This window comes from Mustelus asterias, chromosome 9, assembly GCF_964213995.1.
Source record: "Mustelus asterias chromosome 9, sMusAst1.hap1.1, whole genome shotgun sequence".
NCBI classification, from domain to species: Eukaryota; Metazoa; Chordata; class Chondrichthyes; order Carcharhiniformes; family Triakidae; genus Mustelus; species Mustelus asterias.
The window spans coordinates 88,853,443-89,097,235 of record NC_135809.1 but is presented as its reverse complement, the minus strand read 5'-3'; the positions used below and the strand labels follow the sequence as shown (position 1 = coordinate 89,097,235).

The following is a 243,793-nucleotide window of genomic DNA, read 5'->3' as shown; positions in this document are numbered from 1 at the left end:
AACATACATGTGTGAGTCTAAAATGCAGATATTAACAGTTAGTTTCATTGCTAACTCCATTCCTGACCTTATCAAGTGACCAGTCGTGTACCTGATGACATCCAGCATTACCTAACCACAACCTCTCTCAACCCCTCCACTCTCTCTAAACTATCAAACTGCTTGTCCAACATCCAGTTTTGGATAAGCAGAAATTTCCTCCAATTAATTATCAGGAAGACCAAAACCATTGTCTATGGTTCTCGCCACCAACTCTGTCCCCCTGGCTGAGTCTAAACAGGACCATTAGCAACCTTTGCAGCTGAATTGACACTGAGATGAGATTCTGACCCCAGCTCTTCACCATCACCCAAGCCCACTCACTCCACTTCTGTAATATTACTTGTCTCTGTCCCTGCCTCAGCATATTTGCTGCTGACACCCTCATCCATGTCTTTGTTGTCTTTAGACTTGATTATTCCAATTCTCTTCTGGATGGCCTCTCAATCTGTACCATCTATAAATTTAAACCCATCCAAAACGCTGCTGCCTGTATCAGAACTCACACTAAGTCCTGTTCAACTATCAACCTTACGCTTGCTGAATGACATTGGCTTTCAATGTGGAAGATCTCCTTTTGGAAATTCTCATCCTTGTTTTCAAATAGCTGCATGGTCTAACCCTTCCCTATCTTTTATCATCCTGCAGCCCTACAATCAACTCTCCAAGTTTGCTGTGTTCCTCTAATTCTAGCCTCTGGAACATTCTCAATTTTAATCGCCCCATCATTGGCAGCCATGGCCTCCCTAAGCTCTGAAATTCCTTTCTTAAACCTCCCTCCCCTCAAAGAACAAAAAAGGACAAAGAAAATTACAGCACAGGAACAGGCCCGTCAGCTCTCCTTTAAGACACTTAAAATCTACTTCTTTCACCAAGCATTTGGTTATTTTCCTTTATAATTTCTTATGTAACTCAGTGTCAAATTTTATTTGATAATACTTGTGTGAAGTGTCTTGGAATGTTTTACTGTATTTAAGGTGCTGTATAGATCTGAGACTTTATTGTAGTAGGGGATACAAGAACTACAATTCAAGATAATCATTCAACCCCTCCCACAATCACAGTGTTTCCAGCATTTTCAGTTTCTTTGATAAGATTCCAGGAATGAGAGATGTGAGGAATCATCCCCAGATATTCACCGGTGTTCAGATGTTGGGCAGACTGGGCTTGAAGAAATAAAAGATAGAGAAGGGCGAGACCATGTGGCTATTTGAAAACGTTCTCAGCTTTTGCAATGGAAGACTTAGATTAATATAAAATTAATGCAAGCTAACAACGCTCAGGGTCTGCAGATGAATTTTGGTGCATTTAGGGGTCACTGGCTGGAGAGAACCTTGTTTAGTGAAGTGAATTAAGTTAGAGGTATGTTATGATGACCACAAAGTCATCGATAGATCTCCCCGTAAGCTTCGTTGGATTGTGAATTTCCTTACTGAGTGAATGGAGGATTGCCCAATGAAAAGTGGTCAGCAGGGTTTTTAAACCTGCACTGGAGTTGTAGATCCCTAGGTGTAGACTGTCTAATTGTAAGCAACAGCTGCAGCCCTTCTCTTTGGCACACAATAAAGGATCTTTGGTGATGGAAATTGGAGTTTGGCTGATTTACTACATTGGCGACGAGGAGAATTTATTTCTACTTCTCCCACTCTGGCCAACCTCCATAAGTTATGAATCTTCTCTGGTAAGAGAAAGTCCTTATGCCTCTATTTGTGAAATGTGAACCCCATGATACCAATGGCGAAGGCTAGCCCCAATACACACAGCGCATGCGTCTTCCGTTCTAACAACATTGAAGAAGATGAAAAACAAAAGGTGATATGATGGCATGTGGGGCCCCAACTTCCAGTGTGATAAAAAGTTTTATCTATCTGGCTGTCCTGACTCAAAAACTTTTAATGAACTAGTAGCTCTGGTGAGAAACCACGAAGACCCAAAGCCCTCTGTAATTTTCCAAAGATATTGCTTCAACATGGCTGAGAGAACTCCTGGGGAATCTGTCAGAGTTCTTGGTTAGGTTGCAAAAATTGGCTGAATATTGCGAATTTGGACTGCCTCTTAATGAAATGTTGTGAGACAGATTGGCATAAATGACCTAACCACAAAAAAAGCTGTTGACAGAACCCAATTTGGACTTTTAAAAAGCCATTGAAATAGCCTTATCCCTAGAGAATGCAGAAAGAGAGGCTCAGGAACTACAGGGGCATCAGGCAACAAGTAGGGGAGGGACCTAATATATCAATCCTCAATGGAGAGTGCATGTGTAAATCAAATTTTAAAGGGTTCCTTTCGCTATAGGAATCCTGGTGTCACCACCAGACAGTCAAGGAAAGGTAGTAATGACCCCAATAGTTTCAGAAAACCTACTCTGGTGCTCTGGTTTCCTTCCACAGTCCAAAGATGTGTGGGTTAGGTAGATTGGCTATGCTAAATTGCCAATTATTGTCTCAAATTGTGTAGGTTAGGTGGATTAGGGGTTATAGTGATTGGACGGGCCAAGGGTGGGGATGTGGGCCTGGGTAAGATTCTGCGTTGGTGTGAAAAGTTCCATAAATATGTTTATGGTAGACACTTTTTTATAGTTACTGACCATAAATGCTTATTGGACCTTTTCAAAGTTGACAAGGCAATCCCCCTATTGCGTCCACTCGGATTCAGCATTGGGCTTTGTTAATGGAGGCCTATGAATATCTTCTAGAACATCACCCTGGAATGGAAACAACTAATGCTGATGCATTGAGTCACCTCCAGTTGCCCACAAGCCTGGCTCCTTTACCAGCATTGTAAGAGGTTGTTGAAATAAGTTAGCAGAGGCCGGTATCCCTTCATCATATTCCCTTTTATTTACAAGCTCTATTTTAGTTCACAGTGTGTTACAAGCTCTGAGTCAGCATCCAGAGTACCAGCAGACCTGACATTCCCAGCTATATATAAAACAAAGTCTCCCTGATTGGATGAGCAATAAAGAGAGGAGTTCATATTCTAAGAGGCCAATCTCAATGGCCTCGTTGGAAACTTTGGCAGTGTAGGCAAGGCAGATTAAGGCCTGGACCCAAAAAAGTTCCAACCTTATCTAAAATGAAGCATATGATTCTACACAGTGGATTTCAAGGATGATCCTCTGAAGAAATGAAACGCTATTTTATTAAGAAAGATGAACTTAGTGTTGAGGACAGGGTCATTCTTTGGGGTCCTGAATAATTGTTCCGCCCACAGGAAGATGTCCAATATTAACAGAACTACATAACAGATACCCAGGAGTATCAAAAATGAAAATCCTGGCTAGGAGTTACATCTGGTGGCCCGGTCTTGACTCTAACATCACAGTCTTGCTGAAGTGATGTGACCTGCGCCAGGAAAATCAGAACTCCCACTTTCAGCCTCCCTACACCAATGGGAGTGGTCTGGCAGGCTATGGATGCATGTACATGTGAATATTGTGGAACCCTTTATGGGTTCCATATTTTTAATCATGGTAGACTCACACGCCAAGTGGTTGGAGGTGCACCGCGTGGGTTCCATGACTGATTGAAAAAATTACATCACAGCTTCAGTACACATGGAATACCAGAAGTCCTGGTTTCCGATGACGGCATGGCCTTTACTAATGGTGATTTCCAGAATCTCATGCTCTCCAATGGTATCCGACACATCCAAACTACATTTTATCACCCACTGCCAAATGGATTGGCAGAATGGGTGGTTCAAACCTTCAAAAATGGCATGAAGTAACAACTGGCAGCATCCATGGAGACCAAATTGGCATGATTTTTGTTCAATCATAGGACCACACTGAGCACAACAATAGGTGTTACACCAGTGGAGCTGTTGATGGGATGACAGCTTCATACCAGATTGAGCCTGCTATTACCAAATTTGGCGAGGATAGGGGAGTCCCAACAGGATAACCAAAAATGAAATAACGATTCTGCAAGGTCAGAAAGAACTTTCGCAATGGGTGATCTGATTCACATAAGAAACTTCTGGGATGGTCCCAGTTGGGTCCATGGGATTGTTATGGAGAAAATTGGACCAGTATTTTACAAAATCAAAGTCCAGGGTAAAACCTTAAAGAAGCACTCAGACCGTCTCAGAGCCAGGGAGTTCATTCCCTAGCAGGCCTCACTACTGGCCATGAAGATGGCTGCTGCCAGTGTCAGCCCTCAGTTTGAAGCTGACTCCACGTTAGCCCTTCCAGACAGTGAAAGTTTAGACTTGGAGACGGAAGCTGATGAAATAGGCCTCTGGGCTGAAACGGAACCCGAGGAGGAACCTGTGTCAGTAACTCTGTGGCGCTCCCTCCGAAAACGAAGGACCCCTGTTCAGCTTATGTCGCCTTTGATGGACCTTAGACTGACTGCTAAGTGGCAGAAAGGACCTTCTCACCGTGGGGATGCAGGAAGAGACACAAACCGAAAGGGGGAGGGATGGCCACGAAGGATCATTGATAGATCACCCCATGGGCTTTGTGGAGTATGAGCTTACTCATTGAGAAGTGATCAGTGGGGGTTTCTAAACCTGCAACCCAATCCAACCCACACTAGCTTTGAAGGTCCTGAGGTGTAGACTGCCCAGCTGTAAGATGCAGGTGTGGCACTTCTCTTTGGTACACAATGAAGGGTCTTTGGGGATGGGGAACTAGCATTTGTCTGAATTACTTCAATGTACCTCTGTGCTTCAGTGACTCAGTGAACTAATTCTCAGCTCAGGTGCAAGTATTATTCATTATATTGAACACTGTATTGTAAAAATATGTAAAAGGAAATGTGATGGATTTTAAAGATACCACAGAAACCATGTTTATAAAGAGAGAAATGTTTTAAGTGGTCTTTAGCTCACTGGCAAATCTTCATGGTCACATAAACTCCACCCACTGAGTACAGTTGCTAATGAAGATTTTATGTAATGCAAGTTCCCAAACATTACATCCATCACCAAAAGCATTGATCAAGAGATGAGCAAACAGTCTTTCAAATGAATAATCTTGCCTCTTTCAATTTTTCAGAGAGACAGATTCTTCCAGCCATTTAAAAGTCTGGACCATCCATTACCTCCAATTGTTCTGCCTTTAGTTATTCTATAACTCAGGATGGATACAAATGAAGAAAGTCCATTCCATCTTAGTTTGTGCAAATACAAAGACCATTCACAGAGTCCAGTTGTTTCTTAAGTTTCTTTGTTTCTTGGGTTTTCATCTCTATTACTTGATCCAGACACTATTGGCAACAGTGGACTCGGGAAGTAAGATAACAGATAAACAGGCAGAGAGAATCCCACCCCATGTGGCCACATGCGATCTGCCCCGGGAATCCAGCCCATGATCTCATTGAATGGCAGAACAGGCTTATCTGCCTCCTCCTATATTTCTAAAATTCTAAATATTGCAGGCGCAAAATTGCTGACCTAATTTAGTGGAATGGCAGGGGAGATATCTTGAGCATTCTCTGCTGAAAACATTTGAACTTTTGCATTAAAAATGATCGTTCACAGCAAGGATAATTGAAATGGTGTGGGTGAACTAAAATCTTTGTATGAACACTGCGAGCCAACACCCTAAAGTTGGACACACCTTTGGACAGTATTGACTACTGTTCTTTACGTCCCTCATTTTCTTAACTTGACTGACTGTCCCCACTACTAGTATCCCCACATGCAAGATGCCAAGCCCTTACCACTTCACTCCTTCATGCCCCCGACCCCACCCTCTACCTTCCCTTGATGAGCAACTTATGCTTCGCAATTGAAACATTTATCAACTACAAAAGAGATCAACAACATTGATTTTTTTTCAGCAGACCAACTAAACCATCATATTCTCAAAGTGTCTTCAATCTCCACTGTTCCAGTTCACAAAATGTACTCTAACCTCTCTGGGCTCTATTGTAAACGATACTATACCAATTCTATCCGAGATGCTTCCTTTTCCTCCAAACTCCCAGCTCTAATCTCTTTTATCTTTCCTCTCTCAGTTTAACCCTGCAGCCGCCTTCTTCTTCGGCTTACTCACGTTCCACTTCGCAGAGTCAACTATTCTTCCACGACCACAGCCAACCACTCCGTTCCCCCTCCCTCAAAATAATACGAGAATTCTCTCTCCCCATTTCTCCATTACTGCTTCCCCCTACTAACAGTTGTATATCTAGAGCTAATCTTAGCTGGAATGGCATTAATGGGCTTACATCGGAGCTCAGCACCCCTTGGCTAAGGAATGGAAAATAAGCAAGGGTCCTCTCCGTTGCTGACTATTATTCAGTGACTCTGCCTGCAATGTGCATTACTGTGGATAATGAAGTTTTCTCTATGCAATCTCATCAAATACTCACAGATCCGGCCAGAGTTAGGCTGCTCCAAATCTAAGTGTGTGCATGATTTTGACATTTCCATATCAGAACTTTTCAATCATTCTGCTATTCCCTGCTGGTCATTCAATCCCAATTCTTACAGACAAGGCCAAAGGGTAAAAAGATAATTTTTAATTGCAACTTTTATCCTTACACATTACTTAGAAAATATGATTTATACATCATTAAATTGTAACACAAAGTTCAAAATGCAGCATCACTGATGGATGATTTAGGAGCTCTATAAGATAATCACATTAATGCATTGCTCCTTACCATTACTGACAGTGTAAAGAATCATACAAAACATCAGAAAAATTTAATTCCACATTTTATGAAATTACCAGTCTCTTTCTATGAAAAGAAGTGAACAGATGGGATAAATGGATTTCCTCCCAAAGAAACATCCAGTGCATTTACTATTTATTATCCAATGTATATACATATCTAAAGTTAAATTATCTAGTACAATGATTTATAGAAAGTGCTGCTGCATATGGCTTCTTCATCTCTCACTGTGTCCTTCACTTCTGCCATGTCTCCACAATGCTACTGCTTATGAATTACTGACATTGTGCTCAAAATCCATGGCCCCTTTCACTTCCACCCCTCTTCATCTGGAATGGAATTCTTAAATGCCAACTAACAATGGACAGATGTTTCTACACTTTACTCAGACTAAACCTGATTTGGGCTGGTGTTTTACTGGTATGTTGTGCAAATGCAAACTTTATTGAAGAACTCAGAGACATTTTCCCTTTCTTTTAATCTTTTTTGTTACCCTCCTGCAAAAGAAACGTCAAGCCTGGTTCATCTCAATTTCATCCCCATTCCAATGCTGCTTCCATCAGCTATCAGGAGATCTACTTCACTGCAGTGAACAGGGACTTCTGTGTACTTTCTACTCCTCCATTCTTAAGGTGGAATCTGTGGCTTCAAAACCTGCCCTCCAATGCTTCAGAGAAGGAAATTGCAGATAAACGACAACTGAGAGTAGGATTCATGTTGTTGATCAGGTGTATATAATGAATCCTTGCTGGAGCCTCCACACTCCAAAGTTGTAAAGCTGTGTGAAAAATATCAAAAAAGTGACCTGTGCATCACTCTGCAGTACACCCCCATATGGATTTGGAAAAGCCCAATTGGTGATGAGTTACCTGACCTCAGCCAGAAAGCAGGTAAAGGCCTTGTCACAGCTAGGTTACAGAGTGGGGAGGGGTGTTTGGGAGTTGTGATGGTGGGGGAGAAATCAACCCCAAGTTTCATGCTCCAGTGATTCCTACTAGAAAATGGGCAGTTGCACACGAGATGAGAATAGAGTCTGACTTGACACATGGTACAGATTCACATAATCAGAATGGCTACTTAGGCGAGGTACCCGAGTACTGCTGGTGCTTGTAGCTGCTAGAGTTAATATCTTCAGCATCAAACCTGAAAGAAGACAATGTTTACAGTGTAGGACATCTACCTGTGACTTGCTGGTCAAACATTCTAACTTCCAGTTCAGACACTGTGCACAGTACAGTACTAATATTGCCAGTACCACACTATAGTGCTACATGCTGCAAGCTGACATCAGGACTCACTGCAACAAGTACTACACTGAAAAATAAATGATAAAAAATACAATTTCTATTCGGAAGATACATAATGAATGGAGATTTGTCCCTTTGCATTTGGTTTTGCACTCCAAAATGATTAATAGGCTGTGGTGAGGGGCGGGGGAACGCGTGTGTGCGTGCACGTGTGTGTTGGAGGTGGTGCTTTGGAGAAAAACATTAGAGGGACAACACCAAATTTGGATACAAATCTGCTCTGTAAACAAACTCATAAATACCTGCCCTATTAATCATTAAGAGGCGGCTGACCGGAATCAGTAGAACACACCATGCACACACACCCCAGCTAAAGTGCATAGTATTTTTTTAAAAAATCAAGTAGTCACAGTACTCAGTATCAAGGTTTTCTACAGGAGAGGGTGTTAATATAGTATCATGTTATATCTGTACAATTGCAGTTTAAAAATTGCTTGCAATGACTTCGTTTTATCATCATTTCAGCCCTTTCAGTTGGATCTGGATGAAGTTTGCACATGGAAGGAGAGCCTGGCAGTGAGGATTGGTCCAAGAAGCAAACAGCTCTTGTACCTAGTCAGATCAAGTTGGGCCTCACCATCTTCTCCCATCATCCCTCTACAAGTAAAACAAATGACCCCAGCACTATTAATAACTCAGCACTTCCTTTTTGAACTGTGTGTGAAAATTCACTAATTAAGAGCATGTTTTTAATGATTTGAACCGAAAGGGAATCAGGGCCAGCACCAACTGCTATCACTGAACACTATCCCTCCACCCCACCCCAAAAGTATCCCAACTCCAATCTGTTTTCTTATTGCAATATAAAGAAGCTGAAACAATCAGGATTTAAGACTCAATTTGTCACAGTTTTGCATGCTCAGTCCTCTTCCATTTGAAATTTCAGGCCAAGCTTTGGGTTTCTCAATTATTCCCCTTTCATAAAAAAGTTAAACAGCTCAACATTCTGGGCAAGCTCTGTGAGTGGCCCCACCCATCTTCTAATTGGAAATCTATTTGACACGCAACAGCTTGGAAAGAACTTGTGACAATGATTACAGAGCCCCATTTTCAAGTGACGTAATGTCTCTATAAAGCCTTGAATAAAGTGCATTCCATTCAAAGCTCTTCATGATAAACAAAATAGATTTAAATAAACCTTCTACTGTAATGATATTTTGGATGCTGTTACTAAAATTTATTTATTAGTCACAAGTAGACTATTATTGAAGTTACTGTGACAATCCCTTAGTTGCCACACTTGCCTGTTCGGGTACACTGAGGGAGAATTTTAGCATGGCCAATGCACCTAACCTGCACATCTTTGGAGTGTGGGAGGAAACCAGAGCACCTGGAGGAAACCCATGCAGACATAGGGAGAATGTGCAAACTCTACTCAGACAGTGACCCAAGCCAGGAATCGAACCTGGGTCCCTGGGACTGTGAGGCAGCAGTGCTAACTACTCTGCCACTGTGCTGTCCTCTAATGATAATTCTTGGTTGTGATATGCTGACTTTCCCTTATTCATCCGAATTACATGGGGCTAAAGTTTTACAATTACAAAAATGTCCAAATTCGAAGTAGATCAAATCATAAACTCTGAAAATAAGGCTACAAAGATGTAACGAGGCTGTAAAATAGACTAACATTGACAGCTTCAATCAAGTTTAAGATTAAATCAAAATTTACATATTACACTCCTTAAACATTTTAAACTAATGCATATGAATAGATATTGGTTCATACTGCTTAGATCAAACAGAGACCTCGCTTCATCAGCTTTCATTCACTCAGAGATCTCTCATTACCTTTTTGGCAATAAACTCAGTGGTCCAACTACCTTTTAGCAATCACTGAGACTGACCAGTCAGAGACAGATCCTTCAAAGCTTGATTTGAGCATCTATCAGTGTCGACAGCAATGAAAACTTAAAATTTGCAAAACAAAATAAACATTCAGTTCCAATGCAAAACTTTATAGACATCTGATTCAAGAAACAGCTTTACATTCAGCCAGTCATTCAGTAGACACAAATGTGTACAGGATCAATTCTGTTATCTAATCTGCCTCCTGTTGCTGTTTTGTCTGTTAGATATTCTGAGCACCATACCTATGAGCAAAGACTGGTTTTATAAGGAACAGTTTATTCAAACCAGATGAGAAACACCTCTGTTGAGATTGGTGAATAACTTGCAGGCTGATTGTAAATTAATTCCAGTGTTGCACTGATTGCTGAATATTAATTCACCACAAAACCAGAAAACAGCAGAATGAAATAATTTTACCACATTGGGCTTGCTGAGTGATCCAATCAATGCTGAGAATGAGTACATTCAGAAAATAATTTCCCACTTCGCTTTATGCGATGATACTGGACCTCTTTTTCATCTGTGGGCTTGATTTGAATAAAGCATTCACTATAAAATGTGGCTTCAATGTCATCAGGTTTGGTGAAAACACTTGCGGGATAAGCATCCAGAAACAACTCTCATAGCATGTTCCCGATTCTGGTGATATTTTTCTGCAGTGCTTTATAAGAATGAAGCCCGAGAGGTCATGCCTCAATGGTTTGAATAACTTAATAAGTTTACATAACTGTGTGAAGGATGGTAAGGTTGAGAACTTTTGACATTCCTGCCAAAGACAGTCTCTGGTTCGCACACCAGCTAGTACTGTTCAAGAAGGTTGCATTTAAAGTGAAACTACAGAGAGAACCCATGAATCAAATGTTAGTACAACAACCATGTTACGATTTGCAATGAATTATGTGGAAAATTTCCAAAGGTTTCAAAGTATTCCTGAAAGTTTTGGAAGGCTTGGCAAAGATTGCCTACAGTTCCTTGGCATTTCTTGGCCATTATTCCAGAGTAGTTTTATATTTTGAAAAAATAGCAAATCAGCATTAAAAGAACAGCAATTTTAAACATGTCTTACTGAATGAATATATATTCAGCTTAAAAAATAAACATTCATAATTTACAAAATAAAATTAGTGAAGGGTGCAGTTGAATTTAAAAAGGCGGTTCCCAGACCATTTCCATTAAAGTGCATGGCCATTGGCTGTTTGGATGGCAGATGTATTCTCATAGATGAGGGAAGGTGTGTTTTGGTAGATTACAATGTCGTTTTGTTGTTTCCTTGCTTTGATGTACTCCATAGCACACTGGTTCAGGAAGACATACTGTGACTGGGGAGACAAAAGAGAAGTTTGTAATGAGAGGCACCAGGACAGCTCTGATTGACCTTCAGATTAATTCTTCTAATAGGGTTATCTCCACCATTCAGTAAGACTGAGAACCCAACTCTGTTATCTTACATAATGAGCCCAACATTTTTAAGCAACTTATCTCCTAAAACAAGCAACAGCAGCAATGGTCCATCCACCACTGTTAACACAACATCATTAACAGCCTATCTCCACTTGTGAAACTAACCAAGTCACACACCCATCCATCTTCCCACAATGCGATTGAAAGTGCCATCACTTATTCCCAATGAGACTCTAGATAATATGCATGATGAGCAGAGAGGAAAAGTTACTCATCTTTGCACAGCAACACTAAAGTGCAAACAATCTTCCTCACAGCAAGACTATGGGCCAGATTTTCCCACCCTATCACAAGCCAGACCTGTGTTGGTGGGGGGCTTTGAAAATGAGGAGAAAGAGGTTGAGAAGCAGAAAGGTTTAGGGTAGGAATTCTAGAGCTTAGGGCCTTGTCAGATAAAGGCACAGCTGCCAATTGGAGGGCAGAGAGAGTTGGGATACACTTGGGAGGGTTGGAGAGTTACATAGATAGGTAGGGATGAAACAACAAGAGCTGAAACCATGGAGGAATTTGAAAACAGGAATGATAATTTAGAATCAAGGTAGTACCAGATCAGGATAGAAATTCAGATGTGAGCAATAACATTTCAGGTGAGCTCAATTTTATGGAGAATGGAAGATTGAAGGCCAGAGAGGATCATACTATAGTGGTTGACTCTGGGAGATTGCAAAAGGATGAGTCCTTCAGCAAAAGATGGGCTGAGACAGGAGTGCAGACGATGGATGTGATGGAGGGTGTAAGCAGTCTGTATTGGTGATCAAGACGATATGGGATCAGAAGCTCAGCTCAGGGTTAAACAAAACGACAAGGTTGCAGACCAGTTCAGCCCGAGACCTTGTCCTGGGAGAGGGATAGAATTGGTGCCATCATTTGAAGATGATGGCTTTGGTTTTCCTAATGTTTAACTGGAGAAAATTGTGACTCATCCAGGACTAGGTGTCAGAAAAGCAATCTGAAAACACAGGAGTAGTGGAGGCTAGTCTAAAATGTAGCATATCAACCAATGTCAGGAGAGGTTGCCATGAAGTAAAAATGGGTGATATTGACATACATGTGGAACCTTGATGCTTTTGGATATTGTCACTAGCCGGGGTAGCATGTTGATGAGAAGGATATGACAGCAAGGAAAGGTTCTTAGAGGACTCCAGAGTGTGTTGAATGTGTGGGCCAGAAGAGAAACCATTACAGAAGGGTTACTTTTTAACAACGGGATTGATAAGAGTTGGACCATGGAGGAAAGGTGATGGAGCAGGACGGTGTGATTAACTGTGTCAAAGGTTGCAAAGAATTTGTATTGGATTTTCAAGACCTTTGAGCAATTGTAAATGTATGATTTTGAAGGAGGTTATGTCTAAACATAATGAGAACCTGTTTATTGGGAACAATGCAGAAATGATGGCGACTAATAGAATGTGTTTTGCCCTGGGTAAATAGGCTTTGATGTTCCATCAGGATACGTTCTGGGACTCTTTGCTATTCACAATATTTGTGCACAATATGGAATGAGGTGGCTGCAGTGGGTGGATTGAATTTGCTGATAATGTGAATTAATTTGAGCGGGTAAATGAAAGTAAACTCTTAACAATTTTACACTGGCTGAATAGGATTGGGAAGCAGCAAAATAAATGAAATAACTTATCTCCATTGCCATAGGCTGAAAAGGAAAAAGGTTTTATTGTGACTATTGAGAATAACCTGAAAACATCTGCTCAGTGTGAGATGGGGACCAAGTCAAACTAGATACAGGAAGCATTTGGAGCTACTCAACGTTCAGTTACCTGGAACCAATCTTTAAATCACAATAGTTCATCTAGGTATAATTATTACATTATAAAGAACAGAAAGTGTTATTTATGTTTCTATCATATACCACCTCATCCTTCTCATGACAATAGCATTGCCATTGGGAGAGTTTTCAAAATCAAAGGATGAGCAAGAAAGTGATAGAGGTAGAAAAAATTATCTACAAATCGAGGCTGATACATCAGTGCAGGACAGAGGGAGTGCTGTCCTGTCTTTTGGATAAGAAATTAAAATGAGGCCCTGCTTGTTCTAAAAGATCCTATGACACTATGAGCAGAGTTGTCGTCCCCAGTGTCCTGGCCAATATTTATTCCTTAATCAGTATCATAAGAAACAGATTAATTGGCCATTATCACATTACTATTTGGAAACTTGTGCTCAACTTGGCCACCAGGTTTTCCATATTATAACGGTTACTGTAAAGGACTTTATTAGCTCGTGTTTGGGGATGTCCTGGGGCCTTGAAAGACACTAAGTAATGCAAGTCTTTTTTTCTCTTTCTCCTTGCAAATGCTGTAGCAGACCTCACTTGTGGTAAACTGTGCCTAACCCTGAAATGTAGCAAACAGTCAACTGTATTCATGAGCACTCTAATGGAGATTTAAAAATGGCATTTAAAATATTTGCAGAGTTTCAGCCTCAACTTGAAGACGCAAAAGAGATGATTCCCCAAGTGAGCACCGTTGACAAGGCCTGGCACTCTGTGTTGATCAGAATATCCTGGACCCACAGTAATTGAGTCTTGAGCCATTTAAATTATTGAATGAAAAATATGGCACTTAGGCTCACAATTGCACAACCAGCACCTCTGCAAGCACAGCCTCTGACTCAGAGGGTCCTATTTTACCATTTTGATTCTAAGTGCTGGGCGGACTTGAAACAAGGAGTGTTTCAAATCCGACTTTTAGGCCCGTTCTGAGGCCTAAATGCATTCAGCCTGAAAAAATATCAGCAATTCCAAATTGCGCTGCACAAGCCAATGGGCGGGGCATAACATGTCTGAAATCCTGCAGCTCCGATCGGCACTTCCAACTGCGCATGCGCAGAAAAAAACAATGATAGAATGTAGCTCCCGTCACATCGCTCCCAGACCAGATAATGCCTGCCCCTGGCCCCCACAGATATTGCCCTAAACCCCCCAAAATTACTGACCCCCTTATCCCCCACCCTCTCTGCCACCCAGACTGATCGCAGGCTCCCCCCGCCCCCCGATCTCAGCCAGAGTGGCAGCGAACACCCTCTTCCTCCTCACTGATCACAGGCAGAGTGGCAGCAGACCCCCCCCCTTCCTCTCCCACTCACCAATCCAGAGAGCCATTGGACACTCGGCATTTACCTCCTCACTAACTGGAGCACCCAAATTGGACTTTTGTGGAGCATTTCTGTTTTGCATCGATTCTGGATGGGCGAACACGGTGGTAAAGGGGGAAGTGTCGGTAAAGTTGGGCGTGCAGCCCATTAAGTCAATTTAAATGCATGCAAATGCATTTAAATGGCCGCCGTGCCCATTTCAGGCGCAGTGCCAATTGCGGCCATTTTCGGGCCTTGGTAAAGGACGAACCAGCGCGGAGGTGGGCACGGATCACGCTATTCGCCTCACACCCGACTACCAAGTTTTCGCGCCCGAAAACGGCTGCAACTTGATGGTAAAATCAGGCCCAGAATGTCAGACTGAGGAATCAGCCCAAAGAATCGTCATCAACTTTGAAACTGATTAATATTAATGTTTCTGTTTTAAATTAGTGCTGATGATTTCACTGGGGTCGCTGACTATGAGCTGATACAGTTTTTGTCAGTGACAATACTGTCTGTAGCACACCATACTGATTGTGAGGAGACAGTAAATTTGACAATGTGAGGGAACCAAATTGACCAGAAATTTGATCATAAAAATAGGATGCTCACTGGCTGCTTGCTATTCCAGACACTGAGGGGGTGCTGGATTAACCCTTCTTACTGTAATCATCAGTTGGTGATACGATCTGTACTAATTATTTAATAGTAATAAACATTATAATAATTATATGAAAAAGAGCTAGACTGAAAGTACATTTAACTGATTCACTAACACAGTTGTGGGAAAAACGTATGGTTTTCATTAATTAATAAGCATAAGTGTCACTGCTGATCTTCAGGCCCTATGATCTTGACTCTATGCACAGACGAATATCTATATTATTCACTGGTGCCGGGTGTCTTACCTCAGTCTGCACCATCAGCGGTCGGTGCATTCGTAGTTGATGGACTGTGCCCCAGATATCAACATTTCTGTTGTTGTCTATCTGATAAATCATTTGATCGATGGAAATGAACGTCCCTGTCCGACCAACTCCAGCACTGAGAAAGGAGACCAAAGGTTAGTTACATTGTGAGCATGATGAAGAGTCAAGTTCCTCTGTCCTCGCAGCCACTTAATTCCCACCTAGGGGAAGAAAATTCTTTCACGGGAAACTGAGTGGCATAATGGGTTCGGCATTAACCTTTCACCTCTGGGGAGAGATTTTTTAAATGGCCCAGACTAAGGGATAAAAGGCAGCTCACTATAAGACTTTTTTGAAAATAATTTATATATACCTTAGTGCCTTGCAAGCAGCACAAGATTATCCCTGATTCAACACAAATTGGTAATCACACTCAGCAGGAAAAATAAATCAGGTGGCAAATGGTACAATAAAGTCACACCAATACATCTTGGAATGCTTTTCAAGAGTGAAGGTGTTATACAGCAGGGAGTTGATGCTGATGACAACAATGACATGGGAGGTTGGTGGCATAGCGGTAATGTCACTGGACTAGTAGTTCAAAACCCGGGCCAATGCTCTGGGGACACAGGTTCAAATCCCACCATGACAGATGGCAGCATTTAAACTCAATTAATAAATTTGCATTTAAAAACTAGTTTAATGGTGACCATAAAACCATTGTCATAAAAATCTGGTTCACTAATACTCCTCTAGGAAAGGACATCTGCTGCCCTTACCTGGTCTGGCTTACATGTCACTCCAGGCCCACAGGATTTAATTGACTCTTAACTTCCCTCTGAAATGTAATAAACTGCCACAAAGTTTAAAAGGAATGAAACCGAACAGACAAACTGGGATTGACTTAGGCACTGGAAATTACAATGGCACACCTGGCAACCTTGCAATGGGGATTTTTGCCAAAATTGGGACAGCTGTTCCACAGATTAGTCAGGCAACAACCTGACATTGTCTGTAAGGTATGATTCCGTAAGTATGACTATGTCCCAGACACCACCATCACTGGATATGTCCTGTTCCACTGGCACAATGGTGTACAGTTGTCAGGGAGTTGCCCTGGGAGTCCTCAACATTGACTCTGGATGTCATGAAGTCTCACGGCAACATGAAAAGCAGGACAAAGCCAACCCAGCCAATAACCACCCTATTACTCAGCTCTTGGTAGATAGATAGATACCCTACAGTGCAGAAAGAGGCCCTTCGGCCCATCGAGTCTGCACAGACCACAATCCCACCCAGGCCCTATCCCCATATCCCTACATATTTTACCCACTAATCCCTCTAACCGACACATCTCAGGACACTAATGGGCAATTTTAGCATGGCCAATCAGCCTAACCCGCACATCTTTGGACTGTGGGAGGAAACCGGAGCACCCGGAGGAAACCCACGCAGACACGAGGAGAATGTGCAAACTCCACACAGACAGTGACCCAAGCCAGGAATCGAACCCAGGTCCCTGGAGCTGTGAAGCAGCAGTGCTAACCACTGTGCTACCGTGGTTATCAGTAAAATGATGCAAATTGTCATCAACAGTGCTATCAAGCAGCACTTACTCAGCAATAACCTGCTCACTGATGCTCAGTTTCAGTTCCTCATTACAACCTTGGTTCAAAAGAGCTGAACTCAAGAGGTGAGGTAAGTGTAATGGCCCTTGATATCAAGACAGCATTTGACTGAGCGTGGCATCAAAGAGCCCCAGCAGAACAGGAGTCAATGGGTATCAGGGGGGAAATTCTCCATTGGTTAGAGTCATACCAAGCACAAAGGAAATTGGGTGCAGTTGTTGGAGATCAATTAGCTCAGTCCTGGGACATCACTGCAGGAGTTCCTCAGGTAGTCTTTTGGCCCAACCATCTTCAGCTGCATCATCAATGATCTGCCCTCCACCATAAGGCCAGAAATTGGGATTATTGCTGATGATTGCACTATGTTCAGCACCATTCATTATTCCTCAGACACTGAAGCAGTCAGTGTCCAAATGCAGCAAGACCGAAACCATGTTCAGACTTGGGCTGGTTAGTGACAAATAAGATAAATGCCACACAAATACCAGGCAATGACCAGGTCTAACAAAAAATCCAACATCTCCCCATGGCATTCAATGGCATCACCATTGCTGAATTCTCCACCATCAATATCCTGAAGGTCATCATGAACCAGAACGTGAAGTGAGCCAGCTATATAAATATTATGGCTACAAAGAGCAGGTCAGAGGCAGGAAATTCTGCACAGTATAATTGAGTTCCTGACTCCCCAATGCCTGTCCATCATCTACAATGCTCAAGTCAGGAATGTGATGGAATACTCTCCACATCCCTGGATGAGTTACAGCTCCAAAACACTCAAGAAGTTCAATACCATCCAGGAAAAGGCATCCTGCTTGATTCACACGACATCCACAAGAATAAACATTCACTTTTTCCACCACCAATGCACAGTGGTAACAGTATGTACCATCTACAAGTTGCACTGCAAGAACTCACCAAGGCTCCTTCAACAGCACCTTCCAAAGCAATGACCTCTACCACCTAGAAGGACAAGGGTAACAGGTACATGGGAACACCATCACCTGCAATTTTCCCTCCAAGCCACACACCAAACTGACTTGGAACTGCATTGCTGTTCTTTCACTGTTGTTGGGTGAAATACCTGGAACTCCCTTTCTAACAGCACCGTGGGTGTACCTATAACACATGATTTGCAATGGTTCAAGAAGGCAGTGCATCACCACCTTCTCAAAGGCAATTAGAGATGGACAATATATGTTGGCTTTGCCAGTGATGCTCACATCCAATGATGGAATTTTTAAAAATGGAGTCCAGGCTGCATTGTGGGGGAAGAGGGAGTGTTGCTTTGTATCATGCTGTGCCACATTAAATTGAAACTACTTGATGCTGTCACTGGGGAGTGGGAGGAGTTTCAGTCCCCTGAACTAATAGGTCTCATCTTCATAGATGTAAAAACATGAAGAGGAAAAATAAGAAAATCTTTTTCTTCTACCTGCACATGTAACGGAACTGCTGAGCAACCAGGAGAAAACCAGCGACAACAGTACAATTCGAACAAATCTATTTTAGAATTCCTTCCCAGTATCTCAATTTGTCCGTACCTCATCTTCTCTCATCATCTTAGATTACCCGTGGAACTTTTCCAACACCAGGAGCATTTTCAGGCCTGACAGTGTTTACTGTAGCAGCGGGAGCTGAGGGATGGTCTTAATGGAGGCAACAATTAAGAACCTGCCTGGGTATCACTGTCCAATTAGAGACATGAGCAGGCTGAGGAGGCAGAGTGGTGGGCAATGGGAGGGCATTTAGGGACCAAAATGTGAAGGAGGCCAGCAGTCTTCAAGGTGGTTGAAGTGGGAGTGCAGTGACAGTGAGTGGGACACAAGAGGGAGCAATTCAAGGAAAGGGAAAGTACATGAAAGTCTGCTGCCCGTGCCTTGGGGATAATTATTGCCTTTCCAACTCTGGCAAGTAAAAGTCAAAATGTCAAGTGGTTGGCATCTCCCGCTGTGTACTCGCGTCATGTGAGCTGCTGAGTTCTGCTCACTTTGGGGATCATGATGTGGAGATGCCGGCGTTGGACTGGGGTAAACACAGTAACAGTTTTAACAACACCAGGTTAAAGTCCAACAGGTTTATTTGGTAGCAAATACCATTAGCTTTCGGAGCGCTGCTCCTTCGTCAGATGGTGCTCCTTCGGAGCAGCGCTCCGAAAGCTAATGGTATTTGCTACCAAATAAACCTGTTGGACTTTAACCTGGTGTTGTTAAAACTGTCACTTTAGGGATCCCAGTTGCCTTGGGAAAGATTGAAAAGGCTGATGGATGTCTCTATTATTTCCTGATTTACCTTCATTGGTTTCCCACCACTCTCAGCCGGGTTGTCATCAACAATCTGAAGCTGCCTCAACTCACTCCTTTAGTCAGCTCCTACCTTCAAAAGCAAAGTGCTGGGAAAATTCCTTCTCGCTAAATCTCTCACTCATTCTGTATATGTTTTGTGTGTCTATCTTGGGCCAACTTCAGCTTTTAGCAGAAACCCGGTGGGAGTGGATGGGAAGCTTTAGCAGTCACCCAGCTGATATTTTGCTGACCTGTTTGCTGCCTCTGACAGTTGGTGATACTATTATCCTTCAGTGTCTGTCAAGTCAGAAGGGACTGCATTTGCCTCATTCCATTCTTATTTATCACCTACAATAACTTCTCTTCACACTCCCACACTGCTACCTCTGGTGTTCCCCAAATATATATCCTTGGCCCCTCTTATTTCTCATCTACACGCTGCTCCTCAGTGATATCATCCAAAAGCACAGCATTAGTTTCCACATGAACACTGACAACTACCAACTCTAGCTCACCAATCATACCACCTTGCTCAACTTCTCTATGGTCTCTTAATTATCAAGACTGCTTGGCAGAGTAGAAATTCCCTCCAACTAGATATTGGGAAGACCAAGGGTATTGTCTTTGGTCTCTGCTACAAACTCTTTCCCTTTCTAACAGCAACAGGGTGGCGTGCAGTGGTTCAAGAATTTAGCTCACCACCATCTTAAGGGGAATTTGAGGTGGACAACAAATGATGGGACAAACAAAGGGCGGCACGGTAGCACAGTGGTTAGCACTGCTGCTTCACAGCTCCAGGGTCCCGGGTTTGATTCCCGGCTCGGGTCACTGGCTGTGTGGAGTTTGCGCATTCTCCTCGTGTCTGCGTAGGTTTCCTCCGGGTGGTCTGGTTTCCTCCCACAGTCCAAAGATGTGCGGGTTAGGTTGATTGGCCAGGTTAAAAATTGCCCCTTAGAGTCCTGGGATGCGTAGGTTAGAGGGATTAGCGGGTAAATTAGCGGGTAAAAAAAAGGGATTAGTGGGTAGGGCCTGGGTGGGATTGTGGTCGGTGCAGACTCGATGGGCCGAATGGCCTCCTTCTGCACTGTAGGGTTTCTATGATGGCCTTGCCAGAGATGCCTGCATTACATGAAAGGAATTTTAAAATAAACATAGACTCCATTCCCCTCCTTGGCAACTGGCTGAGTTGGATACAGACAATTTGTAACCTTGGTGTCATATCTGATCTCAAGATAGGTTCCTCAGCATATATCCACACCATCTCTTGGCTGGCCCATTTCAACCTCTGTAATATTGCCTGTATCCACCCACCTCTTAGCTCATCTGCTAATGAAACCCTTGTCCATTACATGACTTTGTCACCTCAAAGACTGGATTCTTCTGATAGATTCCTGGCTGGTCTTGCATTCTCTATTCTGTAGCCATACAAAAGAGCAGCCTTCTCAAAGGTCAACCCACGGAAAGTGACTGGCTCAGATGAGGTACCTGGATGAGCACTCAGATCCTGCGCGGATCAGCTGGTGGGGGTATTTGCAGATATTTTCAACCTCTCTTTACAACAATCTGAGGTCCCTATCTGCTTTAAGAAGACGACCGGACGACCATCATCCCAGTACCTAAGAAAAACCAAGCAGCCGTGCCTCAATGACTATTGTCTGGTGGCTCTGACATCCATCATTACGAAGTGCTTTGAAAGGCTCGTCGTGGCACAAATCAATTCCAGCCTCCCGGACTATCTGGATCCACGACAGTTTGCCTACTACTGCAACAAGTCCAGAGCAGACACCATCTCCCTGGCCCTGCACTCAACCCTGGAACACCTGGATAACAAAGACACCTATGTCGGACTCCTATTTATTGACTACAGCTCAGCCTTCAACACCATTATTCCCACGAAACACATCTCCAAACTCCGTGGCCTGGGCCTCGGTTCCTCCCTCTGCAACTGGATCCTGAACTTCCTAACTCACAGACCACAATCAGTAAGGATAGGCAACAACACCTCCTCCACGATCATCCTCAACACCAGTGCTCCCAAGGCTGTGTTCTCAGCCCCTTACTATATTCCTTATACACCTATATCTGTGTGGCCAAATTCGCCTCCAATTCGATTTTCAAATCTGCTGATGTCATCACCATAGTGGGTTGGATATCACACAATGATGAGACAGAGTCCAGGAATGAGATAGAGAATCTGGTGAACTGGTGTGGCAACAATAATCTCTCCCTCAATGTCAACAAAATGAAGGAGATTGTCATCGACTTCAGGAAGCTTAAAGAAGAACATGCTCCTGTCTACATCAATGGGGACAAAGTAGAAAGGGTCGAGAGCTCCAAGTTTTTAGGTGTCCAGATCACCAACAACCTGTCCTGGTCCCCCCATGCCGACACTATAGTTAAGAAAGCCCACCAATGCCTCTACTTTCTCAGAAGACTAAGAAAATTTGGCATGTCAGCTACGACTCTCACCAACTTTTACTGATGCACCATAGAAAGCATTCTTTCTGGTTATATCACAGCTTAGTATGGCTCCTGCTCTGCCCAAGACCGCAAGAAACTACAAAAGGTCGTGAATGTAGCCCAATCCATCATGTAGCCCAATGTAGCCCAATCCAGCACCCCGGACATTCTCTCTTCCACCTTCTTCCATCAGGAAAAAGATACATAAGTCTGAAGTCACATACCAACCGACTCAAGAACAGCTTCTTCCTTGCTGCCATCAGACTTTTGAATGGGCCTATCTTGCATTAAGGTGATCTTTCTCTACACCCTAGCTTTGACTGTAACACTACATTCTGCACTCTCTCGTTTCCTTCTCTATGAACATAATTCTTTGTCTGTATAACGCGCAAGAATTAATACTTTTCATTGTATGCTAATACATGTGACACTAATAAATCAAATCAAACCATACAAAATTCTGTGGCCCATGTCGAAACGTGCACCAAGTATTGTTTACCCATCATCCCTGTGGTCATTGTCCCATATTAGTTCCTGGTTAAGCAATGCCTTGATCTTAAAATTCCCGTTCTGGTTTTCAGTTTCCTCCAGGACCTCTCCCTCCTTTAAAATTGTGGACAGGGTCCGGAGCGAAAGGGAGGATAGGCCAACCAGAGACTTTTATGCCCCCACCCACTCCCTGCAAACCCACCAGTGGGAACCCATTAAAATCTGTTCCTGGTTCCATTAGGTTCATAAAATGCCTCAGTGCAAAGGTACAATGCACAATATTTAATACTGAATATATGCTATTCAAAAAACAGTAAAGTGATGAACCCAGTACCTGCAGTGCACCACAGTGGGCCCACTCATTGGGTACTGATCGATGTACTGCCGCACTAAGTTCCTGAACTCAATGAGGACCCCAGTGGTGCTAGGGACTCCATGATCAGGCCAGCCTGTAAAGTGGAACTGCCGTAGGGCACGTTTCTCTTTGGATCTTTCCTGTAGGAAAAGAAGAAACAGATGGCATTGTCAGAGGAGATAAACAAGCATAGTCAAACAAATAAGCTGGTGATTATGGTAATTGTGAACCATGTTCTACTTGGAGTGATAATGCAGACTTCAGCAGTAAAGCCAAGGCAAACACATATTTTGCAGCTATCAGCTGTTGCTAAATTTACCAATCGCTCCAATTCAAGACTAACAGTGCAAGATGGGGCAGCACAGTGATTAGCACTGCTGCCTCACAGCACCAGGGACCCAGGTTCAATTCCGGCCTCAGGTCACTGTTGTGCTGAGTCTGCACGTTCTCCCTACGTCTGCATGGATTTCCTCCAGGTGCTCCGGTTTCCTCCCACAGTCCAAAGGTGTGCAGGTTTGGTTGATTGGCCATGATAAATTGACCCTAATGTCAGGGGATTAACAAGGTAAATATGCGGGGTTATGGAAATAGGACTGTGGTCAGTGCAGACTCAATGGCCAAATTGCCCTCTTCTGCACTGTAGGGATCCTATGTCAAAGAAGACATAATAAATACTTCAATGCTTTAGATTCCTGAGCATTAAATGGCATTAAGTGGAGGAACACATTTAAGGTGTTGACCTGGAGAGAAATTTTATGTGACAAATTAAGAAAACTAAAAGATATAATTCTGAATTTGAAAGACCATGGGCTAAATTCAGCACAATGCATAATTTATTTTTACTTAGTCACCATAGATTTACGGAACAGACTGCCAACAGATGCATTAAAGCCTGACTCTGTTAAAGGATTCAAATGAGAATTTGATTGATTCCTGATAAAATGAAGGCTACAGAGATATGGATTGATATACAATTGGCGACAATTGATTAGATAGGATGTTGTCAGGAGATGGACATTAAAAAGAGTTGGGGGGGGCCTTTGGGTTGTATAATCTAGATAACCCAAACAATTTTTTATTCAGAAACACACATTTATCCTTCGGAGCCTTGGCTCGTACCTAGTGCTGAGCGAGTTCTCAGCTCAAAAATATTCCTCAATCCAGCCCTTAATCTAATAGATCACAATAGAGCAGAGGTTGAGCAATTTTGCTCTACATTTATCCAAACTCACATAAGCCTCACAATGGAATTAAGATCTTAGACTTTTGGTAAATTATGTTCCATTTACATCTCAGTGTGTTTTATTTGTATTCAACTTTTAGAGCAGAGTTTAGCAGGTGGCAGGAGTCAACACAGCTATGATGTCAGCTATCCTGTGGCCAACTAACATTGTTAATTGGCTGGAGGGGGAACTTATTTGCCACACATGGAAGGAAGCCCCACCTCAGAGTGCTCTGGCTCTCTGATTGGTCAGTAACTCAGTTGGCCCAGCACCACCACTGGATGGATGACCACAGCTGGGACTTGGCATCATGACATTGCTGCCAAATCATATCACTGGCTTGGTGTAGTACAATAGGGAAAAGCAGTTCCTTCCAGTACAAGACACATTAACAGTTAAAACAACTGAATATCCCATCATAGAGACTAACTGATTCTTTCAAAAGGATGACCTAGGGTTGGATAAGAACAAAATTCCTGATTGCTGAGTGAGTGAATGCATTAATCACTATGGTACACCGCCATGCCAGGATGTAATCAATTCAACGAAGATCATCCTTAATGACTATGTCATTGAACGTTGTCAGTACCAAACTGACAAGAGGTTCCTCATAATGATGTTCAGACATTACAGGCACACAGAGAATGTTACCAAGGGAAAGGGTTGTCTAAGCAGCGAGATAGATGTGGTGACCGGTGATTAGAGATGAAAGCTTGGTTTTCCAATACTTTGGGCAACAAGAGAGCATATTTTTTGCCACTGTAATTATGATAGAGATCTCAGTCACGTGATTTTGTTGTACATGGTAAGTCCTGCTTGATGACAGCAGTTGTAGCTTCCATGACTCTCTCCTGGATCCATTGCTTGATGTCGGAATCTAAACTGCTACTGATGACTCACCTCTTCCAATCTGAACTCCGTAGTGTTATGTGAAGTATTGAACATTTAGATTACTCACCTTTACTATTGTAAAGTCCCTGATAGTCCAGTCTTGGACAACTATTTCTGACGTCAGGGTAACAGCTTTGTCTCCATAGATGTGAGGACGTTCAGTTGGCCAGTACTGCTCACATTTTGCCTAGCATGTGGAATAAGAAATTAAAAAAAATCTAATTGAGTATTTCATCATATTCTAATGAATGTTTAGTTTGTTTGATCAGTTTCAGGGAATGGAATGTTAATTTGCAGAGACAACTTCTTGTTCTCTTTGTATACAATAATGTGGCGATGCCGGCGTTGGACTGGGGTAAGCACAGTAAGAAGTCTCACAACACCAGGTTAAAGTCCAACAGGTTTATTTGGAATCACGAGCTTTCGGAAGCTGAGGAAGGAGCAGCACTCCGAAAGCTCGTGATTCCAAATAAACCTGTTGGACTTTAACCTGTTGTATACAATAGGAGTGCTTTAGCTGTGTTTTGGATTAAATGGAGCCCAATTCTAATTGAAGAGCCTCAACACTAAGGTCAAGTCCAGTTTAGTAATAGGGTTGTGATGTCTCTCATTTCTAATAAACATCAATAATTTTAGAGCAAAATAAATGCATGGTCATCTTGATTCTACACTTAAGCTATCAATCATACAAACATCTCCCAAATCACAGGGAACAGTTTGAAAGTTTCCTGCACTCCATGATTGATATAAAGTTATCATTCAGTATCAAAGGCTTTGTAAGTGGTGCAGACCTAACCAACTAACACAAGTTTCATAGGCACAGCATAACAGAGCAGTAACAGAGGCAGTGCAGAGCTCAGTTATATTTTCTGATGTAGAAAATCTGTCTCATTCGGGGATCACAGGTTTGAAAAGCCACCTACTTTGATGCTTCTCACTTTTAAATACAAATATATCTTTACATGTTCAAATGTTCTTTTCTCTGATGTTGATGGCTAGGATCTATTCATTCACCTCATGATATGACAGGACATCCAATAGCTTTGGCCAAGTCAAAGATAACAGATCATTAAAGGTCTCATTAATTTAAAAGATTGCTGAGGAAATCCTGAATATTCATCAACCTTTCACCGCCAGAGCCCATTGAAACTTCCCATCCGGATTTCCTGATAAGAAGTTTTTCTCATCGAGCTGGACAGGCTAGCTCCTTACTGACCCTATTGTTTCAAACAGGAAAATGTTGTAATTCTCCTCAGACTTTACCATATTTCTTGGACCCATAGGCTGTCTCAAAGAAAGCGTTTGATCCACTGCCATGTTTCATTCTCACTTCACCTGCAAGGTCCTGATACAGCTAGGTCTGTTCTGTGCCTGTGAGACTTGTGTCAGTTTTCACAGTCTCCCTCCTTATTGGGACCTCACATTAGGTCTTCTAATGGAAGCAGTGTAAGGGTTAGCTAGGGCACCATACTGCATTGCCAACTTCTGACAGGGAAGAGCTTATTGGAGGACATCATAGTAGAAATGGCAGAGGTGCTTAATGAGTATTTAGCTTCGGTTTTCACAGAGGAGAAGTACATGGGTGGATGTAATGTGGGCTTGCGGTGGACTGAAAAGATTGAGTATGTGGACTTTAACAAAGAGATTGTGCTGGAATCTTTGAATGGCATCAAGATAGATAAGTCGCCGGGTCCGGATGGGATGTACCCCAGGTTACTGTGGGAGGCGAGGGAAGAGATTGCAGAGCCTCTGGCGATGGTCTTTGCGTCGTCGATGGAGACGGGAGAGGTGCCGGAGGATTGGAGGATTGCGGATGTGGTTCCTATTTTCAAGAAGGGGAATAGGGATAGCCCAGGAAATTACCGACCGGTGAGTCTAACCTCAGTGGTTGGTAAGCTGATGGAGAAGATCCTGAGGGACAAGATTTATGAGCATTGAGAGAGGTTTAGTATGCTCAAGAGTACTCAGCATGGCTTTGTCAAGGGCAGATCGTGCCTTACGAGCCTGGTAGAGTTCTTCGAAAAGGTGACTAAACACATTGACGAAGGGAAAGCGGTAGATGTGGTTTATATGGATTTTAGCAAGGCGTTCGATAAGGTCCCCCATGCAAGGCTTCTCGAAAAAGTGAGAGGGCATGGGATCCAAGGGGCTGCTGCCCTGTGGATCCAGAACTGGCTTGCCCAAAGGAGGCAGAGAGAGTGTATAGATGGGTCTTTTTCTAATTGGAGGTCGGTCACCAGTGGTGTGCCCCAGGGATCTGTTCTGGGACCCTTGCTGTTTGTCATTTTCATAAATGACCTGGATGAGGAAGTGGAGGGATGGGTTGGTAAGTTTGCTGACGACACGAAGGTTGGTGGGGTTGTGGATAGTCTGGAGGGATGTCAGAAGTTACAGAGGGACATAGATAGGATGCAAGACTGGGCGGAGAAGTGGCAGATGGACTTCAACCCAGATAAATGCATCGTGGTCCATTTTGGCAGGTCGAATGGGATGAAGGAGTACAATTTAAAGGGAAAGACTCTTAGTACGGTAGAGGATCAGAAGGACCTTGGGGTCCGGGTCCATAGGACTCTAAAATCAGCCCCGCAGGTGGAGGAGGTGGTTAAGAAGGCGTATGGTGTGCTGGCCTTTATCAATCGAGGGATTGAGTTTAGGAGTCCGGGGATAATGATGCAGCTATATAAGACCCTCGCCAGACCCCACTTGGAGTACTGTGCTCAGTTCTGGTCGCCTCATTACAGGAAGGATGTGGAAAAGATTGAAAGGGTACAGAGGAGATTTACAAGGATGTTGCCTGGATTGAGTGGCATGCCTTATGAGGATAGGCTGAGGGAGCTCGGTCTTTTCTCCTTGGAGAGACGTAGGATGAGAGGAGACCTAATAGAGGCGTATAAGATGTTGAGAGGCATAGATCGGGTGGACTCTCAGAGGCTTTTTCCCAGGGTGGAAATGTCTGCTACGAGAGGACACAGGTTTAAGGTGCTGGGGGGTAGGTACAGGGGAAATGTTAGGGAGAAGTTTTTCACAGAGGGTGGTGGGCGAGTGGAATCGGCTGCCGTCAGTGGTGGTGGAGGCAAACACAATAGGGTCTTTTAAGAAACTCCTGGATGAGTACATGGGACTTAATAGGATGGAGGGTTATAGGTAGGCCTAAAAGGTAGGGATATGTTCGGCACAACTTGTGGGGCTGAAGGGCCTGTTTTGTGCTGTAGTTTTCTATGTTTCTATCATGTCTTATTGGCCCAATTTTTGCTAGCATAATCTTCTTGTGATACATAGGTGATTATCACTGTCTCTACCTGGTTTATAACAAGTGCTCCACCGCCCAGTTGAAGGTAAATGAACTGGGTTGAAAAGACTTCACGTCTTGAAGCAATGACAATCTGAACTTAAAAATCACGACGACACAAAAGGGACCAACAGAAAAGTCCAATCTAACTGCACCATGTGCCATCTTGAGATTCAGAAACGAATAGACTCAAAGACAAGTACAGCACAGGAACAAGCCCTTCGGCCCATCAAGCCTGCGCTGATACACGATACCTTCCTAAAGACCTTTTGCCTCTATGCGGTCCGTATCCCTCTATCCCCTGCCTTTTCATTTATGTAATTTTATTATACATCTGGCTGGCATGTCAAGAATGTGGAACCTGCAATGGGATATGAACTTTCAACTGCTCACTGGTGAAAATACTGGAATTTACAACATATTATTAAACATTTTGAAAATCAGTAAGAATGACAATGATCCACATACTCTCCCTTGCTCTACACATTTGGTGAGCATGACGATAGCTGGAACATTGTGTTCCCAAATCATTCGCCAGAAATCGCTGACTGTATTCAGCAGTGGTCCCTGTGCAGCAATGAACTCTTTATTTAAGTTATAGCCCTGGAAAGAAATGAAACATCCAAATTTAGCGATGATGGAGAATTAGATCAAATGTCACAATCACTCCTCAGAAAGCTGATTGTAAATGTACAGGAGAGAATGAAGGAAAGCTCTGCTGATGCTGGCTGGTTGATCACCATTGTAGGTGCTGCAGTGGCATCCAGTGTCACCTATGACTTACTGCAGGAGTGTCATGACCAAAAACAATTATTTTGATCAAATCAAAATTCATCACATAAACAGTCCTAACAGCTAATGGTACTGTAGAATTGTAACAAATATGGAATATTCCTTACTGAAGAGAAATTACAGTCAACAGTAGATCATCATTAATGCTCTGTCGCTACATTGTTTTAAAATAGCTCATTAACTCCTTCCCTCTCTGTTCATGAAACCACTCTTGTATTTACTGCTATGCAGTTAACACTGAACACATCACGGCCCACACTGGTGCCTTAGTTCATATCAGTAATCATGGGGGTCAACAACACGGGTTCAATTCCCGTACCAGCTAAGGTTATTCATGATGTCTTCTCAACCTTGTCCCTTGCCTGAGGTATGCATATCCTTAGGTTAAATCAACACCAGTCAGCTCTCCCTCTCAAAGGAGCTGTGAGGGGAGGGGACCCAGGGTGGCGAGGGTAGGGATCCGGGGTGTACCCCAGGGAGTGGGGGGGGGGGATGTTGGGCTGGCAAGTGACGGGGAACTCACTGAGTTCACCCAGTCACAAGTTTGCTGTGGATTATCAATAGAATAGAAACCGAGGGCTTGCTAAATATGCCACAGCTTGTAAAGGGGGAAAATCAAAATGAAAATAACTTGTGGACGGGTAGTGAGAGGAGAAATCAGGGTAGCTTAAATTAATATCTCCTCCTGTCCATAACACTATATCGAATAAACAAATTTCAAAAGAACTGTGCAATGTAGGTTTAACCAAAGTTCAATATAAATTTAACATCTGCTCTTGAATTATTTTCTCTAGAAATTAAATTTAGTACACTGAGGAGAGTCTTGTGGTGCAGTGGAAATCTCCCTACTTCTGGTTCAAGTTCCACTTCATGACTTGGAGGTGCATTCATGATGCGGTCAAAATATGTTGATTATTAGCTTGCAAATCCTTCCCACTGGAGCCTGATGGCAGGTGGTTAATTGCAGTGTAATTCCCAGCCAGCCATACTGAAGGCGGCAATGGCAAACCACTGCAATACTTCGCCAAGCATAATCATGTACCAATGAAGTCTATGCTTGTTAATGCCTTCTTTGGGCATGGTACCCGAAGGTGGTGAACTCTGCATTTTGTTGACCTATATTGTTACTATTAACGATTTGTGTATCTGTAGCCCTAGATCTCCCTACTCTACGCAGACTCTTACTTTTCAGCAAGCAGGTAATCTCCTTATTTCTATTACCAAAAGCACCACACAATTAACTTGCAACTTGAGTGCCTGTAATGCAATTCTTTTAACAACTTGTATTTTGTCAGTTTATCACTATAATCTCTCAATTTGGTATCATCCAAAAATTTTGATGTTGAATTTCCAATTAGAGAATCCAAGTATTTATAATCAATCTCTGTCAAACACAATTTTCCACAAGGCTGAATAGTTACTTTTATCCCTACCTCTTTTTCCTGTTTGGTAGCCATTTGTTATCCATTCTACTATTTGTCCCCATTGTGTATGCTCACGTTTAAAGTCATGGGAACAGATGGCACAGTGGTTAGCACTGCTGCCTCGTAGCGCCAGAGACCGGGTTTGATTCCCGGCTTGGGTCACCGTCTGTGCAGAGTCTGCACTTTCTCTCCATGTCTGTGTGGGTGCTCTGGTTTCCTCCCACAGTCCAAAGACATGTTGGGTAGGTGCACTGACCATACTAAATTCTCCCTCAGTGTACCCGAACAAGCACCGGAGGATTTTCATAGTAACTTCATTGCAGTGTTAATGTAAGCCTACTTGTGACACTAATAAATACATTTTAAGATGAATCTACTGCATGCTATGTTACCAAGAGTCTTTTGAAAGTCCACACAAACTAGATTTACAACTGCTAGTTCGAATAAATTGATGTAACTTACCGGCATGAAATTAGCATTGATGTAATCACTGGATGGGTCTGCACTGACAGAGAGTTTAACCCGACTTATATCATCTAAAGTTTGATAGAAACATGATTATTTTAAACAATGCAAGGAGGTGTGCAGCACATTGCCAGGAGGTAGGAGCTTGTCAGACCAGTTTATCGGGAATTAACAAAATATCTGCTGTCATGTTGCAACAGATCTGTGCTAACCTATTCATTACTTGATAAGACAACGAAAGTGCTACTAAAAATCTGGAATTTTTGTTTAATTCAGTGCTCTTTGAGGAGTGATATGCCAGCAGTGGGAATGGAGCACTTTCTAATTAAGCTGCATAGTATAAACACCTTTTCATAAGAAAGAACAAGGACAAAAAGAGACTAATCAGTTTATCAAAGCTCACCCCTCCAGTATTCTAACTCCAACACTTTCCCTCCTATTTTCCAAGTCATAGTGGCCAGTTCCTGATTTAAAAAAAAAGTGTTCCAAATGTAAAACTTACCAAAAAGAAACAACTGATTTGAGGTGCAGAATGAAAGATAGCAGCATTCTTCGTGGGAACAAGTGAGCTAGCAGTAGCATGCTCCATTTCATCAGCAAGCAACTACCATCCGAAATCAGCAATGCTGCAGGTCCCAACGAGACAATAAGAACTGGCTACAGGGAGTGCGAGTTATGTGCCAACTCACTACATCCCCAATGGAGAATCAATGTTGGAAAATAAATATATCCCATTTACTATCTTTATTTCAAAATAAAATTTTATTGGGTTAGTGTGATTTCTTTTGTTGATAAGAGGCATTTACAATAATGGGACAGACTGTGCATTGGGGTGGATTTGCCAAAAGAAAGTCTAATATGGGGGCGAATGTATTTTGCCACATCAGCAGTTCTTTTAGTTTAAATCACCACATTCAGGCTACTTGCCACTATCAGCAGAATTAGGCACTTTTTGATCTTCTATAATGCTGCACATGGTGAATCAATATGAAGTTGTGTAGTCAAGCTAAGCAGGATTAGTGTGCAAAAGGGTGAATGGAACAAAGCAGGTAAGGTAGGTGGAGGAAGGCAAATGACAGAAGGGAAGGAAAGGATGAGGAGGAGAAGAGAGGAGTGGAGAGTTGGGAAAAGGAAGGATGGGAAGACGGATGGAAGTATAGGAGGAGGAAATGTGAGGAGAAAGGATGAAGGAGTGGGACAATGGAGAGAAATGAGAGGGAGCAAAAGGGAACAAACCTCCTGTTGCAGTCAAATCTGAATCATATGGGAAGGGAAGGATATCATTAGTGCATTTCTAGCCTTGCATATACTGGAAACCAGAAAAACTGGACAAGAATAGTGGTCATGTTGTTGAGGTGGTTTCTGGGTCAGAGGTTTGCATAGGTGTGAGGCATGATTTCGCCGGTGATATTGTCAGGAGGAGCCAGCAGGTGAGATAGGCAGCCAGAGGGTCTCCCACGCTGCCTGCCCAATCTGATAGCCAGCAGCTCCAGTGACTCAGCAGCCCCACCTAGAAAGGCAGTTGCTATTGAGGCATCAAGGAGAGTGTGAAGGCACAACAGTATGGATACACCCTCAGGGGGTTCAAGCGGGTATACCTGGGGAAGAGAGGAAAAACACTTCCAATGGCAGCATCATGAGGCTTTGCAGGCAACCTTTGCTGCTGTTGGCCCTCTCTCTGGCCAACATGTCTCTGGCTTCAATGGTGCTCCCCCAGAAAGCCATATGGAGTCCATCTCCGTGCAGCTAGTAAGCTCCCAAACCAGTGGAGGACAAGTTGGCAAAATGCTGGCAGCCGGGGAAAAATTACAATTAATTGGGCCTTTAATTATTGAAATTGGGTGCCCATCTTTGTTCAGCAGCCAGTCCTACTCTGGGGATAGTTTACTGGTAGTGGACTGAGTTGGAAAGCCATTCCAACATGGTTCCTTGCTCTTTCCAAGTCTCCTCACCCAAGACCATAGAACATAGAACAGTACAGCACAGAACAGGTCCTTCGGCCCACAATGTTGTGCCGAGCTTTATCTGAAACCAAGATCAAGCTATCCCACTCCCTATCATCCTGGTGTGCTCCATGTGCCTATCCAATAACCGCTTAAATGTTCCTAAAGTGTCTGACTCCACTATCACTGCAGGCAGTCCATCCCACACCCCAACCACTCTCTGCGTAAAGAACCTACCTCTGATGTCCTTCCTATATCTCCCATCATGAACCCTATAGTTATGCCCCCTTGTAATAGCTCCAAGCACCCGAGGAAATAGTCTTTGAGTAAAATTCTCCACACTATCTCAGACTTGGGATGAGAATTCCCCTTTTAGCAGAGGTTGAGGGGAGTGCATTTCATTTTCTTTACAGTCAAGGTTTTCTATGCCAGGGGTGGGGAGGAACGAGGGGGTTGGGAATTCCATTTATGTGTCTCCAGGAGCCTAGTCCCTAAGACAGTGGATCTCAAAGAATGGCCAGTGGATGTAAGGGCCCTCCAGGTGGTCCACAGGCTGAACTAAAATGCAAGATGAACAATGCTATGGCTGAGGCCATACAAAAGAATTGGCCAGAAGCCACAATTGGCCAGAACCCCGAGGGTGCATCCATACTGTTGTGCCTTCACATTCTCCTTGATGCCACATGTGACTCGTGTGACATCACAAAACCAAACTGGTTCCTGAATGCACAACGCAAGTCATCACAAACCTGAGCAACAATATTGTAATTTTATCAACAAGTTTTATGTTATTGTTACAACAGAGTTCAGATTTTCAACACTTATGGGGTTGAAAACAAAGAGGAGAAAATGGCTAAATGTGGAGCCTCACTTAAGATCAAAGAGCTCCAGATTGATAACAGACATCAGCTCATTACACCTCATCAAAAGCAGGTGGGGTACAATGGATAGGCGGTCCTCTGGGTCTTTTGCTCCATGTAAGTGGCCCAAAGAAGGAAAGGTTTGAGAACCACTGTTGAAAGGAACATGTAGTATCTTTCAAAAATGTGTGGTGATCACCAAGTAGATTAACAAATTAATGGTTTAAGCTAAGTAACTATGCACAGAGAGTGACATAAAGGCTACCGTACTCCACGGTTCCAGACTCCTAACTGGCAAGGAAAACCTCCACATCCCCCCCAGGAACTGCATGCTTTGGCCCAATTGGCTGAATGGCTCACATGACCCTCCAAAACAAGAACTAGAAAAACATTTCTGGCTGCTTTAATTCACAGGTAAAGAAAACCGTGACTCAATGTTGGAGATATAGAATAGGCATTGGCAAAGAGCCATTACATTGGATATTCAGCACAGATAAACAGGCCATTCAGCCTAACCATATCCATGCTGACGTATATGCTTCACTTGAGTCTCTTCCCATCTTTCCTCTTCTAAATCTCTTGGTATAACCCTTTAATCCCTTTTTCTAATATTTATCTGGCCTCTCCTCAAAATGTAGCTATAATATTTGCTTAACCACTCCTTGTGGTAGCAAGCTCCACTTTCTGTGGGTAAAGAAATTTCTTCTGCAACCTGTATCTGATGGTGTTGTCTTATATTGATGGACTCACATTTCTGGTATCAGCTTTGTAAATCTTGTTTGCACCCTCTCCGAGGCCACATTTTTAATATAATATGACCAGAATTGTTGTACTCAGATGTGGTCTAACCAAGCTTAAACAGTTTCAATGCCCCCACCTCCTTTTCCCCATGTATGTCCAAACCCTCTATAATTCCATCTCCCACCAGGTTAGTCTCAGGGTTCTCAGTTCCAACCAGTTTTCATTCTTCACCTAAAACAAATGTAAAATACTCCACGTGCTGGAAATCAGAAATAGAAACAGAAAATGCTGGAAAAACTCAGCAAGTCTGGCAGCATCTGTGGAGTGAGAAACAGAGTTAATGTTCCTCCATCTCCCTCCCACACCAGGCTGAACTTGTTCTTACATAGATTAGCTTCTCCCTCATCTCTGCTCACTTTCTCCAAATGAAAGGCGTTGCTAAAGGTAACTTCATGGATCCTAGCCATGCCGACCTTTTGTGGGATGTGTGTGTCATTTTTTTGTCTTACTCAAGCCCCTCCCTCACCTCTTTTACACTAGTACATTGGTGACTCTGTCAGTGCCATTTCCTGTCTCTCACTGAACTGGAGAATTTATCTGATTTTGCTTCCATGTTCCACCCTTTTTCACCTTCACATGGCCCATCTGTGACTCTTCTTTCCTCCTCCGCTTTGCTCTCTCCATTTCTGGGACTAGACTATTAATATCACCAAGCTCATCAATGTTCATAGCTACCTTGCCTACACTTCCTCACTTGCTGCAAAGACTATTCCATTCTCCTGGTTTTTCATCTTTGTTGGACAATGTAACCTTCCATACACATCCGATAAGCCTTTGGAGGGCAGGGTGGTGAGAGGATGGATTGTTCATGGGATGTGGGCATCGCTGGCTGGGCTAGCAATTACTGCCCATTCTTAATTTCCCTTGAACTGAGTGGCTTGCTGTGCCATTTCAGGAAGTTTAACCAACCAATCCATTGCATTATAGAATGGAAGATCACTTCATTCAGAATGACTCTGGTGGAAGCTGGAGAAAGGGCTGCAGTAAGACTTGGAAGTCAATTGCCGAGGACCCTTATATAATTGAAAGGCTCACTAAATTCTTAGGGATGGCACTGTGCCACAGTGGTTAGCACTGCTGCCTCTTAGCGCCAGGGACCCGGGTTCAATTCCGGCCTAGGGTCACTGTCCGTGTGGAGTTTGCACATTCTCCCCATGTCTGCGTGGGTTCCCTCCGGGTGTTCCGATTTTCTCCCAGAGTCCTAAGATATGCAGCTTACGTTGATTGGTCATGCTAAATTGACCTCAGTGTCAGGGGATTAGCAGGGTAAATATGTGGGGTTACAGGAAGAGGGCTCGAGTGGGATTGTGGTCGTTGCAGACTCGATGGGCCGAATGGCCTCCTTCTGCACTGTAGGGATTCTATGATAAAGGTAGGTATGATTGAGTACTCTAACAACTCAGTTTCCAGCAAACTGCTGAAAGTCAGCAAGCAGGAATTTCTCAGCATAGGTAGAGTTTCCTAATATTACTTTCCACCATAGTAGTGACCTGTAGTATTCCATTAATCTGCCTGCCTCAGTCTCAATGCTCCTAGCTCTCTCCACCCAAAGTTGCAGAGACAAACACAAGAGAAGGCAAACACAGAAGAGTAAGAAAGGGAAACAGAAGAGAGAAAAATAAAAGCTATAGGGGCAAGATCGAGGGAGAGGAGATAAATAGAAAGCGAGGAGATGGGTGCGGAGACAGAGTACTTGCAGGGAAGTATAAGTGTGAGGGAGGGGTGAAGAGAGGTGGACTGATGGATCAACACTCACACCAGGTACTTACAGGGCAAGACGTTATTGTAGCGATTCTTAGGCTTGTTCAGGGGCTGCTGGGCAACTTGTGTTGACTGCAAGATTCCAACAGACTTCAGTTCCTGGAAAGGAGAGATTCATGAGTGACAGGTCTGTTCAGGAAGATGGGTTTCTTATTTAAACAATGTATTAAAATCTCTTCAAGAAATAAGAGAAGAGCTAAAGCTCACATTCCAGTTGCTGGTTAAAGGGAAGACTGTAGGTAGCAAGGAATTCTAAAGATTTGAGATCCTGAAAATTGTAAGCCAAATGACAGGCCCGATTTGTATTTCTGGCATTTTATAGAATATCATAGAATCCCTACATTGCAGAAGGAGGCCATTCAGCCCATCAAGTCTGCACTGACCACAATCCCACCCCGGCCCTATTCCTGAAACCCAAACATTTACCCGAGCTAATCCCCCTGACACTAACGGGCAATTTATCATGGCCAATCCACCTAACCCGCACATCTTTGGACTGTGGGAGGAAACCGGAGCACCCGGAAGAAACCCTCGCAGACACGGGGAGAATGTGCAAACTTCACACTGACAGTGACCCAAGGCCAGAATGGGGACCCTGGTGCTGTGAGGCAGCACTGCTAACCACTGTGCCACCCATGTACATTTAATACATTTTACAGTTAATACATTTTCTTTTTAGATTTAGGCTAGGAGATTGACTTGTTGTTCACAAACATGGTCCATAATTTATCCATTTTATCTCCAACCATCTATCACAGGATTTCATATTTTAAAAAATATTACCTTCATGGAACCCATTCTAAACTGGAGACGACTTTGACTGACATAGTAAAATTAGTCATGCATGTCGTTCTATCTACGTGGTTCAGAAATGTGGGGCTAGATTTTGGAACCAAATCCTCCAATATTTTAATAATGTGTTTATTTGCTTCACGAGTGGCCATGGGAAATATAATTCACAAATCAAGAAAAACTATGATCAAACATACACATTCACAGGTTTGCTAATTCACGGAGTCCTTCATAGAAAATGACTAATGTATTCTAAATAATACGGCCATCAAACTATGATCTTCCATAGATAAGTATGCCAAGAGAGGGGTGGGGAGGGGAGACTTATCAACATCAACTCCTTTGGCACCTTGAGCTGCAGCAATAGTAGACCGAGTGAGGGAGGCAGCCTGCAGATTTCTACATGAAAGCTGCAACATTAGGTTAAATGATTCACTGACAACGCAAAACCCCATAAATCCAGGCAATGCTCAAGTAGGTGCCGATTACAACATAAAAAATCCTTGAACATAGATAAGCAGAGCCTGCCCCAGAACAGAATAGAACTAAAGCAGGACAGAGAACAGAAACAAATCACAGGATAGAATTAATATTCTAACCTCATACTCCTCAGCAAATCCACAGTCAGAGTCAGCATGTTGCTTACTGAAATATCCCTCAAAGTACTCCACATTGATGGCACTAAGAACAGTAACAAAGCATAATATTCAGTCCTCAAGCCTGCGAGTGAATTCATTTAAATGCTTTTTAAACATTAATATTTTAGTTGAATTTTTGCCCTCAATATGAAAAAAATGTAGTTGCTGGAGAATGGAACATGATAATTTTGACAGTTTCTTGTAATCAGTCTGGTGTAGCACAAGTGTAGCACAGGTTAGATACAGATTATAATTGTCTTTATGTTGTTCCAAATACATTCAGATTAGGTTAATGCAGTTTTCTTTAGACCATTCCCACATACATAGGAACCAGCTCAGAATGAGAACATTCATTCTATAATTCGGGCCCTGGAGCTACAAGAATAAATGTTCTTTCAAAGTCCCTATTTTACCAGCACTTTATGGTTTCATGATGAGTTTTCAGTATGTGAGGTGGTTGCGGTTTCTAGAATACTCATCAGTTTATATTAGACACGTATGTTAGGAACACTTTACATTATTACAGTGAGATGAAGAATGCACAGCATTATTGCAGAACATCAGCACTGGAATGCCTCCATAATTCACGAGTCCATGCAATACAAGTCACTAAGGGTTACCGCAATCATATTCTTCACTGGATCTGAAGGCACATTTTTTAAAAAACTCAGCTACTGTGATCTTGTTTGCTCCTTCCACCCCTACACTGCACCGGACCACCCAACCCAGGTATTAATCCCATGGTCACAAGTAGCTTTTTTATACTTTGCTCAAGTGGTCACTATTCACGGGTGAACATAGACCACTGTCACACATAGTCTATTTGTGAGATATGGATACAGTGCCACGTTAAAAAAACAAGTTTCATACTTACTTTCTTGCTACCCTGTTGGAAGAGGTGGGTTGAGGGGCAGAGAGAAAGAGAGAGAAAGAGTTAAATACTAACCAATGTATTCCTGCATCACAGATTCACAGACCTTTTATTGGTGCTTTCTATTTTGATGCTAGTAAAACGATTCTCGTGAAGATGTCATGATCTCTGTAGACTTCTCTCTCCTTTTTATCAGTGGGTAACTTTCCCAATTCATTAAATTAACACAACATTTAAGCACCAAAATGATCAGAAGTATTTTAAATCAATGTCAAAAAAATTGTTGAAACCCTTCTCTGCACCATTATCAGCTGCATACTCAAATATTACAATGGCTCTCCTGGCCAACACAGTAAGAAGTCTAACAACACCAGGTTAAAGTCCAACAGGTTTATTTGGTAGCAAAATCCACTAGCTTTCGGAACAGGCTGTTCCTTCGTCAGGTGGGTGGGAGTTCTGATCACAAACAGGGCACAAAGACACAAACTCAATTTACAAATTTACAATTTACAATTTGCAAAGGGACTTCTTATTGTGTTTACCCCAGTCCAACGCCGGCATCTCCACATCATCTCCTGGCCAACACCATTCTTCACCCTCTGTAAACTTTAGCAAATCCCAAACTGTGCTGCCTATAGACTATCCTGCACCAAGGTCTGCTCATCTATCCCTTCTGTCTTCAGTGAGCTCAATTGGTACCTATCATTTGATTCCTTCAACTTAAAATCCTTACCCTTGTATTTAAATTCCTTCAAGGCTACACCACTCCTATGTAACCTCCTCCAACATTATGATCTTCCATTTCTCCATTCCTCTCTTTTGCCTTTTGTACATCTTCCTGTCAGCACCATTAAGCCTTGGCCACCTGGGCTCCACATGCTGGAAATCTTTGCCAAAGCCCTCCCCTTCTCCACATTTAAGAGGTTTCTTAATATCCATCTCTTTGATGAACCTTTTTTTGGCCTGATATTCATTTACTTCTGATTAGCCTCTGAAGCACTTTTGACATTCTCCTACATGAAAGTACTATGTAAATTTAAGCTGTAATTACAGTTGGTTAGGTTTTAAGAAAATGACTCCACTTTACACTTATTGGTGCTGCATGATTCACAGAACAAAATAGCTCCCTTTATTGCAGAGGTCCGTTCCTGAGCAAGAGGAAGAGATTAGCCACTAGTCTGTATCAAAGCAATTTCTTGTTGCCTTTCCAACCCCTTCTTGGGTTTATGCAAGTTGTCACATCACAATGGACTGGATTTTATGCTGAGCAGTGAAACAACTGCTTCTTGCAATCCCTGGACTTCCCCTTTCCTGATATCACTTTAAATCTGATGCCAAGGAGAATCTCAGGGTCCAGTAAGAGTGATGTCATCAAATAGAAAAAGCAGCAAATCACACTGAAATATTCTCATGGTCTTCAAATCAGGATTTTACAGATGGAAAAATAAATGATTGAGGCAGACTTAATGACAAGGTTAAATACAATAATTTATTTTAAAGTTGAAACTATGCAGAATTTCTTACCAAGAAGAAATCTAGCAATCAATAAATGTAAAATTGCTCTTTCAGAGTTAGTGGGCGGGATTCCTCGATTTTGTCCGTGAACACACTGCTGCAAGTGAGGTTGGAGAATTTGGCGTTCCAGCCAAAATTCGATTCACTTTCAGCAGCACCAGAAAATCACAGCCGTGTAGGAGGATGGAGATTTTCGGCGAGTGAGATTGTACAGTATTGAAAACATATTAACAAATTGTCGTATTTTCAAGGGCTATTGTAGTGAAACAAAGAGCATAAGAGTTGAATTTCTCACCGCTTCAAAGATTTCCCAATGATTGATGTTTGGATTTGGTGCACCCTCTGGAGCAGTGTTTTTCAAACTTTTTTTTTTCCAGTGACCTACTTTTACCAAATGGCCATCCCTCACGACCCACACCGTGTTCACTTACTACTTAATGTGACAGATGAGCCTGCTTGGTCCTCATGATCTCACTCCAATCAGGTTCACAGGATGAGAAGACAACACACATATCAAGTGTAGAGTTCAGCTTGTTCCTTTGTACAGTCTTCGCCCTTGTGAGAATGGAAAGTCCCACCTCACACATGTAGGTCATTGTGAAGGACATTTGCAACAAACTATTTGTTTTATTCAGCACTGGATACTCCTGGGATATGCTAATCCAGAATGATGACAACCCCATGGACTTGTGGCGTGTTTTTAACATGTTGTCACAGGTCAGGTGCAGTAGCTCAGTCTCCTCATTTGGAATCAGCTGTAAGTTAATAACTGACTCTGGGGTCTCAAACTCAAATGGATTTTTCGCCCACCTCTTCTCCTTCAAACTATCAAACTTCTCCTCTGGAAAGTAGTGACAAAAACTGTCATTCTGCGCAGCCAGATGTGACTGAATAAGGCTTGTCAGTTTATTGACAGTTTTCCTACTAACACTGTTTTCTTTGATGTGCCTTAGCAGTGTGGGGAAAATGTAGCAGTTGAAGCATTTTAGTCACACTTGCCAACCTTTCAATTACTTTTGGAAAACATCTATTTGTTCCCAGTGCTAGAAATCAACATCCTTTCCTTGCAATTTTGATTGTTAGTTTCAGTTAGAACTGAAAAGATGTCTGCAAAGTAAAACAGAGTTAAAGTCCAATTTTCATCACCAAACGGATTAGCCAGAGCAGATGATTTCGCAAGGAGGAGGGCATGCAGTTCATACCACAGTTTGTAAACTCTGCCAAGCATCTGACCGGTTGATAGCCAATGCACCTCTGTGTGGAACAATCAATGTGTGTGCTCAGCCCCCATTTCAGAACACAGAGGCTCGAAAAGACTGGTATTGAGTCTGCTTTGTTTAATGAAGTTCACAACTTTCACAACACACTTCAAGATCGGATCGAGTTCCTCTCAATGTCAATGCCTTGCAATGAATAAAGCAAATGATTCCAAACAACGTCCTGACCATCTGCCTCCTTAATCTTTATTATAATTTGACTATTTTTCCCAGTCATCTTGACTGCTCCATCGCTTTTGATTCCTTTGCAATTAACCCTGTCGAATTCACACTTTACAACCACGTAATTATTCAATGTTTCAAAGATCGGTGCACCAGTTGTGTTGGTCAGTCATGTCAAATAGCATAACAAATCTTCTACAAATTCATTGTGCCAAACATACCTAATGTAAACTAACAAGGTTGAGCAATCTGTAACGTCTATACTTTCATCTAGTTTTATTGAGAACTCCCCACTAACTTTAAATGAGAAATAAGCTAAATATCATTCATACATTGAGACACTTATCACTAAGCAGGATGCATTTCAGTTTTTCAGTTGATTTCTCATCGAAGACCGTGCGAACCAAGTCTAATGTTGCAGGGAGAATTAATTTCTCTGCAACAGTGTGTGGCATTGAGTCTTTAGCTGTCCAGTAAGCTACCATGTAAGAGACTAATTGTGCTTTGTCATTCAATGTTAAATTTCTGCTAAGAGCTTGAGCTGATGATTTCAGTTTTTGCTGCGTCCTTTAAAAAAATCCAAAGGTTTGTTCTCCAGATGTCTTTGCAGTTTTGAGGGTTTTAAACTCTCATCCACCAGTATTTTCCCACATATAACACACTTGGGCTTTGCATCCTGATTTGCATTGGCACAATTAACAAAACCATACCTCAAAAGTCATCCTTATGATTTTGTTCATGATTTTAGTTTTTTCTTTTCAGGCTGTTCACCGGAGACCCTGGCGCTCTGTTCATTGCTAACATTAGTACAGCTCTGTCCTGGACTCGGTGGAGCAGCTATTGCTCTCTCTGGCAGATTCAGATGGGAGATCCTGGCCAGTAGGTTTATTGGCTATTGGTGTTACTGGCCCTTTCTTTCGCATAATAAATCAATCCATGTCTACAATCAGTTTACTAGAAAGGGAAAGGAAATTGGCGCCAAGTGCAGGCATATGCAAGATGCTTGACACCAAGTGCACGTACATGACGTATTGACCTGTTTGTTCTTGCCTATGTGGTCATATACTGTATTGCAGTGAGAATTTACCCAGAAAACAGAAAAAAAAAGATCAGGCCATCTTTGGGGATCATTTACAGTGATGCATTTTTTAACATCCCACGACCCGCTCACAGATTCAGACCCCTCTTTGAAAAACACTGCTCTTGAGAAATGGAGAATCACTGACAACAACTTCCAGATTTTCACATTTTACTGCACATGTATGGTTTTCAGGAGTTACTGTTATTTTTCTGTAATCGGCTATAGATTAAAATAACTTGCCACAACAGATGTTAGATCAACAGATCGATAATTTCCTGGTTTCTCTCTCACCTTTGTTGAGCAATGGGGTTTAGTTGCAATTTTCCAATCAAAATGACACCTCCTGATTGAACAGCTTTGGAGGATTCTGGCTAAAACATCTGCAATTTCCTTTCCTACATCCTTTAAAACATAACTGGGGTGGAAACCATTGGGTCACGGAACTTCTTAGAGCTATTATTTTGTCTAATATTGTTTCTTATTTGCTTATTCTATCTTTAGTGAGTTCCATGCAGGCTTTGATTTGTAGTCAGTTTCCCTGAAATATCAATATATGATCCTATTCCTCCACAGTGAAGACTGACAAAGTAGTTATTGAGCAAATACGCCAATTTCTCAATTTCATTTGAAATATTGCCCACAATTGTTTTTAAAAGAGTTCAAATCTACCCTTTATGATTCTTTTCCATGTAATATCATTGTGAAAACTTCCTTTAATTGATAATTAGAGCTCTTTCTTTCTTAGGTCTATGCACTAGTCCTGTGTTAGGTTCACTTGTTCTTTTGAGCATCTCCCACTCTTCATCCGTAACTTTGCCTTATACCAATTGTGATTAGTTTGCTGTCGTGAGTCTTTGAACAAAGAACAAAGAACAGTACAGCACAGGAAACAGGCCCTTTGGCCCTCCAAGCCTGTGTCGCTCATTGGTCCAACTAGACCATTCGTTTGTATCCCTCCATTCCCAGACTGCTCATGTGACTATCCAGGTAAGTCTTAAACGATGCCAGCATGTCTGCCTCCACCACTCTACTTGGCAGCGCATTCCAGGCCCCCACCACACTTTGTGTAAAAAAACGTCCCTCTGATATCTGAGTTATACCTCGCCCCTCTCACCTTGAGCCTGAGACCCCTCGTGATCGTCACCTCCGACCTGGGAAAAAGCTTCCCGCTGTTCAGCCCATCTATACCCTTCATAATTTTGTATACCTCTATTAGGTCTCTCCTCATTCTCCGTCTTTCCAGGGAGAACAAGCCCAGTTTACCCAATCTCTCCTCATAGCTAAGACCCTCCATACCAGGCAACATCCTGGTAAACCTTCTCTGCACTCTCTCTGAAGCCTTCACGTCCTTCTGGTAGTGCGGCGACCAGAACTGGACGCAGTACTCCAAATGTGGCCTAACCAGCGTTCTATACAGCCGCAACATCAGACTCCAGCTTTTATACTCTATACCCCGTCCTATAAAGGCAAGCATACCATATGCCTTCTTCACCATCTGTGCTGCCACCTTCAAGGATTTGTGGACTTGCACACCTAGGTCCCTCTGTGTTTCTATACTCTTGATGGCTCTGCCATTTATTGTATAACTCCCCACTACATTAGTTCTTCCAAAATGCATCACTTCGCATTTATCGGGATTAAATTCCATCTGCCATTTCTCCGCCCAATTTTCCAGCCTATCTATATCCTGCTGTATTGTCCGACAATGTTCATCGCTATCCGCAAGTCCAGCCATCTTCGTGTCATCCGCAAACTTGCTTTTAACACCAGTTACACCTTCCTCCAAATCATTTATATATATCACAAATAGCAGAGGTCCCAGTACAGAGTCCTGCGGAACACCACTGGTTCACTACTCCATCTGACGAAGGAGCAGCGCTCCGAAAGCTAATGGCATTTGCTACCAAATAAACCTGTTGGACTTTAACCTGGTGTTGTAAAAACTCTTACTGTGTTTACCCCAGTCCAACGACGGTATCTCCACATCATGAACACCACTGGTCACAGACCTCCAGCTGGAAAAAGATCCTTTGACTGCTACCCTCTGTCTCCTGTGGCCAAGCCAGTTTTCTACCCATCTAGCCACCTCTCCTTGTATCCCATGAGCCTTAACCTTCTTAACCAACCTGCCATGAGGGACTTTGTCAAATGCCTTACTGAAATCCATACAGACGACATCCACGGCCCTTCCTTCGTCAACCGTTTTTGTCACTTCCTCGAAAAACTCCACCAAATTTGTAAGGCACGACCTCCCTCTTACAAAACCATGCTGTCTGTCACTAATGAGATTGTTCCGTTCTAAATGCCCATACATCCTGTCTCTAAGGATCCTCCCCAACAACTTCCCTACCATGGACGTCAAGCTCACTGGCCTATAATTACCCGGGTTATCCCTGCTACCCTTCTGAGACACTCCCAGTCAACAAGTCCCTCCCCTTTGTGAATACCGATGCAAAGTATTCATTTAGGATCTCCCCTATTTCCTTGGGTTCTAAGCATAATTCCCCTCCTTTGTCCCAGAGAGGTCCGACTTTTTCCCTGACAACTCTTTTGTTCCTAACATATGAATAAAATGCCTTAGGATTCTCCTTAATCCTGTCTGCCAAGAACATTTCGTGACCTCTTTTTGCCCTTCTAACTCCCCGTTTGAGTTCTTTCCTACTCTCTCTGTATTCCTCCAGAGCTCCATCTGTTTTCAGTTGCCTGGACCTAACGTACGCCTCTCTTTTCTTTTTGATCAGATCCTCAATTTCCCTGGTTATCCACGGCTCTCGAATCCTACCTTTCCTATCCTTCCTTTTTACAGGCACATGCCTGTCCTGCAGCCTTATCAACTGTTCCTTAAAAGACTCCCACATGCCAGACGTGGACTTACCCCCGAACAGCCTCTCCCAATCAACGGCCACCAATTCCTGCCTAATCCGGCTATAGTTAGCCTTCCCTCAATTTAGCACCCTACCCTTTGGACAACACTCGTCCTTGTCCATTACTATCCTAATGTTAACAGAGTTGTGGTCACTATTTGCCACATGTTCCCCATCCGAAACTTTGACAACCTGACCGGGCTCATTTCCCAGAACTAGCTCCAGTATAGCCCCCTCTCTAGTCGGGCTATCTACATACTGTTCCAAAGAACCTTCCAGTACGCATTTTACAAATTCCTCCCTGTCCAGACCCCCAGCCCTAAACACTTTCCAGTCTATACCAGGGAAATTGAAGTCTCCCACGACAACAACCCTATTTTTTCTGCACATATCCAGAATCTCGGGACATATCCGTTCCTCCACTTCCCGTGGGCTGTTGGGTGTCCTGTAGTATACCCCCAGCATAGTGATTGTACCTTTCCTGTTTCTGAGCTCCACCCACAGCAACTCATTACATGACCCCTCTAAATTGTCCACCCTCTGCACCGCTGTAATATGCTCCCTAACTAATATCGCTACTCCCCCACCTATTTTAGCCCCTCCTCTGTCTCGCCTAAAACACTTATACCCCGGAATATTCAGCTGCCAGTCCGGTCCTTCTTTTAACCATGTCTCCGTCACCGCAACCACATCCAAATTCTGCGTAAGCATTAAGGCCCTAAGTTCGTCTGTCTTACCCGTTACGCTCCTCGCATTGAAGCAGATGCACTCCAGACCTCCAGGCCCACTCAGGTCATCCTGCTCCAGAATGCTCTCCTTCTTAGCTAGCCTTGCTCTGGCCCCCAACTTGACCCCAACCTCAGTACTTACTGACCTACTGTTTTGATCCCCACCCCCCTGCCACACTAGTTTAAACCCTGCCGAAACACTCCAGCAAAACTCCCAGCCATGATATTTGTGCCCTTCCAGTTAAGGTGTAACCCATCCTTTCCGTACAGGTGCCATCCTCTCTTGAAGACTTCCCAATGATCTATGAATTTGAAACCCTCCCTCTTGCACCAGTCCTTTAGCCACGTGTTCAATTGTAGAATCTCCCTGTTCCTGGCCTCACTAGGCCAGATTCTCGATCTCATTGCTGACTTTGGCTCCTCTTGTTAAAGCTAGCCTTACAAAAATGTATAATCTTAGTAATTGTTTTTTAATTTTCAATCCTAGCATTAAATTCCATCTACTATAATCACTGTTAGATAGACACTCCCCCTCGGACAGATTATTAGGAACGAATTACTAAATCCAGTGTAGCCTGCCCTCTTTATGGTTCTGGAACACATGAGTTCAAACAGCTATTCTGAATGTGCTCAAGAAATTCCATACCTTTCTGACTTGCGCCACTTTACCTTTCCCAACCTATATGAAAATTGAGGTTTTCAAAAAGAAAATGCTGCTTTTGTTATAAATCACACTCATCTCTGAATTAATACATTCTACCACTTTACTTTCATCATCAGGAGGGCAATATTAAATTCTCATTCCAGTTTTACACACAGAACTCTAACTATAGTCTTCCAGCTTTCAATCTTTCTTCTTGATTTTATCAACACAATTGCGACCATTGCCCTTGTCAACTTTCCTTTTTTGCCCTATTTAGGTCCAGATATTCCCTCTCCACTCCCTTCAGCATTGATATTAGAATTCCCCTCCTTTCAACATTGATATTAGAATCAAGACTCCCATCATCTCCTGCTGCAACTCAGTCTTTTGCAGAACTTAAAACACATGGAACTCCTTACATGCCTTGCTTCATTTCCCACCTTCAATCTAAAAGAACAAAAAAAACTCAAGTTTAACACTAGTCTCTGATTTGCCCCATCTTCACCTATTCTTTACAACTTTGGTAATGCTCTGCAATATTACTTGAACCCTTTATTTGAGTTATCAAAAATGGTTACCTGATACTCGAGAATGGAAGCTGGGTTAAATCCTTGTGGTGGGCCTTTGTTCTGTGAAGAGACAGAAACATTAGATTGAAAACTGAATTGAGACAGTAACACAACTCAGTAAGAATGATCACATTTGATTTGATTTATTATTGTCACATGTATTAACATACAGTGAAAAGTATTGTTTCTTGCGCACTAAACAGACAAAAACATACCGTTCATAGAGAAGGAAACAAGAGACTGCAGAATGTAGTGTTACAGTCATAGCTAGGGTGTAGAGAAAGATCAACTCAATGCAAGGTAAGTCCATTCAAGAGTCTGACAGCAGCAGGGAAGAAGCTGTTCTTGAGTCGGTTGACCTCAGACTTTTGTATCTTTTTCCCAAAGGGAGAAGGTGGAAGAGAGACTGTCCGGGGGGGTCCTTAATTATACTGGCTGCTTTGCTGAGGCAGCGGGAAGTGTAGACAGAGTCAATGGATGGGAGGCTCGTTTGCATGATGGATTCACGACCTTTTGTAGTTCCTTGTGGCCTTGGGGAGAGCAGGAGCCATACTAAACTGTGATACAACCGGAAAGAGTGCTTTCTATGGTGCATCTGTAAAGGTTGGAGAGGGTCGTAGCTGACATGCCAAATTTCCTTAGTTTTCTGAGAAAGTAGAGGCGTTGGTGGGCTTTCTTAACTATCGTGTTGGCATGGGGAGACCAGGACAGGTTGTTGGTGATCTGGACACCTAAAAACTTGAAGCTCTCGACCCTTTCTACTTCGTCCCATTGATGTAGACAGGGGCATGTTCTCCTTTACGTTTCCTGAAGTTGATGACAATCTCCTTCGTTTTGTTGGCATCGAGGGAGAGATTATTGTTGCTGCACCAATTCACCAGATTCTCTATCTCATTCCTGTAATCTTCTTGTCATTGTTTGAGATCCGACTCACTACAGTGGTGTCGTCAGCAAACCTGAAAATTGAATTGGAGGGGAATTTGGCTGCAGACATAGGTGTATGAAGAGTATAGTAGGGGGCTGAGAACACAGTCTTGTGGGACACCGGTGTTGAGGATGATCGTGGAGGAGGTGTTGTTGCCTATCCTTACTGATTGTGGTCTGAGAGTTAGGAAGTTCAGGATCCAGAGGGAGGTGCCGAGGCCCAGGCCACGGAGTTTGGAAATGAGTTTTGTGGGATTAATAATGGTGAAGGCTGAGTTGTGGTCAATAAAAAGTAGTCTGACATAGGTGTCCTTGTTATCTATGTGTTCCAGGGTTGAGTGCAGGGCCAAAGAAATGGCATCTGCTGTGGACCTGTTGCGGCGATAGGCAAACTGTAGTGGATCCAGGAAGTCCGGGAGGTTGGAATTGATTCGTGCCATGACTAACCTTTCGAAACACTTAATAATGATGGATGTCAGAGCCACCGGCCAATAGTCATTAAGGCACGTTGCTTGGTTTTTCTTAGGTACCGGGATGATGATCGTCTTCTTGAAACAGATAGGGACCTCAGATTGTTGTAAAGAGAGGTTAAGATGTCTGTGAATACCTCTGCCAGCTGATCCACGCAGGATCTGAGTGCACGCCTGGGTACCCCATCCGGGCCAGTTGCTTTCCATGGGTTGACCTTCAAGAAAGCTGCTCTGACATCTGCAATGGTGACCCCAGATATAGATTCATCCAGGGCTTCCAGGGTGGAGGGCATGCTCTCGCTGACCTCTTGGTCAAAACGTAGAATGAGCTCATCAGGAAGGTGTGCGTTGAGGAGCCAGCGATTTTACGTGCCTTCATCTTGCAGCCTGTGATGTCTTGCAGACCTTGCCATAGTCGATGGGGGTCGGTGTGGCTAGCCTGGGACTCTAGCTTGGTCCGGTATTGTCTTTTGGCATCTTTGATGGATCTCCTTAGATCATAAATAGCAAATGCACTAGTGGTAATTTACCAAAATTCGCTGGACTCTGGGGTGGTTCCCGCAGATTGGAAAACAGCAAATGTGACGCCATTGTTTAAAAAAGGAGGTAGACAAAAGGCAGGTAACTATAGGCTGGTTAGCTTAACTTCTGTAGTAGGGAAAATGCTTGAATCTATCAAGGAAGAAATAGCGAGACATCTGAATATAAATTGTCCCATTGGTAAGACGCAGCGTGGGTTCATAAAGGGCAGGTCACGTTTGATGCATTTGGTGGAATTCTTTGAGAACATTACATATGCAGTGGACAATGGGGAACCTGTGGATGTGGTGTACCTGGATTTCCAGAAGGCATTTGACAAGGTGCCGCACCAAAGACTGCTGCATAAGATAAAGGTGCACAGTGTTACGGGTAATGCATTAGCATGGATAGAGGATTGGTTAACTAACAGAAAGCAAAGAGTGGGGGTAAATGGGTGTTTTTCTGGTTGGTGATCAGTGACTAGTGGTGTGCCTCAGGGATCAGTGTTGGCACCGCAATTGTTTACGATTTACATAGATGATTTGGAGTTGGGGACCAAGTGTAGTGTGTCAAAATTCGCAGATGACACTAGGATGAGTGGCAGAGCAAAGTGTGCAGAGGACCCTGAAAGTCTGCAAAGGGATATAGATAGTCTAAGTGAGTGGGTGAGGGTCTGGCAGATGGAGTACAATGTTGGTAAATGTGAGGTCATCCGTTTTGGTAGGAATAACAGCAAAATGGACTATTATTTAAATGGTAAAAAATTGCAGCATGCTGCTGTGCAGAGGGACCTGGGTGTCCTTGTGCAGGAATCTCAAGGAGTTGGTTTGCAGGTGCAGCAGGTAATTAAGAAGGCAAATGGAATTTTGTCCTTCATTGCTAGAGGGATGGAGTTTAAAAACAGTGAGATTATGTTGCAGCTGTATAAAGTGCTGGTGAGGCCACACCTGGAGTACTGTGTACAGTTTTGGTCTCCTTACTTGAGAAAGGATATACTGGCACTGGAGGGGGTGCAGAGGAGATTCACTAGGTTGATTCTGGAGTTGAGAGGGTTGGCTTATGAGGAGAGACTGAGTAGACTGGGCTATACTCATTGGAATTCAGAAGAATGAGGGGAGATCTTATAGAAACATATAAGGTTATGAAGGGAATAGATAAGATAGAAGCAGGGAAGTTGTTTCCACTGGCAGGTGAAACTAGAACTAGGGGGCATAGCCTCAAAATAAGGGGAAGCAGATTTAGGACTGAGTTGAGGAGGAACTTCTTCACACAAAGGGTTGTGAATCTGTGGAATTCCCTGCCCAGTGAAGCAGTTGATGCTACCTCATTGAATGTTTTTAAGGCAAGGATAGATACATTTTTGAACAGTAAAGGAATTAAGGTGAGCGAGGGGGTAAGTGGGGGTAAGTGGAGCTGAGACCACAAAAAGATCAGCCATGATCTTATTGAATGGCAGAGCAGGCTCGAGGGGCCAGATGGACTACTCCTGTTCCTAGTTCTTATGTTCTTATGCATCTGGCTTTCTTGTATCGCCTGTATCAGTGTCGCCTGACTTGAATGCCTCAGACCGGGACTTCAGCAAGTAGTGGATATCCCTGTTCATCCATGGTTTCTGGTTGGGGAACATACGGATTTGCTTCTTTGGCACACAGTCTTCTACACACTTACTAATGAAGTCAGTTACTGTAGTAACATTGCTGATGCATTCAGAAACATTTCACCTAGGCAGCATTATTCGTTCCTTATTCATGTCTACTCATACTGCGCACCATCTGGTGTATTAGCATGGAAAGCAAACATGCTTCTTTTGGATTATCAAAATTTTAAAGGAATTCTCCAGTGCAAATGCCTCATTGAAATTCAGTATCGCACAATTAGAAATGCCCAGTCTAGCCTCAGGATGGCGGCTAATGAAGTATCAGCCATCACACAGTACCTTCTCATCAGACGTGTCTGGTATCAGCTTTGTATCCCCTTGGGAAGCACCCAACTTCAACTCAGTATTTCCCAGTGTCCAAGGTTTTAGTTCATTATCCTCCACAATAATGTGGCTGCATTGGTAATTATCCGTGCGAGGTTACGTCTTCGACACAGAGCATAAATAGCCATGATATCGCTCATATCTAAATTTGAATAGCTTGAATTTGGCTCTCTCACCTTCTCCCTTAAAAGGTTGACATTTGCCATCTAAAAATGAATATTTTCCTCTAATCTAGCCCAACTTCAGACAAGTGCTGCTCCCTATAAAGGAGTGACAACTTTTCCACTGCCTTCATCAGCTATCTAGTGTTGCCAGTGAGATAGCTAATTGCAGGTTCACTTAAAAATGAGCTGAAGTCGATGGGCATCACTAGGTGGTGTTCATTGCTGGTCAATAAGACACCAGGAAGGATGTAGTGCAGAGAATATCTGAAATGGATGATGAGGTGGGGGGCATAGGGTGTAAAGAAGCACTTGGAGAAAGTGGATAGCAAAGGAAAAACACTATTTTTGGCTAAACCGTAAGTCTAGGCCAAGGGAGCATAGGTACAAAATGGTAAGGGGCAAGTCCAGGACTGACATCAAGAAGCACTTCTATACAGAGAGAAATTAATATTTAGGTATGGTTATGAAGGCAAAGAAACTTGGTTATTTATGGTGCAGGGGGGATTTTGTATTGAGAAGCAGTGGAAGAAAGTTTCCATGAAAGAAAGAACTGAATGAACTCCCTTGTTTGTACTGATCCAGGTGTATTTACCTCAGTATCACAACAAGCAATGCAGATTTCTCTTCAAACTTTTGTCTGTTATAATTATGTATGAATCTTCCTGAATCATTAAATCAGCAACTAGAAATTTAAATTTAAATGAGTAGGCGTTTTTCTGCTCCACACATTCTTGGGATAGTCAAGCTTCAAGTGTCATTGAACAAGGCAGAGGAGCAGATGATGGTCACTCGAAAATTGGGTAATGTGATTGAAAAAGGCAGGGACATGAACAATCAGGGGTGTAGCTTACCGTTTCTTCCACCAGAAAAGCAGTATCATCAGGAGTACTATTACAATTATGCCCAGGATAGTGCCAACGACAGCTCCAACAATAACATCTGGAATAGACACCAACAGGCATTAACAATCCTTGCAGGCCAGCACGAGAGCCGCAAAAAGAATGCATTTCTTCCTTCCTCGAAAATCAATGCGAGTTATGGCTAGAACATTATAATCTGGGGTGATAGATTTGGGATTCATATTTTACCCCATGTTTCGTAACTGAAGAGAAAATAAAATCAATCTCTCCATTTATTTCTCCTCTTCACCGAATTATATGATTTTATCAAGGGACATTATGGGCAGGATTTTATGGCCTTGTTCGAGCGATATCGGAAATTCCCACCCGAAGTCAATGAGATTTCCATTGTCGGACCCTCGCCCGCTCTGATTCCTAAGCGGGCGAGGTGGGAGAGTTCCAGCAGCTTTTTAATGATAAACATCAGAAAATAGTGAACCAGCTGAAATTGGTGCTCCAGCCAACCCTGAAAGCTGGGTTAACATTTAGATTGGACTAATGGGATGAAAATCACTGGCTGCATGAACTCTCCATGCAGCAAGTCATAATGCAGTCTGCAGTGGGCATCAGCCAAACCAAAAAATAAGTTCGAGTCCAATTGGAAATCTTCACAAGCAAAGTCAAAAGCATGAAAAATTAAACTACTGTTGCATTATTGCAGTAGATAAAATAGGCCTTCAGAACAAGGTGTGCGCTCTCGCCGATCAGCAAGGGGAGGCATTCTGGGGTAGGGAGTGGGGAATCTTTGGGGACTGGGGGAAGGTGTGATGGTGTTTGAGACACAAAAAGGTAAAGACAGAATGACAAGAAACAAATAGGTACAGTAAAAAGTACAAAGTGACGAGAATTGAACTAGAAATCATATAAACAGGCTTTTAAAACAAACCTGGATTTTGTTGCATTACAATCGCCTCAGAATAATCATAGATGGAATAGATCGATTCACTTGAGCTGATTTTGTCTCCATTAAATTTTACTTTTGTAAATCCAGCCAAGCTAAATCTGAAAGAGAGCAGAAAGTAGAGAACATTAATGAAGACACTGCAATATGTTGTGTGAAAGATGCTCATTTGGAATATTGTCAGCTGAAAATCTAATTATTTTCAGAAAAAAGTTTTTTGCAATCAAGAGAGGCAATGGCAGTGCAGTCCTTCAGAATAGGGAACAACATTCCCTGAGAGCTCTTACTAATCACGCAAATGAGCTTTGGACAACTCCCTATTTTACATCAAATTGGTCAAATTTCTTAATTGGAATTGAATTTGTAAATATGCTTAGGGATTGTACAACAAGTAGGAGGAGGAACCATGGCTCTTCTTAAGGACCAATGGAGTCATTCTGTTCTTTACTGTAATTGCTTATGGTATTGACATTTATAGGAAAATTTATTGTTGATTGGCAGCTTGAAAAATATTTAGCTCCTAGTCAATAACATGGACTCCCGTATGTCCTGATTAGCCTGTTTGACTAGAAAGTGTGTTGTTGGAGCAAATAATACATTCGGACAGTGATGAATGAGCCTCTTTTACACTTATGGATAAACCAAAAAGGGTAAAATATCACACGATATTACTCCTTGCAAAAATATCTAACCATCAGTGATATTTGCTGGGCAGCCATTAAACAGATGAGGTACAAAACAACAGCCCAAACAAGACTCTTTTTGTAAATCCACACTGAAACAATCTGGCCAAAAAGGAACATAAATGAATCCATTCCCAAGCTATGGATTTGCGGAGTAGAGCAGAAATAGAGTACAGTAAGTCCCTGTTTTTAAGTTGCCTCATTTGTCTTGGATATAATGGGACCTGTACGCACACATTGGGCGAATTTTCCCGTTCCGTCCACTGTCCATCATAGAAGGCGAGGGGCGGACCATGGCAAGATCTGTTGACCTCGGGTGGGATTTTTCAGTTTCGGAGCAAGCGTGGCTGGAATATCCTGCCCATAGTGTAGGACTTTGCTTTAGTGTTTTTTCATGTGATCTGACGGCACAATTTTGCAACAGTGAATTGGCATGAGGGGAGAGGACGTGTTGGTGTGGGGGGGAAAAGTGTTATGAAGAAGCGGTGGATCCCTGCTCTGAGAACTAACACTTAACCACTCAAAGAGGAATACCTCGCCTCATAATCTGTAAAAATGAGTGTGAAGTGGTACGATCTGCGCTGCAGCAACTTTTAGTGGTTAAATCAAAGTAACTACCTTACGCTCTCTAAAGTCAACAAGTAACAATTTGATTTAACTAACAGAGAACAAGTTAACTAAACTATTAGCAAACCAAAGAAAACACGATTCCAATGGAATGCTGTTTAGATAAATACAATTCCCACTTAGTAAGAAATAGAATTTCAGTCACTCTCTGAATTACAGCCAGTTTTGGCATCTTACGGAATATTTTGGGCTTTCTCTGTTGATTCTTCTGTCTGGAACTTCTGTCTTCGTTGGTACCTTCACTATCAAGATGGAGCTTTATCTAAGACATGGATGAGGTTGTTATGCTGGCAGTTGCTCTCTCTGCTTATTGTCCAACTGTCTTCTTCTTTTATACCTGTGATGACCTATCAACATCCCCTACAATAGGATTGGTCCCAGGTTGCCAAAACCATCAAATTTTAATCCAACAGGTTGCTGGTATCCAAGTGCCTGATTTAAACTGATTGGCTGAATTCAAAGAAATTAAAAAGCCTGTTTGTTGTTTTGGTAACACTGCTGCCTGGTCCTCGGATACAAATATTTCACTTTGGGCACTCTATCTGTCCTTGCATTTTTTAAAAACTTTCTAAGCACAGATAAAACACCACGTTTTAAAAGGACCATGCAATACTTTCACCTCTTAGCATTTTTACAGTTTTTATATTATTTTACAAACACCAAATTCTAACATTCTACTCAACTCTGCAACAAAAGGACATGTTGGTGTTGGAGGGGAGGTTGTGTTTGTGTTGGCGGGGGCGGGGGGGGGAGCGGGAAGAAGGCGTGTCGATGTGGGGGGAGGCGTGTCAGTGTTGCGGGGTGTGTTGCTGTTGGAGAGAGAGGATGTGTTGGTGTTGGGGAGAAGGTGTGTCAGTGTTGGGGGGGACGTGTTGCTGCTGGACGGAGGGGGTGTGTTGGTGGGTGGTGGGGGAGGGTGTGTTGGTGTTGGGGAGAAGGCGTGTCAGTATTGGGGGTTGGGCATGACAGTGTGAGGGGAGGGGGTATGTCAGTAATGGGGGAGAGGGTGTGTTGGTGCAGGGGGAGATGATGTATCGGCATGGGGGAGATGGTGAATCAGCCTGGGGAAGAGGGTGTGTTGGCACAAGGGGAGAGGGTGCATAGTTTGGGCAAAGAGGTCAAATCAGCCTGGGCGAGAGGCTGTCGGTGCAGGGAGATTGCAAGAGCAAGCGAGTTGGGCAGTAGGAGTGAGAGATAGAGAGCACAAGGTAGCAAGTGGGAGAGGGAAGGGGTGAATTAGTGAGCGGAAAGAGAGAGATTGCAAGTCAATGAGCAGTAAAGGGCAAGAGTATGCAAGTTGGCCAGAAGGTAGAGAGAAAGAGCAAGAGTCAGTGTAAGCCTGTGATCAGGAGCGAAAGGTAATGAATCAGCGAGCAGGAGAGAGGGAGTGAGTCAGTGGGCAAGAGAGTACGGGTCAGCGAACAGGAGAGAGCGCAAATTGGCAAATGGCGGAGTGAGCCAGTAAATGGAATTCAAATCGACAAAGTTACCATATTTCTTTTAAAAATTTATTTTATTTTAAAAGCCATTTCATTTGCAAATCTAGGAATTTAGGAATGCACAGGATATAATGTTATATTAGTGCAGGTCCTCTGATGTCCTAAGTAGCGAAATCTGGACATGAGCATATGCGCTGTAATTGCCCAGGAAGCTTAACCTTCTAATTGGTTTATTTGCACTCTCCGAGATCTTATGTGAATGTCTCCAGCACTAAGCTCACTCAGCATCAGAGACTTTGTCCAGATACGTGGGACTTACCTGCATATTTAACCTGGAAATGTTACACTGGTTAACATCTGGTCTAACTTAATGATTACTCAGTACAACTGAACTAAGCACTAAAACTGACTCCCTGCAATCATTCCCACAACCCGACCACCCCTGACCTGATCCCACTACTTAACTACCCACCCAACCCAACCCACTGACACCTCTGACTTCTCCAAACCCAACTACCCACCCACTCATTCAAAGCCTTAAAAACTTATCTCAATACAGCAGCTACAGTTGTAAAAAGGGGGCATCTTTTGCTCCCCTGGTCTCTCCTGCATTCGCTGGACTTGCCCTTTTGAGCTGCAGCCAGGATTGGAAGTCCCAGCTGAAAGTGGGCAGTAGGACCCAGAGAACCTTGAGGACAGTGGCAACGTCCCCAGCATTGCTGACCGGAAGATTTGGACCATTAAGTGCTTTTTTCACTTGAGCAAGGTGCTGACAGAATCTAATGACAGCTTTTACATTAGTTGTGATGGGAAAATCTGATTTGTTTCGTCGTTTCATTAATTTGCCACTTTTCAGTAATGCAACCACAATAATAAGTGAGGAATTATTATATTACAATCAGTTTTACAATGTAATTTTCAAAGTGTGTTAAGAATTACGTGCTGACCTCTGATGTAGGACATTAAAGAAACAGGGGAGAGCAAAATATCGACTTATCAAAAAAGAGAAACGGCGTCAGTCTCCTAGCTCTTGTTGCAGAACACACTGCAACAAGACATTATTCCCCCTTTTCTCATTCATTTAACTGTGCTTCCCAGGGATTGGATAATCAACAATCTAGCATCTAATTTGTTTTGCTGTGTTTGCACAATGTGCTGAGTGGGAAAGAAAATTATAGAAATATATAAAATAGGTGCAAGAGAAGGCCATTTGGCCCTACGGACCTGCACCACCATTCAATTTGATCATGGTTGATCATGCACTTTCAGTATCCCACTCCCACTTTCTCTCCATATCCCTTGATCCCTTTAGCTGCAAGGACACGTCCAGCTCCCTCTTGAGCATATCTAATGCACTGGCCCCAACTGCTTTAGGTGATAGAGAATTCCACAGGTTCACAACTCTCTGAGTGAAGAAGTTCTTCCTCATCTCAATCCCGAATGGTTTACCCCTTATTCTTAGACTGTGACCCTAGTTCTGGACTTCCCCAACATCAGGAACATTCCTCCTGCATCTAGCCTGTCCAGTCCTATCAGGATTTTATATGTTTCTATGAGATCCCCTCTCATTCTTCTAAATTCTAGTGAGTATAAGCCCAGTCAATCCAGTCTCTCTTCATATGTCAGTCCTGCCATTCTGGGAATTAATCTGGTGAACCTTTGCTGGACTCCCTCAATAGCAAGAATGTCCTTCCTCAGACTAGGAGATCAAAACTGCATGCACTACTCAAGGTGTGGCCTCGTCAAGGCCCTGTATAATGGCAACAAGATGTCCCTATTCCCGTACTCAAATCCTCTTGCTATGAAGGCTAGCATGCCATTAGCTTTTCTCACCACCTGCTGATCCTGCATGCTAACCTTCAGCAACTGTTCCACCATGACACCCAGGTCACGATGCACTTCCCCTTTTCCTAAACTGCCACAATTCAGATAATGATCTTCCTTGCTGTTTTTGCCACCAAAGTGGAGAACCTCACATTTATCCACATTATATTGCATTTGTCAAGTATTTGCCCACTCAGTCAGCATAGCCAAGTCACCCTGCAGCCTCTTAGCATCCTCCTCACAGTATATGCTGCCACTCAGTTTGGTGTCATCTGCAAATTTGGAGACATTGCATTCAATTCCCTGAGCTTTAATTTTGCTCACTATTCTCTTGTGTGGAACCTTGTCAAAAACTTTTTGAAAGTCCAGATACACAACTTCCACTGGTTGACCCTTGTCCACTCTCCTGGTCACATCCTCACATTGTATTGCATACCTTCCTAAAGGGGTGGAAAGAGGAATAATGCTCTCTGAAAGGAGTGATCTGGCAAGAGAATTTCATAGTTGTGACACAATTACCACTTGGCACTGTTCCTTTCCAGCCCTTTATTAAAATGTATAATCACATAACTTACCGGTATGAGGTTAAAGGAGTCAACTCTTGATTGACATATCCATGAATTTTGCTGTTATTCCCTATGTTGACAGATAAAGGAGCTGCCAGAGCTTCTCCTCTGGTATTTAGAGTTATACTTCTAAGATCTATGACATAGGTCACATAGGTAGATACAGCAGTACCAAAAGCTGTTCCAAGAGCTTTCGCATCAGGAGCAGTACCTGTGGTAGAAATGAAAAGAAATTTTAACAGAAGTGTGGAATGAGACAAGACTGCTCAACTCATCGATTCAATCCTTTCACAGACCATATACTCATAAATATTACGTCATTGAATCATTTAAAAACTTCTAAGCTTTTCCATTTCATTTGCTTAAATCAAAAGGTAAAACATGTCATTCCTGAAAAAGAAAAACAAAATCACATCAGCTTGACCAGTTTCTTCACTCTAAATTTTTATGGTTCCAACAGCTCAAGAGTCTCAACGTTGCACAAGCCTATTTGATCATAGAGGTAAATTTTCCCGTTCTGCCCACCATGGAAATCGCAGTGGGTGGACTATGGAAAGATCCGTTGACCTTGGGCAGGATTTTCCCGTTTTGAAGTGAGTGCGGCTGGAAAATCCCACCTTATAATCTTCATCCCTAACTTGAAGTCTGCCATTTTGGATAGTTACCACTGGGTAGCAAAAGCACCACTAGTACAGTTGAAAACTCCAAAACAATATTTGGGTATAGCTGAAAGGACAAGGACCAAAAATAAAGTTGTATTTTCCAAAATCTTTAAAATGTAGGAGGAGCATTTTAAATAGTCATAGTCCTCAAAAGTGCGTGGGAGGGAAAGGAGTCAGAAAGCTATGTACATACTTTTAAAATTAGAATAACTCATGTATGACAGCATGATGTGGCCCAGTGTTATTACAGCAATTACCACCATAGATTTCTGAACAATTCTTTTATTTATTCTCTTTAAAAAAGTGAAGATGCTGGGCCATTGGGATGATGTGGAGATGCTGGCGTTGGACTGGGGGAAACCATGCAGACGCTACGACAACGGATGAATGAACACCGCTCGACAATCACCAGGCAAGACTGTTCTCTTCCTGTTGGGGAGCACTTCAGCGGTCACGGGCATTCGGCCTCTGATCTTCGTGTAAGCATTCTCCAAGGCGGCCTTCACGGCACATGACAGCGCAGAGTCACTGAGCAGAAACTGATAGCCAAGTTCCGCACACATGAGGATGGCCTCAACCGGGATCTTGGGTTCATGTCACACTATCTGTAACCCCCACAGCTTGCCTGGACTTGCAGAATCTCACTGGCTGTCCTGTCTGGAGACAATACTCATCTCTTTAACCTGTGCTCAATGCTCTCTCCACTCACATTGTTTGTACCTTTAAGACTTGATTATCTGTAAACACTGCATTCCAATCATTATTCTGTAAATTGAGTTTGTGTCTTTATATGCCCTGTTTGTGAGCAGATCTCCCACTCACCTGACGAAGGGGCAGCGCTCCGAAAGCTAGTGGCATTTGCTACCAAATAAACCTGTTGGACTTTAACCTGGTGTTGTTAAACTTCTTACCATTGGGATGATGCAGTGACTGTAAACTGGAGCAAGGCAAAAATCCATTTCAAGGTGAAAGCCTCCTCCATATTCTGATTATGTGGACTTACTTTGTGCATTCCTGAGTATATCATCAATTGATGATGAATTAAGGCAATCTTGCGCAGAAGCTATATGTTGCCACACCAACTCCAATACAGCTTGGAGCTGAAAGATGTTGCTGATTTTCACTGGAGGGAGCTTTATTTTGCCTCTAAATGTACTGGAAATGATCTGTAACAAAGGAATGCTTTTGATGTTGGTGTGAGAGCGTTGATTTTATGAGATGAGGGAAAACCAAGACAAGGTGGCCAGCTGCTGGGATCAACCTTTTTTTAAAGCTGCTCTTGGAATGTAATATGGGCAACACCATTTAACACATACGTTTAGGTGTCCTGAGAACATTGCAAGCCTTAAAGTGACTTAAAGTAAGATTGGAGATTCACGTTGGCCAGATCAGATGAGGTGCTAGGTTTCCTTCCTGGAAGAACTTTAGTGTCCTAATTTTATGACAATCAACTCTTATGATTATTTTTCTGATATAAGCTCATAGTTCACCAGATTGTTACATAATTTCATTTTGTAATGTGGTGGAACTGGAACTCTCAATCTCTGCTATGCTACTCTAGTGCCAAAATGACAAACCAAATGTAACCCATAACAAACAATATATTGAGCTAACTGCACTATTTAACGAGGAAAGTTCATTTTGATCAGCCAAGCTCCCTACAGTTTTCATCATCTGTTTAATGAAGGATGGACAATCTGTCCTGCAATTTAAACTTAAAAGATCACTGAAAGCTAAGTGGGTGCATATTGCTTCAGCATTTAGGAAATGGATATTTGGGAGTCTTTGCATAGTTGAGGAAGAAGAAGAAAGCAAATCCCAATATAGAGATGGAAAACAAAATTTAACGGCAAGAGATGGAGCAGTGTAGAGCCCAACTGCCCTGTTTGATGGTTGGCAATGTGCATCTGCTGTTGTACAAGACAGGTGCAAAGTTTAAAGTTTATTAGTATCACCAGTAGGCTTACATTAACACTGCAATGAAGTTACTGTGAAAATTCCCTAGTCGCCACACTCCGGTGCCTGTTCGGGTACACAGAGGGAGAATTTAGCATGGCCAATGCACCTAAAAAGCACTTCTTTTGGACTGTGGGAGGACACCAGAGCACCTGGGAGAAACCCACGCAGACACGAGGAGAACGTGCAGACTCTGCCCAGACAGTGACCCAAGCTGGGAATCGAACCCAGGTGCCTGTTCCTAGGAGACAGCAGTGCTAACCACTGTGCCACCCTGCATTCTTTGGCACTACAGAGCATCCTCCTCAGATGATAATCATATGCTGCACCTGTCAGGACATAGTGATCAGGCTCAATGCCATGTAGATGGTTACATTAAAAATGTCAATTTTTGATAATAAGGTTAAGATATTTTAATTAACCTTTTTATATTTAAGTGACAATGGGAGAAGAGAAGTAGGCGAGGAGCTTTTTAAAAAAGTTTTATTATCCAACAGATAGAGGAATGGCAGGGCAGCTCAGACCAAGCAAACATCTAATTCCATGCGAGTACCTAGAATAGTTATTATGCTCTGGATAATCATATATGCACGAAGTGTAATTAGCTGTAGCAACTCAAAGCTGAGCAGCAGCTGTTGCCACTATGGTGCAGCCATAAGGTTGCAAGCTTTGTGGAACGCCTGGTTATAGATTTGGTTACCCTGGAACTAAACAGTGTGTAGGGATAAAGGGAATAATTGACCACCATGCAGTAAAGACAAAATAAGCAGGAAGTGCAGGAGTCCCCTGAGAGCACCTCATTTTAATTGGATGAAGCGAAAGGACCAAACCCTTGCTCAGTGTAGTCTATAGAAAGATGTAGTGTGACAAATCTGCAAGGAATTTACAGAAAAGTGCAAGAATTGTAGAGGAATTATAAAGGAGGACTTTATAATTATCCGAATATAGACTTTGAAAGTAGTGGCAATATAAAAGGCAGAGATGGCCAAGAGTTTCTAGAGTGTGTTCAGTAGAATCTTCTACAGCAATTATTTTCTCAGTCCAACAAAGAGGAGACATTGCTGGATCGGTTTTTTGGGAATGAGGTGGGGCGAAGTGGATCATGTATCAGTAGGGAACCATCTAGAGGACATGATCATAGCATCATAAGATTTAGTTTGGTTATGGAAAAGGACAAGGAGCAATCTAGACTAAGAATAATTAAATGGGAGAAAACCAACTTCAATAGGATAAGAATGGATCCGGCCCAGATAAATTGGAAGCATAGATTAGCAGGCAAAACTGGAAGTATAATGGTACCTTTAAAGAAGGTAGTTTTTAGACAGTGAAGGTATAACAATATAGATAGCAAATTGGCTGAGCGAGAGGAAACAATAAGTAATGGTGAATGGTTGTTTTGCGGACTGGAGGAATGTTTATAGTGGAGTTCCCCATGAGTCAGTGTTTCCACTTTCATACCTTGGTCTTCATTATGTTAATGACCTAGACAATGGTGTCTCGGACACAATTTCAAAATTTGTGGATGACATGAAACTTAAAACTATTGTGAACTGTGAAGAGGATAGTGTAGAATTTCAAAAGGATATAGACATTTGGTGGAATGGGTGGATAAGTGGGCATATGAAAGTTAATGCAGAGAACTGAAGTTATTCATTTTGATAGGCAGTTTGCAGAGAGACAATATAAAATAAAGGGCACAATTCTCAAGGGGATGCACTAGCAGAGAGACCTTGGTGTATATGTGCACATATCATTAAAGGTGGCAGGATAGATCGAGAGAGCAGTTAATAAAACATAAATCATCCTGGGCTTTATAAATAGGGATACAGAGTACAAAAGCAAAGAACATAGTTAAATCTGTATAAAACGCTGGTTCAGCCTCAGCAGGGGTATCTCATCCAGGGCACCATACTTCAGGTAAAATATGAGGCATTAGAAAGAGAGCAGAAATGATTCATAAGAATGATTCTAAGGATGAGGAACTTTAGTTGCGTACTGAAATTGGAAAAGTTGGGACTTTTCTCCTTGAAGAGAAGGTTATTAGATAGAGGTGTTCAAAATCATGAGGGACAGAGTAGATAGGGAGAAACTATTCCCGCCGGTGGAATCATCAAGAACTAGAGTGCATAGATTTAATGTAGTTGGCAAAAGAAGCAATGGCAACATGAGGAAAAACATTTTCACACAGTGAGTAGTAGGATCTGGAATGCACTTTCTGAATGTGTGATAGAAGCATGTTCAATCGAGACATTCAAGAGGAATTGGGTCATTATCTGAAAAGGAAACAAATTGGAAGACTATGATGAGAAGTTGGGGGAGTGGCATGAAATGAATTGTGTCAGAGGGCTAGCACAGAAATGATAGGTCAAATAGCCTCCTTCTGTGCTGTAACCATTCTTTGATTCTACAATCGACTATGCCCTGTTCCCTTTGGAACCCTAGTAGTTCTGTGTTCAATCAAGTTTAAGTCTGTTTTCCACAGGAAAATAGTGAACACACTGGGCCTTGTCCTTCCCTGTATCAAGGAATTATTTTCTACCTTCAACTTCACCCAAAGTAAGTAGCATTCTGCTCACCATAGGTTTTATGTACGTCAAATCTGCATAGTAATGACTTTTTCAATTAGAAATGGGCAGTAAGTGCTGGCTTTTTTCTTTCACGTGCAATATGTGAATTAGACATGTTGGTCCGAACACCTGATTCTGGTCTCGCTTTCCTGGTCAGCAATATTCCTCACTATCAGTGGAAGCTCACAAAATCAACTTTGATGTACCCAATCGGAAGGGTTTTTACAGCAGCATTGTAATGACAAATCTTAAACATTAATACACAACAAGTTGTAAAAGATGAAAATGTGCTGAGAAAGTCATACAAAACTCTTGCTATTGCTGTGTTTCAGCAGTAGTTTGAGAAAGCTCCAGCTCGTAGCCTGATCTTTAATACTATCGATTGAATGACAAAGAGTTACCCAGGTCATTCCTCCTGCATTGTATCATTTTAAAAAGGTGCTATTCAGCCAAGCTGGTATGCTTGTAAAAATGGAAAGAGGATGGCCAGAAAAGGACCAGATGGTTCATCACACCTGTCCAAGTATGCTTTAACTTCTTCACTCATAAACACTCATCCTGCTACATCTTCCCAACAACCAGTCACACAATGCACTAGGAGGCCAATCTTGGGAGGGGGCAGGGAGAAATAAAATTCGGGGAAATTGTTTACCAACTCTAAAAGCTTGTCAAACAAGTTCCAGCCAATCACAGTGTCTGAGGAGACATCCTCAAATATTTCACCTAACTTTCATAATTGAAAGTGACTTCAGTCACAGTTCATTAGATTTGATGTGGGTGTTAGAAAGTGTGTACTACCTATGAGCCTGAAGACAGTTCCCTCAATGCCTTTCTCTAGACTGTTGATCAAAAACAGAGAATTTGCTGCCTGTAAAAAAGAAATCTACTTTCAACTGGAACGACCTACATTACCTGCCAAAGGTTTGACAAGGTTTTTCAGATTTTCCTGATTCCTGCATGATTCAAGCATTCAGATAATTTGGCAGATGTCATGGGCACCCACAATATTTTTAGAAATGAATCCATCCCCAGGAGTTAGGATTTCTGGCCATCAATCCTTATCTCCTGCACTTCTACAACAAATAAAGCTTAAAAATAAGTTCAGGGACTAAGATATTTGCACCTCTGGTATAATATACGAGATGCAAGTCGACCACGGCCAGGATCATTAGCCGAGTCCAAATCCTCACAGGAGAAGGATGATTATGATTCAATTCAAAAAAGGAAGTACTTACTGCTTTGGTTTTTTGTGACAATCACAGCAATTGATTGGAGTGGTCCATTGTTGGAATTAAATACATCTTTCTGGATGGTGAACTTCACTGTTTTGTGGGTGATTGAAATAACTGATAATCTTAATTTACCAGGAGGATGGAGAGGTCCTGTGAATAAATGAGACAAGTGGTATGAAATGGCACCTCAGATCCAGACTTACCTCTGCTTCTCAATCTGCTCAGCTTGTGTAGTCTCAGCTACACCAGCCGGGAGCAATTCCTGGAACTAGAGCTGCCAGCTAATCTGAATGACTTTTGAGAAAAGGCCATAAATCTAGCTTTAGATCCCAGTGTTCAATTGCTGGGGGTAGCTGGCTGAATTTTGGACAGGTTCCCCACTGACCTTTTAGTGTGTGTGTGTTTGTTCCAAATTATGAAGGTTTTGTTAAAATCAATAAGGAGGAACTGTTTCCATTAATCCCAGAGGACACAAAATAATTGGCAAAAAAAAATCAGTTTTCTTTTACACAGCATGTTATGGTGATTTGGAATGCTCTGCCTCAAAGGGTGGTGGAAACATATTTAATTGTATCTTTCAATACATAATTGAAAAGAGAAACTTCTTTGGGGAAACAGTGAGACTAACTCATTCACAATTGGCACATACAATAGGTTGAATGTCCTCCTTTTCTCCAGTAAGATTTTATGACTCAAAATAGCATCATAACTTTGCTTCATTTAATGAAAGAAGACTCCTGATTAGAACCCTCACAATAAAAGTAAAGTTGGTAGGTGATGGTTTAAAAAATATCTTTAGCAGAATGCATGCCAAAGCTGTCTAAGAATTCTCTTTTGATGCCAGCTCTCTAGTGCCACATTTGTTTGTTAACTGTGAAGAGATTGTGCTGAGTTTATACTTACGTGCAATACCAGAATGACACTCTATACTGGTCGGTGCACTGGGCTGACCACATGATAAAGTGGTGATGTTCACAGAATAATTTGTGAAGAATGTAACATTGGTCAGTGAGAACCATTTCTGTTCTGAGGGACATGTGGAACTGTTGACAGTTAAGATACTATTCCCTGTGGACTTTGCTGCTTCGATATGAAAACCTGTGAAATTTCCACTTGGACAGGTCCAAGTCACATTGAGGATAGGGTCCAGATCCACTCCTTCACATCTCAGGGAAGAAACTGCGGCTGCATCTGCAAGGAATCAAAACTCACATTTATATAACAAGGAAGAATTGAATTTAATTGAAATCAGGAGCTGGGGAAATAAAATTCTGTTACATACCATTCCAATATTTCCTGTGCTTAGGTTCTGACTTCCCCTCACCAGCTTTTGCTCATCTTCTATCCTGAAGACAGTGACTTGCTTAGATACCATTTCAAGAGTATTGATCACTCTCTAGCTTCTCGCTCAAGTAGCTCCCCTGTGTGAACCTAGCTAATGTGCCTCCCTGTTTTACCATGGGGTATCATTTTAACTAAACCTAACTTAATCTCCAATGGATAACTAGGATGAGGAGGTTTAGCTGATTTTTTTTCCTGTTCTCTAGCCCAGGTGCTCCAAGATTAGTTTCTGCATCTTCTGGCTAACCTGAGATTAGTTTACTCAGTCGTGGCCATGAATTTAACCTGGACACTTTCTATATGTGAAGTTAAATATCCTAATTTCGAGTGTATTTGCCTATTAAAATCAGGAAAGGCATATCTGCACTACTAATGAACGATCAGCATTCAGCAACAATGTAATCTAAAAGTTAGGTGAGTATGGAGCTTCGCTTCAGTTGAGTGAGTGTGGCAAAAACAGATTTTCACATTTTTGTATTTCGACTTTATTCCATTTTAGTCCTTGACTGGTGTGGGAGGGCAGAGTTTATTTAGCCTTGTTACTCCACATGTTGCACCATTAGTTTAAAAGTTTCATTCACTCAGCAAAATGGCTAATTATTCATTTTTGCCAATCCCTTTCATAATCCTCAAAACAACAATCGTGGCATTGCCCAACTTCTTTTATGGTGAGACCATGTCACATTGACATAATCACCATTTCATAATCCACTCCTTACTTCCTCTCAGTCATTTTGGTTGCTCTACTCACAGCTACAAAATCATTTTTGTACTCCGGTGACCAAAACTACACACACTGTTCCAGGTACGTACAAACCAATGATTTCTAAAATGGCAGAATTCTCTCCCTACTTGACTCAATTATTACTATTAATACAATCAAACATTCAATTTTCTTTATATCCTGTCTCTGAACATTATTGCAATATCTTACATTTATTTTCAATCAGAACCCCACACTCCTATCATTTACCATTCGTGTTTTTTCCATTTAATTAATGGTCTCTTCCTCTATTTTAATCTCATGTGAAGCACTTTGCTTTTCGCTACATTAAATTTTACCCGTCACTGGTCTGCCCAATTCCCAAGTATATTCAAATCCTGCTCAGCTTTGAACTCTACACATTGGTGAGTTTTGTGTTTTCAGCCAATTTTGTCATTTTGCCACAGTCTGAGCCCAAAATCACATATGAAGATGTTAAACAATAGATATCACAAGACAGGCACCCTTTGGGACTCCATTTCTAACATGCTGCCAGGCTAAGAATGATCCCTGTACCTCTCCACACTGGATTCTATCAGTCACTCAACTACACAGCCTTTGATAAATATTTCCATTGATTTCCACATCCTTTATTTTCAGCAATCAATTCATTAACCTAATTCCATGCTAAATAAACAAACTTTAAACTAGTCCACAGGGAAGACACAAAAATATCTAGTATTGAAGGTGTTAGAACCATATCTTCCAGGTCAATGTTTTCTTTTAAAATAAGGAAGGACATTGCATTATCTGGACACTTGGAAGCTGACATAGATGTTTTTTTAAAAAGTGTCGTAAGTTCTCCTTGGTTCGTCAACAAGCATGCCTTTTCTAGGAAACCACATGATTTCAACTACCAGACCAACATGATTCTTGATGGGGCGAGCTGCTTGCTTATTCGAACTGAAAATTGCTGAGGGGAGGTCAGAGAATCATGCCCTACATGGATCAATTCAAATACAAATGAGATACATTTCTGTTAAAAAAAACATATCTACGATCTGGTATAAGATTAATCTGAGAGATGACATTTGGTAATTTTAGCAACAAAATTGAAAATATGCGATACATGTTTGGTGCATGGGCAGTGTGGGAAGTGTCTCTGACTGCCAGTTTCTCAGTCTGGGAAAAAGCTCAATCAGTTACTGTGGCAGTATGAGAGGCTGAAGCTCTCTTAGAATGCATATTACAAGAGACGGTCAGTCTATAGGCAGAATGAGGAAGTGAAGAAGCAAAATGTGAGACCATCCATGGAGGTAGGAAGAGGGGATAGCATAGGGGTCTTCTAGGTGTGTTGAATTTACAAACAAGTATTCAGTGCTGAATACAACAATTTGGAGGTGGCTGATGGCAAGTAAAGCCACAGCACTGAAGAAAGAAGTTAAAAATAGAAACAAAGAACTTCAGGGCTTTCATAGTTAGGGGAATGAACATTTGTTTTCTAGCTGTAATCAAGAGTTCCAAATGGTTTGTTACTTCATAAAGATCAGGTTTGGGAGTGTCAGGAAATAGGCACAAAGTATTTTGTCTTAGAACAGAAAGGTGAGGGTAGATAATATGCAAGGTTGAGATAATTAGGACATAGGGACTAACCAGGTAACATAGGTGAAGGATTTCATCTGAAAAGTACTAGGGGCAATGTCTTCAATGCTTCGGTGGCCATTACTGATATGGCTCAGGGGAGGGAGAAAAATATGATGATTAAGTCACAAAAATGTGAATTCAGAATGCTTTATAACAAAATTAGGGAATGAGAAGCATTAATGACAATGGGATGCATATAACAGCTTAAGTTTGGAGAAGTCAAGCAAAGTATTACAGGTTATAATAAATTAGAAGACGACAAAAAAAGAGAGAATTAAATAATGGAGCCTCCATTTTAAAGTCATACAATCTCTCCTTATTTCTATATCTTCCATATAAATTCCTATACCCACATTTATAATGAAAACTGCCTATGTAAACTTATTGCATGTCACACGTCCACTGAGGATGCCATTTTCCATGTGTGAATAGAGTAACTTATAATTGGAGGGACTGACAAGAAGTGAGTGCTTTTCCAATATTACTATCACAAACATGAAATGGCTGTGATAGGTCACACTATACAGATGTGGGTCATTCAGAGCACAGGAAATGTGAAGTGAGGGCAGAGAAAATGGCAAGGTGAGTTTGTAAGGTAAAGGATCATGAAAAAAACACAACAGTGGGATTAGCGTTTGATTTATTTACTTAAGGGGTGATAAAGAATGATGGGCTGAATTAACTCTGGTAAAGGTCTGTGATTTATGAGCACCATGTTCTGATTTAACGGAAGGTACCATGTTAGAAAGCAAAGTAGTAACATTAGAAATGCCTGCAATAAACTTCAAATATATGTTACAAAGAAAAATTACTAAATATCATTGACACCAAAATGAATATTGCTTCTCCTCTTGAATTGGGGCTCAATTTTAGATCTCAGATGTTTCCCCAGAATAGCTTCTCAAGTGTGGTAACAATAAATTGGCTTTTACTTGCAGCTCTATTGGATTGGATGCTGTTTGGAAAGAGGGAAGTCCTGAAAGAGTTGCGACCTTGTAAAATGTACTTTGGATCAAAAGGGTAATCCCTACTTTAACTCTATGGGTATGTTTACTAGCCTTGTACGTAATTGTCTTAGACCATTATAATCTGTTTGTGTACACGTGCCTTTTCTTTATTGCAATAAACAATCTTTAATAAATGTTATATTACTGTTCTCACTGGGTATCACACAGGGCTCCTTTCACTCACCACTCCTGCAGACAAAACTATATATCACCACTTGGTGTTTCCAAGTTGGGGACACCCTCCCTGCTCTTGTTTTCATGCAATGAAGCTAGCCTCTTCTTGCGTGCTTCATGTCCCCTATAAACAAACTTTTTTTGGGTGAATGCATGCATGTGGGTACATGTATAAATGGTTGAGCAGAATTGGAATAATTACTTGTCTTAGACCCCTGATGATACAAAGTTTAGGACAAACATATTGACAAGTAATTGGAGGCTTTGGCACTTACCAGTGCAGTGGTCCAAGCTGACAGAGTTTCCTTCAGTACCATTTGCCAAGGTGAAGACGGTAAATTTGAATTTACGTCCTGGCAGCAAGCCACTGACAGTAGCAGAATTGGTGTCGACTGTTTTATTGCTAGGCGGATTCCCATCTGTTTGCACTCTGTATTTGTAACTCTTCTTGTACTCAAGTGGCTCATCCCATGTCAGATTTATAGAGGTGGTGTCGCTATTTACAGTATTGAGATTTCTAATGGGGTTTGGTTCTGGAAACAAAAAATCAAGTTAGAGATTATCTGGTGTTTATTGCTCCCTTGTTTAATTTTCCTCCCCACTTCATCCTAACTTGCTGATGGAAAGGAACCTGCTGTTATTAGCCATTGCCAATGCTACTGTTGATTGGACTTGCATCCTTCAGTATACTCAGATACATCTGATCCAATCCCGGTGACCTTTAACTTTAAATATTGCCAGTCTTTTTAATACCTCCTAATCATCAAATTTTAGCCAACCCAGTGGTTCAACTACCTCTTTTCTCACTTTGACCTTGGTGGCATTCCGATGCTTGGTAAAGACAAATGCAAAGTAATAATTTAATATCTCAGGTATGCCCTCTGCCCCTGCATAAATCTCTCATCAGTCTTACTCCTCCTTTTCCCACTCTTAATATTTATACCTCAGTTGAAGAATTGGATTCCCTTTTATGTTGGCTTCCAGTATCTTCTCATACTCTCTCTTTGTTGCTCTTATTTCCTTTTCGATTTCACTGTTGAACTTTCTATATTCAAAGATGTGCGGGTTAGGTTGATTGGCCATGCTAAAAAATTGCCCTTGGTGTCCTGAGATGCGTAGGTTAGAGGGATTAGTGGATAAATATGTAGGGATATGGGGGTAGGGCCTGGGTGGGATTGTGGTCGGTGCAGACTCGATGGGCCGAATGGCCTCTTTCTGTACTGTAGGGATTCTATGATTCAGCCTGGATTTTACTTGTATTATCAAAATAGACTTCTCAAATGTATCTTTTCTGCTTTTTCCTGCCCTCTCATTTGTCATGCAGGGAGCTATCTTTCTGACTTACTTGTTCCCCTTATGGGAATGCATCTCCACCATTCCCAAATAATCTACTGCTCAAGTGTTCCAATCCAAATTTGTTTGGGTCAAACCAGTAATTACTCCACTGAATCCCCTCCCAATTAATTTTTACCCTGGATTGCTCTTTGTCCTTTTCCATAGCTGACCTAAACTTGATGGCACAATAATCAATGTCCCCTAAATGTTACCCTACTGACACTTCCCCACTTGTCTCAATTCATTCTCCAGAACTAGAGACAATAGGCTGGATTCTCCAACCTCGCCTGGGGTTGAGATTTTCCAGTCCCACTGCAGTGAACGGGGATTTGACTGAGCGCCAAATTCTCTGTTCTTGCTGGCAGCGGCAGCAGGGCATGAATGGATGGAGAATTCTGGCCAATTTCTCTCTCATTAGACTAGGATTATTTTGCTATAGAAAACTGTCCTGACCGTACTCTAGAAACTCTTCTCCATCTCTTCTCTTTACACTAATACTATTCCAGTCTATATCTGGATCATTAAAGTCTGCGATTATACCTACTCTATAGTTTGTGCACCTCTGTAATTTCTTGCAAATTTGTTCCTGTAAATCTTTCCTTCCAGTTTGTGAATACAACCAGATGTGTAAATAGCACTTTCTTAGTTGTATGCAAATAGATTCTGTCCTTGACCCCTCTAGGACATTCTCTCTCTTCAGCATGTTACAATTCTTCTTAGTCAATATCACCCCATCTCCTTTATTTATCTATCTTTTCATAAAACCCAATAATATTTAGTGCCCAGTTTTGCTCTTTTTGAGCTAGGTCTCCAATGAGACATGACATCACATTTCCACATGGCTGTCTGCGTGTGCAGCTCCCATCCTTATTTATTGCATTCTGTACATTCACAAACATGCAAAATAAACGTAATTCAGACCTTACTGCACTTCCTCTTACCCAACCTAATACCTTACATTTGAATATGGCTGAAGAGAAAAATGTTGCCAAAGCCTTGCAGTACTGATGTGTTGCCAGGTAAACAGGTATCCCAGTGATTGGCTGAATGAATCAAACAGCATTCCTTTGGTTGTTCATAATAGGCAGAGTACAGACTGTACTCAACCAGCCTGTACTTATAAAACCCAAAACAAAACATCCACTGCTGGATGTGATTCCACAATTGCACTCAACCAGCCAGCACTTGCAAAACCCCAAACAGAACATCTATTGTTAGATGAAAGCAAATTACTGCGGATGCCGGAATCTGAAACCAAAAGAGAAAATGCTGGAAATTCTCAGCAGGTCTGGCAGCATCTGTAAGGAGAGAAATGAGCTGACGTTTTGAGTCCAGACGACCCTTTGTGCAACACTTGCTGAACAATTCTGAGTGCACTAATAGCTACGTTAACAATTTAGGATAAACAGTTGAGCTCGTAATGTAGTTTTATTTGTGATGCACTATCAATCAAGCAAAGACTAGTTTGTATGCAAGAACAAATAGGCTTTTATTAGCAAAAGACTTGGAGCACACTCATGCCGATGAACTGGTCCAGACTGAGGCAGGGGGTGGGGAGCAGTCGCCTTTATACCTGGACCAGGGGGGGAGGAGTCCCGGGCAGGGCCGGCAGGGACGTGTCCAGGCATGTCACACACACAGGCAAGAAGCTAACAGTGGTTTACCACAATTTGCTTGGTTAGAAGCAACATCCATTCATCCACAGGGGCATGATCTCTTGTGGCTTTATTCAATTACCCAGAAGCATGGGGAGCCTATGGTTCCCAGTTGTCTTTTCTAAAACAATCCCTCAGTTTATTACAGTTGACTTGCCAACCAATCAGCACCCTGTTCTCCTGTAGTATAAATTGTTGTGATTGTTTGAAATTTGTCCTGCTGAGTGCCAAACAAAAGCTTCAATATGATATCTCACTTTTCAACAGTATTCAAGCTCTTAACTACCAAGTGGCCGTATTATATTTTTACACTAGTGCCACCTGTCTCTCCCAATTATTTATGCACCTTGTTTTTCCTCTCTAATGCTGCATCCTGATTCCCCTTGTCAAGTTAAACCTTCCCCAACGGTACTAGTAAAATTGGTCCCAGCTGTGGTTAGTTACAGCCCGTCTTGGGTATACAGGTGCCAACTCCCCAGAACCGATTCCAACATCCTGGGAATCTAACTTTGTGTCTCCAGTCATGTATTCATTTTCTCTGTCCTCCAACTTTTATACTCAAGGGCACATGCCACAGAACTAAAATGGAGATTGCTACCTTTGAAGTCTGGCTTGCTAGTTCCTTCTGTGACAGCATTCCCAAAATGTCAGAAACATTATCCTGGGTCATTTTAGGTATGAGACTGCAACCTGACATTGTCAGCTATAGCATCAACACATACTGCATTGTTTAATGTTCAGCACGTCAAGAAGATCCATGGCACAACTCAAACTCAATTATGCATTGGCAGATTTCAAGAAGGAGCCAACTGTTTATTTTCCAGATAAATATTCTGGTAGGAAATGTTAACTTTTGGAGACACAATCTTGAGCTACCGGTTACTAATTATGGAAAATTCCACCATTCCAAGGACAAAGATGAAGAAACAAGAGTTGAACCTGTTTTGTTCATTACAAGAAACTGACAATAATTGTAGATGTAATTAACTTTTTAAATCTACTTCATCCAATTAGACCACACTATTTCAATGATCTGCTAAATTCGGTTGATGGAGAACAAACATAAGAAAAACATTTTCTTTCATATAAATAGCCAAACAAAAGTTCCACTCTGCCATATAGGGAAAGAACACAGGATACTTACGTGTGTAAAGAGTCTCTGACACAGTACTGCTGTTCAAATTTTCACGGATAGTGGTAAAAACAGTTATGATGTACTGGGTTCCAGAGCTGAGGTCAAAGATAATAGATTTGTTATCTTCTACAGAGCGAGATATTACATTTGCTGCATGTGCCGCCCTGTAGGTAACAGTAAAGTTGTATGTCCCGATATCCATATTTTCAGGCCTTGGCCAGCCAAACTCAATGGTGGAGTTATTGAAGTTAGTCACCACTATGATTCCAGGTGGAGAGGGAACTGTAGAAGAAATAAAGTTATATCCTGGAACATTTTTCATGAGAAAAACATGGAATTTGCATATTTCAGAAGCTGCAATGACTTTTAGCACCTTAAATATGGTTCTTCAATGGCAGTACTGGTTGCTATATATCCCAAGATGCAATAATATAGCCACATCTGTGGCCACAATCCCAAAAAAACTTTCATTTTAGCATTTCAAAAGTAATTAAATTGCATATTTTAGACTGTAGATACTGGTTTGATTAGTAAGTTTGCGGACGACACAAAGGTTGGTGGATTTGCGGATAGCGGTGAGGACCATCAGAGGATACAGCAGGATATAGATCAGTTGGAGACTTGGATGGAGGTTAATCAAGACAAATGTGAGGTAATGCATTTTGGAAGATCTAATACAGATAGGAAATATACAGTAAATGGCAGAACCCTTAAGAATATTGATAGGCAAAGGGATCTGGGTGTACAGGTACACAGGTCACTGAAAGTGGCAAAGCAGGCGGAGAAGGTAGTCAAGGCAGCATACGGCATGCTTGCCTTCATTGGCCGGGGCATTGAGTTTAAAAATTGGCAAGTCATGTTGCAGCTTAGTTAGGCCGCACTTGGAATATAGTGTTCAATTCTAGTCATCACACTACCAGAAGGATGTGGAGGCTTTGGAGAGGGTACAGAAAAGATTTACCAGGATGTTGCCTGGTATGGAGGGCATTAGCTATGAGAAGAGATTGGAGAAACTTGGTTTGTTCTTACTGGAACAACGGAGATTGAGGGGCGACCTGATAGAAGTCTACAAGATTATGAGAGGCATGGACAGAGTGGATAGTCAGAAGCTTTTTCCCAGGGTGGAAGAGTCAATTACTAGGGGACACAGGCTTAAGGTGCAAGGGGCAAGGTTTAAAGGAGACGTACGAAGCAAGTTTTTACATAGAGGGTGGGGGTGCCTGGAACTCGTTGCCAGGGGAGGTAGTGGAAGCGGATACAGTAGTGACTTTCAAGGGGCATCTTGACAAATGCATGAATAGGATGGGAATAGAGGGATACGGTCCCCGGAAGGGTAGGGGGTTTTAGTTAAGTCGGGCAGCATGGTCGGTGCAAGCTTGGAGGGCCGAAGGGCCTGTTCCTGTGCTGTAATTTTCTTTGTTCCTTAACAATTACAATGGAAACCTGTCAGATTGGCTAATCTTGTGGTCTATGACTTGGTGTGTCAGAGGAAGCTGCTCTAGGAGTTGATCCTGCTGTAATGTGTTCTGAGCCAGTGAAAGATTTTGAAAATATTATTTTGAAAATATTAGATTTTGAAAAGATTTTGAAAATAGGGGCGGCACGGTAGCACAGTGGTCAGCACTGCTGCTTCACATCTCCAGGGACCTGGGTTCGATTCCCGGCTTGGGTCACTGTCTGTGGAGTTTGCACATTCTCCTCGTGTCTGCGTGGGTTTCCTCCAGGTGCTCCGGTTTCCTCCCACAGTCCAAAGATGTGCGGGTTAGGTTGATTGGCCATGCTAAAATGGCCCCTTAGTGTCCTGAGATGCGTAGGTTAGAGGGATTAGTGGGTGAATGTGTAGGGATATGGGGGTAGGGCCTGGCTGGGATTGTGGTCGGTGCAGATTCGATGGGCCAGATGGCCTCTTTCTGCACTGTAGGGTTTCTATGATTCTATGATATTTTTACATTTTGACTGTTATAGAATCATCATAGAATCCCTACAGCGCAGAAGGAGCCATTCGGCCCACCGAGTCTGCACTAACAATAATCCCACCTAGGACCTATTCCCGTAACCCCACATATTTTACCCTGCTAATCCCCCTGACACGAGAGTCAATTTATCATGGCCACTCAACCTAACCTGCACACCTTTGAACTGTGGGAAGAAACCAGAGCACCCAGAGGAAACTCATGCAGACACGGGGAGAATGTGCAAACTCCACACAGACAGTGACCCGAGGTCGGAATTGAACCTGGGTCCCTGGTGCTGTGAGGCAGCAGTGCTAACCACTGTGCCGCCCTTAACCTTCTGTTAATAACTTGGAGCATTGAAAAGGAGGGGGAGATAATATGGCAAAGTACAGAGAGGCCAGGGTCATGCTTGTGAACCATGTTTGGCTCAGCAGTCACCCAAGCTGCATCTCGTTTCTCCAGTGTGAAAGGAGGATGCATCATACATAGGAAATGGTTTCAGACAAAATAATATTTTGGGGCTTGGATAATAGAGTAAAAAAAATGAATGGAAAGATGTTGCATTTATTCCAGTTGCAAAAACAAAAAGCCAAGGGTAGAACAGTTGGAGGAAGCACACCAGCATAATTTACACCATTTAACAGGGTTTTAGTTTTTTTTAGTTTATTTATTAGTGTCACAAGTAGGTTTACATTAACACTAATGACGTTACTGTGAAAATCCCTTCGTCATCACACTCCGGCGCCTGTTTGGGAATATGGGGGGAGAATTTAGCATGGCCAATGCACCTAACCAGCACGTCTTTCAGACTGTGGGAGGAAACCCATGCAGAACATGGGGAGAAAGTGCAGACTTCACACAGACAGTGACCCAAGCCGGGAATCGAACTTGGGTCCCTGGCACTGTGAGGCAGCACTGCTAACCACTATGCCACTGGGGATGAAATGCAAGTTGGTTGGATTTGAAAAATAATCGTCTATAGCAACACCTTTTATATGAAAGAAAAGTGTAGTTCAGGATGAAATGTTCAGCCAAGTGGAGGGAGCAGCTGGGTCTCTGTCTAAGAAAGCAGAGAGTCTGGACGATGTTCAAGAGGTGTCTGCTGGGGCTGAAGAATCTAATTTTGTCAAAGTGGCAGAGGCAATCAGAAAAGTTGCGAACATATGTGGGTAAAGACTGGGTATGGTGAGAAAGAATATAGTTAGGATCTGGGGAAACTAAGTAAGTACAACAGCCCAGTTGCGGTTTGATTCTTCATAAATTTGGAAAGAAAATTTTGATACGAAGGACAATTCTAATGTGCCCTATACTTACTTGTGGCTTGTGTTACAGGATCTGACATTATGTGATGGGGCCCACTTATTGTTGTCACCTTTACAAGGTACAATCTTCCAGGGCGCAGGCTGCTGAACACTACGCTCTTTGTTGATGATGAGACAGTGGTACTGTTCATGAATGCTGCTGGATTTTGAGAATCTTCAATGGCAATGAAGAAGTCCTCAACACGCCCTGGCGGATGGATCCAGGAAACGGTCAGTGAAGCAGTTGTGTTCTCATTGCTCAGACTGATATTTTCCAATGGTATTTTCACAGGTTCTGTTTAGAAATAAAATAATATTATGGCAGGACAGTGGATGGTAATGTCAGAGAAACTTGGCAGTTAGTGCCTTAAAGAGGGTTGTGTCCTTTCCTTCCCCCTAATCCTATTCTGCTTGCTGGACTTAGGCAGGAGTTGCAGTGCTTGGTCAGAAAAGTTTAGAAAACCTGGGAAGAAATGGGCAGTAGCGTTATGTCTGAAAAATCAGTGTGGGCAGTAGCAATGCACCCAGCATTGCCACTGACTGGAAGACCTCGGCTATTATGTTCTCTAAGAAAACCAATCATCAATAAATTAAACAGAAAATGGCAGGGGAACAGGCACTGGAACTATAATAAAATATTAGAGGGAAGCTTATTAAATCAAAATGTAATTCCCAGGGGTGATGATGCACCCCGGCCCCCACCAGTCACGGAAGGCCTGAATTGTACATCGCGTATTCCTTCTCCAAGGCCACCAGGCACAAATGTAGAGGAGCAGTCAGGTCAGACAACTCCCTTGGCCACCCACTACCTGGGCCAGTAATGGCCACCTCGGCAATTGCAGTAAGAAAACCAATAATCATTAAATTAAACAAAAATGACAGGGGTAACAGCTCTCTGATGGGGCACTAAGTAAAAAATATTAAAAGGAAACTTAACTTATTAAATTAAAATGTCATTCTGTGGGCTGATGATGCACCCAGCTCCTAAGGCACAGAAAGTCTGAAGCATACTGGTAGACACCAGGTGCTCCTTCTCCAAGGACACCTGGCCTTTCCAAGGACAGCCGGCCTAAGCGCAGAGCCAGATATGGATGATTTCATGACCATTTGCTGCCCAGCCCTGTTAATGGCCACATGACCAGGAAAAGGAGCAGGCTTATGAGGCCCTCCACCCTCCTCGCCCCTCTCCACACAGGGTGGCTGAAGGTTAGGAACATGGGGCTGACGTGCAAACAAAAGTTGAGGAGCAGTCCCTTCAAATAGCTAGAAAGTGCTGCAACCTTGGGTAATCTACATCAGCATAGAATACCGACACCCCTTGGCTGCAGAAAAGACATGTCGTTTGGGAGTCCATGAACCATCTCAACTTATCGTTGCATGGCACTGCTGCATGCAACAGCTTCAACATCAGGTCCCTGATGGAAAACAGGAGGATTCCCATGTAGATTGCACCTCACTGAGGACCTCTCCCACCCGACAGTAGAACAGAATGCCAAGTTGTGTCCTGATGATAGAGGAAGGAAAGGAGGTGCAGCAGCAGGCCATATTGAAACCCTTCCGCGTCGAATGGAAAGACACGAAGGGAATTTCCTCAAGATGGTTCAATTTATGGGCTGCAGCTCAAGGGAGGTGTTGGGATGCAGGACAAATGTGGAATTCCATCCAAATGGGGGTCAGCTCGGACGAGAGTTTGCCACACGCTTGAACTGTCTTGAAGCTAGGCCATTATACTTTTTATTTAATTAAACAAATGATCAATAAATTAAACAAAAATGAGAGGCGCTGACAACCCCTGAAGGGACACTGTAATTAAAACAAAACTCAAAGGAAACTTAATTAATTAAATCAAAATGTCATTCCCAGAGTGATGATGAACCCCAACTCCCATGGTGCCTATCCGTGTTAGGCCATTATATGTGCACACGTCATTATCCATAGAGCTCCCCTTACCTTTACCACTGACCCCAATTTATATAATTAATAGTTAGCACTGGAAATGGGAGCTTTGCTATTTCAGCACCCAGTGTCTACACTGACTGGATCAAGCTGGGACACTTACTGCTAAGCAAAGCTCCCATCTTCATTGTTCCATTTCCAGGACAAACATAGCATGGGTTGGGTACAGAGTAAATCTCCCACTTGGCCATCCCGACAACTTGGCCAGCTGAACCTGGTATGCCCTGCTATGCTGATAATCTCTCGGATACATGGAACATGAGGTAGGGTCTAGTGCACAGTGTCAATCCTCCCATCCATTCAAGTCTACTCAAAATTGTATTTTTTTCACAATTGTACGGGAAAGAATTGCAATTCTACTCATTCATCTTTAACAGAATAAATCACCTCTAAATGTTAACTTCCATGACTAAATACATTCTGGAGTTGTTTTCTCTCCCCATTTCAGGCCTCCCCAGATTGCAAGATACTTGAGGTTCACAACAGCAGTATGTGTGACTGTCTCAACCATTTTCCCTTCTTCCTCTTTCGAGCACTTGGTAATGTGACTGACAATCAACAAACATTTCCACAAGTGCCTAACCGAGATTCAAACTCTTAAGTGTTCTGTGATTCCACCATTGTGAGCTTCTGTGCACTTCATCCAATTCTGATACCAAAAGTCTTTTGAAAGTGTTGAAAGCTACAGTGACCCCATTCTGACCTGGCGTCAGGTGATATGTAATATGTCTGGGCCATGGATCAAACTCTCTATCATTTCTGCATTTTGTATTTCTCTCCTTGCATTAAATCTTTATGAAGTGTTTCAAATGAGGAAATAAAGTCATTGGGTAGTTGTGAGGGCAGAATAACAGCCTAAAGCCATTAGTACAGACTTCCCTACACCTCCTGTTTTGATGTTAATAACCCATATTGGTATATAGTTTAAAGACAGCAGAAGCTTTCAATTATTCCATTGTCCATTCACTATTAACATTCCCATTAAGTGAACATCCACAGCTTGACTGTAGGCAAACCCAACAGTCTTCATCAGCTATCTATCTATACAAAGTTGAAGCAGAAGTCTAAGTGGTTACCTGTGTAATTGGATACAACAACTGGATCTGCTTCAGTTCCATCCTCCGTCAGAGTGATAATGGTAAATGTGTAGTTGGTTCCAGGTGTCAGTCCCACCACATGAAGAGTTTCATTCGTTATGGTTTGATTTCCATTATTACCCGTGGGTGCTGGGTTTCCATCTGTCAGCACCCTAAAACGATACTCAGGTTTATATTGGTCCGGCCTTGTCCAACGCAGAATTATGCCGTGTGTGTTCATCTGTGCTACTTGTAAGCTGTTAACAGGGTTTGGTTCTGTTGAGGAAAGTGAATAAACAAATATGTGTGCATATGAACAAGGACACAGCCACTTCAGGGTCATTGCATGATCTTTCAATATTCAAATCAATCTTCATATTGAGGATTCCACCATGTTGTGTGGCACTACCACTGTACTAAATGGGATAGATTTTGAACAGATCTGGCAACTCAAAGCTAGGTATCCATTTGTGCACTGGGCTATCTGCAGCAGTAGAACTATATTTAATCGCAATCTGTAACCTCATCACCCACATATCCATAATTCTATCATTACCATCAAGCCAGGGAATCAACTCTGGGTCAATGAAAAATGCAGGAGGGCATGCCAAGAGCAGCAACATGCCTACCTGAAAATGAGGTGTCAACTTTGTGAAGCTAAAACATAGGACTACTTATGTGCCAAACAGAATAAACAGTTTGCTATTAACAGAGCTAGGTGATTCCCACAACCAACAAATCAGATCAAAGTTCTGTAGTCCTGTCACATCTGGTCAGGAATGACAGTGGATAATTAAACAACAAACGGGAGGAGGAGGCTTCACAAATATCTCCTTCCTCAGTGATGGAAGGAGATAAGCCTGTTTCATGTATAAGGACAGCAGGCTTCTTCAGTCTGACTCTGTGATGAGCTTTATTGATGTCAATAAAAATGGTAGCCTACAGTGCTTGCCTCATGGCAGAGTCATACTATGGCAAGCTAGATATTACACTTCGCAAGATTGAATTTTCACAACTCAAACAGAACCCAGCATATCAATGCAAAACACAAGGCTGAAGCATTTGTAACCATCTTCAACCAAAGTAGAGTGAATGATCCACGTGGGCCCTTTCCTGAGGTCTCCAGATGTCAAGCTTCAAGCCAATTAGAAAAACTCCATGCGATATCAAGAAACAACCAAAGACACTGCATACGGCTAAGGCTAAGGGCTATGCGATAATACTGAGGCCTTGTGATCCAGAACTAGCTACATCCTTAGCCAACTGGTTCCAGGAAACTACAACACTGGTGACAACTTGCACTAGCTATGGTTTTCCAAAATTCCTTAGATTCAGGAATGGCCTCGGGAAGTTGCAAACGTTACACAGCTTTTCAAGAAAGGAGGGAGAGAGAAAACAGTGTGACTGATTAAGCACCTCAGATGCAATTTGCCTTTCTTTTCAGAACTTTAAATCAACAGTAACAATGCATAGTGCTGTGCTTCTGACAGCTGCCACTATCACCTTCTAGCCTGTTCATTCTTCCTGTTCTCAGCTTTGAAAATCTTCATCTATTCCTGTCTTGCCCGTTAATGAGCTCTTCGAGGAGCTTTGCATGTAGTTAATTGGAGGTGTGCAGGTGCCAGTAACTCCCACCCTTCCTTCACTTTGAAAGTTGCAACACGTTGCCAAGGCATCCGAAGATTGGCATTCCACTTCGGAGGGCTACTTTCACTGCACACCCGTGTGGATCCTGCCCCTACAATTAGAAATCCAGCCCTCTTTGGCAACACCAATTATCACATTCCTTGTTTCACTTACTGGTGAACTGAATTTTCGACACAAAGGCACTCTGCCATTGTCCAGGTCCAATGGTGGCCACATAAATTGTATAGTTAGTCCCAGAAATAAGATTTGAAATTGTTGTGACGTTTCTAGTTGCTGTCATAGACTCAGTAACAGAATCATTGCGGTAGGTGACATTGAAGGTATAGCGTTCATTATCCATGTCTGCAGGTTCTCCCCAGTTTAATGAGATAGAATTGGTGCTGAATGCAGTCACATGTATGCTTCCAGGCTTGCTGGGAACTAAGATTAAAAAGAAATATAAAAACGTTATTTCACCTGTGCCAGTGCAAACAGATTTCTAAATGATTTTTAGATGTTTCGCAACTTGACGTTGTTTGATTTGGAAATGCTGATTTGAAGCATTATTTGAAGTGGCCAAGACTTAGGACATTATCAACTTTGTCAATAATGAGTGATAGAGAATTTTACAATAAACGGGACATGGAGGTGGAAGGGAGGGGTGGGATTGGTGAAAGAAGAGGGGTTTGTTAAGAGAGCCTTTAATTGCAGCCTTTGACTGAGATATTGCCTCACCCTCAGTACATGAGATAAAATCCTATCCATTGTCTAGAAACATTTCTACTGCCAATGAATAGACATGCAATGAAAAAGGTTTTTTTTTAAAAAAAAGCAGTCTCAAACCAACAGTCAGCTGTGAGATAATGCAGGACAAAACTAACTTATCTCCATTGTTCCATTTGTCAAATTACAGCTCAAGGTAGGGTTGATACCTGAATGATAATCAAACTTGTTGCTGGGACACCAGAACTCAATTTCATGAAATTATGTGTTGAAAAAAACTTAATTGACAGCTCGCCTACGTTGGCGACAAACATTTCTCTATATTGTAACTTCAGAAGGTCTTCAATGGTTTGCTTTCTTTTTGAACGATATTCACACATGTACTGTATTTGGGCCGAACAACCAGTGGTAGTGAAATGTTACAGATATCTATTTTACTACAGTGATTCAAGTTCAAGAGCAGGTGGCAGGGAATGGTTAGCAGCTGTTCATTTTTAAAAATAATTTTTAATAAGATGACAATTATCCACATTACCAGTGCGTTGATTTAATCCAAGCTGTTGTTTTTTAATTCCACCTACCTGTTATACCCAGGACATTGAGAGAGGTTACATTGAAAGGTCCGCTGTTTGTAATCACAGTGATACTGTACTTTCGTCCAGGTCGAAGATTTGTGAACGTTACAGGCGATGTGGAATCGGTGCTGTTTATTTGATCTGAAGTTATTACATCTTGAACAATGACAAAGAATTTCTCTACATTGCCAGGAGGCGGCGGCCAGGAGACAATCAACTTGTCTATTGTCCCATTATTATTCACTGTGATGTTTTCTTTTGGTATCTGCACAGGTTCTGCAGGGTTGAAAGAAGTTTGAGTTTTCCAGAGATATTCAAATACAAAAGGAAGAATGGAAAGAGATTGGTGAGGAAAGGTCAATAAAACAATAGGATCACAGGATCAGAAGCAATCCATTCAGCCCTTCAGCTTGTTCTGCTACCCAATTATAACAGGGCCGATCTGTATTTCAACTCTGTTTACCCACTTGTCTTTGCTGCATATCCTTTGGTATTCTCATCTGCAAAAAATTGTCAGTCTCAGTCACAAAAACGTTAACTGTCCTAGCATCTAAAACTTTTGGAAGACAGAGTTCCAGATTTCTGCTACCCTTTGTTTCTTGATTACCTTCCAGAGTAGTCTGGCTCTAATTATAAAGTGAGGTCATTTTGGGCTGGATTTTAGCCACCTGAGGAAAATTTATCTGACTGGAAGATCTTGTTTCATAATCTGGATAGACTACAAATACCTCCGACCTGGAGTTGTAGAAAGAAAAATACACTGCAAATTTTACTCAATGCCCCTTCAACAAAAAGAATTCATTATAAGTGCAGGCTCGATGGGCCAAATGGCCTCCTTCTGCGCTGTCGGGATTCTATGATTCTATTAGATATCTGCTGTTGGGAGAAAGGAGCTTCTCTCTCAAGTATTCTAGAGGTGAATGTTTTTGGGGTCAATGTAGATCCAGCTGTAGTTCATAAAACATCTAACCTGAAATATACAGAAGTGGAAAACTCTACATTTAAAATATACCATACTTGATTCAGGAAGTCTCAATAATGGTACTGAATGACAAACTACAAACTTTTCACTTTGCCAGTACTGAAGTCCCCCATCGGGATGCGCACAAACATTCTGAATTAAAAACAAATGAAATACTTTAAAATAAATCTCTACATGTGAGGATACATCACTGTATGTAGGATTTTAAAAATACTTGTTGCAGTGGGTAATCATATTTTATGGTGTAGCACTATACTAGAAAAACCATCCATATTTGGTTCATACTTTGCGCCTAGTTTACCTAGATTTAACAATGAAGCTACTAACTTGCATCTCAGGGAGGAATATGCTATGAATCTCTGCTTCTGACTTGTTTGATCACTTCAACTGGAAAATACAGGTGGGGTAGATTGCAAGGCATCTTAAAAGGGGAAGATAAAGAAACGGATGTCATTGTACACATTGGTGCAAATGACGTAGATAGGAAGAGCAGGGGGATCCTACGAGAGCAATTCAGGGAGTTGGGAAATAGACTAAAAAGTAGGGCCTCCAGGGTGGCCATCTCTGGGCTGCTCCCTATGCCTCGTGCCAGTGAGGCTAAGAATAGGGAGTTAGTACAATTGAATGCTTGGCTAAAGGACTGGTCCAGAAGGGAGGGCTTCATTTTCCTAGATCAATGGGAAGTTTTCAGGAGAGGATGGCACCTGTACAAGAAGGACGGGTAACAACTAAGTTGGAAGGGCACGAATATCCTGGCTGGGAGTTTTGCTAGTGCAGTTCGGGGGGGTTTAAACTAGTATGGCAGGGGGGTGGGGATCAAAATATTAGGTCTACAAGCGTAGAGGCTGGGGACGAGCTTGGGGCTGGGACAAGGCTGGTAAAGAAGAAGAGCACTCTGGGGGAGGATGACCTCACTGGGCCTCGAGGTCTGGAGTGCTTATACTTCAATGCAAGGAGAGTAGCAGGTAAGACAGACGAACTTAGGGCCTTAATGCTCACGAGGAATTTGGATGTGGTTGCGGTGACAGAGACTTGGTTGAAAGAGGGACAGAACTGGCAGCTGAATATTCTGGGGTATAAGTGTTTTAGGCGAGACAGAGGAGGGGCCAAAAGAGGTGGGGGAGTAGCAATATTAGTTGGAGAGCATATTACAGCGGTGCAGAGGGAGGACAATTCAGAGGGGTCGTGTAACGAGTCACTCTGGGTGGAGCTGAGAAACAGAAAGGGCGCAGTCACTATGTTGGGGGTATACTACAGGCCCCCCAACAGCCCAAGGGAAGTGGAAGAACGGATATGTCAGGAGATACTGGATAGGTGCAGGAAAAATACGGTTGTTGTAGTGGGAGACTTCAATTTCCCTGGTATAGACTGGAAATCACTGAGAGCTGGGACTCTGAATGGGGAGGAATTTGTAAAATGCGTACAGGAGGGTTCTTTGGAACAATATGTAGATAGCCCGACTAGAGAGGGGGCTATACTGGACCTGGTATTGGGGAATGAGCCCGGTCAGGTCTTCAAAGTTTCAGTAGGGGAACATGTGGCAAATAGTGACCACAATTCTGTTAGCTTTAGGATAGTGATGGAAAAGGATGAGTGGTGTCCCAAGGGTAAGGTGTTGGATTGGGGGAAGGCTAACTTTAGTGGGATTAGGCAGAAATTGGCAGCTCTTGATTGGGAGAGGCTGTTTGAGGGTAAATCCACATCTGGCATGTGGGAGTCTTTTAAGGAACAGTTGTTAGGGCTACAGGACAGGCATGTGCCTGTAAAAAAGAAGGATAAGAAGGGTAGGATTCGAGAACCGTGGATAACCAGGGAAATTGAGGGACTGGTCAAAAAGAAAAGAGAGGCGTATGTTAGGTCCAGGCAGCTAAAAACGGAGTGAGTTCTGGAGGAGTACAAAGAAAGTAGGAAAGAACTCAAACGGGGAATTAGAAGGGCAAAAAGGGGTCACAAAATGTCCTTTGCAGACAGGATTAAGGAGAATCCCAAGGCATTTTATTCACACGTTAGGAACAAAAGGGTTGTCAGGGAAAAAATCAGACCTCTCAGGGACAAAAGTGGGGAATTATGCTTGGAGCCCAAAGAAGTAGGGGAGATCCTAAATGGATACTTTGTGTCGGTATTCACAAAGGAGAGGGATGTGTTGACTGGGAGTGTCTCGGAGGGGAGTGTTGAACCGTTGGAGAAAATCTCCATTACAAGGGAGGAAGTGTTAGGTTTGTTAGAGAATATAAAGACTGACAAATCCCCAGGGCCTGATGGAATCTATCCAAGGCTGCTCAGGGAGACGAGAGATGAAATCGCTGGGCCTCTGACGCAAATCTTTGTCTCGTCACTGGACGCAGGTGAGGTCCCAGAGGATTGGAGGATAGCTAATGTGGTCCCGTTATTTAAGAAGGGTAGGACGGATAACCCGGGTAATTATAGGCCGGTGAGCTTGACGTCCGTGGTGGGGAAGTTGTTGGAGAAGATTCTTAGAGATAGGATGTATGCGAATTTAGAAAGGAATAAACTCATTAACGATAGTCAGCATGGTTTTGTGAGAGGGAGGTCATGCCTCACTAACCTGGTGGAATTTTTTGAAGAAGTGACTAGAATGGTTGACGAGGGAAGGGCCGTGGATGTCATCTATATGGACTTTAGTAAAGCGTTTGACAAAGTCCCTCATGGTAGGCTGGTGAAAAAGGTTGGATCTCATGGGATAAAGGGGGAGGTGGCTAGATGGGTGGAGAACTGGCTTGGTCACAGAAGACAGAGGGTGGTAGTGGAAGGGTCTTTTTCCGGCTGGAGGCCTGTGACTAGTGGTGTTCCGCAGGGCTCTGAATTGGGACCTCTGCTGTTTGTGATTTATATCAATGATCTGGAAGAAGGTGTAACTGGGGTGATCAGTAAGTTTGCGGACGACACAAAATTGACAGGACTTGCAGATAGTGAGGAGCATGGTCAGAAGCTACAGAAGGATATAGATAGGCTGGTAATTTGGGCAAAGAAATGGCAGATGGAGTTCAATCCTGATAAATGCGAAGTGATGCATTTTGGTAAAAATAATGTAGGGAGGAGCTATACGATAAATGGCAGAACCATAAAGGGTGTAGATACGCAGAGGGACCTGGGTGTGCAAGTCCACAGATCTTTGAAGGTGACGTCACAGGTGGAGAAGGTGGTGAAGAAGGCATATGGCATGCTTGCCTTTATAGGACGGGGCATAGAGTATAAAAGTTGGGGTCTGATGTTGCAGATGTATAGAACGTTGGTTCGGCCGCATTTGGAATACTGCGCCCAGTTCTGGTCGCCACACTACCAGAAGGACGTGGAGGCTTTGGAGAGAGTACAGAGGAGGTTGACCAGGATGTTGCCTGGTATGGAGGGGCTTAGTTATGAGGAGAGATTGGCTAAACTGGGGTTGTTCTCCCTGGAAAGATGGAGGATGAGGGGAGACTTAATAGAGGTGTATAAAATTATGAAAGGCATAGATAGGGTGAACGGTGGGAAGCTTTTCCCCAGGTCGGTGGTGACGTTCACGAGGGGTCATAGGTTCAAGGTGAAGGGGAGGAGGTTTAACACAGATATCAGAAGGACATATTTTACATAGAGGGTGGTGGGGGCCTGGAATGTGCTGCCAGGCAAGGTGGTGGAGGCGGACACACTGGGAACGTTTAAGACTTATCTAGATAGCCATATGAACGGAGTGGGAATGGAGGGATACAAAAGAATGGTCTAGTTTGGACCAGGGAGCGGCACGGGTTTGGAGGGCCGAAGGGCCTGTTCCTGTGCTGTATTGTTCTTTGTTCGAGTGGACAGCATGTCGGACTTGGCTATAACATTCCAACGCTCACTGACAGCCATACAAGTGAATAATGGTCACTTTGACGATATATGAGGGGGTGGTATCCCATTGTGAGTTACCATTGCAGAAGACAGAAGTGTGTATTAAAAAAAGGAAGCATTTAAAAAATATTATTTCCTTTTATGAGGTACCACACTTTGCGGCACTTACTTGTGTAGCTGGATATTGTCATTGAATCAGCTGAGGTTCCATCTGCTGCCAGTGTGATAACGGCGAAGTTGTAGTTGATTCCAGAGATCAAACCTTCCACTGTAATGTTCTTCATTGTTACAGTTGTAGTTCTAGTGTCACTGATAGGTGCGTCACTTTTCTTTGTCACTACCATATATGAATACTCATTTCTGTCTTCTATTGGTTCTCCCCAATTCAGACTTATAGAGTTTGTGCCAACACTGACAATCTGTATATTCCTCACTGGGTTTGGTTCTGTTAAAAAGTTAACCATTTTATCAATGAGCTACAGAAAATAATCCTTCAAGTTAACTCGTTTTTGATGATAAACATTATACATAAACAGACACTGGCTCAGATGTTGCATTCAACAATAAATGCTGCCAGCCATTGATTACATGTACAGTTTAACCACAGACTTTGGGCTGTGGATAATTCAGGGCAGCGGTGGCCCCACTGGCAGGCCAGAAATCCAGGGCAACCTTACCATGGCCATTTCTGGAAGTTATATCTGGATTCTGAGGCAATCTGGAAATGAATTGTCTGGGGACTCCCACCCCTTTAAGAGCTGCCTGCCAATTGGAGTGGTTCTTCATTCTTGGCATCACCAGTGACCACTGCTGGAACTGCACCTGACTCAGATAGACAGCTGTCCTCAGATCAAATGGGGTCTGATTACCAGGGCTAGTCAGGCAGGCCCTGGTGAGGAAGGAGGGGTAATGGTTGGTGAGGAGAAGGGAAGGAGGGAGGCTGTTTGTGTTGCTGGATGGATGGTCTTTGCTTCTGGGCATGGGATCCTCAGTGGACCACTGAGTGTCCAATCAAAAGGGCCCACTCCTCACTTATTTGGCACTTCAAAGTAAAAAAGTTTATTTATTAGTCACAAGTAGGCTTACATTAACACTGCAAGGAAGTTACTGTGAAAATCCTCTTGTCGCCATACTCCAGTGCCTGTTCGAGCACACGGAAGGAGAATTTAGCATGGCCAATGCAGCTAACCAGCATGTCTTTCGGACTGAGAGGGGAAACCGGTGCACCCAGAGGAAACCCACGCAGACACAGGGAGTGTGTGCAGACTCTGCAGAGACAGTCATCCAAGCTGGGAATTGAACCCAGGTCCCTGGTGCTGTGAGGCAGCAGTGCTAACCACTGTGCCACCGTGCAAGGGCCTCTGGGTGGGAAGGCCCTCTCTACCATCCCTGCGTTGACAGATGATGTTGCGAAGATAATAGGCACAGGGCACAGAATCCCCACAATTCTACCCCCCCACCCATCTGCATCCCTGCACTGCCACCCAACCTGCTCCGGGGAGGCAAATAAAATTTTGTCCTATGGAGTTTTTAAACAGGAGGTCACAGTAATTAGAAATTCAAAATAGTGCTGGTGACCTGAGAATACAGCAAGCAGCTATATATTTTCTTAACCAATTAGATGGAAGAAACCTTACTGAAACAGTGGGAATATGAGGGTTTAGTAACAAACAGGAAACCCAGAAGTCTGGCTTTCCTCACGTGCTGTGGAGCTTTACCTTTGCTGGATCAAATGATCTTCCCTTCAGAGGCCTGTCCTTTTTTCATGAATCAACCCATCAGAGTGTAGGGTATTTGGATCTCCCCATAGGTTTTAATCACATTCTCATATTGCAAAACTAGTTCACTGGAAATTTTGAACATGCAAATGTGGTAAAAGTGAATTTGAGAGCTCGATAACACCTCTGAAATCAGAGGTGGACTGTTACACAGGTCCAAGGAATGAGTTGTGTTATCCTGGGTAAGTTCTTTCAAGAAAGTGTTTATATACTTAGGATAAATTCCTACCAATTTCACAATGGCTTTACTCACAAAAAAAGAGATTTGATTCAACTCTACACATTAATCCTCATATACAGAGATGACTCTGAATACTTTACAAGGCCGTGAACAACAAGAGTGGATAACGCGCAGGAAAGAGAAAAATGAAGGGAGTGTTTAGGAGGGGGAGTAATCAGAGTCAGAGATTTTAAAGGCGATTTAGACGATTTTTTGAAAGCAGGCAGTTAGGTTGCAAAATGGAGTGGTTGAGGGATGCGAAGGAACGATCATTGTTGGAGAGGAGAATAAAAAGGAAATCAGTGTTGGAGGAGTGGAAAGCACATGAAAGGACATGCACTTGACATGCATGTTGTCGAGCTTGGACAAATCCATAAAGCAATTTTAATGTGAGGATTTTAAAATCCATTCCCTGGTGTATAGGAAGCTAGCAGGACAGATGAAGCCGAGGGTTGAGGGGATTTTGGTCTTTGTCTAAGTGAAGAACTGATCTGTGCTATACTAAATCAATAATAGTTTGTGGAGTATGGAAGCAGGGATGGCAGCAAGGAAAAGGTTGGATAATTCGCCATTGCTGTTTTGCAACTGGAAGAAAGAAGTAGATTAGAAGTGGACAATGATTTGCAGGTGAAAGCAAATATAGCTATAGACAGATACCAACTTCAACCTTCACCAGCTTAAAATAGATAGTGGTGAAAATATGTGCTTAGATTGGTGAAACATACCAAGATTTAGCATCATTGGAATTACTCAGATGCCAACCAGAGATGGTGATAGAATTAAGACTAATGTTTGCAGGGTTTTGAAAGGACAGTTATGACTTATCCAGGCTTCAATGTTGGGCAGACGCCGAAGGCATGGCAATAGCCTTGGAGCATATGAAGAGGAATGCAAGTACCCCGTGGGGTCTACCAGTGTTGACAGGTGGAATTATTGAAGAAGTTATGAGGTTTTTTTTAAATTGAAAGACAAAAATGAAACCACAAGACTACTGTGAACAGATTGGTGATTCAGAAGAGAAACACTTCAGAAGATGGTCAAATGATGAGGAACAGTGATCTGGGATCATAGCTTTTGACCTTCATGGTGTTAGGCTGTGGGCATGATCAAAACCTAGTTAGATGTCTTGAATTGTATGAGGTTTCACAACCTAGTAGAAAGTACTAACATGCAGTATAGGTGGGTTTGACAACAAATGACTAAGTGAGCTGACAATAGAGCAAATGCCAGAGTGAGTTGGAAGTTTTGTTTGGCAAAACATGTATTTACTTAATTGTTAATAATGTAATTGAACACATTGGTAATAAAAGTGCAAATGAAGGTGGCAGTAAAAACAAGCTCTTAAAATCCCCCATTTGTCCAGTAATCTGTCACACACGTGACATCTAGGTGATAGAACAGGACAAACCACTGACATGCTTTGCCAGAAACAAGAAACTTTTTCAACCTGCACTGACTTTCCCAGGATAGCTGTAGAGAAAGTATGGAATTTGGTGACAATTCACCATTAAACAGGCATATTCCGATCCATGAAAACATTAGAGCTACAATGCTTTGACAAAAGCAAAAATGATCACCACCAGAACAGTCCAATGTATCAAAGCATTAATGCACTGTGCCAGTGAGTGGTCATGCTAGGTTCTTTTGACATTACTTATATGTTAAATGACTGGTTTTAGCCATGATGAGAAGCGAAGCGAGGTAGCTGGGTGCTTAAACTCAGAGAAAGTCAGTTCTAAGAATTTGCAGACATATCTCAGAAGTCAGTTTTACAGCAATAGATGCAGTGAGAGGAGGTGGTTATCTGATGTCATGCTGAGGCTGGTGAGGATGCACACAGAAAAGGAGAAAGGAAGAAAGTTAATTGTTCAGTTTAAATTCCTTTCAGAAATTACACTTACTGGTGAAGTGAGTAGTTTTCACAAAGCCACTCTGAAAATTACCAGGTCCTTTGGTGGCTACACGAATGGTATAATTTGTTCCAGAGGTAAGATTTGAAATTGTGGTGGAGTTTGTATTTATCATCATAGACTGAATAGTCAAACCATCGTCGTAGGTGACGTTGAAAGTATAACGCCCAACATCCATGTCTGCAGGTGCTCCCCAGTTTAATGAGATGGAATTGGTACTGAAATTGGTCACATTGATGCTTCCAGGAGTGCTGGGAACTGAGTGGGGAAAAAGACACAAAAATATTACTCTCACTTGTACCAGTGTATAATAGTTCCTGATTATTTTCATAGAATCCCTACAGTGCAGAAGGAGGCCATTTGACCCATCGAGTCTGCACCGACCACAATCGCACCCAGGCCCCATTTCCATAACCCCACATATTTACCCTGTTAATCCTCCTGACACTAAGGGGCAGCTTAGCATGGCCAATCAACCTAACCTGCACACCTTTGGACTGTGGGAGGAAACTGGAGCACCCGGAGGAAAGCCACGCTGACACGGGGAGAATGCGCAAACTCCACACAGACAGGGACCCGAGGCCGGAACTAAATCTGGGTCCCTGGCGCTGTGAGGCAGCAGTGCTAACCACTGTGCCATTTTATTATGCCTCTGAAACATTTCGATATTAAAAGGGGCTATATAAATGCATGTTGTCTTTGGCTTGAAAGAAGTGGGGTGTGTCTGCAGCATCTAAGGAAAGAACCACCCAGAGATTTCTGACATTTATTCTTGGAGCCGTGAAAAAGGGCTTGAGATCAGGGTGATGGTGGTGGTGATGTTGGGGGTAGGGTGATGAGGGCAGGATTTTGTTGAGACCTGTAAAGAACACTTTCTCCTCCTGGCTCACAAGTAATACGAGTAAACAAAATATTTTGTACACCCATCTTAGCAGGTGGTTGCTGGTATACATTACTAAAGCTCATGTAGTGCCTATTTGGAAGATGTTGCTGTCATATTTTAACGATTATGCATCGATTCATGAGAGTTGGTTTGCAACTCTTCGGTGAAAATCAGTGGCTAAAAATTGTGTGAAATACGTTCCTTGACTAAATCCACAGATTAAATTTAACAACACCAGGTTAAAGTCCAACAGGTTTATTTGGTAGCAAAAGCCACACAAGCTTTCGGAGCTCCAAACCCCTTCTTCAGGTGAGTGGGAATTCTGTTCACAAACTCTGTGAAATTCTGTTTGTGAACAGAATTCCCACTCACCTGAAGAAGGGGCTTGGAGCTCCGAAAGCTTGTGTGGCTTTTGCTACCAAATAAACCAGTTGGACTTTAACCTGGTGTTGTTAAACTTCTTACTGTGTTTACCCCAGTCCAATGCCGGCATCTCCACATCATAAATCCACAGATTCCAGGGGAGGGGGGTGGGGGGGGGGGGGGGGGGGGCACAATCCTGAAGCTATAAACATCTGTGAAGGAATTTGCCAATAATATGAGTATTTTGACATGTGATAAAATGTAGTAACAGACTTTGCACATTCAAATTATTAACTTTTTGTTGTTATAGAATTTCACCGAAACAATGGTCTCACTGTAGTATTTTGTTCCACCAAGAAGGTGTTGCATACCATGATGGTGAAAACTTCAATGTTCCAAAGCTCTTGACAGAGGGTAGTTGACAAGTTCTGGTCAACTTTTACAATTTCTGAGAAGTTGAAGCCCTTGCTATATTACAGTTAAATGGATTCAATACAAAATTTTCTTGGATTCCACTTACCAGTTATACCAAACACAGTAACAGAGGTTACATTGAAAGGTCCGCTGTTTGTAATCAGAGTGATACTGTACTCTCGCCCAGGTCGAAGATTTGTGAACGTTACAGGCGATGTGGAATCTGTGTCGTTGATTTGACTTGAAGTTATTACATCTTGAACAAGGACAAAGAATTTCTCAACATTGCCAGGAGGAGCAGCCCAGGAGACAATCAACTTGTCTATTGTCCCATTATTATTCACTGTGATGTTCTCTTTTGGTATCTGTGCAGGCTCTGTGGGGTTGAAATAAATACGTTTTGAATCTTTAAGCAGTAGGATGTAAGCTGCTGCAGACTTTTAAGTATGTGCAGACAATCTAGAAGAATATTGTAATTTTTACCTGCACTTGTTGGAAAACCGCCTGTTTGTTGACACAAAGCAAAATAAACTTGGTTTAAAGCATACATCCAATTACACAGAAGGTTTAGGACTGGTCACAAAAAGGTATATTGCCTTCATGAGTCAGATTGTCTCTCATGGTAGATTATGAACAGCCTCATAAAGAACCACCAACAGAGTGTTTTGCTGCAATGTAAATAAGACACTGGGCTGGATTCTCTGACCTTGCCTGCAGCTGGGATTCTCTGGTGCCGTTGCAGTGAATGGAGATTTGGCTGAGCGACAAATTCTCCGTTCTCACTGGCAATGGTGGCGGGCATGAACGACCGGAGAATTTCAGCCACTCTGTTGAAGTAACAAAGGGACAGAGTGTGAACAAACAGGGAGTTCAAGTGGTTAGTTATAAGGAGGCAAGTAGTCATTAAACTTGCTTTCAAGATGAGCTAAATTAGTTCTTATTTGGGAAGTCAAAAGCTGCACTTTAGTGCATTCCTCCAACAGGAATCAGCTGAGTTAGCTCTCAACTGAACTTGGCTGGTTGTTTGTACAACTAGGTAAAACCAGTTCTAGGGCTTTATAAGTTGTGCCCATAAAAACAAAGGCCTCACAGTGCTGCTCTGACTGCATGGTGAGTGCTGCCTGACTGCGAGGAGTGCTTTTGGAGTTGGGTGAAAAAGGCAGCAGAGGCTACAAGGGAGAATGCTGATTGGTCAGTAAGTGTTACTCTTGATTCTCTGAAACTGATAGTGAGTTCGGACTCAAAAAAAACTTAAAAGTGACATCACAGGAGGACTGTGATTTGATTGGCTGACAGGGAGCTGTACTAAATTTGAAAACCCATTTAAATTACTGGTTAGACATTGCGTTGAGACTGAGGTAATAAGGAGATACATAATTTTTAAATAAATTTTAAATAAAAAAAATTTAAAACCCAAATTAAATAAAAAAGAGATGGAGGGTCAGGTGATATGTTGTCCATGCATGATGTGGGAGCTGGTGGACCCCATTGTGGTTCCCAGTGAGCACATCTGTAGTAAGTGTTGGTTGCTTGAGGAACTCCGGCTCAGAGTGGATGAACTGGATTCTGAGCTTCGGACGCTGTGACTCATCAGGCAGGGAGGGGGAAGATACCTGGACACTGTGTTCCATGAGAAAGTCACACCCCTTGGATTAAATACCTTCAATTCAGTCAGGGACAGGGGGGTGTGACTGTGAGTGAGGCAGGGAGAGGGATCCAGGATGTTGGGCTGCAGGAGCCTCAGTCCCTGAACTTGTCCAATAGGTTTGAGCTCAGAGCAAAATTAAAAAGCAGAACCAAAAAGGTAATAATCTCTGGATTACAACCTGAGCCACAAGCTAATTGGCACAGGGTCAGTAAGATTAAGGAGGTAAATGCATGGCTCAAAGTTTGGTGTGTGAGGAATGGGTTTGAATTCATGGGACATTGGCACCAGTATTGGGGAAGAGGGGATCTGTTCCGATGGGAAGATTTTCATCTGACAAGTATGAGAAGGAAGGTGGTCAATGCAGGACTGAGTGTTGTACCTAAATGCGCGCAGTATACGGAACAAGGTAAATGAGCTTGTTGCGCACATTGAAATTGGCCGGTACGATGTTGTGGGCATCATAGAAACGTGGCTGCAAGGGGATCAGGGCTGGGATCTAAATATCCCAAGGATGTGTGTCCTATTGAAAGGACAGGCGGATGGGCGAAGGGGACGAGGTTGCATTGTTAGTAAGGAATGAAGTTAAATCGATAGCAAGAAGTGATATAGGATCAGAAGGCACAGAATCTCTCTGGGTAGAGTTGAGGAATCGCAAAGGTAAAAAGACCCCGATGGGAGTTATGTACAGGCCCCTAGCAGTAGTCAGGATATGGGGCAGAAAATAAATCAGGAAATAGAAATGGCATATAAAAAGGGCAATATTACAACAATCATGGGGGACTTCAATATGCAGGTGGACTGGGAAAATCAGGTAGGTAGTGGATCCCAAGAAAAGTATTTTGTGGAATGTCTAAGATGTTTTTTTGGAGCAGCTTGTGACAGAGCCTACTAGGGAACAGGCAATTCTGGATTGGTGATGTGTATTGAGGCCAGCTTGACTAGGGAACTTAAGGTGAAGGAACCCTTAGGGAGCAATGACCACAATATGATAGAATCTAGTTTGAGAGGGAGAAGCTAGAATCAGATGTAATGGTATTACAATTAAATAAAGGTAACTACAAAGCCATGAGGGAGGAACTGGCCAGAGTTGATTGGAAAGGGAGCCTAGCAGGGAAGAACAGCAATGGCAGGTGTTTTTGAGAGTTATTCGGGAGGCACAACAGAAATTCATCCCAAGGAGGAGGAAACAAGGGGAGGACAAGGCATCCATGGTTGATGAGGGAAGTCAAGGACATCATAAAAGCATACAAAATGGCAAGGATTAGTGGGAAGCCAGAGGATTGGGAAGCCTTTAAAAGTGAACAGAGGACAACTAAAAAAGTAATAACGGGGGAGAAGATGAAATACTAAGCTAGCTAGTAAAATAAAAGATGATAGGAAGAGTTATTTTCAACATAAGAGGTGAGAGAGGCAAAAATAGCCATTGGACCACGAGAAAATGAGGATGGAGAAGTAATAATAGGAAATGAAAGCAATGGCAGAGGAACTGAATAGTTACTTTGCATCAGTGTTCACTGTGGAAGACACCAGTGGGATGCCAGAGCTCCAGGAGAGTCAGGGGGCACAGGTGAGTACAGTGGCCATCACTGAGGAGAAGGTTCTGGAGAAACTGAAAGATCTGAAGGTGGATAAATCACCTGGACTGGATGGACTACACCCCAGGGTTCTAAAAGAATAGCTGAGGAAATTGTGGAGGCATTGGTGGTGATCTTTCAGGAATCACTGGAGGCAGGGAGGGTCCCAGAGGACTGGAAAGTAGCTAATGTAACACCGCTGTTTAAGAAGGGAGATTATAAGAAGCAGACGGGAAATTATAGGCTGGTTAGCCTGACTCCGGTCATTGGCAAGATTTTAGAGTCCATTATTAAAGATGAGATCGCAGAGTATTTGGAAGTGCATGGTAAAGTAGGACTGAGTCAGCACGGTTTTGTCAAGGGGAGTCATGTCTGACAAATCTGTTAGAGTTCTTTGAGGAGGTAACAAGGAAGTTTGATAAAGGAGAACCAGTGGACGTGATTTATTTAGATTTCCAGAAGGCCTTTGACAAGATGCCGCATAGGAGACTTAAATAAGTTAAGAGCCCATGGTGTTAAGGATAAGATCCTGGCATGGATAGAGGATTGGCTGACTGGCAGAAGGCAGAGAGTGGGGATAAAGGGTCTTTTTCAAGATGGCAGCCGGTGACTAGTGGTGTGCCTCAGGGGTCAGTGCTGGGACCATAACTTTTCACAATATACATTAATGATTTGGAGGAAGGCACTGTTGCTAAGTTTGCAGATGATACAAAGATATGTAGAGGGACAGGTAGTATTGGGGAAACGGGGGGTCACAGAAGGACTTGGACATGTTAGGAGAGTGGGTAAAGAAGTGGCAGACGGAATACAATGTGGAAAAGTGTGAGGTTATGCACTTTGGAAGGAGGAATGGAGGCATAGACTATTTTCTAATTGGGAAAATGCTTAGGAACTCAGAAACACAAAGGGACTTGGGAGTCCTTGTTCAAGATTCTCTTAAGGTTAACGTGCAGGTTCACTCAGCAGTTAGGAAGGCAAATGCAATGTTAGCATTCATGTCGAGAGGGCTAGAATACAAGAGCAGGGATGAACTTCTGAGGCTGTATAAGGCTCTGGTCAGACTCCATTTGGAGTATTGTGAGCAGTTCTGGGCCCTATATCTAAGGAAGGATGTGCTGGCCTTGGAAAGGGTCTAGAGGAGGTTCACAAGAATAATCCCTGGAATGAAGAGCTTGTCGTATGAGGAACGGTTGAGGGCTCTGAGTTTGTACTCATTGGACTTTAGAAGGATGAGGGGGGATCTTATTGAAACTCACAGGATACTCCGATGCCTGGATAGAGTGGACATGGAGAGGATGTTTCCACTAGTAGGAAAAACTAGAACCAGAGGGCACAGGCTAACCTCAGGCTAAAGGAACAATCCTTTAAAACAGAGATCAGGAGGAATTTCTTCAGCCAGAGAGTGGTCAATCTGTGGAATTCGTTGCCACAGAAGGCTGTGGAGGCCAGGTCATTGAGTGTCTTTAAGACAGAGACAGATAGGTTCTTGATTAATAAGGGGGTCAGGGGTTATGGGGAAAAGGCAGGAGAATGGGGATGAGAAAAATATCGGCCACGATTGAATGGCGGAGCAGACTCGATGGGCCAAGTGGCCTAATTCTGCTCCTGTGTCTTATGGTCTTATGAATGAAAAGTGATTGTATTATATAAGGTTTTGTCAGATTCCAATTAGAATACTGTCAATAACTCAGGATCTATTAATAAAAAGTATAGTATTGCTCTGGATAAGGTAGAAATTTAAAATCATACATTTATTTTAATCTAATCCCTATCAAAGTTCATAACATGAGGAAAAGCATATTTTGTCAATAGAACCCCTGATGAAGGCCATACTTCACTTGTACAAGTCAACATTTGCTGAGCGGCCAGTTTATATTTGGCAAGAAGGTCTCTGCCTCACTGACCATCTCTATAACAAAGCTTTTAAAGTAGGATTGTGTCCCAGATAGACAGGAAATAAAAAAAAACCTCTGCTCTTTTATTATCTCTGCCTCTAGATTTTGGCAAGTTGCAATCAGAAGTTGTAAGCTCCTGAAAGTTAGGAATTGTTGGGACAACAACTTTTCACTTTATACATCAATGGTCTAAATGAAGAAACTGAGGGCATTGTGACTAAGTTTGTAGATTATACAAAGATGGGTGAAGGGACAGGTAGTATTGAGGAGGAGGGGAGGCTGCAGAAGGACTTGAACAGGTTAAGAGAGTGGGCAAAGAAGTGGCAGATATGAGATTATGCACTTTTGGTTGGAAGAAGAGGCATAGACTATTTTCTAAATAGGGAGAGAATTCAGAAATCAGAAGCGCAAAGGGACTTGCGAGTCCTAGTTCAGGATTCTATTAAGGTTAACTTGCAAGTTGAGTTGACAGTTAAGAAGGCAAATGTAACTTTCTTGAGAGGACAAGAATACAAAAGCAGGAATGTACTGCTGTGGCTTTATAAGGTTCTGGTCAGACCACATTTGGAATATTCTGAGCAATTTTGTGTGCAAGGAAGGATGTGCTGGCCTTAGAGGGTGCAGAGGAGGTTCACGAGAATGATCCCTCGCGTGAAAAGCTTGACATATGAGGAGCTCCTGAGGACTCTGGGTCTGAACTCGATAGAATTTAGAAGGATAAGGGGGGATCTCATTGAAACCTACAGAATACTGAAAGGTCTGGATAGAGTGGACATGGGGAAGATGTTTCCATTTGTAAGAGAGTCTAGAATCTGAGGGCACAGCCTCAGAGTAAAAAGATGACCCTTTAAAACTGAGATGAGGAGGAATTTCTTCAGCCAATGGGTGGTGAATCTATGGAATTCATTGGCACAAAATGTGGAGGCCAGGTCATTGAGTGTATTTAAGACAGAGATAGACAGGTTCTTGATTGGTAAGGGGATCAAAGGTTACGGGGAAAGGGCAAGAGAATGGTGTTGAGAAACCTATCAGCCATGATTGAATAGTGGAGCAGACTTGATGGGCCGAATGGCCTAATTCTGCTCCTATATTTTATGGTCTTAGACCCACCCCACTACCTTGGCTGTATTCAGATGAATAGAATTACATAAAGGTATGAATATCATTGAACTCCAATGTCTGAAACTGAGCTATGTAAAAAAACACACTTTTGGATGACTGGAATTAATGCAAATTTTGATGAGTTGAAAATTGTGTGGATTTAACCTGTTTTGTATTTAATATAATAGCAGTATATTTATATGAATTAACCCAAAGCCCTTCTTAGGCCAAACAAATTATAATTTTCAAATTTCCCAAACGCTACTAGACACCACTGTTACTTTTTGCATCACCCTCCATATTGCCCCATCAGCCCACAGCATATTCTTCTGTTGCTTGATGAACAGACCTCTACCTTGCGTAGGCTGATGCCAGCTCTCCAACACCACCTCTTAACCTCTTTGGACCACGATCTCATCACTGAACATCAAGCCATGGCTTCCTGAACAATTACTATGATTCTCTTAATCCTGTACAGCCCTTTTCCACCTCCTTCCCAAAATCCACAAACAGGACTGATAGACCCATGCTTTCAATCTGTTCTTGTCCCACATAACTTATTTTGTCCCACTTGGACAGTTTTCTCTCTCTTCTGTCTAATCTATATCTAAAATTCTCCTTTTGCCACTTGAACAGTTTATATTTTCCTGGCTCTAACCCATCTCCTTTGTACAATGGATGGCCAACCTCTTCAAACCTTCCACCAGAAGCTCTCTTCTGCTTCTTGAAAGAGGCATAACCAGGTCCATCCACCACCATTCTTCTCCAAATAGCTGAACATGCTCTTACTTGGATCATTTTCTTCTTTGACTCTCCAGACTTCCTCCAAACCAGAAGGTGTTGCTGTGGAAATCTGCATGATCCGTAGCTATGCTGCCTTTTTGTAGGGCATGTGGAATACTTAGTCCTGTTCTACACAGGTCCCCCACCTCATCTCTTTATTTGGCACACTGATGACTCCATTAGTGCTGCTGACTATTCTAACCTCAAGGGAGAATGTTACTCCCAACTTGCATCCCTCCCTCGTCTTCACATGGTTCATCTCTGACTCTTCCTGTTCTCAAATTTCAATTAACTGTAAGGCCACTGGTTTCACAATCGGCCTTGATTACCCCCACCCCACTAAGGTTACTGTAAGGATTCTATTCCTTTCTCCAGTCTCTTTGTTTCTGTTGCATGTATTTTACTGATGCCACCTGCCTTACCAGCGTTTCCAACCCCTATCTTCCTTTTCTTTTGAGCATTCCCTTCCATTGTGGTTGACAAGATCCTCGATCACGTTTATCCCATTTTCTATACTTTTGTTCTCTTGTCCACCTTCCCAGCACCATGACCTGGTTTTCCCTTGTCCTTGCCTTCCACCCCATCAGTTATCACATTCCAAGGAACAGTCACCATCATCTCCAGTGCAATGCCATCAAACAGATCTTCCCCTTCTCTTCCGAAGAACCCCTGCGATACCCTGCTCCACTCTTCAGCCCACTGTTGGCACCAATTCCCGTAACACCTACCATCACTAATGGAAGCGATTCAACATCTGACCTTTCACCTTCTCCCTTCCCACCATTAAGGACCCCAAATATTCCTTCCACTGAAACAGTGACTTACTTGTTCTTCTGTCAGTTTGGCACACTGTATTCACTACTCAATGTAGTTTCTGCCACCTTGAGAGACAAAAGGCCATCTAAGTAATTATTTTGCTAAATATCTCCATTAAGTACGCAAGGATACCCTGGGATTTCAGTTGTTTGCCATTTTAATTCTCCATCCCACTTACACAGCAAGCTCCTCGATCCTCACCCTCCAAGACTATAGTCATAATGTTTAATAGAAGTTGGAGGAATCTTTGATTGAGTCTGGAAAATTGTAGAAGTGCCCAATGAGTTCAACAATTGGAGATCACAATTAATGCCCATTTCTTTGGTTAGCAGATGTTATAGCCATTTAATCATTTTTTAATTGACTTGTCCCATTACCATCTTTTTTACCTTGCAACATGACCCCTTTTATGCTGCGCACAGTCCTGCCTTCCACCAATACAGACCTTTCCTTTGCCTCTAACCAGCCTTCTCTACCTCTGCACTTGCTTAAAACATGATACATCCCTAGCCCTTTCCAGCTATGCTGAAAAACCATTGACCTGAAACAATAACTCTCTTTCCCTTACCACAGATTTCGGCCAACCTGCTGAGTATTCTCAGCATCTTCTGTTTTGATTTCTCATTTATAAATCATGTCCTCAAAGTGTTCTAAGGTACTTCACAGCCAACTGGTATTTAAATGTAATCAACATTTTTTTGAGACTTAGCAATCAATTTTGCACATAGCAAAATTCCACAAATCAAATGGTGAGCTAATTTGGCTGGAGCACTGGAAAAGCCTCCTGCTTTTCTTCAGAAGTACGTCTACATGAACAGACAGACAGCAGCTCCAACAATATTACACTAAAACCAGATTAAATTATGGACTCAAGCAGTGCAATAAAGTTTGAATGGACAACATTCTGAATAAAGGCAAGTCTGCTATCAAGTAAGTCAAGCTGATGCACTTCTGAATAAACTAACCACCACATTTAGCAATCAACTTTCAACACATAATCATTTGTATCCAGATGAGGTGCTAGTTTTTCCTTAAAAAATATTCTAGTTGAGGTATCCTGTTGCAATATCCACCAGAAGAAGAACGTTTAAAGTTAGCTATATTTGAAACATACAGAGATTACATCAGTGAAATATTGGCATTCAAAAACTTAATTCAGAATTGTTGTGAATAAAAACATTATAGATAACAACTAATACATAAAGCAGGCTTGATAACATTTTCAAGTAAACAGTGCATTAGTGATCACATAAATAACAAAATTTAAGGAAATATTTTTTATTCAGCAGATCTCATTTGATCAGTCCATGAGTAACACTTACTTGTGTAGCTAAATTTCCTCACTGAATCTCCTCGAGTACCATCTGCTGTCACTGTAGTAATGGTAAAATCGTACTTGGTTCCGGACGTCAATCCCTTTATGGTAGCATTCTCAATTCTTACAGTTATATTTCCATTTTCACCAGTCGGGTTTGGGTTTCCTTCGGTCAGTATCATGTACTGATACCCATTTTTATAATCTGGTGGTCTTGTCCAATTCAGAAATACGAAGTCGGTGCCAACATCCACAACCATTACATTCAGTACTTCATTAGGCACTGTTGGAAACAGTTGCCCCAGATTTTAAAAATAAATATTTGATTATAATAGCATATAACAAATGACACTCAGGAATTTCTTTAATAAGGAAACTCGGTGAAGGACCATGAAAGCATAATTCACCACATATCCAAGGTTAAAAAGCATAGAAAATTAAATTCAGTAATTCTGTGCAGCTTTTGAAAAAAAACACAGACTGCAGATTGTAAGAAATAAGGTGACAGCTGAGGAGGTAACTAATACAGAGACAGAGGGGAAGGAAATGGGAGTGGGAATGAGAACAGATTATTGGGGATGATGGGAAAGAGTATGAGACGTGTTTGTCATAGCATAGTTACTTCAATTTCAAATGACAGCAGATAGCAAGTGAACTGAGTTTTAATGAATCGCAAACATGTGCATTGGAAAGAAAATCCAAGGATTTAAATATTCAGAAGTAATTTTGAAGAGCGTCAGTGAAAGGAAAAGGGGTGCACCACACAGCCATGATTTAATACGTAGAAAACCATTAGACTTTCTTGCAATTGCAGAAAGATCAATTTTGTGGTGATCTTTGTGAAGGTGAAAGAAGTATCCTAATTTTTTTCAGCATAGAGTGAAGCAGCCAGCAGAGAAGGTCACTGATGTTGAGACTGAAGGGAATGAGGACAGCGTCTTGGTGTAAAGAAAGTAGAGGGGAAAGTACCAAATAATGAGCAATATCACATGACAGCTTTAATTCTATAATAAACCGTTCATTTTACTTGGCTAAAACTTAGAATCCCTACAGTGCAGGAGGAGGCCATTCGGCCCATTGAGTCTGCACTGAGCACAATCCCCCAGGCCCTATCCCCCTAACGCCACGTATTTACCCTGCTAGTCCCCCGGATGATATGGAGCAATTTACCATGGCCACTCAACCTAACCTGCACATCTTTGGGCTGTGGGAGGAAACTGGAGCATCCGGAGGAAACCCACGCAGACACGGGGAGAACGTGCAAACTCCACACAGATTGTGATGCAAGGCCGGAATTGAACCCAGGTCCCTGATGCAGTGAGGCAGCAGTGCTAACCACTGTGCCACCTCATGGTGGCACAGTGGTTACGACCTCATTTTCAAATTCTCATTACCTACAAGAACAGGTCAGAGGCAGGGAATTCTGCGGTGAGTAACTCAGCTCTCAACTTCCCAAACCTACTATCCACAAGGCAAGAGTTCAATTCCCTGGATGAGTGTAGCTCCAACAACATACATAAAGCTTAATAATATCTAGGACAAAGCAATTTCTTTGATTAGCATCTCATCACCACTTTAAAATCCACTTGCTCCACCACCGAAACACTGTGGCAGCAGTGTTCACCATCTCTTCTACATAATGCAGCGCAGCAACTCAAGGCTCCTTCAACAGCACCTTCCAAATTCATGACGGCTATGACCTAGATGGATAAGGGCAGTACACACATGGGAACACCAACACTCGCTAGTTCCCCTCCAAGTCACTCACCATCCTGACATGAAGGATGTTGCCACTCTTTTACTGTTGCTGGGTCAAAATCCAGGAACTCCCTCCCTAACAGCAGTGTGTATATATCTACATCACGTGGATTGCAACAGTTCAAGAAGGCAGCTCACCGCCACCTTCTCAGGAGAAATAGGGATGGACAATGTGGGCTGGCCCCCTAAAAGAATTTAAAAAAAAACTGTGCTGTACCATGGATAAATTCCACAGCACAGCAATTCTGAATGCAACCTTCAATTCTGTGATATCAATCTATGCTTTATTTTGCATGTTGCTCTCTGAGAACCTTAATTCTCTGTTGTTTCCTTCTATACCTTCAGAAGCCCTGGGAAAAATGTACAACAATGCACAACAACCAGAAGTCAACCTTGAGGTTTTAAGATCATCACCTCCAAGGAACTTTTGCCCAAACATCAAGTAGAGCCCAACAGTTTCATGTAACATCTACTGGTCACACAGTCAATAAGAAGGAATAGTAGTAACGCAAAGGGCAGAGATAGAACATAGATGGGCAAGAGTTACTAGAGTCTGGTCAGGAGAATTCTCTACAGCAGCAGATTCCAGTTCAGAGAGAGAAGAATAACTGCTGGATCTGGGTTCCTCGAGATGAGGCATGACAAGTGGATAACATGCCAGTACAGGAACATTTAGGAGGTCAGTAATCATTGTGCAATAAGGTTTATATTGGCTATGAAAAAGGGTCAAGGAACAATCAGGGAAAGCCAATTTCAATGGTAAATGAATGGACCTGGGCTAGAAAAACTGGAACCAAAGATTGGCAGGCAAAGCTGAAACTTAATAATGGACTGTGTTTAAAGAAGAGACAGACCAAGTAGAGCTCCCTGAATGACAAAACAGATTGCAAAGATGATGAAGCTGCTAAAGCTCATGTCAGGTGGATAACAGTTGAGAACCGGGATGAGTTTCAAAAGTTTAAAGAGAATTGAGAAAGCAAAGAAGAAAAAAGCAAAGCAGAAGATTGAGAGGAAACTGACAGTTAACATAAAAAGGAATGCAAAAGTCTTCATAAATAGTAAACAGTGGTAACAGGAGGAGTAATGCTGAAAGAGCCTAATTAGGTACAAAAGGGAATTCATGTCGATAGCTAGAGGACATGGCTGTGGTATTAAATTGATACCTTGCATCTGTCTTTACCAAGGAAGATGCTGTCCAGGTCATGATGAAAGAGGAGGAAGTTAAAATTGCTGAGGAGAAAGTATTAGAAAGACTGTCTTAAAAGCTTAAAAGTTAATAAGGCACCAGGACTGAATCAGATGTCATAGAATCTCTACAGTGCAGAAGGAGGCCAAAGGTATCCAAGGTTCCTGAAGAGTAAGAGTGGAAATTTCAGAGGCATTGGCCATAATTTTCCTATCTTGTTTAGACTCAGGTGTGGTGCCAGAGGACTGGAGAATTACACCCTAGTTTTAAAAAAAAGATAAACGCAGTAACTGCAGGCTAGTCAGTTTAATTTTGGTGGTAGGGAAGCTTTTAGAAATGATCATTTCTGATAATTAGCTGACATTTTCTCAAGTAATTTTAAGGAAAGCCAGCATGGATTTGTTAAGGGAGAAATGAACTAACTCGAGTTTTTGAAGGAGTAACAGATATGAGGGTAATTCTGTTGATAGAGCGCACATGATTTCCAAAAGGCATTTGGTTAAACGCACACAACAGGCATGCGAGCAAAGTTAGAGCTCATGCAATAAAAGGGACAGTAACAAAATGGATACCATATTGCTTGAGGGTCAGGAACCAGACAATAGTGGCGAATGGTTTTTTTGGACTGGAGGAAGGTTTATAGTGGAGTTCCCCAGGGGTTAGTGTTAGGCATCAGTCCCTACTGATACAAATTAATGATTCAGCTCTTGGTTTGCAGAGAAATTTCAAAATTTATGGATAAATGAAACTTGGAAACACTGAGAACCATGAGGAAAATAGTGCAGAACTTTAAAAGGGCATAAATAGATTGGTGGAAGGGCAGGCAAGTAGAAGATGAAATTTACTGCAGAGAAGTGTGAAGTGATTCACTTTGGAAGAAAGAATGTGGAGAGACAATATAAAAGGAAGGGTACAATTTTAAAGAGGGTGCAGGAACAGAGAGACCAAGACGTGGGTGCAAATAAATCACTGAAGGTGGCAGGGCAGAGAGTGGATAACCATACATCACCCTGGGCTTTAATAAACGGGGCTTAGAGTACAAAAACAAAGAAGTTATATTAAATCTGTATAAAACACTGGTTTGGCTTCAAATGGAGTTCTGGGCACCACACTATTCGAGTGAGGGTGGAAAAGATTCTCAAGAACTCGAAGGATGTGCAACTTAAAAAGAGTGAAGAAACTGGTACTGTTTGCCTCAGGGAGGAGAATCTTGAGAGGAGGTTTGATAGAGGCATTCAAAATCATGAGGGCTCTGAACTAGTAAATGGGAAGAAACTATTCCCATTCGGAAGGATCGAAAAGCAGAGAGCACAGATTTAATTGGCAATAAAGCCATGGCAATGTGAGGAAAACCATTTTCATTCTTAAAGTGGTTAGGATCTGGGATGCACTGCCTGAAAGTATGGTAGAGATTTTCAAAAGAGAACTGGACCATTAACTGAAAAGCAAACATTATCAGGGCTTCAGAAAAAATATGTGGGATTGGCACAAGGTGAATTTGTCCTTCAAAGGGCCAGCACAGACACATCATTAATATTGGTTGACTCCTCAACCATAATGCTGATAGAGCTGACAAGCATGGAACAAATATAGTCTTACACCCATTCCAGCTACAGAAATATATGACAAAATCATCACCAAACATAATTTCAATTTCAGTCCTTGAATATTAAAGTCAAATTAGATTGGTAAGCGTGGATTTGTCTTGATGCATCATATCATTCAGGATTATTGCTTTGTCGGATTAAAGATAGAATAAACTCCTTCCAGTATGATGCAGCCATCATAACCATTGAACAAATTTTATTCAACCAAACCAAGCCGTTTCCTTACCTGTTGTAAGAGAGACTGTGGTCGGATCTGCAGATGTATTGTCTCCTGTCAGTGTGAACACACTGAAATTGTAATTGGTCCCAGCTTTCAGTTGTGCCACTGTAATAGTCTCATTAGCAACAATGTGACTTGAAGGTGGATCTCCAATTGTCTCCACCCTGTATCTGTACTCAGATTTATGGTCTAATGGACGGTCCCATCTCAGAGTCACTGAAGTGGTGTTGCGATTCACAAGGGTTAAGTTTGCAACAGCATTTGGTTCTGTAAATAATAATGAGATGTTGAGAATAACGTCAAACTCACAATACCCCCTGCGCCATGCCTGTTGAAGATCTATATCTTCATCAGAACCAATCTATTTCATTCCTTTTCCTCTTCGATATCCTTGATTCATAATCGCAAAGATCTCATGAATGATCTACCTTCTTTCAAAAGATCCTTCAAAAGAAATGCAAACATGCTTAGCCATTCTATCAAATTTCCCTGTGCTCACCTGCCTCAGGACTATTTAATCATAATTATGAAAGCTATTCCATGAACCAAAACGTTGAACAAGATGACAGCTTGGTTAATTCAAGTCCAACTCCAGTCTTGTCTCCTATTTTGACAACTTGGATATACTACTCTGTCACTCAATAACTCAACAAAGCAACATTTTTGTAAAGTACACTCCTCTCATACCATTTTCGTCATCTTAATTTTCTGTTTGACTCCTGACATATTCTGTATAAAAATCAAACAATATGCCAGTGGGTCAAATGGTGTATTGATGAGCAATCAACCAACAGTATCTCCACCAGTTTGCTAGTTACCACAATGTGACGGAACTATCACACATCTGGAGCCACTAATTATGGTCTCAAAGTAAACCTCACAACCGCCAAAAACTGGGGTGTTGCAGGCATAGGTGTATTGCCACGACATAAGCAATTTAAAGGCCCAGACGAAAGCGTGGTACAAAAGTTCAAAACCTACCCAGGAGTGGGAGACATTTGCATTCAATGAAAACATTGAGAATTCAAATTTAATTCCTGTAATGGTGACCATCAAGCTATCAATGATGCAAAACCACCTTACTGATTACAGTTAGGCAAGGAAATTTGCTGCCATTACCAGGCATAGTCTGGCCCACATGCACCACCAGACCCACAGCAATACGGTTCACTCCTGACTGTCCCTGAAATGGCGGAGCACACCGCTCAGTTGTACAAATGTCTACAGCAAAAGGTCCGATCAGCAGGTAACGAATGAGATAACCAGCAGTCATTTTAAATGTAATTAGGGACGGGCAACAAATGCTGTCCCTTCCAGTGATGCTCACTATTCATGAAGAAACATTTAAAAGAAAAATACACCTCAATCAGTAAATGTGCTGACGAATACACCACAGACTTCTCCTTCCACAGTTTTACTCCAGTACATAACAATTCCTCCACTGCTATGCTGAGGGAGCTGAGTAACGTGGCATAAATACAACTTTGAACCTTATCTAGGCACAAACACAGATTGTATCCAGCACAATTTCAAACTCCATTTCAGAAAATGCAGGGGCTAATTACATTGGTGAGCAAGAAGTTTCAACCTGATGTTTTCATTCTGTTCCTAGTTGCTATTTTTGGATTGAGGTGGAAAAGACTCCTGCCTGTATTACCCATCCATCCTGATGTCAGGCAAACTCCTATTAAACCAAACCGAGCTGCTTCCTTACCTGTTGTAAGAGAGACTGTGGTCGGATCTGCTGATGTATTGTCTGCTGTCAGTGTGAACACACTGAAATTGTACTTGGTCCCAGCTTTCAGTTGTGCCACTGTAATAAACTCATCAGCAACAAAGATATTTGAAGGTGGATCTCCAGTCGTCTCCACCCTGTATCTGTATTCAGATTTATGGTCTGATGGATGGTCCCATCTCAGAGTAACTGAAGTGGTGTTGCGATTCACAAGGGTTAAGTTTGCCACAGCATTTGGTTCTGTAAGTAATGAGATGTTGAGAATGTCAAACCCACACTGCCACCTGTTCGACCCCTGCTGATAACTGATGAGACCTTCATCAGAATCAATCCATTTTGCTACTTTTCTTTTCCGCAAGCTGGACAGCAATCACAATCGTCTCATCAACTTACCAATTTCTTGGAGGAGATCTTACAAAATGGTGCGAAGCTGCTGAATCATCCTTTCAGATCTCTGTACATTCTCGCCTCAGTATGAATTAATCATAATCATCAATGTTATTCCACAATCAAAAGGGGAACAAGTCTCAACCCTGTTAAATTCAAGTCAGCTGTCCTCACCTGGCATGGCCTGGCATACATGTGACTGCAGATGCACAACAACAAGGGTCACTCAACAACATGGGTCACTGGACTGCCTTTTAAATGGCCGAGCAAACCACTTCATTGTACAAAGCATTACAGGAGGAAGGTTCTGACCGTTAAACTGCAGCAGTTAACAACAGCAGGTCACCAGCAATCAAGTCAAGGGCAATAAGGGATGGGTGAAGAATGATGGCCTTTCCAGTGATGCTCACCACCCATGAATGGATATTTTAAGGAAAAATATATCATAACCAGTGAAAGTGCTGAATAATACACCACAGGCGCCTACTTCCACAGATCCACTCCAGTCTGCAAGAATTCCTCCATCACAAAGCTCAAAGAGCTGACAAGCATGGAACAAATATAAATTTAAACTCTTTCCAGCAACAAACACACATGGATCCAGCACAATTTCAATCTCCATTCTGGAAAACCGAGAGGCTAATTACATCAGTGACAAAGAGGTTTCAACTTGATGTTTTTGTTCTGTTCATGATTGCTGTTTTTTAGGACTGAGGAAGAGGATGGGCAGCATGGTGGCACAGTGGTTAGCACTGCTGCCTCACAGCGCCAAGGATCTGGGTTTGATTCCCAGCTGGGGTCACTGTCTGTGTGGAGTTGGCACATTCTCCTCGTGTCTGCATGGGTTTCCTCCGGGTGCTCCGGTTTCTTCCCACAGTCCACTGATATGCGGTTTAGGTTGATTGGCCATGCTAAATTGCCGTTTGGTGTCAGGTGGACTAGCAGAGTAAATACGTGGGTCTTCGGGGTTATGGATGGGTGGGATTGGGGGTCAGTGCAGACCTGATGGGCCGAATGGCCTCCTTCGGCACTGTAGGAATTCTATGAAGAGACGCCTGCCAATATTATCCAAACATCACGATCATGGACAAACTTCTGTTGAACAAACTGAACCATTCCCTTACCTGTTGTAAGCGACACTGTGGTCGGATCTCCTGATGTATTGTCTGCTGTCAGTGTGAACACGCTGAAATTGTAATTGGTCCCAGCTTTCAGTTGTGCCACTGTAATAGACTCATCAGCAACAATGTGACTTGAAGGTGGATCTCCATTCGTCTCCACCCTGTATCTGTACTCAGATTTATGGTCTATTGGACGGTCCCATCTCAGAGTAACTGAAGTGGTGTTGCGATTCTCAAGGGTTAGGTTTGCAACAGCATTTGGTTCTGTAAATAATAATGAGATGTTGAGAATAACGTCAAACTCACACTGCCGCCTGTTTGACTCCTGTTGATAATCGATGATATCTTCATCAGAATCAATCCATTTTGCTACTTTTCCTGTCCACAAGCTGGATGGGCAATCACAATCTTCCCATCAACTTACTGATTTCTTGGAGAAGATCTGATAAACTGATGCTAACATGCAGAAGCAAGCTATCAAATGCTTGTACACTCTCGCCCCAGTACCAATTAATCATAATCATCAATGTTACTCCACAAACCAAAGGAGGAACAAGTCTCAACCCTGTACAATTCAAGTCTGCTGTCCTCACCTGGCATGGCCTGGCCTACATGTGACTGCAGATGCAGAACAACATGGGTCACTGGACTGCCTTCTAAATGGCCTAGCAAACCACTTCATTGTACAAAACATTACAGGAGAAAGGTTCTGACAGTTAAACTGCAGCAGTTAACAACAGCAGATCATCAACAGTCCAGTCAAGGGCAATAAGGGATGGGCGAATGCTGGCCTTTCCAGTGTTGCTCACCACCCGTGAATGAATATTTTAAAGAATAAGACATCATAGCCAGTAGAAAAGTGCTGAATAATACACCACAGGCATCTGCTTCCACAGATCCACTCCAGCATCCAAGAATTCCTCCATCACAAAGTTCAGAGAGCTGACAAGCATCGAACAAATATAACTTTTAACTCTTTCCAGCAACAAACACACATGTACCCAGCACAATTTCAATCTCCATTCTGGAAAACAGAGAGGCTAATTACATCATTGACAAAGAGGTTTCAACTTGATGTTTTCGTTCTGTTCATGGTTGCTGTTTTTTAGGACTGAGGAAGAAAAGTCTCCCGCCAGTATTACCCAAACATCGCAATCACAGATGAACACTTAGTAACCAAATTGAGCCGATTCCTTACCTGTTGTAAGAGAGACTGTGGTTGGATCTGCTGATGTATTGTCTGCTGTCAGCGTGAACACACTGAAATTGTAATTGGTCCCAGCTTTCAGTTGTGCCACTGTAATAGACTCATGAGTAACACTGATATTTGAAGGTGGATCTCCAGTCGTCTCCACCCTGTATCTGTACTCAGATTTATGGTCTAATGGCTGGTCCCATCTCAGAGAAACTGAAGTGGTGTTACGATTCACAAGGGTTAAGTTGGCCACAGCATTTGGTTCTGTAAATAAAAATGAGATGTTGAGAATAGTATCGGCCTCACTCGCGTGCCACCTGTTCCACTTCTGGCGATAATCCATGAGATCTTCATTGGAACCAATCCTGTCCAATCCTTTTCCTCTCTGCTCTCCTGGATTCGCAATCTCAACCATCACAACAATTAACTAACTTCTTTGAGAAGATTGGTTCAAACTAAGTAGCATTAAGTAGCATACTATCAAATTCCCCTGTGCACACTTCCCTCAATATTAATTAATTGCAATTGTCAATGCTTCTCCACAAAACAAAAAGATGAACAAGTCGACAGCTTGCTTAATGTGTGTCCAACTCTGGTTTTGTCTCTCATTGTGATCACTTTGATATGCTATTCTGTTGCTCAACAACTCAAGAGGCCAACATTTTCAATCCACATAAAAGTACATTCATCACATGCCAACTTTGTTTGGTGCATGACTGCTGACATCATGGGAGAGTTCCGTGCTGTGTCTTCTGTGTAAAAAGCAATGAATCTTCCAAAGGATTGAATGGTGCATTGGTGACATGTCAACAGCCTGTTTCAAAAACCACTCAAAAGTTACCATAATGAGCGGCAATTGTCACAGTTATGGACCGACTAATTACATCATCCAGTTAACTTTCCAACATCAAATAAATGGGGATGTCAAGGTATAGTTGTACAGTCACTTTACCAGTAAACAAGGCAGAGGCTAATATTTGCGCATAAAGGTTTCGTAACTCACCACCGCACCTGGGATGTTAACATATAATTTAAAAATCTGGAACAAAACTACCCTCAGTAGTGGTAACCATGAAACTATCAATGTTGCAAAATCTTTTTCACCAATGCAATCTGTTTTCCTTAGGTGGCATGGTCCAGCCTACATGAGACTCCAGACACAGCAATGTGGTTCACTCTTGACGGTCTTGAATATGGCCTTGCAAACCAACCAGTTGTACAAACCATTACAGAGAAAGAGTCAAACCAGCTGAACTGCAGCAGTTAAAGGCGGCAGCTCAGCAGCAATTTTCTCAAGGGCAATTAGGGGAGGGTAACAATGTGTTCCTTTCCATCGATGCTCACCACCCATGAATGAATATTTCACAGATAAGTACATCTCAATCAGTAAATGTGCTAATCTGTCACAGGTCTTTCCTTCCACAGTGCACAACAATTCCTCCATCACTATGCAGAGAGAGCTGACTAGTATGGAACAAATACAGCTTTAAACTCTTTCCAGACAAAAATCCAGATTGTATGCAGCAGAATTTCAATCTTCATTGTAGAAAACGGAGCAGCTAATGACATCGGTGAACAAGTCATTTCAACTTGAAGTTTTCATTCTGTTCATGGTTGCTGTTTTGTAGGATGACGAACAGAAGACACCCTGCTCAATATTACCCATCTATTGTTGTCACAGATGAACACGAACAAACCAAACTGAGCCACATTCTTACCTGTTGTCAAAGAGACTATTGTCGGATCTGCTGATGTATTGTCTGCTGTCAGAGTGAACACGCTGAAATTGTACTTGGTCCCAGCTTTCAGTTGTGCCACTGCAACAGACTCATGAGCAACAATGACATTTGAAGTTGGATCTCCATTTGTCTCCACCCTGTATCTGTATTCAGATTTATGGTCTAATGGACGGTCCCATCTCAGAGTCACTGAAGTGGTGTTGCGATTAACCAGGGTTAAGTTTGCAACAGCATTTGGTTCTGTAAATAATAATGAGATGTTGAGTCTAATGTCAACCTCACAATACTCCCTGCTCCACTGCTGTTGAAGAGCCATGATATCGTAATCAGACCCAATCCATTTCATTCCATTTTCTCTTCAATACCCTTGATTCACAATCGCAACAATTTCATCAGTGATTTACCTTCTTTCAGAAGACCCTTTCAAATGATGCAAACATGCTGAACCATCCGACCAAATGTCCCTTTGCTCACCGACCTCAGAACTATTTAATCATAATTGTGAAAGCTATTCAACGAACCAAAAAGTTGAACAAGTTGACAGCTTAGTTAATTCAAGTCCAACTCCAGTCTTGTCTCCTATTTTGACAACTTGGATATTCTACTCTTTCTGTTGCTCAATGAGTCAACAAATCAACATTTTGGTTCCAGATTAAAGTACACTACTTGCATGCCATCTTCGTCATCTTGTTTTGGGTTTGACTGCTGACACCATAGCAACATGATGTACAGTGTCTTCCAGATAAAAATCAATCAATATCCCAATGGTTCGAATAATATATTGATGAAAATTAACCAACAGCATCACCAGCAATTTGCCAGTTACCATAATGTGATGCAACTGTCACACATTTGGAGCCACTAATTATGGTCTCAAAGTAAACCTTACAACCCCCAAAAACTGGGGTGTTGGTGGAAGTTGTATATCCATTGCACAAGTAACCCAGTGGCCCCGGCTAAACTGTGGGTTCAAGAATTCAAATCTTGCCCAAGTAACTGGGGAAAGCTATATTCAGTGAGAACATCTGGAAATTAAATTTAGTTCCAGAAATGGTGACCATCAAGCTACCAAGGTTGCAAACAAAAATTTGCTTCACTAATATCGATTTGGGAAGGTTGGTTGCTGGCTTCAGCAGGCATTGCCTGGCCCTCATGCACCTCCAGACCCACAGCAATGTCATTCACTCCTGACTGTCCATGAATGGCTGAGTAAACCACTCAGTTCTACAAATGTCTACAGCAAAAAGGTCCGATCAGCAGGTAACGAATGAGATAACCAGCAGTCATTTTAAATGTAATAAGGGACGGGCAACAAATGCTGTCCCTTCCAGTGATGCTCACTATTCATGAAGAAACATTTAAAAGAAAAATACATCTCAATCAGTAAATGTGCTGACTAATACACCACAGACTTCTCCTTCCAGAGTTTCACTCCAGGACATAACAATTCCTCCAGCGCTATGCTGAGGGAGCTGAGTAACGTGGCATAAATACAACTTTGAATGCTTTCTAGACACAAACACAGATTATATCCAGCACAATTTCAATCTCCATTCCAGAAAATCCAGGGGCTAATTACATTAGTGAGCAAGAAGTTTCAACTTGATGGTTTCATTCTGTTCCTGGTTGCTATTTTGTAGGACTGAGGACTCCTGCCTGTATTACCCATCCATCCTGATGTCAGGCAAATTCCTATGAAACCAAACTGAGCCGCTTCCTTACCTGTTGTAAGAGAGACTGTGGTCGGATCTGCTGATGTATTGTCTGCTGTCAGTGTGAACACACTGAAATTGTACTTGGTCCCAGCTTTCAGTTGTGCCACTGTAATAGACTCAAGAGCAACAATGATATTTGAAAGTGGATCTCCAGTCGTCTCCACCCTGTATCTGTACTCGGATTTATGGTCTAATGGACGGTCCCATCTCAGAGTAACTGAAGTGGTGTTACGATTCTCAAGGGTTAAGTTTGCAACAGCATTTGGTTCTGTAAATAATAAAGTGATGTTGTGAATAATGTCAAACTCAGACTGCCGCCTGTTCGACTCCTGTTGATAATCGATGATACCTTCATCAGAATCAATCCATTTTGCTACTTTTCCTGTGCACAAACTGGACGGGCAATCACAATCGTCCCATCAACTAACTGATTTCTTGGAGAAGATCTGATAAAATGATGCGAACATGCAGAAGCATCCTATCAAACGCTTGTACACTCTCGGATCAGTACCAATTAATCATAATCATCAATGTTACTCCACAAACCAAAGGAGGAACAAGTCTCAACCCTGTTTAATTCAAGTCTGCTGTCCTCACCTGGCATGGCCTGGCCTACATGTGACTGCAGATGCACAACAACATGGGTCACTGGACTGCCTTTCAAATGGACGAGCAAACCACTTCATTGTACAAAACATTACAGGAGAAAGGTTCTGACAGTTCAACTGCAGCAATTAACAACAGATCATCAACAATCAAGTCAAGGGCAATAAGGGATGGGCGAATGCTGGCCTTTCCAGTGTTGCTCACCACCCATGAATGAATATTTTAAAGAATAAGACACCATAGCCAGTAAAAAAAGTGCTGAATAATACACCACAGGCATCTGCTTCCACAGATCCACTCCAGTATGCAAGAATTCCTCCATCACAAAGCTCAGAGCTGACAAGCATCGAACAAACATAACTTTCAACTCTTTTTCCCGCAACAAACACACATGTACCCAGCACAATTTCAATCTCCATTCTGGAAAACAGAGAGGCTAATTACATCATTGACAAAGAGGTTTCAACTTGATGTTTTCGTTCTGTTCATGGTTGCTGTTTTTTAGGACTGAGGAAGAAAAGTCTCCCGCCAGTATTACCCAAACATCGCAATCACAGATGAACACTTAGTAACCAAATTGAGCCGATTCCTTACCTGTTGTAAGAGAGACTGTGGTTGGATCTGCTGATGTATTGTCTGCTGTCAGCGTGAACACACTGAAATTGTAATTGGTCCCAGCTTTCAGTTGTGCCACTGTAATAGACTCATGAGTAACACTGATATTTGAAGGTGGATCTCCAGTCGTCTCCACCCTGTATCTGTACTCAGATTTATGGTCTAATGGCTGGTCCCATCTCAGAGAAACTGAAGTGGTGTTACGATTCACAAGGGTTAAGTTGGCCACAGCATTTGGTTCTGTAAATAAAAATGAGATGTTGAGAATAGTATCGGCCTCACTCGCGTGCCACCTGTTCCACTTCTGGCGATAATCCATGAGATCTTCATTGGAACCAATCCTGTCCAATCCTTTTCCTCTCTGCTCTCCTGGATTCGCAATCTCAACCATCACAACAATTAACTAACTTCTTTGAGAAGATTGGTTCAAACTAAGTAGCATTAAGTAGCATACTATCAAATTCCCCTGTGCACACTTCCCTCAATATTAATTAATTGCAATTGTCAATGCTTCTCCACAAAACAAAAAGATGAACAAGTCGACAGCTTGCTTAATGTGTGTCCAACTCTGGTTTTGTCTCTCATTGTGATCACTTTGATATGCTATTCTGTTGCTCAACAACTCAAGAGGCCAACATTTTCAATCCACATAAAAGTACATTCATCACATGCCAACTTTGTTTGGTGCATGACTGCTGACATCATGGGAGAGTTCCGTGCTGTGTCTTCTGTGTAAAAAGCAATGAATCTTCCAAAGGATTGAATGGTGCATTGGTGACATGTCAACAGCCTGTTTCAAAAACCACTCAAAAGTTACCATAATGAGCGGCAATTGTCACAGTTATGGACCGACTAATTACATCATCCAGTTAACTTTCCAACATCAAATAAATGGGGATGTCAAGGTATAGTTGTACAGTCACTTTACCAGTAAACAAGGCAGAGGCTAATATTTGCGCATAAAGGTTTCGTAACTCACCACCGCACCTGGGATGTTAACATATAATTTAAAAATCTGGAACAAAACTACCCTCAGTAGTGGTAACCATGAAACTATCAATGTTGCAAAATCTTTTTCACCAATGCAATCTGTTTTCCTTAGGTGGCATGGTCCAGCCTACATGAGACTCCAGACACAGCAATGTGGTTCACTCTTGACGGTCTTGAATATGGCCTTGCAAACCAACCAGTTGTACAAACCATTACAGAGAAAGAGTCAAACCAGCTGAACTGCAGCAGTTAAAGGCGGCAGCTCAGCAGCAATTTTCTCAAGGGCAATTAGGGGAGGGTAACAAATGTGTTCCTTTCCATCGATGCTCACCACCCATGAATGAATATTTCACAGATAAGTACATCTCAATCAGTAAATGTGCTAATCTGTCACAGGTCTTTCCTTCCACAGTGCACAACAATTCCTCCATCACTATGCAGAGAGAGCTGACTAGTATGGAACAAATACAGCTTTAAACTCTTTCCAGACAAAAATCCAGATTGTATGCAGCAGAATTTCAATCTTCATTGTAGAAAACGGAGCAGCTAATGACATCGGTGAACAAGTCATTTCAACTTGAAGTTTTCATTCTGTTCATGGTTGCTGTTTTGTAGGATGACGAACAGAAGACACCCTGCTCAATATTACCCATCTATTGTTGTCACATCTGAACACGAACAAACCAAACTGAGCCACATTCTTACCTGTTGTCAAAGAGACTATTGTCGGATCTGCTGATGTATTGTCTGCTGTCAGAGTGAACACGCTGAAATTGTACTTGGTCCCAGCTTTCAGTTGTGCCACTGCAACAGACTCATGAGCAACAATGACATTTGAAGTTGGATCTCCATTTGTCTCCACCCTGTATCTGTATTCAGATTTATGGTCTAATGGACGGTCCCATCTCAGAGTCACTGAAGTGGTGTTGCGATTAACCAGGGTTAAGTTTGCAACAGCATTTGGTTCTGTAAATAATAATGAGATGTTGAGTCTAATGTCAACCTCACAATACTCCCTGCTCCACTGCTGTTGAAGAGCCATGATATCGTAATCAGACCCAATCCATTTCATTCCATTTTCTCTTCAATACCCTTGATTCACAATCGCAACAATTTCATCAGTGATCTACCTTCTTTCAGAAGACCCTTTCAAATGATGCAAACATGCTGAACCATCCGACCAAATGTCCCTTTGCTCACCGACCTCAGAACTATTTAATCATAATTGTGAAAGCTATTCAACGAACCAAAAAGTTGAACAAGTTGACAGCTTAGTTAATTCAAGTCCAACTCCAGTCTTGTCTCCTATTTTGACAACTTGGATATTCTACTCTTTCTGTTGCTCAATGAGTCAACAAATCAACATTTTGGTTCCAGATTAAAGTACACTACTTGCATGCCATCTTCGTCATCTTGTTTTGGGTTTGACTGCTGACACCATAGCAACATGATGTACAGTGTCTTCCAGATAAAAATCAATCAATATCCCAATGGTTCGAATAATATATTGATGAAAATTAACCAACAGCATCACCAGCAATTTGCCAGTTACCATAATGTGATGCAACTGTCACACATTTGGAGCCACTAATTATGGTCTCAAAGTAAACCTTACAACCCCCAAAAACTGGGGTGTTGGTGGAAGTTGTATATCCATTGCACAAGTAACCCAGTGGCCCCGGCTAAACTGTGGGTTCAAGAATTCAAATCTTGCCCAAGTAACTGGGGAAAGCTATATTCAGTGAGAACATCTGGAAATTAAATTTAGTTCCAGAAATGGTGACCATCAAGCTACCAAGGTTGCAAACAAAAATTTGCTTCACTAATATCGATTTGGGAAGGTTGGTTGCTGGCTTCAGCAGGCATTGCCTGGCCCTCATGCACCTCCAGACCCACAGCAATGTCATTCACTCCTGACTGTCCATGAATGGCTGAGTAAACCACTCAGTTCTACAAATGTCTACAGCAAAAAGGTCCGATCAGCAGGTAACGAATGAGATAACCAGCAGTCATTTTAAATGTAATAAGGGACGGGCAACAAATGCTGTCCCTTCCAGTGATGCTCACTATTCATGAAGAAACATTTAAAAGAAAAATACATCTCAATCAGTAAATGTGCTGACTAATACACCACAGACTTCTCCTTCCAGAGTTTCACTCCAGGACATAACAATTCCTCCAGCGCTATGCTGAGGGAGCTGAGTAACGTGGCATAAATACAACTTTGAATGCTTTCTAGACACAAACACAGATTATATCCAGCACAATTTCAATCTCCATTCCAGAAAATCCAGGGGCTAATTACATTAGTGAGCAAGAAGTTTCAACTTGATGGTTTCATTCTGTTCCTGGTTGCTATTTTGTAGGACTGAGGACTCCTGCCTGTATTACCCATCCATCCTGATGTCAGGCAAATTCCTATGAAACCAAACTGAGCCGCTTCCTTACCTGTTGTAAGAGAGACTGTGGTCGGATCTGCTGATGTATTGTCTGCTGTCAGTGTGAACACACTGAAATTGTACTTGGTCCCAGCTTTCAGTTGTGCCACTGTAATAGACTCAAGAGCAACAATGATATTTGAAAGTGGATCTCCAGTCGTCTCCACCCTGTATCTGTACTCGGATTTATGGTCTAATGGACGGTCCCATCTCAGAGTAACTGAAGTGGTGTTACGATTCTCAAGGGTTAAGTTTGCAACAGCATTTGGTTCTGTAAATAATAAAGTGATGTTGTGAATAATGTCAAACTCAGACTGCCGCCTGTTCGACTCCTGTTGATAATCGATGATACCTTCATCAGAATCAATCCATTTTGCTACTTTTCCTGTGCACAAACTGGACGGGCAATCACAATCGTCCCATCAACTAACTGATTTCTTGGAGAAGATCTGATAAAATGATGCGAACATGCAGAAGCATCCTATCAAACGCTTGTACACTCTCGGATCAGTACCAATTAATCATAATCATCAATGTTACTCCACAAACCAAAGGAGGAACAAGTCTCAACCCTGTTTAATTCAAGTCTGCTGTCCTCACCTGGCATGGCCTGGCCTACATGTGACTGCAGATGCACAACAACATGGGTCACTGGACTGCCTTTCAAATGGACGAGCAAACCACTTCATTGTACAAAACATTACAGGAGAAAGGTTCTGACAGTTCAACTGCAGCAATTAACAACAGATCATCAACAATCAAGTCAAGGGCAATAAGGGATGGGCGAATGCTGGCCTTTCCAGTGTTGCTCACCACCCATGAATGAATATTTTAAAGAATAAGACACCATAGCCAGTAAAAAAAGTGCTGAATAATACACCACAGGCATCTGCTTCCACAGATCCACTCCAGTATGCAAGAATTCCTCCATCACAAAGCTCAGAGCTGACAAGCATCGAACAAACATAACTTTCAACTCTTTTTCCCGCAACAAACACACATGTACCCAGCACAATTTCAATCTCCATTCTGGAAAACAGAGAGGCTAATTACATCATTGACAAAGAGGTTTCAACTTGATGTTTTCGTTCTGTTCATGGTTGCTGTTTTTTAGGACTGAGGAAGAAAAGTCTCCTGCCAGTATTACCCAAACATCGCAATCACAGATGAACACTTAGTAACCAAATTGAGCCGATTCCTTACCTGTTGTAAGAGAGACTGTGGTTGGATCTGCTGATGTATTGTCTGCTGTCAGCGTGATCACACTGAAATTGTACTTGGTCCCAGCTTTCAGTTGTGCCACCGTAATAGACTCATCAACAACAATGATATTTGAAGGTGGATCTCCAGTCGTCTCCACCCTGTATCTGTACTCAGATTTATGGTCTGATGGACGGTCCCATCTCAGAGTAACTGAAGTGGTGTTGCGATTCACAAGGGTTAATTTGGCCACAGCATTTGGTTCTGTAAATAATAATGAGATGTTGAGAATAGTATCGGCCTCACTCTCCTGCCACCTGTTCCACTTCTGCCGATAATCCATGAGATCTTCATTGGAACCAATCCTGTCCAATCCTTTTCCTCTCTGCTCTCCTGGATTCGCAATCTCAACCATCACAACAATTAACTAACTTCTTTGAGAAGATTGGTTCAAACTAAGCAACTATCCTATCAAATTCCCCTGTGCACACTTCCCTCAGTATGAATTAATCACAATTGTCAATGCTTCTCCACAAAACAAAAAGATGAACAAGTTGACAGTTTGCTTAATTCATTCCAACACTGGTCTTGTCTCTCATTTTGACAACTTTGATATACTACTCTCTCTGCTGCTCAACAACTCGAGAGGCCAACATTTTCTGTCCACATAAAAGTACATTCATCACATGCCAACTTGGTATGGTGCATGACTGCTGACATCATGGGAGAGTTCCATGCTGTGTCTTCTACGTCAAAAGCAATCAATCTTCCAAAGGATTGAATGGTGCATTGGTGACATGTCAACAGCCTGTTTCAAAAACCACTCGCTCGTTACCATCATATGAGGCAATTGTCACAGTTATAGACCTACTAATTACATCTTCCAGTAAACCTTTGAACACCAAATAAATGGGGATGTCGAGGCATAGTCAATAGTCACTGCACCAGTAAACAAGGCCGAGGCTAATATGTGGGTATAAGGTTTCGAAACCCACCACCGTGCCTGGGAAATTAACATATAATTAATAATTTGGAACAAATCTCCTCTCAGTGGTAGTAACCATGAAACTATCAATGTTGCAAAATCGTTTTAACGAATGACTTTAGGGAAGGAAATCTGTTTTCCTTAGATGGCATGGCCGAGCCTACATTAGACTCCAGACACAGCAGTGCGGTTAACTCTTGACGGTCTCGAATGTGGCCTTGCAACCCAACCAGTCGTACAAACCATTGCAGAAAAAGAATCCAACCAGCTGACCTGCAGCAGTTAAAGAAGGCAGCTCAGCAGCAATTTTCTCAAGGGCAATTAGGGGAGGGTAACAAATGTGTTCCTTTCCATCGATGCTCACCACCCATGAATGAATATTTCAAAGAGAGGTACATCTCAATCAGTAAATGTGCTAATCTGTCACAGGTCCCTCATTCCACAGTGCACAACAATTCCTCCCTCACTATGCAGAGAGAACTGACTAGTATGGAACGCTTTCCAGACAACTCAACATTTTGGTTCCAGATAAAAATACACTCCACGCATGTCATTTTCGTGATCTTAGTTTTGGGTTTGACTGCTGATACCACAGCAACATGATGTATAGTGTCTCCCAGATCAAAATCAATCAATATCCCAATGGATCGAATGGTATATTGATGAAAATTAACCAACAGCATCACCAGCAATTTGCCAGTTACCATAATGTGATGCAACTGTCACACATTTGGAGCCACTAATTCTGGTCTCAAAGTAAACCTTACAGCCCCCAAAAACTGGGGTGTTGGTGGAAGTTGTATATCCATTGCACAGGTAACCCAGTGGCCCCGGCTAAACTGTGGGTTCAAGAATTCAAATCTTGCCCAAGTAACTGGGGAAAGCTATATTCAGTGAGGACATCTGGAAATTAAATTTAGTTCCAGAAATGGTGACCGTCAAGCTACCAAGGTTGTAAACAAAAATTTGCTTCACTAATATCGATTTGGGAAGGAAGGTTGCTGGCTTCAGCAGGCATTGCCTGGCCCTCATGCACCTCCAGACCCACAGCAATGTCATTCACTCCTGACTGTCCATGAATGGCTGAGTAAACCACTCAGTTCTACAAATGTCTACAGCAAAAAGGTCCGATCAGCAGGTAACGAATGAGATAACCAGCAGTCATTTTAAATGTAATAAGGGACGGGCAACAAATGCTGTCCCTTCCAGTGATGCTCACTATTCATGAAGAAACATTTAAAAGAAAAATACATCTCAATCAGTAAATCATAGAAACCCTACAGTGCAGAAGGAGGCCATTCGGCCCATCGAGTCTGCACCGACCACAATCCCACCCAGGCCCTACCCCCACATATTTACCCACTAATCCCTCTTACCTACGCATCCCGGGACTCTAAGGGGCAATTTTTAACCTGGCCAATCAACCTAACCCGCACATCTTTGGACTGTGGGAGGAAACCGGAGCACCCGGAGGAAACCCACGCAGACACGAGGAGAATGTGCAAACTCCACACAAATGTGCTGACTAACACACCACAGACTTCTCCTTCCACAGTTTTACTCCAGTACATAACAATTCCTCCACCGCTATGCTGCGGGAGCTGAGTAACGTGGCATAAATACAACTTTGAATGCTTTCTAGACACAAACACAGATTGTATCCAGCACAATTTCAATCTCCATTCCAGAAAATCCAGGGGCTAATTACATTGGTGAGCAAGACGTTTCAACTTGATGTTTTCCTTCTGTTCCTTGTTGCTATTTTGCAGGACTGAGGACTCCTGCCTTTATTACCCATCCATCCTGATGTCAAGCAAATTCCAATTAAACCAAATTGAGCCGCTTCCTTACCTGTTGTAAGAGAGACTGTGGTCGGATCTGCTGATGTATTGTCTGCTGTCAGTGTGAACACGCTGAAATTGTACTTGGTCCCAGCTTTCAGTTGTGCCACTGTAATAAACTCATGAGAAACAATGATATTTGAAGGCGGATCTCCATTCGTCTCCACCCTGTATCTGTACTCGGATTTATGGTCTAATGGACGGTCCCATCTCAGAGTCACTGAAGTGGTGTTGCTATTCTCAAGGGTTAGGTTTGCAACAGCATTTGGTTCTGTAAATAATAATGAGATGTTGAGAATAATGTCAAACTCACACTGCCGCCTGTTCGACTCCTGTTGATAATCGATGATATCTTCATCAGAATCAATCCATTTTGCTACTTTTCCTGTCCACAAGCTGGATGGGCAATCACAATCTTCCCATCAACTGACTGATTTCTTGGAGAAGATCTGATAAAATGATGCCAACATGCAGAAGCATCCTATCAAATGCTTGTACAATCTCGCCTCAGTACCAATTAATCATAATCATCAATGTTACTCCACAAACCAAAGGAGGAACAAGTCTCAACCCTGTACAATTCAAGTCTGCTGTCCTCACCTGGCATGGCCTGGCCTACATGTGACTGCAGATGCACAACAACATGGGTCACTGGGCTGCCTTCTAAATAGCCTAGCAAACCACTTCATTGTACAAAACATTACAGGAGAAAGGTTCTGACAGTTAAACTGCAGCAATTAACAACAGCAGATCATCAACAATCAAGTCAAGGGCAATAAGGGATGGGCGAATGCTGGCCTTTCCAGTGTTGCTCACCACCCGTGAATGAATATTTTAAAGAATAAGACATCACAGCCAGTAAAAAAGTGCTGAATAATACACCCAGGCATCTGCTTCCACAGATCCACTCCAGTATGCAAGAATTCTTCCATCACAAAGCTGAGAGCAGATAAGCATCGAACAAACATAACTTTCAACTCTTTTTCTCGCAACAAACACACATGTACGCAGCACAATTTCAATCTCCATTCTGGAAAACCGAGAGGCTAATTACATCAGTGACAAAGAGGTTTCAACTTGATGTTTTCGTTCTGTTCAGCGCTGCTGTTTTTTAGGACTGAGGAAGAAAAGTCTCCTGCCAGTATTACCCAAACATCGCAATCACAGATGAACACTTAGTAACCAAATTGAGCCGATTCCTTACCTGTTGTAAGAGAGACTGTGGTCGGATCTGCTGATGTATTGTCTGCTGTCAGTGTGAACAGACTGAAACTGTAATTGGTCCCAGCTTTCAGTTGAGCCACTGTAATAGACTCATAAGAAACAATGATATTTGAAGGTGGATCTCCAGTCGTCTCCACCCTGTATCTGTACTCAGATTTATGGTCTGATGGACGGTCCCATCTCAGAGTAACTGAAGTGGTGTTACGATTCACAAGGGTTAAGTTGGCCACAGCATTTGGTTCTGTAAATAATAATGAGATGTTGAGAATAGTATCGGCCTCACTCTCCTGCCACCTGTTCCACTTCTGTCGATAATCCATGAGATCTTCATTGCAACCAATCCTGTCCAATCCTTTTCCTCTCTGCTCTCCTGGATTCGCAATCTTAACCATCACAACAATTAACTAACTTCTTTGAGAAGATTGGTTCAAACTAAGCAACCATCCTATCAAATTCCCCTGTGCACACTTCGCTCAGTATTAATTAATCGTAATTGTCAATGCTTCGCCACAAAACAAAAAGATGAACAAGTTGACAGCTTGCTTAATTCATTCCAACACTGGTCTTGTCTCTCATTTTGACAACTTTGATATACTACTCTCTCTGCTGCTCAACAACTCGAGAGGCCGACATTTTCTGTCCACATATAAGTACATTCATCACATGCCAACTTGGTTTGGTGCATGACTGCTGACATCATGGGAGAGTTCCATGCTGTGTCTTCTCCGTCAAAAGCAATCAATCTTCCAAAGTATTGAATGGTGCATTGGTGACATGTCAACAGCCTGTTTCAAAAACCACTCGCTCGTTACCATAATATGAGGCAATTGTCACAGGTATGGAACTACTAATTACATCTTCCAGTAAACCTTTGAACACCAAATAAATGGGGATGTCGAGGCATAGTCACTCGTCACTGCAGCAGTAAATGAGGCCGAGGCTAATATGTGGGTATAAGGTATCGAAACCCACCACCGTGCCTGGGAAATTAGCATATAATTAATAATTTGGAACAAAACTGCTCTCGGTGGTGGCAACCATGAAACTATCAATGTTACAAAATCGTTTTAACCAATGACTTGAGGGAAGGAATTCAGTTTTCCTTAGATGGCATGGCCTAGCCTACATTAGACTCCAGACACAGCAGTGTAGTTCACTCTTGATGGTCTCGAATGTGGCCTTGCAACCCAACCAGTCGTACAAACCATGACAGAAAAAGAATCCAAGGAGTTGAACTGCAGCAGTTAAAGAAGGCAGCTCAGCGGCAATTTTCTCAAGGGCAATTAGGGGAGGGTAACAAATGTGTTCCTTTCCATCGATGCTCACCACCCATGAATGAATATTTCACAGTTAGGTACATTTCAATCAGTAATTATGCTAATCCATCACAGGTCTTATCTTCCACAGTGCACAACAATTCCTCCATCACTAGGCAGAGAGAACTGACTAGTATGGAACGCCTTCCAGACAACTCAACATTTTGGTTCCAGTTAAAAGTATACTCCACGCATGTCATTTTCGTTATCTTAGCTTTGGGTTTGACTGCTGACACCATAGCAACATGATGTACAGTCTCTCCCAGATCAAAATCAATCAATATCCCAATGGATCGAATGGTATATTGATGAAAATTAACCAACAGCATCACCAGCAATTTGCCAGTGACCATAATGTGATGCAACTGTCACACATCAGGAGCCACTAATTATGGTCTCAAAGTAAACCTTACAGCCCCCAAAAACTGGGGTACTGGTGGAAGTTGTATATCGACTGCACAAGTAACCCAGAGGCCCCGGCTAAACTGTGGGCTCAAGAATTCAAATCTTGCCCAAGTAACTGGGGAAAGTTATATTCAGTGAGAACATCTGGAAATTAAATTTAGTTCCAGAAATGGTGACCATCAAACTACCAATGTTGCAAACAAAAATTTGCTTCACTAATATCCAGTTGGGAAGGAAGGTTGCTGACTTCAGCAGGCATAACCTCCAGACACACAGCAATGTGGTTCACTCCTGACTGTCCCTGAATGGTCGAGCAAACCACTCAGTTGTACAAATGTCTGCAGCAAAAAAGTCCGATGAGATCAGTTAACGAATAAGATAACCAGCAGTCATTTTAAATGTAATTAGGGACGGGCAACAAATGCTGTCCCTTCCAGTGATGCTCACTATTCATGGAGAAACATTTAAAAGAAAAATACATGTCAGTAAACGTGCTGACTAATACACCACAGACTTCTCCTTCCACAGTTTTACTCCAGTACATAACAATTCCTCCACCGCTATGCTGAGGGAGCTGAGTAATGTGGCATAAATACAACTTTGAATGCTTTCTAGACACAAACACAGATTGTATCCAGCACAAATTCAATCTCCATTCCAGAAAATCGGGAGGCTAATTACATTGGTGAGCAAGAAGTTTCAACTTGATGTTTTCATTCTGTTCCTGGTTGCTATTTTGTAGGACTGAGGACTCCTGCCTGTATTACCTATCCATCCTGATGTCAGGCAAACTCCTATTAAACCAAATTGAGCCTCTTCCTTACCTGTTGTAAGAGAGACTGTGGTCGGATCTGCTGATGTATTGTCTGCTGTCAGTGTGAACACGCTGAAATTGTACTTGGTCCCAGCTTGTAGTTGTGCCACTGTAATAGACGCATCAGTAACAATGATATTTGAAGGTGGATCTCCAGTCGTCTCCACCCTGTATCTGTACTCAGATTTGTAGTCTGAAGGAGTGACCCAGCTCAGTGTAACTGAAGTGGTGTTGCCATTCACAAGGGTTACGTTTACCACAGCATTTGGTTCTGTGAATAATATTGTGAATAATAACATCAAACTTACACTACCTCCTGCTCCACTCCTGTTGATAATCCATGATATCTTCATCAGAATCAATCCATTTTGCTACTTTTCCTATCTGCTTCCCCGGACAACAATCACAATTGTCTCATCAACTCACTAATTTCATGGAGATCTTATAAATAGATGCTAACATGCTGAACCGTCCCATCAAATCCCTGTGCACTCTCGCTCCAGTACTAATTAATCATAATGTTATTCCATAAACCAAAAGATGAACGAGTTGTCATCCTAATTAATTCATGTCCAACTCTGATCTTGTCTTTTATTTTGACAACTTTGATTTGCTATTCTCTCTGTTGCCCAATAACTCAAGAAGCCAACATTTTGGTTTCACACAAAAGTACGTTCCTCACTTCCCATCTTCACAATCTTCGAATTTTGATTGACTGCTGACATCAAGGCAAAATTGTGAAGTGTCTTCTATTTCAAAACTGATTCAATGTCCCACGGGATCGAACGCTATATTCATGAGAAAGAAACCAACAGTATCAGCACCCAACTAGCTACCCGAATTTGATGCAGCTATCACAAACACAAAACCACTAATAATGTTCCCAGTGAACCTTCAATGTCCCAACAAATGTGGATGTTGAGTCACATTGATAAGAGTCCTGGTAGAAGCAAATAAGAGGACTATGATAAAACTATGGGTATCAGGGTTCACATTCCACCATGGTAAGTGGCAAAATTTACATTTAATTCAGAAACTCTGGAATTCGATCTATTCTCAGTAATACTAAACATGACGCTAATATTAATGTTGTAAAATCTTGTTCACTATTGGAAATCTGCTGGCCTTACCTGGCATGGCGTGGCCTACATGTGACTTCAGTTGCACAACAACATGAGTCACTCTTGACTGCCTTTCAAATGGCCCAGCAAACCTCTTAGTTGTACAAACCAGTACAGAAAAAAGTCAGACTGTTAAACTCCAGCAGTTAACAATGACAACTCACCAGCAATCAAGTCAAGGGCAATAAGGGATGGGTGAATAATGCTGGCCTTTCCAGTGATGCTCACCACCCATGAATGGATGTTTTGAGGAAAAATATATTACAACCAGTAAAAGTGCTGAATAATACACCACAGGTGTCTACTTCCAGGGATCCACTCCAGTATGCAAGAATTCCTCCATCACAAAGCTGAGAGAGCTGACAAGCATGGAACAAATATAAATTTAAACTCTTCCCAGCAACAAACACACATGTATCCAGCACAATTTCAATCTCCATTCTGGAAAACCGAGGGACTAATTACATCGGAGAGCAAGAGGTTTCAACTTGATGTTTTCATTCTGTTCATGGTTGCTGTTTCTTAGGACTGGGGAAGAAAATACTCCCTCCAATATTACCCAAAAATCATGATCACGGATAAACTCCTTTTGAACCAAACCGAACCGCTTCCTTACCTGTTGTAAGAGAGACTGTGGTCGGATCTGCTGATGTATTATCTGCTGTCTGTGTGAACACACTGAAATTGTAATTGGTCCCCGCTTTCAGTTGTGCCACTGTAATAAACTCATGAGCAACAATGATATTTGAAGGTGGATCTCCAGTCGTCTCCACCCTGTATCTGTACTTGGATTTATGGTCTAATGGACGGTCCCATCTCAGAGTAACTGAAGTGCTGTTGCGAGTCTCAAGGGTTAAGTTTGCAACAGCATTTGGTTCTGTCAATAATAATGAGATGTTGAGAATAACGTCAACTTCACAATCCCCCGCTCCATTCCTGTTGATAATAGACGACACCTTCTTCAGAATCAATGCATTTTGCTACTTTTCCTGTCTACAAGCTGGACGGGCATTCACAATCTTCCCATCAACTGACTGATTTCTTGGAGAAGATCTGATAAAATAATGCGAACATGCAGAAGCATCCTATCAAATGCTTGTACACTCTCGCCTCAGTACCAATTAATCATAATCATGAATGTTACTCCACAAACCAAAGGAGGAACAAGTCTCAACCCTGTTCAATTCAAGTCTGCTGTCCTCACCTGGCATGGCCTGGCCTACATGTGACTGCAGATGCACAACAACATGGGTCACTGGGTTGCCTTCTAAATGGCCTAGCAAACCACTTCATCGTACAAAACATTACAGGAGAAAGGTTCTGACAGTTAAACTGCAGCAATTAACAACAGCAGCTCATCAACAATCAAGTCAAGGGCAATAAGTGTTGCTCACCACCCGTGAATGAATATTTTAAAGAATAAGACATCATAGCCAGTAGAAAAGTGCTGAATAATACACCACAGGCATCTGCTTCCACAGATCTACTCCAGTATGCAAGAATGCGTCCATCACAAAGCTCAGAGAGCTGACAAGCATCGAACAAACATAACTTTCAATTCTTTCGAGCAATAAACACACAACATGTGACCAGCACATTTTCAATCTCCATTCTGGAAAACCGAGAGGCTAATTACATCAGTGACAAAGAGGTTTCAACTTGATGTTTTCGTTATGTTCATGGTTGCTGTTTTTTAGGACTGAGGAAGAAACGTCACCTGCCAGTATTACCCAAACATCGCAATCACAGATGAACACTTAGTAACCAAATTGAGCCGATTCCTTACCTGTTGTAAGAGAGACTGTGGTTGGATCTGCTGATGTATTATCTGCTGTCAGCGTGAACAGACTGAAATTGTAATTGGTTCCAACTTTCAGCTGAGCCACCGTAATAGACTCATCAGCAACAATGATATTTGAAGGTGGATCTCCAGTCGTCTCCACCCTGTATCTGTACTCAGATTTATGGTCTAATGGACGGTCCCATTTCAGAGAAACTGAAGTGGTGTTACGATTCACAAGGGTTAAGTTGGCCACAGCATTTGGTTCTGTAAATAATAATGAGATGTTGAGAATAGTATCGGCCTCACTCTCCTGCCACCTGTTCCACTTCTGTCGATAATCCACGAGATCTTCATTGGAACCAATCCTGTCCAATCCTTTTCCTCTCTGCTCTCCTGGATTCGCAATCTCAACCATCACAACAATTAACTAATTTCTTTGAGAAGATTGGTTCAAACTAAGCAACCATCCCATCAAATTCCCCTGTGCACACTTCCCTCGGTATGAATTAATCACAATTGTCAATGCTTCTCCACAAAACAAAAAGATGAACAAGTTGACAGTTTGCTTAATTCATTCCAACACTGGTCTTGTCTCTCATTTTGACAACTTTGATATACTACTCTCTCTGCTGCTCAACAACTCGAGAGGCCAACATTTTCAATCCACATAAAAGTACATTCATCACATGCCAACTTGGTTTGGTGCATGACTGCTGACATCAAGGGAGAGTTCCATGCTGTGTCTTCTCCATCAAAAGAAATCAATCTTCCAAAGGATTGAATGGTGCATTGGTGACATGTCAACAGCCTGTTACAAAAACCACTCGCTAGTTACCATAATATGAGGCAATTGTCACAGTTATGGATCTACCAATTACATCTTCCAGTAAACCTTTGAACACCAAATAAATGGGGATGTCGAGGCATAGTCACTAGTCACTGCACCAGTAAACAAGGCCGAGGCTAATATGTGGATATAAGGTTTCGAAACCCACCACCGTGCCTGGGAAATTAGCATATAATTAATAATTTGGAACAAAACTGCTCTAAGTGGTGGTAACCATGAAACTATCAAGGTTGCAAAATCGTTTTAACTACTGACTTTCAGGAAGGAAATCTGTTTTCCTTAGATGGCATGGCCTAGCCTACATTAGACTCCAGACCCAGCAGTGTGGTTCACTCTTGACGGTCTCGAATGTGGCCTTGCAACCCAACCAGTCGTACAAACCATGACAGAAAAATAATCCAACGAGTTGAACTGCAGCAGTTAAAGAAGGCAGCTCAGCAGCAGTTTTCTCAAGGGCAATTAGGGGAGGGTAACAAATGCGTTCCTTTCCATCGATGTTCACCAACCATGAATGAATATTTCACAGATAAGTACATCTCAATCAGTAAATGTGTTAATCTGTCACCGGTCTCTCCTTCCACAGTGCACAACAATTCCTCCATCACTATGCAGAGAGAACTGACGAGTATGGAACACTTTCCAGACAACTCAACATTTTGGTTCCAGATAAAAGTACACTCTACACGTCATTTTCGTTATCTGAGTTTTGGGTTTGACTGCTGACACCATAGCAACATGATGTACAGTGTCTCCCAGATCAAAATCAATCAATATCCCAATGGATCGAATGGTACATTGATGAAAATTAACCAACAGCATCACCAGCAATTTGCCAGTGACCATAATGTGATGCAACTGTCACACATCAGGAGCCACTAATTATGGTCTCAAAGTAAACCTTACAACCCCCAAAAAGTGGGGTGTTGGTGGAAGCTGTATATCGACTGCACAAGTAACCCAGAGACCCCGACTAAACTGTGGGTTCAAGAATTCAAATCTTGCCCAAGTAAGTGGGGAAAGTTATATTCAGTGAGAACATCTGGAAATTAAATTTAGTTCCAGAAATGGTGACCATCAAACTACCAATGTTGCAAACAAACATTTGCTTCACTAATATCCATTTGGGAAGGAAGGTTGCTGGCTTCAGCAGGCATAACCTCCAGACCCACAGCAATGTGGTTCACTCCTGACTGTCCCTGAATGGTCGAGCAAACCACTCAGTTGTACAAATGTCTGCAGCAAAAAAGTCCGATCAGATCAGGTAACGAATGAGATAACCAGCAGTCATTTTAAATGTAATTAGGGACGGGCAACAAATGCTGTCCCTTCCAGTGATGCTCACTATTCATGAAGAAACATTTAAAACAAAAATACATCTCAATCAGTAAATGTGCTGACTAATACACCACAGACTTCTCCTTCCACAGTTTTACTCCAGTACCTAACAATTCCTCCACCGCTATGCTGAGGGAGCTGAGTAACGTGGCATAAATACAACTTTGAATGCTTTCTAGACACAAACACAGATTGTATCCAGCACAATTTCAATCTCCATTCCAGAAAATCGAGAGGCTAATTACATTGGTGAGCAAGAAGTTTCAACTTGATATTTTCATTCTGTTCCTGGTTGCTATTTTGTAGGACTGAGGACTCCTGCCTGTATTACCCATCCATCCTGATGTCAGACAAACTCCTGTTAAGCAAAACTGAACTGCTTCCTTACCTGTTGTAAGAGAGACTGTGGTCGGATCTGCTGATGTATTGTCTCCTGTCAGTGTGAACACACTGAAATTGTAATTGGTCCCAGCTTTCAGTTGTGCCACTGTAATTGACTCATCAGCAACAATGATATTTGAAGGTGGATCTCCAGTCCTGTCCACCCTGTATCTGTACTCAGATTTATGGTCTAATGGACGGTCCCATCTCAGAGAAACTGAAGTGGTGTTGCGATTCACAAGGGTTAAGTTTGCTACAGCATTTGGTTCTGTAAATAATAATGAGATGTTGAGAATAGTATCAGCCTCACTCTCCTTCCACCTGTTCCACTTCTGTGGATAATCCATGATATCGTCATTGGAACCAATCCTGTTCCTCTCTGCTCTCTTGGATTCGCAATCTCAACCATCGCAACGATTAACTAACTTCTTTGAGAAGATTTGTTCAAACTAAGCAACCGTCCTATCAAATTCCCCCGTGCACACTTCTCTCAATATTAATTAATCGCAATTGTCAATGCTTCCCCACAAAACAAAAAGATGAACAAGTCGACAGCTTGCTTAATGTATGTCCAACTCTGGTTTTGTCTCTCATTGTGATCACTTTGATATGCTCTTCTGTTGCTCAACAACTCAAGAGACCAACATTTCCAATCCACATAAAAGTACATTCATCATGTCCCAACTTTGTTTGGTGCACGACTGCTGACATCATGGGAGAGTTCCGTGCTGTGTCTTCTGTGTAAAAAGCAATGAATCTTCCAAAGGATTGAATGGTGCATTGGTGACAGTTCAACAGTCTATTTCAAAAACCACTTGCTAGTTACCATAATGAGCGGCAATTGTCACAGTTATGGACCGACTCATTACATCATCCAGTTAACTTTCCAACATCAAATAAATGGGGATGTCAAGGTATAGTTGAACAGTCACTTTACCAGTAAACAAGGCCGAGGCTAATATGTGCTCATAAGTTTTCGAAACTCACCAGCGCACCTGGGAAGTTAACATATAATTTAAAAATCTGGAACAAAACTACCCACAGTAGTGGTAACCATGAAACTATCAATGTTGCAAAATCCTTTTCACCAATGCAATCTGTTTTCCTTAGATGTCATGGTCCAGCCTACATTAGACTCCAGACACAGCAATGTGGTTCACTCTTGACGGTCTTGAATATGGCCTTGCTAACCAACCAGTTGTACAAACCATTACAGAAAAAGAGTCCAACCAGTTGATCTGCAGCAGTTAAAGGTGGCAGCTCAGCAGCAATTTTCTCAAGGCCAATTAGGGGAGGGTAACAAATGTGTTCCTTTCCATCGATGCTCACCACCCATGAACGAATATTTCACAGATAAGTACATCTCAATCAGTAAATGTGCTAATCTGTCACAGGTCTTTCCTTCCACAGTGCACAACAATTCCTCCATCACTATGCAGAGAGAGCTGACTAGTATGGAACAAATACAGCTTTAAACTCTTTCCAGACAAAAACCCAGATTGTATGTAGCAGAATTTCAATCTTCATTGTAGAAAACGGAGCGGCTAATGACATCGGTGAACAAGTCGTTTCAACTTGAAGTTTTCATTCTGTTCATGGTTGCTGTTTTCTCGGATGAGGAACAGAAGACTCCCCGCTCAATATTACCCATCTATTGTTATCACAGATGAACATGAACTAAACCAAACTGAGCCACATTCTTACCTGTTGTCAAAGAGACTATTGTCGGATCTGCTGATGTATTGTCTGCTGTCAGTGTGAACACGATGAAGTTGTACTTGGTCCCAGCTTTCAGTTGTGCCACTGTAATAGACTCATGAGCAACAATGATATTTGAACGTGGATCTCCATTTGTCTCCACCCTGTATCTGTATTCAGATTTATGGTCTAATGGACGGTCCCATCTCAGAGTCACTGAAGTGGTGTTGCGATTCTCAAGGGTTAAGTTTGCAACAGCATTTGGTTCTGTAAATAATAATGAGATGTTGAGTCCGTCAACCTCACAATACTCCCTGCTCCACTGCTGTTGAAGATCCATGATATCTTCATCAGACCCAATCCATTTCATTCCATTTTCTCTCCAATATCCTTGATTCACAATCGCAACGATCTCATCAGTGATCTACCTTCTTTCAGAAGATCCTTTCAAATGATGCAAACATGCTGAACCATCCGACCAAATGTCCCTGTGCTCACCGACCTCAGAACTATTTAATCATAATTGTGAAAGCTATTCAACGAACCAAAAAGTTGAACAAGTTGACTGCTTGGTCAATTCAAGTCCAACTCCAGTCTTGTCTCCTATTTTGACAACTTGGATATTCTACTCATTCTGTATTGCTCAATAAGTCCACAAATCAACATTTTGGTTCCAGATTAAAGTACACTACTTGCATGCCATCTTCGTCATCTTAGTTTTGGGTTTGACAGCTGACACCATAGCAACATGATGTACACTGTCGTCCAGATCAAAATCAATCAATATCCCAATGGATCGAATGGTATATTGATGAAAATCAACCAACAGCATCACCAGCAATTTGCCAGTGACCATAATGTGATGCAACTGTCACACATTTGGAGCCACGAATTCTGGTCTCAAAGTAAACCTTACAGCCCCCAAAAAGTGGGGTGTTGGTGGAACTTGTATATAGATTGCACAATCAACCAAGTGGCCCCGGCTAAACTGTGGGTTCAAGAATTCAAATCTTGCCCAAGTAACTGGGGAAAGTTATATTCAGTGAGAACATCTGGAAATTAAATTTAGTTCCAGAAATGGTGACCATCAAGCTACCAATGTTGCAAACAAAAATTTGCTTCACTAATATCGATTTGGGAAGGAAGGTTGCTGGCTTCAGCAGGCATTGCCTGGCCCACATGCACCTCCGGACCCACAGCAATGTCATTCACTCCTGACTGTCCATGAATGGCTGAGTAAACCACTCAGTTCTACAAATGCTTACAGCGAAAAAGTCTGATCAGCAGATAACGAATGAGATAACCAGCAGTCATTTTAAATGAAATTAGGGACGGGCAACAAATGCTGTCCCTTCCAGTGATGCTCACTATTCATGAAGAAACATTTAAAACAAAAATACATCTCAATCAGTAAATGTGCTGACTAATACACCACAGACTTCTCCTTCCACAGTTTTACTCCAGGACATAACAATTCCTCCACCGCTATGCTGAGGGAGCTGAGTAACGTGGCATAAATACAACTTTGAATGCTTTCTAGACACAAACACAGATTATGTCCAGCACAATTTCAATCTCCATTCCAGAAAATCGGGAAGCTAATTACATTGGTGAGCAAGAAGTTTCAACTTGATGTTTTCATTCTGTTCCTTGTTGCTATTTTGTAGGAATGAGGACTCCTGCCTGTATTACCCATCCATCCTGATGTCAGACAAACTCCTGTTAAGCAAAACTGAGCCGCTTCCTTACCTGTTGTAAGAGAGACTGTGGTCGGATCTGCGGATGTATTGTCTGCTGTCAGCGTGAACACACTGAAATTGTACTTGGTCCCAGCTTTCAGTTGTGCCACTGTCATAGACTCATGAGAAACAATGATATTTGAAGATGGATCTCCAGTCGTCTCCACCCTGTATCTGTATTCAGATTTATGGTCTAATGGACGGTCCCATCTCAAAGTAACTGAAGTGGTGTTGCAATTCACAAGGGTTAAGTTTGCAACAGCATTTGGTTCTGTAAGTAATGAGATGTTGAGAATGACGTCAAATTCACACTGCCACCTGTTCCACTCCTGTCGATAACCCATGATATCGCCATTGGAACCAATCCTGTCCAATCCTTTTCCTCTCTGCTCTCCTGGATTCGCAATCTCAACCATCACAACGTTTAACTAACTTCTTTGAGAAGATTGGTTCAAACTAAGTAGCACTAAATAGCATCCTATCAAATTCCCCTGTGCACACTTCCCTCGGTATTAATTAATCGCAATTGTCAATGCTTCCCCACAAAACAAAAAGATGAACAAGTCGACAGCTTGCTTAATGCATGTCCAACTCTGGTTTTGTCTCTCATTGTGAGCACTTTGATATGCTCTTCTGTTGCTCAACAACTCAAGGGGCCAACATTTTCAACGCACATAAAAGTACATTCATCACGTGCCAACTTTGTTTGGTGCATGACTGCTGACATCATGGGAGAGTTCCATGCAGTGTCTTCTGTGTAAAAAGCAATGAATCTTCCAAAGGATTGAATGGTGCATTGGTGACAGTTCAACAGTCTATTTCAAAAACCACTTGCTAGTTACCATAATGGGCGGCAATTGTCACAGTTATGGACCGACTTATTACATCATCCAGTTAACTTTCCAACATCAAATAAATGGGGATGTCAAGGTATAGTTGTACAGTCACTTTACCAGTAAACAAGGCAGAGGCTAATATGTGCTCATAAGTTTTCGAAACTCAACACCGCACCTGGGAAGTTAACATATAATTTAAAAATCTGGAACAAAACTACCCTCAGTAGTGGTAACCATGAAACTATCAATGTTGCAAAATCTTTTTCACCAATGAAATCTGTTTTCCTTATATGGCATGGACTAGCCTACATTAGTTTTCAGACACAGCAATGTGGTTCACTCTTGACGGTCTTGAATATGGACTTGCAAACCAACCAGTTGTACAAACCATTACAGAAAAAGAGTCCAACCAGCTAAACTGCAGCACTTAAAGGCGGCAGCTCAGCAGCAATTTTCTCAAGGGCAATTAGGGGAGGGTAACAAATGCGTTCCTTTCCATCGATGCTCACCAACCATGAATGAATATTTCACAGATAAGTACATCTCAATCAGTAAATGTGCTAATCTGTCACAGGTCTTTCCTTCCACAGTGCACAACAATTCCTCCATCACTATGCAGAGAGAGCTGACTAGTATGGAACAAATACAGCTTTAAACTCTTTCCAGACAAAAACCCAGATTGTATGTAGCAGAATTTCAATCTTCATTGTAGAAAACGGAACGGAAAATGACATGGGTGAACAAGTCATTTCAACTTGAAGTTTTCATTCTGTTCATGGTTGCTGTTTTGTAGGATGAGGAGAAGACTCCCTACTCAATATTACCCATCTATTGTTATCACAGATGAACATGAACTAAACCAAACTGAGCCACATTCTTACCTGTTGTCAAAGAGACTATTGTCGGATCTGCTGATGTATTGTCTGCTGTCAGTGTGAACACGCTGAAATTGTAATTGGTCCCAGCTTTCAGTTGTGCCACTGTAATAGACTCATGAGCAACAATGATATTTGAAGTTGGATCTCCATTTGTCTCCACCCTGTATCTGTACTCAGATTTATGGTCGAATGGACGGTCCCATCTCAGAGTCACTGAAGTGGTGTTGCGATTCTCAAGGGTTAAGTTTGCAACAGCATTTGGTTCTGTAAATAATAATGAGATGTTGAGTCTAATGTCAACCTCACAATACTCTCTGCTCCACTCCTGTTGAAGAGCCATGATATCGTCATCAGACCCAATCCATTTCATTTTCTCTTCAATACCTTTGATTCACAATCGCAACAATTTCATCAGTGATCTACCTGCTTTCAGAAGATCCTTTAAAATGATGCAAACATGCTGAACCATCCGACCAAATGTCCCTGTGCTCACCGACCTCAGAACTATTCAATCATAATTGTGAAAGCTATTCAACGAACCAAAAAGTTGAACAAGTTGACAGCTTGGTCAATTGAAGTCCAACTCCAGTCTTGTCCCTATTTTGACAACTTGGGTATTCTACTCTTTCTGTTGCGCAATAAGTCAACAAATCAACATTTTGGTTCACGACTTGCATGCCATCTTCGTCATCTTAGTTTTGGGTTTGACTGCTGACACCATAGCAACTTGATGTACAGTGTCTTCCAGATCAAAATCCATCAATATCCCAATGGATCGAATGGTATATTGATGAAAATTAACCAACAGCATCACCAGCAATTTGCCAGTTACCATAATGTGATGCAACTGTCACACATTTGGAGCCACTAATTCTGGTCTCAAAGTAAACCTTACAGCCCCCAAAAAGTGGGGTGTTGGTGGAAGTTGTATATCCATTGCACAATCAAAGAACAAAGAACAGTACAGCACAGGAAACAGGCCCTTCGGCCCTCCAAGCCTGTGCCGCTCCTTAGTCCAACTAGACCAATCGTTTGTATCCCTCCATTCCCAGGCTGCTCATGTGACTTTCCAGATAAGTCTCAAAACGATGTCAGCGTGCCTGCCTCCACCATCCTACTTGGCAGTGCATTCCAGGCCCCCACCACCCTCTGTGTAAAAAACGTCCCTCTGATATCCGAGTTATACTTCGCCCTTCTCAGCTTGAGCCCGTGACCCCTCGTGATCGTCACCTCCGACCTGGGAAAAAGCTTCCCACTGTTCACCCTATCTATACCCTTCATAATCTTGTACACCTCTATTAGATCTCCCCTCATTCTCCGTCTTTCCAAGGAGAACAACCCCAGTCTACCCAATCTCTCCTCATAGCTAAGACCCTCCATACTAGGCAACATTCTGGTAAACCTTCTCTGCACTCTCTCTAACGCCTCCACGTCCTTCTGGTAGTGCGGCGACCAGAACTGGACGCAGTACTCCAAATGTGGCCTAACCAGTGTTCTATACAGCTGCATCATCAGACTCCAGCTTTTATACTCTATACCCCACCCTATAAAGGCAAGCATACCATATGCCTTCTTCACCACCTTCTCCACCTGTCTTGCCACCTTCAAGGATTTGTGCACTTGCACACCTAGGTCCCTCTGTGTTTCTATACTCCTGATGACACTGCCATTTATTGTATAACTCCTCCCTACATTATTTCTTCCAAAATGCATCACTTCGCATTTATCCGGATTAAACTCCATCTGCCACCTCTCCGCCCAATTTACCAGCCTATCTATATCCTGCTGTATTGCCCGACAATGCTCTTCGCTATCTGCAAGTCCAGCTATCTTCGTGTCATCCACAAACTTGCTGATTACACCAGTTACACCTTCTTCCAAATCATTTATATATATCACAAATAGCAGAGGTCCCAGTACAGAGCCCTGCGGAGCACCACTGGTCACAGACCTCCAGCCGGAAAAAGACCCTTCGACCACTACCCTCTGTCTCCTATGGCCAAGCCAGTTCTCCACCCATCTAGCCACTTCTCCTTGTATCCCATGAGCCTTAACCTTCTTAACCAACCTGCCATGTGGGACTTTGTCAAATGCCTTACTGAACTCCATATAGACGACATCCACGGCCCTTCCTTCATCAACCGTTTTTGTCACTTCCTCAAAAAACTCCACCAAATTTGTAAGGCACGACCTCCCTCTTACAAAACCATGCTGTCTGTCACTAATGAGATTGTTCCGTTCTAAATGCACATACATCCTGTCTCTAAGAATCCTCTCCAACAACTTCCCTACCACGGACATCAAGCTCACCGGCCTATAATTTCCTGGGTTATCCCTGCTACCCTTCTTAAACAACGGGACCACATTCGCTATCCTCCAATCCTCAGGGACCTCACCCGTGTCCAAAGAAGCGACAAAGATTTCCGTCAGAGGCCCCGGCTAAACTGTGGGTTCAAGAATTCAAATCTTGCCCAAGTAAGTGGGGAAAGTTATATTCAGTGAGAACATCTGGAAATTAAATTTAGTTCCAGAAATGGTGACCATCAAACTACCAATGTTGTAAACAAAAATTTGCTTCACTAATATCGATTTGGGAAGGAAGGTTGCTGGCTTCAGCAGGCATTGCCTGGCCCTCATGCACCTCCAGACCCACAGCAATGTCGTTCACTCCTGACTGTCCATGAATGGCTGAGTAAACCACTCAGTTCTACAAATGTCTACAGCAAAAAAGTCTGATCAGCAGGTAACGAATGAGATAACCAGCAGTCATTTTAAATGTAATTAGGGACGGGCAACAAATGCTGTCCCTTCCAGTGATGCTCACTATTCATGAAGAAACATTTAAAAGAAAAATACACCTCAATCAGTAAATGTGCTGACTAATACACCACAGACTTCTCCTTCCACAGTTTCACTCCAGGACATAACAATTCCTCCACCGCTATGCTGAGGGAGCTGAGTAACGTGCCATAAATACAACTTTGAATGCTTTCTGGACACAAACACAGATTGTATCCAGCACAATTTCAATCTCTATTCCAGAAAATCCAGGGGCTAATTACATTGCTGAGCAAGAAGTTTCAACTTGATGTTTTCATTCTGTTCCTGCTTGCTATTTTGTAGGACTGAGGACTCCTGCCTGTATTACCCATCCATCCTGATGTCAGGCAAACTCCTATTAAACCAAATTGAGCCTCTTCCTTACCTGTTGTAAGAGAGACTGTGGTCGGATCTGCTGATGTATTGTCTGCTGTCAGTGTGAACACGCTGAAATTGTACTTGGTCCCAGCTTTCAGTTGTGCCACTGTAATAAACTCATCAGTAACAATGATATTTGAAGGTGGATCTCCAGTCGTCTCCACCCTGTATCTGTATTCAGATTCATGGTCTGATGGACGGTCCCATCTCAGAGAAACTGAAGTGGTGTTGCGATTCACAAGGGTTACGTTTGCCACAGCATTTGGTTCTGTAAGTAATGAGATGTTGAGAATAACGTCAAACCCACACTGCCACCTGTTCGACTCCTGCTGAGAACTGCTGAGACCTTTATCAGAATTAATCCATTTTGCTACTTTTCTTTTCCGCAAGCTGGACAGCAATCACAACCGTCTCATCAACTTACCAATTTCTTGGAGAAGATCTTACATAATGATGCTAAGCTGCTGAATCATTATTTCAAATCCCTGTGCATTCTCGCCTCAGTATGAATTAATCATAATCATCAATGTTATTCCACAACCAAAAGATGAACAAGTCTCAACCCTGTTTAATTCAAGTCAGCTGTCCTCACCTGGCATGGCCTGGCATACATGTGACTGCAGATGCACAACAACAAGGGTCACTCAACAACATGGGTCACTGGATTGCCTTTTAAATGGCTGAGCAAACCACTTCATTGTACAAACCATTACAGGAGGAAGGTTCTGACCGTTAAACTGCAGCAGTTAACAACGGCAACTCACTAGCAATCAAGTCAAGGGCAATAAGGGATGGGTGAATAATGCTGGCCTTTCCAGTGATGCTCACCACCCATGAATGGATATTTTAAGGAAAAATATATTACAACCAGTAAAAGTGCTGAATAATACACCACAGGTGTCTACTTCCACAGATCCACCCCAGTATGCAAGAATTCCTCCATCACTAAGCTCAGAGAGTTGACAAGCATGGAACAAATATACATTTAAACTCTTTCCAGCAACAAATACACAACATGTATCCAGCACAATTTCAATCTCCATTCTGGAAAACCGAGAGGCTCATTGCATCTGTGAGTAAGAGGTTTCAACTTGATGTTTTCGTTCTGTTCATGATTGCTGTTTTTTAGGACTGAGGAAGAGGATGGGCGACATGGTGGCACAGTGGTTAGCACTGCTGCCTCACAGCGCCAAGGATCTGGGTGCGATTCCCGGCTTAGGTCACTGTCTGTGTAGAGTTTGCACATTCTCCTCATGTCAGCGTGGGTTTCCTCCGGGTGCACTGGTTTCCTCGCACAGTCCAAAGATATGCAGGTTAGGTTGATTGGTCATGGTGGACTAGCAGAGTAAACACATGAGTCTTCGGTGTTAGGGATGGGTGGGATTGGGTTCAGTGCAGACCCGATGGGCCGAATGGCCTCCATCGGCACTGTAGGGATTCTAAGAAGAGACTCCCCCCAATATTACCCAAACAGCGGGGGCTTGGAGAGCCGAAGGGCCTGTTCGTGTGTTGTATTGTTCTTTGTTTGCTTTTTGTATCACGATCATGGACAAACCTCTGTTGAACAAACTGAACCATTTCCTTACCTGTTGTAAGAGAGACTGTGGTCGGAGCTGCTGATGTATTGTCTGCTGTCAGTGTGAACACACTGAAATTGTACTTGGTCCCAGCTTTCAGTTCTGCCACTGTAATAGACTCAAGAGCAACAATGATATTTGAAGGTGGATCTCCATTCGTCTCCACCCTGTATCTGTACTCAGATTTATGGTCTAATCGACGGTCCCATCTCAGAGTAACTGAAGTGCTGTTGCGAGTCTCAAGGGTTAAGTTTGCAACAGCATTTGGTTCTGTAAATAATAATGAGATGTTGAGAATAACGTCAACTTCACAATACCCCACTCCATTCCTGTTGATAATAGACGATACATTCTTCAGAATCAATCCATTTTGCTACATTTCCTGTGCACAAACTGGACGGGCAATCACAATCTTTGCATCAACTTACTGATTTCATGGAGAAGATCTGATAGAATGATGCGAACATGCAGAAGCATTCTATCAAATGCTTGTACACGCTCGCCTCAGTACCAATTAATCACAATCATCAATGTTACTCCACAAACCAAACGAGGAGCATGTCTCAACCATGTTCAATTCAAGTCTGCTGTCCTCACCTGGCATGGCCTGGCCTACATGTGACTGCAGATGCACAACAACATGGGTCACTGGACTGCCTTCTAAATGGCCTAGCAAACCACTTCATTGTACAAAACGTTACAGGAGAAAGGTTCAGACAGTTAAACTGCAGCAGTTAATAACAGCAGCTCATCAACAATCAAGTCAAGGGCAATAAGGGATGGGCGAATGCTGGCCTTTCCAGTGTTGCTCACCACCCGTGAATGAATATTTTAAAGAATAAGACATCATAGCCAGTAAAAAAGTGCTGAATAATACATCACAGGCATCTGCTTCCACAGATCCACTCCAGTATGCAAGAATTCCTCAATCACAAAGTTCAGAGAGCTGACAAGCATCGAACAAACATACATTTAAACTCTTTCCAGCAACTCTTTCGAGCAATAAACACACATGTACCCAGCACAATTTCAATCTCCGTTCTGGAAAACCGAGGGGCTAATTACATCAGTGACAAAGAGTTTTCAACTTGATGTTTTCGTTCTGTTCATGGTTGCTGTTTTTTAGGACTGAGGAAGAAACGTCTCCTGCCAGTATTACCCAAACATCGCAATCACAGATGAACACTTAGTACCCAAATTGAGCCGATTCCTTACCTGTTGTAAGAGAGACTGTGGTCGAATCTGCCGATGTATTGTCTGCTGTCAGTGTGAACAGACTGAAATTGTAATTGGTTCCAACTTTCAGCTGAGCCACCGTAATAGACTCATGAGAAACAATGATATTTGAAGGTGGATCTCCAGTCGTCTCCACCCTGTATCTGTACTCAGATTTATGGTCTAATGGATGGTCCCATCTCAGAGAAACTGAAGTGGTGTTACGATTCACAAGGGTTAAGTTGGCCACAGCATTTGGTTCTGTAAATAATAATGAGATGTTGAGAATAGTATCGGCCTCACTCTCCTGCCACCTGTTCCACTTCTGTCGATAATCCATGAGATCTTCATTGGAACCAATCCTGTCCAATCCTTTTCCTCTCTGCTCTCCTGGATTCGCAATCTCAACCATCACAACAATTAACTAACTTCTTTGAGAAGATTGGTTCAAACTTAGCAACCATCCCATCAAATTCCCCTGTGCACACTTCCCTCAGTATTAATTAATCGCAATTGTCAATGCTTCTCCACAAAACAAAAAGATGAACAAGTTGACAGCTTGCTTAATTCATTCCAACACTGGTCTTGTCTCTCATTTTGACAACTTTGATATACTACTCTCTCTGCTGCTCAACAACTCGAGAGGCCAACATTTTCAATCCACAACAGTACATTCATCACATGCCAACTTGGTTTGGTGCTTGACTGCTGACATCATGGGAGAGTTCCATGCTGTGTCTTCTACGTCAAAAGCAATCAATCTTCCAAAGGATTGAATGGTGCATTGGTGACATGTCAACAGCCTGTTTCAAAAACCACTCGCTCGTTACCATAATATGAGGCAATTGTCACAGGTATGGAACTACTAATTACATCTTCCAGTAAACCTTTGAACACCAAATAAATGGGGATGTCGAGGCATAGTCAATAGTCACTGCACCAGTAAACAAGGCCGAGGCTAATATGTGGGTACAAGGTTTCGAAACCCACCACCGTGCCTGGGAAATTAGCATATAATTAATAATTTGGAACAAATCTACTCTCAGTGGTAATAACCATGAAACTATCAAGGTTGCAAAATCGTTTTAACTACTGACTTTCAGGAAGGAAATCTGTTTTCCTTAGATGGCATGGCCTAGCCTACATTAGACTCCAGACACAGCAGTGTAGTTCACTCTTGACGGTCTCGAATGTGGCCTTGCAACCCAACCAGTCGTACAAACCATTGCAGAAAAAGAGTCCAACCAGCTGAACTGCAGCAGTTAAAGGCGGCAGCTCAGCAGCAATTTTCTCAAGGGCAATGAGGGGAGGGTAACAAATGCGTTCCTTTCCATCGATGCTCACTACGCATGAATGAATATTTCACAGATTAAGTACATCTCAATCAGTAAATGTGCTAATCCATCACAGGTCTCACCTTCCACAGTGCACAACAATTCCTCCATCACTATGCAGAGAGAACTCACTCGTATCGAATGCTTTCCAGACAAATCAAAATTTTGGTTCCAGATAAAAGTACACTCAACGCATGTCATTTTCGTTATCTTAGCTTTGGGTTTGACTGCTGACACCATAGCAACATGATGTACAGTGTCTCCCAGATCAAAATCAATCAATATCCCAATGGAACGAATGGTACATTGATGAAAATTAACCAACAGCATCACCAGCAATTTACCAGTGACCATAATGTGATGCAACTGTCACACATCAGGAGCCAGTAATTCTGGTCTCAAAGTAAACTTTACAGCCCCCAAAAACTGGGGTGTTGGTGGAAGTTGTATATCAACTGCACAGGTAACCCAGAGACCCCGGCTAAACTGTGGGTTCAAGAATTCAAATCTTGCCCAAGTAACTGGGGAAAGTTATATTCAGTGAGAACATCTGGAAATTAAATTTAGTTCCAGAAATGGTGACCATCAAACCACCAATGTTGTAAACAAAAATTTGCTTCACTGATATCCATTTGAGAAGGAAGGTTGCTGGCTTCAGCAGGCATAACCTCCAGACCCACAGCAATGTGGTTCACTCCTGACTGTCCATGAATGGTCGAGCAAACCACTCAGTTGCACAAATGTCTGCAGCAAAAAATCCGATCAGATCAGTTAACGAATGAGACAACCAGCAGTCATTTTAAATGTAATTAGGGACGGGCAACAAATGCTGTCCCTTCCAGTGATGCTCACTATTCATGAAGAAACATTTAAAAGAAAAATACATCTCAATCAGTAAACGTGCTGACTAATACACCACAGACTTCTCCTTCCACAGTTTTACTCCAGTACATAACAATTCTTCCACCGCTATGCTGAGGGAGCTGAGTGACGTGTCATAAATACAACTTTGAATGCTTTCTAGACACAAACACAGATTGTATCCAGCACAAATTCAGTCTCCATTCCAGAAAATCGAGGCTAATTACATTGGTGAGCAAGAAGTTTCAACTTGGTGTTTTCATTCTGTTCCTGGTTGCTATTTTGTAGGACTGAGGTGGAAAAGACTCCTGCCTGTATTACCCATCCATCCTGATGTCTCGAATGTGGCCTTGCAACCCAACCAGTCGTACAAACCATTGCAGAAAAACAGTCCAACCAGTTGAACTGCAGCAGTTAAAGGCGGCAGCTCAGCAGCAATTTTCTCAAGGGCAATTAGGGGAGGGTAAGAAATGGGTTCCTTTCCATCGATGCTCACTACGCATGAAGGAATGTTTCACAGATAAGTACATCTCAAACAGTAAATATGCTAATCTGTCACAGGTCTTTCCTTCCACAGTGCACGACAATTCCTCCATCACTATGCAGAGAGAGCTGACTAGTATGGAACAAATACAGCTTTAAACTCTTTCCAGACAAAAACCCAGATTGTACGTAGCAGAATTTCAATCTTCATTGTAGAAAACGGAACGGATAATGACATCGGTGAGCAAGTCGTTTCAACTTGAAGTTTTCATTCTGTTCATGGTTGCTGTTTTGCAGGATGAGGAGCAGAAGACTCCCTGCTCAATATTACCCATCTATTGTTATCACAGATGAACACGAACTAAACCAAACTGAGCCACATTCTTACCTGTTGTCAAAGAGACTATTGTCCGATCTGCTGATGTATTGTCTGCGGTCAGTGTGAACACACTGAAATTGTAATTGGTCCCAGCTTTCAGTTGTGCCACTACAACAGACTCATGAGCAACAATGATATTTGAACGTGGATCTCCATTTGTCTCCACCCTGTATCTGTATTCAGATTTATGGTCTAATGGACGGTCCCATCTCAGAGTCACTGAAGTGGTGTTGCGATTCTCAAGGGTTAAGTTTGCAACAGCATTTGGTTCTGTAAATAATAATGAGATGTTGAGTATAATGTCAACCTCACAATACTACCTGCTCCACTCCTGTTGAAGATCCATGATATCTTCATCAGACCCAATCCATTTCATTCCATTTTCTCGCCAATATCCTTGATTCACAATCGCAACGATCTCATCAGTGATCTACCTTCTTTCAGAAGATCCTTTAAAATGATGCAAACATGCTGAACCATCCGACCAAATGTCCCTGTGCTCACCGACCTCAGAACTATTTAATCATAATTGTGAAAGCTATTCAACGAACCAAAAAGTTGAACAAGTTGACAGCTTGGTCAATTGAAGTCCAACTCCAGTCTTGTCCCTATTTTGACAACTTGGGTATTCTACTCCTTCTGTTGCGCAATAAGTCAACAAATCAACATTTTGGTTCCAGATTAAAGTACACGACTTGCATTCCATCTTCATCATCTTAGTTTTGGGTTTGACTGCTGACACCATAGCAACATGATGTACAGTCTCTCCCAGATCAAAATCAATCAATATCCCAATGGATCGAATGGTATATTGATGAAAATTAACCAACAGCATCACCAGCAATTTGCCAGTTACCATAATGTGATGCAACTGTCACACATTTAGGTTAGGTTGATTGGCCATGCTAAAATTGCCCTTGGTGTCCTGGGATGCGTAGGTTAGAGGGATCAGTGGGTAAATATGTAGGGATATGGGGGTAGGGCCTGGGTGGGATTGTGGTCGGTGCAGACTCGATGGGCCGTATGGTCTCTTTCTGTGCTGTGGGGTTTCTAAGATTTGGAGCCACTAATTCTGGTCTCAAAGTATACCTTACAACCATAAGACCATAAGACCATAAGACATAGGAGCGGAAGTAAGGCCATTCGGCCCATCGAGTCCACTCCACCATTCAATCATGGTTGATTTCAACTCCATTTACCCGCTCTCTCCCCATAGCCCTTAATTCCTCGAGAAATCAAGAATTTATCAATTTCTGTCTTGAAGACGCTCAACGTCTCGGCCTCCACAGCCCTCTGTGGCAATGAATTCCACAGACCCACCACTCTCTGGCTGAAGAAATTTCTCCTCATCTCTGTTCTAAAGTGACTCCCTTTTATTCTAAGGCTGTGCCCCCGCGTCCTAGTCTCCCCTGTTAATGGAAACAACTTCCCTACGTCCATCCTATCTAAGCCGTTCATTATCTTGTAAGTTTCTATCAGATCTCCCCTCAACCTCCTAAACTCCAATGAATATAATCCCACGATCCTCAGACGTTCATCGTATGTCAGGCCTACCATTCCTGGGATCATCCGTGTGAATCTCCGCTGGACCCGCTCCAGTGCCAGTATGTCCTTCCTGAGGTGTGGGGCCCAAAATTGCTCACAGTACTCCAAATGGGGCCTAACCAGTGCTTTATAAAGCCTCAGAAGTACATCCCTGCTTTTGTATTCCAAGCCTCTTGAGATAAATGACAACATTACATTTGCTTTCTTAATTACGGACTCAACCTGCAAGTTTACCTTTAGAGAATCCTGGACTAGGACTCCCAAGTCCCTTTGCACTTTAGCATTATGAATTTTGTCACCGTTTAGAAAATAGTCCATGCCTCTATTCTTTTTTCCAAAGTGTACGACCTCGCACTTGCCCACATTGAATTTCATCAGCCACTTCTTGGACCACTCTCCTAAACTGTCTAAATCTTTCTGCAGCCTCCCCACCTCCTCAATACTACCTGCCCCTCCACCTATCTTTGTATCATCGGCAAACTTGGCCAGAATGCTCCCAGTCCCGTCATCTAGATCGTTAATATATAAAGAGAACAGCTGTGGCCCCAACACTGAACCCTGCGGGACACCACTTGTCACCGGTTGCCATTCTGAGAAAGAACCTTTTATCCCAACTCTCTGCCTTCTGTCTGACAGCCAATCGTCAATCCATGTTAGTACCTTGCCTCGAATACCATGGGCCCTTATTTTACTCAGCAGTCTCCCGTGAGGCACCTTGTCAAAGGCCTTTTGGAAGTCAAGATAGATAACATCCATTGGCTCTCCTTGGTCTAACCTATTTGTTATCTCTTCAAAGAACTCTAACAGGTTTGTCAGGCACGACCTCCCCTTACTAAATCCATGCTGACTTGTCACCAAAAACTGGGGTGTTGGTGGAAGTTGTATATCCATTGCACAAGTAACCCAGAAGCCCCAGCTAAACTGTGGGTTCAAGAATTCAAATCTTGCCCAAGTAACTGGGGAAAGCTATATTCAGTGAGAACATCTGGAAATTAAATTTAGTTCCAGAAATGGTGACCATCAAGCTACCAAGGTTGTAAACAAAAATTTGCTTCACTAATATCGATTTGGGAAGGAAGGTTGCTGGCTTCAGCAGGCATTGCCTGGCCCTCATGCACCTCCAGACCCACAGCAATGTCATTCACTCCTGACTGTCCATGAATGGCTGAGTAAACCACTCAGTTGTACAAATGTCTACAGCAAAAAAGTCCGATCAGCAGGTAATGAATGAGATAACCAGCAGTCATTTTAAATGTAATTAGGGACGGGCAACAAATGCTGTCCCTTCCAGTGATGCTCACTATTCATGAAGAAACATTTAAAAGAAAAATACATCTCAATCAGTAAATGTGCTGACTAATACACCAGACTTCTCCTTCCACAGTTTCACTCCAGTACATAACAATTCCTCCACCGCTATGCTGAGGGAGCTGAGTAACGTGGCACAAATACAACTTTGAATGCTTTCTAGACACAAACACAGATTGTATCCGGCACAATTTCAATCTCTATTCTAGAAAATCCAGGGGCTAATTACATTGGTGAGCAAGAAGTTTCAACTTGATGTTTTCATTCCGTTCCTGGTTGCTATTTTGTAGGACTGAGGACTCCTGCCTGTATTACCCATCCATCCTGATGTCAAGCAAATTCCAATTAAACCAAACTGAGCCGCTTCCTTACCTGTTGTAAGAGAGACTGTGGTTGGATCTGCTGATGTATTGTCTGCTGTCAGTGTGAACACGCTGAAATTGTAATTGGTCCCAGCTTTCAGTTGTGCCACTGTAATAAACTCATGAGAAACAATGATATTTGAAGGTGGTTCTCCAGGCGTCTTCACCCTGTATCTGTACTCAGATTTATGGTCTAATGGATGGTCCCATCTCAGAGAAACTGAAGTGCTGTTGCGATTCACAAGGGTTAAGTTTGCAACAGCATTTGGTTCTGTAAATAATAATGAGATGTTGAGAATAACGTCAAACCCACACTGCCACCTGTTCGACTCCTGCTGATAACTGATGAGACCTTCATCAAAATCAATCCATTTTGCTACTTTTCTTTTCCGCAAGCTGGACAGCAATCACAACCGTCTCATCAACTTACCAATTTCTTGGAGAAGATCTTACAAAATGATACTAAGCTGCTGAATCATCCTTTCAAATTCCTGTGCATTCTCGCCTCAGTATGAATTGATCATAATCATCAATGTTATTCCACAACCAAAAGGTGAACAAGTCTCAACCCTGTTTAATTCAAGTCAGCTGTCCTCACCTGGCATACATGTGACTGCAGATGCACAACAACAAGGGTCACTCAACAACATGGGTCACTGGACTGCCTTTTAAATGGCCGAGAAAACCACTTCATTGTACAAACCATTACAGGAGGAAGGTTCTGACCGTTAAACTGCAGCAGTTAACAACAGCAACTCACTAGCAATCAAGTCAAGGGCAATAAGGGATGGGTGATTAATGCTGGCCTTTCCAGTGATGCTCATCACCCATGAATGGATATGTTAAGGAAAAATATATTACAACCAGTGAAAGTGCTAAATAATACACCACAGGCGCCTACTTGCACAGATCCACTCCAGTATGCAAGAATTCCTCCATCACTAAGCTCAGAGAGTTGACAAGCATGGAACAAATATACATTTCAACTCTTTCCAGCAACAAATACACAACATGTATCCAGCACAATTTCAATCTCCATTCTGGAAAACCGAGAGGCTAATTAAATCGGTGAGTAAGAGGTTTCAACTTGATGTTTTCGTTCTGTTCATGATTGCTGTTTTTTAGGACTGAGGAAGAGGATGGGCGACATGGTGGCACAGTGGTTAGCACTGCTGCCTCACAGCGCCAAGGATCTGGTTGCGATTCTCGGCTTAGTTCACTGTCTGTGTAGAGTTTGCACATTCTCCTCGTGTCTGCGTGGGTTTCCTCCGGGTGCTCTGGTTTCCTCGCACAGTCCAAAGATATGCGGGTTATGTTGATTGGCCATGGTGTCAGGTGGATTAGCAGAGTAAATACATGCGTCTTTGGGGTTAGGGATGGGTGGGATTGGGTTCAGTGCAGACCCGATGGGCTGAATGGCCTCCTTCGGCTCTGTTGGGATTCTATGAAGAGACTCTCTCCAATATTACCCAACATCACGATCATGGACAAACATCTGTTGAACAAAATGAACCATTTCCTTACCTGTTGTAAGAGAGACTGTGGTCGGATCTGCTGATGTATTGTCTGCTGTCAGTGTGAACACACTGAAATTGTACTTGGTCCCAGCTTTCAGTTCTGCCACTGTAATAGACTCAAGAGCAACAATGATATTTGAAGGTGGATCTCCAGTCGTCTCCACCCTGTATCTGTACTCAGATTTATGGTCTAATGGACGGTCCCATCTCAGAGTAACTGAAGTGCTGTTGCGAGTCTCAAGGGTTAAGTTTGCAACAGCATTTGGTTCTGTAAATAATAATGAGATTTTGAGAATAACGTCAACTTCACAATCCCCCGCTCCATTCCTGTTGATAATCGATGATATCTTCATCAGACTCAATCCAATCTTCCCATCAACTTACTGATTTCTTGGAGAAGATCTGATAAAATGATGCTAACATGCTGAAGCATCCTATCACATGCTTGTACACTCTCGCCTCGGTACCAATTAATCATAATCATCAATGTTACTCCACAAACCAAAGGAGGAACAAGTCTCAACCCCTGTTCAATTCAAGTCTGCTGTCCCCACCTGGCATGGCCTGGCCTACATGTGACTGCAGATGCAGAACAACATGGGTCACTGGACTGCCTTCTAAATGGCCTAGCAAACCACTTCATTGTACAAAACAATACAGGAGAAAGGTTCTGACAGTTAAACTGCAGCAGTTAACAACAGCAGCTCATCAACAATCAAGTCAAGGGCAATAAGGGATGGGCGAATGCTGGCCTTTCCAGTGTTGCTCACCACCCGTGAATGAATATTTTAAAGAAGACATCATAGCCAGTAAAAAAGTGCTGAATAATACACCACAGGCATCTGCTTCCACAGATCCACTCCAGTATGCAAGAATTCCTCCATCCCAAAGCTCAGAGAGCTGACAAGCATCGAACAAACATAACTTTCAACTCTTTTTCGAGCAACAAACACACAACATGTACCCAGCACAATTTCAATCTCCATTCTGGAAAACCGAGAGGCTAATGACATCAGTGACAAAGAGATTTCAACTTGATGTTTTCGTTCTGTTCATGGTTGCTGTTTTTTAGGACTGAGGAAGAAATGTCTCCTGCAAGATGGGTGACGGTGAGAGGGGCTGGGAGGAAGCAGTCCATGCAAGGATCCCCGGTGGTCGTTCCCCTTCGCAACAAGTATTCCGCTTTGGATACGGTTGAGGGGGTTGACATACCAGTGGTGAGCCGCAGTGAGAGGATCTCCAGCACTGTGTCCGTCTCTGTGGCTCGGGAGGGTAAGGGGCAGAGCGGGAGGGCAATAGTTATTGGGGACTCGTTAGTTAGAGGGATAGATAGGAGGTTCTGTGGCAGCAAAAGAGACTCACGGATGCTATGTTGCCTACCGGATGCCAAGGTCCGTGACGTCTCAGACCGTGTTTTCCGGATTCTGAAGGGGGAGGGGAAACGGTCACAAGTCGTGGTACACATTGGTACCAATGACATAGGTAAGAGAAGGGACGAGGATTTAAAGCAGGAATTTCTGGAGCTGGGCTGGAAGCCGAGAGCCAAGACAAAACATGTGGTCATCTCTGGTACGTTGCCGGTGCCACGTGATAGCGAGTTGAGGAACAGGGAGAGAATGCAGTTAAACATGTGGTTGCAGGGATGGTGTAGGAGGGAGGGTTTCAGATATGTGGACAATTGGAACACATTCTGGGGAAGGTGGGACCTGTACAAACAGGACGGGGTGCACCTGAACCAGAGGGGCACCAATATCCTAGGAGGGAAATTTGTTACGGCTCTTCAGGGGGGTTTAAACTAATTTGTCAGGGGAGTGGGAAAAGGAGTTGTAGTCCAGAATTCAGAGAGGGTGATGAGGTATTGGGGAAGGTATCAGGGTCAAGGGTGGGTACCGGTAGACAGGAAGGTGGGTTGAAGTGTGTCTACTTCAATGCAAGGAGCATCCGGAACAAGGTAGATGAACTTGGGGCGTGGATTGGTACTTGGGACTACGATGTTGTGGCCATTACGGAGACGTGGGTAGAACAAGGACAGGAATGGTTGTTGGATGTTCCGGGGTATAGATGTTTCACTAAGTGTAGGGAAGCTGGTAAAAGAGGTGGAGGAGTGGCATTGTTAATCAAGGATAGTTTAACGGCTGCGGAAAGGCACTTCGAGGGGGATCTGCACACTGAGGTAATATGAGCGGAGGTTAGAAATAGGAAAGGAGCGGTCACGTTGTTAGGAGTTTACTATAGGCCCCCAAATAGTAATAGAGATGTGGAGGAAGAAATTGCTAAGCAGATTATGGATATGTGTGGGGGTCACAGGGTAGTTGTCATGGGGGACTTTAACTTTCCAAATATTGATTGGAACCTTTGTAGGTCAAATAGTTCGGATGGGGCAGTTTTTGTGCAGTGTGTGCAGGAGGGTTTCCTGACACAATATGTGGATAGGCTGACGAGAGGTGAGGCCACATTGGATTTGGTACTGGGAAATGAACCGGGCCAAGTGTTAGATTTGGTTGTGGGAGAGCACTTCGGAGATAGTGACCACAATTCGGTGTCTTTTGTTATTGCAATGGAGAGGGATAGGACCGTACGGCAGGGCAAGGTTTACAATTGGGGGAGAGGTAATTATGATGCGATTAGGCAAGAATTAGGGGGCATAAGTTGGGAACAGAAACTGTCAGAGAAAGGAACTAATGAAAAGTGGAACTTTTTCAAGGAACAAATACTGGATGTCCTTGATAGGTATGTCCCTGTCAGGCAGGGAGGAAATGGCCGAGTGAGGGAACCATGGTTCACGAAAGAGGTGGAATGTCTTGTGAAAAGGAAGAGGGAAGCTTATGTAGGGATGAGGAAACAAGGTTCAGATGGCTCGATTGAGGGTTACAAGTTAGCAAGGAATGAGCTGAAAAAGGGGCTTCGGAGAGCTAGGAGGGGACACGAGAAGTCCTTGGCGGGTCGGATCAAGGAAAACTCCAAGGCTTTTTACTCTTATGTGAGGAATAAAAGAATGACCAGGGTGAGGTTAGGGCCGGTCAAGGACAGTAGTGGGAACTTGTGTATGGAGTCAGTAGAGATAGGCGAGGTGATGAATGAATACTTTTCTTCAGTGTTCACCAAGGAGAGGGGCCAGGTTTTTGAGGAAGAGAAGGTGTTACAGGCTAATAGGCTGGAGGAAATAGATGTTCGGAGGGAGGATGTCCTGGCAGTTTTGAATAAACTGAAGGTCGATAAGTCCCCTGGGCCTGATGAAATGTATCCTAGGATTCTTTGGGAGGCAAGGGATGAGATTGCAGAGCCTTTGGCTTTGACCTTTGGGTCATCGCTGTCCACGGGGATGGTGCCAGAGGACTGGAGAATGGCGAATGTTGTTCCTCTGTTTAAGAAAGGGAATAGAAATGACCCTGGTAATTATAGACTGGTTAGTCTTACTTCGGTGGGTGGTAAATTGATGGAAAAGGCCCTTAGAGATGGGATTTACGACCATTTAGAAAGATGCGGATTAATCCGGGATAGTCAGCATGGAACGTGAAGGGCAAGTCGTGCCTCACAAATTTGATAGAATTTTTTGAGGAGGTAACTAAGTGTGTTGATGAAGGTAGGGCGGTTGATGTCATATACATGGATTTTAGTAAGGCGTTTGATAAGGTCCCCCATGGTCGGCTTATGATGAAAGTGAGGAGGCGTGGGATAGAGGGAAAGTTGGCCGATTGGATAGGTAACTGGCTGTCTGATCGAAGACAGAGGGTGGTGGTGGATGGAAAATTTTCAGATTGGAGGCAGGTTGCTAGCGGAGTGCCGCAGGGATCAGTGCTTGGTCCTCTGCTCTTTGTGATTTGTATTAATGACTTAGAGGAGGGGGCTGAAGGGTGGATCAGTAAATTTGCTGATGACACCAAGATTGGTGGAGTAGTGGATGAGGTGGAGGGCTGTTGTAGGCTGCAAAGAGACATAGATAGGATGCAAAGCTGGGCTGAAAAATGGCAAATGGAGTTTAACCCTGATAAATGTGAGGTGATTCATTTTGGTAGGACTAATTTAAATGTGGATTACAGGGTCAAAGGTAGGGTTCTGAAGACTGTGGAGGAACAGAGAGATCTTGGGGTCCATATCCACAGATCTCTAAAGGTTGCCACTCAAGTGGATAGAGCTGTGAAGAAGGGCTATAGTGTGTTAGCTTTTATTAACAGGGGGTTGGAGTTTAAGAGCCGTGGGGTTATGCTGCAACTGTACAGGACCTTGGTGAGACCACATTTGGAATATTGTGTGCAGTTCTGGTCACCTCACTATAAGAAGGATGTGGAAGCACTGGAAAAAGTGCAGAGGAGATTTACCAGGATGCTGCCTGGTTTGGAGGGTAGGTCTTGTGAGGAAAGGTTGAGGGAGCTAGGGCTGTTCACTCTGGAGCGGAGGAGGCTGAGGGGAGACTTAATAGAGGTTTATAAAATGATGAAGGAGATAGATAGAGTGAACGTTCAAAGACTATTTCCTCGGGTGGATGGAGCTATTACAAGGGGGCATAACTATAGGGTTCGTGGTGGGAGATACAGGAAGGATATCAGAGGTAGGTTCTTTACGCAGAGAGTGGTTGGGGTGTGGAATGGACTGCCTGCAGTGATAGTGGAGTCAGACACTTTAGGAACATTTAAGCGGTTATTGGATAGGCACATGGAGCACACCAGGATGATAGGGAGTGGGATAGCTTGATCTTGGTTTCAGATAAAGCTCGGCACAACATCGTGGGCCGAAGGGCCTGTTCTGTGCTGTACTGTTCTATGTTCTATGACCCAAACATCGCAATCACTGATGAACACTTAGTAACCAAATTGAGCCGATTCCTTACCTGTTGTAAGAGAGACTGTGGATGGATCTGCTGATGTATTGTCTGCTGTCAGTGCGAACACACTGAAATTGTAATTGGTTCCAACTTTCAGCTGAGCCACCGTAATAGACTCATGAGAAACAATGATATTTGAAGGTGGATCTCCATTCGTCTCCACCCTGTATCTGTACTCAGATTTATGGTCTAATGGACGGTCCCAACTCAGAGAAACTGAAGTGGTGTTACGATTCACAAGCGTTAAGTTGGCCACAGCATTTGGTTCTGTAAATAATAATGAGTTGTTGAGAATAGTATCGGCCTCACTCTCCCGCCACCTGTTCCACTTCTGTCGATAATCCATGATGTCTTCATTGGAACCAATCCTGTCCAATCTTTTTCCTCTCTGCTCTCCTGGATTCACAATCTCAACCATTACAACGATTAACTAACTTCTTTGAGAAGATTGGTTCAAACTAAGCAACCATCCTATCAAATTCCCCTGTGCACACTTCCCTCACTATTAATTAATCGCAGCTGTCAATGCTTCTCCACAAAACAAAAAGATGAACAAGTCGACAGCTTGCTTAATGTATGTCCAACTCTGGTTTTGTCTCTCGTTGTGATCACTTTGATATGCTATTCTGTTGCTCAACAACTCAAGAGGCCAACATTTTCAATCCACATAAAAGTACATTCATCACATGCCAACTTTGTTTGGTGCATGACTGCTGACGTCATGGGAGAGTTCCGTGCTGTGTCTTCTGTGTAAAAAGCAATGAATCTTCCAAAGGATTGAATGGTGCATTGGTGACATGTCAACAGTCTATTTCAAAAACCACTCACTAGTTACCATAATGAGCGGCAATTGTCACAGTTATGGACCGACTAATTACATCATCCAGTTAACTTTCCAACATCAAATAAATGGGGATGTCAAGGTATAGTTGTACAGTCACTTTACCAGTAAAACAGGCCGAGGCTAATATGTGCTCATAAGGTTTCGAAACTCACCACCGCACCTGGGAAGTTAACATATAATTTAAAAATCTGGAACAAAACTACCCTCAGTAGTGGTAACCATGAAACTATCAATGTTGCAAAATATTTTTCCCCAATGCAATCTGTTTTCTTTAGATGGCATGGTCTAGCCTACATTAGACTCCAGACACAGCAATGTGGTTCACTCTTGACGGTCTTGAATATGGACTTCCATCGATGCCCACTACGCATTTACGAATATTTCACAGATAAGTACATCTCAATCAGTAAATGTGTTAATCTGTCACAGGTCTTTCCTTCCACAGTGCACAACAATTCCTCCATCACTATGCAGAGAGAGCTGACTAGTATGGAACAAATACAGCTTTAAACTCTTTCCAGACAAAAACCCAGATTGTACGTAGCAGAATTTCAATCTTCATTGTAGAAAACGGAGCGGATAATGACATCGGTGAACAAGTCATTTCAACTTGAAGTTTTCATTCTGTTCATGGTTGCTGTTTTGTAGGATGAGGAACAGAAGACTCCCTGCTCAATATTACCCATCTATTGTTCTCACAGATGAACACGAACTAAACCAAACTGAGCCACATTCTTACCTGTTGTCAAAGAGACTATTGTCGGATCTGCTGATGTATTGTCTGCTGTCAGTGTGAACACGCTGAAATTGTACTTGCTCCCAGCTTTCAGTTGTGCCACTACAACAGACTCATGAGCAACAATGATATTTGAACGTGGATCTCCATTTGTCTCCACCCTGTATCTGTACTCAGATTTATGGTCTAATGGACGGTCCCATCTCAGAGTCACTGAAGTGGTGTTGCGATTCTCAAGGGTTAAGTTTGCAACAGCATTTGGTTCTGTAAATAATAATGAGATGTTGAGTCTAATGTCACCCTCACAACACTCCCTGCTCCACTGCTGTTGAAGATCCCATGTTGTCTTCATCAGACCCAATCCATTTCATTCCATTTTCTCTCCAATATCCTTGATTCACAATCGCAACGATCTCATCAGTGATCTACCTTCTTTCAGAAGATCCTTTAAAATGATGCAAACATGCTGAACCATCCGACCAAATGTCCCTGTGCTCACCGACCTCAGAACTATTTAATCATAATTGTGAAAGCTATTCAACGAACCAAAAAGTTGAACAAGTTGACAGCTTGGTTAATTCAAGTCCAACTCCAGTCTTGTCTCCTATTTTGACAACTTGGATATTCTACTCATTCTGTAGCTCAATAAGTCCACAAATCAACATTTTAGTTCCAGATTAAAGTACACTACTTGCATGCCATCTTTGTCATCTTAGTTTTGGGTTTGACTGCTGACACCATAGCAACATGATGTACACTGTCTTCCAGATCAAAATCAATCAATATCCCAATGGATCGAATGGTATATTGATGAAAATTAACCAACAGCATCACCAGCAATTTGCCAGTGACCATAATGTGATGCAACTGTCACACATTTGGAGCCACTAATTATGGTCTCAAAGTAAACCTTACAGCCCCCAAAAACTGGGGTGTTGGTGGAAGTTGTATATCGACTGCACAAGTAACCCAGAGGCCCCGGTTAAACTGTGGGTTCAAGAACTCAAATCTTGCCCAAGTAACTGGGGAAAGTTATATTCAGTGAGAACATCTGGAAATTAAATTTAGTTCCAGAAATGGTGACCATCAAACTACCAAGGTTGTAAACAAAAATTTGTTTCACTAATATCGATTTGGGAAGGAAGGTTGCTGGCTTCAGCAGGCATTGCCTGGCCCTCATGCACCTCCAGACCCACAGCAATGTCATTCACTCCTGACTGTCCATGAATGGCTGAGTAAACCATTCAGTTCTACAAATGTCGACAGCAAAAAAGTCCGATCAGCAGGTAACGAATGAGATAACCAGCTGTCATTTTAAATGTAATTAGGGACGGGCAACAAATGCTGTCCCTTCCAGTGATGCTCACTATTCATGAAGAAACATTTAAAAGAAAAATACATCTCAATCAGTAAATGTGCTGACTAATACACCACAGACTTCTCCTTCCACAGTTTTACTTCAGGACATAACAATTCCTCCACCGCTATGCTGAGGGAGCTGAGTAACGTGGCATAAATACAACTTTGAATGCTTTCTCGACACAAACACAGATTATATCCAGCACAATTTCAATCTCTATTCCAGAAAATCCAGGGGCTAATTACATTGGTGAGCAAGAAGTTTCAACTTGATGTTTTCATTCTGTTCCTGGTTGCTATTTTGTAGGACTGAGGACTCCTGCCTGATGTCAAGCAAATTCCTATTAAACTAAACTGAGCCTCTTCCTTACCTGTTGTAAGAGAGACTGTGGTGGGATCTGCGGATGTATTGTCTGCTGTCAGTGTGAACACACTGAAATTGTAATTGGTCCCAGCTTTCAGTTGTGCCACTGTAATAAACTCATCAGCAACAATGATATTTGAAGGTGGATCTCCAGTCGTCACCACCCTGTATCTGTATTCAGATTTATGGTCTAACGGACGGTCCCATCTCAGAGAAACTGAAGTGGTGTTACGATTCACAAGGGTTAAGTTTGCAACAGCATTTGGTTCTGTAAGTAATGAGATGTTGAGAATAACGTCAAACCCACACTGCCATCTGTTCGACTCCTGCTGAGAACTGATGAGACCTTCACCTGAATCAATACATTTTGCTACTTTTCTTTTCCGCAAGCTGGACAGCAATCACAACCGTCTCATCAACTTACCAATTTCTTGGAGAAGATCTTACAAAATGGTGCTAAGCTGCTGAATCATCCTTTCAAATCCCTGTACATTCTCGCCTCAGTATGAATTAATCATAATCATCAATGTTATTCCACAACCAAAAGGTGAACAAGTCTCAACCCTGTTTAATTCAAGTCAGCTGTCCTCACCTGGCATACATGTGACTGCAGATGCACAACAACAAGGGTCACTCAACAGCATGGTCACTGGACTGCCTTTTAAATGGCCGAGCAAACCACTTCATTGTACAAACCATTACAGGAGGAAGGTTCTGATGGTTAAACTGCAGCAGTTAACAACGGCAACTCACGAGCAATCAAGTCAAGGGCAATAAGGGATGGGTGAATAATGCTGGCCTTTCCAGCGATGCTCACCACCCATGAATGGATATAGAACATAGAACAGTACAGCACAGAACAGGCCCTTCGGCCCACGATGTTGTGCCGAGCTTTATCTGAAACCAAGATCAAGCTACCCCACTCCCTATCATCCTGGTGTGCTCCTTGTGCCTATCCAATAACCGCTGAAATGTTCCTCAAGTGTCTGACTCCACTATCACTGCAAGCAGTCCATACCACACCCCAACCACTCACTGCGTAAAGAACCTACCTCTGATATCCTTCCTATATCTCCCACCATGAACCCTACAGTTATGCCACCTTGTAATAGCTCCATCCACCCGAGGAAATAGTCTTTGAACATTCACTATCTATCCCCTTCATCATTTTATAAACCTCTATTAAGTCTCCCCTCAGCCGCCTCCGCTCCAGAGTGAACAGCCCTAGCTCCCTCAACCTTTCCTCATAAGACCTACCCTCCAAACCAGGCAGCACCCTGGTAAATCGCCTCTGCACTCTTTCCAGCGCTTCCACATCCTTCTTATTGTGAGGTGACCAGAACTGCTCACGATATTCCAAATGTGGTCTCACCAAGGTCCTGTACAGTTGCAGCATAACCCCACGGCTCTTAAACTCCAACCCCCTGTGAATAAAAGCTAACACACATTCGGCCCTGTTAAGGAAAAATATATTACAACCAGTGAAAGTGCTGAATAATACACCACAGGCGCCTACTTCCACAGTACCACTCCAGTATGCAAGAATTCCTCCGTCACTAAGCTCAGAGAGTTGACAAGCATGGAACAAATATACATTTAAACTCTTTCCAGCAACAAATACACAACATGTATCCAGCACAATTTCAATCTCCATTCTGGAAAACCGAGAGGCTCATTGCATCTGTGAGTAAGAGGTTTCAACTTGATGTTTTCGTTCTGTTCATGATTGCTCTTTTTTTAGGACGGAGGAAGAGGATGGGCAGCATGGTGGCACCGTGTTTAACACTGCTGCCTCACAGCGCCAAGGATCTGTGTGCGATTCCCGACTTAGGTCACTGTCTGCGTAGAGTTTGCACATTCCCCTCGTGTCTGCATGGGTTTCCTCCGGGTGCTCTGGTTTCCTCGCACAGTCCAAAGATATGCAGGTTAGGTTGATTGGCCATGGTGTCAGGTGGACGAGCAGAGTAAATACATGGGTCTTCGGTGTGAGGGATGGTTGGGATTGGGTTCAGTGCAGACCCGATGGGCCGAATGGCCTCCTTCGGCTCTGTAGGGATTCTATGAAGAGACTCCCTCCAATATTACCCAAACATCACGATCATGGACAAACTTCTGTTGAACAAACGGAACCATTCCCTTACCTGTTGTAAGAGAGACTGTGGTCGGATCTGCTGATGTATTGTCTCCTGTCAGTGTGAACACACTGAAATTGTAATTGGTCCCAGCTTTCAGTTGTGCCACTGTAATAGACTCAAGAGCAACAATGATATTTGAAGGTGGATCTCCAGTCGTCTCCACCCTGTATCTGTACTCGGATTTATGGTCTAATGGACGGTCCCATCTCAGAGTCACTGAAGTGGTGTTGCGATTCTCAAGGGTTAAGTTTGCAACAGCATTTGGTTCTGTAAATAATAATAAGATGTTGAGTCTGTCAACCTCACAATACTCCCTGCTCCACTGCTGTTGAAGATCCATGATATCTTCATCAGACCCAATCCATTTCATTCCATTTTCTCTCCAATATCCTTGATTCACAATCGCAACGATCTCATCAGTGATCTACCTTCTTTCAGAAGATCCTTTCAAATGATGCAAACATGCTGAACCATCCGACCAAATGTCCCTTTGCTCTCCTACCTCAGAACTATTTAATCATAATTGTGAAAGCTATTAAACGAACCAAAAAGTTGAACAAGTTGACAGCTTGGTTAATTCACGTCCAACTCCAGTCTTGTCTCCTATTTTGACAGCTTGGATATTCTACTCTTTCTGTTGCTCAATAAGTCAACAAATCAACATTTTGGTTCCAGATTAAAGTACACTACTTGCATGCCATCTTCGTCATCTTAGTTTTGGGTTTGACTGCTGACACCATAGCAACATGATGTACAGTCTCTCCCAGATCAAAATCAATCAATATCCCAATGGATCGAATGGTATATTGATGAAAATTAACCAACAGCATCACCAGCAATTTTCCAGTGACCATAATGTGATGCAACTGTCACACATTTGGAGCCACTAATTATGGTCTCAAAGTAAACCTTACAACCCCCAAAAACTGGGGTGTTGGTGGAAGTTGTATATCCATTGCACAAGTAACCCAGAGACCCCGGCTAAACTGTGGGTTCAAGAACTCAAATCTTGCCCAAGTAACTGGGGAAAGCTATATTCAGTGAGAACATCTGGAAATTAAATTTAGTTCCATAAATGGTGACCATCAAGCTACCAAGGTTGTAAACAAAAATTTGTTTCACTAATATCGATTTGGGAAGGAAGGTTGCTGGTTTCAGCAGGCATTGCCTGGCCCACATGCACCTCCAGACCCACAGCAATGTCATTCACTCCTGACTGTCCATGAATGGCTGAGTAAACCACTCAGTTGTACAAATGTCGATAGCAAAAAAGTCCGATCAGCAGGTAACGAATGAGATAACCAGCAGTCATTTTAAATGTAATTAGGGACGGGCAACAAATGCTGTCCCTTCCAGTGATGCTCACTATTCATGAAGAAACATTTAAAAGAAAAATACACCTCAATCAGTAAACGTGCTGACTAATACACCACAGACTTCTCCTTCCACAGTTTCACTCCAGTACATAACAATTCCTCCACCGCTATGCTGAGGGAGCTGAGTAACGTGGCATAAATACAACTTTGAATGCTTTCTAGACACAAACACAGATTGTATCCAGCACAATTTCAATCTCCATTCCAGAAAATCCAGGGGCTAATTACATTGGTGAGCAAGAAGTTTCAACTTGATATTTTCATTCTGTTCCTGGTTGCTATTTTGTAGGACTGAGGACTCCTGCCTGTATTACCCATCCATCCTGATGTTAGGCAAACTCCTATTAAACCAAATTGAGCCTCTTCCTTACCTGTTGTAAGAGAGACTGTGGTCGGATCTGCTGATGTATTGTCAGCTGTCAGTGTGAACACACTGAAATTGTAATTGGTCCCAGCTTTCAGTTGTGCCACTGTAATAGACTCATCAGCAACAATGATATTTGAAGGTGGATCTCCAGTCGTCTCCACCCTGTATCTGTATTCAGATTCATGGTCTGATGGACGGTCCCATCTCAGAGTAACTGAAGTGGTGTTGCCATTCACAAGGGTTAAGTTTGCAACAGCATTTGGTTCTGTAAGTAATGAAATGTTGAGAATAACGTCAAACCCACACTGCCACCTGTTCGACTCCTGCTGATAACTGATGAGACCTTCATCAGAATCAATCCATTTTGCTACTTTTCTTTTCCGCAAGCTGGACAGCAATCTCAACCGTCTCATCAACTTACCAATTTCTTGGCGAAGATCTTACAAAATGATGCTAAGCTGCTGAATCATCCTTTCAAATTCCTGTGCATTCTCGCCTCAGTATGAATTAATCATAATCATCAATGTTATTCAACAACCAAAAGGTGAACAAGTCTCAACCCTGTTTAATTCAAGTCAGCTGTCCTCACCTGGCATGACCTGGCATACATGTGACTGCAGATGCACAACAACAAGGGTCACTCAACAACATGGGTCACTGGACTGCCTTTTAAATGGCCGAGAAAACCACTTCATTGTACAAACCATTACAGGAGGAAGGTTCTGACCGTTAAATTGCAGCAGTTAACAACAGCAACTCATGAGCAATCAAGTCAAAGGCAATAAGGGATGGGTGAATAATGCTGGCCTTTCCAGTGATGCTCACCACCCATGAATGGATATTTTAAGGCAAAATATATTACAACCAGTAAAAGTGCTGAATAATACACTACAGGCGTCTACTTCCACAGATCCACTCCAGTATGCAAGAATTCCTCCACCACTAAGCTCAGAGAATTGACAAGCATGGAACAAATATACATTTAAACTCTTTCCAGCAACAAATACACAACATGTATCCAGCACAATTTCAATCTCCATTCTGGAAAACCGAGAGGCTAATTAAATCGGTGAGTAAGAGGTTTCAACTTGATGTTTTCGTTCTGTTCATGATTGCTGTTTTTTAGGACTGAGGAAGAGGATGGGCGACATGGTGGCACCGTGGTTAGCACTGCTGCCTCACAGCGCCAAGGATCTGGGTGCGATTCCCGGCTTAGGTCACTGTCTGTGTAGAGTTTACACATTCTCCTCGTGTCTGCGTGGGTTTCCTCCGGGTGCTCTGGTTTCCTCGCACAGTCCAAAGATATGCGGGTTAGGTTGATTGGCCATGGTGTCAGGTGGACGAGCAGAGTAAATACATGGGTCTTCGGGGTTAGGGATGGGTGGGATTGGGTTCAGTGCAGACCCGATGGGCCGAATGGCCTCCTTCGGCTCTGTAGGGATTCTATGAAGAGACTCCCTCCAATATTACCCAAACATCACGATCATGGACAAACTTCTGTTGAACAAACTGAACCATTCCCTTACCTGTTGTGAGAGAGACTGTGGTCGGATCTGCTGATGTATTGTCTGCTGTCAGTGTGAACACACTGAAATTGTAATTGGTCCCAGCTTTCAGTTGTGCCACTGTAATAGGCTCATGAGAAACAATGATACTTGAAGGTGGATCTCCAGTCGTCTCCACCCTGTATCTGTACTCGGATTTATGGTCTATTGGACGGTCCCATCTCAGAGTAACTGAAGTGGTGTTGCGAGTCTCAAGGGTTAAGTTTGCAACAGCATTTGGTTCTGTAAACAATAATGAGATGTTGAGAATAATGTCAAACTCACACTGCCGCCTGTTCGACGCCTGTTGATAATCGATGATATCTTCATCAGAATCAATCCATTTTGCTACTTTTCCTGTGCACAAACTGGACAGGCAATCACAATCTTTCCATCAACTGACTGATTTCTTGGAGAAGATCTGATAAAATGATGCCAACATGCAGAAGCATCCTATCAAATGCTTGTACAATCTCGCCTCAGTACCAATTAATCATAATCATCAATGTTACTCCACAAACCAAAAGGAGGAACAAGTCTCAACACTGTTCAATTCAAGTCTGCTGTCCTCACCTGGCATGGCCTGGCCTACATGCGACTGCAGATGCACAACAACATGGGTCACTGGACCGCCTTCTAAATGGCCTAGCAAACCACTTCATTGTACAAAACATTACAGGAGAAAGGTTCTGACAGTTAAACTGCAGCAGTTAATAACAGCAGCTCATCAACAATCAAGTCAAGGGCAATAAGGGATGGGCGAATGCTGGCCTTTTCAGTGTTGCTCACCACCCGTGAATGAATATTCTAAAGAATAAGACATCACAGCCAGTAAAAAAGTGCTGAATAATACAACACAGGCATCAGCTTGCACAGATCCACTCCAGTGTGCAAGAATTCCTCCATCACAAAGCTCAGAGAGATGACAAGCATCGAACAAACATAACTTTCAACTCTTTTTCTCGCAACAAACACACATGTACCCAACACAATTTCAATCTCCATTCTGGAAAACCAGAGGCTAATTACATCAGTGACAAAGAGGTTTCAACTTGATGTTTTCGTTCTGTTCATGGTTGCTGTTTTTCAGGAATGAGGAAGAAACGTCTCCCGCCAGTATTACCCAAACATCGCAATCACAGATGAACACTTAGTAACCAAATTGAGCTGATTCCTTACCTGTTGTAAGAGAGACTGTGGTCGGATCTGCTGATGTATTGTCTCCTGTCAGTGTGAACACACTGAAATTGTACCTGGTTCCAACTTTCAGTTGAGCCACCGTAATAGACTCATGAGAAACAATGATATTTGAAGGTGGATCTCCAGTCGTCTCCACCCTGTATCTGTACTCAGATTTATGGTCTGATGGACGGTCCCATCTCAGAGAAACTGAAGTGGTGTTACGATTCACAAGGGTTAAGTTGGCCACAGCATTTGGTTCTGTAAATAATAATGAGATGTTGAGAATAGTATCGGCCTCACTCTCCTGCCACTTCTGTCGATAATCCATGATATCTTCATTGGAACCAATCCTGTCCAAACCTTTTCCTCTCTGCTCTCCTGGATTCGCAATCTCAACCATCACAACAATTAACTAACTTCTTTGAGAAGATTGGTTCAAACTAAGCAACCATCCTATCAAATTCCCCTGTGCACACTTCCCTCAGTATTAATTAATCGCAATTGTCAATGCCTCTCCACAAAACAAAAAGATGAACAAGTCGACAGCTTGCTTAATTCATTCCAACACTGGTCTTGTCTCTCATTTTGACAACTTTGATATACTACTCTCTCTGCTGCTCAACAACTCGAGAGGCCAACATTTTCAATCCACATAAAAGTACATTCATCACATGCCAACTTGGTTTGGTGCTTGACTGCTGACATCAAGGGAGAATTCCATGCTGTGTCTTCTCCGTCAAAAGCCATCAATCTTCCAAAGGATTAAATGGTGCATTGGTGACATGTCAACAGCCTGTTTCAAAAACCACTCGCTAGTTACCATAATATGAGGCAATTGTCACAGTTATAGACCTACTAATTACATCTTCCAGTAAACCTTTGAACACTAAATAAATGGGGATGTCGAGGCATGGTCACTAGTCACTGCACCAGTAAACAAGGCCGAGGCTAATATGTGGGTACAAGGTTTCGAAACCCACCACCATGCCTGGGAAATTAGTATATAGTTAATAATTTGGAACAAATCTACTCTCAGTGGTAGTAACCATGAAACTATCAATGTTGCAAAATCGTTTTAACTAATGACTTTAGGGAAGGAAATCTGTTTTCCTTAGATGGCACAGCCTAGCCTACATTAGACTCCAGACACAGCAGTGTGGTTCACTCTTGACGGTCTCAAATGTGGCCTTGCAACCCAACCAGTCACACAAACCATTACAGAAAAAGAGTCCAACCAGCTGAACTGCAGCAGTTAAAGGCGGCAGCTCAGCAGCAATTTTCTCAAGGGCAATTAGGGGAGGGTAACAAATGCGTTCCTTTCCATCGATGCTCACCACCCATGAATGAATATTTCACAGATAGGTACATCTCAATCAGTAAATGTGCTAATCCATCACAGGTCTTTCCTTCCACAGTGCACAACAATTCCTCCATCACTATGCAGAGAGAAGTGACGAGTATGGAAACGCTTTCCAGACAACTCAACATTTTGGTTCCAGATAAAAGTATACTCCATGCATGTCATTTTCGTCATCTTAGTTTTGGGTTCGACTGCTGACACCATAGCAACAGAATGTACAGTGTCTCCCAGATCAAAATCAATCAATATCCCAATGGATCGAATGATATATTGATGAAAATTAACCAACAGCGTCACCAGCAATTTACCAGTGACCATAATGTGATGCAACTGTCACACATCAGGAGCCACTAATTCTGGTCTCAAAGTAAACTTTACAGCACCCAAAAACTGGGGTGTTGGTGGAAGTTGTATATCGACTGCACAAGTAACCCAGAGACACCGGCTAAACTGTGGGTTCAAGAATTCAAATCTTGCCCAAGTAACTGGGGAAAGTTATATTCAGTGAGAACATCTGGAAATTAAATTTAGTTCCAGAAATGGTGACCATCAAACTACCAATGTTGCAAACAAAAATTTGCTTCACTAATATCCAGTTGGGAAGGAAGGTTGCTGGCTTCAGCAGGCATAACCTCCAGACCCACAGCAATGTGGTTCACTCCTGACTGTCCCTGAATGGTCGAGCAAACCACTCAGTTGTACAAATGTCTGCAGCAAAAAAGTCAGATCAGATCAGTTAACGAATGAGATAACCAGCAGTCATTTTAAATGTAATTAGGGACGGGCAACAAATGCTGTCCCTTCCAGTGATGCTCACTATTCATGAAGAAACATTTAAAAGAAAAATACATCTCAATCAGTAAATGTGCTGACTAATACACCACAGACTTCTCCTTCCACAGTTTCACTCCAGTACATAACAATTCCTCCACTGCGATGCTGAGGGAGCTGAGTAACGTGGCATAAATACAACTTTGAATGCTTTCTAGACACAAACACAGATTGTATCCAGCACAATTTCAATCTCCATTCCAGAAAACCCAGGGGCTAATTACATTGGTGAGCAAGAAGTTTCAACTTGATATTTTCATTCTGTTCCTGGTTGCTATTTTGTAGGACTGAGGACTCCTGCCTGTATTACCCATCCATCCTGATGTCAGGCAAATTCCTATTAAACCAAACTGAGCCGCTTCCTTACCTGTTGTAAGAGAGACTGTGGTCGGATCTGCTGATGTATTGTCTGCTGTCAGTGTGAACACACTGAAATTGTAATTGGTCCCAGCTTTCAGTTGTGCCACTGTAATAAACTCATCAGCAACAATGATATTTGAAGGTGGATCTTCAGTCGTCTCCACCCTGTATCTGTACTCAGATTTATGGTCTAATGGACGGTCCCATCTCAGAGAAACTGAAGTGGTGTTGCGATTCACAAGGGTTAAGTTTGCAACAGCATTTGGTTCTGTAAGTAATGAGATGTTGAGAATAACGTCAAACCCACACTGCCACCTGTTCGACTCCTGCTGATAACTGATGAGACCTTCACCTGAATCAATACATTTTGCTACTTTTCTTTTCCACAAGCTGGACAGCAATCTCAACCGTCTCATCAACTTACCAATTTCTTGGAGAAGATCTTACAAAATGATACTAAGCTGCTGAACCATCCTTTCAAATCTCTGTACATTCTCGCCTCAGTATGAATTAATCATAATCATCAATGTTATTCCACAACCAAAAGGTGAACAAGTCTCAACCCTGTTTAATTCAAGTCAGCTGTCCTCACCTGGCATACATGTGACTGCAGATGCACAACAACAAGGGTCACTCAACAACATGGTCACTGGACTGCCTTTTAAATGGCCGAGCAAACCACTTCATTGTACAAACCATTAGAGGAGGAAGGTTCTGACCGTTAAACTGCAGCAGTTAACAACGGCAACTCACGAGCAATCAAGTCAAGGGCAATAAGGGATGGGTGAATCATGCTGGCCTTTCCAGTGATGCTCACCACCCATGAATGGATATTTTGAGGAAAAATATATTACAACCAGTGAAAGTGCTGAATAATACACCACAGGCGCCTACTTCCACAGATCCACTCCAGTATGCAAGAATTCCTCCGTCACTAAGCTCAGAGAGTTGACAAGCATGGAACAAACATAAATTTAAACTCGTTCCAGCAACAAATACACAACATGTATCCAGCACAATTTCAATCTCCATTCTGGAAAACCGAGAGGCTCATTGCATCGGTGAGTAAGAGGTTTCAACTTGATGTTTTCGTTCTGTTCATGATTGCTGGTTTTTAGGACTGAGGAAAAGGATGGGCAGCATGGTGGCACCGTGGTTAGCACTGCTGCCTCACAGCGCCAAGGATCTGGGTGCGATTCCCGGCTTAGGTCACTGTCTGTGTAGAGTTTGCACATTCTCTTTGTGTCTGCATGGGTTTCCTCCGGGTGCTCTGGTTTCCTCGCACAGTCCAAAGATATGCAGGTTAGGTTGATTGGCCATGGTGTCAGGTGGACGAGCAGAGTAAATACATGGGTCTTCGGGGTTAGGGATGGGTGGGATTGGGTTCAGTGCAGACCCGATGGGCCGAATGGCCTCCTTCAGCTCTGTAGGGATTCTATGAAGAGACTCCCTCCGATATTACCCAAACATCACGATCATGGACAAACTTCTGTTGAACAAACTGAACCATTCCCTTACCTGTTGTAAGAGAGACTGTGGTCGGATCTGCTGATGTATTGTCTGCTGTCAGTGTGAACACACTGAAATTGTAATTGGTCCCCGCTTTCAGTTCTGCCACTGTAATAGACTCATGAGCAACAATGATATTTGAAGGTGGATCTCCAGTCGTCTCCACCCTGTATCTGTACTCAGATTTATGGTCTAATGGACGGTCCCATCTCAGAGTAACTGAAGTGGTGTTGCGATTCACAAGGGTTAAGTTTGCAACAGAATTTGGTTCTGTAAATAACAATGAGATGTTGAGAATAACGTCAACTTCACAATACCCCACTCCATTCCTGTTGATAATCGATGATACCTTCTTCAGAATCAATCCATTTTGCTACTTTTCCTGTCCACAAGCTGGACGGGCAATCACAATCTTCCCATCAACTTACTGATATCTTGGAGAAGATCTGATAAAATGATGCCAACATGCAGAAGCATCCTATCAAATGCTTGTACACTCTCGCCTCAGTACCAATTAATCATAATCATCAATGTTACTCCACAAACCAAAGGAGGAATAAGTCTCAACACTGTTCAATGCAAGTCTGCTGTCCTCACCTGGCATGGCCTGGCCTACATGTGACTGCAGATGCACAACAACATGGGTCACTGGGCTGCCTTTTAAATGGCCTCGCAAACCACTTCATTTGTACAAAACGTTACAGGAGAAAGGTTCTGACGGTTAAACTGCAGCAATTAACAACAGCAGATCATCAGCAATCAAGTCAAGGGCAATGAGGGACGGGTGAATAATACTGGCCTTTCCAGTGATGGTCACCATCCATGACTGGATATTTTAAGGGAAAATATATTACAACCAGTAAAAGTGCTGAACAATACACCACAGGTGTCTACTTCCACAGATCCACTCCAGTATGCAAGAATTCCTCCATAACTAAGCTCAGAAGCTGACAAGCATGGAACAATATAACTTTAAACTCTTTCCAGCAACAAACACACAACATGTACCAATCTCCATTCTGGAAAACCAAGAGGCTAATTACATCAGTGACAAAGAGGTTTCAAGTTGATGTTTTCATTATGTTCATGGTTGCTGCTTTTTAGGCCTGAGGAAGAAAAGTCTCCCGCCAGTATTACCCAAACATCGCAATCACAGATGAACACTTACTAAGCCAAATTGAACCGCTTCCTTACCGGTTGTCAGAGAGACTGTGGTCGGATCTGCTGATGTATTGTCTGCTGTCAGTCTGAACACACTGAAATTGTATTTGCTCCCAGCTTTCAGTTGTGCCACTGTAATAAACTCATGAGTAACAATGATATTTGAAGTTGGATCTCCATTTGTCTCCACCCTGTATCTGTACTCAGATTTATGGTCTAATGGACGGTCCCATCTCAGAGTAACTGAAGTGGTGTTGTGGTTCACAAAGGTTAAGTTGGCCACAGCATTTGGTTCTGTAAATAATAATGAGATGTTCAGAATAACATTAACCTTACACTTCCTCCTTCTCCAGTCCTGTCAATGGTCCATGATACCTTCAGCAGAACAAATGCATTTTACTCGTTCCTTTCCACTGTCCCGGATGGGCAAGCGCAGGCATCTAAACTCGCTCGAGAATATCCTTTAACATGGTGTAACAATATTATTCCTTGCTGTCAAATTCCCCTGTGCATTTCTCCCTCACTACTATTTAATCATCATCTTCCATACTGCTCCACAACACAATAAAGTTGAACAACTTGACAGCTTAGTTAATTCGTGTCCCACCAGGTCTTGCATATCTTGATAAATATGATAAACTACTGTCTTTGTTGGCTGACAGCTCAATAACTGAAGATGCCAAGCGTGTTGTTATCATACAAGAGCACCGCTATCACATCCCAACTGTGCCATCTCAGTTTTCTGTTTGACTGTTGTCATCAAGGCCAAATTATGTGCAGTGCCTTTTATAGCAAAGAATTAAATGGTATACTGCTGAGAAATCAACCAGCCATTTCACCACGAACCTGTTAACTTCTAAAATGCAATGTAGTTATCACAAGCTTGGAACCAATAATTATGTTCCACAGTACACTTCTTAATTTCCCAACACATTCCAAATAACCAGCTATATACCATTCAGCAGTCAGTAACATAATTCACCAACACCAATTTTGCATCTGTCAGTAACCATTCATCTAAACTTTTAAAAATATCCCAGCCAGTGAAGTTCTCAATTTCTTTACAGTGGATCATTTATTGGGTATATCATTCACGCACACAGTCCATTCAGATCGAGATCCACACAGAGATTTGTGAATTGGCTTTTAAGCACAGCTTCAATCTTCACAGCACCAGGAACAAGTTGGTCACAGACATGGTGTACTTGGTCCAAGGTTTTGGTTTAATTGTTGTGGTGGAATTTGTCCATTCAATAACAGAACTATTCCTATTAGAAGATATGTACATAATGCTGAAGAACCGTACATAATGCTGAAACTGTATCGAGTGTTATTTATGTCTGTCAGTTTCCTGAAGCTCAGCGCAACTGAATTGTTAATAAAGCTCATCACTGCGATAACTCCAGGCTTGGACAGAACTGGGAGAGGAAGGTTTGACACAGAAAAATATGATACCAAGCCGAATGTCTCAAATTGTGGGTTAAGATCAAATGAACAATTGTTTCCAGTTGACAAAATGATGAAAAAGCAACCTGCTCACTGGAGATGCAAATACCCAAGTAGGGAATAAAGATGGATTGGAAGAAAACAAAACAAGCTTTTATTCTTTTGACCATATATACCAAGCAAATTCTTGCAAAATGCTCTCCGGATGATGTTGAAAGCAAAATGCAAAACGGACACAAATGTCAAGATATGACGTTTCTCGCTTTTACATAAGTGCTATGATTTCAGCACATGCACACCATCTTCATGAATGAACCTTTGTCCACACATTTGTGACTTTTTCCGCAATCACTTTGCACATACAGACCCTACCTGCATTATATTTCTTTACAGCAAAAATTGATAAGCTGGAAACAAATGCATTTGACAAAGGTAAATCGAATCTGATTAGTTTTGTTCTCCCAGTGCTATGAATCCGTTGTACATAATAGGATCTAACTGCAGTTTCGATTCATTCTGTGATTCTTAGAGGATTCCCTTTCTGCAAAGGCCTCACTACCTCTAATGTTGGCTTGGAAGGTAAAGTAACAGGCAAGCCACTGGATGTTAGACGGTCAGTAAAAGCTGGTCAACAGAAATAACATACATCATATTCCTAAATTGAGGATACATAAGCTGCCCATTTCAACATTCTACACATAATTTGTGTAACAAAAACCTTAAACTATTGCCTGACCATTCTAGTTTCTGAATCACCAGTTTCTCAATCACAAGGAATATTTTACTCCCACAGCTTTGAACTTGCAATCAAGTACAACATTCAACATCTCCAAAGATACAGCAACTGGACTACTCAGACCAAGTTGTTCACTCAAAGAAAAACACAAGGAGTTAAAACACTGGCAACATTCACAGTTCCTGTAATTGTTGCCATGTCAACACCAAGTCATGGCATGGTGATAATGTCACTGATCTTGTCATCCAGAGATTGAAGCTAATTCTTTGTGGACGTAGGTTCAAATCCTAACATAGCAGCTGATGGAATTTGAATTAAACTAGGAATTAAAATGATGGCCATGAAGCAATTATCAATTGACGTACAATAAACATCTGGATCACTATTGACCTTTTGGGAAGAAAATCTGCCGTCCTTACTTGGCTTAGCCTATGTGTGACTCCAGACTCATAGCAATGTGCTTCACTCTTGACTGCCCTCTTAAATAGCACAGCAAACCACTCAGTTGGACAAATCACTACAGCGGAAAGTCCTACCATAAGAATTACAGCAGTTGAAGACAGCACATCAGTAAATTTCCCAAGGAAAATTAAGGACTGGAAACATATCCTGGCCTTGCCAGTAATTCTTGTGACCCATGTTCACTTCCCATGAATGAATATTTAAAAGAAAAACACTTATCAGTAAATGCGCTAACTAATGCACCACAGGCTTCTCTTTCTAGTTTTTTGGATTCCTTATTTCACTCCAGTACATAAGAGTTCCTCCACCACTATGCTGAGAGAGCTGATAAGCATTAAACAAATATAACTTCAAACTAGTTCCAGCTACCAACACAGATTGTGTCTCGTTCAAACTCAATCCCAGTTCTAGAAAATTTGGAGTTTAATTCCATCGGCTCAAAATAGGTTTCAGCTTGATGTTTTCATTTTGTTCATGGTTACTGTTTTGTTGGACTGAGGAAGAAAAGACTCCCTGCAGTATTACCCATCCATCATGATCCCGGGGATCCCTTATTAATCCTAAATTCATATTCAGCTGCTTCCTTACCTATGGTTAGAGGGACTGTGGTCGGATCTGCCGATGTATTATATGCTGCCAGTGTGAACTCTGAAACTGTAATTGGTCCCATGGTTCAGTTGTGCCACTGCAATGGACTCACTAGCAATAATGCATGAAGATGAAATTCCAATGGTGTCCACCCTGTATCTGTGCTCAGACATATGATCTAATGGATGGGACCAGCGCAGAGTCGCTGAAGTGTTACGATTCACAAGAATTACGTTGGTCACAACATTTGGTTCTGCAATAGTAATGAGATGTTGAGAACAACATCAACCTCGCACTGCCACCTGTTCCACTCTTGTTGCTGATCCATGATAAAATGAGCAGAATCAATCCATATCACTTTAATTCCTGTCCATTAATGTTGGACTGACAATCAAAATTATCTCAACAATGACCTGACTTCCTTGAGAAGATACTTTGAAATGATTCAAATATGCTGAAACATCCTATAAGATTCCCAAATGCACCTTCCTCAGTGCCAAATAATCGCTCTAGTCAAATAGTACTCCCAAGCCAAAAAAGTTGACATCTTGGTTAATTCATGTCTAACCCATGTCTTCTCTTTCAATTTGACAACTTTGATATGTTACTGCCTCTGTTGTCCAATAACTCATTAGCTGAAGAGCCTGGCTTGAGACAATTCACACCTCTACGCTGTGATTATCTCTTTCTCCATGCACACTGTTTGTATCTGTAAAGACTCACATTCCAACCATTCTTCATATTCCAACGTGTAATTATCTTGCAATTGTGTCTTTGCCTACATATGCCGCATTTGTGAACCTACCTCCACTCACCTGATGAAGGAGCAGTGCTCCAAAAGCTCATGATTCTCAATAAACCTGTTGGACTTTAACCTGGTGTTGTAAGACTTCTTACTGTGCCCACCCCGGCATCTCCACAGTAATGATGTAATAATGGTAAAGTTATGTTTTCATCAGCTGAATACCAGTACATAAACAAAGACGTAATCAATCCAACACCTATTTTTATAAAAGCTGTTGTAAATTGCACTGGTGTGGCTTCAATATCCTTGGAGGGTGGAAGTGATGGCAGGATGGTCTGTTCATGAGGTTTAAATTTATTGAATTGAGGTTCCCAACCATCCTGGGCGTGAACCTCATTACATCACCAGCGGCGGCAGTGTGAACTGGAAAACGAGATCTTGCCGGCAAGAATCTCGTTTTCCAACCTGCGCAATATTTGGGTCCACATTGCCATTTACGCTCATGGCTAACGTGGACTCAAAATCCCCCTCAATGTTTTTTCCCTAACCTCTGAAGCCAAGGATGTCAGGCAATGAAACACAACAGACACGCGGGTTATAATGTTTTCAGCCATAATATATTGGCCATCAGATGGGTAACAACATAGATTGGAAAGGTAGTGTGGCAGACAGTGGGTGTGCATCGTAAATCTGAATCAAACCAATACAGAGTTTACAAAATGCCCAATAACAGAACTGTATAGTTATTTCATAAGGTGAACATTTCATACCAATCAAATGTGGTTTTAACTCAACAAGGTTTCACCTGGAATTTACTCATGGTTACACATGCATAACAACTTAATCAGAGTAGAATCAAATCAAATAGAGCAAAATAATGTGGAATATTAAGGGCAGATTCCCCCATAATTTGTCAGAGTATCCAGCTCGGACTGAAAACTGGCAAACATCTCTCCATGCATAGCCAAGTTTTCAGACCAGATTTGCTGGCACTCCAACAATAAAAACTTGGGGCATGGTTTACGTTGTCAGTCTGGCAAGGCCTGACAGAGCCAGCATCTTTAAAGGATGTCCAGATAGGTAGAGAGTTAAAAGCACCTTCAGCACCCACCCCCGACCCCATCACAAAGATATCGGGGGCTTTCCCGATATCCCGTGGGATGGCACGATGGCACAGTGGTTAGCACTGCTGCCTCACAGCGGTTAGCACTGCTGCCTCACAGCACCAGGGGCCCGGGTTTGATTCCCAGTTTGGGTCACTGTCTATGTGGAATTTGCACATTCTCCCCATGTCTGCGTGAGTTTTCTCCAGTTGCTCCGGTTTCCTCTCTCAGTCCAAAAGATGTGCTGGTTAGGTGCATTGGCCATGCTAAATTCTGCCTCAGTGTACCCGAACAGGTGCCGAGTGTGGCGACTAGGGGATTTTCACAGTAACTTCATTGCATTGTTAATGTAAGCCTACTTGTGACAGTAATGAAATAAAAAAAAACCCTTCCTCCCGGCACAGTCATCGGGGGCTCCCTTCCAAGCCCCGCTCCTGCCCAGCCAACAACCACCATGGCAGTATTGTGGCACTACCCACCCCCCCATTGCCAGGTGTCTCCCCTCACTGCCAGCTTCCCCTCCACAATGTGAGGAGCCCCCTTCACTGCAAGTTCCTCCCCTCAATGTCTGCCCCCCACCCCCCCATCACTGCAAGTTCCCCCCATCACTGCAAGTTTCCTCCCTCAATGGGCACTCCCCCGTCACAGCCAATTCCCTCCGTTTCCCCTACTGCACCTCCCCCACCCCCCGAAAAATCCTCAGCATTCTTTCCCCACCCACCACACGTGATGGGAACCCACCACCCAATTAATCTCGCCAGAAGGTCCACCCCTGGCAATGTTCCCTGGCACAAATTCGCACATGTTAGCCCTGTCAGGTTTGCAGCACCAGGTTGGTAATGACAACCTGTGCTGGGGGCTGTGCCAAGGACATGTTCCCCCCCCCCTCCCCCTCCCCCCCAGGACTATACTTACCTTTGCATCCTGGGTGTGGGGGGAGGGGGGGGGAGAAAATCACTTCGACTGATTCATGAAGTAGTATGAATATTGAGTGGAGGGGGGAAAATCATGTGCTGGGAGCTAGTTAATTATATTCAAATTTATTTAAATGTAGTACAAGAAGTTCTTATATTTGTGGGTAGGAACCTCATTATGCCATTGGCATGGGGTGTGGAAAAAAAAAGATTGGGACATCACCAGTAAGAATCACGTTTCCTGATTCCCATGGGATTTTGTGCCCGTCTTTCATTTTCTTGCTAATAGAGTCATAGAGGTTTACAGCATGGAAACAGGTCCTTCGGTCCAATTTGTCAATGCCGCCCTTTTTTTTTAAAACCCCTAAGCTAGTCCCAGCTAGCTTGGGGGTTTGGCCCATATTCCTCTATACCCATCTTACCCATGTAACTGTCTAAATAAAACAACAAAATTGTACTCACCTCTATTATTACCTCTGGCAGCTTGTTCCAGACACTCACCACCCTCGGTGAAAAAATTACCCCTCTGGACCCCTCTCACCTTAAACCTATGCCCTCTAGTTTTAGACTCCCCTACTTTTGGGGAAAGATATTGACTATCTAGCTGATCCGTGCCCCTCATTATTTTATAGACCTCTATAAGATCACCCCTCAGCCTCCTACGCTCCGGAGAAAAAAATCCCAGTCTACCCAGCCTCTCCTTATTACTCAAACCATCAAGTCCCGGTAGCATCCTAGTAAATCTTTTCTGCACTCTTTCCAGTTTAATAATATCCTTTCTATAATAGGGTGACCAGAACTGTACACAGTATTCCAAGCGTGGCCTTACCAATGTCTTGTACAACTTCAACAAGACGTCCCAACTCCTGTATTCAATGTTCTGACCAATGAAACCAAGCATGCTGAATGCCTTCTTCACCACTCTGTCCACCTGTGACTCCACTTTCAAGGAGCTTTTAACCTGTACCCCAAATCTCTTTGATCTGTAACTCTCCCCAACACCCTACCATTAACTGAGTGAGTCCTGCCCTGGTTCAATCCACCAAAATGCATCACCTCGCATTTATCTAAATTAAACTCCATCTGCCATTTGCCAGCCCACTGGCCCAATTGATCAAGATTCCGTTGCAATCCAAGATAACCTTCTTCACCAATCATGGTGTCATCTGCAAACTTACTAACCATGCCTCCTATATTCTCATCCAAATCATTAATATAAATGACAAATAACAGTGGGCCCAGCACTGATCCCTGAGGCACACCGCTGGTCACAGGCCTCCAGTTTGAAAAACAACTCTATACAACCACCCTGTGGCTTCTGTCAAGAAGCCAATTTTGTATCCATTTAGATACCTCACCCTGGATCCTGTGAGATTTAACTTTATGCAACAACCTACCATGCAGTACCTTGTCAAAGGCCTTGCTAAAGTCCATGTAGACATCAACTGCAATGCCCTCATCTACCTTCTTGTTACCCCTTCAAAAAACTCAGTCAAATTTGTGAGACATGATTTTCCTCTCGAAGCCATGCTGACTGTCCCTAATCAGTCCTTGCGTCTCTAAATGCCCTTAGATCCTGGCTCTCTAAATACCTTCTAACAACTTACCCACCATAGGTGTGGTGATGAATGCAGGCATAAAATTGGCCTCTAAGTGTTAGTGAGTTGTGTCAATACCACAATATGCTCATTTATCTCACACGCTCATTCAGCAGTCCTGTTAGCTAAAATAGTTACCACCTAAAAAAACTCGTCAGAAAGATGAGTTTCCACTAATTGTACTCATTGATGGTGGTGGTGGGATGTTGTGCTCATCACACTACACCCAGATTCTCAGGTGTACACACCCATAGTCAAATGAATCTCGAAGTAATCATCTGACCAGCAGTCAAATGAAGTCAGCGGTCCATTGTTGCAGAAATTAGTTTAAATAAATTTTAAAGCACTGTTTATCTTGTAGTTTGTATCCACACTTGGAAAGATTTTTTCCCTTATTTTGTATATACCCCACCCAAGCACGTTGAGGACTAATGGCCCTAATTCAGTCACAAGCTCATTATGTATGACCACACTGTTATGTGAGATATATTTGGGTTTATGCTCATGAATTTGCATAAACCTTTGGATGTAGTTTCACCAGAACAAAATGAGCACAGTTGTGGAACATAATTGGAAAATTATTTTCAATGGAAACTCAAGGCCATTTTGTTTTACTTACTCGTAAATATATTTGCAACCACAGGCTCACTCTTTGTCCCATTAGCAATAATAGTCATGACACTGATAGTGTAATTGGTTCCAGGAAGTAAGCCTGGAATTGTGGTGAAGTTTACTACTTCTATTTTGAGACCAATTTCATCAGGACTGTATGTAATGCTGAAGTTATATTGGGTGCCATTCATGTCTTCAGGTCTGTCCCAGGTCAGAGAGATGGATGTATTGGTAACATTTGTCACCATGATCTTTCCAGGCTTGGCAGGAACTGTTCAAAACAAAATTCAATAAATCAGTAAAATCATAGCATTCCATTTCCCTTTTGTTAAACTTCTAAATTCCACCCAAAACAAATTGCAAATGATTCAAAACTATGATCACATCCTATTATCTCACTTGGAATGTTCTATGTTAGAGGTTGTGCATTTTACACAAAAAGAAAAAGATGTGGTTTGCACATGTAGATTCAAAATAACAATGTTTATTGAGGAGCTGTTGTCACTTAAATGTATAACACCACTTACCTCTAATCATTCAGTCTGTCCATCAAGCCATTGAGTTTAAATCTTCAGAGTCATTTATGAATCTCTCCATGGCTTCATGTAATTCTACAACTATAATCTCTTCCACATGTTTCTTTCATCTACCAGTTTTGACCTCCCACGCATTCGCCCTTCACTTTACTATGCTCTAAAACAACTTTTTAAAATCTACCTTACTATCATCACCCTCTCCCCTTAGCAGCTTAAGCTCTTCCTTTCTATGCTTCTGGTCATGTTTCCGAACTTCTATTTCTGATCTGTGTGCTCCTTTTCCAATGAAGTACAACTTATTTTTTTCCTATATCAAAGCTGCTCCTTAAATTGAGGTCCTTGTATCTGACAGAATTTTGAAAGGAACTTTATACATTTGAAGAATGATGACGTTAGGGTTCCAAACCCCCCTGCCTTGAACAGGAATCTAACATGATTGTGACCTGTTCAGTCGTTCCAGTTTTCTATCTACTTTTCTTCTGGACAGCTGAACAACTTTTTGTCAGAGACTTCACAGCAACATAATTAAGTCACTGAACTCCAAGCACATTCATTAAACTTTACAGAAGCCTATATAGGCCAACAGCACAAGGGAGGTGGGAATATGCGCAAGTTACAGACAGGCAGAATTTCTGATAAGCTCAAGTTTACAGACGATGCAAAGTGGGAGGCTGGCCAGGAGAACATTGGAATAGTCTAATTTATCTTTTTTTCCGTAGGGAGTGGAACGTACCAACCATCATGGGGATCAGTCTTGCCATAGATTGTCCTTGTTTTCTGCCCTCAATTTGACAGTCAGTACGGAGGCTCTGAATAGAATGAAATAGTAAGGTATCTCTGGCAGTGAGAGGACATTTGAAAGGACAGCTGATGGGGAATGCTTAGATTGTTCTGTGCCCTCCTGCTTTGTTTGCACTGCACTCAATTTTGAAACTTCCTTTCCCTCCTCAACTTAGAGGATACTTGAAGGATAATACTGGATTGAATGGTGAAGCAATGTGTTAACCAAACCTCCGGTCGGATAAGAGAAAATTTTGGAGATTGACATTCTTCACGATTGTTCCATTTCCAACAATTGCATCGACCCCAGTTAGCTTGTGGTGAACAAAGGTATAATACAAAACTATTTCACAAATGTAAATGGTTGAAGATCCAGCAGATGTCAGTAAATTACATCTGTCTTAAGGTGGCGCTAATAGTTCTTGCAGAATCTCAAAGCATGTCAATGATTATTACTTGACTGATCATAATATATTTAGACGCCAGAATGTTTTTAAGCCTACTGCATAGCGAAATATTGAAATTGAAAGTAACGAATAAATTGAACAGAATGAAGAAACAGAGTTCACACTCTCAATCCATTCAAGCATCCCAAATGCTATATATCTACTTTGTTTCTTATTTCCCCCTAGCCTGGCCTGCTTTTGCATCAATCTCTAATCACCCACCATCCTCTGGAATCGACTTCACTGCTCAATTATTTTCACTCTATGGATCACTTTGAACCCTATGGAACCACTTGATCAACTTCCACACCACCCTTGAATTCTTGGACTGTTTCACTCCTCTGCTAGCTGCCAAACGTCCTGTCGTTGAGGCTAGGTAAATTGAAAAACTAAAATAAAGGCAATTGTGAAGGTTTGATGAGAGAATTGGCTAAAGTGGATTAGGGAAATATTTTAAAAGGTAAGATGGTAGAGAAGTAGTGGCAATCATTTAAGGAGATATTTCAGAGCTCTCGACACATTTATGTTCCGCTGAGGAAGAAAGACTATACCACAAGGCTGCACTATCTGTGGCTTAATAAGGAAGCTAAGGGTGGTTTACAATTGAAAGAAAAGCCATACAATGCTGCAAAGAATAGTGGTAAGGCAGGGGATTGGGAAAGTTTTAGAAACTGACCAAGGATGACTAAAAAAAGAGCAAGAAATTGGAGTATGAGAAAATATTTGCAAGAAATTTTATAAAAGAGACAGTAAAAGCTTCACCAAGTATACAAAAAGGAAAAGGGTGGCAAAAGGGAGCATAGATCCCTTAGATAGTAATATTGGGGAATTAATATTGTTCAAAAAGAAAAGGCTTTGAACATGTTAGCCACGATTTTCCCCAAAAATTACTAAGTGTCATAATAGTGAGAAAACCAGGACGCTCTGTCCAGCACAGACTGGACCGCAATCGTCCCCCACACAAGAAATTTTTGGAGAGCAGTAAATTGCTCGCCAGTTCTGGGAGGGGAGAGTCCTAAACACACTGGTGAGTCCGGATACAAAGCGAATGGGCGCCATCTAGAAAGAGCACCCCAATCTCACATTGCATTGCAAGATCCCCTCCCTCCCACCATGGACATCGGGACCGCCTCATCCCTCATCAGCGGCATGTTTACCCACCCCCTCCCGGACACAGATCGCCAGTATTGAGACATTGGAGCTCTCCCAAAGGGTCCCCATGTCCCCCTTCATGTGCCCCAAATTGCCTCCCCTTCATGCCCACCCTTTTATAGCCCTTTCTGGTCACAATTAGGTTTGCACCAAAGAAAAGGACTGGGACGACTGCAAATCATTTGGCGCCAGGCGCAAAACCTGTCTTTTTGGGCCCTCACGCAATTTTCTGGGATCGTGTTAGGCACGGCAAGGCTAGAAAATAGTGCCCATTATCTTTACAGTAGAAAGATGAAATTCATCCCAAAAATAGTTGAAAAGCGAGTGGCAAAGGGAGGAAAGAACTTAGAACAATCATGAGAGAAAAAAAAAATGGGAATACGAATGGAACTGAAGGTTGACAAGCCCCCTGAAGGCCTGCATCCTGGGGTCTTAAAAGAGGTGGCGGCAAAATTCCAAAATTCTCTAGATTCTGGAAAGGGCACAGTGGATTGGAAAAGACAGAAAGCAGGAAACTTTAGACCAGTAAATCTAACATCTGTCATTGAGAAAATGCTCAAATCCATTATTAAAGAGATAGTAGTAGGACATTTAAAAATCATAATACAATCAGGCAGAGCCAACATCGTTTTGAGAAAGGGAAATCAGATTTGACAATTTATTTGAGTTTTTTGAGCTGTAACAAATAGGGTAATTAAAGGGAACCAATAGCTGTACTAATTTGGACTTCTTGTAGGGGGGGGCGATTTATTTGCAAGGATAAAGGATTGGCTGAAGTACAGAATTGTCAGGATAAATGGGGCAATTTTCAGGTTGGCAAACAATTAATAATTGAGTCTTACAAGGATCGGCACTGGAGTCTCAACTAATTATGATCTGTGGTAATGATGGGATTGTACTAAGTTTGCTGACAATATGGAGAGAGGTAGGAAACCAAGCCGTGAGGGGATACAACAAGTCTGCAAAGGGATGTGGATAGGTCAAATGAGTGGGAAAGTTTTGGCAGATGGAGTATAACGTGAAAAAGGTGAGGTTGTCCACTTTGGCAGGAAGAATATTTAAAATAGAAAGAGACTGCAGAATGCTGCAATATAGAAGAAATTGGGTATCCTCTTACATAAATCACAAAAGGTCAGCATGTATGTATAGCAAGAAATTAAGAAAGCAAATCGAATGTTGGCCTCTTATGGCAAGGGGGACAGATTATAACAGTAGGGATGGATGTCTTGCTTAAAAACATGCAGGGCACTGGAGAGACTACAACTGGAGCAATGTATATAGTACTGGTCATTGTACTTGAGGGTTAAACTTGCATTGGAGGCAATTCAGAGAAAGTTCACTAGGCTGATTTCTGGGATGAAGGAGCAGTTTGATGAAGAAAAGTGAAGAAAGATGGGACTATACTCACTGTAGTTTAAAAGGATGAAAGATGATCCTATTGAAACATAAGATTCTGAGGAGGCTTGATGGGTAGATGCTGAGAGGGCGTTTTCCTTTGTAGGGGGGAAGCCGGTATAGAGGGCACAGTTTCAAAATACAAGTCTCACATTTAAGATGGTGATGAGGGGGAATTTTGTCTCTCAGTCGGTCATTTGTGTCTGGACTTCTCTCTCCCATAGGAGTAGTGGAAGCTGGGTTATTGATTATTTTCGAGGCTCAGTAAAACACATTTTTGGAAACCCACGCAGACACGGGGAGAACATGCAAACTCCACACAGTCCTCCAAGGCAAGAATTGAATCCGCATCCCTGGTGCTGTGAGGCATCAGTGCTAATCAACGTGCCAGCCATAATTATTTTGATAAGGTACATTGACATGCATGTTCAATAAATTCAATAAATATGATTATTTTTAGAATTAAAAGGATACTTACATTCAGCAGTGACAATGCTCTGTAAACAAAAAGAGAAAAAAAAAGTTAATGATTTTGAATTTCTTTCGCTTCTGCTGAAGATCCTATCTCTTGCTGAAATATAGTTTCATACGCGGCAGTAGTTAGTCTCGCGACTTTGTCCAAATGATCATTCTGACTGTGAACCTAAACTGAAAATTGTAGATGATACATCGTGTTCTCACCTGATTATACACACATTTTCCAGTTGAAGGCACTAGATAGTAATTGGGAGCATAAACTCTCACCAATGTTATTTCCCCTCACTAACCCTGGCTGCTGATACTAATTCTCCTACCTTAACTGCTGCTGTAACAGACATCAGTGAAGTAAACACAAATTATGGATGGGATCCGGGACCTTTTCTTTCATTGCCAAGTTATCAGACAGCACAAATTCATTCATTATGACTCTCTTACTGTTCCATTTTGCTGGCATGCCTGCCTCTGCTTTACTAAGTAGCGATGGCATTTGATGGAGGATGGGAGGCTGAGACTCGATTTATATTTAATAGCCAGCATTCCTTCAGTGATATAAATTAATAAGAATTTGAAAGACAATGGGAATGAACTTTGGGGACAATAAACTGTCAAAGTTGTCAGCTGCACAAGGACGCAAAGGATCCAATTGTGCAGTTAAGTGGAGAAATGATAAGAACCTGAGAAAGCTAGTGCACATGTGTCACTCAGGATGGTGGGTCACTTTGTATTTCAGTTTCACCATAACCAAGAAGAAACTGGGATCCAAATAGAATGTACTGGACCTGTGCTATTGTTAGATATATTACCCTAGGGCTTGATGGCTACATAGAGGTGGTGGCCCGCCCACTGAATGGAAAGTTAGACATGAGCCTAGCTTTGCCAACCCTGGAAGCCACGATGCTAGTTTGTGTAAGTTACAACCACAGCAGATGTTATTTGCTGAACAGGTCAAATCCCAGAGTGAATGAATAATTTCTTACTGATCATAATTTTTTTTTGTATTTTGAAATGAGAAAAGAAACTACTGATTCCAGAAATAGAGAACTCCAATAACACTTGTAGGATTTTAAAAATTAGAAGATTTATAAATTAAAAAAAAACTTAAGCACACATTTTAGTTATACAGCTAAAAACAGTCTTACAAAACATCCCCCCAATGAAGCTCGCTTGGTCAGAACACACAAGGAAACTACTTGGCAACATCTCCTTTATAGATATTTAACTATAAAAATCCAGTGTTACCCAAGGCAAAAACTGTTGTTACTTTATTAAAGGTATATCACAATACTCCCACTCTGCTGTGGAAATCCAAGGAAATTTAGAAAACAAACTGCTACTGAAACAAAGACTTTTCTGGTCTGACTGGCTGGCTGTTCCAACTTCCACATCTTCTCTCAGCATATCTCCCACAGCCATACCACAATTCAGCTCAACATCTTTCCTTAAATATCCTTCTCCCCCTGCACCACCCTTCATCATCTCCATTTCCATTGCCCTTAGTACCTCTTTGAGCTCAACTTTTCCAAAATATTAAAATCTTTCATGTTTACCCAACAAACTTCACTTCCCGGTCAAATAAAATTTAATAACCTTCCCCTGTTTACTTTCAAAGTTGTAAGTCCCTTGAACACTCCTTGAAATTTAATAGCCGAAAAGACTATTATCTATCTATCTTAGCACTGCTGCCTCACAACGCCAGGGACCCGGGTTGGGTCACTGTCTCTGCGGAGTCTGCACATTCTCCCTGTGTCTGCATGGGTTTCCTCCGGGTGCTCCGGTTTCCTTCCACAGTCCGAAAGACATGCATTGGCCATGCTAAATTCTCCCTCTGTGTACTCGAAGAAGCGCCAGAGTGTGGCGACTAGGGGGTTTTCACAGCAACTTCGTTCCAGTGTTCATGTAAGCCTACTTGTGACTAATAAATAAACTTTAACTTTACTTTTATCTCCCACTGCAAAATTTTGAAACCCAAACTATTTCCTTGTAAATCTACTTCACCAAATTTCTCATCATAAGTGTATGCAACTTTACCCTTTTATCTCTCAACCCTGAATACAAAATGTCTCTATTAACCTTCCTCTCCAGCTTAATTAAATCATGTATACACGGACAGATCCACACAGCCTTTTTTACAGAAGTCATTCGACCAACAGGAGGGAGGATATCACACTCTTCAGTCCCTGCAGCAACATTGGGAGTGGTGACCAATGCTAGGCTGCAACGGATCCTAGGCGCAGCACAAAGGCCAGAGAAACAAGTAAACTGGATGGCCTTGCTGGGGTCAGTCGGGCTGGCTTCAGTGATAGGACAGATGGGGGATGCAAAAACAATGATCAGGAAACCAAGGAAGGTTCATCAAGCCATGTGCCATTTGACCTTTTCAGCTGGGTAGGGAACAGGGTAGGATGCCCTCTGTGGGGCAGTGGCTGCTGCTCCTAATGCTGCTGCAGGGAATGAAGAGTGGGATATCCTCCCTCATGTTGGCAGAATGACCTCATGCAACTAATTGTCTGACCCACGTGTGAAAATGGATGTTATTTTCTAAATATTTTGGGGGACATAGTGCTTGAATAGGAAGTACAACAATATCCCTATAGGAAAGGCACCAAATTATACCAGCAGCCTCACTAAGTGCTCAATTAAATTTTCATTTAACATTGCATACATTATAGCTGGTGGGTAAATCTTGATGTGGAGATGCCGGCGTTGGACTGGGGTAAGCACAGTAAGAAGTCTCACAACATCAGGTTAATCTTGGCCATTCCCTATATTGCTAAATCTAGGTGAATTCAGCATATAGACATCCAATAGAAATGGATTTGGAATATATGGAATGCCTCGTCACTCACGGGAAATAGCTTCATTTAATTAGAATGTTTATCAGCTGAGCTAATGAATGCTAAATGGTTTACAGTAAACAAGGTTACTTGCTGGAATAAAGTGAAAAGTAAAGCAGCTTCAGTTTGGTTTATAGGTAGCACTTTTGTTTCTAAGTCAGGGATCATGGGTTAAAAATCCACTTCAGGACTTCAGTGCATTATCTGGGCTGACATTTCAGTATTGTATGCAGCGAGTGCTGGACTGACGGAAGTGTCCTTCAGGTGTGACCAAATGTACCTCTGAAGGTGAATGGAGCTACAACCTCCTGAGAATGATCTAAGAATTGAAATCTCATCCAGGATAAAGGTTATAAATTAATTTAAAAATGTAGAAGTAATAAATTAAAAGTACTTCATCGGTTGTGCAATACTTTGGGAAGTTCTGAGGATCTGATAACCACAGTATAAATCTAAGTCTATTATTTTACATTATAACCAGTCATAATCATCTCATTTTATGGTTATTAATATTTTACTGGTAAATTTAAGTTTTCAGAAAACTATATTAGTGTGGGCAATGTAATTAAAATTCTGAACTTCAAAAACTGCCACACCACTTAAAGTAATGGCAATTCAAAGTGTGACTTGTGATTGTGATTATTAAACAGGGTCATAGCAGATAGGTGAGAGTGTGGTGGGCTCGTTTAGCAAGAAAACTGGAGACAGTGAGCCAGAGTTGTGCTCCTGAGGCAGATGTCTTGAGTCAGGATATCTCTCAGCTCTGCACAGCCATCTTGGGAAATTGTGCCAACAGTCCAATTTCTGCTCCCGGCATTGGTGTGATGTAGGCCGTTGATTGCGAGTTGAGCCCACTGCCCCTAATGCAGGGGCTGCTGAGTGTCAAGGTGGGCTGATTTGGACATGATTCTAGTTGGGGTTTTTTTCTAAATACAGGATCCTATCTCATCGTATCATACCTCAATTTATGCATCCTCCATCCACTCCCCCCAAGGTTCTTAGAGCCTCCATAACAACCTATTTCCAACTCAAATTCATGCCCCCCACATAGCCACATGACCTCTTATTGCAGTACAGTAGCACAGTGGTTAGCACTGCTGCCTCACAGCTCCTGGGACCTGGATTTGATTCCCGACTTGGGTCACTGTTTGCGAGGAGTTTGCACATTCTCCCTGTGTCTGTGTGGGTTTCCTCCGGGTGCTCTGGTTTCCTCCCACAGTCCAAAGATGTGCGGGTTAGGTTGATTGGCCATGCTAAATTGCCCCTTAGTGTTCCGGGATGCATAAATTAGAGGAATTAGTGGGGTAAATATGTAGGATTATGGGGATAGGGCCTGGGTGGGATTGTTGTTGGTGCTGACCCAATGGGCTGAATGGCCTCCTCCTGCACTGTAGAGTTTTTATGATTCTATGCCAACTCATCCTGTATCCACCATGGACAGACCACATGAACCATATTGAGATTAAACAAAATAAACATCTATATATCTGTTACAGCTTTCATTATAATTAACAAATACTCCCATTTAGAAAAGCAAATTCAATACATTTAATTCCCCATAAGGGGAATCAAATGTATTTAATTAAAAAGTTAGATTTCTGAGCAAGGGGAATTTTCTTTTTGTTAGGTTTCTTTTTAAATGAAGACAATATGTGCAAAATGAATTTCTGTATGGATAATAAAATGAAATTGAATGTGAATGTTTTATATCGTGCTTTTCGTGCAGAGGCGGTTCGTCATTGGCCAGTGACAGCATCTTTCGATTCTGCCCACATCAATGGCATTTTGTGTTGTTCATCGGCCGCACCACCAGGAAACGCACTGTGGGGGGTCTCCATTGGCGGGACTCAGCCCCATGTTTATTTGGTAGTGTTTGCTTTGTTGACATATATGATAAAATTCATTTGTATTGTACTGTGGAGTCTGTGGTTTCATTCTTTCAATAAATATTGGGGATTTTTTAAAAATAAGTTACTGATCTCTCCATGGATTGTAATAATTGATCTCTACCAACAGAGTGATACTACCTTTGTCATACCAATAATCCAATGATTAACTAATGTTTCCAGTGACCACTGTGAAACAATAACCTAAAGCATTTTTATTTGCATGTGAAAAGGAAATGCTTGCCACAAAAACTTGGGACAATTTTCCTTCCCTCTCAACTCCAGTTAAATGTTACCAAGGCGTAGCAATTAGAAGGTCAGCAACTACACAAGACCCTGCATTGGATACCACAAACCAGCTATATTCAGGTGATGAGAACAAACCCTGGAATACGTTCGCTGAAATTAAATAATGGTCACATTTCATATGTAGATGATCAACATTTTTGGTCTTTAGACTTTATGTAAACAGCACTTATTGGGGAAATTTCATTTATTATTGCAAAATTTCGAAGCATGCAAAAGCAATGAAAAAAACTTGAGGTAGTTGGAGCTATGACGTTGTTTCCCTTCCCTTGCCACCTTCCAGCCAAATGTCTAGCCAACGAAATTGTCTAGGTCCCCATGGTGAGAAAGCCCATTCAAGCAAGATATTGGAGCAGCTGGCCTGTGAATCCACACTTCAGCATGAATTACCAGTTATAGCAGAGGAATAAAGAAAAATGAGAAAGAAAAAAATGCCAAGAGGAAGAAAGAAAAATAATAGCATTGTCATTCTGTTCAAACATTTTCAACAAAGACAAAGCAACAGATAGAGATATATATACACTTCAACATAGAAACACAGGTTGAGAGAGAGAAGGAGAAAGAGACAGAAAGAGGAAAAAGCGACAGATCTTGGTTGGCGGGGGGAAGGGGGTGGTGAAGGCAAGTGAATGGTGGAATAATCAGAGTCATCATAAGTAGTCTCACAACACCAGGTTCAAGTCCAACAAGTTTATTTGGGAGCACGAGCTTTTGGAGTGTTGCCCCTTCATCAGGTGAGTGAAGAGCTCAGTTCACAAAGAGGACCTGTATAGACACAAACTCAATTACAAGATAATGGTTGGAATGCAAGCCTTAACAGGTAATAAAGTCTTTACAAGTGCAGACAATGAGAGTGGAGAGAGGGCTAAGCACAAGTTAAAGAGGTGTGTGTTGTCTCCAGTCAGGACAATTAGTGAGATTCTGCAAGCCCAGGCAAGTCGTGGGGGTTACAGATAGTGTGACATGAACCCAAGATCCTGGTTGAGGCTGTCCTTATGGGTGCGGAACTTGGCTATCAGTTTCTGCTCAGCGATTCTGCGTTGTCGTGTGTCGTGCAGGCCGCCTTAGAGAACGCTTACCCGAAGATCGGAGGCTGAATGCCCGTGAATGCTGAAGTGTTCTCCGACAGGAAGGGAACACTCCTGCCTGGTGATTGTCGAGCGGTGTCCATTCATCCGTTGTTGTAGCGTCTGCATGGTCTCGGCAATGTACCATGCCTCGGGACATCCTTTCCTGCAGCGTATCAGGTAGACAATGTTGGCCGAGACACAAAAGTATGTACCGTGTACCTGGTGGATGATGTTCTCACATGAGATGATCATCCGTGTCGATGATCCGGCACGCCTTGCAAAGGTTACTGTGGCAGGGTTGTGTGGTGTCATGGTCATTGTTCTCCTGAGGGCTGGGTAGTTTGCTGTGTACAATGGCCTGTTTGGAAGTTGCGCAGTTGTTTGAAAACCTGTAAAGACTGGATTACCTGTTAAGACTCGCATTCCAACCACTATCTTGTAATTAAGTTTTAACTGAACTCTTCACTAGATGAAGGGACAACGTTCTGAAAGCTTGTGCTACCAAATAAACCTGTTGGACTTTAACCTGGTGTTGTGAAACTACTTACTGTGCCTATCCCAGTCCAATGCCGGCAACTCCACATCAGAGTCACCATGGCACAGAAGGAAGCCATTCAGCCTATTCCATGCCCACTCTCGGTACATGAATCCTGTCAGTCTCATTCTTTCCCTCCCCCAATTCTATCTGTGGAACAATCATAGAAACCCTACAGTGCAGAAGGAGGCCATTCGGCCCATCGAGTCTGCACCGACCACAATCCCACCCAGGCCCTACCCCCACATATTTTACCCGCTAATGTACGCATCTCAGGACTCTAAGGGGCAATTTTTAACCTGGCCAATCAACCTAACCCGCACATCTTTGGACTGTGGGAGGAAACCGGAGCACCCGGAGGAAACCCACGCAGACACGAGGAGAATGTGCAAACTCCACACAGACAGTGACCCGAGCCGGGAATCAAACCCGGGACCCTGGAGCTGTGAAGCAGCAGTGCTAGCCACTGTGCTACCGTGCCGCCCTCCCGTAATAACCCCCGTGAAAATCTACTTCTCTTAAGTACCCATTTAATTTCCTTTTGAAACGAGAGATGAAGAGAGTTTTAAAGAAAATAAAATTGTTTTTGTCACAAGGAGGAAGGTCTGCTAAATGGCAATAGTTTATTTACAAAAAAGAAGAACTTGCATGTACTGAAAATATGAAATAAAACAGTGCTGTGCTTTGAAATCAAGTCTTCCAGCATTTGAACAAGGGCACAGTAACATTTCAGGTCCAAGCCCTGCATATCAAGAAATACAAGTCCCTTTATGGCAGGAACATATAAAACAGAAGTGGAGAACAGAGCTAAAGGTCATTGGACAAATATGCCAAATCCTTTATTTAAAAGAAGAACTGCTCATGAGATTCACAGCTTTAGCTAAAACTGAAAACTGCTGATCAAAGTACATCAGAAGCAGACTGTCAAAACAGATTAGAAAGATAGATGAATAAAAATAGCTCAAACTGACAAAGCATAAATGTAAAGAACAGCAGCAATTAATGTCAGTCTTCATACTAGAAGGCTACTAGGTGCCCAAAAGAAGGGAAAGATACTGCTGAAATTTGTATTGAGCCCGAGTGAAAATGGGAGGTGAAGTCACCTCGGGGTGATTATTATCCTTGCAGTTACTGGGCAAGGATTTACTCTAGCTGCATCTGAACAAAGAAAATTACAGCATAGGAACAGGCCCTTCGGCCCTCCAAGCCTGCACCGACCATGCTGCCCGACTTAACTAAAACCCCCTACCTTTCCGGGGACCATATCCCTCTATTCCCATCCTATTCATGTATTTGTCAGGACGTCCCTTAAAAGTCACCGCTTCCACTACCTCCCCCGAGTTCCAGACACCCACCACCCTCTGTAAAAAAAATCTGCCTTGTACATCCCCTTTAAACCTTGCCCATCGCACCTTAAACCTATGCCCCCTAGTAATTGACTCTTCCACCCTGGTAAAAAACTTTTGACTATCCACTCTGTCCATGCCTCTCAATCTTGTAGATTTCTATCAGGTCACCCCTCAATCTCCGTTGTTCCAGTGAGAACAAACCAAGTTTCTCCAATCTCTCCTCATAGCTAATGCCCTCCACACCAAGCAACATCCTGGTAAATCTTTTCTGTACCCTCTCCAAAGCCTCCACATCCTTCTGGTAGTGTGGCGACCAGAATTGAACACTATATTCCAAGTGCGGCCTAATTAAGGTTCTATAAAGTTGCAACATGACTTGCCAATTTTTAAACTCAATGGCCTGACCGATGAAGGCAACCATGCCGTATGCCTTCTTGACTACCTTCTTTACCTGCATTGCCACTTTCAGTGACCTGTGTACCTGTACACCCAGATCCCTCTGCCTATCAATACTCTTAAGGGTTCTGCCATTTACTGTATATTTCCTATCTGTATTAGAACTTCCAAAATGCATTACCTCATATTTGTCCGGATTAAACTCCATCTGCCATCTCTCCGCCCAAGTCTCCAACCGATCTATATCTTGCTGTATCCTCTGATGGTCCTCATCGCTATCTGCAAATCCACCAACCTTTGTGTCGTCCGCAAACTTACTAATCAAACCAGTTACATTTTCCTCCAAATCATTTATATATATTACAAACAGCAAAGGTCCCAGCACTGATCCCTGAGCTTCCCTAGTTTCCCCTGCATCGGGAAGAATATATGCGGATTAATGTATTATGCTCCCTACCCACTTTTATTTTCCATCTCTCTCCATTTTTTCACAGCCCACATGTTTGAGTCCCAGGTTTAATTCATTGCTGTAATATAAGGGTATCTGCCATATTAAGTGTTAATGTGGAACTGGGAACTGTCGACAGTGTGATGTAAAAAGACACATGACCGGATATTAAAGGTCAGTTGTGGACTGGACAGAGACTTATGTAGAAACAAGCATGGAGTTACTCATAGCTTGGGCTATACTCTGCACATATATACATTGTTGTGTGCTAATTAGCAATAAACACTTAAAATGACTGATATTTGAATGAAGTACAGAGGGATCACTGCCTTCTTGAAGTCCCCAACTTTTGACAGAGATATTAAACGGTCTTCTCAGGTTGGGATAAAAGATATTGGGGGCGATTCTCCCATCTCACCGCACTAATTTTCTAGCGCAGTCGGGTGGGAGAATCGGGGGGCCGACACGCGCACGATTCACTCTTGCATTCTCGCCGCGAGCGCATCTCCCAGTGCCAGATTTCTGGCGCCGTCAGATCTGCGCTGGAAACCAGCGGGGAGACCAAGTGATTTTAATCTGTTTTTAACATAATTTAAATGTAATTAGTGGGTGCAGGACTGAACTCTCTGGGCCCGCTAGCCTCTCCCACCCTGCCAGATTGTTTCACTCCAGTGGGGTTCACAATAGATCCCCACTTTCGAGAACTATCGGGACAACCGATCACTGGAGTGAAGGGGGGAAATTGGGGCTCCCCAGGGGGTAGGATAATGGGGGTGGTGCCCCAGGGCATGGGTGCCCTGACACTGTCCAAGGGGCAAAGTGCCCATGCCCAGGGGGCACCTTGGCACTGCTCACCGGGCATGGGCAGTGCCAAGGGGACGGGGCCTAGGGGGCGATCGGTGGAGGTGGGGGGGTTCCATTGCCACCGAGATTGGTCGGGGCAGGAGGGGGGGGGGGCAGCAATTGAGCTGGCCAGTGATCAGGAGGCTGAAAGTTTGGGGCCACTGTGCAGGCACAGAGGCCCGCTAGTTTCAGCCTCCTGGGTGGGAATAGGCCCCGCGCCCTGAAATCTAATGATATTCACACCGGTGGCCTCTGCATTGCACAAGGAAAGGACTAAGGACAAGGACTAAGGACACTTGGCGTGTCAGCTACGACTTTCACCAGCTTTTACAGATGCACCATATAAAGCACTCTTTCTGGTTGTATCACAGCTTGGTATGGCTCTGGCTCTGCCCAAGACCGCAAGGAACTACAAAAGGTCGTGAATGTAGCCCAATCCATCACACAAACAGCCTCCCATCCATTGATTCTGTCTACACTTCCCGCTGCCTCGGAAAAGCAGCCAGCATAATTAAGGACCTCAGACATTCTCTCTTCCACCTTCTCCCATCGGGAAAAAGATACAAAAGTCTGAGGCCACGTACCAACTGACTCAAGAACAGCTTCTTCCCTGCTGCCACCAGATTTTTGAATGAACCTACCCTGCATTAAGTTGATCTTTCTTTACATCCTAGCTATGACTGTAACACTACATTCTGCATTCTCTCCTTTCCATCTCTTTGAACGGTATGCTTTGTCTGTATATCGCGCAAGAAACAATACTTTTCACTGTATGTTAATACATGCAACAATAATAAATCAAATCAACTTAGAGCATGGGAGACTCTAGTGTGAACTCCCAGTGAAAAACCCAGTATGAATTACTCCAGTTTTTAGGCGAAGAGTTCGGGGCGGGCGAGGTTCGCAGAACAGCATTCTCCGTTGGTGCGATCTTACGAGCCTCAGGTGAGCACGCGGGTAAAATTCCGGCCTTAGAATTTTTAAGAAGAATTCCGGCCATCATAGCAGATTTTGAAGTATATTAGAAAATAACATATATTTTGATTGCCTGTGGGAAGATTTAGACATCCTGAAGTTGTGAAAGATGCTTTACGAATCAAGCTATTTCTTCCTTTCCCTTGAGAGAATGAGAAAGCTTCAGATTAGGGCTGTCTGAGAGTTAATTGAGTCATGGAATCATAGAATCCAGAAATCCTTACAGTGCAGATGTAGGCCACCCAGCCCATCGACTCTCCGACAAAGCATCCTACCCAGGCCCATCCCCCACCTTATCCCCGTAACCGCACACATTACCTTGCTGATCCACCTAACCTACACATCCTGGGACACTAAGAGGCAATTTAGCATGGCCAATCCACCTAACTAGCACATCTTTGGATTGTGCAAGGAAACTGAAGTACCCACACAGGACACGAGGAGATTGTTCAAACTCCACACAGTCACCCAAGACTGGAATCAAACCCAGGTCTCTGGCATTGTGAGGCAGCAGTGGTAACCATTGCGCATTATGAAATTCACAGACCTTAAAAGCTATGGTGGCACAGTTGATAGCCCCGCTGTCGCATAGCGCTAAGGACTCGGGTTCAATTCTGGCCTCGAGTGACTGTCTGTTTGGTGTTTGCACATTCTCCCAGTGTCTGCGTGGGTTTCCTCTGGGTGGGGTTTCCTCTGGGTACTATGGTTTCAACCCACAGTCAAAAGATGTGCGGGTTAGATTGATTGGCCATGCTAAACTGCCCCTTAATGTCAGGGAGATTAGCAGGGTACATATGTGGGGTTACGGGGATATACAGGGCCTGGATGGGATTGTTGTTGGTACAGACTCAACGGGCCAAATGGCCTCTTTCTGCACTGTAGTGATTTTCTGATTCTATAGTCTGTTGATGAGGAACACCGTGATAATGCGATAGAGGATGGGGGATTATTTCACAAAAAGTCTGGGAAATCTGGGAGTGTTTTTTTTGAAGTACAATCAAATAAAAAGACAATTTTTGGCCAAATCCTGGTGTAATAATTCTTTTTTCATAATTTGAACTTATGACATCACACATATCATGACAATAACTGAGGAACATCTCACTGAGTGACAGGAATACAGGAACTGACTCAGCTTACACACAATGATCCATACATTCATTATTACCTGTTCTGCACAAGCTTGACCATAAAACAAAAGCAAGAATTTAAAAACTAGAAGTTGCTTCATAATTGATACAAGAGAGAATATTAAATGTATCATGACTTCCTCCTTCTTCAGGAAAACTCATTGTACTAACCATTCATGGATCCCCAATTCATGGAGAAGCCACACGAAGAGGAAATTTTAATATAAGACCACGAAAATAAATCAGTGAGCAAACAGGAGTCTCCCAACACAGCTCAGCAATATTAACAAAAGAAATACCATTTGCATTCATCTAATGCGTCTCATGGCCGCAGCTGTCCTAAAGTGCTGACTGATGAAGAAGTACTTTATGAAACGTAGTCATTGCTGTGGTGTAGGAATCGTGTACACCAAACTCCCACAATTGTGATAACTGTGAGACAAACTGTTTTTCGCAATGCTTGGGGTTAATATTGTCCAGGGCACTGAGATAACTCATCTGCTCTTCTTCAAAATTGTGGTATGGGGTCTTTTACATCCACCAGATGCAAGACATCCTATCCAAAAGATGGCTTGTGCCATCACCTCTATAGTTTAACTAAAATGAGGGGTCTATCTGACCATTCAGCACTGCACTGCAGTGTTAACCCTGACTGGAGTGGAACTTGAACCCATAACCTTTTGACCCAAGAGGCAAGAGTGCCACTACCCGAGACACAACTGAATGGTGGAGAGCAATTACATGATAGATACAGAGTGAGAACCTATGGAGGTGGGCATGCACATACATTGTAATATTTCAGTAATTATCTTGGGTAGAGTCAATTTAGCCAAACACCTGATTCTTTTCAAAAGCTCAATCCTGATATAATAAGCCACTACCAAGAGCTTCTTTTTCCATTTAAATTGTTTAATTTTGTTTTTCTGCATGTTTATAATAATTCTTCTGCAGAAATTAATGTTAAACTAAGCAAGATATGGCTCTCCCAAATAGTCTTTGATCACAAAATATCAAACACTCAAGACAAAAATCATGAATAGCATTTATAGGGCAAAACACTGAAGAAGCCAAGCAGAAAAGAGAAAGAGGGGAGCTTTATACCATTAGAGCTGCTTATATAACCTTGCCAAGTAGTAGCCCTACATTGATTGCTTGGGTTGATCCACCATAATTAAATATTTGCTGGCAAATGAAACTAAAGTTTATTTGAAATTTTAAAATTACCCAATGGTGAGACTAAATTTAGCAAAGGGACACAGAAGTGTCGCAACATCAGATGGAGCAAAGAATGAAACTGGAAATCTCAAAAGGTTTGGCAGCATCTATGGAGAGAAAATAAGTTAACAATTCGAGTCCGTATGACTCTCTTCAGAGGTGAAGAGAGGTGGAAATGTGAGAGGTTTTGTACTGTTGAAGAGAGGGTGTGGAGCAGAATCGAAGGTCAGGAGAGATTTGATAAAGATGCCATGGACACAAGACAAAGGGAGTGGTAATGATAGTGTACCCCTTTAATGTGCCACACAACAGACTTGAGTAAAATTAGAGCTCATGGAACAAAGGGACAATAGCAACATGATGTGAAATTGGTTGAGTGACAGCAAATAGTGAGTGGTGTTGAATGGTTGTTTTTAGGGATGGAGGAAGTTTTATAGCAATGGGTCAGTGGTAGGATTCCTGTTCTCATTAGTAACTCGGACTTTGGTGTATAGGACATAAATCCAAATTTAGTGGATGATACAAAACTTGGAAATGAACTTTGGGAAGGATGGCATTAAACTTCAGAAGGACAATAGGCAGGTTGGTGGAGTACAAGTGGTGGGTAAACTTTAATGTAGAGAAGTGTGAAGTGTTTCATTTTGGTAGGAAGACTGGGGAGGGGCAATATAAAATAAAGGGTACAATTGTAAAGGTTGTGCAGGAGCAGGGGAATCTGGGATATATGCATACAGATCACTGAAGGCTGCAGGACAGGTTTAGAGAACAGTTAATAAAGCATATGGGATCCTGGCCTTTATAAATAGGGGCACAGAGTACAAAAGCAAGGAAGAAAACTTGGAAGAAAATTGGACCATTATTGTACAGAAAACAATTGCAGGGCACTAGGGTAAAACGTGTGCCACGGTGGCACAGTGGTTAGCACGGCTGCCTCACAGTGCCAGGGACTGGGTTCAATTCCAGCCTTGGGTGACTGACTGTGGAATTTGCACATTCGCCCTGTGTCTGCGTGGGTTTCCTCCCACACTCCAAAGATGTGGGGGTTAGGGTGATTGGCCATGCTAATTTGTCCCTTAAGTGTCAGGGGGATCAGCAGGGTAAATACATGGTTACGGGGATCGGGCCCGAGTGGGATTGTTGACAGTGCAGGCTCGATGGGCTGAATGAATTCTTACAGTGCAGAAGGATGCCAATGATTCTATGAAGCAGGGGAGTGGCACCAGGTGAATTGCTCTTGCAATGAGTCAGCAGGGGCACGATGGGTCAAATGGCCTCACTCTATGCTGTAACCATTCATTGATTCTGTTCAATTCTCCTGGACTCTTTACAATAAGATTCTTTCACCTAGCATGATCTCTCAGAGGGAGCCACAAGTCTTCATTCAATGGTTACGTCCTTTGAGAACTCTGTTCTCTGTGGATCTGTTATCCCACCACAAACTTCCATTTGTTTCTTTTCCCTCCTTTTGGGTCTTGCTAGATGAAGGACCAATATTGCAGGATACTAAAATTGAAATGAGTAGCAAGACGGAGGAAATATATTGGAAAATAGTAATTAGATGTTTGGAAAGCTTAACTTTCAAAAATCATAGATTTATTTGATGAAGGGAACAGAGGGATGAGGAGTTAGGCTGGAAAAGAGGAGACTAGAAGGTGGCACAAATCTTTGTCTCAACATCGTGAGATTGTAGGGAGAACCGAGAGTACATAAGGAGATAAATTTAAAGTCTTGGAGGAAGGAATTAAAAAATCATAAACAGTGAAACAATAGCATTAGGAAAGAAGAAAATGTGAAAGAGGTTGTGCGGGAGTTTACTGGCCCTGGGAGGGAAGATATTGCATCTTGCAGGAGACACTCCATCCCCAGCCACCATGTCTCCATTTCTTTGTCGCTTGCAGCTCTTTTGATACAAAGATGTGTTTTTTAATATTTTGTGTAGGCGTGGTCAGGTTTAAGAAACACGAAACTAAAATACATGTAGGAATGGGGAAATACTTGAAGGAAATCAATCCTTGTTAATCCCCTGCTTGGCATGAAAAGAGCTTTGCATTCCTCAAACAAAAGGATATAGATCAGGTTTGATAAGTTGCACCCGGACCCAGCAAAGCTTAAACAGAGATTTTTCTTCCCCTGACTATGTTTCAATTTCCTCTCTTCTCATGGGCTATGTTCGTTGGGCAATAGCAGCTCGCTCGTACCTCACCCAGATGGCCTTTTTGATATATGAACCTAGACAATGAACATTAACCGATGATTTGACTGGGTGCACAACAAATCACTCCTTACCTTTTACACATTTGTATTTCCCTGCACTGATCAATGAGATTAATAACAGGAAGCCTGGTCGACTCAATAGCTGAAGTGAATAGGTCAATGAGGCAGAGTTGTAAGAAATATAAACATTTCTTGCTCTCGAGTGGTCAGCTTCTGCCTGCTCTCGGGGATAAGCTGGTTGCAAGTAATCAAAATCCAGGAGATTTTTTAATTTATTAATTCATCAGATGCGGGCATCACTAGCTGTACCAATATTTATTGTTGTCCATCCCTAATTGTCCTTCAACTGTATTGTAGATTGCTGGCTAGGCCATTTCAGGGAGAATTTAGGAGTCGCCACATTGCTGAGGATCGGGAGTTCAAATCTGCCACGGGGGGATTCAAATCCAAGTCCCCAGTGCAATGCCCTGGGTCTCTGGATCACTAGCCCAGTGACAATACCACTACGCCACACTTGACAGATGGTATCTTGTTCATGGTACCTTCACTGCATCCCACCCAAGTGACCATACTTCATACACAAACTTAGATAATGAATGACTGCCACTGACAAGGGCAGCATTTGATTTCCATCCCTAGCTACCCTAAACGGCTCGCTGGGAAATTTCAGAAGGCAGTTAGAAGTCAACCAATGTTGTGGGTCTGGAATCACATGTAGGCCAGACTGGGTAAAGTTGGTAGATGTCCTTCCCAAAAGGACATTAGTGAATGAGATGTGTTTTTACAACAATTGATGATAGTCTCAGTAATGATGACCATAAAACTAGCTTTATATTCCAGATTTATAATTAAATTAAGTTTCAACTCCACTAGCTGCCATGGGGGACTTGAACCCCAGAACATTAACCTGGGTTTCTGGAATACGAGTCCAGTGACATTATTACTATACTGCCGTCTTCCCCTCAAAAAAAATACTATATTTGACTACAAGGGTATGACAACCAAACTCAAATTTAATTTTAACCCATATCCACTTGCATATAGGCCTGGAAAATCTTGAGTCACTGATGTAGTGACATAATGAGCTGAGAGGACCTATGCCCACCAAATATGGAGAAGACTGACCCCATCACAAATGGGGTTTGCAGAATGAGAGTGTAAGTCCGACTGGATGCGAGAAAGCTCGGGAAGTGGGAGGTTAAACTTTCAAGAAGTGCAAACAGTTAAAAGGCCTAGACAGACCCTTGGATGAAGGATCAAAGTGAATGGTGCAGCAGAAAGGAAAAGTACTGCTGCCTGAATTGAAATTCCGCAGTTGTCATTGTGGGATTTGAACTCATTTTTCTGCATTACTAGTAATTACAGTATTATAACCACTTTCCTACCATTTTCGGATGTATGGCACCTATCAAGACCTTGTGATACCCCAAAGTGCTTTCCACTTGGGGTACTTTAAGTGTCAACACTGTTACACTGTTGTAATGTTGGAAATGCAATAGCCAATTTTCATCAAGGTCCCACAGCAGCAATGAGACAATGATCAGCCAAGCTCTTTGTGTCATGTTGGGTGAGGAATATAAATGGCCAGAAAACTAATAGAATCCCCAATTCTTCAAAATGGTGGCATGGGATCTTTTACATTCACCCGAGAAGACTAGTAAGCAACCGCACCCACCCCCATCCCAACAAGACGACAAGGCATTTGGATCTTCCTAATTTTCGTATGGTGGAAGTCAGATGGTGCAGTGCTCTCTCATTTCTATACTGAGGCACAAGCCAGAGATCTACAAGTAACTGATTGACAGAATGTTTCGTACACAGTAAAGTTAACAGTATTCTCATTTTCTCCAAGAGGCTTGACTGATAATCATATAAGGATCATACAAATTCAAATAGAATAAAAAGAACAACACAATATGATGGTAATGCTAATTGTATACAACTCAAAAGAAAAATTCGGCCCAGTGAATCACATTCTACAAAAAAGGAAGACCACAGTGACAAAATCGGTCAAACTTTTCAAAAGGCAATCACAATACAGTTCTACTAAGTTTTATGGGAATATGTTTACCTGATTAAACTTGATAGACATAAGTAGCTGAGTTCTGGTACTTTTCTCTGGTTAGTCTGATTATTTGTAAACACTTATCAGAGACACTAGATGGCTGCATGTGAGTTCTAAGCCTTTACATAACTAGCAGGGAGCTGGTAATTTTCTCTGGTTAGTCTGTAAACATTTGTCACAGACAGTACAATATAAGAATGACTGCATGCGAGCTCTAACCCAAATCTTCCGTCTTTCCCAAATCTCTGTAAAGGTTCATCGAGCCATCAAATAGTAATTCAAGCTCTTCCAGTGGCTCAGTGAATGAAGGCAATATCTGGTGTCATATGGTATCCTATAGACCAGATTCCACCACAGTCTGTGCTGATTCAGTGGTTGCAGTGCAGCAATATGTCTCAATGACCTTCAACAAGAAAATGAACAGTCAGTCAATTACTTGCTCCTGATCATTGGTCTATATTGTATGTTGGAGTGCGCACATATGGATTTAACAGATTACAAGACAGGCTCTGACTGTGATGTCCCTTCAAGTAAATACCCTGTGGACCCTTACAGGCTCACACAACAAAAATGGTCACTTGTGCAGGGTACAGTAGGCAAACTACGTCTATGGAATCATAATGGAAGCAGTTAATGTTTAAGAGGAGAAAATTGCTACTTGGAGTCCGCTGTGTGAGGATCAATAAATACATCTCCAAACAATCAACAGTAGTTACATCAAAAGATATTTAGATTACTCGACTAGCTATTAACGGAAAAGTGGCCAGTTCAGGCAATTGGATTAAAACATGCATTGGCCATTTGCCTTCTTGGTTCAGATAGACCTCCAGCCAGTATGCTGAACTCTTGATCATCCTCGGCCCATGTTGGTGTTTCAAAATCCCTTTCATTATCAACTTCCTCCTGTTATCATATTTCAAACAAATTATTTCAGGGAAGTGTGAAAGAATCAGAAACAAATTATTCAAATAAGTGTGGCTCATTTTCATATGCTTTGGACCTTAGCAGTTTTTCCGTTCTGGAGCTTTTGGAAATTACTCAGTAATGTTGCTGAGATTGGTTTTGGGTTTCAGTCCAAAATAATGACATGGTGCCACTCATCAATTAGCACACAGTGTCCAGTACATGTTGCTAAAGGGGAACTGTTGGGCACATGGAACAGAACAGAACAGAACAGGAGAGCAAACAGCTTTAAGCAAAGCCAGTGAGGCCAAGCTTGGGCAGATCTTAACACTTGCTTCTCAGCCTTTTGGCTAAGATCAAGTGTCAGATCAAGCCCAAGATTTGGTGCAATGCCTTTTCTTGTCAGCTTGGATCTTGCTCGCCTCTGTTGTGAGGACCGTGAATTTGGTTCAATTTGAATTTGAATTTGGTTTTGGGAGTAAGGAGATGGATCCGGGCTTGCCTGGTCCACTCTGCGCATTGGCCTTGTAACTTTAAGAATGGAGTAAAAAAAATTTTAAATCTTAACCCGCAAGCAAGATCCTGTGAAGTTAATAGCTGGAGTCTGATCATTCATCATTTGCACTCACCAAGGATCATGCAAATTGAATTGAAGCATAAAATGTATATTTTTTTATGGAGTGGGAGCAGTTTTGTTCCACAGGATGCCTGATGGAGTAGAAAGGCCAATTGCCTTTGTGTCGAGAACATTATCAGACACAGAAAAAAAAGTATTTCCAGATAGATAAAGAAAGCTTGGTGGTAATTTATGTGGTGAAGAAGTTTAATCAATATAGACGAAATTTCGCAATAGTATCAGATCACAAACTATTGTTGAGTTTATTTTTAGAAGATAAACCAGTGCCGCTAATTGCCTCTGCAAGGGTACAGAGATGGGCGCTATTGTTAGCAGCGTACAGTTATACATTCCAGCATCGCCCAGGGTCACAAATATCAAATGTGGATGCAGTCAGCCACGTGCCTTTGCTGCAGACAGTACCTTCACTACCGGTTCAACAAAAAAATAGGGCTGGTGCTATACCTAATAGAGACTTTGCTGGTCTTATCTAAACACAAAAACTTGGACCAAATGAGATTCAGTGTTATCAAAACTTAAGAAGATGATGATGCAAGGTTGGTGACATGATGTCAGAGCTACTTAAACCTTACCAGCAAAGAAGAATGGAGATAACATGCGAGGGCAGCATGTTACTGTGAGGGGCTCATGTTATAATGCCACTCTAGGGAAGACGACTCCTATTATAGAAATGGCAAAATGCATATTCAAGGCAAAGCAGGATGAAAACGCTTACCCGAAGTTCTGTTTAGTGGCCAGAGATGGACAAAGAAATCAAAAGAATGGTCAGCCACTGTCCTAGTTGTGAAGCCCCACAGACACTGCTGCTACTGGAAATATGCATCCTTCGGAGTGACCAGGTAGACCATGGACAACTACATATAGGCCGCAATTTTACAGCTGCATTTCGCCTGACGCAGAATGCGTTAGAGCAGAATGGGGCCATAGAATTGCAGGTAAGTGGTTTAACACATTCTGCGATGGCGCCAAACCTCACTGGTGTCTTCCCACCCATAGCTCCCGGACGTAATCTGTTTCACGCTCGTAAATGAGTATTTAAATACGCTGAATCTGTTCGAGGCTGGATCTTCCTAGTTCCTGGGATTCGCTGACCCTCGGCTGCAGCAGGAGGCCAGTAAGAAGCACTACAAACCAGGCAGGGAGCAGGACATCAAGGTGGGTATGAAGGATGGGGTTCGAGAAGCAAAGGAGGTCATGAAGTGGGATTCATTGGGAGGGTTCACAAGCGTGAACATTATCTTGTAGCTACCTTCTTTTTGGAAATGACAATGAATACCAGAATATTTACAAGTTCTGGACTCCAATTGCAAACTAAATTGAGACTGTCCAAAATAATTTAAGCCAGGATCATTGAAGATGGGAAGGGTAAAGGGTTAGTGGAAAAAAAAGGAGACTCTCATCCCAACAGCCTGGGCTGGATCAAAGTGCCCAGAGAACGAAACAGTATCCAACCATTCAGCACCATTCAGTCCCCAGGGTCAGTGTAATTTTTGTGACATAGATCCAGCTATAAAAATGGACAAAATGTGTGAGCGATGGGTTTGCTTTTAACTGTCACTGGTCTGAAATTAGAAGTTTAGTTGTTCAGCGAGCTTCCTTTGTTCAGGGAAGCTCAGAACAACTTGATCTTCAGGCACTGATACAAAATAAAGATAAACCAATTTCCCATTAGTCTTTTGCAGAATTTAAGGAAACTAGAGAAAGTGGGCAACCCAATCAACACGTCAATCTAAGTGGAAATGCTCCATGTATGCTTGCGTGGTTAAAAAAAAATTAACAAGTAAGTTTACGAATATATTTTGCAATTTGAGCGATTGGATGTGGCAGTAGCATCAAATGAAAATAAACCCGGAAGTCAAAGAGGAAATTGTTAAAGAGCACTGGGTTCACTCTTGATAAGATCGATCACCTAATGGACTTTGAAACTCACCAAGCCCAGACATTCATTCAACCAATAATTGGTTGCAGCTACTGGATTTCACTGTAGATCCAATCCAGCACGGTCTTTCAACATTTTTCAAAATATAAGTTATGCGTTTAAAATGGATACTAACTGCAAAAACATAATTTCCAAAACAGCAGAACCCCATGGGGGAAAAGCAAAAAAATGAGATTAAAAGAAAAATTGGATCGTAAAAGAGCCAAGCACTCCTTCCTCAATGGTAAGGATACATGCAGAAAGTCACAGCAAGGGGCATGCAATATCTCACAAAGCTCTTTAAAAAAAGGTTCTAATCCCTCTCCCACATCACACCCTCACCCCGGGACCAGATTTCTTCCCTCCTCTCCTGAAGGCATCAGGTTCTTTTGGATGCAGTACAATTTACACCAATCGCCCTCCAGAACTTCATACAAGTGCCTACTATTTGTGTTACATCATCCGACTGGGGTGGAAGGGGATGTTGTTACATTAGCTTATAGCTGAGACTAATACTATCCTAACCAAAGGGCGACACACAACTTCCATTCATACAGAACCTCGTACATAATTCCTCAAGGCATTTTATAGCAGCATTATCAAACGCCTAGTCATATTAGGGGCATTAGAGAAAATAATCAAACGTATGATCAAAGAGGTAGGTTTTAAGATCAATAGAGAGAGAGAGAGAGAGAGATAGAAGGAAAGGGAGACGAGATGGTGGGGGTTGCGGGGGGGATTCCAGAATTTAGGCCCCAGACAGCTGAAAGACATGCCTGTGGAGCAAGTCAGCTAGGTCAGGATGATAAAGTGAGCAGGATATGGACAGAGTTATTGATGATTAACTCAAATTTAAAGAGGGTGTTGGTGGGGGAAACAGCCAGAAGACCATTTGAATAGTCAAGCCAAGAGGTAACAAAAGCATGGATGAGATTTTCTGCTCAGGTTACTTGAACCATACCTAGAGTGAAACATCTTATGCTGACCCGTGCCAAATTCAAATGTAAAAACTTATGGTCTAGGCTATCTTCATAAAACATCTTGGAGTTTCTGGCCTGATTCTTAATAATTGACCATGAAGAGGAAGAGAAACAGTGGGTTAGGGAACAAAGTTTGTGGTATTGACTGATAGGAGAAAGATGAAAGTTCAGGGCTAGGTCAGGGGATAACATTAGGAAACTTTTACCTGGTGCGTAAGGGTAAGGGATGGGAATACAAGAGGCAGCTCAACATCAATGGGTGACAAAGAAATCTGTGGACCCTTGCACCTTTTGGGGTAAATGGGAAAAGGAGGGGGAGGAGGGGATTAGGAAGACTGCAGTGAAGAGAAGCTGGCATCATCTTCTCTGAATGATATTGGCAGAATGATCAGCTTTTGGCATAAGAGTAGTATCTATGGTACTTTATAAGGTTCATCCAAATCTGGAGGTCAATGTTTGAATCAGCTGCTTATCATAAACATTCAAATCAGCACCAATTTCACTTATAGGAGCTGGGGTAAGAGCCTCATTGGGGAAATCATACAATCCCTACAATGCAGAAGTAACCCATTCAGCCCTTCGAGCCTGCACCGACTCTCAGAGCAGATTACCTAGGCCATATCCCTGTAACTCACGTATGGTCTTATGGTCTTATTTACCCCGCTAATTCTCCTAACCTGCACATTTTAGGACACTAGGGGACATTTTAGCATGGCCAATCAACCTAACCCACACATCTTTGGAGTGTGGGAGGAAACTGGGGAAAACTCACATAGACATGGTGAGAATATGCAAACTTCACACAGACAGGCACCCAAGGCTAGAATTGAACCCAGGCCCCTGGTACTGTGAGGCAGCAGTGCTAACCACTGTGCCATGTGCTGCCCTTGACCAGGATGAAGCAGCATAAAGATGTCAATGAGGACTAGGGCATCTAAGGTAGAGGCGAGGTTATAACTGAGTAGAGGATAGCTACTGAATGGAAGGCCACAAGATACATGGTTGGGTAAGTGTTGTTGTAAATGACTTGAGGGGTGAGTTTTTTTCTGTGGGTGAACAGTGAAGCGGGGTCGGGAAAGGAAGGGATAGGAGGAAGTAATCAGCGATGGCCTTACCTGTAACTGACAGAATAGGGGAGGCAATGTGAGATGTTAAGGTAGGTGGGATGGCTATGAATATGGGGAGAGGAAGAGATTAAATGAAAATGGGGGACAATTAATTTGGGGATATTTAGTTGATAGAGATTGAAATCACCAAGGATAAGAAGTTGCTCAGTGCTAAGGCTGACGGTGGAAAACAGAGACATGGCCTAGGTGAGAAACCCACGTGGCACTTGACTGGGTGGCAGAAATGTGGTTTTTAAAAGGAAAAATGAGGAGGATGGAACAAGGGGAGATGTTCAAAGGAAAATAATATTCCAAAGGGGTGTGTCTGTCCAAAGTGTGATTTGACGATAAGAGATACTCAGATGTTTTGGTATTAGGCTTGAAGAGGGAATCAAATCTGGGTTGAAGGAGTCGTGTATTATAGTCAGCTTTTCTTGTTTAATAAATGTTTCATTCTTTTGCTAAAAATTCATTAGCAGACTCTGTAACTGTGTTCAGTAGTTGCGTTCCACGTTTCTAAACAAGAAATAGAAATTAGGATTTATCAGAGCCAAGTTCCACTTTGGGATCTGACTTGTCCAATAATAACATCAGCTAGGGTCATAACCCCACATACGCATACAAACAGGTGCACAATGACATGCACACAAACAGGTACACAGGCAAACAAGCATACAGACACATACACATGCAGAAATGTATGCACGTGCTGTCATACACATGCATGCACAGATATACATGCACAGTCATGCATTCACACACATGGACACGCACATGCACGCACAGATGGATCGTCACCCACGCACAAATACGCAGACACAAACGCATGGCCCTTCCACTGTTGCAACGGCAAGGTACGGACTGCATCTAACCAGTGGAAGGAATATGCTGTTTGATACAATCCATCAAGACCAGCGGATCTTATCAAACAGCATATCCTTTCTGCTGTTTGCAATGGGCAAGGTGCAGACTGTATCCAACCAACTCATACTTGTAAAACTCAAAATAGTGTCCAACATGAGATGTGCTTTTGCAATTGGACAAAATTTGCTAAATAATCCTCAGTGTGCTAAAGATTATGCTGACAACCAATTAAAGATTGTTAGTCAAGCTCACAGTGTGCAGCATTTGGGGATGTAGTAATTCACAGGGCCCTGGGCTTTGCTGTCAGAAAGAACATAAATATACATTGCTTTGTTTCAGTTAAACAAAATAGCCAAGCTACCTGGTTTTAATTTCAAACAATGCTTGGCAGTTAACTGTCAGCCATCAATTGGTGCATTCTCCATGGCAATGCCTCTACTGATCAGAGTTCACTTGCCAACCGATCAGCACTCATAGAACATATATTTGATGTCTCCCTTGGATTTCTATTCTTGCAAATTGTCCTGATGAGGTCAAAATGAAAAACTTCCATAAAATAACATCTATTCTTTCAGCAATACTCAAGTACTATCAAATGACTACTCTAAACGTTATGAAGATTTTCCCCATTCTCTCTCAAAAATTAGATAATTTCCTAGCTATTTCATGAACTCTATCTTAACGTAGCCCCTTGGATATCACTGAAGTCCAAAGCAGTGATAATGTATTTTAACTAACACTGCCACTAACCCTCTTTTTTCTCACTATCTCTCCTAATATTTCTGTTCATAACATTTCCCTTTACAAATTTAAGCCATGACTCTATTATAACTATTATATCAAATCACTCCACACACTGCTTAAAGCTTCAAGGCATTTTATCCCCTTATTCTGATACTTCCCATTAACTTCAATCCACACAAAACTTTTAGCTCCAACCAAGAGTTGTTCCCTGCATATTTCCAAAATAGGCACTTGAAGTGAAGCACAATTACGATGATGAGCTCACTATGGAAAATAGAGTACAAACAGCACATTGGACAAAGAACATAATTTGCATTTGGCATTATTTTTCAAACTGAGGCTCTACATGCCCATGGTCTACTCTGCAGGAAATCATCCAATTAAAAATAGGATGTATAACAAGAAATAGAACCATAGAATCCCACAATGCAGAGGGGAGCCATTCAGCCCATCGACTCTGCAAAAGAGCATCTTACCAAGCCTCCCCCCCACCCCCCGCACCCCAAACCCCCGGCCTATCCCTGTAACCCCGTGTATTTACCGTGGCGAATCCACTGGGATGGCACAGTAGCACAGTGGTTAGCATTGCTGCTTCACAGCACTAGGGACCCAGGTTCGATTCCCAGCTTGAGTCACTGTCTGTGTGGAGTTTGCATGTTCTCCCCGTGACTGCTTGGGTTTCCTCCGGTTTCCTCCCATATTCTGAAAGACGTGCTGGTTACGTGCATTGACCCAAACAGGCGCCGGACTGTGGCGGCTAGGGGGAATTTCACAGCAACTTCATTGCAGTGTTAATGTAAGTCTTGCGTGTGACTAATAAATAAACTTTAATCTATACATCTTTGGACACCAAGGGGCAATTTAACATGGCCAATCCACCTAACATGCAAATCTTTGGACTGTGGGAGGAAATCCATGCAGTCGAGGGAGAACATGCAAACTCTCTACAGGCCACCATCCAAGGCAGAATGGAACTCGAGTCCCTAGCACTATGAGGCAGTACTGTGTCACCATACTCCTTAGATAACACCAAGTATGGGTTTTAAAACCTATAAATTATAAAGAAAGGAATATCAAATAAGGAAGGATAAGTAAGGAATTCTTGAGTTATAATTTTGATCTAGGTCACATTCTGATTTTAAAGAATCAAGATGCAGATAAGAGGAAATGTATATGTATGAGGATGCACTCGAAGTTTATGAAGATAAAGGTGTAAGTTCAGCAAAGAACTGATTAGAGTCGTATTGTCAGGATTTGCAATTTATTGGTGTGGAAAGAATTCTTTGTCTTTGATTTACTATTAAAAGATTGACATAGTTAATATGCCAATATTATACAAATCGATCCCAATTAGCACAAAAGCCCTGAGCATCCACGGTTTACTTTGTCTCCAGACCTCATAAAAGTGGGAAACAAACTCCTTGAATAGTTTAAAATGTAGTTTAAATATTTTTTTAAAGAATAACTTTATGTACGTTTGAAGGAAACACACACACACTCTGATACAACTTTCTCCTCCATTCCACAGCGTCGCATACTTCAGCAACAACTAGCTTTTTCTTGCAAGCTTTCTCTCTTATTTTCTTAAGGCACAGATCTGCTTTCGTGTCTAGTTCAATATGTTTCAGCAACCTGCCTATGTATTAGTAGGTTCTTCTACTGACTCAGGAAAGGGGAGTGGGAGCAGAACACGTAGCCGAGCCTAATTCTGCCCCGGACCAAGTCCACATGCACAGTTTCTACTACTGTTAAGGGTCAGACATAACTACTTTGGTGAGGTACTGTTAGGCTGGCAGTACCTGTGGAACTGTACAAAACCAAGTTAAGATTTTCAAGAAAGAAGGAGGAAACTGAAAGCAAGAAGAGAAAAAAACCAACTCCCAGCAACAAGAACAAATTTGAAACACATACAATAAACGCTCAGGATAATAGGATCCACCCATCCTATTTTTAAACATACTTCTGCTTCAGTTCTATATAGGAGATTTTAGTTTCACACTCAGCACTGTAGCAATGAGAGCTGTACTCTTGTACTTCCCCTTTTCACCCTGTTTAATCCCATGTGGTTCATATCAGATTTATAAAAATGGCACAACCCAGCCACGAACTATAAATACCACTGACTAGCTTTCCACGAGTGGGCCAGCAAAATGTCAGAGACCCTTTATTGTATCATCTCTGCAGAATACAAGACAAGCCACATGAGGAAGATAAAATAAAATCCTTAGAAGATTAACACCTATGACTGGGTCAAGGGCTATTATTCTACGTATAAACCATCTGAATCTTCCCCTCCCAAAATTAGATTCCAGGCTGTAACTCACCATTTCTATGCATAAGCAGATGATACACAAAATGTTGGTAAAGTGCCCCACACCAAGTGCTACCTTGACCCATCTTTTTGGATACTGACAGATTTAGTGCACACTTACAGCATTTTCTGTTTTAACTTCATAATCAGGTGTTTCATTCCATTTAACTGGACTGAGCATGGTTACAGCTTGGTTTGCCCAAGTTCAGGTCCAATAGGTTAACAAATCCACATGGATATTTTGTAATCAGTTAGATATTCAGCTCATATCAAAATCAGTCATCATGTTTAAGTCTGAGGGTGGTACGGTAGCACAGTGGTTAGCACTGCTGCTTCACAGCTCCAGGGACCTGGGTTCGATTCCCGGCTTGGGTCACTGTCTGTGTGGAGTTTGCACATTCTCCTCGTGTCTGCGTGGGTTTCCTCTGGGTGCTCCGGTTTCCTCCCACAGTCCAAAGATCATAGAAATCATACAAACCCTACAGTGCAGAAGGAGGCCATTCAGCCCATCGAGTCTGCACCGACCACAATCCCACCCAGGCCCTATCCCCACATATTTACCCACTAATCCCTCTAACCTACGCATCCCAGGACTCTAAGGGGCAATTTTTAACCTGGCCAATCAACCTAACCCGCACATCTTTGGACTGTGGGAGGAAACCGGAGCACCCGGAGTAAACCCACGCAGACACGAGGAGAATGTGCAAACTCCACACAGACAGTGACCCGAATGTGCAGGTTAGGTTGATTGGCCATGCTAAAATTGCCCCTTAGTGTCCTGAGATGCGTAGGTTGGGGGGATTAGTGGGTAAAATATGTAGGGATATGGGGGTAGGGCCTGGGTGGGATTGTGGTCGGTGCAGACTCGATGGGCCGAATGGCCTCTTTCTGTACTGTAGGGTTTCTATTCTATTCTGCAAATCGAGTTATAAAGGAACATTCATCGGAAGAATTTGTCTGCTTGATATTGACTGCTGACATGATCTCCCTCCTGTCCTGAGAGGGACACACTCTTATCCAAGTATACATAGGCTAAAAATCAATTAGATAAACTATTGGTAAGCTTTCTATTGCTTGTTCAATTAAAAACATCCTACTGTTTGGTATTTAACTTGCATGGTTATCTGATGTGATATGGGAAAGCACCAGCCAATGACAGGTCAGTCTCTTTAGATTTTATTGTTGACAGTTTATCAGTAAGCCTGGCGCACAGTGTCCTGGAGAACCATGACTTACTTGATTCAATTATCAGATTACTGACTGCCTGAGCACCTCTTCCCAAGAGGTCATATTCAACTTGAAACGTTAACTCTGCTCCTTTCTTTACAGATGCTACCAGACTTGCTGAGGTAAAAACAGAAAGCCTGTAAATACTGAGTCCCACAGAGTGTTGACTTTGTTCCTAACTTCAATTGCCAGGCAGGTCACCCAGGAAATACTTTGACTCAAAGAGATCCCAGTGTCTAGGAACCATTGATTAACCTTCCAGTGCGAGGGCATGGTCAACATATGGGTCAGCTTTTAAAAAAAAAGTTAAACACATCAATTGAGGAAATATCAAAATTTGAAAGAACGCCCATTGTGTGCTGTACCCTCATTTATGATGAGGAAGATAGAGGCCAGCAACTCTGTGACAGGAAACCCAGGGCTAACATTAGCTTTGGTTCCTGAAACTGATTCATAGAACTATAAAACTAAAACAGTCTGAACTTTCTGCACTTTGTCTTGTTGCCTTTATATTACTGGTGATAATGGTATCCAACTTTATCACAATCTCTGAGCATCTGCAAGAGACTAGCATTAGGATAAATTCTGCAATCTGCCTGATGTTGGAAGTGGCAGAGGTGGTGTCTGATAAGAAGAGCAGCACAAAAGGGAAAAAAGTGCGTTCCAAGGTTCACAGACATGGCACTTGGGGGCCTTGATGCAGGAGGCAGAAGGGAGAAGACAGCTCCTCGATTCACAGGGTGGGGGTGTGTAGAGTTGAGGGAGTGGCGCAAGGAGGGGATAGCGTCAAATTGGTTGCAAATGACGAGACCCAGGTCCGCCGTATGCAAGGGCTGCATAAAGCAGCAGCAGCAAAATCATTTATTTTCCAGTTGCACAATAAGATTTGTATATTAACTGAGCCATGGAGAGGGTATATTTGATAAGAGGCTGTACCTCAAGAGCAACATGCTGTCTTGGTCCACATTTAAGTACACAATAAATTTAATAACGTACCTCCAGAGAAAAGGCAGTTAAAATCCAGGCTGCTATGTATGTTAGAAATACCAAAGAACAAAGAAAAGTACAGCACAGGAACAGGCCCTTTGGCCCTCCAAGCCTCTGCCGATCACAATGCCCTAACTAAAAAAAAACCTTCTGCCCTTACTCAGTCCATATCTCTCTATTCATGTACCCATCCAGATGCCTCTTAAATGTTGCTAATGTGCCTGCTTCCACCACCTCCTCTTGTAGCATGTTCCAGTTACCCACCATTCTCTGCATGAAAAACTTCCCCTGCACATCTTCCTTAAACTTTCCCCCTCTCACCTTGAATCTGCACTCCCTTGTAATTGACATTTCCATGCTAGGAAAAAGCCTCTGACTATCCACTCTGTCTATGCCTCTCAATTTTGTAGACCTCTATTGTGTCTCCCTTCAGCCTCCATCTTTCCAGTGACAACAATCCTAGTTTATTTAACCTCTCCTCATAGTCAACACCCTCGAGACCAGGCGACATCCTGGTGAACCTTCTTTGCACTCTCTCCAAAGGGGTCACATCCTTCTGATAATGTGGTGACCAGGACTGCACGCAATACTCCAAATGAGGTCTGACCAAGGTTTCATATAGCTGCAACATGATTTGCCAACTCTTGTACTCAACGCCCTAGCATTTAAGGGAACTTGGGGAAATAAATATTGATGTCTTGAGGAGTGTACATATTACAGAGAAGGAGGTGCTGGAAGTCTTAAAGCACATCAAGGTAGACAAATCCCCGGGACCTGATGAAGTGTATCCCAGGACATTGTGGGAGGCTAGGGAGGAAATTGCGGGTCCCCTAGCCGAGATATTTGAATCATCGATAGTCACGGGTGAGGTGCCTGAAGATTGGAGGGTGACAAATGTTGTGCCTTTGTTTAAGAAGGGCTGCAGGGAAAAGCCTGGGAATTACAGGCCAGTGAGCCTCACATCTGTGGTGGGTAAATTGTTGGAAGGTATTTTGGGAGACAGGATCGACAGGCATTTAGTGACAAAAGGATTAATTAGGGAGAGTCAGCATGGCTTTGTGAGTGGAAAATCATGTGTCTCAAATTTGATTGAGTTGTTTGAAAGGGTAACCAAGAAGGTAGATGAGGGCAGTGCAGTTGATGTTGTCTGCATGGACTTTAGCAAGGCCTTTGACAAGGTACCGCATGGTAGGTTTGATTTCGTTAAAATTCTAAGAGAAGATTGGACTTATGCAGAATAATAGCATTATGACTGCTGCCAGAATACCAAAAATTCAAACATAATTGAACATAGTTTCACATTCAGGGAGTTGCAGTTAATATAGAAACATAAAAAATAGGAGGAATAGACCATTTGGCTTCTCAAGCCTGCTCCGCCATCCCTGTCTCAAAACCATACTCCCGTTCTCTTTTCATGCCCTTTTACACCTTCAGTGTCTAGAAGGTCTATTTCCTTCTTAAATATATCCAGTGACATGGCCTCCACAGCCTTCTGTGGTAGAGAATTTCACAAATTCTGAGTGAAGACGTATCTCCTCATTCTCAGTCTTAAACGGCATACCCCATATCCTGAGACTGTGGGCGCCCCCCCCCAGCCAGGGGAAACATCCCTGCATCCAAGCTGTCCAGCCCTGTCAGAATTTTAGATGTTTCAATGAGACCCCCCCCCCGTTTCATTCTTCTAAACTGTAGAGAATACAGGACGAGTCTCCAAATCTTTCCTCCTAAAATAATCGCAATTAGTCTGGCAAATCTTTGTTGCACACTCTCTATGGTCAGTTTATCCTTCCTTAGATAAGGAGACCAAAATTGCACAAAATATTCTAGATGTGATCATACCATGGCCCTGTATAGCTGCAGTAAGACATCCTTGCTCCTGTACTCAAACGTTAAGATCCATCTTCACATTTAGATGAAGAACCCACAAAGACTTGTGCATGCTGTTAATGGTACCCTGCACCATGTGGAACCTATTTCCTGTCAAAGCTTTGTTTACACTCTGCCCGCTTCTCTCTGTAACGAGTCTCACAACACCAGGTTAAAAGGACCAGGGAGTGGCGCGGGCTTGGAGGGCCGAAGGGCCTGTTCCTGTGCTGTATTGTTCTTTGTCTATTTGGTAGGAAACGCCACTAGCTTTCGGAGCGCTGCTCCTTCGTCAGGTGAGTGGGAGTTCTCACCTGACGAAGGAGCAGCGCTTCGAAAGCTAGCGGCATTTGTTACCAAATAAACCCGTTGGACTTTAACCTGGTGTTGTGAGACTTCTTACTGTGTTTACCCCAGTCCAACGCCGGCATCTCCACATCGCTTCTCTCTGGCCAGAGAGATTGCAATTCATTCCCCTTTCCTACAGTAAAGAGTGAAAATTACTTCCTTTTGCAATAGTGGACAGTGAATTGGGAGGTGTGGAGATGATACGCGAAAGGCAAAGAAATTCATGGTCACAGTTGCCTTTGCAACTATAGGCAGCACCATCCTTGCCCTACTCGAGCTTTTTTTTTATTCATTAAGGGGTTACAGGCATCAATAGCTAGGCCAGCATTTATTGCAAATCCTAATTGCACTTGAACTGTGTGTATTTCAGAGGGCATTTAAGAGTCAACCACATTTCTGTGGGTCTGGAGTCATATGTAGCTCAGGTCGAGGTAAGAACAGCTGATTTCCTTCATTAAAGGACATTAGGTTTTCACAACAATCGACAATGATTGAATGGTCATCATGAGACTTTCAATTCCAGATTTGTTTTAAAAATTGAATTCAAATTTCATCATCTCCTTGGAGAGACGTAGGGTGAGAGGAGACTTAATAGAGGTATATAAGATGTTGAGAGGCATAGATCGGGTGGACTCTCAGAGGCTTTTTCCCAGGGTGGAAATGGCTGCTACGAGAGGACACAGGTGCTGGGGGGTAGGTACAGGGGAAATGTTAGGGGGAAGTTTTTCACACAGAGGGTGGTGGGAGAGTGGAATCGGCTGCTGTCAGTGGTGGCGGAGGCAAACTCAATAGGGTCTTTTAAGAGACTCCTGGAGGAGTACATGGGACTTAATAGGATGGAGGGTTATAGGTAGGCCTAAAAGGTAGGGATATGTTCGGCACAACTTGTGGGGCCGAAGGGCCTGTTTTGTGCTGTAGTTTTTCTATGTTTCTATCTACCATAATGGGATTTGAACCCAGGTCTGCAAGGAATTACCGTGGGACTCTGGATTACTAGTCCAGTGACAATACAACAATGTCACCACCTCCAGGAAGTAATAGATTTTAATGAACACCTCTTTTCTAAAATGAAGATGTAAAATGCATTCAAGTACATCAAGGACACAAGATGGAAGACTGGTCATTGAAACAGTCACATCTAGAGATAACAAAGGCATAGATGAGGGCATCATCAGGAGATGAGCTGAGGCAGAGAGAAGATAAGTGATGTTAGATGAGATGGAAATACGCAGTCTCAATGTTGGGATTAGAAGCTCAGGGTCAAATGAAACGTCTGGCTGAGCCTTAGAGAGAGTAAAGAAAGCAGGAACTGAAGACAATGGCTATTGTCATTATTTATAGTATACTTAATTGGAGGCAATCTCTGCCCCTCTAATACTTAATGCCGGACAAGCAGCATCACAAATTAGTAAGTGAAGGCGTCAGGAGAGATAATGGCGAGGCAATGCTGGTATTAGAGTACATGTGGAACCTGAGCTCATGTTTTCATTCAAACCCACTATGAATTAGAATAGATCCACATGGATTTCCAGGATTTGGTTAAATCAGTAATTCATGTAGCACATAACAGGTTAATGGCTGGGAGCAGTAAAATAATATATAATAATAGAACAAAAACATACCACCTTCCTGACCTCCCCAGGCATCAGACACCTATTCCCACAATATTGATCTGGCAGTAAAGCTTCCCCATCCATGTCTTTGGTTAAAATAGCAGTTGGGCCCTGATTACAGCATCAGAGGCCAATCTGCATATTTGAAGGATGTAATCTTAAAATTTGTGGGAACAGCATAGGACACTGGCAGGAGATCAAACTAATCCTGACTGCACAAACTTAATGTCCTGCTTGACCTTGCCCTGACTTTCAAAATTCAGCTTCAGTCCATCACCAACATGTGGAGATGCCAGTGTTGGACTGGGGAGGACAAGATGAGGGATCACGTAGCACCAGGTTATAGTCCAACAGGCTTATTTGAAATCACAAGCTTTCCTTTGTCAGGTGAAGTCCACCACCAAAATTACCTATTTCACCTCCAGATCAGGCAACTTCACCTCTACCTACACAATGTTGCTGCCCTGGTGTATTTGTCTGAAGATTCAACCAGGTTCTTGAGCTTCACCCTTAATATACTTCAGCTTTTCCACAACATAACAGTTTTCAAAGCAAAATCCACACCACATCCTGCTCACCTCCCACCCCCATGATTTCTTCTTTCCATGCGACTCCCAGTCGCATCAACAACAAAATTCCTCTTGCTTGAAAACTATTCCACAGAATTCTTCTGTAACCTACTCCAGCTCTACTTCCTCTGCATATCCTTCACTTTTCCAGCACTGTGTGCTGCTGCAGTGTTTTTCCTAAGCAAAGTACAACATAGCAGTCCTCCCCTCCATCATTGGTAGCATCAAGTCACTTTGCCTATCTTACATAAAAACATAGAAACCAGAAGCAGGAGTAGGCCATTCAGCCCTTTGAGCCTGTTCCATCATTCATTATCACCGTGGCTGATCAAATTCAATATCCTGATCCCCCTTCCCCCCATATCCCTTGATCGCTTTAGCACCAAATGCTATATCTAATTTCTTCTTGAAATCAGACAATGTTTTGGCCTCTCATCTTCTTAGCTTTGAGACCCCCTTGATGTCTACCACTTTGACAACTCCTGTGGTCCTCTTTCTACTTCTCAGTTCTTTCTGCCAAATGTGAAGAACTTATAGGATGTGCTACTCCACAAAAAGTTTGATAATCTTCACGATGTCAGCAGAAACTGAGCCAGAAACTAAAACTAGCTTAGCAGTCTTGTGAAAGTATAGTAAAAAAAAAAAGTACAATTATAACCAGGAAGTTTATTTTCCAAACAGTACCATTAATTAGAATTATTTTAATTGACTCATCGATTGACTTGTTGTCAACTGCGACTTTGACTAAGTGTGCCCTGGTTAAAAAAGTGCCTCTGTTGGGTTACTGAAGATCTTATTAAAAAAGAAAAGAAACTCTGTAATCTCAAATCAATTTATGTAACAAAAAAAAAGGGTGGGTAGGGAAGCATCTGACCGTACTGAATGCATTTAGAAGTAGTTAGTCATAGTGTTGTTATGGACCATTACCCATGAACCTGATAAAGTGCTGGCTTATTTCAACTGTCTTTCAGCTTTAACTGTACCCGGCCCGCAGAGAGAGTGGCCATTAAAATTTCAGAATGATTTCCATAAAAGTGAACAAAAAACAAAACATAATATGAGCTTTTCTCCAGGAATTCTATCCATTAAAACACAGTGTCTGAAACCAATTGTTTAGAGGTGAAATATTTAATTCAATCCTCGAGGTATGCCAATCATTCACATCAGGTCAAAGACATAAGCATGAATACAGGTTTCCTGGATCGGGATGGAGCCGATGCAGCACGAACTCCAGTTACTTAACACCCTACTTAGGAAATCAGCAACAATCTTCATGGTTTTGCTTGTCACCCTGCTTTACTGAAATATAAAGCAAATAGGAGAATATTCCAGAAGAGTACAACAATCAGATACCACAGAATTCACAATGGTTGACCTCTATCTTGGGGTGGTTTCAAAGAGGTGGTTTAAATTATAATGGATAACCCCAAGGCAGTATTTCTGGACATTGAGAATCACAATACAAAGAAACTGAAGATGATCAAAAGATTCTAGTTTAGCAAAATAGAGAAGATATTATACATTTTTATATAGGTTGTATTCGAAAGTTGTTGTTCCCTTAAATCCTAGTTGTCATATTTATATATTAACTCGAAATATAGATATGACAATAAAGCAGTGCATATCTTTTTACACAGATTGGAGCTTCATAGGGTCACTTCTATAAAAGGGATTTTAATAATTATACTCGTAAACCCGATTTTGAATCTTTCAATGCATGAATGCTAGTTAAATCGTGTTTGCGCAATATACAGTAGTCGAATTAATTGGTAAACCAGATAGCAATAACGGCGTTAGGACCCTGGGAAGCGTTACACTAAACATTACGGAGAGAGTATAACAAGGGTTTAGTTCGCAGACAAAAATGTACATCCAAAAGTTAACCTGTCCAGCCACAGCCCCTCCTCTCCCAGCTGGAGAGGCTCCATGCTACCTGACTCTACTCGACAGGTGCACTGGGCAGCCTCCACATCCTCATTTGAACAGCTAGTTACCCCCCCCCCCCCCCCCCCCAAAGCCCGGCGCAGCCCGCACAGAGGGGCTGTGGAAATCTCAGCCCATTACCCAGACTCTCCTTACCTGCAGGAGGAAGACATTGCCCACCAGCAACACCAGAACATTCCGCCAACTCGGCTCCATCCCGATCCAGGAAACGACACCGACTGCAGCGCAAACTTTTCTTCCACCTTTTCCTCCTCTCCGTGTTTCAGTTCACGAGATTCGGTCACCCACTTTGTAAACTTTTTAGAAAATAACAAAGTTCATTTTGGTATTTGTAAACTTGCAGTCGAAGCCCATAATGTACGCGGAGTGTGTTAAAACATCAACCTGGGCTGGAAGGAGGAAGAAAGTTTAATTAAACAGAGGGTGGGGCCCAATCTCTGAAACGTCAGAGAAACATTCCGAGCGCTGACCTGCTGTAAGTTCGGGCAGCACGAACTCCAGTTCAATAAACAGGCAAGTTCCATTTACCTGGAACCTCATTAGTTACCCACTGTCTGAAGTAAAATATTAACAAACCAGATCTTTCCCCAATCATTTACACTGTGAACATACTGATTCATCTGAAATGGTTTTAAAATAAATACCATACATTTGACAACCCAACAACAGGAGTGTTATCAGAAAAAAAAATTGACACTGAACTGCATAAATATTAGGACAGGTGACCAAAAGCTGTGTTTGAAGAGGTAGAAGGAGTATCTGTGGGGAATCGAAAATATAAATCCAATCAAGGATTTCATGCGAAAGTAATAAGGGTGAAATGAAGTAGACTGGGAGGAGGATCCTTTGAAACATGAACATAGGCAGAAACCAGTTTGGCGGAAATGCTCTATTTATGTCCAGTAAACAACGTAATTAAGGAAGGAGCAGTTTACAGGAGAAAAATCATTGCTTTAAGGCCTATGCAGTTAGAGACACGACTGTCAATGGTGGAGGGATGGAAATCAGGAACCAGAATTCATCCAATGCCTACAATGAATAAGGAGGCCATTTGGCCCATCAGTCTTCACTGACTCTACCATAGAGCATCTTGCCCAGGCCCACCACCCCCCTGCTCTATCCTAATAACCCCACTAATCTCCCTAGCCTACACATCTTGAGACACTAAGGGACAATTTAGCATAACCATTCCACCTAACTTGCACATCTTTGGAGTGTGGAAGGAAACCGGAGCACCCAGAGGAACACATGCAGACACAGGGAAAATGTGCAAACTCTACACAAACAGGCATCTAAGGCTGGAATAAGGCTGCGTCCCTGGCGCTGTGAGGCAAATTTGAGGTATGCAGATGATTGTAGGGCTGAACAAGATTATAGCAATAGGGAGAGCTGTGACCATGGAGGGATTTGTTCCTTTGTTTAAGAAGGGTAGCAAGAATAATCCAGGTAATTACAGGCCAGTGAGCCTTACTTCAGTGGTAGGGAAATTATTGGAGAGGATTCTTCGAGACAGGATTTATTCCCACTTGGATATAAGTGGACGTATTAGTGAGAGGCAACATGGTTTTGTGAAGGGGAAGTCGTGTCTCATGAACTTGATCGAGTTTTTCGAGGAAGTGACGAAGATAATTGATGAGGGTAGGACAGTGGATGTTGTCGACATGGACTTCAGTAAGGCCTTTGACAAGGTTCCTCATGACAGACTGGTGCAGAAGGTGAAGTCGCATGGGACCAGAGGTGAGCTACCAAGGTGGATACAAAACTGGCTCGGTCAAAGAAGACAGAGGGTAGCAGTGGAAGGGTGTGTTTCTGAATGGAGGACTGTGACAAGTGGTGTTCCTCAGGAATCAGTGCTGGGACCTTTGCTGTTTGTAATATATATAAATGCTTTGGAGGAAAATGTAACTGGATTGATTAGTAAGTTTGCGGACGACACAAAAGTTGGTGGATTTGCGGATAGCAATGAGGACCATCAGAGGATACAGCAAGATATAGATCGGTTGGAAACTTGGGCGGAGAGATGGCAGATGGAGTTTAATCCTGACAAATGTGAGGTAATGCATTTTGGAAGGTCTAATACAGATAAGAAATGTACAGTAAATGGCAAAACCCTTAAGAGTATTGATAGGCAAAGGGATTTGGGTGTACAGGTACACAGGTCACTGAAAGTGGCAATGCAGGTGGAGAAGGTAGTCAAGAAGGCATATGGCATGCTTACCTTCATTGGCCGGGGTATTGAGTTTAAAAATTGGCAAGTCATGTTGCAACTTTATAGAACCTTAGTTAGGCTGCACTTGGAATATAGTGTTCAATTCTGGTCGCCACACTACCAGAAGGATGTGGAGGCTTTGGAGAGGGTACAGAAAAGATTTACCAGGATGTTGCCTGGTATGGAGGGCATTAGCTATGAGGAGAGGTTGGAGAAACTTAGTTTGTTCTCACTTGAGCGACGGAGGTTGAGGGGAGATCATAGAATCATAGAAACCCTACAGTGCAGAAGGAGGCCATTCAGACCATCGAGTCTGCACCGACCACAATCCCACCCCACATATTTACCCGCTAATCCCTCTAACCTACACATCCCAGGACTCTAAGGGGCAATTTTTAACCTGGCCAATCAACCTAACCCGCACATCTTTGGACTGTGGGAGGAAACCGGAGCACCCGGAGGAAACCCACGCAGACAATGTGCAAACTCCACACAGACAGTGACCCGAGCTGGGAATCGAACCCGGGACCCTGGAGCTGTGAAGCAGCAGTGCTAACCACTGTGCTACCGTGCCGTCCAGATCTAATAGAAGGCTACAAGATTATGAGAGGCTTGGACAGAGTGGATAGTCAGAAGCTTTTTCCCAGGGGGCATAGGTTTAAGGTACGAGGGGCAAGGTTTAAAGGAGATGTATGAGGCAGATTTTTTACACAGAGAGTAGTGGGTGCCTGGAACTTGTTGCCGGGGGAGGAAGTGGAAGCGGATACGGTAGTGACTTTTAAGGGGCGTCTTGACAAGTACCTGAATAGGATGAGAATAGAGGGATATGGTCCCCGGAAGGGTAGGGGGTTTTAGTTAAGTTGGGCAGCATGGTCGGTGCAGGCTTGGAGGGCCGAAGGGCCTGTTCCTGTGCTGTAATTTTCTTTGTTCTTTTTTGTTCTTTGATTTGAACATCAGAAAGAGAAAATTGAGGCAGTATCAGGCCTGGGAGACAATGCAAGCAAGCAGAGTACAAGAATTAGTGCGATTTATGAGACAGGCCACAGAGTTCTGGATGAATTGAAGTTTATAGAGAGTGGAAGATGGTGCGCTGGCCAGGAGAGTATTGAAATAGTTGGATCTGCAGATAACAAAAGACTTCAGGAGCAGATGAGGTGAGGAAAAGGGGGATATTGGCAATGTTATGGAGGTGGAAGTAAGTGGGTATATGGATTGGAAGCTGAGGTCACTATCAAATAGAACACTAAGGTTATGAACATTCTGGTTCAGCCTCAGACAGTAGCTGTGCAGAAGGCAAAGTCAATTGGCATGATCTTACCGTAAAAAATTCTAAGTGCTGAACATGCAAGAAAAAGGAAGAGAATCGAGCTGGTTTTCTTGGCGAGCTGCGAGTCACAATCATATGGCACTTTGTGCAAAAATGTTCCTGGATATGATTCTTGCCAGCAGGGGTACGGGTGGAGCCTAAGCTCGCCAGTGAAGTCGGCTGCTGGGACGTCATTGCGCATGTGCCCCAATCTCCCAGTACACTAGGATATCTCATGTTGCGCCGTCCCACCCGCCCCACGGACATCGGGACCCCTCCTCACCAGTCGCCCCCTGTGCTGGTCTACCCCCCAATAATCACCATCCCTGCAGAGTTCACTCGTCCCTGATCACCCCCATCTGCAGAGTTCCCTCCCTCCCTGATCAGCACCCAAGCAGAATTTCCCCCCTTCCCTCCCTGGTCACACCACTGCAAAGCTCCCCTTCCCTCCCCCCATTATTGCTCAACCCTCATATGTTCTCTGCCCCTTAGCACTGCCCCTGACAGTTGTGATATCTGGTGGGCAGAGCCAGGTTGCCAGGTGGGCTCTGCCAGGCTGACACTGCTCGGCCTTGCCCCCGCCCACTTGGGGGCTTCAATGGCCTCCGATCCCCCCAGCGAGCCTATAACATCTGGTTTCTGCTGAAGGAGCCAGCTGTGATTCTCGCCGGTGAGAAGCTCGAGCGGTGAGCAGGTAGGTTAAAGTGAGGTTGGACAATAGCGTCCTGGACTCACTAATGATAGGCAAAGCATGTCACTAATATTGAAATCAAGAGCACAAAGCCGATTTTACCAGCAAAAAGGGGCCGCTATGACTGGGGGCAGGCAAGAAACCAGGCGCATTTCTGATTTTTTTGTCTCTCACCTGATCGGACCAACTCGCGTCACTGAATGATGGGCGGGACAAGGTCGTACTCAATGGCTAGGAAACTGAGATTGAGGCAGGAAGAGAAGATAATGGCTGCAATCTTACTAGTGTTTAACTGAAGCAAATGTTTGCTCACCCTATACTGTTTGTCAGACAGGCAGCATGACAAATTAGAGTTAGTGTTGGTGTTGGGCGAAGTGGTGGTGAGGTAGAGCTGGATTTCATCAGCCATGAATGTAAAATTTGACATTGCGTTTTTAGACGATGTCACCAAGAGGCAACATATAAATGAGAAATAAAAGGGGCCAAGGATAATCCTGAGGAACTTCAGAAGTAACAGTATTGAAATGGGAAGGGAACAACTGGATTGGTAAGAACAGAAGCTAGCAAGAGAGTTCTGCCCAACTGGATAATGGAAGAGGTTGTCCAAGGCAGATGGGGTGGTCAGCTGGGTCAGAGACAATAAACAGATAGATAAAGATGAGGAGGGGTAGTGCCTCATGGTCACAGTTACAAAACATACCATTTGTGACCTGGTACGGCTGTTTCAATATTGTAGCTGGGGCAGATCTGATTGAATAATTTCATGCATGGAATTGTGCAAAAGCTGGGCATGGATTTGGGAGGTGGCAACGCACCTAAGGACTTTGAAGAGGAAAGGTAGGTTGTAGATGTGACAGTTGTTGGTAAATCATACTAATTAAACAATTAGGAAAAAGTTAACACCTATTCTTCATCTTGGCCATCATTTCTTCCTCACACAACACCGCCAAGAATAAGATTAACATGATTTTCATTTCATTTCTGTGTGTGTGTGGCTCTGTTTTATTCAAGTTTTGTGATGAGATTGGAAGGAATGAGATTGTTCCCTTTAGAAATGAGAAGATTAATTAAGTAAATTTATTTATTAGTCACAAGTAGACTTACATTAACACTGCAATGAAGTTACTGTGAAAATCTCTAGTCGCCACACTCCAGCGCCTGGTTGGATACACTAAGGGAAAATTTAGCATGGCCAATGCACCTAACCAACACGTCGTTCGGGGGGAAACCAGAGCACCCAGAAGAACCCATGCAGACACGAGAAGAAAGTGCAGACTCCACACAGGCAGTGACCCAAGCCAGGAATCGAATCCAGGTCCCTGGCAGTGTGAGGCAGCAGTGCTAACCATTATGCCAGCATGCCACCCAAGCCAAGAATTAATTTTCCATTTATTGGAAATTATGAAGGATTTTATTGTATTGTAGGTAGAAAGAAACTGTTACCACCAGCAAGAAGAGGGGAGAACCAGAAAATATTGTTTGGAACAATGTATAACTTAAGTTTAATTTGTATTTGAAATATTAATAAAAGATAAAACTAAGTTTTAGTTTCATTTAGAGGTTGCTGTGAGTTGGGTGCCAGGAAGTCTAGAGTCCTATTTGCATATATGAATTTTGAATAAAGTTTTACAACTCTTGAGAAAGTAAGTTACCAAGAAGTTAGTAGTTTAGTGAAGTTAAAAAAAGTAGAAAAAATTGCGCTGTTGCCTCGTGACAAGGGTCCAGAGACACAGGGAAACACAGAAGGATGGTCAGTTAGTATCTGTACACCAGAGAGTGAAGGCAGATGATGTAATCTCTTTGGTAAGAAATCCTGCAAGTCTGCTGGTTGAACTGAGTTGAGGGAACTTTTGTTTGCTCTGAAGTTGAAATAATAATGAGCTTAGATTGCAGTTTTTGGGTGTCTCAGGCAGAGAAATCAGCTGAAGAAAAACTTTAAAAGGGGAAAATTATTATTTTTTTGCTGAGAGCCACTTATGGAAATGTTTAGTTTTTGTCATTTATACTATCTAGCATAAAAACCCCAACATTTAACAATGGTTAAGAAAATGTTGACATAATTAAAACAAAATCTTAGAACTGAGTTCTGGTGAAGAATTACATCAAAATATGAACCCTACTGCTTTCACTCACAGTTGATCAGAACATTGTGTAATTGAAATTTTAAAACCTTAAAACTTAAGACAAAAGTACAGCTGAAAATAATAACAGACAAATTCTATTTGAACAGGTGCTTACCCATTTAAAATACATTGATAGATTCCTCCAATTAAAGAGAGAAAACTATATGAGAACAAACACTTGTCTTGCTATTAGCTTCAATTATAATTTCCAGTCTATTGTTTTATTAATCCAACTGTAAAATTCTGGATCTATAAATAAATGTAGCTATGTCATGTAATCATTACAGTACAAGCTAACGTGTGCATAAAACAATTTGCAGCAATAGGATGCAAAACTGAATTTTGTGTGCTCAAACAGGGCTTGACTAACTGCCCAGATATCAATCTTTGGTCAATGGTCAGGAAGTAATGTGTTTAATTCAGAGCCTTGAGCAGTAATCCAAGCTGACACCTCCATGTTTCAGATATGTGGTCTCCATTTGCTTAACCTGGTAATGTCTGCTTAAATAGTTTAGACTGGTCATTGTCCCATATGCTCCATGTGATCTAATTGGTCTTCATTCACATCCTCCAATTATCTGATTGTTTGGTTCACCTTTAGAACTCTGCTTACATGGGCAACTGGCACAATGGCTAACATATTTGACGACGGAGCAGAAGATTTCAGGCTCAACTCATGGCTGGCTTGAAATAATACTTTTTAGACCTCAGCTTGAATCAAAGTGTTTGATTCTAATGAACTGGAGGCCAGTCTTTAAGCTGTTGGAATTTTCTTTCACAGGCTCCAGGACTGGCTGCTAATAAACATTAAAAGTTAAATTGACAACCTCCAAACTCAGTCTTATAAAATCTAATTTTTTTTTGTGAAAGCTGACACGAGTTGAACTGTTGTTTGCTAGCTTCAAGTGCCAATGGCTGGTATGTTATTAAATATACACTTCCAACTGCCTACTGTATAATTCAAATGCTAGAAATGAGTTTTGTGTTTTTTTCTTAAGAATATTTATTCCTTTCAGTTTGTTTCCCTATTCTCCTAAAGGTACTGGTTTTTGTGAGTACCTTACACAAGTGGCTATTCTTCTGGCCTATTGCAGCTAAACAAAATAAGTGACAGCAATTTACTGACTTGTTCCTCAGGGCAATGCCTCGAGTGATCATGGTCAAACTGCTTGGTTTTAATTTCAAATAATGCTTAGCAGTTAACTGTCAGTCACCTAGTGCATTCTCCATGGCAACACCGCTACCAATCAGAATCTGCTTTCCAACCAATCAGCACTTTCTTATCTTCCAGTATAAATTATTGTTTCTCCTAAAACAGTATTCTTGAGAAGTATCCTGATGAGTGCAAGACAGAAAGCTTCAACATCTCTTTTTCAGCTTTACTGGAATACTTCTTAAATTATTTATTTTCCTATTGATGTTTTTTGAAAAGAAACCTCAAATCATTTCTAAGAATTCAACTTGTTTTTCCTTACTCATATTCTACATTTAAAAAAATGTTTTTATAGTGCTCATCAACTCTCTTTCATCAGTATTAATTATTTTCTAACTGTTCTATTTAGAATTACAAACACTTCCTTTTTTAATGGGATATATGTATTCTGTACCTTTGTCATCTTCCTAAAGGCATCCAGCTTATGCTTGACAGTCATATGCAAAAGTTTCTTCTTCAAGAAAGAAAAATATCAGCGAACTCATTATCTTTCTAAAATCTGCCCTAATCCAATCTAACACTCTAGCTTTTGCATTGACTTGTTTCCTTTTGAGTTGGATCTAAAAACCTTTTGCATATTGTGGCCATTATTCCCAAGGTCAGTCCCCATTTTGCTCATCTACCAGATCTAGTCATGCCTCTGCCTTTGTCAGCCTTTTAATATACTGGCTGTATACATTTTAGAGATTTCATTCCTCTTTCTTCATTTACTCCTGTAGTAAGTGGACAATTCTAAAATATCCAAGGCAATAATTTTGCCATACCTACTTATCTCTCTTTTCCTGTTCCATCTGCATTTCATAATTTGAAATCAGTAATACACACCTAATCTACAATCACTTTTTAAAATCTTGATCTCCAACCATAGTAACTCTGTGTTCCTTTCTTCTTTGTCAACCCTCTCTACACCCTTTCCACACTTCCTAAGCATATTTCATCCAGACATTTTTCTTTCTTATTGAGTTTCTTCATTCATTCATGGGATGTGCTTGTTGTTAGCAAGGCCAGGATTTATTGTCCATCCATAATTGTCCTTGAAAGGGTATTATGAACTGCCTTCTTAAACCATTGTAGTTCGCACATCATGCTGCGAGGTTAGGGAGTTCAAGTATTTGACCCAGTAATATTGATGGTATTTTGCCAAGTTAGTATGATGGGGAACATGAAGGTATAGTGTCCTCATGCACCTGCTGCCCTTGTCCTTCTAGCTGGTAGAAATCGTGGATCTGCTAGGTGCTGTTGAAGAAGCCTTGATGAGTTGCTACATTGCATCTATAAGTGGTACACACTGCAGCTGATAGTTTTAAGATTTAAGGTGGTGCATTGGGTGTTAATTGAATGGGTTGCTTTGTTCTGGATGGTGTTGAACTTCTTGAGTGTTGTGGAGTTGCCCTCAAATGGAGAATATTCCACCATATAGCTGACTTTTGTCTTGCAGATGGCGGACATGTCTTAGGGACTCAGGTGGTGAGTCACTCAACACAAATACCTGGCCTCTGACCTGCTTTATACGCCACAGTATTTATATGGCTGTTCTGGTCAATAGCAACTCCCATGATGTCAATGGAGAAGGTTCAATTATGGTAATGTCATTGAATATGAAGGGGAGGTGATTAGGCTTTCCCTTATTGGAGTTTGTCATTGCTTGGCATTTGTGTAGTGCAGATGTTACTTGCTACTTATTGCCCCAAGCCTGAATGTTGTCCAGGTCTTGTTGCATATGGGCACGGATGACTCATTTTCTGAGGAGATGTGAATGGAACTGAACACTGCAAATGTCAGTGAACACCCAAATTCTGATCTTATGATAGCAGAAACATTCAAACATACAAAATGGGAACAGAGGTAGGCAATTCAGCCCCTCGAGCCTGCTGATCTATTTGTGTTTCTAATTCCACATTCCCAAATACCCCTGATAACCTTTGATTCCCTTGCCTAACAAGAATCTATCTATATCCGCTTTAATAGTATTCGATGACCCCGCTTCCACTACCTTCTGAGGCAGAGAGTTCCAAAGTTGGACAACCCTATGAGAGAAAAAAATCTCTTAATTTCTATCCTAAAATGGCAACCCCTAATTTTAAAACTATACCACCTAGTTCTAGACTCAACTACAAGAGGAAACATCCTTCCCACGTCCACTTTGTCAAGATCATTCAGGATCAAGTCACCCTTCATTCTCCTAAGCACCAGTGGAAACAAGCCTAGCCTGTCCAACCTGTAAATTGTAAAATGTTGCGGTCTCAGCATTGATCCCTGCGGGACTCCACTCATTACATTTATGCATATTCTCTGTTTACTTCCTGATGTCACATTTGGTCTAATGCTGCCTGATGTCAAGGGAAGTCACTCTCACCTCACCTGTGGAATTCAACTCTTTTGTCCACATTTGGATCAAAGCTGTAATAATGAGGCCTGGAGCCTAGTGGTCCTGTGGTGGACTTAAACTTTTGGGGGCCCTGTGCTCACCTCCATTTCTGGGACCTCACAAATTGATCACTGCTTAAATGCTTTTTAACTTATAAAAAACATGCCTGCAATTACCAAATTGAAATCCAAGCCTACCTGTTCTCGGAATGACAGTGAAGATGATCAGTATTGCGATGTCTTGAGGTGAGCAAACATGGAACTGGCCAATGAGCAATGAGATGGAAAAATAAGCCAATGACATGACTGCAGACAGGCCAGTGTTAGATAGAATGAGCCCATCCAGTGCAGGAGAAAATACTCCAATCATGTGGATTCCAGTGAGTCCAAGTCCAATATCAGTGGCATGGCTTTGTCTCTGGTGGCATTCATTCTTTGTCCTAGAAAAGACTTTCTGAAGGCTAGTCTTGTGAGTAATGGGGGATGGCAGTTAGCCCTATCTTTATGTGATCAGCAATATCTGTCACAAATGATTCCAGTAAATGTTCTTTCTCTGTATTTAAAAAAGTGAAAAATTATTTGCAAAGTACATGAGTCAGGAACATTTGACAAGTTCATCAATATTGATGATTGAAAGTGTGTCTTTACAAGATTTTATCTACAATGATGTCATTGATGATTGTGTGAAGAAAACGTGTAGAAAAAAGTTAACTAAAGTGCCATGCCAACAATGGATGAAGCAAGAAATCTTAAAAATATGCCCCTGCCATTATATTGGACCACAAATGCTGGTCCCTTTTGAAAAACAGAATTTAAACAAGAGAATATGAAAGAGGGACATATTTTTTGTAGTTGGACAAGACAGAGAAATCTTTCTACAACCTGACCATCGCTGGTCAGATATCCTAAAATTAATGTTAATTGATCTACATAACTCACACCTGATGTTGAATCAACTATTAAGGAATAATATGTTGCATCTTTTACTTCATTAGTGAATTGGTTTTTGAGCCTCTCTACCATTATAGTGTTGAAGCTGTCATAAACCCTGTATGTTAAAACGTTGGTGTTCTCTGAGCCACAATATTGATAACTTTTCAAATGCTCTTTGAAAAGCTTTTTTGCCCTCCTTAGCCCTAAGGTTCAAGTTACCCCTGCTCACTCGATAACCTCGCTGTTATGCTGGCTCACTGACTGCCTGACTGGCTGCCTGGCCTCCTCACCTCACTCTTGGTTCATTACCCACCAGCTCTCTCAGTCTTGCTGCTGACCTGGTCAAGTCGTCCTGCTGCTGCCCTCGATGACTTATTGTGCCTCATGCTCAGCCCTTGCACCCAGAGGCAAGCTTGCTGTTGTCTCAGGCTCCCCTATCCCTGCTCAGAAATTGGCTCTTTTGATATTTGGGTTGTCCATCCACCCTCCTCCTTTAGAGTGGGAGGTAGAGAGTCACCCCACTGCTCCCCTCGACAACTTTTGGCCAATGTCTGCCCTCCTTGCTTTGCCCTCAAAAGCTCGTACACCCCAAGATAAGCTCATGACCTCGCAGTTGGCTCAAGCTGGCTATCTGGCCTCCTCAGCCCTGGTTCAGATGCCTGGGCTGCTGCTGTTCTAAAGAATATTTTTCAGAGATCCTCACTATTGCTGCTTTCTCCTCCAAAGTCACCAAACAATCTTGCACAGTGTCCCCCCCCCCCTCCATCTATGAAGACCACCAATTAGAGCCTGATGTTGCTCTGCATTTGTTGCTGATAGGCTTGTTTGTATTTCTTGAGCCTATCAACAAATTCAGAGCTCTCAGGTTCTGGTTGGTGCCCCAAAGCCTCCAGCTAGCACAGGCCGCTGATTGGTTAGGCGCTGTGCCTAGGCATGATGTGTTGCATTGTAAGTCTGCCTCTGGCAACAACGCAAATGAACTCATATCACTGCACTGTGACAATGCTTGTTATTTAATTTCTATGAGGCACTGCTAACTTCTGCTTCTCACTTCCAAAACAAAAGCTATTGTTTGGAATTACCCAAGGTTCTAAAGTGGTCAGACAGGTTGGGGCAAGATACATTGAGAAGGTAGTAGTTTCTATTAATTCGTCACAGCACTGCTGGCATTCCTCATTCAACACTCAGACAAATTTCAGGCAGTATTATTTGTTAAGTACAAGGTAACTCCTCCCCCCCGTCCACCCCAAACATTGCTGCTGAATCCAGAGGAAGCTGTAATGGTGGGTGTGAAAGTCAAAATTCTCTCATCTCATACTTTTCATACATGCAATTTCTTAGCTGTTGGGAAATTACAATTCCATCACGGGTTATTCAAATTTCTATCCAACTTGCTTTTTTTCATTCATTCAAACACTAGCAGCATTCATCCAGAAGCAAATTTTTCTTTATAGGTGTTTGAGTCATCTAGTGTTTACACTCATTCAATTGCACAATGGACTGTTCAAAAGTTCAGATGTTTCCAAAAATAAACCTTGTGCCTAATCTCCATTTGCTGGAAGTCTAATAACAAACTGGAGATCTCCTGCTTTTTGGGACAGATTTTTTTTTTTGGCTACACTCATCCTGATGCATTCTGATGGAACCAGTCGCCTAGCGTCCTTGCAGTGATCCTAATTTCCAGAGATAGCTCCAGTCAGCCTGTTGTAATTACATCTTCAGTCCTTGTAATGTGCTTCATTCTTTGTCGAACAAGTCACCAAAGGCTTGTAGCTTGAGGGGCACCACACTGCATTAACCAGAACTGACCAGGAGTCCCTCCCACTCTTACCACCTGCCATGTTTGAAGGCTTTTGCAGGTTGATGATCAACCTGTTCTTGCAATATATCTTTTTGCAGTGTGTTTCTGGCTACCTTCTCACTAAGACGAATTCCATTCACTTTCTATTCCTAGCAGGCATCTGGATTTCTTTCGAAAAAGCCAAATAATGAGAAATGTAACACCCACAATGATACTGATAGAACTGTACAGAAAGTAATTCCCTAAGCTGCCAAGACACCTGAAGCATGCTTTCACAATCCTAATTCTCTTCTGTCACAATTCTTGTACAGCAAGACCTTTATATTTTGCTGTCTCGCCTGAGGAATTAATGCACAACCTTGCTGTAGAGGATGTCCCTTACCCTCCAGGATCAATTGAAATATTTCCCTTTCAGTAGTGAAGAATAGTAATATGATAACTGCAAACTGCCTCAGGATTAAAGTTGACTACTAGACCACCATTACAGTGTGAATAATAATTTCTGACTGCGAGGTCACGTTTTCGACTGAATCTATGGCCATCTATTGCCATTTCGAACTTTTTTCCCCCTTTCCTTAATGTTATGTGTGCTCCTATTGATTTATGGTGCCTAAAGAACCACGAGGTAGTCTTGGTAACTTGAGCACTGGGAGCTCTTTATTGTAAGTGTGCACTGATTCAGTCAGATCTAAGACCACACAACCATGATCCATACTGGGAGGAGCTAATTCCCCAGGGGTCACCTGACCGCACTATTAAAGGGCAGTACGCACTCCAAACCCCAGTATACATTATATACATAGATTACATCCCTCCCTCTTTAATCCAAAACTCCCCCAACTGAAACATATATATATATATATATATATATACAATGGAGGAACATACATGCAGAGCATTGCAAACCATTACAATCCCCAACGTAGTCCATTCAGTCAGTGCACATGGACATAACGGGTGGGATTCTCTGGCCATGCTCGCCCCAAAACCGGAAATCCTGCCAGAGTTCAATGGACCTTTGCATGGTTCATGTCCCGCCCACTACAATTCCCATGCTGGGCAGGACGGGAAGATTCCATACAATCGCTGGAATTCTACTGCCCCGCCTGCCACGGAATTGGAGTGGGCGAGGGGTGGGCAATGGAAATGTCCATTGACCTCGGGCGGGATTTTCCGGTCTCGGGTCGAGCGAGGCTATAAAAGCCCGCCCAATTAGTCTATCAGGGGGATAGCGGTTTTGTATAGGCTGTTTCCTTGTTTCAGGAACCTCTTCCAGCGTAGTCTCCCGGGATTCTGGAAGATCCTGCTGCTCAGCGTGAGGATCCCTTCCTGACAAACTGCAGGTGGCTGGTGCCATTAATGCTGCTTCCTCCCTTGGGGGTGACCAACTCTTAACTCTGAAATACTGGCTTCAGGCAACACCAATGGGGCCATCCTGGATAGTTTGGTTTTTTGTGTGGCTTTCCAGCTTTGATGCGGTGCTGTGACCAACTGGTCAGTATGTCTCCTCCAAACCAGCTAATCCCTGGTCTGTACTGTATAGGACAAGGGTCCTGTTAATGCAACAATGGTGGTCGGTATCCACTTCTCCCCAGAAGTATAATTCCTGGCCAGAACGAACTCCCCTTCCTGCTCTTCTGGCCATCTTTCCCTCTTGGTTCTGCTCAACCACCTGTTGGGTCTCCTCCAGCCACAGCAGTTCAAACATGGTTCACAATTTCTGGTTGAACATTAACAAAGCCAGCGAACACTGGCTTGTTGCATGTGGCGTGCTGCGGTACATACTCAGAAATTGATTTATCCGCCGCCCTAGTAACCTTTCGCCTTGCAACGCCTTCAGAGACTGTTGCAAGGTCTGAACAAATTGTTCAGCCAGACCATTTGTCGCTGGGCAATATAGTGCCGACCTCACATGTCTGCTCCATAGATTCAGCAAAGTCTTGTGCTACAAACTTGGAGTCCATTGTCACTGACCACTTGTTCTGGATTGCCAAACTGGGCAAATAGTTCACTGAGTTTGTCTACCATTGACTCTGCAGACATGGACTTCTTAGCCACCATCTCTGGCCACTTGAAGTGGGCATCCATAAGAGCATCAGCTCTTGCACTGGACCAGCAAAGAAAATATGATTCACTGCCACGTCAATTTGGGCCATTTCCACGGATAAAGAGGCGACAAGAGCGATGCTTTCTGTATCAAGGTGCAGGACTCATACGATCCCGCTTTTTCTTCAATTTGTGCATCAACATTCAGCCACCAAATATAGCTTCTTGCAATTTATTTCAACCACACCATCCCTGGGTGCCCTTGGTGCACTTGTTCCAGCACCTTTCCTCTTAAGGATGGGGGAATGACGACTCTCATGCCCCATAATAAACATCCATCCAATATGGACACCTCCCATTGTTGGGATATATACAGCTGAAACTCTGGATGGTTCCTTGTACTTGACCTCCCTCTCAAGACTAGGTCTACATAATTGGATCATTCTGAGTGGCGCTCCGTATCTTGTTAGTAGTTACCAGAGCTTTATCTTCCTGTGTGAAACACATTATCTTCAGATTCCAACCGGGAGAATCTCCAGGCAAAGGCAGCTTTGACAGAGCATCCGCATTGCTATGTTTCGCGGACTGGCGGTACAGCATTTCGTATGAGCAGGCTGACAAGACCAACGCTCACCTTTGCAATTGAGCTGCCGCCATGGACAGTATCCCAGTGTACAGTGCTAAGATGGATGTCAATGGTCTATGGTCTGTCAGATGTACAAAATGCCTGCCATAAAGGAAGTGATAAAACTTCTGGACGCTAAAGATGATGCCCAAGCCTTTGTTTTCCACCTGAGCATATTTTTCCTCAGCCTTTGGCATAATATGGGACAGAACAGTCCCAACCCCATAGGGCGAGGCGTCGCATGTCAGCTGCAGCTGAAACTTTGGTTTGAAGTGAACTATCACTTCTGATCAATTCAAAACCTGCTTTACCGCCAGGTAAGTCTCCTCACATTCTTTGGTCCACTTTTATACTGCCCTTTTCCCAGCAACCGATGCATCGGTTTCAACACTGTCACCAAATTCAGAATGAACTTGCTGAAGTAATTAATAAGTCCCAAAGATGACCTCAATTGGGACACATTTTCTGGTCTTGGGGTCTTGTTGTACCAAACTTCTTAAAAAAGTGAAGGTCTTGCTCCCCATGGCACTTAAGAAAACAGGGGGTACAACCAGGTCATTGCCCATGTTATTGGCCGTCAGATAAGCACTGAAGCTTGCTGCCTGCTTGTCGAAGAGGCCTACAGCAACAAATCTGGCTGCCATTTTGTTTTTCCACTGTGGGAATTTTTCCGGGCAAATGAGACCAGGCCCAAAGCCTCCTCCTGCTGCGCTGGCAGCTGCCTGCAGCCCGAGTCCCCTCGGCACCCGCTTCCTGCAAAGGCCACTACTTCGAAGACCTAAATGAGTCTAGATCCGAAGCCTCCTCCTGCCGTCTCCAGCAGCCACCCACTGCCTGAGTCCCCTTGGCACTTGCTTCCGTGATGTTTTCGGCCGGCTCCCCAGCAAGTACTACCTTCCCCCCCCGAACAGACTGTTCAAACAAAGCAACAGCGGTCAGAACAGTCCTACCTGTTCCTCGTGGGGTTGTCACACTTTGGTTCCTTTCCAGCACCATCCTACAAAGTCCAGCACTCTTAAAGGGGCAGCACACACCCCAAGCCACATCTTACGTTATATACATATATTACACTCAAGGCAGGGATTTAACTCTCCTCCCCCATCTCGTAACCCCACACATTTACCATGGCTAAACTACCTAACCTACACGTGTTTGGACATTAAGGAGCAATTACGCATGGCCAATCCACTGAACCTGCAAATGTTTGGACTGTGGGAGGAAACCGGAGCAACTGTAGCAAACCCACGCAGACACAGGGAGAATGTGCAATCTCCACACAAACAGTCACCCAAGGCAGGAATTGAACCTGGGTCCCTGGTGCTGTGAAGCAGCAGAGTGAACCAATGTGTCAGCGGGTCATCCTTTTTTGTGCCTCCCCACCTTCCTCACCCTCTCCCAAGAGTGCCCAATCCCTCTCTGCCCAAAAGTCTTGGAGTCAGGGTCCTCAGGGATCCATTGATCTTTTCTTTGTGGGCCGGTTTGCATCCCAGTAGTACCGACTACTGAGTTCAGGTGCTGCTGAGACTGCTAGAGCTGCTGGTTAATGAAATTGGCCACAGTTTTTGACAGCATGACTTTCTCCCACTCTGTTTAGCACAATATTACTGCAGGGGGCTTCTTCATTTAAGTTGGTTGGTTTGTTATGACTTTTGTAATTGACAAAGGAGCAAAATCACCCCAAGATTTCCTTCCCTCTAATTGTGTGCATTTTAGAAGAGTAAGATTAAAGTTACATATGTTCATCCATTTGTCAAAGAGATCACTCACACTTTGCGAATGGCCAATTTATACACAATTCCACCCTATCATTTTAAAACATTTAAAGGAACAGCATGAAATAAACATTGTTCCACTGAAAAAATGTTTAACTATTAAAGATAACGTTTAATAGAATAAGGTCTTCAGAACTGTAACTTTTTAAATCCATGTTTAAGAAATCTATGTGCAAATATTGCCTCAACGCTGATTGATATGAATGCATACACAGTAGGTTGTATGGTTTTATTGTTCAGATAATGCTATCTTTATTGCAGACCATACATTTCCTCATTGATGAAGTTTGTTATTGTTACGAGCATCTTATCAGCTCCCAGAAATAATATTTACTGGTGAAACAAAAGAAACTGAGCCTCACAATGTAATTCCTGTTGCTCCATGTGATGAATGTAGTTCCTTCCATGTTTTTTTGGTTCTTGAATTTTCTCCCCATTTATATATTTTTCTTGTATTCTTGTTCTTTTATGGCCCAGTAATATACCACAGTACATTTACTCACTGAGCTATTGGAGTTCCACAATCAATCATGGTACAACTTTACTGGTGACACACCTTATATTTTCAGCTGTGGCTCAGTTGGTTGCACTCTTGTATCCGAATTAAGAAGTTGTCAGTTCAATTTCCACTCAAGAGATTTAAGGGCAAAACTTAGACTGACTCACCACTGCATTGCTGAGGAAGAACTATGCCTTTAGAGTGGCTGTCCATCAGATGAAATGTGAAACAAAGGCTCCGTCTACCCACTCACATTTATGTAACAGGCCCCATGGCACTATTTCAAAGAAGACCTGGCAGCACAGGTGGAGAGGGTGGTCAAGAAGGCATATGGCATGCTTGCCTTTATTGGACGGGGCACAGAATATAAAAGTTGGCATATGATGTTGCAGCTGTATAGGGCGGCACGGTAGCACAGTGGTTAGCACTGCTGCTTCACAGCTCCAGGGTCCCGGGTTCTATTCCCGGCTCGGGTCACTGTCTGTGTGGAGTTTGCATGTTCTCCTCGTGTCTGCGTGGGTTTCCTCCGGGTGCTCCGGTTTCCTCCCACAGTCCAAAGATGTGCGGGTTAGGTTGATTGGCCAGGTTAAAAATTGCCCCTTAGAGTCCTGAGATGCATAGGTTAGAGGGATTAGCGGGTAAATATGTGGGGGTAGGGCCTGGGTGGGAATGTGGTCGGTGCAGACTCGATGGGCCGAATGGCCTCCTTCTGCACTGTAGGGTTTCTATGATTCTATGATTCTATGAGAACGTTGGTTAGGCCACGTTTGGAATACTGCGTCCAGTTCTGGTCGCCACACTACCAGAAGGACCTGGAGGCTTTGGAGAGAGTACAGAAAAGGTTTACCAGGATGTTGCCTGGTATGGAGGGTCTTAGCTATGAGGAGAGATTGGGTAAACTGGGGTTGTTCTCCCTGGAAAGACGGAGGACGAGGGGCGACCTAATAGAGGTGTATAAAATTATGAAGGGCATAGATAGGGTGAACAGTGGGAAGCTTTTTCCCAGGTCGGAGGTGACGAACACAAGGGGTCACGGGTTCAAGGTGAGGGGGGCAAGTTTCAACACAGATGTCAGGGGGACATATTTTACACAGAGGGTGGTGGGGGCCTGGAATGCACTGCCAAGCAAGGTGATTGAGGCGAACATGCTGGGATCATTTAAGACTTATCTAGATAGCCACATGAACAGACTGGGAATAGAGGGATACAAAGGAATGGTCTAGTTGGGCACATGAGCGGCGCAGGCTTGGAGGGCTGAAGGTATTGTTCTTTGTTCTTTGTTCTAAGACCAAAGACCAAAGGAGTTATCCTGGTCCTGGCCAATATTTAAACCTTCAACCAACAACACTAAAACAGAATGGGCACAGAATTCATTCACCCGAATGTTTTGACCTGGGGCTGCAAATCACAGTTGGCCCATTGAACCAATATTTCTCTTCGGTGTTCACGCAAGGGGACATGAATATAGCTGAGGAGGACACTGGGTTGCAAGGGAGTAGAATAGACAGTATTACAGTTGATAAGGAGGATGTGCAGGATATTCTGGAGGGTCTGAAAATAGATAAATCCCCTGGTCCGGATGGGATTTATCCAAGGATTCTCTGGGAGGCAAGAGAAGTGATTGCAGCGCCTCTGGCTCTGATCTTCAGGTCGTCGTTGGCCTCTGGTATAGTACCAGAAGATTGGAGGTTAGCGAATGTTGTCCCATTGTTTAAGAAGGGGAACAGAGACTTCCCCGGGAATTATAGACCGGTGAGTCTCACTTCTGTTGTCGGCAAGATGTTGGAAAAAATTATAAGGGATAGGATTTATAGTTATTTGGAGAGTAATGAATTGATAGGTGATAGTCAGCATGGTTTTGTGGCAGGTAGGTCGTGCCTTACTAACCTTATTGAGTTTTTTGAGAAAGTGACCAAGGAGGTGGATGGGGGCAAGGCAGTGGACGTGGTATATATGGATTTTAGTAAGGCGTTTGATAAGGTTCACCATGGTAGGCTTCTGCAGAAAATGCAGATGTATGGGATTGGGGGTGATCTAGGAAATTGGATCAGGAATTGGCTAGCGGATAGGAAACAGAGGGTGGTGGTTGATAGTAAATATTCATCATGGAGTGCGGTTACAAGTGGTGTACCTCAGGGATCTGTTTTGGGGCCACTGCTGTTTGTAATATTTATTAATGATCTGGATGAGGGTATAGTTGGGTGGATTAGCAAATTTGCTGATGACACCAAAGTCGGTGGTGTGGTAGAAAGTGAGGAAGGGTGTCGTAGTCTGCAGGAAGACTTAGACAGGTTGCAAAGTTGGGCCGAGAGGTGGCGGATGGAGTTTAATGCGGAGAAGTGTGAGGTAATTCACTTTGGTAGGGATAACAGTTGTGTTGAGTATAGGGCTAACGGGAGGACTTTGAATAGTGTGGAGGAGCAGAGGGATCTAGGTGTATGTGTGCATAGATCCCTGAAAGTTGGGAATCAAGTAGATAAGGTTGTTAAGAAGGCATATGGTGTCTTGGCGTTTATTGGTAGGGGGATTGAATTTAGGAGTCGTAGCGTTATGTTGCAACTGTACACAACTCTGGTGCGGCCGCACTTGGAGTACTGTGTGCAGTTCTGGTCCCCACATTACAGGAAGGATGTGGAGGCTTTGGAGAGGGTGCAGAGGAGGTTTACCAGGATGTTGCCTGGTATGGAGGGGAGATCCTATGAGGAGAGGCTGAGGGATTTGGGATTGTTTTCGCTGGAAAGGCGGCGGCTAAGAGGGGATCTTATTGAAACATATAAGATGATTAGAGGTTTAGATAGGGTGGATAGTGATAGCCTTTTTCCTCTGATGGAGAAATCCAGCACGAGGGGGCATGGCTTTAAATTGAGGGGGGGTAGTTATAGAACCGATGTCAGGGGTAGGTTCTTTACCCAGAGGGTGGTGAGGGATTGGAATGCCCTGCCAGCATCAGTAGTAAATGCGCCTAGTTTGGGGGCGTTTAAGAGATCCGTAGATAGGTTCATGGACGAAAAGAAATTGGTTTAGGTTGGAGGGTCACAGTTTTTTTTTTTAACTGGTCGGTGCAACATCGTGGGCCGAAGGGCCTGTTCTGCGCTGTAATGTTCTATGTTCTATGTTCTATGTTCTATGTTCATACCTGTTGGAAATCAGATGGATAGAACACAAAATTCTTCCTTAGTAGAGTGGCTGAAAGCAGGTTCCATGCGCTGCCAGATTCCATTATGCTGCTGCCATTCTCTGTGCACACTGCGGGGGCCAAGTAGCACAGTGAAGAAATGACATGCTCCAGGCAGTCTTGCGTTTTTAAAGGCGCAGTTCCTATAAAAGGAAATTTGCAGCAATGCAATGCTGGTTGTTGGTGATTGCTTTTTGTCAGTGAAGAGAAGAACACCAGGGGAAGAAGGGTGCTTATGCTTTAGTGACCCCATGCTGACGGTACTATGTAGAGAGATAGAGGTGAGAAAGATGCCAATAATTTTTACAGGGAGCAGGAAGCCCACAAGACAGAGCCTCTAAATGGAATACGAGCACATTGTGAGGGTAATCAGTGCCTTGAGTGTGGCACTCTTGGTATTGAATGAACTGGGGCGGCATGGTGGCACAGTGGTTAGCACTGCTGTCTCACAGTGCCAGGGACACAGGGTCACTATCTTTGTGGAGTTTGCACATTCTCCCCGTGTCTGGGTTTCCTCCGGGTGCTCCAGTTTCCTCCTGCAGTCCAAAGATGCTCGGGTTAGGTTGACTGGCCATGATTAGGGATTAGGAGGGTAAATACTTGGGGTTACAGGGATAGGGCCTAGGTGAGATTGTTGAAAGTGTGGGCTCGATGGGCTGAATGGCCTCCTTCTGCACAGGAGATTTTATGATTCTATGATTGATTGGTGAAGAGGATTGTGTGCTGGAGAATCTGAAATGGAGGTACTATTAGAAATATTGGGTCCATGTTGGGAGTAGGGAACTTAATTTCAACTGAAACTGAGCCTCACAATGTAATTCCTGTTGCTCCATGTGATGAATGTAGTTCCTTCTTTCCTCTTCATCCTCCTCCTCCACTTCCCATTGTGACTTCCAGATCCCCAGGAGGTAAGTTAGTTCATGTAGGCCACACACACCATTACCATGGAGGCCCTCCTGGGTATGTACTGCAGAGATCCCTTCTGGAGACTGATTGTTTGCGCCATAGTGTTGCAGGTGATTCTTTGGCTTTCAAATGATCCTCTGACTTTGTGTGGTAGTTTGTTGTAAGTAGTCATGAAGGGGCAAACTCTCTGCTGGTTGGAGTCATACCTGGTACATAGGAAGATGATTGTGGTCATGGAGGGTCAGTCATCTCAGCAGGAGTCCCTCAGGGTAGTGTCCTAGGCCCAACAATCTTCAGCTGCTTCATCAATGACCTTCCCTCCATCACAAGGTCAGAAGTGGGGATGTTCGCCGATGATTGCACAATGTTCAGCACCATTTGCGACTCCTCAGATACTGAAGCAGTCCATGTTCAAACACAACAAGATCTGGACAATATCCAGGCTTGGGTTGACAAGTGGCAAATAACATTCGCTCCACACAAATGCCAGGCAATGACCATCAACAATAAGAGACACTCTAACCACCGCCCCTTGACATTTAATAGTGTAACCATCACTGAATCCCCCACTGTCAATACTCCCCACTTGCCTGGATGGGTGCAGCTCCAACAACACTCAAGAAGCTTGACACCATCCAGGACAAAGCAGCCCGCTTGATTGGCACCACATCTACAAACATTCAATCCTTCTACCACCAACACTCAGTAGCAGTAGTGTGTACTATCTACAAGATGCACTGCAGCAATTCACCAAAGATCCTTAGACAGCATCTTCCAAACCCACAACCACTTTCATCTAGAAGGACAAAGGCAGCAAATAAATGGGAACACCACCACGTGTAAGTTCCCCTCCAAGCCACTACCATCCTGACTTGGAAATATATCGCCGTTCCTTCACAGCCGCTGGGTCAAAATCCTGCAATTCCCTCCCTAACGGCATTGTGGGTCAACTCACAGAACATGGACTGCAGTGATTCAAGAAGGCAGCTCACCACCATCTTCTCAAGGGCAACTAGGGATGGGCAATAAATGCTGGCCAGCCAGCGATGCCCATGTCCCACGAATGAATAAAAAAATCTACACCATCAGAAATTCTGCTCCCTTGGTAATTCCACATGCCATTTCGTTGTGGCCTTTCCTTATTGGGGGGAAGAAAATGAAGTCTTCTCTTCTCCATTTGAGTGTCTCTGTCACCTCTCTGATGCTTCCCAGCACAGTGAAGTGTGAACAGCTTGCTGGTGTCACCTGCTCCCACCTGAATGGATCACAATGTATGACTGTAACAGTGATGGTAATCTTTGCAGTCACTGGGAGGGCCATTCTTGCCCTTATTTCAGGCTTCAGATCAGTGTGAAGGAGTTGGCACCTCATTACTGAAGTTTCCTCAGGTACTGTGCTCGGCTCATCATAACATAGGATTGGTGCCCTTAGAAGGCCCTTTCTAGGTGGGGCCTTCTAAAGAGAAATCTCTTTCTCCTGCCTCTGCACAGATGTCATCTCCCACTGCCTCCCCAACATGTCATGCTCAGGTTGCAGAGCAAAGTGTACCTACCAAGGCACCCGATGAAATTTAACGGCCCACTCTGCGGACAGGATGGCAGGCGTTGGGGCGAGGGGGGTGGTGGTGGGGGGGGGGGGGGGGGGGGTGCATTGCTGAAAAGTGGATGCCATCATGGCAGTGGCAGGATGTCCATCACCTACTTCCTCCCACTTGCCCCTACTGAGATTTCATCAGCAGTAGGGGAGGCGTCATGTGGGCCTCCATTTGCTGTTGCTGGGATTGCCCCATGGCAGGGGAAGCTGGTGCACAAATTTCTAGGCCACCAGGTGAAACTTGGTTGACTGGTGACTGGACAAAGAGGTGCCTCCTTCTCAGGCATCCAGTATCCATCAGAAGTTTCCCCTAAGATATTCCCCCCCCTGCAGTCCAGCACCACAAATAACACTGTTAAGAGTCAGATTGGATACTTCAAGGTGTTCTACGAAACTCGTCTGACCTATAACATTTTACGTTGAATTTGGCTAGGATGAGCATGAAAGGTTTCACTCCAGGTGTGTTTCAACTGACCCACGAGGAGCTTTTATCAAAAACAAAGTTTAATTAAGAACATTGTTGACATGTATAGTAAGACAATTAGCAAGAACTTTTAACAATGACAAACAAGAAACACAGCAACCACATTAATGTATAA

The 243,793-nt window shown here is 42.7% G+C and overlaps 1 protein-coding gene and 1 pseudogene across 1 annotated transcript; one reads left to right on the top strand and one right to left on the bottom strand.

The window, feature by feature from the left end:
- Positions 1-6,487: 6,487 nt before the first annotated feature.
- Positions 6,488-220,311, bottom strand: ptprja (protein tyrosine phosphatase receptor type Ja). The gene is made up of 26 exons (XM_078220483.1): positions 220,071-220,311; positions 184,654-184,672; positions 179,874-180,137; positions 102,226-102,501; positions 87,688-87,963; positions 82,715-82,984; positions 81,585-81,851; positions 79,785-80,060; positions 76,766-77,047; positions 73,506-73,778; positions 69,647-69,904; positions 65,406-65,693; positions 64,506-64,652; positions 58,095-58,296; positions 52,932-53,047; positions 51,998-52,085; positions 47,098-47,148; positions 38,253-38,264; positions 37,340-37,421; positions 35,957-36,047; positions 30,581-30,654; positions 28,371-28,505; positions 24,681-24,800; positions 22,479-22,639; positions 15,283-15,418; positions 6,488-11,139 (listed from the first exon to the last, which is right to left on the bottom strand). Exons 1-26 carry the CDS (start codon positions 220,128-220,130, stop codon positions 10,993-10,995), a joined length of 4,371 nt encoding a protein of 1,456 aa, XP_078076609.1. The 5' UTR covers positions 220,131-220,311; the 3' UTR covers positions 6,488-10,992.
- Positions 203,155-203,377, top strand: LOC144499299 (U2 spliceosomal RNA; annotated as a pseudogene).
- Positions 220,312-243,793: the final 23,482 nt, after the last annotated feature.

Excerpts from the sequence above, each read along its gene's own strand:
- ptprja (XM_078220483.1), bottom strand. The coding sequence starts at position 220,130 with ATGGAGCCGAGTTGGCGGAATGTTCTGGTGTTGCTGGTGGGCAATGTC. Across the intron at positions 69,905-73,505 it reads GTCAGAGACTCTTTACACAC|AACCAAACCCCATTAGAAAT; the intron begins GTAAGTATCCTG and ends TTTTGTTTCCAG. Across the intron at positions 15,419-22,478 it reads CCCACTGTGGTGCACTGCAG|TGCTGGAGTTGGTCGGACAG; the intron begins GTACTGGGTTCA and ends CTCCTTTCTCAG.